Genomic DNA, 286,318 nt, shown 5'->3' on the forward strand with positions numbered 1-286,318 from the left:
GGGGCTCTGGCCCTGTCTCTGCAGTGAAGTATCTCATCTTGCACAGCCATCAACGACAGAACCCACTGAGTGAGCAATTACAAAGTCCTCTTGTCCCCTGGCATAACCTCACCATTTCTGGCAAACAGCTGTTGAGAAACTTTCTGAGATGAAGATTGCACATGCACAATTGTGTTTAATAGTTACCAGTGTCTTTAGCCTCCAGGAATTTGTCAGATCTCTTTCTAAAATCATTTGTGCTCTTTGCTTCCAAACTGTACCATGGCCTTGGGCTCCACAGCTTTGTTATATGAGGTGAGATTTGGTTGAGGCTGGCAGTTTCTCAGAGCATCCTTGGCTTGTGTATTTTGAGAAATGCCAAGTAATTTCTCCCTGCCGTGTCAGGCACAAGTCTACTACACATCTGTTACAAAACTCCACTCTCGGCACATGGGGGACTGGGCTGAAGGAAGAAAGTCAGGAAGGGTTTTGAGCTCAGTGGGAAGTTGGCTGCTTTTGCACAGCAGAGGAATACGGGCGGGTGGCTGCCCCTGGCTAAGCAATACTCGGCTGAAATATAGGGGCAGCCCTATTCCTTGGTGTCTGCACGAGGGAAAGCTGATCAGCTGAATCCTTCTCCGTGGGGCAATGATTCCTGCTAAATCCTAGCCAGGGGTCCTAATTCAGCTTGTTGCTGAAATCAGCAGGATGGAGCTGATCGGGGAAAAAGCGGGTGGTGTGGCATCCGCCTGCCACGTGTTCTTCCCTCCCACTCATGCTGGAGGCACCACCAGTGCTTCCCTTCCAGCTGGCAAGCCGGTGGCCTCATTGCGTCACTCATTCCCACTGCTTTTGGAGTTGCATGTGTTTGAGGAGCAACACTCGAGTCATCTCCCTGAGCCAGCTTGTCGAAACAGTTGGCAGCAGTCTCCCAGTGGTCCTGCCGGGACCGGGATACCTGATGCCAGCGCTCGGCTCCTTTGAGGGTGTGTGTGTTCTTTGCAGCACGCTGTACACACGCTGCAGCCCCAAAGGCTCCTTTGCCAGGGATGCGAATTTCACACCTGTTTTACTGCTACAGGATTACAGCCTTGTTTTGTAAATGAATTCCTGCTTCTGTGATTAGAAACACTAGCACTCCGACTTCCCCAGCAATATAAACAAGGACCTCTTAAAGGTTTGCTGCTTGTTCCTAGCAGCTGGAGATAACACTGGGAGATCCTGCGAATTCTGCTTTTCATCTGAGCTATTACTGCAGTGCAGCACATTGAATTTTGAATACAGAAATTACATGGAGTGGCCTGATCCTAGGTGAATTCCTGCTCTGTCTGGCAGCCTGCTTGCTGTCATGTTTTTTCCTACTGCTGTCGGAAAGATGCCTTTTGCAGGCAGTTGACTGGGTGGGGAAGGAAAGAACTGCAGCACTTAGTGCTCTCCCCATAAAAATGCCGACTTCTCATTCACTTAAATTTGCCCTAAGCACCTTTTTAAAATGTGGTTCAATTTTCCTCTTTCAGAGTTTTAGCTGGCACTTGTCATCCTGGTATGTTACTTAATCAGTCCCTGTCTGAATTGTCTGTAAGGATAATTGATGTTCCTGTCTCCAACAAGCTGAAAATTGTTTCCACCCAGCCTTTGACATATAAAGGGACTTTGTTTTCTGCAGTGGGTGTTTTTGTCTCATAGGCAAATGACCCTGGCTGTAAGGCTTGCAGAATGGAGTGCAGCTGCAGACACCTGCCCTTCCTCCCAGGCTAGGAGAGGTGTGGTGCCCTTTCTGGATTAAAGCTAAGGACTGTCTCCAGAGTTCATCCCATGCAGGCACTGTACATGTTGCAGGAGTGTGTTTTGCTCCAAACTGTTTGATCCTGTCTTTTCTGAGGGCGTTTTAAAGAATCCTGTCTGAGAACTTTCCAAATAATCCTGAATCTCACTTTGGGATGCAGCAGCCAGTATATCCACACACCTGGGCAGGTGAAATTCTTTGGGTACCAAAAGATCACCAGAGATCCAGCCTGGTCACACTGAACTTATTTGAACTTCAGCCCTTTCAATGGAAAGGTAATTAGTCTTCTGAACAAATGAGTCAGAAGTTCTTACTACCACTTTCAAAAGTTTAAACCAGCCTAGTGCTGCTGACATGCCTTTGGTATTGCAACATCTTTTGAGCTGGTAGTGTGACTGGGAATCAAACTGCCATGTGCAAGGTTGAATCTATAAAATGTCTAGTAAGACCCAGTATTTTGCTTTCTGAATTAAAAAAAAAAAAAATAAACCACTGATCTCTTTTAGACATCCAAACTGTTTCTGAGTCAACAATAGAAATGCCTGAGTCTGCATGGTGCCCGAGACAACTGTCCACTCCTCATTTATCCTATTCATCTCAATGTGATGTTGTAACCTAAAAATTATGCAGTACCCAAAGGGGATGTTGGCCTCTGCAGTGCCGTTTTTCACAAAGGCTGGTGAGAAAAACACCCACTTCTCTTGTTCCATCCTCCCTGGATGCCTACCTTGTCTCTATGAAACCCTACAAACCAATTACTAGAAAACCTCCCACTCAAACTTTCCCTGCGTTTGACCTGCTCTTGTATGCTCAGCATGCGCTGTTGTGGCATTCTGTGAGAGCACAGGAACAGAGTCAGGCGAATGGAGTAAGAAAAATAACAATCTTAAGGGGTTTAGTCATGGTGGTGCCTTCCTTCTATCAAATGAAAAGGGGAATTTTGAACAACCACTGCACTGAGGTGGTGAAGACACCAGAGGGCTCTACTGCCAGATAGACTGCTGGATTGCTGCAAAGTCCACAGGATTTTACTCTCGGGCTACGCTCTCATTTTTGGTGAGCCAGCCCCAAGACGGGCTGTTGCCAGCAGCGCGGGCCTCAGCATCTTACTTCACTTGTGACAGTGGCTTAAGTTCTGATTGCACCTGTTCTCAGCTCTTCTACCTTTTATCAGGATATTGTGGTGCTTGGGCAATCTGTGGAAACCCATTGTGCATACTGCATCTTGTGGAAGGGCCAAGACTATGCTGAGAAAGCAGTTTTTGACAGCACTTGACTTCATTTGGAAAGCAACCCCCTCTTGTTGTTTTTGGTGGTGTCTTAGTTCTCCCCAGACTGACTGACAAGTGAACCTACCTGTAGTTGTGCTCGTGCCTTTCCTCTAGGAAGCTGATGTTGAAGAAGTGCCAGGCGTGCTTGGATGGGGAAATCTCTTACATGATTTGCCTTGTCTGTCCAAGAATTTTGGCTGCCTCTGCTGGCATGATAGAGAAATGTGTTTGCTAGGCATTTATCCTTAAAGGGATAGACATTTGCTAGTATTTTACACTTAAAAGGATGTAAGATTTCTACAAAACCAGAGAATGCAAACACATACATTGTTAGGCTGTTGCCTGGGACATTAGTCAGGCAATTCCTAACAAAGCTAAAGCCTTGCAATGTTAGATTAAAATACATTAGTCGAGGATAAATTGTCTTGCACAAAATCCATCTTATTATGCATAGGAAATGTGCCTTAAACCCAGTACAATTCTTAATTATCAAAGCCTTTACGATACTTAATGGGTTAACGTCAAGACGTCAAAGGATTTTATTGTACTTGTTTTAATTATTTGGAAATTGCTCTTCCTGACTCGGGTGATGGCTGGGATTTTTACGTGGCAGTTTCGGCTTGATTTCAAAACATCTTGTCTGTCTGATGAGATGTGTGAGTGCCTGCGCTTCCTGTCATTTGTTTATAGCAACATCAGGGAACTGCTGGTGTGAAAACCCAGCGCTGGCTGGAGCGGGACTCTAGTTCGCACGCCTGGGGAACGGCGTAGATGCACCCAGCAGAGCCGTGCTTTTCCTAGCCGTGGGGACAGAGGGCTGGCCGCACTCCTCCGGCTGCCGGCGGGGCCGGGACCGCATTAACACGCCTTGGCTTTGCAGCGCACGGTCCCGGCCCGGCGGTGCTGCTGCGCGGCGCCCGCAGCCCCGCGGCCCCCGGGCGGCTCCGGGCCGGCGGGGCCGCGCCCCCCCCGGGCCCGCGCTGCGCGGCGCGGAGCGGCCCCGCGGAGCCAGGGGAGGCGCGGCCGCCGCAGGGCGCGCTCCCATTGGCCGCCGGGCGCGCTGCTTTGCATGGCCCCCCCCTCTGGCCGCCCCATTGGCTGCCAGCCGGCGGCGCTTTGCACGGCCCCGCCCCGCGCCCGCTGGCCGGTGCTGCGCTGCGGTGCGGTGTCGGGCCGGCGGCGCAGTGCAGGAGCCGGGGCCGGGCCGGCAGCGGGGCTCGGCCGGCGGCGGCAGCAGGAGCAGGGCGCAGGCAGCTCCGCCGCTTCGCTGCCGTCTGGCGGAGCGGGGCGAAGCCAAGCGACCGGCGGGTCGCGCCGCGCCCGCCCGCTGCTCTCTCCCCCCGCGTTCCCGTGAGCCGCTCCCCGCCCGGGTCCCTCGGGTGCAGCATGAAGTGCGGCGATGGCCCGGAGAGGTAAGACGGCGGTGAGGACGCTGGAAGACCTGACGCTGGACTCCGGGTATGGTGGTGCGGCGGACTCTGTGCGCTCCTCCAACTTGTCGCTGTGCTGCTCGGATTCGCACCCCGCGTACCCCTATGGAGGAAGCTGCTGGCCGCACCTAACTGACTCCATGCACAGTCGGCACAACAGCTTCGACACCGTCAACACCGTCCTAGCGGAAGACTCCGAGGTGCTGGACTGCGCGGGGCAGCAGTGCTCCCGGCTCCTGCCCGACCTTGAGGAGGTCCCCTGGAGCCTGGAGGAGGTGGAGGCACTGCTGCTGCCGCCGCCGCCGCGCCGGGAGCCGCGGGCGCCGGGCGCCGCCAGCCCCGGGAGCCGGGATGCGGCGGCGCGGCTCTCGACGCTGGTGAGCCGGGCGCTGGTGCGCATCGCTCGGGAGGCGCAGCGACTGAGCCTCCGCTTCGCCAAGTGCACCAAGCACGAGGTGCGGAGCGCCATGGAGATCGTCCTGGGCTGGACGCTGGCGGCCCGCTGCACGGCAGCCGCCCTCGGCGCCCTCTCCCTCTACAACATGAGCAGCAGCGGCGGCGACCGCTTCAGCCGCGGCAAGTCGGCCCGGTGCGGACTGGCCTTCTCCGTGGGCAAGTTCTACCGCTGGATGGTGGACAGCCGCGTGGCCCTGCGCATCCACGAGCACGCCGCCATCTACCTCACCGCCGGCACCGAGAGCCTCTTCCGCGACATCCACGCGCGGGTGCTGGCCGGTCCCGCCGCTCCGCTCCCGCCGCCCGGCCGCCCCCCGGCCGCCGCCGCCGCCCCGGCCGAGAAGGAGAAGGAGGGCGGCGAGGCGCCCCGCTTCACCCTGGAGGCGCTGGAGCAGACGGTCAACAACGACCCCGAGCTCTGGGGCTTGCTGCAGCCCTACCAGCACCTCATCTGCGGAAAGAACGCCAGCGGTAAGTGCGGCCGCCGGGCGGGACCGGGCGCCACCGACCACCTGTTGCGCCGGGCGGGCCCCGTCCGCCCCCCCGGGCGCTGGGCGGGCTGCCGCCGCCGCCGCACCTGCCGCCGGGGCCGGGGGCCGCGGACGGAGGAGCGCCCGGCTGCCCCTGCACGGCGGTGCCCGGCCCGGGGCGCGGGGAGGGCTGGACGGGAGCTGCGGAGCATCCCCCGCACGGCTCTGCCGGGGCTGCCCGCCCGTCTGCGCGGCGTGATGGGCGTGAATTCAGGGGCAGCTGGCTGGGTGTCGGCGAGGGCTGGCTGAGAGACACTGGTTCAGAGCTTCAGTTTTCCACAGGAAATGGCAGAAGCGCAGCTGAGCGCTTGCAGGCGAGATCAAACTTTTGTTACATATGCAGTGGTTTGGCCAGCGATTGCGTGGTTGGCGCTGAAATGCAGTCTTTCTGGACAGATTTCATTCATGTTGCTGCATGTTTACCCAGAGCTTGACACAAATGCAACACCGTGATGCATCAACTTCCTGGGCATTTTTTTCCCTTCGTTTTTTAAACGATGAATCTAATATTTTTAATAAGTTATCCTTTGGTAGAGTGGCATTCCAAAGTTGATGTTCCTTATTTCAGCTCCCTCTGTTTGTCAGGGAAGGGAAGATGGAACGAGACGTGTTTCGGGGGGGCAGAGTTAAAATAGGGTGTTTTTTTCATACCTTTTCCCTAAGCGTGCGCAGACACATGCAAACACTTTTATTAAGCTTTAATTTAAAATACCTGTCAAGCTGAGATGCAAATATCTGAGGAGGGAGGTGTGGACGAGGAAGGGAACCGGGAGAACAAGGGTAACTGGAAGCCTAGATCACGTCTCCAGATAAGCCTTGTTAAGTTGTTAAAGCCACAGAGGATGCATTACAGCTAATTATCTATTGTCTTAAGGCACCTTCTATCCCATAAGAGACCCAAAGGAGAATGCCAAGGGGGAGCGAAAGAAAGGGACAGATTCTCCTCTCTGCTGTAAATGGATGTTGCTTAGTCTGTTCCTCTGGTGGTTTTACTCCAGCAGTGGATGTCCTCCCCAGAGGCTTTGCTGAACCACCCCTCAAAATGCATCTGATCTAGGGGGTTTGTGTTGCAGGACCCCGGTGCGTTATCCCAGTGCTGGTGCAAGCAGGCATGGCTTCCCCAGGAGTGCCACCGTTGTTTTTTTCCTTGAGTCCTGCTACCGTGGCTGTAGGTTTCAGATGGCAGGCACTGTGTTGCGTTTCTGACATTGCAGCACTGGCTGTGCAGGCTCCTACTGAGCCTTTCATTTTGTTTTGCGGCTCTCTCTTAACTCCCTCTGTATCAGCTCAGTGGATTTAATTGAACTTCATTCTGACCCTCATTTATCTCCCTTCTAGGGACAGAAAACAGAGTTTTCATCTCCATTGTATTGTAGTTTTAGCTGCCACAAATCTCCTTGGTAGCTCAGTCCTGAGTTGAGCAAACAGCATTTTTCTAAGATGTTTGAATCAGACCCTAGCAAGTTATCCATTTTGTTTTGCCTCTCTCTCTATGCCTACCTGCTTTCTATGGAAATGTCTATAATGGTTTGCTTTTTAGCATCTTATAATACATAGTTTGGCATCTTGTTAAATATATTCAGAGTTACGGGTACAAGCAATCATCGGGCCTCCTTACAGTAAAAGCCATTTTTTACTGCTGTAAATGTTTATTTAGTTTTAATCCAAGGGTGTGTTGCCTGCTCTTAAGTACTTTCAAGGTAACTAACCAGGCATTATAAACCATTAAACACATCAGTCTCTTTCTTCACCAGTGAGGTGTGTGTCTGTTTTTATAGTCCTCACCATTTTGATGTCTTGAGTGCTCCATGTTTGGTTGCAAATGTTTCCTTCTCAGGCACTTAAAACAGGTGGGGAAGTCTGGTGTGAGAGATTATTTGACCAGCTTGAAACTGTTGGGGCCATCTGTGGCAGAAGGCTTGGATTGCTGGAAGCTGCATCTCAGTTTAGTGGCCTAACCACAAGTTCATCCTTCCTCTGTCCTCAGTACTTGAAACACCATGATAGCACAGCTTAACAGCAGACTTCTCACGTATCTTTGCACCTCTCCAGGGGAAGAGACAGGTCTTTTACTCTTGAGGCTCAATAAGTTGGGGTGTCATTTCCCAGCTGGGTTGCACATGAACACACAAGCACTGGAATCAGTGGATTTGGTCCAGCAGGTGTGGACAAGAGGAAGTGGTGGGGTCCCTTCTGAAGGTACCATGGCCAGTGTGATTTGAGTGAAGGTGGGGGATGGAAAGCAGTGCAAAAGCAGACTCTGTAGCAGTACCTTATCTGCAGGCAGTTTTTTGTGGGGAGAGGTGCCTCTCTGGGAGGCAAACGTCAAACCTTTGAAAAATTTCCAGGCAAAATTCAACACCTTAAAGTTTATCCAGACTGTGAAACGGGCAACCCGTGAAGATCATGGGATGCAAGTGTGTAAGGACATGAGTTTGTGCATGATGCAGTCCAAGATGGATCTAACAGAGTTTGTGAACACGAGTGTTGGGAAAGATGGTTTGAGGATCTGCAAGACACAAACCAGCCTTTCAGGGCTTCCCAGGAGGTTGTGCAGAGTGTTTAGTGGTTTCAGCTGAGGTTTTTTAGCCTGATGTCATACTCGGTCATCTTGGAAGCTGCTGAATAAGATCAGTATTGCAAGATAACCTTCTCCTTCCTATAAATGATGATCATGTGCCTTTAGACAAAGATGATTGAGCCGGTTCTTGCCATGGGCCCTTGAGCCTGCTGGGCTTCTTTTGGATGTGTTTGGCCTGAGCTTGAACAGTTGCCTCCATGGGAGCCCCACTCTCCAAAAGGAGCCTGCTCATTACTCTTGCAGGGTCAAAAGCCTGTGGATGAAGGTAGTGGCACTCCTTCATGTGTTGCAGGCAGCAGGCCGTGTGTCCTCGATAAGCCCCTTGATAACCTCGTGTGTGGGAAAGGGCAGGGATGACAAAGGCAAAGCAGGCAATGCAGCAGCGAGCCGCTGGAGTATGGCAGCAACTGCTGGTGTATTGACTGAGCTTATCTTTCTGATTACTAGATCAGAAAGAATAGACCTTAAAAGCACTCTGAGGTAGTAGTTTCCACACACACCCCCCCTGCCCCCCCCCCCAGAATTTTAACTTCATGGCTGAATGAAAATTAAAAACTTTACATTTGGGATTTCACTGATGCTTAAATGTTTCAATTATGAGCTCCATCTGAACAGCACAGTGCACGTTTTACATCCTATAACAGTTGCACGGGGTGTTATTTCCCTTGGAACAGGGGGAGAAAAATACTGCGTGCTCAATGAAAGGCAGTAAAAGCTGGCACCTCTGTGGTTTAAGCTATATTATTTTAGTTTCTTTATTGCTCATCAAGCCCTTACTTTTATGCCAGATCTGAGAAATGCTTTGAGATGAATGGGAAGTTTCCCCAGGTCTTGGATTCAGTGCAAATCATTGGAGTAAATCCATGTATGTTGTTTTAACTGGAGAGCTTGGATGGCAGATCCAAGTTGCTCAAAGTCACCTGCTTGGTATTATGGAGGTCCTCTTTCACCAGTAGGATGGATGGTATTAGACTACACTTGAATTAATACAGAGTTAAGAAAATTGGTTTTTCCTGTTTTAGTCTTTGGGGGCCTCCATGTTTTTGTGGTAGAACTTTTGGTGGGAGGTACACAGCCAGGGAGCTGGGGAATCACCGGGTGGTTTTCTGTGGAGGAGTCAGCATGCACAACGCTGCCTTGTCTCTTTGTGTACAGCGTGTAAAAATAGCGATTCGGAACCCAAACCCTGTGGTTTCTTCCTCTTTTTAATATTATTTAGAGACGAAGATCAAACTAGTTAGAAACCCAGGATTAAGTCAGGCTTGGCTGACACATGTCAACTAACCTCAGTTTAACCTCAGTTTTTCCTAATTCAGGTGAACTAGGGGGACTCCAAGCAAATGAGCAGTACCAATATATTAGCACAGCTTAACCAAATCAATAAATGCTTTTAAATGTTGATACATATGTATACATACATGTGTGCACACAGAGACCATACGCTTCTTTTACGGGTGAGCATACTGTTATCTGTTACTTCTCTGCATTTTGCTGTAATTGAACCATTCAGGATGCCATTATAGCCTTAGGGGCAGTGTAAAAATCAATTTAAAACTTACTTCAGCTAAGATGATAGGGGAATATTTGGGCACAAAATGGAATTTGATGCTATTTTCTTGGCCATATTTTAAACTGTAATCCAAAGAATATCCTTCCTTCTCCACTCCCCATTATGTTTCCATTGTTTGCTGGTTAAAAAAAAAAGATATTTGAAGTTTCTTATATCTGCCAGTATATTATACTTAGAACTTTGCTGTTTTGTTTTTCTCATCTATTCTAAGCCACTTGAGGTTGACATGAGTGGTGGTGCAACAAATGATGTGTATTTTTCCTTGATTCTCTTACCTGACAACCTCCCAAGCAAACTTCTACACTGTCTTTAGAACAAATTGTGAATTTGTGCCCTCTCCATTCCAGGGCAGGGTGGGGAGGGGGAAAAATCCCCAAAGGGCAGAAGGTTTAGCCTGTTTGGGGTTTGTGGCCAGTGATGCTGGTGGGAGCTGGGATGGCAGTGGGGAAACAATGCTCCTCTGTAGTGGGGTGGGTTGGTTTGACACCTGGTGTTGGCAGGAGTGGAACAGAAGGATAATCAGCATGTACGTGCTTCTTGAAGACCTTTGTTGCCTTGAGAGGACACCTTGAGAAGGGAGCAGTGGTAGGACTGGGAAATAGAGACCCAGTGGGAGGTTGAGGTTTGATTCACTGGGTGATGAAGGTTTGTTTCCCCTCTGGATGTTTTGATTCATGTAATTTGTTTCGGCTATGAGTCTAACATTAAAAAAAAAAAAAATCCCAGAGATGGTTGTACCGGAAGCACCCAGGATAATCATAAAGCTTATGTTTGCCAATATGATTATTCCTTTTGTCATGTTGGAAAGTACCTTAATAACATTTATAGTCTTGGCCACACTGGGGAGTTTTCAGGCTGCATCTACGTTACTTAGTTTCTGATGTAAATGAGGTTTTGGAATGATGATTGGGAAATGTGATTGTGTATACAAGGAGCGAGTTAGGGAATAACAGTATAGTTTTAGCAGTATATTGGGTTCCTGGCTTTTTTGCTGTGTGCTGACAGGCTTCATGTAGGTTTTCAGCCATCCTGTGAGCTGATGACATAAGGTGCAGGTGAACATTAGGGACAACTTTGCACCTTTTCCGACTGCTAGTGCAAATGCTCTCTCTTCTGCTGCTCAAAGTCAAAAAAAATGAAAAAGACACCACACTTAGTGTGTTGGTGTTTCTGCAGTGTGTGTCATACTACACAGTTGGTTGTCAGTCACAAACCTTCCACGTTGTCCAGAGTAAATACCCGGTAGTGCAGTGGCTGGGAGCGTCTACAGCCTGAACCCTTTCTCCCCTGTCCTGGTTAGGGGTTGAGTTCTCCTATCTCAGAAGTTAGGAAAAAAGCTTTATGGTCTTCCCCTTGCCTTTCCCCTAAGGCAGATGTGAAAGAAGAAGGGTCTGCTCAATGAGATGACACCAGAGGAGGAGAGAGCTGTTTCCTGTAACACATGGGTGTTTGGAATTAAGTCCTCTGGCTGGAGTAATTTCCTCTGGCTAATGTGTAGTGCAGAAAGAGTGGGGGACTCCTTTCAGGTGGTTTGCTGAAATTAGGAGCTTTCATGCAAAATACTTCTATTGCTGGCCCAGCAAAGGATGTACAGGAAAAGCAAGGATGGGATGGATGAGGGAGTTCAGGCTGTGTTATCTTGCAGAGAGTCTGATGAGCAGCAACACTGTCATGGTTCCTGTCCCTGGTCATTGCAGCCCTGCAATGAGGTTGGCATTCTCACATCTCACATTGGCATTCTGTGTACTCGTGGGGGCTTGGTGCATGGTGGATCATATCAGTGCCTGTTCACTTTCCATGTCTCCTCCCAGCTGGAAGACTCCTGCTGCCTCAGTTTCCCAGGCTGGGCCATCATGTCCAGCTCCGGCAGAGGTGCCTTCCTGCCAGTCCCTTTGGGCCAGCACTCCTGTCCATGGCTCTGTCTGCAGGCTGCTTACCTTTGCCAAGGATATAGGTGGCTTTAACAAGGCATAAGAAAGAAGTAAGGACTGTTTTCTTTCTTTGCTCTCGTCCTTGTTTACTTGCTGACCAAAAGCAACATACTGCACCATCTCTGTAGAAATCTGTAATTAAAATTTTCATGTACCTGATAAGTATTTTAAAGATTTCAAAAGACATAAAGTGAAAATTACCCCAGAGCTTGCATGGTCAGTTTATTAACCTCTGGTTACATTGCCAGAAGTGTTCAGTTAGGCAGCCTGAAAAAAAACACAGACATTGTGAAGGACTTTGCCAGCCACATGGTCACATGTGGTTGGTTCTTGGTCTGCCCTTGCTTTCAGGGGTTTCCTACAACAAAGAGTTTCTATTAGTGGTCACATTTGTCTGGCAGTGCATAAGCTTCCCATTTTCCCAGAAGGTAACATCATTATCCTACTATTAAAGGATGTGAGGAGATAAAATGTGATGTCTAGTCACTCCTTTTGCTTTCAGTAGGGCTGCATTTCTCTCTTGGGGAAAAACAGAAGAGAGGAGGGCACTGGTCAGGTGAAATGAGCCCATGAGAAGGGAGCTGTCAGCTGATTCTGGCAGCAGGAGTGAGGGATGTGTTCCTGGGAGCAGCTGAAGAAGAGCCACTGTTGGTGTGGATCAGTTCAGCAGCATGGCTGGGGCACAGGCACGCTGACACCTTGCTGAGGCTTTTCTCAGTTACTTTAATTTAACCTGATGTGCCGATGCTCTTGCATCATCACACTTCCTTACTCTGGCAGTTTGTGGGTAAGAAGAAAGTTCTGCAGTGTGGTTTATGGGATAAGACCATTTTCTTAAGCACCACTGAAGGAGTGCCTGTCATCTTGATGGTATTACATCCTCTTTCTTGATTCCTAGGCTGAGTTCATAGGAAGCACTGTACCTTTTTTTGCTGTAATTGTTCCTGAAAACAGCCCAAGAGGCTATATAGTATTGTAAGAGGGTATCCAGTGGTAAGCATGTGGAGCAGCTTGGAGGCTGAAAAGATGCTCAAGAGACTTGAAGTTTCCTGCAGGGATTCTCTTGGCTCATCACTGATAAGGAAAAGAAATCAAAGTCTCCGATTCGGTTTAAACGATACTGGATTGATAATAAGGAGCAGGACAAAAATTAGACCCCATGTACCAGGAGACCTCAGGACAGGTGATTGTGTGCCTGATGAATCAAGCTGACAGAGGTGGATAAGGGAAGAAGGACTTGCTCACCCCGGCTGGTTCCAGGCCGTTTAAAAGCACGCTCTTGGAGCGGGTGTAAATCCCTGTGGGCAGCGGTGTGTGGCTGCTGGGATGTTGGTGCTTGCTGGGATGGGAGCTTGGCTCTTCCTGCCGTGGTACTTCAGATGTTGATAGTGGGATCTTCCCAAGGCTACACGGAAGCGCAGGAGGCAGGTAAAGCTCTTGCTATGGGGGTTGGAGGCAGCTGAAAGCGAAAGTGCAGGAGGGATCAGTGCTGCAGGGTGTGTGGGAGGCAGCGGGATGCTCGCCAGGAGATAGGAGCACACCAAGGCGTTGCAGCTGAGCCGCCAGGGACTGGTAATACTTCTGGGTCAGCAAATTCACAGCCTTACGTGGCTTTTCCAGAGCTCTTATGTGCATAGACCTTGCTCATGTGAACAGCACATGGACTTCACACAGCCATCAAGGGCTTGGGACAGGCTGGTGAGTGAGCAGGAGAACAGGAACCCCTGGAAAGATTAGAGAAGAGGCCTCTTCAAGGACCGGATTTCTGTCCTCAAGTGCTGTGGAGTAGCACCTGGACCTGCAAGAGTTGAGGCTTTAAAATTTATAAAATCACCCTGTTTATAAATTGCACTGCTATGAAATATTTCTCCCAGGTGGGGAAAGTGAGTGGGGCTGGGGTTGCAGGAGAGGTATGTTGAATGTATTTGCATTTTTGAGGCAGTTAAATAATTGAAGGAAACTTTGCATCCTGTAGTGTTTTGCAGTTTCTCTGGCCCTGTGGTAATTTTGGATAAACACTGTCAGGCTGTAGTGCCTTTGCTTATGTGTTGTTTTTGGCTGTGATTGAGTTGCTACAGTCAGGGAAGGTTGGGCTTTTCTTGCAAAGAGCTAAGCAAATCTTGGAGGCCTCTCTCTGGGATGTAACCCAGCAGGGATTTGGAAAAATAGAGGTTGTGGTGCTGTGGGCCATATGTGCTCCCCAGATTGCAGGTCCTTTGCCTCAGATGAAGCATCTTCAGTTCTGTCACCTCTAAGCAGTGAATGTGGCCAGCAGCAAGGCAAGCTGCCGCTGGGGAGGTGGGCCAGATGCCTGGGGATGGATGCTGGACTCCCAGACCTTCAGTGGGAAGTGCTGCCAGCAGAAATGAGGGAGATTTCAGAGGTCAGAATCATTTTGGCTACCCACTGAGATGCTTTTTTTGTGGAGAATGCTAAGAAGATTTTTTTTTTCTGTAATATAGGGGCATTTCTTTGCATGCCAGCATATCACAGAAATTAGTTTCACTGAATCATTCACTGTAAGTCTGGGTACGTAGATTATTTTGCTCTGGGTTGCCATATAGCAGAGACAGCTGCTAGGAGCTAGACACACATACCTTTGATGCTGTTATTTCCCTAGATGCTTATAAAAATAAGGGTCACAAAACTCAGTACTTTGGAAGAAGTATTCCTGTGCTACTTGTGTTATTTAACTTCGCTAGTGCATGTCTTGTGCAGGGTGCTGTGTGATACAAGCTGTTCCAAAGGTAGTGCTAAACCCAATCCTGTGGTCCTTGTTTGGGCAACATTCCCACTGATTTTGGTGGTAAGAACAACCTGGCAAATACCAAGATCAGCTCTTGTGTTTGGTAACAAAGAATTAAGAATGAAACTCCTGAATCAAAGCTGCAGGCCCAGGTTTAGTTTTGCTTAAGTTAAGCTTTTCCAAAACTGAATATGAGTATCAGTACCTCACTGCAGATACTTATTCCTAATTTGAAAGTATTTTTTCCCATTGTTTCACTGATTAATGGTGTGCAGCATGAAGATTGCACAGCCTGTGAGGCCTTGTGCTACCTGGCTGTAGCCTATTTCTGCTGGCCCACATAAGAAAAATTCTAAAAATAGTCCAGCAGTGTAGGTTTTCAAAAGTAAATTAGATTTTTAAAATAAGAGGTTCAGTTTAATTATCTGGCATGCTCTCAGTAAGGAGGAGTAAGAGTTTCAAAATATGCAATTCTTCTAGCATGGAAAAAAACCCAACCCCAAGCACAGCTGTCCCTCAGTAGTTAGGACCTGCTATTGCGTTGCTGTTGTGTTTTACCTATTAACTAGTTCTTCATTATACCAGTGTGCTCGGAAAAGAATTGCCTTGTGCATCAACTGTTTCTGGAGAATAAAAACAGTTTTGCAAGCTGACTGAGTGCAGGGTCAGACACTAGCAATGTGCAGTCTTTTTAATGAAAAATATCTGTCTGTGGGAAGGCATATGATGCCTTGCTTCCATCTTGAAGAGCATTTGGTAGAGGATGGGTAAGACAAAGAAGAGTTTGAAATATTTCACAGGTTCAAATGAAGGAATGGCATAAACACCTGTGTAATACAAAGGATGAGCTTAGGCAGCAATGTTCTTGCAGCAGAGTGCTGGGAGCCAAGATAAGTGAGTTGGTGACACTGCCAGTGTGACATGCATCAGTGGTTAGGCTGTGGTGGCTGAACGCTTCTAAAGCAAGATTAAATACAACAAGAGAAAAACACCCTAGCCAAAACTCATTCCTTCTCTTAAGGGTACAGATAGTCTAACTGATCTTCAGGAAGGATATATGGGCTATCACCTCTTTTCAGCACACAGAAACTGCCTATGCGTGGGATAATTGGCAGGTTTTATAAGGAGACCTGTGGTGATGAGAGCCCTCAGACCTCCAGAGCAGATGGAGATGATGATGTCTGCTGACTCTGCCTCCTCTGACCAGGGAGGTCATGGAGAGAGAAGGGCACAAGATGGACCTTGAGGTTGTGGAGGGACTCAAGTTATCAGATGGGTGGGAGAACACTGCCTTATCAGGGCTGGTGATGTTCTAATTACAGGCTGTGTGAGGCAGGAGCTGGTGAGTCACAAAGTGTTTTCTGAGGTTTGGGCTGGATGCTCAGGTGTTAGCCACTGTTGCAGGTGACTTCTTTCGCTGACTGAGGAGGCAAGGCAAGGATTTCCTTTGGATGGGACCCTCTCTGCCATCTTTGTCAGCCTGAGACCAGATGGCTCAGATTTGCCCAACCTAGGGCTATGTTTTGAGACTCCCTGGAAGTTTACCTGGAACCAGGCTGCTGCTGCCTGCTTAATAGATGCTTCTTATGCAAACAGTGCAAACATACCTGAACTGGAAAACTGGCTACAAAGCTGGCTGCTGAGCAGAGACAAACCTGTAGCGTTGACTGCTTGTGCATTCCATGTTGCATACTTCTGATGGTGCTGGTAAGACATTGCTGTCTGGAGTGAGAGGGTGGAGTGCAGACACTGGGATCTTTAGCATTGGGATTTACACATTTTCTGGTCTGGTAAGGTCTGAGTTGGGTGAGTCCCTGGGAAACCTCATTTTTTTGGGGCAAGGACAGCACTTAGAGGGAAGAGGTGTTAAGAAAATGAGGACATATTTACTTCTCCCCTTGACTGACTTGAGAAGGCATCGTTGGGGTGAGTTCTGTTCTTTCTTCCTTTAAAGGTTTGCAGTGCTGTTGGCTTTGCACTGATATGCAGAAAAAGTTGTTGATACTTAAACACAAATGTTGGCCGTGGCATAAGGAAAAATTAAAACAATTCAGCATGCCACATAAAACATCCTCTGAGCCTGGAGTAATTAGTTCAGTTTCATAGCCTGATTTCCAGAAAGAGAAAGAACAGAACAAAGAGCAGAAAAGATAATGAAATTTGGGAGGGGGCCCACAGGGGCTGTTTCTGTACAGTGACAGTCAACCACAGTGGTGTTATTTGGTCCAGAAAGAAGGCACCTTGGGATTCTGTGATTGCACCATGCAAGGGACTGAGTGGCAAAGTGGGAACTTGAGCAACTGCTGAATTTTTTGCAGAGAGCCAAGATGCAAGACTGAAAAAGTAAATTTAAAGTTACTCTAAAGAGCCTTCTCCTTTTCCCAGCATAGCAGGGGTTTGTGGAACTGTATAATTGCAAAGGAGTGGCTGGGAAACAACGTGCTGGGGTTATACACATGGGCACTATTTCTAAAGATTATATTAATCCTATATTAATAATTGCAGAGGAAGTACTGGTTTATGTTTTAGTCAAAGCTTTGCTTGGACAGCCTTTGTGGGCATTGCACAAGATGTGCAATGTGGGTGTTGCTGCCCTTTGTGCTGCAGAGCCATTTGCTGCTGATGGGCACTGCAAACTGAGGCTGCTTCCTGCAGTAGCACAGGAATAACCTTTACTGCTTTCAGTGATCCTGTGAATGAGCAAGAGCCTCTTCTACTGTTCTGAACTCCTTTCATGATCACTTCTCCAGGTTTTCTTTTGCCATTTTGACATGGGCAACTCTCCTTCCCTGTGTTTCATATGTGCTCTCTTCATTAGGAGTGGTGACCTTCTGGGTACTGCTCCTTTTCTTTGCCCTTAAGTTGAAAGAAGTTCAGTATTTACATAAGCAGCTTGCTTGCTATTTTACTGCTTTCTGGCATAATCTCTCTTGAATGCCTTTCTGAAAATAGTCTGTCCAAGTAAAAATATGAGGTAAAAATATTCACTGTTGAAGCAGAGTATTTAGAAATAGCTGCAATTTTGAGTTGTATCAAGCAGAAACCCAAGCCTTTGCAGTTGATTAGGGACAGGTGTTTTAACTTCTTCTGCAGCTGTTTTTTATGCTGTTAACTGGAATTTTTGACCTACTGGAAAAAAAAAAAAACACCAAACCAACCAACCAAAACAACCCTTACTAAATTTGGTATCAGGGCTATAGCACTGTGAACTTGGTGTAAAGCAGAAAGAAGGATGCAAAGCACCACTTCATTACACTGGATTGTTGCATCAATAATGGAGTAATGTAATTTCTTGGAGGGAAAAATAATGGGCTCTAATGATGTGACCAATGTGTTTACTGATACTGTAACACAATTAATTGTGGCTTTCTTGCCGTTAAGTGCTGCAAACAATTTCTGTTAAAAGTGGATGTAGGGCATTTGAGCTCAACTTCCTTCATCCAAGGAGTTTGTCTCCACTCTTTCACTCTTTTGGTATTATCCACAGAAAAATAAAAAAATGTGTCTCGCGATGGCAGTGGGTTTCCCTGTTCATCATGTAGTGCTGTGCCAGAGGCGGCTGCTCTGCTTTCTTAAACACGTTTTGTGGCAACTATGGGGACTGACCTGGGGGAAAATTGCCATGGAGGGACTGTGACCTTCAAGGCTTTGCCTGCATGTGTTTCCCCACGGGATTGTGGATAACGGGAGTGAGGTGTAGGTGGAGTTCTGTCATCTTTCTGATATCACTGATGGATTTGTCTGAGAGGCTGGTGGTGCTTGGCTGGGTGCTGTACCTTCAGGGAAAGGTTTGATCTCACTGAGAAAAGCAGCTGGTGGCCCCTTTTGGGATATCCAGGCATGGTGTGGGGAGGAGACCCTGGGGAAAGGCAGAGCAAGCCGTGAGGCAGGGTGGGCTGATCACACAGTGAGTAGTCTCCATATTTTACTCAATTGTGGCCAAAGCCCAGAGGTGGAGTGTGGCTAGATGTTTGGGCTGAGTTGATGAATGCTGTTTCTATTTGTATCATTCAACACAGTCCTATGTTATTCTTCAATGCCTGACAAAAGTTCAGCTTGCTGCCAGGCTTCATTTCCATGGGGGAAAATGATGTAATCTCTCCTAAATCTCTAAGTTTCCATAACGCTTGGAGTTGTCAGTGGCCATCCCTAGTGCTGTAGTTGTCCAGAGTGGGTGGAAATCTGCCCCTGAGCTGGAAGCTTGCTGGGGGATGGTGGAGGAACAGGCAGGCATGTGCCACCATGTAAAACTCATTTTCTTAGAAATGAGGTAAGAAATGCGACTTCCCATTTCTGAAGGATTTTGATAAATTGGTCTGCTTATGCTCATTCATATTTCTTGTGAACTCCCTGAATAGTCATGCTTATGTCATGTACAGAAGACAGAGGCTTACAGGAACTGCTGCTCTGGCTGCTGACAGGGTGGGTTATAGGCACTGCCAAGCATCCTGGTGTCTTTGGCAGGGAAAGCTCTTGTCTGGTTTTATACTGGTGGATTCCAGGTTTTTCCCACTTACTTTGCTATGTATTATGGGTGGGAGAGTGGATAGAGAATGAGGCAATAAATTTCTCAAAGTACTTTATAATGTACTTTTATCCCCCACTTTGAAACTAAATAGAATGTTTATGAAGAGAATTTAAGTGACAGTTTTCTGTTGGAAGATTTATTTAGTGATATTAAATGAAAGAATTCATCAGTCTCATCTTTTAATTTGTTAGAAAAGAGCCCAAATGATACATTTAATCATTTTCTAACCACACACTTTCAAAACTCTGTTTATCTGATCTTTTTACCACAGACGATAATTGGCTTATACAAAACTAAGTACTTTTCTGGTAGCGGATTACTTGCATTTAAATATGTATGTAGCAACTTTTCTTTTAAAAAAGGCTGTGCCAGGGAGAGGTCATACTTCAGGCCATACAAGTGACAGTGAGTGTTTAAAAAATGGGACACTGCAAGTAGCAGAGAGAAACACTTGTGGGTATCTGTGTGCTGTGAGCTTGGGACTGGCACTGACTGGGAAGGTTTCCCATTTATTCTCCTGAAAAGAGGAGTTCAGCCTTTCACGGGGATTTGCAGGAGTTTTGCTGGTAGCACTTTCTGTTAATAAACACTTGGCTCTTCCTGGAGGTGCTATGTACAGACAGATATTTAGTGTACTGTAGACTACCTGTAGATATAAGTCCTCTGGGGAATGGCAAACTAATGGTGATGGTGAAGCTTCCTCCCTGGGAACAAGGGGGAGCTTCTTATGTGCTTGGGCCATGGGCCAGGCTTATTTTTCCTTGGATTTGCTACATGAATTTGGTGTCAGCTTTCTTCCAAAGAGTACAAAATTGTAATTTATTTTATTTATAGAGCTATGTGATTTATACCCTGAGATATGTCTCAGTGGTTTCAAATTACAGAGAAGGATGGAAATACTGGCTGATTTTTCCTTTACCCTGTCTGTAGACTTTGAGCAGCAGGTCCAAGCCTAACACTCCACAGCTGGTAATGAAAGCACAGTTTAGTTTCATGCCTCAAGTATTACTGTAAACCTTCCTGAAATTTCTGCTTTTATTATCTGGTGGTGTGCTACAATGATCTTTCTTAGTCTTATCATTAGTGCGAGAGAAAGTGTTTTCAGTTTCATTTAGGTAAATCCATCATCAGGCTGATATAGTGGTTGAAGAGTGGGAAAAAATCCACTGGAGCCAATATGACTGTGTTTAAAAAAAAAAGAGAGAAAAGAAAGAACTCATCCACCAAATGAGTCTGTGACCTGGTATCTGCTTAGAGTTATTGAGAGCTGACCTAGATGTACATACTTTTGTTAATCACTGTGTTTTACTGCAGTTTCTGTTCCTGAAGTGTGCTTGTTGGAGGAAAGCATCTTGTATTTGAACTTTTTTACGGTACTTCCCTCCTTAGACAATTTTCAGTGATAGCAGCCTTTGTGTCTGAAGCACTGCTGTTAATGGAAGCTGTTGATAGAAGCTGTCGATGGAGGCTGTCAATAACACTTGAAGTCAGTGGCTGGTGGGGACATTAAGACATAGGATGTCACTGTTTTGGTGTGCCACCCATTTTTAAGGGCAGCTTAAGGATGGTATCCAGATACGGGGAATATTCTACAGTCTTTCCATCAGGTTGCCCAATGCCTTCAGGGAGTCATTTGAGGCAGTCCTGCTGCCTCAGGGTGCTGGATAAGCTGTCAGCTAGTGCCAATTTGCCTCTGTTTTACATGTGTAAATGTAGTGTTGGGAAACACCCGCCTCCCTGGAGCATGTACCAACCAACCTTGAACTAGTGCAGCTACTTCAGTCTGGGGATGTTGAGGCTTGCTGTCACCTCAGTGCTCACGCAGGAGAGCACGAGTGGAAGTGCAGCTGTAACTATCCAAGGAGGGAGTTTGATGCCTCTCATTTTGGTGCAGCAAGAGCTGCCTAACTGTGGGAGCTTTTTCCCTGACTCTTGGGAAGCTGGAAGAGATGTAAAGTAGGGGTAGGTACTGCCTTTGCATATGGAAATGGTACATCTCCAGACATGCTCAACCTGGCTCACTGCCCTGCACCACCCCGGGCTCTGCCAGGTGGAAACCATGCAGAGATTCTGGGGAGCTGGGGTCTCTGCTCCCTCTTTTCTTAGCTGTGAGTGTGGGATGCCAACGGGCTGGTAAGGAGATGCTCTGTTGGTGTCTAGCTCTGTGTCTCTGTGAGCAGGATGCCTGGCTTTGATCTTTTCAAAGATGGTATCATGCAAGTCTAGTAGAAACTGAAAGCTTTAAGTGCTTTGACTTTTTGATCTCCATTGCAGAGCCAGACCACTCCTTTCAGCCCTGTGCACTGTGTGGACAGGCAGTTTTGAAGCCGAGTTGCTTCCAAAGACCTGGGGCTAAGAGGACGGTGACCTTTGGTGCCAGCACCGTGTCCCCCAGCTCGGCAGTGCCGGGGCGCTGCCAGGGTCCTGTGGGAAGTTCTCAGGAGCTCTGTGAACTCTGGATGTTTTCCAAGGCTGTAGCAGGGCCTCTGTGCAGCAGCTGGTCACATTCGGAAACTCTGCACCTTTTTATGGCAGCAGAGGGAACCAGAAGGCTTAACAAGTCCTGTTGGCTCCTCCAGAGAAGGAAGGAGGGATTTATGGTCTTTAAATAAAAGTAATAAAAGGCCAGATATGTTTTCTGACTTGTGTGAAGTGAATGCTTAAATTTGGAAGAAGCTGAGGGGAGATTTATATTTTTTGTGTTGTCCTGCATGCGAGTGATTGCTTGAGAGAAGGTAAGAGTTAAGTAAAGTGGCAAAGAAGGGTGGATCCCTGCAGGAATAGCAATTACCATACTGTGGGAACATGGGACACTGCCCCTTCTGTTCTTTCACGTGTGCACTGAACCTCAAAAGATACCTGGAATCCAAACAGCATTTCAGCCAAGGCGTCTATCCAGAAAAAAAGTACATGGAAAAGGGGAATAACCTTGCTTTCCTGAGATGATGCCATTTAGGTGTCAGGATCAATACCTGAAGCAACACAGGCAGACTCTTCCCTTACAGTGTATCATTATTCCTTTCTGGAAAGTCCATGTACTGGATGAAGGGTACACATGTTTGCATTGCAAGGATCCAAATTTTACTGAAACTTAAATGTCCATATTTGTATTTGGTTGCTTGCTGTCTGCTAGTCAGCTGCACTGTGGAAATTAAGAGATCTGGTTGACCAACTAAATTGAATTTCAGTTTTGGTTGCTCAGGAGCACTGCTGTGAGTGGCTTTCATACTGACTCAGCACCCCCCCAAATGTGGGTAGCAGATGTCTTAGATCACTTCTTCAGTGGGGCCAGCTGTTGATGTGCCTCAAAGGAAAATTCACAGTTGTTCATTGCATGGGTTTGGCAAATGATACTGTGCTGCTCTCATTTGAAAACCTGGCTCAGCATCTGCCTCCATGGTTGGTTTGCAAGGTGTTGATGGTACCTGAGGCAGTGCTGCTCCACCCCCTTGCAGGGTGTGAGCTGGTACAGAGTCAGTCCTGTAGCAAGTACAATTGTCAGCAGGCAATGAGGGTGCACTGTGAATTTGGAATAGTTCTGTCCTTACAGGATTTCAGTGACATGCCCATAATTAATTCGTTAGGTGTTGTAGATGTTGGGTTTCTGTTCTGTAACAAAAGATAAGGGAAACAGGAAAGAACGAGTAATATTCCTGGGGCAGAAGCACTGGCTGAATTCCTGTGTGTGATTTTTGGAGGCTCCTTACAGTCCTTCCCTTCTGTCACCCTGCACCAATTAAACTCTATGGGAGTTATTTTCCCTCTCTGTCTCGCTTTCCTCAAGTAATGGATGCATCTTGAGTCAGATAACCCCATGTTTCTTGACAGGCTGGTGCTGGGCTGGCTACAGGTCTCTGCAGTTACAGCAGGTGATAGGAAATTAGGTGCTGCCCTCTGCCACATTCACTCCTCCCTTTCCTTGTCCATAAGTCAGGGCTAGGTTGAATTGGAGACTGAAACACAGGATGGAGGGATAAAACCCTTCTGTCCCTATGTAATGTATCTGGGGAGTAGTGTAGTCAAACCCCACAGTGTATGTGCTGCATGGCTCTCCTCCCACTCCTTCAAGGGGGCCTGGAGGGAAGGATCAGCTTTGCACAGTGCCCAGGAAGGTTGCAGCAGATTCATTCAGTGTTTGAGAGCTTCAACAGTTTTTGAGGCCAATTGCTTATTTTTGCCCATGTATCTGCTGCAAGAAAGGAAAGAGGTTGGCTTCTGAAAGGCAGGCATTTATTTCTACAGGCATTAGCCTGAGAGGTGCCTTCCCAGCACCTCTCTCTTGCTTCAAAGTGTAAACAGTGGAGCCAAGAGCAGTGTCAAAAAGCTTTGGGTGGGCGCAGAAAACATGTCAGGGTGCTGCCTGCTGAACTTGTTGTGTTGGGAAGCCCAACCTTGTAGCTGTTTCACCAAACAGGAGGTTGCTGGAGTGACAGTGTAACTCATGCACCATGCATGGTGCAGTGCGTTAATAATTATTGTACATTGTACATTTCATACATTCTAAAATTTATGAAATTGCATTCGTTGCTAATTGGGAATTACTGTACTGCCGGTGGTCTCTGGTGTTCTCTGTGTATCATCCATAGGGTAAACATCTGCCAGAAGGTGATGTTTTTCCCAAAGATCTAAGCAGCCATCTCTCCTAAACTCCCTGCAATTCCCTCAAAGTTTCAGACTTTCCTGGCTTCAATGTGAAATGCCTACAGGCATAGCTGTGAAGAGTTACAGGCAGCCAGTGTTGCTGTGGATCATGACCTATTGCAAAGGAAAGTTGGAAATCTGAGGTGGTGCAGTCCAGTCTTATCAACAATTAAAAGAGATTTTGAAATAGAAAGTAAGTGTGGGTTTCAATGGTGAATTCTTCAATGTGACCTGTAAAGTGCTGTAAAAATGGAGTTGTCCCTTTAATAATGTGCAAACAGCAACAGGAAAGGGAGCATTTAGCCATGTACTTAATGTCTTTCTTTAAACCTCTGAAGCTGTCAGAAGCAGCAGCAGTGGGCTGTCCCCACTGTGCTGTGGTGTCCCAGGATGCCCTGATGTCCCTGGTACCCTGCTGGGTGATTGATCTACCCCATACAGGTCCTGTGTACTGGTGATAGTGTATTATGAGGTGGCACAGCTTAGCATGGGCTATGATAATGTTATTTTTTTATCCTTTTGAGATAATATATATAGAAATGTTTTTAGAAATTGTGAAAAAGTGTCGCTCTTTCTAAGCAGTATTTTTCCATCCTTTCCAAATCCGTCATTTTTCCACTGTGTGGAGATAGTTGCTGTAGCCATATAGGCCTGCAAACCAAGTGGATGCACTCTGTAGTTTGGCTTTCCAATTTTTGAATTTGTATCAGTGCTGCTGAAAATTGTTTTTTTCTTTAGATGCTCTTGCTTCTGCTCCTTTGGGATGACACAAAATGTGTCCATAGCATTTAGTAACTTTTAACTTCTGCAGTTTGGCTTCTAATGGTTTAATTGCCTTAATTTTCTCTTTATATCCTTTCTATCTCATCCTTCAGATAGGGTGAAACTTGAGGTATGCAGGGATGGGAGGGAGCTGCAAAAGTTTATTCCTAACTGTGGCCACAAAACTTCTGATTACTTAGATCTGCTGAGTATTGTCTTAGGGGTTAGACATAAACTTTTAACATGTGTGACATCTGACTAGGCTTGGGATGGGAAGGGAAAAAGCAGATCACCACTACAGCACCAGTGGAGGGGGTGAAAATAAGGTAAGTGGGTTTTGGCTCTGCTTTTATTTACTTTTGTGCTTCATAAATGTTGCTAAATATGTGTCGCTCATGATGCTACCTCAAAACCTCATGACAACATGCAGCTGGTTAAAAAAGCACTGTGGCCATCCTGAGAGTCCGTGTGCTGTCACTGGAAGATAGATCCATGCTGATACAGGCTCAAAGTTATTAAAACCATATTTCCAAACACTTTCCCTTCCTCTTAGTGCTCTGCTTTCCCAGCCATGCAAGAGCCCTTGGTAGCCCTTGGCACCAGAGCCATGGAAATTTTCAAAGCTGTAGGACTATAGGATACAGGTCAAGACTGGGGTGGGCTGCCCTCCTGCAGCTCCTTTGGTACTGTGCCTAGTAGGACAGCCAGTGCTGAGGCTCCCTGCCCCCAAAGCACCTGGATTTTGGCATTACAGTGTAGGGATTCCTTTCTAGCATGTGGCCGGTGTCTTGTGCATCACCTGGCATTGTTTCCAGGCCTGCATCGACCTGGGAAAAACCCTGGATGGTTGCTCTTGGAGAAGTAGGAATTCCAGGGACTTCACTGGGAGTGGAGAAAGGCAGCTAAAAAGAGATGTGGGGAACAGCCCAGCTTTTGATAATCCCTAATTGAGCCGCTTGGCACCAGGCTGATCCCCTGAGCTGCTGATGCAGCAGTTGGGAATAGCCTCTCAGGAAGGCCTGGGACTTCCAGAGAGTCACATTAAGGGTAGATGTGCTGCAAATCCCCCCCTCCCCAGCTGTCACAGTGGGAATGCCAGTCACCTCTGAGCACCACCGGGGTGAGGGATGGAGGTATTTTCATCAGGGCCATGAACTTAATAAAGAATGGGTGAGCCTGAATAAACTTGTTTTCCTGATCCTGCCTCAACAAGGTAATCTGCCTTTTAAAAACACAAAGTATGCAACAGGCACTTTTAGTTACTTTTCGGAGGAACAGAAATGACTGTGTTGTGGGCCCTTTGATCAGACCTGCTGTGGCAGCCCTGGCCAGGCTTTGAAATCCCCTGGAATTTGCCAGAGCTCTTGAGCAGGTCTCGCATTAGCTCTGGGAAATGCCAGGTATTGATCTTGCTGTCAGTGTGTCCCTTCAAAGCCAAGGGCAAGGTGGTGCGCAGGACCAGTCCCCTCTTGGGTGAGCTAAGTCCTACCTGTGAGGCAGAGGGATGTGCTGGGCATGATGGGGAGTTTTCTGAAGTGAACAGTTCTTAATTACAGAATTATAGGATGGTATGGGTTGGAAGGGACCTTAAAGAACATATATTTTGACTGCCCTGCCATGGGCAGGGATAATAATAATGATGTTGCAGGGAGCTCTTGCTTGCTAGTGTGTTATTAGGGATGGTTTATTTACAAAATACCTCTGCAGGCAGTGCAGACAATGTCAAATAAAAAGCAATTTTAAGGTAGGGTGCCAACAGAGGAGCTTTTTGGTTAAGTATCAGGAAGTCTGCACCCTGGCAGCTTGGTCTGATGGTATTTTACCATAACCTATAGAAATATTTTTTTGAAGCTGCTTAGGACTTTTAATCTATTGTGTTTTATCCCCACTCCCTGCCTTATTAAATATTGCTATTTTTCAAGTATGCATGAATTGTCTTTACTTCCTCTTCTCTCCCTGAACTATAAACAGATTTCTCCATAGCCCCTGTGCATCCTGAACTTGTTGATCCTCTTGGTGGCATCTCCCCAGTTGTGCCTGTCTTCCTACTCCCATCCCCCCAATCCCCCTAAACCTAAAGCCTTTGACACAGAATTTTGCTTTTGGGAGGTGTAAAGGTCAGCCTTGGCTTCCAGGTACCCTGAGCTAAACCCATGGCAGCAGGAGAATGTTATCCAAGTTTACACTGGCATAGCTGAGCAGAGACTTCCCCATTCCCTCTGTTTTTGTGGGGTTATTGTTGAAATCTATCTGTTCTTCCATGTAGGTTTCTAATCTCATAAGAATAAGTAGTAAAGACTGCTTAATTAATCTAGGATTCATTGCCTCCAATATATCTTCATATTTGGAAGATGCTGAGTTTTTTCTGGGCAGAATCTTTCTTTAGTGAACTTTGCTTTTACTCATTGTGCTGGTTTATGTTGTGAATTTTATTTCTTCTGATAAAGCAATTGATTGGAATTTCTTAACTCTGTCTTAGTCCATCCCTGTGTTATACCTCTTTTCTACAAACTATTCATCTCCAGACTGCTTGTATCTTGCTGGTTCCATATGAGCTCCAAGACTGCTCAACAGCAGTTTTATGGCCTTGGTGTATATTTGCTTTCTTTAGATTCTGTCTGTGCATGTGATTTGGTCTTACTGAATTGTAAAGTGGTAGGCTAAATTTATCCCTGAAGTCCATTGACTTCAGTAGATGTTTGCTGTAGAAGGAATTTGGCACATTGATTAAATGGATGTACTTTCAAATTTCTTCTTTTTTTTTTTTTTTTTTTAATTTTTCCAGGCTTCTCCAAATCATGAATTTTATCTCTTGTTAAATACACTTGTGTCCTTTGTAGAGAACATATAGGGAAATAACTATTGAGTGCTTCATCCATCTGGATTCTTGTTATGTGATCCCCCTGCCTTGTTGAACAATAGACCCATTCTCTCCCCTATATTTTTCTTTGGTTATATTTATGAAAACATATACCTGTTTCCCATTACTCTTTCAAGCTAGAAGCAAAACAAAAACCCTACTGTTTGTTCCCTTAACATTATACCATATAATGTTTTACCTCCAGCATACATTCAGACTTTCAACTTCTTCCCTTTCCTCTCTCATTTGAGAAATGAGCTTGCTTCATGCCAAGAGCCAGGGAAGCCATTTATTTTGACCCACTTGTTTCTCTCTAGCAATGGAATTGCTTTCACATATATTTCTTCAGGTTAGGCTTCAGGATATCCCATCTTCTCCAGTTTGAAATGCAGGTCACTGTTTTCTCAGCTATTTTAGTTGAAGATAAATCTGTTTTCCTGAAGAGAGATTGTAAGTCCTTTCCTTAGTGCTTGGCTCATGTAGAAGGGTCACCAAGATTTTTCTTCAAGATTTTTAGTAAACGCTTTCCTTCTAGAACCAAATTTAGCATTACCTCATGTCTCATTGCATTTCCCATTGAAATGTGTTATCGTTACCTTCACAGTTCACAAAGTCCTCTGACCTATATATTACAGAATGGCAGGTCTTTCCCAAGAGCTAGCTCAGCAATTAAAATTTCCCACTGGCACAGATGGTTAAGATAATAGGACATCTTATATTTATATATAGAGAAAGTGAGAGAGGAGAGAGAGTACTCCTGCATTTTTCAAAGCAGTGTACAAACATTAGCTAATTAACCCTAATAACAGCTCTGCAAGGAAATTAAAAGGTGCTTATTCCCACTTTATAGATGGATAAACTCAAGAAAGTAAATTAAGTGACATGCCAGAGGCCAGCACAAAATGTCATTAGTGGTGGGTGGGATGAGATTTGAGGACCAAGAACTATCTTGGGAAGGCTGGTGTTCAGTACAGCAGGGTGCTGAATGCCAGGTGAGATCTTTCCTGAAATCCAGCTGCTTGATACCTTTTGTATGGTGTCACATAGTCCCTGCTGTGCTCATTTATTTACGAGTTAAAATTATTATTTTCAAAGCTTGTCCTTTGCATGCCTTGCATGTGTCATCACCCTGAAGCCAGAAGAGGTGCTTGGCGCTGGAAGTTTATTTTCCATGTGTTTTGGTGATGAGAACAAGCACATTTGTGTTGTCTGCGCTGAGGATGTCCAACTGGTTTCAGTGCAGGGAGCTCCAGCACCATTTTCTACACGTGGCCACTGTTGGAATTGAAATGCAATGTTGTTGGAGGCTTCAACCTCGTGGGAAAAAAAAAAAAAGTAGTTGAGTACTCATGGATTTGGCCTGTATAATGAAATAAAATGTGTAATCCAGTATAACTTTTAAAATATTTTCTTAACTTGCCTGTGAGTTTTACTTTGTGAGAACTCGACAGAAATGTTGCATTGTGTTGTCAGCTGCTCTTTTTAACCTCTGCAAGCAGCCGTGTAGGTAACCTGTCACTTGCAGCCATTCCTGGAATGTCTGTCTTTCAAATAACCTTCATCTCAAGAAGCATATGCAACATCAGATGCAGAGATCACAAGCATTTTGGAAAAAGATGGTGGAGTCTTGAATGTTGGTTGCTTTTTAATTTTAGGTAAGCATCTGACTGAACACCTAAAAGTGGGAAAATACAATGTCTTGTTACCAATCTCCAGCAACAGCAATAGTGAAACTTCTCCTTGGGGAGTTGTCCTGGTGAGGGCACAGCAGGATCATTTGAATTAGAAATGTTGTGCTAGCTGAATTTTTTGTGCATAATGGAAACTACAGCAAGGAGCTGGAGGAATAGAAAACAACCCAGCTTTCTTTCTCTGCAATGCCACTGTCATAACTTATAATATCATGGAACCCAGTTTATCTCCTTTTGGCCTTCCACCCTGAAAACAGGGAAGCAGTGCAAAGCTGTGCTGGGTGATGAAGGGCTCTTACTCACCATCGCACCCTCTGCACAGTAGAAATGTGTTCTCTGCAGCAGGCATCTGCAAAACTCCAAATCCCTCCTAAAATGAGTGCTGCTCCTGTGCCTGGGAGCTGCACCTGTGTGTAGCCACCTTTGCCTGGGACATGTCCAAGGGCTTCCCCTTGGCCCCTGCTGCTGGGGAAAACCTGTCTTGCCTTCCTGCCATTGCTCTGCGAGCGGGTGAAGCTTTGTTATTCCTGTGCTTTAGAAGGAGGGGAATGTTTCTGGGAGTCTGGGGGAGCAGAACATTGGTGGATGCCGTGGGAGACTGTGCTCACTGTGAGCTTGGGAGAGGGCGAGGGGCTGGAACTGCTGCCTGGGAGAGCTGCCCAGGCCCTGGTGGCTGCAGCCAACAAGGGAGGAGGCAGAAGCAGGCAGCTGGTGAACTTCAGGATTTTGTGCCACAGACCCAAGCAAGTAGATGTGAGGATGCACTGCTGTCTCCCCTGAGCAACCATAGCCTCATCACCCTGTGGGTGCTGGTAGGGAGGAGGACTTTGCTGGGGGTGCTGCCATCCTACAGCAGTGGTCTCTGCCTCCATCCACCCTGGGCTTACTGCCTTCAAGGGGAGACTCCACGTTGTGTTAATTATCCTTGGTTTGTGCTCGGCTCTGTTGTTTGAATGCGGTATTTGGCATAGGCGTAGAATTGGACATGATAAGGCTGAATGTGGATTTGATTCATGAAGGAGCATAAATCCAACAGTGCTGCTTTTGGAGGAGCCTCTTTTTGGAAAGAGATTTCATTACATCTGTCTGGTTTAGTTTGTTTCGTTTATTACTGCCCCAAACTCAGCATCTGTGGAGTTGCTTGCATGCATTAGGGACTATATGTCTGCTGGTTGGTGTCAAGGTCCTAGGGTGACCTAGGTGGGCTGGACCTGTGAGATGGGTGCATCACCCGAGCCAAGGTCTTCCATGGTTTCCTAAGAGCAGTGTCCTGTGCTGCTGTCCCAAATCCCTGCTTTAGCCGTGGTTTTGGTGCATGTCCTGAAGCTTCCTATGTGCCTGACCCTTGGGGAGCTGAACATCTGGCTGGGATTGTTTCAGCGTGCTGCGGCACATGGATGAGCAAAGGCTGTGAAAAAGCAACGCGCTATGAAGCGGCATCACAAGAGTACGTGGGATTTGAAATGGTCTCTGGAGTTGCTGCTTATATGCAGAGTTAAATTAAGGTTTCTGAAATTTGGAGTCAGGAGAGAAAGCAAAGGGGTTTCTGGAAGGTGTAGCTCACAAGAGCTCGTTACAGAAGCCTAGGTAAAAAGGCTCTTGAGAATCTGGTGGAGTGGTTATATTAAGTATTGAGGAAATCCAGACTCTATTCCAAATTTTACCCTTAAATATGCTCCTGTCTTCATTAAAGCCAGCAGCAACCTTGCATCTGCATCTGAGGTCAGGGTTTTGCATATTAAAAGAAGTGAGCTTAGGGTGTTTATTGTTGGTGTGCAGAATTGACTCTGCAGGGGATAAATGCAGTTTACTTTCCTCTGGTCTAACATGAGAATACTTCAAGTAATTGCATGTAGTAGCAGGGGCTTAAAGCAGAATCTAAAAAAATACTCACATACTTAAAAAATTAAAGTACAAATAATAATTTTATTTCAAGGTTAGTATTATACTTTTCATTCTGCAGTAAATTAAGATTAAAAAATTGCTTTTTCTATGGGACTAATGGATTGGTTACATAATTTGAGCAGATCTGTGCTCAAGCTGTGAAAAATCTTGAGACGTGTCTGTACTGTGTGAAAGAATATTGACAGTGTCTCTTTGGAATTTTCTGTGCATTAACAAGCAGCCTGGGTGAAGCAAGAGTAAGGTATATAATACTCAGTTATCTGAAGATGGCAAACTGAGCATCCTTTTCACATGGCAGCAGCAACTGTGAGATGGAAAGTGTAGGAAGACCAGGACAGCAAAGAAGAATGAGCAGCTCTTTGCAGTGCTGGAAATTAGCATAGGTGTGTGTAGATACTAATACACTTGGGGTGAAAATAACTATCAGACAGAAATTAAAAAGAGATTATTAAAATGCAGAGGAGCAAAGAAAGCCTGAGGATACTTCCCATAACTAGCTAATCAAATGTGAGTATTCAGTTTGATGTGCTGCAGAAAGCAAATGTTATTTGCCTTCCAGGACTACAAGAGAATATGACCAATAGCAAATAATGCATTCTTAAGTGGACCTGCTTAGCAATCCTGTGCACTGGGGTAAAATAAGATGGTTTGTACTTACTTGTACAGCATGAGAAAGGACCTGGATTTCTTTCTTGATGTTGGTTATGCCAGTGGGAACAAGCTTTGGCTGGAAGTCACACTTAAACTTATTGTAGGTTCTTCTGTCATGGAAGCAGCTTAAAACTAAAATCACTTTGGCTGTGGTATTTTTTTGAATTATCTGCCATGTTTCAAAGCACCTGGGAAAGCGGAAGAGGAAGAGTGATGTTTGATAACTATCTGTAACTCTATAGTTTTTTGGTTTGCAGTTAATCCAATTATTCCCACTGACTATAAGGAGGTTTTTGCTCAAAGAGCACTTTGATGAATGTATAAATAAGGGAGTGAGATGTCATCAGGTAGTTAACTTGTATCTTTCTCTGCTATCAGCTCGTGTTGCCAGAATTGCCCTCTGTGGGCACTAGTCAGCCCAGGGTGACACCAGGGCATTGGCTGGGCACAGGAACAAGAGGGGCCATTGCCCATTGCTCCCTGGTAGTACCACGAGGAAACCTTCTACTGTGTGAGGCAGCCAGCTGCTGTGAGACTGTCTTTTTGCTTACTTTCTTTTAACACTCCCAGCCCCCCAAAAAACAAATAAGCAAACCCCACATCAGAAGCACCCAAAGATCTTCAAATCGGCTGTGGGTTTTTCTTCTGCTGCAAGATGGACTTTATTGCTGGGCAGCTTTTGTCCTGCACCTTGAGACTCTTTTAGGTTGACCTGGTGCTTGGGACTGGCTCCTTCAGCCAGTCTCCACACTATATTGTCTTCCAACACTTTCTGCGATTGCTATGAATATTTCTGTTACCATCTTTCTAAGGTCCTTGATCATATCTTCAGGCAAAGCATAGGACTGCCATCCCAGTTAGACTGAAGGTTTTTGTAGAACAATTAGAAGATTTTCCTGGGATACCAAAGCCCGATGCAGTCATGGAGCACTCTTAATGTTTTGAACCATAGAGAGCAGGCTTGGGGACTACGTCTTGCAGGACACTGTGGTGATGGAGCACCCACATTGAGTTCCTCAGGGCTCAAACAGCGTCCACTGGAAGTTACATTTTATTTCCCTTGTGGTGGAGTGCTCCCCTCCTCTGTCCTGAGTTCAAATCCTGCCCTTGGAGCCTACTGCAGTGGCATCAGCTGAAACATAATGAAAGAATATTTATTCATTCAGGGAGCCTTTCAGGGACATAGAAAAACATTTTGAGGTGACTCCCTTCCTTTTCAATAATTATGTGTGAGTGTTTTCACGTATATTGAGGAATGCTCTCTGCAGGAGGCTGAAACCACTGCTGACAGCTCTATCCTCTGCATTCTGATGCAGTGTTCAGATAACTCCCTCTACTTCGAACCAGATTGCATCCCGAGAGAAAATCTCTCTGGGAATGAAATTGGGCAGCTTGACTGTATCATTTTATATTGTCATTTGAAAGAATCATTTCTCTGCAGCTGGGACTGTTCCTCTGAAAGTAGTGAAGGTTATAATTTACTTAGCTCCAGCAGGGCAGGGGATGCTGCTCAGCAACATGCAGTCTTATTGTTTTCACAGCACTGAGCAGCACCATCTTCTCAGACATGGAGCCTAGGTTTTAATACAGCATATGAGAAATGTCAGCTTTGTCAAGAAAATGGAATAAAAGTGTTAATATGCAATGCCTTTTTAATTCCCACATGAAGTGAAAATTAGCCTTCTTCCACTTCACAGGAAAAAATTTACCAAGAGCAGATCTGAAGAAAAGATTGCTTCATTTTTACTTAATATTCTTATTGCATTTACCTCCTTGTTATCAGTAACTGAAACTAAACCTCAGTTGTCAAAACAGGCAAAGTATGTTTTGGATAGGTGTAGAAGGGGGTCTCTGTGTGTTAATGCTCCATCCTGGCTGGTCATCACTGACCTACCAAATGTCACCTACTCTTCCAGCCTTTAGGGACAGCATTTGTGGTCACCTGTGGTCCGAGCCAGCTTCCAGGTATGTCAGTGGAAAAGCTCTTGACTTACTTTGGATCTGGCTTGGGCCCCACACTTCTGGATGCTGCAAGGTTTACTTGCGTGTGGGGAGGGATGGGACCTAATACTCCATCCTGAAATGAACGATTTGAGCTTGACATCAAACACCATGCTGCACGCTTCGTTCTTGAGGGTGATGGGAAGAATTCTCTCACCGGCAGTGCTGGGGCCAGGGAAACATTCCTGCCCTTCCTGCAACAACTGGTAGGGGAAAGCACCTGCTGGGGGATCCCGTTGCCTGGTGTGCTGTTACTTGTGCTTTAGCCTGTCAGCTGTTGTGACAGAAGTTACAGTGACTGGCTGTTGATGCTGTGGGATAGGATCAGATTGCTCCTTATGAGCTGGAAGACTTGAATGCATTAGTAGATGGTCCCATATATAGTGTGCTCTCTGCTTGATACGTAAGCATCCCAGCAAGCTGACCAAACTAGTACAGGAGTGGAAGAAGGTACACAGCCAACTGCTCTCTCTGACCCAGTGTGGAATGTGGTGGTTCTGGAGATGAACACAGCCACGCCCAGCTGGAAAAATCAGTTACGGGTCAAGAGAGAAGGACCCAGGTGTGGAGAGTTGAGAATGTATGCCATGCTGTCGCTCTGCAGAAAAGGCCTCTGGGCCGGTGAAGTGGTTTTTGATGGATACATGGAGAGGATGTGGCTTGGCAGAAGTCAGGCATGAAGTCAGATGAACCCCAGAGGTCTAATCTCCAAGGAGCTTTCTGTGGCCATTGGCAAACTCCTTATCCTTGCAGAACCAAGGACAGCCGATAGATGAAGAACTACTGCAGGAGCCAGATAATACCTTGAGTTCCAAAAAATGAATTTTATACAGACTCGCATTCAGCAGGCCGATACACTTGGAACGTGATTGCAGACAATTTTTTTTTGCGCTGAAAGATGAAATTGTTGTGATTTGATTTTCTTATCTTTTTTTCCCCCTATTTGTCAGAAGTTGTTTTTTGTATGAAATGACTGGGGGCATTGCAAGGGTTCTGAAGATATAAGTATGGGTGGCCATAAGCATTCCTAATGTTCCTGTAATAAAAATATAGTAAATGCACGTGCATACATTAAAATATGTATAGCAACACATGTATTTATGCCAATTTAGTAAATTGTGACAGTAAATTCTTTTCATTATTGAGAAGAAAAAAAAGCACATGCTGTTTTCACTTCCAGCTGGCTAAATGTGGGTTTATTTTTTTCTGGCTAGACTGCTCTGGAAACTTAAGTCCAATATTCACAAACACTGCTCGTGCTAGAAGTGATATAATCCTATTTCAGAGCAGTTTAGTCATTTATACCAGTGTAGGTTCACAGAGGTTAGATGATGTGAACATAAATCAGCAGAAGCTGGGTTCCAGTGAGATTTAAGTTTTCAGAGCCCTGGAAGGCACTGGCAGTCATCTTAATGTGGAAAACTAACACACAGACCATAAATATGCTGAGTGCAGTGCTTTTTGTGGCCATGAGCAAAGCATGTATTTCTTTCATTTTAGGAAAGAGCTATTTGTATATATTTGTGCAGCATTTTATATTGTCACTGCCAGTCTAATTTCCCTCTGTCCCCTTTCTAAGCTGTTATAAATACATCCAGATCTCTCCTCTCCCATCCCCCCACTTACTCTTTTTGGGGGATGCAAATATCATTGTACTGTGCTTAGCAAAGGTAAATACCTATTTCAAAATGAAGCAGCAGCTCAGGAGACATATAGTGTCATTCTGCTGCAGCTTGTACGATGTGCACACATGATTTTGTGGGCATGGTTTTGTGCCACCTCCAGCTTGCTTTCTGTGCAGCCCTCTTGTCCTCCAGCAGATCAGCACTCCTGCACAACTCAGAGTGTCTGTAAACTTAACCTTAGTGGTAGTTCTGTGCTGCATGAACCATTGTCTTTGGTTCCACTTGCAGAGCCTGATGTCTCTTGGAAATTAGGGTAGTCACAGAGGAGATGTGCCTGTTGTGCTGGGCAGTTAACTGTATTTGCACCCTGTCCCTTAAGCCCTTGTATCCAGGTGTTCATCCTTGCCTAGTGTTTTCTTTTTTCTATTGCAAAGACTTGAATGGATCCTGACTGCTGCTCCTATATGGGACTGTGAGGTTCTGTCTGTCTTGGTGCTCACCATGGTACTTTATGTCCTGTCTGTCTGGTATCTTTAATTCAGGACTAAAATTATTGCATTAATCAGGTGTAGCCTTTGGCTACTGAAGCAGCAGATCCCTCTGTTACAAAACTGAAAGGAGAAGCACAGCAATGAAACTGTAATGCTGTGATGTACATGGCACTCCAAGGAAATCAGTGTAAGAGCACAGAAACTGGGGTCTATGTCCTAGATAGGTGTTTTGGACACAAGGTGATAAGGTGGGCACTATGGTCCTTCTCTCTCCCCTGGTTTGTTTGCTTTGTGTTGGTTTTGTTTTTTTTTTTTTTCCTGAAAAGTTGTTAAAGTAGCAGTATGTTTGTAGGGCTTTTAAAATGTTGGTACTTGTGAGCCAAGAGAAAACATGATGTGGTGTGCTTCAGTAATAAGTAGCTCCAACAGAAGGATGTAATTGTGCTGCTGCTTCTGGTGACCCCTTGAACCACATGAGTGGGCTTGGGCTGGTTTCTCACTACATGCCTCAGATGGGAGGTGCTTCAATTGCACAGTTGTATTTGAAAATTACACCAAGAGTACTTTGATTGCTTCAGCTCAGTTTCTGTGCTTCTTACTTGCAGCTGTCTCAAACCCTCCCCTTCTTCCATCCAAGGGTGATTTGAAAGTGTGCTGTATTTCAGTAGCAGTATGCTGTAGGTCTTCAGCTACTGCCTTTTCTGTCCTGATGGCACCTCTTGGCTTCCTCACCAAGCCCCTGTCTGCTGTCCCTGTGCTTCCAGTTAAACGCCTTTCCACTGCTCACCCCCTCTTACAGCTCCTGCCTGTGCTTTGGCCTTCAGCCTTCCTTACCTAAAAATGCTGATTTCTGTTCTGACTAGGCATTTGTGAATGTATTTGTGCAAAATATGGTACTTCCTAGTGGTGCAAATTGCCCAGTCTGTGTTCAGTGATGACTTTGCAAAATCCAGCCTCTGGTGCAGCAGTACTTGTGCATTCCTGATCTTGTGTCACAGCAGACAGATGCTGGGGACATGCCACTCTTGGTGCTGCACGTGGAGGGGAGGTTGTGAGCAGTGCCTGCCTGTAAGGATGCAGGGCTCTCACTGGTCCTGTTGCAGGGAGATGTTTGTTTCAGAGTGGCTGTTGAGGTGCCATTGCAGCTCAAAACAGGATGGCATCTCAGATGCAGGAAACAGCTGGGGAAACATTGCAGCTGGAACTGGAGGTCTTCATCTGTACAAGTTCCAGGGCAACAGTGGGGTTGGTGGGTGACACCCTGCAGCAGTTTGCAGCTTCACATCCCCTTCCTTCCCACCCACCCACCCATCCTCCTTCTCCAGCCCCAAGACCTCATTTCCATCTCAAATTGCTGCAGAGAGGGCCAGGAGGAAAAGAGCCCTCTTCCCATGCTCGTGGAACTTGGCTCTGCTGGGAGCGTTTCCACCACTTTTCACCCTCTGCCAGCATCCTTTGACACTTTGATCCTTGTGAGTGACAAATAAGATTAGTTTTCTTCTTGACTCTTGGGGGAGAGCCAATGAATGGCTCCCATTGAGAGAAAAAGAGATCATGGCACGAGCCTGCACAACAGCTCTAATCAATAGGATCCTTTTATTGGCTACTAGGTGCCAGAAATGTGGGTTTATGCCCTTCTTGCATAGCAAGCCTCTGCTGTTAGCTGCAGTTGGGGTGGGTCGGGGTAGCAGTATCTTGGCTGGAAGTGGTCCCATACATGGGACTTACCCAGGACCAAGGTTGGGCTGGTGGGCTTCTGTGTGAGATTTCCACCAGGGTCAGTGAGATTGTTTGGGCTCCCAGGTGGTTCCTGCCCCAGGTTATATCTGATTAACCAAAAGTGTGACTTCAAACCAGTTAAATTTTCATGTGATTATTGCTGAGCTGCCTGGGCCAGGAGATTTGCATCAGCTGAGCTAGGGTGGTTCCTTTTCCTGGTTTCCTTGAATTAAGACACAAATTATGTATAAATCTAGTGATGAGAATGCACATGGGGGATTATGGTCCAGGGTGCCAATTTCCACAAGACTTCCACCAAGTTCAGTTCACTGAACAGTAGGTTGGGCACAGTTTTTGTGTGGTACTTCAGAGAGCTGATAGCACCGATTGCCTTCACTTTTTGGGAAAGAGTCCCTATTTAGAGGGAGATATAGCAACTGTGAGCTGGTACATATTGCTTGATGAATAGCAAATACTGGTCTGCATACAATCTGTGCTCTGTTTCTTGGTTCAAAATTTCCATTTTTTTCATGGGGGTTCACTGATTTGTAATGTGAGGTGTGACCCTTACTGTAAGCTGCCTCCCTGTCAGGAAAAAGCCTTGATAAGCAGATGCCTGCCTCTCTCAGCTCCACCAGCTGTTATGCAGACTGACAGCTAAGGCTGTTTTGCATCTTCCATGGGGAGCATTGCATGTTAGGGAATAATTAGCATTAATAATAGTTAAAGTTGGATAACGATAGTTTATACATCTACAACACATTTACTTTGAGAGTCTCAAAATGCATGTAGTTGTGAGCTAGCAACCTGGAGTAAATCTTGATTCAGCTGGAGTTGATGGTTTTAACCCCACTACTTGCCTAATAAAAGCTGTGTGAAAGCTGGAAATAAGAGCTTGGCAATTTTGCTTCTCAGCAACAGCAAGTTGTGGGCAGCACCCCTTCTACCCACACAAGGCTGCTTGTTGTGGATCTTGATATCTATTGTAGTAGCTCTTGCACGGGTCAGCAGAGATCCATTGCTATTCCCACGAGCACAGCTCCGGTGGGATGTGCTTGCTGCCCCAGGCAGCCCCAGTCCCCAGCAGCATGAGGCTGCCCTGGGGTGCACCCCTGGCAGCAGCCAGTGCTGGCACCCCGCCTGGGAACGCCTGCAGAACTTGGGTGCTCTTTGGTGGGGTGGCAGTGGGAGGGGGGGAGGCAAGAGAGGGGCCAGGGTGGGGCTGCTCAGGAAGGGGACAGTGGAAGTGGTGCCAAAGTAGGGACAAAGCTGGTGTGCTCGGCCTCATCCTGCCACAGGCTGTGGGTTGTGAGCTTGTAAAGAGTACCCAGAGCAGAGCTCCCAGCAGCCTCATTTTATTTAATGAGCAAAGCCTTGGGAAGGCAAAGATTCTTTTATTGGATCTGTTCCCTGTGCTTTTTTTCTAACGCTTAGCTGTGCTTTACGTGTTACTTGGAAGGCTGAAAAGCAGCATCATGTCTATTTATTAATCTTTGCCTAATAAAGATGACTACCAGATATGTTCTTTGGCCTTAACAAAGAGGTATAATTAGTGATGAGATTAGACATGACCTGAGAGGAGGTGCTTTGCTTAGGAAAATATTCAGCAAGGGCATATAATACAGTCTGTCTGAGGCACCACATCCTCCCTGGGGGCCTTGTCTCGAGCTGAGCAGTGACCCTTCCCAGCTCTTTGGTGCCGTAGGAAACACTGGAAGAATATTAATGATAAGGGGATACACAAAGCAAGCTTTGCCTCAGTCAAACAACACACCGCCAACCTAAAATTATTCAGCAGAAGTTTAGTTGGCAAAGTTAATAATTTATGGCTCTGGCTGATAGCACCCCATGCAATAGCAGTGTGTTCAGCAGCCCCAGACCTGATTAAATATGCATGGACTCATTGGATGCAATTTCAGTGCAATTAGTGATGAAGGAAGAAGGAATTCTATAATTTCTGGAATTGTATTAAAAGGCCTTGATAGTTCTTCCATTATGACTTTTTACAGGTTAGTAGTTGTTCCACATCAGCTGTATTTAAGTACAGTGGTTTAAGGAGCGGCTGCCTGCCGTGTTATGTGCCATATGAGAAGACAAGCACTCAGTGTGTCACTAGGCACAGAGACTGGGAATCCTAAACTAGTTCAGGACTAGAGAAAGCTTCTTGCAGTAGATCTTGGAGCTTTGGGTGCAGCGATTTTTGTGTGCTGGCAGTGAGGAGCACAGCCCGAGGAAAGGTTGGATCAGAAAATATCATCAATGTAATTTCTTTTTCCTTTCTTTGCTGTAAAAACTTATGTGCTCATTACAGGCTTCTGAATGCAGGCACTTAATGACTTGCAGAAACTGTTAAATAAGGGGAGAAAATGGCACTGGATGTTCCACAGCCGGCAGTGGGTGTATGTGTCCCAAACAGCAGGTGCCCCAGCAGCTTTCCTTCCTAGAGCCACATCACCAATAGCTGAGTTTCACCCATCCCCAGCACAGCCAGCTCTGCAGATGGAGACACGTCTGACCAGTTTACACCAGTTGCCAATCCGGCTTATTCTGCTGAGTGAAAATCCTCACTCTTCTCCACTGCTTCCTTTATTCCCTTCTCTCTCTCCTGCCGTGTTGTTGTTCCCCCTTCTCAGCACTGGCTCTGTTTGCCTTCTTTCTAGCTGAATGCTCTTCGGCTTGCTGCCTGCTCGTGAGCTGTGTTGCCTGAAGCTATTCCAGTGGCCTGTGTTTGTGGCCTGTGTCCTATGGTTCTCCAAAATACATAATTTTACTAGCTTTTCACCTGGTGTTGGTTTAAGACAAACTTCAGAAGGGCTGGCTTGCCTTCAGATGTGGATCCCCCCCCATTCAGAGTCACCTGCATGAGCAGTTCCCTGTAGTGGGTTAAGGGGGGTCAGGACCAGAAAGGAGTCAGATGGGCAGTGTGGACTATGGAGATTTGCATGGTTTGTAGCACTGTACTCTGAGCCTCGCAAATCACCCGTGCCAAAAGTGCTCCAGTGCCATGGTGGAGAGAGCCAGAGGAGGATTGGGGCTTGAACAGACTGCTGGAGAGCATCTAGTCCAACACCTGGCTTGAGGCAATACCAACTTCAAATTTAGGTCACTTTGCTCAAGGGCTGTCCAGTCAAGTGTGTAAATTGAAAGAGCAAGAAAAAGAACCTGTGTTCCTGCTCTGCAAATAAATATGTAATTCAACTGTTTTGACCAGCGTAGTTGAATTGTTCAGGCCATGGGAAGAGCTTTCATATTTTTGCTTTGGTTAAAATTTTGAAGATGTGCAACCCTGTATTTACTGGTATGAGTTCAGACGGGTGTCTGCTCACCTGGTTGTTTGATCTTGGTGCCTTGCTGTGCCTGTCCAGCAGAGGCCTGGGTCTGTTATTTTTTGCAGCTTGATGGTGTGGAGAAGGGACAGCTGTTTGGTCCTGAGCACAAGGCTGAGGCTGGGGGTTGCTCATTCAAAAGTGTGGTCCTTGGATCCCTGTGTCTACTTACACACCTGGGAATCTGGGTAGCTGAATGCTGCCCTTAGTGCCTTTCTGTTCCCATGAATATTTCAGCCTCCAGCTCCATCCCTTGGCATCCCAGTCACTAATTTAGGGATAACAGAGGTGTCTGCTTCTCAGAAGTGCTGGCAGGATTAATGGGTGAGTGTTTGGGCAGTGCTTTGAAGAGAAATATGTGTGTTTGCTGGTGGTGTTGTGGGGTGATGGCTGATATTTGCTCTGCATGTGCAGAGAGGAGGATGACTTGAGCCACCTAAAGCAAAACTGCAGTTCCACCAATGTTTCTAGCATGGACAGAATAGTTTGTGCCACCTCAAAACATGCCCTGTTTTCCACACCTATTACTGGCCTTGCAGATGCAAACACAGCTCTGCTCACACAAGCTGCTTCTCTACCCGTGATGGCCTTCTGATGGGTTGCAGGCACCAAGAATGGGTTCAGGAATGGTATGTGTGCCAAACTAGGGCTCAGTCTAGTGTTTGGAGCTCAGGAAAGGTCGTGCCTGAGCTATAGTGCTGGAGTTCAACATACAGTGACTAAGTTGGCTGTAACACCTGCAAGACCCCAAGAAGTCTTGGGTTTCTGGTGCTGTGGAGAAAGGTCATGCAAATAGCTTGCTCACCATGGGCACAGTGACTTTGACCTTCATCAAGGATTTAATGCTTTTCCTCATGGAAGGTGTTATTGTCAGCTGCAGAACAACCCTTTGAAGGAGGGAGGTGTTGTTAGGAAGATGCAGAGATGAGGCACCAGCCAGTCCATCAGGAATTGCATGGAAAAACCTGCAGATGGGCAGTGCTTGAATCTAATCCAGTGTGTCTGCCTGCTGGGCTCATCTTCGTTTCTCCCTTTGTCCCTGAACTCTGTTCAGAGACAGAAAACTGAGTGATACCTTGAGTTGAGGTACAGTGTTGGATTTATAGGTGGCTGGTGGTACAGAGAGCACTTACCAAAGGAGAAGTCTGGAGCACAGAAAAGGGGGATGAGGAGGCAGGCAAGGGAAGGCAAAAAGGACCAGGGAATGATGGTGCAGGCCTGAATGGCTTTTTACTCATTTACGTCGGAGTCACCCTTATAAATCCATGCAGCAGGATGTTGGTTGCCATTTGCACGTTAGCTCTGTAAGGGGAGTCTTAAGCAGGAAAGTAGAAGGAAGACCATGGCCTGATGGGGAGAAAGAGTAAGAGAATTTGTCAGCATAAAAGATGTAAAAAACCCACGTCTTAAAAGTTTGGGCTAGAACATTTGTAGCTCACAGAAATTTTCATTTATGCATCTACGTTTTAAAAAAAATTCTAATAATTGGCTTTTGCTATCTTTAAAAATGTAATTTTTATTCAGTCTACATTTTCTACTATGTGTGTGTTTTGTTTACAATCTCAAAAGCAATTTAAAACAGTATGTTATGAAAAAACAACTAGATTCAGCTTTCCATCTGTCAATTACTTATTTTTTCTCTTTGCCTAGGAAAGGATTTTCCCACACTTAATTTTTTCATGCTGCTACTTCAAGAGGATCTGATCTTTTCAGAGAATTTGCTTTTGCACATCTGGCTGTCAGTAGTACTTGTGTGGTTGTTGGGTTCTTCCCCAACACAGGAATTTCCTCACATTGCGATTGAAAGAAAACAATGTGAGTTTTGTGATCCTGAGTGGTCTTTCAATTGTTTTTCCTCTAAAACAATACTTTAGATATTATATTTCCAGAGATGTCCTTCCTTGAGGGAAAAATCATAAATAATAAGGTTTTCATGGATGTTGAATGGAGAGAGACTCTTGAAGTATGGGGAAACCCTTATAGAATTCTCTCTCCTCCTGTAGGAATAGCTTGATTTCTTTTGCATGAAGAATGAGGAGGGTACAGAAATAAACTGCCAAAAGGGTGGGCAGGGAGCTAGCTGTTCCATTGCATTACAGGGCATTTAATAGCAATTTGTAAGACTGAACAGTTGTCTTTGCAGCATTTTTATGTGGTAAAATCATCTGGTTTAAAAATAGCCTGAGAGTTTTCCTGAACATTTTTATAAAAATTATTACGGTTATTCATTAGGCAAGGCATTCAATAACAGAATGAAGTGTGTATGAAAGGAACAGATTATTGCCTTTAAGGTAAAGATGCATTCCCATTAAGTTTTGCATAAACATAAATTGATATATAATCAAATAGACCAGTTCTGTTGAGGTTCTGCATATTCAACAGCTCTGAAGGAGACACTGGTTCATATCTTCCATCAGTTTTCAACAATGGAAGCATGTAAATCATTTTCCCATGAAAATTAAAATTAGAGTTGCAACATTATTAATCTGGTTACTTAAAACAACTTTTCTCAAAAGCAAGGATAAACCAAGGTGCTATTAGTTAAATACTAGCCTGAAAACCAAGCCAAAACAAAAAGCAGAATTTTTCATTGGAAAGCACTGGTTAGTTGAGACCATGGGAACTGTATATTTAATGATGTAACTTTTAATACAGTGGCAGTTTAAATGCATCATGTAGGAAGGATTTAAATTTTTTTTTTTTATTTCTAGAATATCAGCTGGTAATGTGAGTATAAACAAGAAAATCCAAGTTGTTCATCCACCCAAAGCAGCATGATACCATCGTGTAACTAAAGTTGGGGTTAGTGTGGATAGCAAGCAGGAATGCTAGACTCCAAAAAAAAAAAAAAAAAAAAAAAAAAAAATCAGTTTTTTTTTATCCCAAACCACAGGGTGTTTTTGATTAACCAGTTATTCCTGGCCTCTCAAGGGAGAATTTGGAAATTCAGAGTAAGAAGAAATAGCTAAACAGATGGAAGAGATTGACATTGTTCTGTTTCACATCAGCTTGAATGGTGTTGGGGACAGGACTGGTGTGATTGAAAATGTGACCACAAAGTCTGTCTTTGACTGTGGCTTTTAAACCTGCTTCCTTTCGTGGCAGAAGAAGAAGCACTGAAAACATGCTGGTACTGGTATATAACCTGCAGGGTTTTTTCTTTTTCAGTGGTGTTTGGTGATGATGATTGTAGACCACCAGTTCACTGAGGTGATGCTTGTGACCATCTTGAATAGTGACACTGGTGCCAGCTGCTGTGATTTTGTTGCTAGTGTTTCTGGGGCTGTTTCCTTACTCCCTCTAAAGTCCCAGAGATTTCAGAAGAATTCCTATGCTTATTTAATTTTCTTTCTTTTCTAAAAGTCCACCCCCACCACACACATCAGTTTTTAACATGCTGTGGCTGTGCAAAAGATCTCAAAAATATGAAGCATGTGTGCTCCAGAGGCTCAGAAAGCTGACAGCAAATAAAAAGAATTATGGTTTGAAAACATATACACTGGGCTTTTTCAGCCAGTTTCACATTAGGGGGGAAAAGGGTGGCTGGCAGATGAAATAAAAAACTTTGTGGTTGGCTGATCTGAGCCCCTGACCCCAGGTACTGGTTATGCATGTCAAAGAAGTTTTAGCCAGGGAGACACAGCACATTGGGAAAAGTGTTGGAGAACATGTTAAATATGAATGCATTTCTCATTTTGTTATAAATTAAGTTTAAAGAGTCTTTTATTTAAATAATTAACCTTAGTATCCTAACACTGTTGCCCCAGTTTCCTCTAAAACATAAGCTTTGCCCAAAGAGTAACTGATCCAAGATGTACTGGACTGTTACCTACTTTATTTGAGTGAGTCCTCCAGGTCATAGAGAAAATACATGGGAGGTATGGCAGGACTTTTCTGCCCATGCTGTAACTGCTGGGTGTATTTTACATTGGTCTCAGCTGTCAAGACCTGGCTGTCTTGGACCAGACTTATGCAGAAGCTTTCTTTTACCACATCACCCAAAGATTTAGGTATGCATGGACACATTATTCCCCCATGTGCCAGTGCTAAATTCATGCAGGTGGAGATAGTTGACAGAAGGATTCATGTGCTGTTTAAATTCTTGTTTGAAATACCAAAACATAGCTTGATCTTCTTGATGTATATGGCTGCATTTGTTACTGACTCCCTTTCTCTCCCAAATTCTTACTAAGTGAGCAGCAGCAGTAGCTGATAATCAAAGACATGAAACACATTAATTATTTTAAGACTACCAACCTGCTGTACAAACCCATGTCTCGGTCCTCAGAAAGGGGACTGAGGCTTGAAACTCCATATCCAACTGTGAGCAATCTGCTTGAAATAACCAGATTTTTTGTTTTGTTTTGTTTTTATTTCAAAGGTGATCCTTGATACTGGGTACTTTTTTTGAGTAAAAAAATCCTGTACTTCTGGGAGGTGACAAATTGTGCTTTTTGAAAGCCAGACTTCTCCCAGTTCCCTTGGAATTGGCATCCAAAGTCACTGGTCTCTAGTGAGTAGCAGGCATGTCTGATGCAAAGCAGGGTAATTTATTATGCTTTGCTTCCAGTGCTGCTTCCTGTGCTGTATTAACTTTTGGGTACCATTGTTAATCTAAATGGATATTCTAGAAAATAGTCAGAGGGGATCAACAAAAGAAACCATAAAAATATTTGGAAGCAGAAAACTTGTAATAAAAAAGGCTGAGGATGAGCTCTGTGAAAAGATTCGACTGAGAAGACACAATATCTACAAGTACATAAAGAACAGTTTCAGATCAGGCAGGGATCAATTATTTCCAGTCAGTTGGGATATAAATAGTGATGAATGAAGCAGCAGGGGGAAAAATAAGTGGAATGAATGGGCAAAAGATGAAAATTGCTTCAGGAGGGCCACAGAGCCTCCAGTGCAGATGCTGCAGACTTCTGGAGGCAGGGATTGCCTGTTGTAGGGCACAGCCAGTGGGTACCACCATGGGTGGCCCAGGGGCTAGAAATTATTTTAAACCCAGATCCTGGTATTTAGGAAGCACTTAAGCAGCTGCTGGATTTGAGGTTCACGCTGGAGTCCTGCCAGTGGCAGCAGGAGCTCAGTACCTGCTTTTCTGAGTCATGGCCCAGGTAACATTTGTCTAGAAATGTAACTCTTCAGTTTTCGTAAATTGAGGTAATTTCAAAGTGCATTTTTAAATAGTAAAATGAACCCAGAGCACTGAAGGAGATGTTTCCAGTGGCAGCTGGAGCTTGTGGCATTAGTTCCAGGTCAGGAGCTTAGTATTTAAAGCCCCTCAAACTGGAAAGACCTGGTAGTCAGCAGAAGAATGAGTCGTTTGCGAGAGGTGGAAGTTACTTCTAATGTCTCTGGAATGAATCCTTGGGTGCCATGGGTATAAATAGATACTGAGATTGATGGTGAGGAAAATGCTAGTGAGAAAGAGAAATTAAGGGTTCCATTTAAACTGTCTTGAGCATTTTTTTTTTTTCTGTAAGTGTAGCTCCACACACATCTGAATGAGCTAAAGAGGTCTCATATGGGCGTGGAACCAGATGTTGACTTCACTTGAAGCTAGGTGTACTGAGCTCTGGTAAGACCACGCCTTTGGTAATGATACTTCTTGAGTAGACTTCTGACTTGAAAAGGTGTTCATTGTTGTCCTAAATATGCATTTGCTTGTTGGGGTAGACTTTATTTGATGGTACCATGCTAAAAGCCCAGTTTGGTTGTGGAAGAGTTGTGAACTTGTCCAGTGCTGTGGGGTCAGTTTGGATTTTCCTGAGGATGGTGTCTTTAGGGGTGTGTAGTTATGCATGTTTGAACAAACCAGCCCTGTTTAGACAAAGGTGTTCCTCTGCACACTGCTCCTTCTGGGAAGAGAATGAATGGGTGAGAGATGGCAGTAATTCAGCTTCAGCAAACACAGAAGGAGAGCACTTCGTGTCAGAAGCCATATAGATTGGCGTGTTTATCACTATTGACCCAGTGTGCTCACAGCTGCACCCAGACTTCATACCTGTGGCAATTACCATCCATCTTGCCTTTCTCTTCAGTTTCATTGTAAGCTGCAAAGAACCAAGACTCAATTACCTGATCACTGCTTTAGAAGGCAAGCTCTTAATCTTTAGCATTTCTCATCCAAATGCAGTTATTCTGATTGCTACATTTCAAGCCTTGCTACAGATTAACCCTCTCCTACCATCTTTTTATTCCTCTTCTTCAGAGCTTTTAAATCCCCATCTGCTGCTGTGGCTCATAGTCCTATGGTAGTTCTGTGGTTTTGAATTTTTCCCATCAAAAGGAAACCCTGGACTTAAGTGAAGGTCTTTCAGGGGCTGTTCAAACTTATGTGCCTTTGTCCCATTGACTTCATAGCATAAAACCATGTTTTGACACCCAGGAAGACCCAGTCCTTCCTTTTGTGAAGGATAGTCTGGAGATGATAGAGCTCAGGAAAATGGAAATTACAGCACCCATGCTGCTTTCATTCCTTTTCTTCTGTATCTATTTTCCTTGGCACTTAAAATATACAATACTTCATTGTCTTGGAAACAAAAACAAAACAACCTTTCTTTATTCATGAACTGATGTCTGTATTGAAATCTCATCAGGATGGGTGGAGAAGGAAAAAAAAAACAGACCCATCAGTTCCTTTATTTTCTTACTGGGTTGTTTTTCACCACTGGGTGCTGCTGGTAGAAATCGTGCAATAGGCATTGTAAGGGAAAACACATTTCAGGAGATTTCCCAATTTAGCACTGTGATTCAGCAGGATCCTAGAGAAGCAGCCTTGATGCATGGTGGAATTATGAGCTAAAATCAGGCAGAGGGGGGAAAAAACCCAGCAGAGCCTCAGATGGAAAATGAGTAAATCTTGATTACTTCGTAAAAGAAGTTTTCTCAATGAACTTGTGCATGCCTGTGTTACCCAAGCACAGAAATCCTAAATCTTTCCTTGACAAGTCCCCCATGTCCCCTGTTTGTCCCTGTGTCCCCAGGCTCCATCCAGCCCTCTCCCGTCCCCCACACTGCAGGCAGACGAGAGGCAGTGAACCTGCTGGCTCCCTCTGACCCTGTGTCTCATTGTCAATTTTCATTCATTTTGGAGAGCCTGGAGAGCCTCGACATTTCGGAAACCTTGCCTCTCTCCCTCAGACAGGAGTCAGGGTGGTTTTGTGCTCAGAAGGGACCCCAAGGGGAGCCATGAGACTCCCTGCCCTGCTCTTCAGAGGCACAGTGGGGAAGAACATCAAGGGAAATTTATGTGTGGATGGAGAGGCAATGATTGAGCTAATGCAGTCATCTAGCTATATTATATTTATGAGAAAAAAGTGGAAAATTAAAAACATGAGCTTTTCTGGAGGAAATAGATTTATAAACAATAATGTTTTGTGTTAGGTGGGAGATTTGGCTTATCAATACTGTTCATTTTTTCTTTTTCTATTCTCCTGAAACTGTCTAATAACATTTTAATTACCTTTTCAGTATTGTTCTTTTTCATAATGGTTTTACTTTTTGAGATCATTCTGTGTTTTGCAGTTAAAAATTAATCTTTTCCTTAAGCTTTCTCCCTACTTTCATGTTTACTAGGTGCTGTCGAGCAAAGCATCAAAACTATTTATTTATTTATTTATTTATTTATTTATAGAGCTTATGTAATTTTATGTCAGATACTCTGCTATTCATATGAAAATAGAACTAAACAAGTTTTATCCTTTGGGCACAGCTGCTTGTCTGGGGATGAGGAAAGACAGTTTGCATTGCACAGTGGTCCGGGTGCCTTGGTCCTGCGAATGGCCTTGGAAGCTTGAACATCCTTGGGTGCCCTGTGAAGGACTGGCAGCACAGGAGCCTGAGACTGTCCCCTTTCCTGTAAGCATCAAGTATTGCTCACTGCTGGAGACAGAAATACCAACCCAGTGACCTGCTGTGTTAAAGTGAAGCACAAACCTCTCTTTATCCACGAGACACTTCTTACATATTCCATCGTGGGGGTCCTGTCTCTGCCTCTGTAATTTTAAAATGGAATATGTAATGCAGGTAGCAAATTCTGCAAAATCCTTTGACCGACTTCTTGTACTTTGGGACTTACTAATCTGTTTGTGAGTTGCCAAATTGTAAATCTCTGCACTGAAATTCCTCAAGAAAGTCAGCCAAAGCAATGCCTTTGTGTATTTTATTTATTTTGGCATGGGAAGGAATTTCATCCAAAATAGCCTAGATATTTCCAAGAGTGAGATTAAGAGGAATAAGTTGCCTGGCCCAGGTGAGATATTTGCAGGAGTAAGGATTTGGAGTCTGGCAGAGAAGCTGTCTGGTGGCAGGCATGCCTCCTCCCCATCCTCCCTGTCCTTTCAAGGATCTGTACAAAGGAGGTGAAGTTGCAAATCCTTGGAAAAACGTCATGCTGGGATTAGACGAGATTTGGCTGCTAGTTTTTTCCTTCCCTCCAGCCTGCTGGGCAGTGGCCATCCCTGCTGGGGCAGCCCTTGCTGCTGGACTCCTGGGGTAGGCAGGTGCCCTCGCCTTGCTCCCTCAGCTCTCGATGTCCCTGTCACTGCATTGCCTGAGTGGTGTCACAGCTGTGGTGGAGCTGCCCCTCATGGCATTACCTGGCTGCTACATGGTGCTCCCATTCTCCCTGAACTCTCCTGGGTTTAACAGATGTATGAAATAACACGCAGATGTTGCATGCCTCTTTGAGACAAATGAGTCCTTGCTTGGATAATCTGGAAAAGCCATAATTTATGTTCATAACCCCTTCATGCATTTCCTGGCCTCAGTGTATTTCTCAGTTCAGAGCTTTTATTGGGCTCAGGTGCCTGGGGTTCCCTGCTGGCTGTTGCAGTCATGGCCAGTGGGTCTGTGAGCTTCTCAACCCGTTCCTGAGCAGCTCGCTTTGCCCGTGGCTGGGCTCACAATCAAACAGCAGTTCTACCTGCTAAGAAGGAATGTTTTCTATTTGCAGCCTCCCTGTGCAGCCTGCTCTCATAGCTGCCCTGTAGTCTCTGAGCAGAATGTGATCAGCAAATTGTTCAGCCCCTTGTCAGGGCTGTGCTGTTCCCAGTTACCACAGATCCCAGCACATCGACGGCTCTGCTGGATTAGCTTTCTTCCTTCACGAGAGATTTTTGATAGGTGTCTGCTGCTATTTCACGGTCCTGTTCTCTTGTGCTTCAGTTCAGAACTGCAGTTATTTTGCTTCTGCACTTTTCCAATAACTGAGCAATAGTTTACGTTTGCTCTGCAATAAATTTAATTTTCAGTGTATTGGCCTAGTTACATAAGTGATCCAAATCCCTCTGGATCTCTCTTGTACTTGCTTTGTATTTACTACTCCCTTCAGTTTCATGTCATCAGCAATTTAGCAATTTTACAGTTGGTTTCTCCAAGTAATTTATAGACACTATCAAGAGTGGAATAGATAGTGAAAATTTGCTGCATAGGTCCCCACTCTAAGTGTATTACTTTTGCAGGAGCAAGAGTTGTTGACTGGGAGTTGATGGCAAATACTTGCATCTCAGGCAAGCGGAAGGTAGTCCAGCCATAAATTTTAGTGCCAGCATTGGGGAGTTTGGTGTTGATGCCTCTTGACTGTTTCCAGCTGGGTACCTATGCTGATAGATAAAAGCTATTGCAGCTGTGTTAACTGCAGACACCATTGTCAGCATCACCTTGTAGGATGCTTGCAGTGAGATGCTCAGTTAAGTCCTTCCCTTGGGAGATAGAGGCATTTTTTCTGCTTCTTCTTTGAAGGGAGTGCTGAAGGGAAGGATGCTTTATCTCCGTGTTCTCCACAAAATAAGAAAAGGAGCAGAGATCCGAAGAACCACCACATAGCTGAAAGTCTTCAGTTTGGCAGCATGAGAAGTTAAAAAAGAATCAGGGGGATGTTTGTGCCAAACTGCTTGGATATGTCTCCTGTAACCACAGATGTGGGGAGCAGAAACTGCTGAGACTGGGCTGTTCTTCCCTTACAGAGGGTGCCAGAGCTGCTGCCCCCTTAGTGTGTATGATAGGAACAGGCTCAGTCCCCCAGGAAACTCCAGCCCTGAGGTGTTTGGCATCATTGTGTGTAAAACCCACGACATTGCTGACCTCAGGGCTGTGATGGCGGATGTGAAACTGGGAAGATTACTCACTCCAGCTGGTAATTCAGGCTGAAAGATGGGGTTTCCCAACCTTTCTTTGGCATTTAAGAGGTTTCCCCCTTCCTCTCTGAAGAAAAGTTAAACCCAGAATACCCCAGCCAGTCTCACTATTGCTGTGTTGTGTCAAGGACATTCTTTATAACCGCAGGCACCAAGGGATGAATTAAAATAATAAAATTAAGGCTGATGGTTGAAAACAGTGGGGAGGGCAGGTCCCTGCCCAGCTGGCTCACTCTTCCCCTTCATGTGGGTGGACCTGTGCTTAGGGAGATTTTACGGCAAACATTTATTCTGAAGGGCAGCAAAACAGATCCATTCTTGTGCAGAATATTAAACGTTGACATTAAGTAATAATTTAACGGATGTTAAAAGTTTTTAGTGAATAATACATGGGTTTCCCCAGTGAGCCTTAGATTATCTAGGGAAAAAACTCTCTCGCCTCTTCCTCTAGGTGAGAGCAGGATGCATCGTGGATGCTATTTGCGTCAGTAGAAACCCGTTTGGTACATACTGGTGGAGGGCAACCTGCCCTCTGTGTTTCCAGTGGGAAAGCGTTACAAACATCACAAAAATTTGTTTTGAACATGGGAAAAGTTTGCCCCCATTTCAAAAGAAGAAAAAAAAAATCAAACAAACTAGCCCTTTGAAAGTAGTGGGGATATTAGATAGTTCTAATTGCTTTTCTCTGCAGTTTGAGAACAGTGCCGTTCCCTGCCAAATACACCTGTTATCAATCTCTGGTATTTTCTTTTTGCTTATCTGTGCATAACTGTGCCATGTTTTCCTGGTGACATTTCATACCTGGTTTTGAGACTCTTTGTTTTGCTGCTTATGCTTTGCTTCACAAAAGGGATGAGAAAATTCAACCTTTCAAGGTACAAATAAGCCGCTTAGCATCATAATATCAGAAGAGTGATTAACGAAGAATTTCAGGTCCTTTCTGTGGTTATTTTCAGGTCATATTCCAGTTTCCCATTTGCTGAAGTAATTCCTCGATCCCACAGTTAACTTTCTTGATTTCTCAATTGATTGGGGCATTGCTGAAACAAAGAGCGTGACTGGCAAAATGGGTCTGTGAAAAAGCACCTCGGTAATTTAATAGATAGCACAAACTGGGTGTTATTTAAAACCCAGCACATATTCAATTCCTCACAGGCTTCCAACACCCATATCAGTGGTGGTTTCTGCCAGGGAAGTTCAGGCACGTGTACAGCCAATGACAGCAGTGAGGAAAATGTCTATAAATGTATAAAAAGACAATTTATATACTGGTCCCAGTACTATTAAGCGAGCAATTGTCAAATTTCTGAGGTTTCCCTTGGAAGTGTGGGCTCAGTAGCCTGCCTTGTCAGGCGTGTGCTTTTCTTTGTCCTGTATTCATTACTGCATCCTGCCAGTCGTTAATGGGTCTCCTTGGAGGTGCTGGAATGTCCTTCCTGAAGACCATTAGTGAGGAGCAGAGATGCCTCTCAGCCCCACACACCTGCTTCTGCCCAAAGCCTGCCCTGAAGCGGGGCTGCCCACACCCCTCAGACCTCAAGCATTAATGTGGGATTGTACAGAAACCCCTGCACCTCTTGTGGGGTTCCCCCCAACCTTGCTGCTCCCTCCTTAGTTTTACAAGACCTGGGGGAGGCTGAATGCAGACAGGACCAGACCTGCCAAGGGTCAGAGAAACGAGGCAATCAAGAAGGCAGACTTTTCCCGAGGGGGGTCGGACTTGCTGGCTGACAGCCGGGATAATGAAACTGCTGGGGAGAAATGTCAGCTTAAATGAGAAGGTGTAAAAAGCCAGTTATTGCAGCAGGACTAGTGGGCCATGGCCCGTTGCAGGACAGCACACTGGTTCGGTCTCGCCAGTGGTTGGTTTGTAATGGTTACAAGGATGATTGCTTGCCAATGTAAATAGCTGGATAAACAAACGTGTAGCAATGTGACTGTGGATGTGAAAACCCCACTCTTTATTTTGAGGATGTGAGAAAACGTGTGGCTTTAATCACGCTTGTTGGGGAAGTGCCTGCGGGGGAGGTTGGGTATGATGAGGAGGTGGGGGTGTTTGCCTGGAGGAGAAGAGCAGCTGGGCGCTGTGGCTGGGAGCAGGAACCCTGCCAGAGGGCAGTGCGGGATCTGCGGCCGAAGGGCTCTGGGGCGGCTGTAACCATGTCACTTCCAGGCTGTGGGGGCACAGCAGTGGTTTTCATGGCTACAGGCAGCCCTGGGGACCCAGCTGCTGAATGAGGGGAGGGGGTGTTTTTTCCCCTTTCCTTCCCTGGCCAGCCTTTGTGCTGAGCTGCAGGGGATGTGTGGAGCCTCCTCCTACTGCCTTTCCCTCCACTCACCCACAGGGGTGATGTGGGGTGAAGCATCCTTTCCCCTTCGAGTAGGGATGCTTCTCTGCAAGACTGGTTGAAAATCAAGGGCAGGCTGAAGCTCAGCCAAAAACTTAGCAGTTGTGTGCTAAATTTGTAACCACCAGGAGTAAGGGTGCTTTAATTCAGTGAGTCATTGCTCGTTCTTATTAAAGTCTGTGGGGACAACTTTTCTGGCACACGTGGCAGGGTTGAGGTGCAAAGGGGAGCTGCTGGGGTCTGTAGCCAAAGAACTGGTCCCAAAGGCATAAAACTGGCTGGAGGAGCTTGTAAAGGCATTTTCTGTCAAGAGGACATTGATAGCCCAGGATCAAACAGGGGAGAATTGGTCAGGAACGATGCTGTCATCTCAGGAAGGTCCTGTCTGGAGGCTGGAACAGAGCCATCCTGCTGGGCACCCTGTGGGGCAGGAACTGGGGTGCCCCAGCTGTGGAATGTGGGAACAAGAGCAGGGTGACTGTGTGTTTTTCTCCTTCAATTTCCTGTGTTAAGACAGGAAAATACAGGTTTTTAAATCAGAACGTGCTTTCAGTCATCCTTTTTTGCCCCCTGCTGTGATGAGCAGTAACTGGTAATTTACTTTATAGAGTTGATCCCCAAGTGTGTATAAATAGATGATGTCTGAAGGGAAGAGCTTTAGGGAAGGGTGATGTTAGGCTGTGTTTTTGAGAATTTAGCTACTGTTGAAGTACCCGGCAGTACTTCAACAAGTAGCTAAATTCTTTTTGAGGATGGATAATGTTCTCCAGTCTGCAGAATTAGCAGTAAGATGTCCCATGGGTCATGTTGCCAGTTTCTTGCTGGTAGTGGTTTAGTGTGTGGCATTGCAGAGGAACCCTGCTAAAACTGGGGTGCAATTTCATAGCGTTCAGTGCAATTGCAATACTCAACAGATCTTCTCCAAGTAGCTTCTGCTGTTGATTTAGTAAATTAATGGTTCTCTTTTGGCCTGTTTTTAGCTTTGCAGTTTCTTAATGTGAGACCCATTGCATGGTTAAGTTTTGTTAGGGTCTGGGATCTTGTTGTGTATGTTGGTGGTATTTTCTGTTTTGAGAGGGTAGCCAAGAAAATCACTGAGAAAAGCCCATGAAAAATTGGTGTCATCTGGTTCTAGCCTGTACATTGATTACCTGCTTTGTGTCTATGGGTTTGGTAGGAGACATTTTCAAATGAACATTTAACATAAATAGTTGTGTTCAAAACAAGCAAAGGCTTGCTTGAGCACTCAGTAAATCTATGTTAGATGAGTGAAAAGCAAGGTGCAGTGCCTTAAAAGACAATAAAAAGGAGGCATTCATAAAGATTATCTCTTTATTCAGTAACATTTTGCATGAAAATTAATTTTATGTAAATACATAAAAAGCTAAACTGATACTCAGCTAATCTTCATTGCTAATTGGTGTTCCAAATAGCTGTATTATGTTTGATAACAGATTGATTGACCTGAGCAAAGCTTGTGTATCTCTAAGATAGAGACAATTGAATTGTCATTCAGTAAAATGCCATGATGGTTATATCATATTCTGTAGTTCAGAGGTGCTTTCTTCAGTATATTGCCTTTAGTTTTCAATAGGTTAGCAGTGGGCTTAGTATTAATGTTGCCATAGTTAAAATACAGCCTTTATGTGGCTATAGAAATAGGTTTGGGAGTCACCACATTCTGTGCTGCAAGTCAGACATGAAGACCTGATCCACTCCATCAGAGTGGATGATGAAAACTTAAATTAAATTAGCTGTCAGCATATTTTCTCTTTTTCATGCTGGGTGGATATCTAAAACCGGCACATGTAACAGCAGCATCCTTAAGAAGATGAGCAAGAAAGATGGAAAAGACAAACTTGTACATAGATTTCTTGGATTCAGTGTATGTGTGCAGTTGAGAGGAAGCGAAAAGCCACAGGGCACAAAGTGGCTTTATAGATGGTCCAGAGCTTCAGTACTCAGACAGGCATATAGCTGGTTTTTTGTTACTCATTTTCCTGTAGAAAGGTTTTAAGATTTCAGGTGCAGGGAGTACAGAGCTCTGGAAAATCCTCAGCAAAGGCAGGAGCAAGAGGATAATAGAACTGAGTCTAATTGGAATATTTTTGGCACTTCTCAAAATAATTAATGATGCTTAAGCTGAGCCATTTTGCTGAGGTGTTTTTCTCTCAGGACCATTATATTAAATTCTGAGATTCAGGATGCCTCCCTCATCATCTACCACCCCATCAGTTCCAAGGAGGTTGTAAGAGGTATATTGGGGTGAGGAAGGAAGGGAAATAGGAGAGAAATAGAAAATCTGTTGTGTCCCAAGTTGTTTCCCTGCTGCTAGTTGTGCCTGTAAAGCTTCCAATTTACCAGGCACAGAGAGATCCCAAAGAGGTAAACTAAATCTAATTCTCAGCTTGAGAAAGTATTTTTCCTGGGAAAGAAAAAATTCTAATGAGCAGCTGCTCCTTCTTAGGCAGCTTGGAAACTTTGGGACCTGCCCTGAGGATAGTATTGGCGTATCTATATTCACTGGTTTGACAGGAAAATGTCTTTTACCATGTGGGCAGGAGTGATCCTCTGGGTGAGAAGAAGAAACCAAGGAGAAATCCTTATTTTCTGGCTGTATCATACTAAATGCAGCACGTAGTAAAAATCTTACTAGATCAGAGAAGGTTTTAGATAAATATGTTGTCAAATAACTCCAGCAGCTAAAGCAGATAGGAAAATAACAGCTCTGTGAGCCATCTAGCAATTGAAATCTATTGGAGATGTCCTGATATGGCTAATCTGAAGAGCTAATGGGCATGCTTATAAATAAAGACATCAGAGACTAACTAAGCCTTCAGGGATTAAAAACGGGGCAGAAATCTGTCCTCATCTGAGAGCCTGCTGCTGAAAGGTGGTGCCAAGGAGTGAAATGCCAACCTGAAAGCTGGTCGCCTAGATGGATGGTGATCAGGCTGCATGCAGGGACTTGGATGGACTGGCTGAATGAGAGTTTGTTGGTGGGTGGCAGGACCCCAAGAACCAGGATCCTGCCAAAACCTGTGTTCAGCATTGTGTAGGAAAGCGGTACCCAGTGTAAGTGATGTCTCCCAGAAAAAGCCCTGAGCTGAGCATTGTTGCACAAGGCATGCAGTGCATGCTGCCAAGCCCTTTGACAAAACTAATGCCCTGGTTCTGTGTTTCTTCAGCACAACGTACATAAAGCTTCTCCTGACAAGGCTCCTACCTTGGATTGTCTGAAAAGTCCTCATAAACAGGAAGCCACCTATGGCAGTGAGTGTCCTTGGCTGCTTATGATGGTGGGCTTTTTTTAGGTGTTGCTAGTATGCAAGGAGTGATTTTTGCTTTTTTTAGTCCAACATATTTCATAAACTTGGAAGTGAGACTCCAAGAACAAATTTCTTTTTGACCGTTGTCAAGGAGTTTCAATAGTTTGTTTATCACATCTGTACCAGCTCTTCAGAGAGGCTGAGAAATGATGGTTTGGGACGTTATCTCCTTTCCCGAGCCTCCATTTGCACTACCAGCAGTATTGTCTTGTTCCCTGGGGACAGCAAACAATGCAAGCAAGTGCCTGGAGCAGATGCTATTGCAAAGGTAACTGTGCTGTCATTCCTTTCACCTGGAAGTGTACTTGTGATTTTACGATTACATTTGGGTGAAATGTTACTTGATGTTTATAAATACACCTACATGCTAAATACTTCTTCATTTTTTTTAATGTCCTCTAATACAAAACAGAGGACAGACAGAAGTAGCTGAAAATTGCTCATATTATCTCGTGGTCAAAAAGAAATATCCTCAGATTCCATGTTCATCAATGATGGCTTTCTAGTCTTCTAAACAACCATTTTTGTGGAAAAAATGAAGATACAGACATATGGATCTGGAAGCTGATGCAGTACCAGGGCTTGCTGAGCTCCTGGCAGCCACCTCTGTCAGATAGTTTCAGACCCACGCTTTCCACCAGTGAGTTACTTCTCAGTCCTTTGGAGTCCCTGCCATTCTTCAGTTTAGGTAAGATGCTCTGTGACTTCAGGTAGTTATTAAGACGTTAGTGGGTTTATATCAACTGGAAATCTCATGGCAATTAAAATAGTGCTGGGAGGATGGGAAAATCATGAGCACTTACTTTATCTGGGGTGTCTGTACCTCCCATCATCATGACCTGACTGGTGATGGAAAACCAAGCTCTGTCTGCCTCACCTCTCTGTGTAAATTGGGGATGTTACTGCCCTGAGTGGCAGCCTGGTTGATGTGCTTTGGGTCCTGATGCATGAGGATCTTCAAGTTGTTGTCTGTGTGTTTGATAATACCTTGTTTGTATTCTTTCACCAATGATGTGTCTGCATTTAGCACTAAACAAGCAGTGCATAGATATATTATGGGTTAATAATGTATGTGATAACAGAGCCATTAGTTCACCATTTTGAGCTTAAGCAGTACCAGCCAATGAGAGTTCCTTCCAACCTTCTGTCAGCATTGTCCTTCTTCCTGTCCTTGCCCACAAACAGGAGGAACTAGTGACATTTACCATCTCCCAGTCCAGGAATCTGTCATACACTCATAAGAATAGCTTGAGGAATTATTTCAGGAGTCTACCTCCTTACACCCGCTAGACTATCTTTGCCACATTTGGCAGAATTTGCCTGTTCAGTTTGTTAAAGTCTAACATGGGAAATTCCCCAGGCTCTCTCAGCAAACCTGCCCAGGGTTATCTTTACCATTGGAAAAAACCCTAAAGCCTAAATTAGATCTTCCTTGCTTCAGTTGGAGTCCATAAGTTCTTGTTCTGCACACTGTCATAGTGGAGAACAGATTTTTTTTTTTTTCTCTATTTGTGCCAGCCTTTGAGGTGTTTGCTGACCTCAGAGCAAATCTGATCACTTCACTCATCTCTCACAGGTCTAGACCTTCGATAATTCTTCTCCTCATCAAAGTGTTTCCTTTAGTTAGCTGATATTTTGTTCCATGTGCAGGTGGCACAGATTTGGTTTTTTTTTTTTGGTAACACTAGTTTTTAGATATATATGAATTCTGTGTTTGGTTGACTGAAGTACTCTTGAGTCTTGAAAACTGTTTTTTATAGACTTGGTGCTATCAGTCAAGTTGCCATTCTATTAATGTCTCATGTCCTCATTTCACAGTCTTGCTGCCCTGAGAAATCAAGCTCTTCCTTTTGAAGGTCAAGACTTCTAGGAATATTCTGATCACTTGTTTCCTTTTGAGATATATGCTGTGTTTTCTTTCGAGTTACAGATGACAGTAGTTTATTAGCAAGTGCATCACAGTATTCATGCATAAAAATCATGGGCAGGTCGGGGGGGGGAAGCAGTCTAAACCATAAAACATCACATGGTCCAGTAAACTCTGGATTCTCCTTCAAAGTCTATGGTAGTCAGATGTTACCTGACCTGTTCCCTGTAGTATTTACTTGAATGGTTGCTTTGCTTCCCAGCCCATTTGCACAGTAATTTCTCTCTTTGGCACTTTATAGTGTATTACCTATGAGGTCTCTGCAAATTCTCATTGTCCTCAACTGAACTGTGAATCTGTGATGCAACTCAGAAGTTTTTAGGTAGTGAAGAGTTTAAAACCACCCTTGTCAATGCTCCAAAAATTCTTCCCTTTTCTAAAGTAAATAAATGCAGTTTGTATTATGTAGCTCTAAGCCCCATTCCTGGAGAAGCATGTCTCTTCATCCCCAGAGTTTCATCAGGAAAAAAAAAAAAAACAGTTTTGGATATTTTGATTGTGAAATGCCAGTTGGGGTGACTACTATTATTTAAATTCGTTGATGTTAAAAACAGGCAACATCTGACAACTTTGTTGTTAGCTATTCATTAAATGAGGTAGTAAATAAAGAGTATTTTGTGGGATAAGAATTTTTTTCTAAAGTGAATGTAGCCATAATTACAAATTCTTTTCCCTATACTTTTTCTCTTTTGAGTGGAGGATGTTTTCACAATAAGCATACATTCAAGAATAATACCATGTGAAGAACACTGATATGTGTGTGGAGTTGCACTTAAATAATTTACCAGACTATGTGGGTTATAAATGACTCCCTGTCACTCTGAAAAGCTACTTTTCTACATTCTACAATAAAATTATTCACAAGGTCACAGAACACTTGCAAATACTCACAGGGTACCATTCATACAGAATGGCAGGTGAAGAAGGAGTAATAAATAATTGCAGGGTCTTTTCTGTGCCTTGGTGAGTTTGGGATTGGGACACAGCAGCAACCTGGCAAATATAAACTGAGCTAAAAATATTTGCATAAACGATTTGTTTCATGGCCATGAATGCTGAACATACTGGGAACCTGTACAGCCTCTTTGAAGATCATCTGAAGCATATAAGGGTAAATATTTAGGTTAATAATGTACAGCCAGCAATTGGACAAGATTTAGGTTTGCTGCTCTAAGTGGCAAGAGCTTAAGTGCCCTTGTAATGTGCAGATGAAAAATCTTGACTTATTTATTGTACAAATTTAAAAAGAAGTGAGAAGGTTTGCTGAGCCTTTAGGAAGTCTTGTAAATCTCCTGTAATAGGAGGTTTGCCTCAACACTTACAAAACAGCAGCATGTCTAGGTGCATTTATAGAGTGCTTTTATAAGGAACAAATTCTCCCTTGGCAGAAATGAGGGAAATTTACCTGGGCAGAGGAGGCGTAGTGTTCTTCTTGTCTCCCTGTCAAGACAGAGCTGATGTAAGAAGTGACAACACAGTAAGCTTGGGGATGTTCAAAACCCATTTGCATTCTCTGAATTTGCTTGCCTAATTTGGCTACAGGTACTGATATTTTGGTGGTAACAGAGGAGAGATGGGCCCTCCCAGACAAGTGTAGGTTCCTGCTCCATCCTTGGGGGTACAGCTGAATTTTAAGCATGGTGGAAGTCCCAGGGTCTGGCTTTCTTTGCATATGGAGTGGGGGCACATTGGAAGGAGCTCCACACACATAGTGTCACTCAGAACCAGAAGCTGCTAATTGGCAGCATTTATTGCAAACTTTGAAAAAAACTGTTATTTATCCTGATTTTTTTTTTTTTTTTTTTAATTTAAAATCCTGCTCTGGGAAGCTGATGGCTTTCAAGAGCAGTCAATAATAGATGTATTGGGTAGAGGGGTGTTTTGATGTTTTTTAGGTGTGATGGGGATAAATAGATGGATATGAAGAAAGTTGTCTGTAGAGAAACTTCAAAGTTTTCCTCTGTCAGAAGCAAATCTAAAAGCTGGCACTGGAATCAATCTGTGATTTTTAAAAAAAAAAAATTTACAGTTCTCGTAAGCAGACTGTCTCTGGTATACAAGAATGGCTTGGGTTTTCTTTTGGGATGCTATTTTTATTGTTCAGGAATTCAAGTTTGTGTACCTGTAACTCACTTCTAAATATGTAATTTCAAAGAATACCATACATTTCTTTGCCTGTTGGTATTGAAGTTTTAGAACATGAAGTTTTATTAACTGGAGCCCTAGCAATTTCAAAGATACCAGTTGTGCCAGAAGCTTTTCTGACAGGTCTTATTCATAATGGCCTGAATGTGTCCAAGACAGTGTGATCTATAGCTTTTAATCAGCTAATGGATTGAACCTCACAGTGAAACTTGGCTATATTCAGGCAGTTTAGAATAGAAAGGATTTTGCAATTTCACAATTTTCAGTCAGGGACAAGTTTCAGAGGGAATCAGCAGCATCATTCCTGGCCACTGGAGAATGACAAAGCAATGCTATAACACAGAAGAAAAGACTGTGCTCAGCTCAGCTTCACCAAAGCAATTGTAGTGGCCTTTGCCCTTGTCCTGGTTTAGGATTTTGGATTGTTATGTGGTTGTGTTTTGGTCTGGCTACGGGTAAGAGCAAGTAAGGCAGAACAGAGGGAAATTACCACAATTAAGGGATAGATTTCCACTGTAAAACTTTATAATCTGTGCTTTTCTCCTGGACTGAAAGTTTAAACAAGTGGAAAAAAAAAAAAAGGCCATGTGGAGAAATAGGCAGGGATTGGGGTTGCCACATTTAGTTCTGGTGCTGCAGCGCCAGGGAAACTGTGCTGTCAGGGAAGTCCAGGTGTGGGAGAGGAGGGAATGCAGGAGGCATGGCCAGGAATTGCACCATGGTGTTCATGTGGACTGTGGGCCCCCTGCGACCACTCAGGCAGATACACAAATGCACAGGATGTCTGAAGCAATACACTGGAGTCTGTACAAGTCCCCTTGTCACAACTACTTCTTAGTGTCTGAGAGCTCTTCATGTTGATTAGCAAGGTTGCATGTTTCCATATTTAGTCCTTCTGTCAACTCTCTCCTTTTGTCTTTTTAGTCAAACTTCCAAGAGCAGAGGAAAAAAAAAGTTAAAATAGCAAAGAAAAATCAGACAGGTTGACTTAGGTCTTGAGGAGTAGGAGTTGCTAAGAGGTAGAGAGGAGAAGTCATTCTGCTTTAAGCAGAGTCAGAAGATGAAAATTTCCTGTGAATATGAATTCACTGACTTTAACATGTGTTTGATGAAGGTTCCAAGCTCTGTGCCAGTAGTCACAAGGTAAGATGAACCTTCCTCTTTTTCCCCTTGCTGTTCTCCCCTTCTTTTCAAAAAACAAGTAATGTACTGACCTCAGTATTGGCCAGCACTGGTGCAGGTGATGCTGTTTGCAGCAACACTTGGGTGTAGATTGAAGCGGGCTTGCCCACCCTTCCTAATTCTGTGCCTGTACAGTAAAACCTTCCCTTTAAACAGTCTCAGATTTCTTAAATGTTAAGCATGGTACTCAAACCTGACATTGCACAGTATTTTGTGGGTTTGTTTGTTTGCTTGTTAAAAAAAGCAAGAGAGAAGTTGTATTCCTTGATAATACCTTTTTTTTAGACTGGATTTTTTTTTTTTTTTTAAGAAGTTCCTTAGTCCCTGCAGAGTGTGTGCTGAGATAATTGTTACAAACATAGGCCTGTTACAGATATCCCGGGTCATGGGAATGGTATGGTGTTGCTGGTGGTCCTGGGAGCATCCCAACTTGCCTCCCTGTTCTGCCAGGGGCAAGGTGGCTCTGTGCAGGAGTCTTTTGGGGATATCCCTCTTCCATCACCCTGTGCAAAGCAGGACTGGAGGCGCTGGAGCGCTGTGGCAGAGGTGAAGGAAGAGGAGTGGGTTCCCAGGGTCTCCCCTCTACTTGGATGGGCTGTGACAGCACAGGACAGTCCCTGGGATGAAACAGCTTTGGGGACAGAGCTGACCCACTCCCAGCTCCATCCCACACACCCCTCTATTTTGGCAGGGTGATGCAGGAGAAGGGCTTGGTGGGGAACTGCAGTGGTGCAGAACCTCCTTGTCCCTGTCCCACTGTTGCACCGGGATGGGTACATGAGTGGGTGTTATGCAGGATTATTTTACAAACTGTTACTGTACAAGCTGGAACATGCTTGAGCCCTTAATTAAAATGCTCTAGTTAGGGGCTGTCTGCATAGAAGCAGCCCCGTTTTCCCACATTAGAAAGGCTCATACTCGAGCTTTCAGGGAACTACCCAGAAGGACTGATTTTAAAGTGTGGTGGAGAAGAAACTCGTCTTCACCGAGCATCGTCTGTGGGCCAGGGTAATCTGTGCTTCAGGACTGACCCTGCCAGCAGCAGGGCTGTACTGAGCCTCCTGTACTGCACAGAGAGGCTTTTTGAAATGATGGGTGGAGAAGGAAAAACAATAGGAATGAAGTCTTGTTCCACACAGGACTTTATCCCACCTTTGTTGCTGCTGTGACTGAGCATTTGCCTGGACCAGGGGGTATGTGACAGCAAGTCACTGCATCTGAGCTATAGATAAAGTGGGAAGAGAAAGAGAGTAGTGGGTGATGGGAAGAAGGTGCTATTTCATGGTGTTGCAAATGGGAGACTAGTGAGAGTACCAATATCACACTCAAAGTCTGTAGCAGATCAGACATGAACCCCTCTGCTTTCTGCAAAATCTGTCTGTAGAGGTGAAGCAGTGTTTGATGAAGTGTCTCTTTAATTTTAAATGAGAGTAAGCACAGACTTTTATGGAGAAATTAAAAAAATGTCCAATATCAAATTCTCTTGAGTAGAATGTCCTCATTTTGATGTGCTTCCATTGCTGTTGGTGGAATTAGTGATCAGTACTGATCTCCAACTTGATATGGCACAGGGTGGAGTGACCTGTTCACATCCCTTCTTCTGGGACAACTACTGTACCTGGGCTATCTAGCCACTGTTTTTGTAGTAGGCCATATGTGGAAAAAGTTCTGAATATGTTTTGATTTTAGCTCATTATTGCTTGTCTCAGAAAATGGTGCATAAGAAGCTCTGCAGAGTTTGGCGGTGGTGGAATTAGGTTGTGCCTGGGGAACCTCTGCTGACAGGAGGTAGTTGAGGACCAGCTCACATCTTGGGTCCAGGGAAGCCTGGTTGCCCCACTGAGGAGATGCCAGGGGTGGGGTGAAGCACAGTGACAGACTGAGCCCAGTGTCCTGTGGGTTAGAGTGCAGCAGGTTTGGGTGGAGCCAGCCTGCTAAAATCCCACCCTGTGAGCTGCCAGAGCTGCTGCGCTCGCATCACCTCAGAGTGAAGGCCTGTCTGGGCACACAGCTGCTCCCAGCATGCAGGCTCCAGCTCCTTGTTTGTAATTAGGAGGTTTCCCAACATCCCCTTGCTGGATTCTTCCCAGCTCTAGGTGCTTCTTGGTGAGGAAATAACTTTCCCAGAGAACCAAGGAACAACCTTGCAGTGGAGCGGAGCGGGATGGAGGGCTGCAAAAAGCTACATGGGTGTAAGGCAGAGCCCAGAAAATGTGTTCCTGGCCCTTTGGCAGTGTGTTAAAAGCCTGATCATCCATCAGGAGCAGGAGGGTGAGTGTCATCTGCAGGCACTGAAGCTGTTTAATATGGGGATGCCTGTGCTCCCTGTCTGTCATCTGTGTGCTGCAGGCAGACAGATGGACAGTGAACCCTCATCCCTCAGGTGTAGCACTTCTCTCTTGGTGCATGCCACCTATGAGAGATCACACTGGCAGGCAGATAAATCTTGAGTATTTGTACTTTATGGGAGAGACTGGTCTGGAAAGTTTGTGTATGTGCTCCAAGGTGTGTATCAAAGGGATTGCTCTTTTATAGGGTGTTTCTGCAAGTGGAAATTTCAGCAGACCTCTCGCAGGGCTGGTCTCTGTTGGCTCCAGCTGTCTCCTCACCATAGTCTTTAATGGATGATGTGCTGGGGAGGTGACAGAAAATCCAGTACTGTGGGAAGTTAGCAGGGGTGGGATTTGTGCCAGGGTCAGGGGATAGCTGGACTTTTCTTTACCACTCATTTAACACCAGGTTCTTTCCCTGGTCGAGATAAATGAGCTCTAGATGTATCTTTCCTAGCTCTATTTTTTGTATATGGAGGCCTCATTATTATCCTTGAGCAGCTGTGTTTGTGTGCATATGTTTTGCTGACCATCTGCCAGCATGGCTGGGTTTGGGGGCACGAGGGAGGGGTTTTAGGTGGATTTTTCTGATTGATTCAGGTCACAGGTGTGTGAATTTTTAATGGAAAGATGGTGCCTGAAATATCTGCGTGGAAGCTGAATTGCAGGATCAGGGAGTGCTGGGGAAGCCTCCAGGGAGTCCCAGGAAAGCACCATGGGTGGTGAGCAGAATTGGCTGGCATGTCCCTTTGGATAAGAGTAAGATTGGACTTGAGTTGTAGGGTGATCCAAGATTGCCTGTCCAGTGTTCAGCACAAACACCAGGATTTGTCCCATTGAAGTTCAGGCACTGGATCACAGCTTTGGAAGGAGGAAGTGAATTTGCTATCACCAGCTCTGTGAGAAGCAGCAGGGTCCAAGCCTGTGTCTGGAAATGGTTTTATCCAGCCTTTGTCCTGCCACAGAGAGTCTCATCCTCAGAAGAAGGTGCTCTCCAGGGAAGCCTGGGCTCTGCTCTGCAGATGGCAGAGGGACTGTGGTTGGATGTGTTTTCAGGTTGCTCCCTTCCCTCAGAGCTTGGGAGGAAGACAGAAGCGTGAGCCTGGCAGAGGTAGGAGGAGCAATTATTGGAAGTACAGTTAATCTTTCTTTAATTAGAAGACATGCTAAATTAAAAGGCCCAGGAGTGATCTCACAGATGTTGGCTTACTGAGAGATAATAATTGGTGTGAGAATCAGATGTTTTGTTATGCTTTGGATCTATGTTTGATAGCATTGTTACGTTTCTATGTGCTTAGTTTAAACTGAGAGGAACTTGACCCAGATAGAGAGCTCAAGCTTTGTGTTCTGTCTTCAGAACTCATTGGATAGGTTTATTTAAACATTAATGATAAAGTGATCATAACAAGAAGAAGTATTGTGATCATCTATTGTCTATATGCTTGGAGAAAATAGCAACTAGCTTTAGAAATCTCTGGAGAATAAATCTCTCTCATAGGAACTGCAAGCTTAAACTTTTGACAGCAGCATTTCTGAGTAAATTTCCAGCAGGATAAATCCAGGCTGTGAGAGAGGTAATATGTTGTTTGCACAGAGCAGACAGCCCCTTACTTTGGGCATCAGATAGCAGAGATGCCCCAACTCTGCTCAGCAGCAGTCAGGAAAATCTGCCATCTCCTTTTGAAAGTACATCAGAAAGTTTTTCTCATTTTATTCTGGGGCGGTTTAGAAAATTCCTCTGTTGCTTTGGAGGTGAGGACTCACTGTTAAACCTAGGCATTGTCAGTCCTGCAGGGTAAGTTACTGTTGGAGTCCTTTTCCACACGCCTTGCTGCAGGACCCCAGGGTATCTCTGAGCTTATCAGAATGTGCTGTGGGGCATCACCCTTCATGAGCACGCAGCAAAAGGCAGGCACTGGATCCTGGCTGGGGACTTTTCTTTTATATACAAAATTGTAAGCCACCAGTTTTTTGAGGTGTGGCATAGGACCTGTACTTCCCTTATAGTTGGTAGGGAGCTTTATAGGATGTCAGTGTTGGTGAGGCTGTGCCTTAATCAGAAAAAGAATCATCTTTCATATACAGAAGAGTTTCTGTGGCTATCCTTAGAGAAAACAGGAGAAGCATTTCCATTTCTGCTGAGGGAGAAGCACAAAGGTGGAGAGGATAATGGTGTTCATGTTTGAAGATCGCTCAGCATGCTGGATGTGCCTTCAGCCTGGATGTTCTGCAGAAGTAGAACTTATGGCACATGAGAAGGAAGCTTGTGGATTTTTATGGGCCTTTGAATTTTGACTTGAAAGTACTTTCTGTTAGTCTGAATCTGAGCAATGGCATTAGAATGAGCAAAGATAATAATTGAAATTTTATTGATGGTAGACATAGTTACAAGGAAATAAGGACTGTTCTTTTGAAATCACCTTTTTAGTATAGTAACTCATTTAACCCAGTGCTTTTCTGACTTAAACCAGCTTTATACTAATGTTTACATCAACTGTGATGGAATTATTCCCAGTTTACTTTGGTAAGTGAGAGGAAAATCAATTGCAGTGTATCGACCTTGAAATGTACTAATTACTTGCTGTCTTGAGCTGGGTGTAGTAAAGAGCTGCTCTTTGTGTCCCACAGAACTGGCATCTTTACCCCTCCTTCTTGCAGCAGCCATGGATATTGATGGTTTAACTGCTAAACCAAAATGGTCCTGCCCCTTGAGAGATCTTGGCCCAGAGCTTTTCTTTGGCCAGTTGGCATAGTGACAAAGGGCAGTTGCTGTTTCACAGGCATTCACATGGCCAAGTCCCACATCCTGGGGAAAAAAATCTGGGAGATGCTGTTGGCATCTTGCATTTGCTGTGCAGCCCCCAAGAGGAGGGTCCTGGCAGAGCCTAGAGCCTGGGCAGGAGAGGAATGAGTGGGGCTTGACTGGTCCCACAGTTGCCACAAAGTGGAACTGGGAAACTGTGGGGTTCCCAGAGCCTCATCCCGACCTCAGAAACACCAGCCAGTTGTTCAGCTCTGGCCAGCACATGCACATCCCTTGCCTTCCTCCCACTCCACCTTTTTAGTTTTTCCCAGGGAGAGAGAGAATATCTGGCAGCTTAGGTTTTATTTATTTTGGAGTTGCTTTTAATCTCATGTGTGAAGTGAAACATGAAGTTGTATCCAATGTTACATAAATAGTTAACCCTTCTTTCACATGCCTGTTCTTCTGTGTGTTACAGCTTCAGGTCACAAAAGGGTGTTTTTTCTCTCCATGTTTAGGGTCTTATGGTCTGGCTCAGAGATAGGATTAGATACAAGTATAAAGAGATCAAAACATCAATCCATAAAGCACTTGTATTTAATCCTGTGCCTCCCCTTGACAATAACAACAGCAATTCTTGTGTTGTGGCTAATATCAGTGTTTACTGAAATGTGAGTCCATACTACTGTGCTTGGCTGAACCAGTGCCCAATTTTATATGTATATAATGGAAGGGAAGAGCACTGCTGGTCAAAGAGCAAATATTGCAGATGCTCTCTTATCTCATCTGTGTGCTCACACAGCTTTACATCCACACAGTCAGGTGGGTCTGACAGCAGTACAGGTTTTAAGCAGTACAGGAGCCTGCTGAGGGTCGGGGTGCTTTGGGGATGCTCTGCTGGCTGGTGGGAACCATGCATCTCACCAGGCTGGTTGCTTGCAGAACTGGTTTGCATTTGTTTTTGCATTGGCCTGTGCTATGGTGGCAAGACCTAAGGTGCCTCGTAAAACTATTGCAGCAGATAAATGGGAGCTTCTTTTAAAAAGCCTTCAAGAAAAACTGTGACTGGTAACAGTACAGCCTTTAGAACAAGAGCCACATTCACCTTGTGTTTACAGCAAAGGCTGCTTTGCTATCTGGAACGTGTGTCTTCCCTTTTCATCTCAAACACAAGGAAGTCCTTTTTGTGTGTCAGTTGAGAAAGAAAACCACAGAAGTTTCCTCTTCTCTCAATGTACTCTGCCCAAAACATGCTTTCAGGAAATGCTTGTTCCTGCCTGAGAGAGTGCTGGAAGCTCTGCAGTTTGTAGCACAAAACACATGAGGCTAGATCATTTTGCAAGCTGTCGTAATGCATCCCTCAGTAGTCCTAAAATGAGGCTAAATAGTGCCAAGTAGCTGACAATAGTAATTTAAAGAAGACATGCCAATAAGCAAGTTTTTCATCAAAACTCATTAAGCTCATTTAATATTGTTACTCCTGCTACTTTTAGGTATGACAGCTTGCAACTTCTGGCTACTTGTGTAATTTGTACAGCCTTGTTCTATCCATTTAAAACATTTGTTACCTACATTTATGTTTACAGCTTTTTCTTTGCATTTCCTTGGGAGGACAGTGCAGGCTTTGAAGAAAAGAATTAGCTGGTGCTTCAATCTATTTTCTCTAGTGGTCAGAAACCATTTATCTGACTTTTGACTAGAGTGCTAAGTCTCCATTACTTTTATTTTAAAGTCTTTCAGCATTTCTCATTCAGTGGGAAGTCTTGTATTTAACATAAACCAGACATCTCCTTTTGCAGTCAGCCATGGACTCCGATTGATTGTTTGTATAAGTTTTCTGCGAATGTCAACATAATGCTTTGCTTGTCCATGACTGATGATGATTGATGTGTTTTGGCACACTGTATTTGTTCATAATTCATGAACTTGCTTTTCTGCCTGGGTTCATAAGTGGCCAGAGTTTACAGCTGTGTAAAACAAGTTGGCACTTGAGCAGTTGTGATCCCTGTTGACCTGAGACTCCTTTTGATAAAGACAAGTTAAGATTGTCTCATCTCATTTACAGATTTGGCGTTTGCATTGCTGTGGGGCAGGAAAAGGTGCCTGTGGCGAAGATGTGGTTTGTGATTGCTCTTCTCCTTGGGTTTGAATTTGTACCCAGCTCAGGTGGCAGAGCAGTTGAAGCTGGGGTTGAGTGTGGATGCTAACAGAGTTAGCAGAGTTCTGCCAGTCTCTGCTTTCCAACAGATCTGCGGTGTGTTTTATGCACAAGCTATACACAGGGAGGCTCAGCAGTGAAAGAAAGAAATGTTTCTGCATTACACAACTTATTTCTGCTCCAGTTTTCATTGCTGATGAAAATGCTGATGGTAAGCGCTGGTTTTTGCAGAGTTTTCTTGCTTTTAACCCAGCTAGTGACCTTCAGAGTGCCCTAATCCACACAGTATGGTCTCTGGACAATATTCTGACCAAATTACTCATCACGGCAGTACAGTCCCCAAAAGGCTTTAAATGATGCATTAAGCAATGCAGTAGCATCTGCCACATGTGGTTCCTCCTCTCGGGGATGTTTGTGTACGGACAGCTCTGTGTTTTGCTTTGGGGGGATGGGGGTGAGTGTGTGCCTGTGAGTGAGAGAGAAGTGCACATCACCTGTGTGCACGTGGCTGATCATAAAGAGGTGCACTGGGTGTCCGAGCTGCAGCCTTGACCTGCAAAGACTTCAAACTCACACGGTGGGAACAGCAATGGGCAGTTTGAGGAACACTTTAAGCATCTCCCTGGATCACAGCCTGATTGCTCAGTATCTGTTGGGTTGGAGCCCCAGGAGCACAGCTGAGGAGATTGTGGGTGCTGAAAGTGGAGGAGGTAAAGGAGTTTCTGCTGCAGCACCTGGCAAGCAGTATACATGACAAAGAGTCAGCAGCCATTTGGAGCAAGTGCTCCTTTCTGTAGAAGTTTAATGCTGTTTAATGCTTAATGGGCAGCTCTGCAGGAGCATGTTGGGCTGCTCACTGGATGGCACCAGAGCAGGAGGAATCTGTGGTGGAGGGCAGAGCACAGCCCACTTGCCTATGCACCTGGCCATGCAGCATGAGTCCCACATTCAGTGTGTGACAGAGCTGGGAAGAAAAAAGCTGCTGACACTTTCCCAGCTTTTGTTCTGGTGACATGTAGGCATTTTGATGTGGCAGTGACAGCATGCATTGCCCTCCTGGTTTACCTCCAGAGTGACCTCTCTGTGACATTGTGAAGGCTGCAGTGATATTGCTGTGACCACGTGAAGGCTGCCCAATGCCCAGGGAAATGCGAGTGCTTATGTTGTGCAGTGGAACAGCTACACCTCTGTGTAGACAACTTGCTATAAATAGATAGTCTTGTCTGCAAACACCTCTTGAAGCACTGTTATCTTAACCAGCAAGGAGGTTAATAGCACTGAGGATGCTTGGCCTGGAAGAAAAGGAAGGTGCAATCTTCTGTACATCAGTAAATTCATGCCAAAATTACTGGAGAATTTAAATATGTCTTTAGTGACAGAGAAATATTTGTGAGGATTAGCACTTGCCTTAGCAAATTCACACCTGGAGCACAAGTGGGTTTTACTTGAACCGTACGTGTTTGAGATGCTGGGTTAAATAACTGGGGTTTTGACCTGTAACTGGGGAGTCACAGAATGGTTTGGATTAGAAGGGACTTAAAGATCATCTAGTTCTGACAAACTTGCCAGGGCAGGGACATCTTCCACTTGACCAGGTTGCCCAGAGCCCCATCCAGCTCAGCCTTGAGCACATTCAAGGATGGGGCATCCACCTTTCCTCTGCACAACCTGTTCCAGTGTCTCCCAATAAAACTGAAAATCATCTGTATACCAACTGGGCCTTGGGGGTAGTGTGATTATCACTGATTTTATTATCCAGAAGGTTCTGCTGCTGCTGGTTACATTATGGGAAGAACATTTCTTGCATTCGGAAAACTGTCTCCTTTCCTTGCAAACCTGGTGTTTTGTGGGCAGATGTGGGGTGGGAGAAGATTGCAGGTTGGACATTTCACGGCTGCGTTGTCTCAGGCTCCTTGAGGAGTTGGTAGAAGTGGACCCCAGGCTTTCCTATTTCAGGCTAATGCCTGCATACTGAGGTGACATTAGTTAATGACAAAGCAAAATGCAATAGCTCAGGGAAAAGCATGACATCTGTAACAGTGACAAGTGCATTGTAGTAGTTTTTGGGATCCAGGGCTTGGTATTTCTTTCAGTATAAAAAACCTGAGTGGATTCCTTGCTGAGATTAACACATCTCTGAATCAAACCTGTGGACAGCAGAGAAAAATACAGATTGCCAGTTATTTTTGCTAAGATTAACACCTCTAAATCAACTTGTTGTAGAGCAGGAAAAAGATACAGATACCAAATTATTCTAGAATGGAAACAATACTTTAAATTCTGTTTGGATTTTGAACAGCATCCAAATAATCAGCGGTGTGTTTCTGTGTCTCTGCAACCCCCCTGAAGAGCAAGGAACAGCAAAATAACCCTGCGTCAAGGTTTAAGGTGGTAGAAACCTCTGGGTCAGTAGGTTTGACAGGCAGAATCCTGAGTTCAGCCCCAACTGCAGTAGCTGCAGTCCCAGCAGCAATGGATATTGAGAAAGGCCTGTAAGGGGCTGTGATGCAGAAATGTCTAGCGTGGGGAGGGGGCAAAATAGAGCTGTAGTAGTTATTGGTTTTTTAGCCAAGGGAGATGGAAATACTTTTACAAGGTTATAACGTACTCCCCAGAATTCAAGCTTCAGAAAATCATTCACCTCTTGAAAGAAAACTCAAGGTAGCTCCATGAAGAGTTGGAAGAGAAAAGACCAAAGAAAAAAGTTAACTCTATCTAGAATAGCAATTTTTTCTGCAAGGGCCATCAGGATGAGTTGCCTCCCTCCTTTATCTTGGTGAGGCAGCTTTTTTGAGCGCAGGTGGCATAACTGCTGAACTGCCTTCTCAGGATGTGTTCCTTTGTATTATCAAAATTGTGAAGAAGGTAAGACAAAACATGCTGGCAAACCCAGACACAGTTAATGCAGTTCTGTGGAATTTGTGTAAACAAGCTGAGTGATTCTGAGGTTATGTTGTAGTCCATTGTGGAGATATTTAAAGCCCCATCGGTGGCAATGCTGGGAGAAATAAAGGGTTTAGAAAACAGAATATAGCTTCATTTGGCAAAGAGTAGGTGTGAGCCATATGGAGTCCAGATGTTCTTGATGCCTTCTGAAATAGTAACAAATCCAGAGTTACTGAGGGAGGAATTTCAGACTAAACAAATGAGAAAAATATGTGGCCGAACACAACAGAGCTTTTGAGCACAGCAGTCTCTACTGCCTCTCTCATCTCTTTGCTATCAACCCATTTTGGTACCTTCTGTGGGAATTTTTTAATATCATGTAGAGAAAAGCACGTGTTGATGGGCAGAATAGTGTCTTAGCATATGTCTGCAGCCTGAAATTGGCAAACAAGGCAAGGTGCTCCATTTTGAGGGATAACAAAGAGAAAAATGTTTAAGAAGTGGAAATAAATAGAAAATAGAAAATATTTTAAAAATTCTCTAATTTTCAAAACCCTTTCTTTCAGTATCAGCATCAGTATTCTCTCTTTATATCCTGGTGCTGAATGGTAACTTTTTATCAATAATACATGATTTGCATTTGCAGCACATTGCCTCATTTGCATTTTACTTGTCAAGCAACTTGAATACAAAGAGGTAGAGGCCGCAGCTCTGCAAACATCTATATGTATGAATAACAGTTCAATTAAGCAACAATATACATATGCATGTGTTTTCAGGGTGGAAGACTGTGTTCCTCGTGAGGTTAATTTTGGAAGTTTAGGATTTGTTCAAGTTGAGAATAGAGTCTGTGCTTCTTGATAGGCAGAATACTCCAAAAGCCATTATTTGTTAAATGTGTGAACCTGCCTTGTGTTTGCACAGAAAACAGGTTTCCTGATGATTCAAGTTACTTTTCTGTACATGAAGAAAAAAGAAAGGATGATGGAATATATGTGACAGGTAGTGTTTAGGAATTCAGGACCATATTCCTTAAAAGCCTGCACCACAGTTTCTTAGTCTTGCATCAGCTGTATTTTTCTGCTAAACTTACCAGATTCTTAAACTTTGTGTTACCTCCAGGTGAGATACCAAATACCTGTGCCAGTAGAAGCCCCGTGCGTAACTGCAGACATAAAGGAAAACTATGTCTGCTGTCAGATTAATTACTTTTGCTTGGGTGTACAAGAGGGAAAAAAGAGAGGTTGAAATTTTATAAGTGTTAGGAAAAGCCCATTTCTGTAAGCTGTATGCTAGGAAGATGCTCCAGGAGTGTGTCAGGTGTGGGATTGTGCTTTGTTGTATATCTCACCTTTCCCCAACCTCCTTCTGAGGGATGAGTAAACCTAATCTGCTGGAAAAGCAGTGATGTCTACTGGAGTAGCCTCCTTGTACAAGCAGCAGCCGCAGGTTTGAAGCCAGCAGCCTCCGCCTGCCCTAAGCTTGTATGTACAGGAGACTAAGTATAACTGCAGTATCTTCTTGTCAGGTTCACCTTGTCCAAATTAAGCTAGGAAATTGGTTTTCTTGAGGCATGCTCCCAGCATTTACTCTCATTAAGACTTCCTGCTAATGTGAGTGCTCAGCAGTATTTTGCCTTTGCAGATTACAAAGCTAATAGGTGGAGGCTGCAGCTAATGAATGGCCTCCTCAGTGTTCTGTGGGCTGAAAAAAACACCTCTCAACTTGGAGTATTTGGCTTGACTTGTAACGTTTCTCACTTCAGGATAGCTCATGGTGTTGTGCCAGGTCCCAGTCAGGAGAAAATGACCTTGGAACCCTGAATGAGGGTGGTCACAGCCAACATGGTGGCTACCTGCTAAGAGGTTCAAGCCAGGGGCAGAAGTTCCTTCCCTGTGCCAGCTGCCCTGGTACTTTCACAGCAGCTTCCTAAGAATGCCAGCCCCCTGCAGGGCTTGCCAGCCCCCAGCTGGCTTGCCCGCTCCCCAGCACATGATGGTTCTACAGCCTGGCTGTTTGTGTGGATGGGAGACTGTCTCCATCCCCATCCAGGAGCCACCATGAGCAGATGGAGAAATGCTGGCTGGATTACTGAGGACACATCTGGAGCCAGGAGAGGACATGGTCTCTGAGGGAGGGAGGGGTGGAGAGCATCTGGGATATTCATTCTTGTGCACAGCTGAGATGCAAAAAGACCATCGATGTGGGTAGTTCTCTCCAAGTCTGAGCCGCTCATGTTCCTTTTGTTCTCTCTGAATGAAATAGAAAACAGCGAGATAACGTGGCATAAGACATGAGGGTCAAAGTACATGTTCTAGAAAACAAAGAATTTTGAAAGGGGTGTTTTCTAAGGTTTAGAAAATCTTGATTTTACATGTGTGCATGCTGCTTTATTAAGATGCTTTCAATCTCAGGCTGGAGTTTTGAAGTTTTGCTTCCTTGTCTACTTAAGGAAGGTGTTTTTTTGTTCCTGCTTTCAAAGCTTTTGGTATCAGGTTTGGTTTTTTTGATGTCCTGAAGCACATGTGCCAGCATTGTGGCAGCATCCAGCTGCTGTTTCAAGGGGAAACTGTGAATTCCAGGGCCTCCTCTTTATTTCAGAACTTACATCAATAGTTTGTCTGACACCTGTTTGTTTACTGTGTGCATGCTCTAAATGCCTCCATAAAGGTGTATTGTGGTGTAAGTAGTCTTGAAACCTCCTTTTCACCTGGAAGCATATACTTTCTGAAGGGTATGATACCCCAAATGTTCATTTGGTCTGTTGTCAATATTAGCTGAGAGTTCCTGAGCTTGGGAGTACACACAGAAATATGTGGAAGGTGATCAGAAGGGCAGTTTAATCTCTGCTGCCTTTGGAACTACAAGTAGGGTCCTGGTTTCTGTGTTAGTGGCACTCAGGGAGAGGAATGCCATTAGGACATTTTGTTTTCTTGTCTTGCACCTTCTCAGATTTTCTCGAGTTATTCAGTAGCTGTTCTAGCAAAGTGAAGTTCATGTGAGTGAGCATATGGGGAGGTCAGAGAGGATCATTAAAAGACTGAAGAATTGCCATTGAGAACACAAATGTCAGTCTAGATTCAGTCACCCCTGCTTCTGACCTCAAATAAACATGAGATTTGGGATGTATGAGCACACAGTGGTCCTTCAGGTGTTAAAAAAATGATGGCTACACTGCTGTAATGCGCATCATTCCTGTTCTGTTGGTGAACCTCACCATTGAAACATGTGCTCTCTGTGCTGTGTAAAGGTCCTCTTAAATAACTTAGTAATATAAACATTTTTACTGTGAATTAGAAGGAGTCAGCAAACTCCTTCGGAGGATTTTAGCAGTAGAGCTGTGAGAGATGATTCAAGGAACTGAATTAATAGTCACCAGAAGTGCTAATGATGCTGATAGTGAAAGACAGAGCTTCCCCTTGGCGATTTAATGATGGAGAGAACAAACTGAAGGCTCCCAACCTCTTGGCGTCAGGGTCCTTAGAGACAGCAGACAAATCTTTGCTCGGTGCAGCAAAGAAAAAGCTCTTGGACATCAGCAGTCCCCGAATTCTCCAGGGTTTTGTGCTGCCTGTTAGAGCAGAGAACCTGCACAATGACCCAGATGGGCTGTTTAATGAGATGGTTTTCTAACGAGGGGATATCATTTTAAAGCTGAGCAAATAAAGTGGGAGATGTAGTTTCAGATGCTTCCTTTTTTGGGGTTTTACTGTGTGTTTGACTAAAAAATAAAGTGAGCAAAAACTCTGGCATTGCAAACAGTATTTCACAAAAGCAGATTTGTCCTGTGTTTCCAGATTGCCAGAGATATTACCTGTTACAGATGGAAAATCTGTTAGGGTTTTTTACTTTTTGTCCCAGGAGAAAGTACCATTGTAGCTGTTCAGCCAGAGAAAAGGTGGCTAAGTGTACATTGCAAATACATTGATGTGAAGCCATCTATCTCAGTGACAGGAGGACAAAGAAACACAGCGGGTGTTTTGGTTACTTTTTCTTTCTTTGTTATTGTTTTTCTCTAGAATGAGGGACTAATCGATGTAATCTCCTGTTTTTTTCTGCTTTTTCCTCCAGCTTTATAGTAGATTTTGCAGGTCTCTCTCAGTTTTGTGGAAAAGCCCCAAAAACAACAAAACCAAAACCTGTCAGTGGAATAAAACCATGTGTGGCAGGGTGCATGCACAAGAGAAAAAATGATGATTGCAGTAGTAAATTTAATCTGGTAGTTCTTAGTTCTGAAATACATGACTTTGAGACTTTAATTTTCCTTTGGTGTGGTTTGGGCATACAGTGACTAACTTGTTTCTATGTTATGGTTTCTGATTGAGCTGTGTGTGGAATTTCCTGTAACTTGTGAATTATCAGCACAGAAGTATTGATTTGTTTCTTTATTTTGTTACCTGTATATTGATGAGTACAATCATTTTCCTGCATGTGTGTGACTTTTCCCAAGTTTTTAGGATTCTTCAGTTTGTATTTAGTGCATGTCTTAAAATATGTGCAATTTTTGTCAGCCATGTAATATTGGGCTGTGAAGTTTAATTTTAGTCCAGGTCATGCTCACACTGGTCACTAAAACACTAGTGGATTGTTAGTAGATGCAGTATATTATAGGATATAATTTTCTTTTGCTATTTAGGGGGATGTGCATTGCTGTAAAAATCAATCTTTTTTTTTAATAAGCCTTTATATTTTACAATGTTACAACAAAAATAGTATGTGTGTGCAAAGTATTTAGAGAAACATGAGAATTGTAGGAACAGAAAAGAAGGAATCCCTTCACATCACATCTCATTTCTAATTGGTAAGTGCCTCATCTCTTCTGCAGCTCTATAAAACCTTTCTCTTTGAGTGAAGATCAGTTACATGAGAGGACAGATTTATTGTCATTCCCCCATATCTTTGATTGTGGGCAGTTTTTGAGGAGTATTGTTTCCAAGGGTTGTATTTTCACACAGCGCAGTGTCAGCCCGTGGTTGCTGGGGTGGGCGTAGGGCAGGCTGGGTCTGTGCTGCTGTTGCCAAGTCCTGCTGGTGTGGCTGTCAGCTGGCAAAGCCTGACCAGCAAAAAGCCCCAAGGGGAAATTCCGTTGAATGAGCAAAATTGTAGCTTTTTGGTATTTCTCTATTGCTGTGGCCAGGATCTAATGATGCAGCTTTTTATCTGCTTGTGTAGTTGAAGATTAGAAGGACTTACTCCAAAAAGCCACCTGTGCTTGCAGAACTTCCAGTGTAATTTCCACTTTCTCCAGGTCCTCCCAGCCTCCTTCTACTTAATCCCCACTGCATTTGCCAAATGTTTCCACACTCTTTTCTGGGTAACCCTACAGATAAGAGACAGCTTTTGGAGTAAATCCTTGTACCTCTTTATCAATTCATTTTATGCTGTACCCAGGCTTTTCTGATACGTTTGCTTCTAACAGCATTGATCTGTCTCTACCGTTCACGGATTTACAGCTTCCTTGTCTGTATATCAAAGCAGGAATAACGTTTTGAATTGAAGACTTTTAGTCTTCAAGAGTTTGAGGTGTAGATATTTTCTTTTTTAATTAGTGAATCCCATTTAAGATGCTAAGCAGAAATGCCCTCTTCTTCTCAGTTGGTGAAATTATCCCAGTTGACTGTGAATCATGCACAATTACTGTATAAACTGGATCACTTCTAAGGTGGAAGTTGTGTTCTAATTACACTTTTCCCTCTGCATCAGTCTGCTAACTTCACCAACCTCTAGTGCTGGACCCAGCTGTTGGCCTTTATCAGCACTGTGTGTTGTGTAGGGTACACTTGGAGGACTTGAGAACAGCTGCAATATCCAGATTTTAAAGAGGACTGTTATATTGTTACACTTAAGTTTGTTTTCCTCATACAGTCAGTTGCAGTGCCCAGCTATGGAAGTGTGTGATTTCTTGCTGATCTGACACCAGCCTTTATGTTCAACCCTGTACTTAAATCACCAAGTTTTCAAGCTGCAGTTTGGTATAAAGGCTTGATGATGTAATTATTTTTCTTGGCAAGCCTAACACTTCAAGATGTTCCAGAGTGAATAGTGATGGAGTCTGTCAAGTGATTTCTTAAAATCTCTGAAGTTTATGATGAGTGAATTTTGCCATTCAGTGCTTTCCTCGGTGATTAGCCTTACAGTGCAAATCTGGTCAACACATGAGCTTTCAGGTCAAACTGTTCACTCCCTTCCTCTTTCAGATTTTCATGGATATTTTTCTTTCATGCTTTTTCTTAAAATCTGTTCTTTGAGTTCATTAAATAAAAGTTTACAGAACTTGATGCAAAGTTTACATAAGATGACAGAGAAAAGCATTTTTTAAAAATATTATCAGCAAACTACATTAAATCTTGCCAGCCTTTTGTAAGTACCCATCACTGAGGCTGGATATGGCTGCCAAATGTTGTTTTCAGGAAAGACTGACAAACTCCAGATGAATTTTAGGTTAAATTGCTTCTAAATACTTGTCTTTTGCCTGTGTTTTCAGCTGAGGTGGTTAAACAAAGGCTTTGCAGAGATAAGTGTGTTCTGCCTCTTGTTTGGATGGGTTGCACACCTTCTGGATGGCTCTCCTGGCATCCCAAGTGTTTTGCTCAGTGGTCATCTCAGTGACTCTGTTGATGTTACTTTTCAGTTATCACTGTAGTGATGGAGAACTTGAACTGGTACATTATTTTTATGGTAGGATTTAAAAAAGCTAAAAAGCAGGTGAGTTGACAAATAAAAACATCCCACCATCACTAATCTTTATTGTGCTGATGATAAAATCAGTATTTGTTTTGCCTTGTCTGAAAGCTGTTTCCTGCGGGCTTCATGTGGTGTAGAATATTCTGCTGAATCCATGGTTGTGTTAAAGTCATTTATCACTGTCTCTTGGGGTTTTTATTAAACTTCTCTAAAGAACAAAAGGGTGATAGATTTATGTTTATAGGAAGAGGTGAAAGCAAGGAACTGCTGTGACATCCAAGCCAAAATTTTCGAATTGTATTATATTTAAAATCACCATGGTTTATACAATTACTAATTTCTGTTAAGTCCTTTGTGGCATGTCTGCATTCAAAGCAAGACATAGACAGGGATTCTGCAAAGCCCTTGGACTCTCCAGTCCCACCAAGCAGCTCCAGCAGTGAGGGGTGGTGGGACCTTGCTCTGGTACTTGACCCCCAGCTTCTGCCTCTATCCCCAAACCTGCAGGGCACTCTTCTGTTTTCATATTGCTAAAGCTCGAAGTGTTTGAGTGATTTACTTGTCATGAAACAACTTGTGAGAAATAATATCTTGTTTTGTGACTTTTGCATGAGTTGTATGTGTATTACTCCATATTTTTATAAACTCTGTCAATAAGGATTCCTTTCTGTAGCAATGAATTATTTTCACTCTTCTCTTTCCCTAGCAGACAACACAAGCTTTCCTTTGGCATTCTTCTTTATCTTCCCCTCCCCCACTCCCCAAAAAGATGAAAGAAAAGACGAAGGCTTTGATAGATTTATTGCCTGTAAATCTATGAAAGGTGCTACTAAAAATCTCAGACTGAATGGCTGAGATACCAGTGAGGATCCAGTTAAGAACCATGTCTGATGTGGTCAGTAAAGTTCTCTGCCTGGTTGTTAGTTTTCCTAAAGCTCCAGCTCTCAGATGCCTAGGTTTTCTTGAGAACTTTTGCTCTGACATGCAGGAAAACGTAATTTCTGTTTTTCTTGTTTGAAGAGAGAAGTTTGACAACATGACTAGAGCATAGTGTGTGCTGAAAGCTGTGGAAATAAAGCAGCAAATGAAAGAACTCCAGTTTTACTCATAAAAAAATTCTTTATTTTTAGGCCAGTTTGGGGGCTTTTTGACATTTGGTTTTCCTAGTAATGAAATGTTTTAAAGTATCTTTGAGACTGTTAAACAGTTCAACTAAGCTACTTCATAACATTTCACTGCCCTTGAATATTTGTTCTGTATGATTTGAAATGTCTGCACTTTGGTTTTGGGGTTTTCCCCCCATTTCACTCTCCTGGGTAGGCTGTACAGCTTGGTGAGCTGTTTAATGAAAATAAAATGTGCTTTTGTCCTTGCAGTTTTCTTTTGAATTTTTTTTTACAAGGCACAGTTTTAAGAATTGAAATATTAGACATCTGGATTTATTAAAGTCACAGTGCTGGGTGAGGGGAGCATTTTATTTTAAGAGCACTTCATTTTCACCTCTGGATAGGCAAGTAATCTTTGAAATGCCCCCAAGGAGCAGAGCCTGTGCCCTTCTGCTACTGAGGCCAAGTCATCTGCTCGTGTTTAAATGAGCCACCATGAAGCTCCCATTTTCAGAGTTTCTTTTGAGAATTGGTTTGTTGATAAAACCTACTAAGAGAGCTGCTTATGTGGCATAGTGCTTCTCAAGGTGCTTTCTAAATGTCACTGAAACAAGCTTCCGTGGCATCATTAGTTTTACACAGGGATGAACAGGTGTGTGCATTGGTATTTTTGGAGGCCAGGCAGGGTTGTGCTCAGTCTTCTGAGCTGTGGTTTTGTTGCAGGTACTGATACATCTGCTCCTGTTCAAGGCAACAGAATTTAAGTAGTACACCTTAATTGTGTAAACTGAGAGGTCTAACCATACCCACTGGAGTCATGGAGACCTGAGGAAAATGAATGCTCTAATATTAGTTAATTGCTTTGAAGATGTATATTGAAAATACGAGTTCTAAGTATCTTGGTAAATATTGTTTCCTTTATTACAGCAATGTGTCTCATTTTATGGGAGTCATTTGCAGTAGCACTCGGTTTGTGGTGCTAAAGCGAGCCCATCAATGTGCTTTACAAACTTGAGGGCTGCTGTGTGCTGGTGGCTCCCCGAAGCCAGAGGATGCTCCCCCACACGTGCAGCTGCACGAGCTGAAAGCCGAGCCCGTTTCCGTGCCTGCCTGCAGCCACAGCCCGCGAGCCACACGGCACCTACGGATGTCACGTCACGTCCCCCGCGTCCCTGGCGGGCTGGGGTGGCTGCAAAGCCCTCCTGCAGCATGAGGAGCCAGCCCAGCTCAGGGCACTGCTGGTTTTGCTTCTCTCGGGCTGGCAGTGGTGTGGCTGTGTCATCAGCCTCCCTGCTGCTCCCTGGCCACCCTCACAGATTCCTGGCTGTAGGCTGTGGCGTGCGGAGATTTGGTCAGCAGCCAAAGCCAACTAACGCAGGGAATTGAATACAGGGCGGCTGTTGGCACAGGCACAGCCGCACCGGTGGGGAGCTGTCGCTGGAGCAGGATTTCCACAGGCAGCCAGTTCACTGGTGTTTGTCACCAGCTGAGTTCCAGCACAGCAGGCGGCTTGCAGACCTGCGGGAGTCACCTTCCAAAACTCTGGGGTCTGCCCAGCCTAGCAGCAGCCTTTCCAGCGTGTCCGGCGTGAATCTGCATTCGATATCAAAACAGGGTATTAGAAAAACAATTCAGTTGTTACTAGTCCAGTATCTTGCACCTGGACTGCAAGGTGGGACACCATGGGGCTCTTAGTTCAGTGGGAAATGTGGTGCCTTAGGTGCTTGCAGAGGTTTGTGTGGCTGAGATGATGGGCTGCACAAGCTGGGCTTTGGCAGGGCCTGAAGATTCCATGGTCAGTAGGTAAACTGCAATTTTCCAGCTGGAAGTTGACAAAAACATGTTTCCACCCAGTCTAAATTCATAGAATCACAGAATAGTTTGGGCTGGAAGGGGCCTTTAAAGGCCATCAATTCATACTCCCTGCAATGAACAGAGTCATCATAAACTCAATCAGAACCCTTTGAGCCTCATCCAGTCTGACCCTGAAAGTTTCCAGGGATGGGACATCCACCTTCTCTCTGGGAAGCCTGTGCCAGTGTTTTACCTCCCTCATTATAAACAAATTTTATCCTTATATCTAACTTAAGTCAACTCTCCTTGTCTTATTAGAGCCTTCTCTTTTTCAGGTTGTAGAACACCAACTCTATGTCTGTTTTCTTGGAAGTGTTCCACCCTTCTTATTATCTGTGACCTCCTCTGGACCTGTTTCTATAGGTCTGTGTCTTTCATGTGTTGAGAACCCCAGAGCTGGATGCAGTACATCTCTATTAATATATTTCTGGTCTTTGGATGAGACATTTCCTTAGTTGTTGTCCTGAATGTTGCCTTCATCCAAAGAAGATCTGCATGTTCTGGCTGTCTCCAGGATGCACAATCTATGTCTGCAGTAGTATTACATATTTTGAATAGCTCACCTTGCTTGCTTCAGAGTGATTTCTTGGTCAGTCTGCTTTTAAAGTGCCTAAATTAAGGTGTGTTGCACAGTTAAAATGAAGTGCAAACTGGTGTTTGCTTCAACAGAGCTGTCCTTACATGTTGCTGCCACACACCCTGTAAGTTGCTGTTAACTCATGAAAAGTATGAGGATGGTATGAGGATAACATGTGAATGTTATTGCACACTCAGCTGTCAGTTCATTCCCCAAAAGCATGCAGAGTGGGTTAGTGTAAGGATTATTTCCCATTATTTATGGTTTTATTGTTTTCCTTCTCTACTGCTGCTTGCATTAATCTTTTATGTCCTATCAGTAAACCAGAGTTCACGAGTTCCTTATCTCTCTGTTCTACATTAGATTGGTCTGTGCTGACTCTTGAGTTACGTGCCTAAGGACGTTTTAATCATACTTCTATGGCACATGAAAGCCATTGCTTCATCCTGCCTATTTCCCATGATTCTGAAGTCATCACAGGAATATTTTCCTCATTTTCTTCTGAGATCTTCAAGCACTGTCTGTAGCAGTCATATTTTACTTCCCCCCCGTCACGATGTGCCAACCTCAGAATGTACTGTTTGTTGTATGAACAATTCAGATGTGAAGATCATGAGAAATGAGTTCAGGGCAGTTGGTGTCTACATGTGCATCTTGTTTCCCTATCTCAAAGTGTGCAGGGGAAAGCCATGCTGCTGGACTTGCCCTTTCTGAGTCAGAGCTCTTCTGAAATACTCTTTAGCTTAAGAACTCCAGTCGTGGAATTTCCAGGTGGCAGCTTTAAAATCAATCCATAGCCAAACACAAATGACAGTTCCTCAGTTCCTCTTTCCAGCTGTCTCTGAAGAAAAAAAAACTTAGCTCAAAAGTTTTCAGTTGTTCACATTGTGATCAGGGCAAAGTCAAGGTTTCTTAGGGATCTGTAAATGTGAGATGGTAGAATTTTTAATCTTTATGGGGTTCAGTGGAGGGTAAAACCTGTATTCCCAGTATGTGTAATTTTGAGCACTGGTTTTGAAGGCTTTCAAACTTACATTGTCACTGCTTTTGCCATGATTGTTATACTCATTGCTTTAAATCACTTGAGTTGGAGGGTTTTTTCCCTGTCTGTTGGCCAAAAAGTTTGTTCTGAATTCAAAGTTTCAAGTAGTGGCTGCCTAGGCTGCCACTACTTGAAACTTTGAGGAGAGAGCCCATGGTCATAAGTACGGGTGGTGTGTTCAGACAATTGATTTCAGAAACCAAATAGAAATGTGTCAAATTCCATAGCTAAGCTTAGTGGACAAAGCATAGTGGCTGAATGTTGAACAAAGATGAAACTGCCAGGGAAGGAGCTTTGGATATATGAAGTGAATAAGTTTCACTGCTTTCCTGTGCCATGGACACACCAAGAACAATTCCTGTGTGGAAAAAGAAAAGATGCTCACCTTTTTTATCAAAACTCCACTGAATTATATGCAGTCTTTCAGTTCTCATACTAGCAGAACTGGGGAGGAGGGAGGTTGCTTCCACATCTGCCAGGGTTAGAAGCAGCTTTCTTACACAGCAAACCATTTTGAGTGTCCACTAAATCCATTGTTAGTCATTTAGAGACATGATTAACATGAAGAATATAGACAAAAGAACTTTCTCATTATGCAAACCTCCATCAGAAAAGATGACCCATATGCAACATATCTTTCGCATGTTGCATCTGTGTAACACATCTACAATGGTGCAAGAGAAAATTAGTTTCCTATTTAAAATGAGCAGTTTAGCTTTGCCTGTGCACAGACTAGTTAGTAATTTTTTTGTCTCTGAGTGCATTAAAACTTCATTTAAAAGACCATGACAGTAAGAGAAATTGCATTGATTTACTTAACAGGGTATTTTCTTCCTGATGGGTTGGTGCTCTGGGCACCACCTTCAGAGGCTGCCAGATGCTGTTGTGGCAGCATCCTTAGCCCTGCACTGTGGCTTAGCCCTCGCTCAAAATGCTTTGAGGAGAAGAGTCAGACCCTACTACCTGTTAACCTTTGAGGTGGAATGGAAGCACAGATAGGCAGGGGACAGGGCATGGTAACTCCTTGTTTGCAAGTTGTCTGTTGGCTCTAGCAGAGACCCACTAAGAGGAGTCTGTGTGGAGGCCCTCCAAGCATCTCTCTGCACAGCCAAGTCTAACTCCTATTCCAGCTCTTAACAGCAAGAATTGCTTCCCGGGTTACATATTTCTGAGCAAATGAGCTCAAAGTAAGGGACAATTTTTCAGCAGTGGGTACTCTCTGGGAAGTCTGGATACAAATGCCTACTTTAATTTCACACTGTATGCGCATATATATATATATATATATATATATATATATATATATATATATATATATATATATATATATATGAACTCTGTTTAAATCTCTTAATGAAGCTCATAGATCACTCTGGGCCTTGTGTAGCAGTCCCTGTGGCTAGGGTCAATGGTAGCGTGTTGTCCTCTCATGGCCAGAGACCACAAATCTGCAAATGATTTAAACTGCAGGGTTCTACTTTTCACTAGAACAGAAATAAAATAACTAATTACAAATTTATTTTATTTTCAGATTGGAAATTTAGTCTATTTTTGTTCCTTTTCCTTCTAACATGCAGCTGAGTCGATGAAAACTTGCTTGTAGTGTTGTGCATTGCAATTAAATTTCATGGTGTGCTTTTATGCTGCAAAACAGTAGTTCTCATTGAATCCATGTCTTTCCCAAATGAAATGAACTTCATAATTCTCTTGTAATTCCCTGTGCTTCATACAATTGTTAGTATTAAGAAATCTAAACCAGGGAGCATTTTGTTGTGTCTATCCATAGAGAAAGTGATTGGAATAGGTACAGCTGTAGTTAGTTTAGGAACTGTACCCACATGCATGATGCCACAGACACACATCTCTTTGGGGACTGTACCTGAGTGAAGGAAATTGAGTTTATTGTTACTGGTTTAACAGTTAATTTTGGGGTCTTTCCCATCTAATATTTTGGCATGAATCAATTTTGAAGCATTATATTCAGTTTCTGTGTCCTTCATTGCATATAGTGCTGCTTAAGTCAGCCAATCAGTTATGTAATGCTGACCCACTGAAGCCCTCCCTGGAAGTTTCCAAACACGGTTTGATTTCTTTCAGTCTGCTTCAAAGAGAAAAGGCTAGATAAAATCAGTAGATGTGGTGTAGCTGGTGAGGCAATTACAGATACCTGCTGTATTGTTGTATGTCCCTGATTTCAGTTGCTTCTGATATGGTCCAGCAGTATTTAGCTTTTTCTAGGGCAGTCAGTTCCCCCAAAATGATTTAAAAATAACTTGTTTCCTTTTTTGTTTCTCTTTTTTTTTTTTCTTTTTTTATAATGGGCTTTTTGTCTGTGGTGTTGTTTTTTTGGTGTTTCTTTTTTTCTTTTTAGTTTCAGCAGAGTTGTCTCAGCTGTTTTTAAAACCAAGGCTGTGGGAGCAGAACTTGCTTCATGGTTTGCTCCTCAGTTCCATGATTTGGTGTTCTAGTATTTGGTGAAGCTGTGCTTGGAGGTGAAGCAGCTCCACAGGGTGGCCAAGGCACTGCTGAGGATTTCTCTCAGTCCCTGCAAGGGCACCAGTGGGAAGATGGGAGCCCACAGGGAATGGCATTTATTCAAAGCAGAGGATGGATAAGATATGTCACGTCAAAGTCATGCTGGAAACCACACTGAACCATGAGATGAAATAGCAAGCGTGTTTATTCATTAACTACTGTGTGTTCAGTGCTCTGGAAAAGGCTCTGACATAGACATGGTCATATATTCCTGTACTACAGGGTTTTTGGTGTTTGTTGGTTAGTGTTGATCTGTGAGTTCCTAGGTGAAGCAGAGGAGATTAATAATGCAAAGGTTCAGATCTTCAGATTATGCATAAATGAAAACTGCATTTGACCTTTAACCACTCTGAGAATAAATGTGCAGCCATTTTTCTCTAGGGAAATAATAGAGGGCATAATTTTTAAAAAATGTGTTGGATATTTTAGGAATAAAACTGTGTATCTTCATGTAAAATCCTGAATGTAGGAATGCATACTCTGCATGGATTAAAAAGAACTATTAGATTAAAAAAAACTATTAAGTTTTTTTCGGATAAACTGGTAGCCACATAATGAGCTCATGCATGTGAACACAGTTTGCATTATAGCTGGGTATGGAAGAGTGTGTCTATCAGCTCTATAAAACCTGAATTATTTGAAATGGGTTCAGCCAGGCAATCTGTAGGGCAAGCGATCATAAATGTGTGCTAGCAGCATAGTCTAACCTCTCTTCTTGTAAATTTTTTTCATTGTCTGTAATGATTTTGCCATATATATGTATGTATATAGGTTAACCTTTACTGGTCAGAACTGATTTATTGTTGTGGGTGTCTATATATCAAAGGTCTGAATGGTAAAATACCTGCTATTAACAAGAAATTTCTATTTAGGAAGCCAAGAGGAATTTTGGAAGAATGTAAAGGTTACTTTTAGAAAGGGCTGTTATCTGGCTGGTATCCAGGGTTTCCAGTCAGTGAAAGTTTTTGGTGAGTATTTGGTTTTCAAGACATGGCAGAACCCCACTGAAGCAAGCACATGCTGAAGTTTCTCCTTTCCTGAGGGAGGATGGGTACCTTGGTCCCATGCAGGTCATGGCTATCAGTGCCTGAGCTCAGGTGTTTGCAGGTGGGGGCATCTCACCTGCTGGGGATACCCCAGATGACGTACCAACCACACAGAAATGTGGGGCACGTCCTGCTGGGGGTTCTTAAGCAGTTCAGGAGATTGCCATAATCCTGTATCATAAACGTCGTGGATAGGTGGTTTTTATGCTGCTCTGATAATCTGTTTGTTTAGTGCAATTTAGCAGGGTGAGAAGGAGTATAGTGAATTCCTGGAGTGATGGGATACTGCCCTAAAGCCAGTAAATAGCAGCTCGTGTTTCTAAACCATTTTATTATTTACTTTTATTAAGCATGGGCTTTCATGATGAGGGTGGAGTGGCTAATCTGGCAGTCATCTGTGCAAGCAGTTGAAAGGAAATCCTAATTACCCTTTTCTGTGGGCTCCACACACTCCAGTTTACCCAAAGCTTATTCCTTGGGGGGCTAACATCCTGACCCCAAGTCAGTAAGAGTTCTGTCAGAGCTGCCTGCATTTTCTTGGTGAGGTGTGGCAACATGCAGCAGTAGTGTAATTTTGTTCACATGTATTCATAGCCTGTGGGGTTTCTTTGCAGCCCCTATGTGTCATGTGGTTTTGGGTTTGATGCCTTACCGACTGCAGACTTAAATAATTTTATTTCTTTTATATTTATTTCATTAAGACACATACCTATGCCTTCCCAGAAACCTTTAGGGCTGACAGTTTAGTTGTTCAAATTGAAGGATTGTGATGATTTTAGCAGCTTTGTGATAGTACAGTAGCATTGCCTGGGCCAGAGTCCAAGGTTTTGGCATTCATGGAAGGTGACTTAGAAAGCAAAGAGCAAGCACCCAACTCTGCAGGAAGTGGTGTCATCTCCCATCAACCAGTCACCTCACCCTTGTATGGTCAGGTGTTTTCACCAGCTGGAATTGCAAACCATCCTTGTCTCTGCTGTATCTATCAGGTTTGCATCAGCATTTGCATACATATCTGGCTCCCAAGTGCAAGTGATTACTCCATAGACCACAAATGTTTGTCACACTCCCCTCAATCCTATTTCCAGCTGCTTCCACTCAGTAAATGGGAAGGGTGCAGTTAGTACCTACAATGGGAATGCCCCATGCTCAGATTCAGCACTGTGTGTCTGCTCTGCTGGGTATTATTTATAGAGTTTTGTACAAGCTGATGGTGTTATGAAGTGAAAGGAGGGCTTTTTGGCAAACAATTCCTTCTCCTGTAAAAAGCATGCTAATCTTTGCAGATATTGAAGAACATAGAGGAGGTGTTTTTTAGGGTTTTCAAAGTATTCTTGCCAAGTGTATTGTAGAGTATTAGTGCAACTGCTCAGAAACAGAAGCACGTGACTGTTTTTAGAATTATATGCCTGACCCTTGAAAAGTCATCTGATGCCAAAAGGATGGTGGCACACAGAGAAAGCAGTGGAAAATATGTTCTTTTGGACCAGGCACTTTGTGCTTCTTTACTACGGCTACAGTACCTGGAACACGAGCCTGTTTGGATTGTAGGTCTTGCAAGACCAGAAGATGATGTCCTTGCATGGGATTACTCATTTGCAGTTTGATACTCAGTCTGTCTTCTCAAGAAGCCCAAACCAGCATTGTTACAAGAAGCTCACTGCTCATGCATGACAGTGCCCCAAGAGCTTCTGGTGCCTTGTGTGTCAAGCACTGGAGGAGACAGGGCTGGGTCAGGAGCGGTGCTGTATCAGCTCTGTGGGGCTCTCGGTCTGTGCCCATATCATGGTTCTGACAGGGGAAGGCTTCAGTCTGGGCTGGGCATTTCAGGGTGCCAGGTAATGAATGAAGGAAATTACAGGCTCTGGGAAAGTGTATTATAAGCTATGAATCACTGAATCCTCTCTCATTCTGCTGTTATCAGCTGACAGGTTTTTGTCCATAAAATAAAACCCACTAATGCATTCTTAGTCATTTTTGGTGACTCAAAGGTTTAGACCTTCTTTGAACTCTCAGTCTAAGAGGAACTTCTGCTTGTTTTTAGCCAAACCCATTTTTGCGTGAGTTAGTACTCCTGCATGTTCCCAGGGTCACATTTCTACCAGCACGCATCCTTTCCTCTGGAGTGTGTGCATTAGGTCTTGCTGCAAGAGGCACTCTCATAGTTTGACTGGGTGCCATCAAATCTGCATTTCTCCAGCTTTTTCACTTGCTGGTACTGCCAACATGTTCATTGTGATCTTTTCTTCCATCAGGTTCCCCGTGACCTCTCAGCTTCTTCTTGGGTCAGCACACTGAGGGCTGAATGTGTTATATTTATTTGCATGTAGCAAAGAAGGAAGATGCTACTGGCATTTTTAATTGTTTCCCCCCCCCCTTTTTTTTTGTATTTGAATGCCTCTTATCAAAAAGTAAGACAAAACCTTTTTCCCAGATGTCATGAGTTTGAGGGCAGCATAGCTTAGATCAGGGTAATCTCAAGCTGATGGGTGCTCAACGTGAAATTAATGTGCTATGTCAGCTCTAACATCTCCCTGCCAAAAAAATCACAACTGTCACTGAAACTTTTATGGTCACTGTGACAGTGGAGCAGCGTGACTGAGCAGACTGTGCTGTCGTGCAATTTTCCTGTTCCAAAGTTGATAAAATACCCCTTTGTGGCCAACAGGGAGAGAGCAGTAGTGAAAATCACAGGGAGGTGAAGGCACAGGGTGCACATCAGTGCCCTCAGTGTGGCATCAGCTGCCCCTCACTGTGCTGTCATCCTCCGTGGAAAACAGCATCTTCAGCAGTACCACAAAGACTACTTTAGGAAACTGGGGCAAGACTTTGGAGATAAGCATGAGGAGATGGATCTCCATTTCCTCTCTCATGGACTGGCTTGCTCCATGTTCACTGTTTCTGTAGTTGTTTTTGGGGTGGTTTTGAGGATTTTGAAGTTTAGCAATTCAGTTTGGCAAGACTTAAGATTTTCCTTTCCCTATATCCTAATAAAAGGAAATATAAAGCTGTAGTTAGTGATTTGGGAGCTCAATTTCTATGTTTAGGGGGATTTAATTTTCTGATTCTTCTTTGTTTTGTAATATATAGCCTGAACAATCAAATCCATCCCACGTTCCACTTGGTTGTGCACCACTTAACTGCTTGGTGCTAGCAGAATATATCCTAATTTAGTTGAATTGTTGTTACTTGTATGCCATTTTAAGCAGCAGTGATTGCCACTCATTATCATTAGGCAAAAACTATTGCCTTTAGAGGGATCCTAAGAGGGAGGACATCCCAGTTAAGTAGAACATGCTCTGCTAAAAAAACATAGTTACAAGAAAAGATGTCACAGTTGCATTTGTAATATAATTCTATTATCTTCTCTTCCCGTAGCATCTGCTCAGGTATCTCACAGAAGTGCTCTCTGCTTTGGAGGATTTAGTTAGGCTCTCAGTTCTGTAGTTTTTAAGCATTATTCATTTACTCTTCTCCTGGTTTTTCCAGGAGAGAAAGGGTGATCTCCTGTGGTTAAAGTGCAAAACTAGAAGCCTTACGGTCTTTTCCTGGTTTTCTCTGACACTCTTCATTTCACCTTCTGTCAGTTACTAAACTCTCCTATGCTTCACTTTCACTTTCTCTATGTATTAGACATGAATAATACTGGAGGTGAAGTATAAGAGCTTTGTAATGCTTGTTCATGCCGCTGAGTACTGGGTGTTAAAGACATACAAAGGCAGTGTCCTTTTAGTCCCCTGATTCCTGTTCCTGCTCCACCCTTCCTCATTTGGGCTGCTCTGCCTACTGTAAGACTCCAATTCTGGAAACTTGATCTCACCACCTAGCTTTCCCAAGTGCTTTGGATTTTCTCCATGCAAAGCCACTCCTTGTTATTTAACTGGGTTGGAATGCGTGGAAAGAAGACACTTTGCTCTTCTTGCCTTGAATGGTTTCCAGCTCGTCCGTTAGCTGAAAGCAGTGGCTGATATGATTAGCTTCCAAGTTTTCCCCGTGGTCTCATCTCCGTAAGGAGAATGTTTTCCATCTGCCTTGCCCATCAGGCGGACAGGCTGAGCCTGGGAATGATGGCACAGGTTGTTTAAAACAATGGAGACAATAGGGTTTCTTTCCAGGTGTGAGCTTGGACTGTACCAGTTTGTGTCACTTTACATTCACCTGCTCCTACACACCTAGTGTGAGGGTGCTGAGCTCAGGGTGCAGCTGATCCCATATCATCCCTCAAAATCTGCTGAGCACCTGGATGGTGTCCTCCTCATGTACTCTGGTTGCCACAACTGCAGAGTGTGGGGTCAGGTGAGTTTTTCTACATGTTGAAATACCAGCCAATGGAGGCTTGCACCTAGTCAAGTATTTTGCTGTTGCAAAGGCAGCTGGCAATACCTTTGATGCTTTTATTTTTTCCCATAGATCTTTATATTGTAGATGCTAAGAATGCTCTCTGGTACTGGAAAGTATTTTAGTTCATGAGCTTGTGGAAGAAAAAGATTTTTTTAATTTTGGCATGGTTTTTTTGGTCTTGTTTTTGAATTTGTTGTTGTTTTTGTTTGTTTGTTTATTTTTATTGGATGTTCTGCGAGCTCTTGAATTTCTCAGGATTATGAGAAGAGACTGGTCTCAAAGACTTGCTAGTTCTGTGTTCCCACGTAATAAAATTTATAAATTGTGATGACTGAGGGGTTTTTCTACTGCTGAAGGAAGTCCTCCTGGGTAAGGTTGGCATTTACTTGAGCAATGTAATATGCAACACCACGTACTGGGGACAGCTCAGGGTTAACTACCATTTTCAGGCTCATTTTGTACAGCAATTTTCCTTATATCTATCCTGCACACTTAAATTCTATAAACTCTTAGTAGGATCCAGCTATTCCTTGCAGTGGGAGTATAAACTCTTCTCCAGATATATACATATGCTTAAGATGTAATAGATAAAGAGGAAGGTAAAAGATTATATGAATTACTTTCTCTTGAAAGTAATAGCACTTATAAAGAAGAATAACAGGAGAGCAGCAAAGCATTCATGTTTCTATTTAGAACTCTAAATCGGTATAAAGAAGTCCGGCAATCTTTCCAAAGGAATTAATGGTGAAATGTGACAAAAGTATTTTTTGGTGTTTACAGCACTTAAATTTTTAGTGAAAGCAAACACATTTGTATTAGGTATTTGCTAGATTACTTAGCCATGGGCCAATTTGAACCACATTGTTCTGTGAACATTTTTATTAATTTAATACCTTTATTCATTTAATAAATTTGTTTTGTTTAGAGCATGGGATTTGAATACTGAAGGAGAGGGAGGAGGCAAAGAATTTGAGATTTGGTTGACATTAGATATTGCAGACCCATAAATATAGGCAGTGCACACTTCTTGCTCGTCTTGTTCTATTACTTTATGTACACATACACACACACACATATATATAAATAAAAATTCAGCAATAGTTGTGGTATGGGCATAGGTGCCACCACTTCAGAAATTGTTTGGGCAAGAGCTGATATATAAGTGCAGTTATCTGTCTAAATTAAGAAGCGGTAGAGAAAGCTTAGATTTTTAAAAAGATTTTTTAAAAATTACTCTTCTGTGTTTAGGTTATCTTTGGTCTACAATCCCTGTATTTCTCCTGCTCTGGAAAGCTGTAAGAGGTCACACAGTGGCTGCTGTGTCTTGTGCTGGGGTTGCTCCTGGCTCTCAGGTCCTTCAGGCTGTTTTGCTGGGGAGGCACTGAGGAGCTCTGCTGGGACTGCTGCTGGGCACTGAGTTTGGGATATTTGTGTGATGCACTCAATGCTGCAAGGATGGCATTGGTCAGCTCTGTGGCAAGCTCTGAAAGAAGTAGGCAGGAAAGCATGTATTTTTGTGCCAAAACCTGCTCTGCAGTGCGGGGTGGTGCATCAGCTAAGCCCAAAAGGTGGGAATGTGCATAGGGAAGTTGGAAGAATTAACAAGTACCCCAGTCTCTGGATGAGTTTGCATGAAGGTTTAAAATAACTGTTCCTTTTATATAAAAAGTCTGGGCACCTTCACTTTTTAATGTTGTGCAATACTTTGGGATTTTTAAGTCTATAGGGATTGAGCTCTGGCTTGTGCTATAGCTGAGCCCAGGAGGCAGGGAGATGTGAAATTTATTAATTGTGCATCACATTTTCTCTGTGATGTTGCTCTTTCTCTAGGGATTTGGTAGAGGGAGCATTGGGACCTTATCACTGTGATTTCTTTTGGCATCCTGCTGATTTTAAAATTTATGGATTTCTCTTCAGTCTTTCACCTATAGATTTCAGGGTACTCTGAGATCAAGGGCAAAGTGATACATCAATGTTGGGTATGGCCCATTCTGGATGTGTCCATGCAATCAGCTCTTGGGAAGGTCCATGCCCTAAGGAGGGTACAGAGATAAGGGGAAGCACCAAAAGAGGTGAAAAAATGCAAATACATGAGAGTGCTTTGGTTGTCTTGCCTTCTTCCAGCACTTCACAGCAGCTGGGGTGTGGCTGCTGCACGCTGCTGGTGGCACAGAGCAGATGGGGATGCACCGACGGTGTCTGGCCTGGGATTCATGGGGCAGCTGCTGACTGCTTCATTTCCACTCCAGGGAATTGCAGGGAAGAAAAAGGATAAAATAATGGTCAAAGAAGTGCGCAGCATTGAGTAACCACACAGAAAGGAAGGACACTGAACAGTGCCAGTTGAGAGAAAAGACAGGTACCACTGTTCATTTCTGAAGATGCTGCACAGAAATCTGCGGTGTGGAATGACAGATAGAACTGGCAGTGACAGCTGGAAAAGGAACGGGGAAAACCTCCTGGTTTTCAGGCCTTTGGAAACCTGAGGTCCTCACCTCAAGTGAGTGTGTTCTCATGTTCAACACAATAAGGCTGAAAAAGCAAGTGTATAATACGAATTGGCAGAGTTAAAATAAGGAAGTTGAACTGTAGCCAAACCAGTGAAAGATAATGGTAGCTTTTTAGTTGTTTCTATCTATAAAAAGAGATATTTATAATCACAAAGTGTTTATCTTTTTCCTCTCCCCTTCAGTTTGGCGTGCTCTCTTCTTCCTTGCTGTAGCCTTTCATCAGAAAATTTGAGCTTTACTTCAAACACTGATAAAAGGAGAGGGAGTTTCTCTTCTGAAAATTATTTTAGTTGCTTTAATATTTTTGGGGGAAACAGTTGAAGCTAGAAGATTGGCTGAGTTGCCTGCCCAAGCCATAAAATTCCTTTTCTCCATGCTTGTGAAAACCAGATTTGATCCAGAAAAATTATGAGTTACAAACAAATCCTGCATCACCCCACTGGTCACTCATTGTGGTCGATTATAGTTTTGAAGCTGATATAAGAATCAGATGTTTGGCTATTGTGTGTGTCTGCTAATCTCCAACCCAAGTATAACCCTTTGGCATGACACATCCTATAATTTGTTAAGTTTTGTAACAATGGCTCATTTTGCATTTCATTGGCACTTTTCTCTCCAAGAGTCTAAGAATATGCTCCCCTCACTAAAGACCAGAGTAATTAATCATTAGGGCTGTTTGTAAGGAAAAGGCCTAGCTGTGGGAACAGAGTCATAGTCAAAGTAGAGAATAAAATTTTTATATCCCACTGCATAAATCACTTGGAGAAATATCTTCTGTATATAATTACAATTTTAAACAATTTGAATTTTATTTGTAAAGTTACCTTAAAACAGTATTTTTTTTCCTCCATGCTTAAGGTGTGTTTTTTGTAGAAAAATAATCCAATTCATTTTTCAAGATGCCATAAAGCAGCTTATAGCCTAGTTTTTGTTTTCAGAAATCTCTTAGAATATTAGGTCATTTGTGTGTCTGTTTTCTGCAGGGAAGACTCTTAAAATTTAGTCTTAATTTCTATCCATTAAAATGATAAAGAAGAATCTAAAAAACAAATGGGAGAGAATACTTACTAAAATATGCAGGCAAGCCTGCATTTTAAATGCAGGTGTTGTACTTCCCAAGCTCTGTACATCCATAGAATATAAATGTTGATCAGTGCACCAAGTGTTATGAGAGTCAGCCACTGAGTGATGGCAGGAAAATTGGAAGAGCTTGTTTGATAAGCTGTTGTCACTTTTCCTTCCTTAGCTCTCAGCTTTGAATTGTTCCCTCCCCAGTGCTGTGTCAGGTGTCCTGCTCTTTCTCTCCAGGGCACTTTCTTATGAGTTGTGTTAGTCTCTCATGACCTTCTACACATTCATGGGGTTGTTACAAGCCTGGGGCCAGGGGCTGGGAATTGCATCTGTTCCTCCTGCTCCATCTCCAAGATTCGAACAGACTGTTCAGATTTTGTTCTGGTGCCGCTGCTGCATGCAGAGGATGATCCTTATTTAGGTTGCTGTCTCATGTCCATGGTGTACAAGACCTTTGGTCTTGGTTTTCCCAGTGTATACTCCTGCTTTTTACTTTGGAATGGGTTTATGGAACCTGTGTCACCTCTCTCCTCTCAGGATGGATGCTTTTAGGTCTGTGCTGCAAATACAACTTGCATACTCAATTGGTTGCAGGGAGGAGATGGATGTGAGGAGAGGAATCCAAGGTGGTTTGGTGAAGTTAACACTATGGCTGAGAAGCATCTCCTTTGAGGTGCATTTCTTGATCAGGCAGTGCTCCAAAGCACTTGACAGTGCTATCAATCTGCTGACAGAATTATTGGTCAGTAGAGTTAGATATCACATATTTACTGAGCTGGGAAACTAAGCAAATTCTTCCCTTGAAGAAAAACTTTAAATATGTACTTCTTCCTTAATGGATTTTGCAAAGTCTGCTTGGCCTATAAGGGCAGAACCTAAACTCTCTATTTAAAGGAAGGAGTAGTAAAAACTAATGGAAAAAATACATTTTCTACTCTAGCTTGTTTTCAGAGGAAATATTTGGAGATGAGATAATATTTAATCATCATAAAGAGGTACAATTCCACTGCCTTCAGTGGCTTTCCACCTATATATGTCCCAGAGGGATTGTGAAGGTGATGCTGTGAAAAGCATAGCCAGAGCTGACTGTACACAGAGCCTGGGAAGGGAGGAGAGTTTGCTCTCCAAGCTGGACCAATGCAGCTGTTGCCCAAGGCTGATAATGCAGTGTTTGCTCTTGTAAATACATTCTGATTTTTAGCATGACAATGATTTTGGTGAATAAATAGATGCCCTCCATCTATTCTTGAGGGTTTACATGTCATGGCCGAAAGTGACTTTTGTGCCTGAATGAATGTGTATGTAAATCATTTTATGTCAGTAGCTTTACTTTTGCCCTGCACCATAAAAATTCACTGCTCAAAGGGCTTCTGCATAATGGGTTTTTGGAGCCCAAGCAGTTCAATTGCTGGGAGCTGTATTTACAAAAGATATTCAATCAGCCATCAATGACACAGCATCTTGATGCTGTCCCTTATTTTGGCACTTTACAGTGAAATTCCCTTGCAGGAAAAACTTGTAAATGTGTTGTCTGTCTCATCTATAATTTGAAAACCAGTCTTTAGGAATTCTGAGATACCATTAGATACCATTTTCTAATAATTTTGTGTAGGTTTGGAGTAGTTTCTTGGAGGCTTCTTTGAAACTCTCTTGAACTCCCCCTTGAGCAATCCTCCTAGGTTTTTCTGTAAGAGTTATCTCAAGGTGACATTGTAATGAGCTTGAAGATACTCAGAAGGACTAACAAGGGCCCCTTCTCCATGAGTCATCTGTGTTACAGGACATTGTGTCACAGATGTTGGTTGTCTTCGAGCTCTGCACATGCAGGCTGTGTCTTGGAATGTCCCCAAAAGTGATGTGGTGGTGGCAGCAAAGTTACCATACAAGCTGAAGTTGCATTTGGCTTCTCTTTCTTTTTATCCACTGTAGGTGTTCTCTGCCTGCCAGACAGCTTGAACCTTCACAAGGACCAGCAGAGGTCAAACAAGCCTGGGGAGGTGCAGATGTTCAGCCAGTCAGAGCTGAGGACCATTGAACAGTCTCTACTAGCCACACGTGTTGGGAGCATTGCTGAACTCAGTAAGTACCAGGCTGTTGAGAATGTTTGGATCTTTTCCTTGAAGTTGAGCAAAATGGTAGGAGGCAAAGGCCATATAAGTCCTTATGTGACATGGAGATAAAATTACCAGAAGTGCTTTATTTAAACTTCTTTTTTTCTTAAGAGAGAAGCATTCCAATCACATGCTTGTGGTCTAGTTAGATACAGGAAGCTATGTGTGGGAAAACAGAATCATTCAGACAAAAAAAGTGGTTTTCTTCTGAGGTTTGTGAGAAATACTGTCAACTATTCTTTTCCTGAGGTCTGTTATGAAATTTTGGGGAGCAATTGAAAATACTTTAATCTATGAAGATATAGGCTACCCAACCTACTGTTGTCCTTGTTAATGAATTGTGTGTTACCAGCATCATAAAGAACTCTTGTGCGTTTTTTGGCACTTCCTGTAGCAATGGGAATCTCCTCTGTACCTCCATCCTGTCATCACAGTTCAGTTTCCTCCTGTTCGTGAGTGATGTGGATGCACCAAAGATGTTTGTCTACAAGACACAAGATGAATTTCTGTTTTCAGCTTGCTAATTTTAATTTGCTCCGGTGCAGCATCAACAAGTCAAGAGCCTTAGTGTGAAGTGTTGCTCCATCTCTGTAATCAGGTGTTCAGTGTTATTCAAATGAAGTAATTTATGCTCATTTATTTCACGTGCATGAAACCCACAACAGTACTGTCTGTCTGCCAATTAAATTATGCATGATACAGCTCTCTTTATTACAGTTCATATCATTGGGGTTTAATATATAAGTAATTTGTGGGTATTTCAGGATGGGTGGCGTTTTTTATTCTGGATTTTTTTGGACCTTTGTACTCAACTTCTTAGATGGAGTACCCCATCCCATATTACAGTTTGAACTCTTAAGAGTCCTACCTTAATTTCAAATGCTTTGTTGGTAGGGTCTGCTTTCTGTACATCTGTTGACTGCAAACACAGGCAAAAAACTCTTCAGGGTGGCCAGTTGGAAGAGCAGAGCACATCAGTGGGAGTTGGATGCAGCTGTCAGAGAGGCTGGCACATCCAGCAGGCTGGTAGCCCTCCAAAAAGCCCTGTGGCCAACTCGAGGGATCCTCCCTGGCTGCTGCAAGCAGATGCATGTCAGGGAAGCAGCAGTGGGAGGAGCAGTAACTGGCAAAGCTTGCAAGGCTTGATATGCTCAGTTGGGTAGAAATCTGTGCTGTGGAGCAGGGCTGGTGCAGAGTTCAAAACTGAGCTGTGAAATGTGGAAGGAGTTGCAGCATGTTAGTGGGCAAAGCCCTCTGAGTATGGAGGAAAAATCATGAAGTGGGAGGAAAATAGTGCAATGATGGGATGCAGTCAGTTTGCTCTTTGTTCAGTGCTTGTGTGTCTCTCTGTCATCAGCACTGGCTGTGAGCCAGAGGTCACAGCAAAACCTCTGCCATGGAGGTGGGTGGGGAACCACAGTGTGGGGCAAAAATGCAGAGCAGTGGGGAGAAGGTGGGGGGAACACCTGGGGATGAAGGCAGAAGGTAAAGGTGGATTTATTGTTGCTCTGGTGGTGTGAGGGGGAGGGACAATGTGGAGAAGAAAGATGATATGGCAAGCATTGCCATGGAGAAAGTGAGATACGAGGGAAGGATTAAATAGGGAAAAGTGCCTGCTTTTGAGGGGGTGAATAAAGGTGATGAGGGAGACTTTGGATAGGAGGGAATTAAGAGCATAGCACTTGAGGATCATGAGGAGGAGATGACAACCAGAAGCGGATGACGAGGGCAGAAGCTCAGCTTGTGGACCAGCAGAGGAAGTAGTCCCCAGGCATGTGTCTGCATTTTCCTACCAGCTTGCAATATCCCAGGAGCCAGGATTTCATTTGTTCTCTTCAAAAGATCACAAAAACAAGGGCAAGACTAATCTTGCAATAAAGCAATTTAATTTTATCGCAGGAAAAAAAATATTTAAAAAAGCAATTCTAATTGAATGAGATTTCCTATAGTTTATTGACATGAATAATTAAAGTATTGTAAGTACACAGAATAACTGGAATTAACAAGTGTCTTTGTGTAGAGGAAAGGCTTCCCCTGCTCTCAGTTCTAACCAGCATCCTTGCATGGAGCAGTGTGATCAGATGCTGAGCTGCTGAAGGCTTTGAGACCAGGGGATCAAATCTGTCCCATGGTAGACAACAGCTTGCAAATGAGACCTGTGTTCTGCCCTGCACCTGTATTTCAGCTTACATCTTCTTAATTTCTTTACAGTCTGTCCTAGGTGAAGAAGAGATTCACAGGGTGAAAAGCCTTGTATCATGTAGTATCTTTACCTTGCCCTACTCTTGATGGTCCTTGTGTGTCTGCACCCTTTGTTTTTCATGTATTGTCAGTGTATTAGAAAAGACCATTTGGGTAAGCTGGGTCTCCCTGGGTGTGACAGAAGGTAGGAGAAAACTGGGGAAGGGGTGGGATGGAAGACACGACCAGATGGGGAGGGCAGCACCATCTGGTGATGCTGCTATTGAGGAGTCCCCCTAGTCAGACAGGTGCAACTGGGCTCATGGATGCTGCTCTGGTCCCAAATCCTGCTTGCCTGGTGCTGCTGCTCTCATCTCCAGGCTCAGCAGGCACTGGTCCTCACTGGGACATGGCCTGGCTGGCCATGACCAGGTGAGGCAGTGCCACTGGCAGTGGGGTACTCTCCAGAAAATAGGGAGAAGAGGTGATGTTGCTGACTTAGGTAAAAAAAAAAAAAGGGAGGTTTTGTCTCTCAGGACCTAGGAGGAGAATGTAAATAGACACCTAATTCTGCACCACAGTTACAGCAGTAATGCGTGATTCCAAGGCAAAGGCTTAAAACATTAATGTGAAACCTTATTCATTAAAATATAATGAACATGGCAGAAAGTTAAGGAACAACAATAAATCTGGTCTATATTATATTGGCATTTAGTATTCAGCAGTTGTAATTGCCTACTACAGTGTATTTTAAAATAATGTAATTTCATTTGAAGTGCTTGTTATATAGACAACATTGGGAAGAACTGAAGCACAGCAAAAAAATAATAGGATTTTAAACAGTAGCCTGACAGTATTTCATTGTTGAGTCTTAGAGAAAATATATCACAGGACTTTTTTTTCCTTTTTTTCCCCCGTTCTTTTTCCTTGAAGTTTCCTGTATTTCCAGACCTGACCTAGCAGAGAAAGGGAGTAGATCTGTTAGGGATTTTTTCAGCAAACCTTTTGGGTTCTCCTAGATTTCTGGTTCTTCTCTTTCATTTCTTTCCTTTCAGATGAGAAAAAATAAGTGGACTGAATAGAAAAAAGACAGGAACATTAGGGAGAGCTTTTGCTGTTAAGAAATCCCATGATATTGCGTTTTGACCTTTGAATATTTTTCCTAACTTCTTTATATGCATGTTTGCAATTCACAAAAATTTATGTTATATTTGACTGCATAATGCTCCAAGACACCTATTCATCATCCATCTAAAAATACTGCTGCTGGCCTGGAGACCAAATGCAGAAGGAATGAGGCTCATAACTGAAGGTCGTTGCTGTTTTTTGGGGTGAAGGAGGACCCTCTTTCTCTTGAGTGTGCACATAAGTGGTGAGAAGGCAGAGCAGAGCCTTAAGGTGCACTGGCCAGCAATCCTGGCACCAAGAAATACTCATCTTTCATTACCTTGGGGTAAAGGCTGTCAAAGTGTTAGTGTCTGACATGGGACAACCACCCTCTGCTGACGTGTGTTCATAGGGCTGCAGAAGGCTGTGTGTCTCAAGCAGTACAAGGAGATAAACCATGGCATAGTATGTCATCCAAAGCATCTCTTTAGTGTATGTCTTCAGGTCAGAGCAAAAAACTTGGGGTTTGTTTTGGTGCAAAGATGGCCAGTCTCCTATGGCTTTCCTGGGTGAGAAGTTTGCCACCCATACTTGTGCAAACCACAGTGACTGGTGCTGGTATCACTCTGAGTGTTAACCACAATGAATAATCATTTTAATTTTAAACTGTGATAATCTGAAGATGTGATTTAACACTGCTGATAGCAGAGGCTTTTTGCTTTTGAATGGTGTTTAACTAAGAGCAGTCTCCAGATGTGATGTTCAAGCTGGTATTTCCTCCCTGTCACCACGCAGGTCTCAGCAAAGTTTCCTTTTTGCTGTTAGAAAAATGCCACTCTCCATCCCCTTTTTTCATTACACATCAACCTCTTTTTGCATCCACAGTGCTGAATGTATATATTTCCAAAATAAAAGCCTCCCAGTGGATCTTGGCACCCTTTTAGGGATGAAAGGAAGGGTTACTGCTCAAGTGTAAGTAGGACTGTGATTGCACATACTGATACTATTTTTCATTTCTCCTCGCAGCCCCAGCTGAGGAGATGATGAAAGTCTGCATCCCCCTCCCTTGCCTTTTCATCTAGTCTTAATCCTCTGCAGCCAACAGGAGCCATACAAATGGATTCGTGTGCTCTAAAGAAGAGGTTAAACCTAGCTTAGAAGCAAATACCAGGGTAAAGGTGCTTGCTGGAAGGGTGACATCTGAAGAAGTGTTGTCATAAGTGTTGCTAATTTACTGCCAGAACAAGAGCCCTGTTTGTCAGACGTATTTCTCAGACTAAGCAGCACTGTAGAGACCAAGCTTATTCCCTGTGAATGGTTTGGTTCATGGAGCACAGTGCTGAGCTAAGCAGAGGTACTAGCCCAAACCTGCTATTGAGAGGGAAGTGCTCCCTTCAGCATAGTGTTTGGCCATAGACTGACAGCCTGTGTATCACCTCTCCAGATACAGTGATATTTTTCCCAGTTTTCAAGGGCTCTCCAATGGGTTACTGCCCAAGATCTCTAGGTTCTTGCTCACCCACTTTCTGGATGTCTGATTAGCAACTCCTCCTTACTGATATCCACACATCATCCAGTCGGTGTGTAAAAGTTAGAAGCTGTTGAGATGCTCCTCAACAGAGAAAGCCCCCGCCCCCAGCAGAGAACAGAAGGCAGATGAATGTTAAAGTTAAATGGTAGGTATTTTCTTACTTCTGGTAAGGGCTGCCTGGTTGCAGACTTCCCTGTTTGCTACCCCATTCTCCCTGCATCACAACACACTTGAGATTCCAGTGTCATTTTCCTTTCTCTGCAATCCTCCTCACCCGTGCTCTGCAGAGCACAGGCAATTGGTCAGGTCAGGGTGGGCACTCTCAGCTGGTCTGCTCAGCAGTGGGGGCTCTTAAATTCTGTTTGAGGACATGAGTCTGTGTCAGGCCAAAGAAAATCCAGGAATGATGGTCCATGATGGTTCTGCAGAGTGAAGGCTCTGCATTAGGTTGGCACACAAATAGCTCATCCGAGTCAAAGCTTGTTTTTTTTGAAGTTGATTTGGCTTAAGGGGGAATCAGACACAAGCATCACGCTTGCCATGTCGGATTGGAGAGTCCAAATGTGTAAGTGTTGTTATAATAGGTGTGTGAACTTGAGAGGATTTAATTATTATTGTGGCTTTTTAATGGGATGTATCCAATCCCTAATTTATCAGTCTTCAAAGGCTTTGCAAATGCTAAATTGCATGCAAACACTCTGTAATATAAATAGAAGGTTCTTGTGATGGTGGAGTAAGTGAAGATATAAAGATTAAATGATCTGTGGGAGGCCACAGAAAATGGGCTGCTTGCATCCTGGTTGTGTTTTCTCAATTCTCAATCTGGGACCACAGTTCCTTCTTTTGCTCTTGAGTGGAAGAGATGAATGGCTTTTAGGAGAAGAAAAGGTTGCCTGTGGTAGCAGATAGGTTCACAGTGTGGGACAGGAGAGATGGCAGAGCTGGGGAGGTTTCTGCAAGGTGAGCTCAATGATGAATTTGTTGCACATTGGATGCCCCACTGACTGTGGGTTATGGCACTGCAAGCAGGCCCACAGCCTGAGGCAGCTGGAATAAAATCTGGAATATACAGTGTGCTGAGAACAACTTAACTTTTATGTTTGAAGATACTTAGGGCTATGAACATGCACACTGTGAAATACATTCTGCACACTTTCTAGTGTGCAGCCACCCTATCTCTGTGCACACTCCTTTCCTGGTACAGATGAGTAGTGTTCAGTTAACAATAGAAAACTTCACAATAAATCATGTGAGGATGGGTTTTGCTTGAGCAGTTTTGGCTCAGCTGACTTCTGAAACGTGGAGATTGATGTACCACTGGGGGCAGAGGAGCGTGGAGGAACAGACCAGTTGGAATTTAGAATGTAGGAATGGATTGGGTGGCTGAGGGTGGCCTGGCACAGAAGACAGCTCAACTGCTCATATTCACCTGCAGTGATGTGCTGACAGGTGTGTGCTGGGTAAACTGCTCCAATGTGCCCCTTCAGTGCAGAAACCAGAGGCAACAGGAGGTGGAAAGGGAAAAAAGAGACTTAGCTATGCTTTGGGAAGGATGCAGAATGGCTGTGGCTACCAGCTAGCAGTCTAATTAAATAGACCATGGTTTATTGTCAGGGTTATAAATTCATGTTTCCAATACAGTTTCCCCAGAGCTGGTTGTAGCAAAACCACGGTTCCAAGACTTTTGTATTGAAGTGTGAAATGAATCTAGGTCAAGAAAATGAGTTTTGCACCTGGCTCACATGCTTGTAAGGGTGGAATCTACTGACCATGACTTGAAGTTGGCATCTAGAATGCAGCTCCCTGATGCATACTCCTCCTTTTCATGGTCTTGTTAGGACACAGGAGGTTGTTAAGGGCTCTGAAAGATAGACGCAATTCCTGCCTGTGGCTCTGGCCTGCTCTTTGCAGGAGGAAATATTCAGACAGGAAAAAATAACGGGAGTTGGATGGTGGGTGCTGCTGGAATTGGCTGGGGGAAAGGAGTTCATGGGATACTACATTGCTCTACTGCAGGACGTGATTCCCAAGTGCAGGCTACACACGTAGGAGTCAAGGACAGCTGGAAAGATGACCAGGCCAGCATTATCAAACTGATGGGTGCTGCCTGCACAATGCTGTTGTGCTAAAAACATGGTCTTCTCCTGCTTCTCACAGTGCCCCAGCAGGGCACCAAGTGGAAATAGAGGCTCTTCTCTCTCCCCCGAGTTTTGAAGATAAAACACAGGTCAAAGAACTGCGTGGTTCATTTTCAGTGTGCAAAGACATCATTCCTAAGTTGTTCTGGTAGTTTTAGGACATGCTTTTGGAACAAGAAAAACATGAGGTAGGTGTCATATGGAGGGGCTGTGTAAGGATCTGTCCATGTCATTCACGTCAGGGCTGTGGCCCTGCAGACATACACTCAGCTGAATGGTTTTGGCTCTGGCACTTGTTCAGTCTGAAGATATTTAGGCTGCTCCTAGGCAAGTGGGATAGCATCATCAGGTCCATCATGATAGACCAGAAAATCCCACAGGAAGCTTCTCAGACATGGGCATTGGGTATCTGCCATTTTCTTTCTCTTCTTTCTTTTTTGCCTTCCTCTGCCCACCCCCTCCCCACCCCTCCCCCCCCCCCCCCCAGTAAAAAATTTGAAACAGATGTTTTATTCTTTGAACACCAGGCTCTAACATAGTAAAAGCAGTGTTAATAGCTTTTACTGAAGCCAAACACGGTTTTAAAAACAGTGTTTCACTGGTCACTGCGGAGAGGACTTTGGCTGAAGCTGCCCACTTGCATGCTGTATGTTGTTGTTGTATGTTGTATTGCACCCCCATGCAGATGGGAGCAGCTTTACTTTGCCTGTCACATCACATCTGTGGCTCGAAGTCACTGAAGCTGTTCCCTAAATATTCAGTGTTGCCTTAAACCAGGCCTGTGTCACAACATGCGCATTACATAATATTTTCAATCTTTAAATCAAATGTATGCGGACCTTGCGTTCACCGACCGTGCTGAGCTGAGAGCAGCAGCCATGGGCGAGCCCCGCTTCAGTCCTGGGCAGGGTGAAGTGCTGGCAGCTGCAGTGGCAGCTCTGCACACACTGCTGTGCAGAGGTGCTTTCCTGGGGTTTGCTAGCTGCTGTGCGAGGCACGGCCTCTCTGCTCTGGGCTGACAAGCTCCAGCGTGCATCCGCATTCCTGGAGCCCTTCCCCATCCGGAATCAGGGCTGCGAGGCAGCGTCAGCCTGGGGCTTGCCACTGCCTTTGCTGCCCTCTGCGAGCCTGTCCTCTAGTTGTGGCTTCCGAGCTTTGGCAACAAAAATGTCCTGAAATGTCCTCCCACTTCGCTGTTCTTTTTCATTTTTCTTATGTTTACCCTGCACAATGTGATGTTTTCATTTCCCTGGCTGTGCCTGCAAAGCAGTTTGTGCGTTGGCTCACTTGGCTTATGTTGCATAAATTATGGAAGTTTTCATTGAGTTTAATTTTAAAACAAAATAAAATTGGCAAGCTCTCTTGTCAGGCAGATCAGCTTCCCAGCCTGTTCTTCAGGTGGTGGAGCAGGGTGAGAATTTGATCAATGGAGGGCAAGGCAGGGATCCCTGCCAAGCCCCTTTGGTCATGATGCCACAGCAATCAGGAACCTCATTCATGGAGTCACAAGGTCAATGCAGCTGCTGGGAATTTTATTTTAGATGTGTTCTTTCTGGAAATGATGCACCGAGGAATTTATTGGCCTTTCAGATGTGTTGAGCTGATACAGCCGAGACATATTTTCAGGGTCAAAAAAAAAAAACCCAGAAAAGCCAGCAGTGCTGTGAGCTGGTAACCTGCCCTTGCAGAGCCTTTCTGTGCTGAGTACAGCCCTGAACAGCAGAGGTGGTTGACACTGATGAAGGGATAGCACAGACTTGTGAAGGGGGCTTATCTTTCTGTGCTTGGCCATAAATTCAAGGTTGCCCTCATTGTTCAGACATAGCACAGATTTTACAGCTGGCAAGGAGATCATGTGTAGTTTGGGTTTCCCAGTTGAGGCTGGAGTTAGTTGATTGCTGGAGAGCAGACCAGTGAGTCCCATCATTAAGCTGATTTCACATCTTTGGGCTTTGGGGTGCCTTGGAATCAAAGAGAGTCTCAACTCTTGGTATATTCTTAGGAAGGAAATGGAGAAGAAAAAGCATATTTGCAAGGAACAATAGAAGGAGCAAAACCTGGTAGGGGTTCAAGACAACACACACACACACACACCTAGAACCAGATGTTGCACTGTGCTGCATTTTACAGAGTTTGCCTAAGTGCTGCTGTGCAGTGTGTGCATGTGCCTGTCAGCTTCCCTGTGCCTTCTTGGCACTGATCCTGGGGAGCAGATCCGCTGAGGCTCGGTCTCTGCCCTGGAGAGTTGTTGCTGTAACTGGATGCGCTGAAGGAGGCAAAGGGCACTAGGGCATGTATCGGATTGTTCGAGGTTCCACCGTGGAATAAAACAGAGCAGTGATTCCTGTCCTTCCTCTACAGCTCTGCCCATTGGCTACCAATATAATGGGGCTTTTTATCCTTGCTTACTGTGCTCTGTGAAGCTCGGTGTTTTACAGGTATCGATTATTTAGGCTTTGAGTTGCCCCAAAGAAATAAGTCAACTCATTGGTAAAGAAATGTTACAATAATTGCTAATGCAGAAATTATTTCAAATGTTACCAGAGAAAGAGTAGCAAAGGCAAAAGAAATATCTAAGCCATCAATTCTCAGTATAATGTAATTAAATGAGGCTTAAATATAAAAATCATTAATTCAGCTTTGAATGGTATGAATTGTTTTGGGTTTTTTAGGAAGCAGTAGAGGAAATACAGCATAAAAGGGTGAATTCCTGGTCGTATTGATATGGATTGGAGCTTTGCCTTCCAGCAAGTCTTGAGTTCCTCCAGCATTGCATCAGCAGTGATGCTTAGCTGCCTGTCCTGCTCACATCATTCTTGCTGCTGCTTTCCCTTCTTATTCACTGTGCAGCTTCCTCTGGTCCTGAGTGTGTCATTGAGGTCACATCACTCCAGTGCTCAGGGAGGAGTGGGATGAAGTCATGCTGCTGCCAGAATCTGGACTGAAATTTTATCTTAATTTTTATTCATCATTCATGATGGAAGTCAGAGGCATTCTCTAGTGCCTGCTGTCTCAATCCACTGAAGTGAGACTGGCTGTGTGCTAAGCTTTGCCCACATTCTTCAGTGCTGTGATGGCTTGGGTTTGAAAAGGCTGAATTTAGTGTGTCTCCCTTTTTCTCTGCCTTTGCTATTATTGTTAAAGCTGGATGTTGCAGCCAGCATTTTTACGCATTTTTTTTTGCCTTCTGGAGAAAAGGAGAGATATTTACCATCAATAAGGCTGCTAGCAGTTAAATTGGCTTGTGTTAGACTTGGCAGTGCACATCTGCTGTGACTGGAATGGGCTGACTGAAGGAGGTCCCAAAGTTTCCTGCTGCTTCTGCTTGTCATCAGATAGCCTTGTGCAGGACTGGGGAGTCATCTCAGAGGCACATCTGTTTCTTCTGCAGACCTGATCCTGCATACTTTCCACATGCATAGTTTCTCTTGGAAATTATGAGCATGCAAGGCTGCAAGATTGGTCCTATCATGGCAATTTCCTGGCAGAGGGAAAAGACAGAAGCTATTTTTAAATGAAAGCTTTAAATCAGAAGACTATTGCAGAGTGAAGCAAAAAATTTGTGTCAAAACCCTGAAATCATGGACTTTGCCGTTTCCTCATGCCAGTGGTTTTCTTCTCTTCATGGTTTTAAGGTTACGTTTTTGGAGGATTGAGCTGAGATTTTTAAGTGAGACATTTCTATTCTCCCTGGTACACATTATCACTGCAGCAGCAGCATTTTCTGTGTGAGTCAGGCTGGAGAGAGGTGTTCAAAGGGGTGGGACTTGGCAAAAACCTGTAGTTCAGCCATGCACACTCTTCTCCTTTAAGTTTGCCCAGGAGTTCATTATTTATCTCCCCACAATTGGTTTTATGCTCCTGCCTTGGTGTACATCTTAAACTTTTTCTTCCAAGTTTGTGCTCAGTGGTCACTTGGGAAAAGCAAGTAAGAAAAAGTGTGTGACTTCTTAACAGTGGAAAATTATGTCCTCTTTTTCTCATCACTTGCTTTTGTATAGTTTAACAATGACCCAAAGGACTCTTGCTCAGATTTTAATTTAAAACAAACCAACTGATTTGATTCGAGATCCTTATTTTCCCCAAAAGCACTCTCAGAGTGATTTGAACATGTGAAAAAAAGGCAGTTTAAACCACAATTGTTTCCCTGCCTTTGATAGAGTGGTCACCAGTCAATAGACATAAAATTCACTACCTCAGAGAGAGATGCTTTAGTTAATTAGTTACAATCAGTTTTGTGCTAAGAGACTGCACTGCTGCTTGTCCATGTATTTGCCTGGTAATCTCACTTGCTGGCTTTGCTGATCCCAGTCCACATGTGGATTCCTGTATATGCCTTGTGAGGGAGTGCCCCAAACTAAATTGGTGCAGGGGGGACAACGAGAATCATCCTCTTTGTCCTCTTCTGTGCTCTGGAAACCTGGGGGGCCAGGTGAGCCTACTACAAAACATAGGTTTTATTTTTTCTGCTAACATGACGTTTTCCAGGCCTAGCCTGGACTTAAAAAATTCATTTTTGTTTCACATTCTTTATACGGTCTTTTAGCGATATTTCCCCCTTTTTTTCTTCACCCACATGCTCATTCACATCCTCCTGCAGTGTTATCTGACTGCCTGCTTCCTCATTCTGAGGGGCTAGATTTCACTGCCCCTCTGACCAGGCGTATGCAGCTTTTGGTGCCACCCTGCATGGTCATTTTTTAGAGCTGTGGGGTTTTGGCATCCTCTAAAGGCTGCTAAGTAGGTAACTGTGATCCTGGCTCAGCATGCCAGCCCTTGTGGTGATGCTGAGATGGGCCTGCCTGATGCTGCTGACACCACCATCTTTGCAGGAACACATCTCCTGCAGGCCTTTGTGGGCTTGTCTGCAGCCTGGGTATGTCACACCAAACCACGTAAACCACCAGGAAAAGTTCAGCCTGGTGATGGGTAACACCCAGAGTCCTGTCCTACCCTCTACTGTTTGCATAGGTGAGGTTAAATGGAAGACCAACCCAGCCTGCCTTTTGGTTTGCAGCTCGGGAGAGGCAGCTGAACAGCCTGGCATTCACCTGGCTCCTGCTCTTTTCCAGGTGACCTGGTGTCTCGAGCGATGCACCACCTGCAGCCCCTCAATGCCAAGCAGCACGGGAACGGGACACCCATGCACCAGAAGCAGGGATCTTTCTACTGGGAGCCAGAGGCTCTGTACACCCTTTGCTACTTCATGCACTGTCCACAGATGGAGTGGGAAAACCCCAACGTGGAGCCCTCCAAAGTCACGCTGCAGACTGAGAGGTAAGAGCCTCTGCACGGTGCTCGGTGTTGTGGTGAGGATGTTTTGTTAATCAGCCTGTCTGGCTAATTGCTAATTGCAGCCTGTGTGCGAGAGTCTGCTTGGGTGTGGGATCACCTCCTTGAAATCCGCTTCTCTCCCCGAACTGCTGCGTGGCTGAACCAATATATATCAAAAGTGACACCCAGTGGCTACAGACAGCAAATTGGTTCCAGATGTGCACTTGGGAGAGATTTCCTTTTCCTTTCGTCGTTGCTCAGCTATTCTGTGTTTTGGAAAAGAAAATGAGAACTTCTATTTCTGGCCTAGCAGGTTTGGGTTTTAAATGTGTTTTTTTTCCCCTGCGTGTTAATAGAGCTCAACAGCTGTGATTGGGGAAGTGGAAAATGAATAGAGTAGTGTGTAGAAAGGAGAAGTCATTAAAGATGCTGGGCTCCTGCCACACTGAGTAACGGGGCATAGGAGTGACCTCGGGGCTGCCCTGGCCAGGGATGTGGCAAGTGCCAGCTGTGCTGCTCTTGTCCCTGCTCCAGGGATGGGCAGGGCCTGGGAGCTGCACCTCTAGCCCTGTCCTGACTCAGGGTCTGGTGTAAGGTGAGAAGGAGACGCCTCTGAAGCTGGCAGGCTGGGTGGCCAGCTCAGGGGACAGATTGCTGACCAAGAAAATAAATCCATCTCCCATGAAAAGCCCAGCAAACCCTCTTTTAAAACATGTGTCCAGCTGTGTGCTGGGGCACACTCTGCTGCTTCCCTGCCACACTCTCACCAGCCCTAAACCAGGCATCTGCAGTATGGAGATGAGAGGAGAGTTTGGTGCTTAGAAGGTGCTGGATATGAATTTTTGGATGGGTATTGTGGTGATTCAAATGCAAGCTGGTTTGTCCGGCTGGGCTCCACATTTACATCCCAGAGTGTGTATGGCAGTGTACATGTGAGCCAAGCTCTGATCTGCACATATGGGGCTTGGCTGTTGTTGCAGGATGAGGTCTGCATCTCAAAAGCAGCATTTGAGGGTATTATTGTGTGTGTATTGTAGATGGTATACAATATGATATCATAATTGAAACAGTTTTTACCAGTTGCAGAAGAGCATACACGATGAAATTCTGGCATTAATGATGTTACTGGGAACTCTGCCATTTGCCTTTGGATGGCATTTTGTTTCTTTGCAAGTTTGGGTCACTCTGTGAGCGTGTTGTTACTTTTTGTTCTGTTATTTCCAAAGTATGAAAAAAAACCAAAAGGGAAATGACAAGAATCCAGAATTTTCTCTATTTTTTTTTTTTTTTTTTAATTTCATGATTTGTCATCCATTCTTGCTATTGTGGAAGGCCTAACTCATGTCCAGGAGTGGTTAGTATGCACAAAAAAATAATAATAATAAAAAAATAGAATATACTCTCACCTGATCTGTAGTTTCCATCTGTGGGAATAATACCACTGGAAATACAGGGGTGAATAAAGCTAAGCCTCTGGTTTTGTAAGATTTCTTCAGACTTTGCTGTGCAAAAATGAAAAAGGGCAGGGATATTTGAAAAATCACTCTCAGAGTTTGCTTTAATAGGTTTTCCTTTCTCTGAGGTTGCCCAATACATGTCCTCTTCGTTAGGACACTTGAAATACTGATTTTTTGAAGCGATTGTTCTTGCCTTTGTTTTGAGCCCTGCATCTGGCAGGATGCCTTCCCTTGGCAGGGCAGAGCACGGCTGCGGCGTGCAGCGGGGGCCAGAGCGAGTACTCGGTGTTATTGCCAGGAGCGTGTGGTCACCTCTGGAAGGAGCAGATCCATCTCCTGCTGCCTAATCAAACACGCGTCAGTACTTAGTGCTGGAGTGGGAGAAGTGCAGGGCTGAGTGTGAGCCTGGACATTCCCGTGGAGCTGAGCTCTGGAGTTTCACCAGCTGGATGGACCCACCCTGTGCTGCTCAGGAAGGAGAACAGTGAGGCTGACTTAGCAGTACTGCTCTGAGGAGCCTTCCTACCCATCTCCCATATTTTGTTTTTTTACAGGCAGTTATGCTTTGTGGTTCACCACTTACCTCTGGAGGTTTTGGTTTCCATGATGGGGTTTTGTGAGCTGCAGGGAGTTGGGTTTGTTAAATGTGACACTTTTACATGCAAAGTATTTGCAAGGTTTGTGACGTATCTGTTGCTGTATTTGCTCTCCAGCTGCAGCAATTGCTTTTATTTTGTAAGGAGCCCAGAAGGACGCAAGAAGGTCCAGGCATCTTTCCCCATCCTTGGCCTCTCTGTGCAGAGAAGCCGGGACAGTGTGGATCTGGCTGTAGAGGTAGTATTTTCATTAAATAGAGGTTGTCCTTGGCTCTTTATAAAGCCAACCTGGCTACTGTCTTGGCCCCCTCCTCCCTGACAGTGCAAACTCAGGTTAGAGAGGACTGTGTGATGCAGCCACAGAATTCTCCCAGCACTTGCAGGGCTTGATGGCCCCATGAGACCATCCCATTCTTCCCACTTATCTCCAGCCCACCAGATTTTGGCTCTGAACGAGGCTGAACTGCAAAGGCTGCACATGTCCTCCTGCAGAGGCTGGATGTGAGAGGGGAATCCAGTATGGTGGCATTGCTGCCTGGCTCAGCACTTTCTAGCTCAGAAAGTACCTCCCTCAGAGCCTTGGGGGCATATAAAAAGGGATTTTTACCATTGAGTAAATCCAGCACTTTGTTTCTAGGGAGCATTTCTCTGTGTTTGCTCTTCATGGAGGTAAAGAAATGAGAATGCAGTATGCTTTTAATAGTGTTTATCTTTACAGAAAATAAAAGGGGAAAATGATTATATAGTGAAACTCTTGTTGTGGGGGGGAGCTGCTTTCATGGGAGGGGGAGGAGTGGAGAGTGGCCAGAATTGCTTAGAAAACCTGGAAAATATTCCCCACTTCCTAAATGCTGACAAACCCAACCATAAGATGGATGTGTGATCCCCTCCCACCCCAAACTCATATTCCTTCAATCTGGCCACTTTGGCTGAGACTCTCTGATTTTTTGGCACCAACACAAGCCAGTTCTGCTGACCCTGGATACCATGTAGATGGCTATTTTGTCAGGCATGGAGGTACAGGGGGAGGGTGGACCTCTTTGTGGGGTCCCTTTCCCTGTTGCACCCAGCTGGGATGTGCTGGAGCCATTTATCTTGTGCTGGGTGTTGCCTACAAAAGCAGTGCTCCTCCAGTGCTTCCACCTGCAGGAGGCTGTGGATTATTTAGGTTTGTGATTCTTTTGCTTTCTTGGGAATTAAAAAAAAAAACACCAAAAAGAACTGTAGATGAGGGTACTGTTAAGATTTCTTTCTTGTTGCTTCTAGCTTAATAAAAAGATCTGTCCCATGGTTATGTTTGGCTTGTCGGCCCCTGTAACGCTTCCAAAATTATTGCAAGTAATTTTTTAAGCACCGGAAAGTGCAGAATCAGTAGTCGCAGATTTGTGTGATGTTGTTTTTCCTTAAGTGGTTCCTTACCCACTTTTATCCACAGCTGTATTGACAAAGTCCTCATTACTTCCTAACTTGCCATGTTCCCCATTAACAACTCATTGAGAAGCTGTGGCTCAGCAGCTCAGCCAGTCCAGAACCACCCATTAATTCTGCTCACAGGCAGCCAAGTCCCTTCTCCAGTGCTTCCTCTGCTGCTCCACCTTGGAGGAGCATTACTGCTTGTGCCACCTGGCAGCAGTTAGCTTTTCTCCTCCAGTCTTAATTGAGTTGATGGATATGTGTCTGGTTTTAAACTTCTTTTCACTTTTCCTTAACTGTTATTCCCTGTGTGGGGAGCAGTCCCTTAGGAAACTCCCATGGGCTGTTATTGCTTGCTTTTCATCTTTCTGTCTGCATTAGGTGCTCACATGGACACACACATTGTAGACTGGTCATTCATGATTAATGGAAAGAATTAGGGTTACCTCAATTTTGTCTTATGTTTTGGGTAACTATTGCTGTAACTGGCTAATTAATGTGATGCAGCCCCTCTAATGAGAGGAGTGTTCCATGGTATTAAAATAATTTTTAAAATAATTTGAACTCTTTCAGAGCATTTTTATAACTGCTACAGCCATGTGTGTAGTACAGATTATACTTATAGAAAAATTTCAGTAAGAGAACTAGGGAAAAGTGTCCCTGATTTAAATTATTATGTGATACAGACTCCCTGGCTAGGGCAGTCTCCAGCAAAGACCAGAAGAGAGTGGAGAGAGTGGTGAGGACTGCTAATGAAAAACAAGTGAAGCACTGGGAATATGGGAGCCCTGCAGTGAAACCTGAATGAACCTGTATATGCAGAAGGGATTACACATGCTTGGTGTGCCAGTATGCCATAGCCCCATGTAACCCTATCTATTTTTATCCACTGTTTGATTGGAAACTTCACATAGTAAAGCTGTAGCCTTGCTGAATTCAAAACTGAGAGCAGGGTTGATTTGCCTTGGAACCACTGAAAAGAAATCCCAGTGCATCCTTACCTAAGTCCTCTAGATTTGCATGCTAAATATCAAACTTCCCACTCCCTAGAAATCCCTTCAGCAATGTTATTGGAGCTGCCTGCAGTGTGTGAGGTGGCACATGCTACAAGAAATAGTTCAGGCATTGTTGTAGCTTGGCTGTTACATGGCAATAGCCTTGCTGGCTGGGTCTGTATTCTACTTCTGATTTATCAAGCTGGGCTTCTGCTGTCCATGGGATAGCTATAGGATTTTTTAAATGGAGGAAACTGCATGCAGCCCTGTGAGAACTGCCTGGTATCCAGGAGTTCTGTGCTGCACTCTGAATGCTGTGTCCTCAGGGATTTATGCCATTGCCAGTTGTGTCAAATCTGATGTCCAAACTGCCAGTGAAATATTTGCCTTTTGTTGTTTCTGGCTGAGTCATCATTTTGACTCAGTTGTGTTTCAAGTCTTGGCCATTAATGTTGTTAATGCAGGAGAGGCAACAGAGACAGCTCATTCCAGCCCTGGATGTGGGTTCAAAACCCATGATTTGCGATACCCATGTGTGGACTCTGGAGCACCAATGTCTTGGTGCACAAAAGCCAAAGGGTAAATCCTTCTTCTGCCTGGGCAGGTCTCATGAGGCTCATGTGAGGGCAGGGACGTTTGATCCTTCAGCCTGAATGAAATGCAGAACTCACTGCTTGGGTCACCCTTAGCTGGGCTTGTGGGGTGGCAGAGCAGCTGCCTAGCATAGAGTAGCTGCTTGAACTCACATGGAGCATCAGCTGGCACTGCTGAGTTCCTGGGAAGGACTAGGACTGGCAGCTTTTTGAGGGCATCAAAAAGTATTTGCTCTCTCTGAAGACAAGTAGCTTATGGTGTAAATATAAATGAGTTGTGCAGCCCAGAAATCTGTCTGATATGCATGCTCTACATTGGAAAAACCCATGCTTTTCTATCTTTCAGCAATGCTAAAAATGGACTAGCATTGCATATATATTTTCATCATATCTTCCAAGTGAAAACTTGTCTGAACTTAGGATGCTTTGCAAGTCATATATTGGAATTTTCTTTAAAAACCACCCATGAAAATGTCAACAAACCAAACAAATATAAAGAGCTTTTTACAAAGTTAAAGTTGCTGACTCACATCTGCAAAAAAAAAAAAAAAAAAAAAAAATTCTCCCTACCTTTATCTAGAAAAGCTTTTTCATGTAAAAGTACTGCCTTATGCTTCTGAGAAGCACCTTTAAATTTTGCTTGGTAGCTTTTGCAAATTTAAACAGCTGCGACCTCTATGTACCAGTTTGCCTGTTGTAACCATAAAGGTTGGCAGTCAGCAATCCTTGGCTGGAGTGAGAGAAGAAACTCCACACCTCCAGCACCACCACCTCCTCAGCAGCCAAAGGATCCTGTAAACACATCATCTGAAGCAATTGTAGCAGCCGAACCAAGATAAAGCAAGGTCAGGTCTTTCAGCCATGTCCTCTTCACAGCTGGGGAAGCTGAGGCAGGGACAACAGGAGATAACTGTGGGAATTCACATCCCAATAGGATTATGCCTCAGGAATTTCTCTCTTCCCATTGTGATTATCAAGCCAGTCCTTTTCCTAAAGTTTGATTTAATACAGGCAGTGAGTGCATGTGGTGGGGCAAGGACTCCATAGGTGTCTGGAGAAGAGCAGTGTGAAGTGCCTCTGGAAATAAAGAGGCTGTTGTGCTGCACTTGAAATGATGATTTTTCCCTTGGAGCACTCTGATTATCTTGGAATCTCTCATGTGCACTGATGAGCTCTGGGACCTGGAGCACGCTGTAGGCTCTGCTGGAACAAGGGACTGTGGTCCATCGAGGGTTTGTGAGCCTGTGTGAGGAGCATTCAGAGGTGGTGAGTGTTCTTACTCTCTGTAGGGGAGAGGGAGCAGCTGGTGAGGGGAAGAACTGCTGGAAATCAAGGAGAGTGGTTGTGTGTAGTGACCCTGCTCTGAGCAGAAGGTGGACTGTGAAGCTGGTCAGCAGCCAGCAGGGATTCTGCACCCTGCAAAGATGGTAGGAACTGTGAAAAACCAGGGCCAGGGATTATTTGGAGCTGGAATTTGTCAGAGTGCTGGCCCCAGTGCTTTGCAAATCTGGCATTGCAGCAGCTGGTGTCCAGACAGGAGCTTCATCCATCTTCTCACAGACCCATGCAAAAATAATGAAGCATCCTATTGCATTTTATGGTGCACAATTTCTCATGGTCTTACACCTGACAATTTCTCCTGTTTACGTACAGGTAGACTGCTACCATAACAACAATAACAATAACATACTACTACTACTACTGCTAATAATAATGGAAAAGCCTGAGTTATTGCATATGCATGACAGGATTTTTAATATCTCTGTGTGCCAGCAGGCGAGGGAGGGGGAGTGGTAGGCAGCCCAGGAGGGCTGCATATGGCTCTGGAGGGAGTGCAGGCTTTAGGGAACCCCTCATATGATTACATTTAGGCTCCCCCCCATAACATCTGCTTTTCTGATGAGTCATTCTGTAATTTAGAGTGCTTCAGAGACATCAGCCCTACAAAACTGAGGTAAGTTTGAGTTCTGATGGGGTAGGGAGGGGTTGTTTGCCCCACTCTAGAGGGAGGGTGCTGGCAGGGAGCTGCAGTGTGTGAAGGCAGTGGGGAGAAGGACCTCTGATAGCCAGCACAGTGAGGACTTGTCCCTTGTGGGGTAGTGCCAGCAGGGTCTTGCTACCTGCAGATGTCTTCATAGCATAGAAGCTTATGGGACCTTGTCCAAAATAAGATGTGAGAGGAGTGCAGGGTGGCAGGAGGGAACAGGGAAGGATGCTGCCTGGGAGGAGGAACCAGAGATGTGAGGGTTGGTGGAGCACTCATAATTGCCTTTTTTGATGAAACAGGAGAAGGCAACACCCCAAGAGGAGCCAGCTGCCCCCCTGCCAAGGGCAGAAGGACAGGGCCCAGAAGGGTCAAACCCTTTGGGGATGTGCTTTGTGTTGGCCTCCTCTAGCCCGCCCCCACCTCCCAGCTCTTGTGTGTGGGATGAGAGTTGCTCTCTGCAGAGACCTCTCCCTGCATCCTGATCTGGCATATTTTTCCATTTAGATGTGAACTCAGGAAAATACAAGTCTGTGCCAAATTTTTTTTTTTTTTTTTTTTTAAACTCCATGCTTAACTTTAAACTGCATGGAATTAGAGAATGGAAGCATTTGTTTAAAGTTAAGCACAGGTACAGAGAAGGGCTGGAGGAGGAGGTCAAAGCACTCACTCAACTGCAGCCCAGGTAAGGTGCTTGTGCAGCAGCTGAGCTGCTCCTGATTTCCCATATCTTTCAGGCAGAATCAAGCTGAGCACCATGGTTAGATTAGTTAATTAAGACACATGCTTCCAAAGCATGTAACTAGGTAACTTATGTGCTCTGTGTCTGCTCTGGAACACAAAATTACTGAATTCTCCCAGTTGGTACCTGCCTTTGTACCACAGATAAATCAGTGTATATGCCAGTGATGTGATGCATTTGGTTAACCCATTTTCACACAGTGCTGTTGAAAAGTGAAATATTTCTTGCTGATGTCACATTGTCTTGTGGATTATCACACCCTTATAACTCTGTGTTCCTCTTTCCTCTTCGGCACACAAGCAATATTTAAAAGAAAAAACCCAGCCCTTCACATGATGCCCAGATTCCTGAAGGGTATTTTTAACCTATTGCACTCAGCCAATTTGGTTCTCTTCTCAAAATACAAATTTCCTGACATGCTGAGATATGCAGTGATTTTCCTTTCCCTTGGGAAAAGGGATGTAATATGTTGTGAGCAAACTTCATATCCTCATCTAGGGATTGAAATTGGACTTTATAGAAAATTTCCCCATTTCTGCAGAACACTGATTCCCTTTCCTCTTGGGATTTATTGCACCAAATAGCCCTGCTCATTTCTGTTTCTCTGTTGAAATTTGCAAGACTGGAACAGGGGAAAAAAAAAAAGGCAATTTTATAGTGCAATTATCTGAGTTCCTGTAAATGTGTTTATTTGCTCAATTTCTTACTGTGGTGGGGCAGGTTTTGTGCTGTGTGAGTTTCTGTCCTGCACAAGAGGAGGAAGAAGTGTGAACCTCTGAACCCCCTGTTCAGCCACAGCCCTCTGCTTTTCTCTGTGCCCAGCAGATGTTACAGGAAAGTGCTGTAGCTGTACAAGCCTGTCTTCATTTCTCTGATCCAGACTGTGTTCACTCATGCAAAATATAACCTTGAATTGAGTTTTCCTTTAATTGTACTCCTAGAACCAAGTTATATCTGTAACTACATGCAGTTTCGCAGTGTGATTTGCATCTCCCCTTCTGCTGTCTGCTCAGCAAGTGATGAAAAAACTCCCACTGATCACTTGTTCCCAGGTATTTCATGCCTCAAAAGAGGGTCTCTTCTGCTCTGAAGATGACCTGGGAAGCAGTCACCTTCCAGGAACAAGTACACCCCTGCTTTGCCTCTTTTCCTCCTCTGGCTCCCACCACTCTCATGACAAATGAGCTGGGTTAGGAAATTGTTTTGTGTGAGCTGTGGGAGGTGATCTTCTGTCCTTATCTGCCTCCTTAAGTGGCCATGGCAGGCCTGGGGAGAGCAAAGGCCTTGGAAACAAATGCAACCCAGTCTTGAGGTGACGGTGATGTGTTGGAATAGAAAAACTATAGAAATGGCAACTCAGCCAAAGATGTCATATTTCAAAAAGAGGTTGTTCATTTACGTGCCTGTGAGATTTGGGAACCCAGCGTCCTAGGGAGAGTCAGTGGCCTCAGGGCTTCTCTGTCCTTTGGCACTTCTGAAGTATCTCATCCCCCTCAAGAATATTAATATCAGAGCTATGTAAAGCCAAGTCCTCAAAAAGGGAAATAAATGCATAGGGAGCTATAAATAGGGAAAGGATATTCCAGAGTCAACATCTTTTTAAATAATTTTTCCCAGGGTATAACTTTTTGAGGTAAAGTTATACATTTAAAATGTAAAATACTTGCCTACTCTGTAGCTAATGCAGGCTTTTCCCCCCCCTTCCTCCATGAAAAAGGACCACAGAAGGAAAGGCAAGCAAGAGACTTGCAGTGACCTTCAAGGTGTTCAGCTGCAGTTATTTTATTCATTTTTCTCTGAAACACAACTTGAAGCTATGGTTTTTACTTGTGGTTTGGCATCTTTCTCTTGGTTCCCAAATAATTCTTAGCATAGATTGAGCAAACTGTTGTGCTGCATGCTTCCATCTCCAGCTTGGGCAGCTCTTGCTGGGACATGGGGCTGTCCAGGTGTTGTGGAGTGAAGGACCATGTCTCTGATAATGCCCAGACTTTGTGAGAGTGTGGCCCAGAATCCCAGCATTCACTCTGGGGGCACTTTTGTTTGTTCTTTGGCAGAACAGCTGGTACCTGAAGGTGTAGCAGTTTGATAGTGCTAAAAGTGGGACCAAGCAGTCTGGATTCTGATTTCTGACCTCGCTCACAGCTAACTTTCACATTGACTGCAAAACCCCCCACTTTCAGCACTGAGCACAAGGTGCCCATAGCATCGGCAGGAGATGCTGGAGACTTTCTGGGGCATTCCCTGTCTATCCTTGGCATCTCAGTGTTGGGGCACCCCCTCTCTCTGCCCAGGTCTGATCTCCTGTCTCTATTGCAAAGAGAGCCCAAGCCAGCACGTCAGACAGAGCGGGCTGTGATCCTGTGTCAGACTCCTGTCTTCTTTTTGGGATTACACTATGTGAAGGATGGGAGGAGGACTTGCCAGTCAGGTGCCCTGACCTCGCAGTGCCCCATGGATGAGCATGGCTCATAAATCTCACTCTCCAAATAGTGCTGCTCTGGAGACAGGATGAGACATCTTGATTTAGACCTGTTTGAAAATTGCTGAGCTGGTTTGCTCTCTCATTCTGTCTTTATTCTTGCTCCCTTCTCCCTACATATTTATATTCTCACACATATATGCACGCACACACACTCCCTCACCCCCTGCTCTCTGCTCCTCTCTACCTGTTGTGTGATGCTGCTGGCGTGCCTTGGCACTGATGTCTGTGTGCTCCCCAGGCCGTTCATCGTGCTGCCTCCGCTGATGGAGTGGATTCGGGTGGCGGTGGCTCACGCGGGGCACCGGCGCAGTTTCTCGGTGGACAGCGATGACGTGCGGCAGGCGGCCCGGCTCCTGCTGCCCGGAGTTGACTGCGAGCCCCGGCAGTTGAAGTAAGTCCCCGGGATGCGGATCGGCTGCTCCCTGCGGAATGGGGCTCTCTTCATGGGGAACGGCGGGCGGGCGGGCACAGGGCTCTGTTGTTGCCTGGGAGGTGCAGAGATGCTCTGGCTCTCGCTGTGTGTGTTGCAAAATCAGCTCCTGGTGTTTGCTCACATCCGTGGATAAGCTGGTTGCATGGTAATGGGTGCCTGACTATCTCACAGCTCGATCGAGCCCCTAATCTGCTCATCAGAGCTTACATGGTGGTGGGGCTTTTTTTTCCCTCTTCCTATTAGGTTCTGCTTGCTAATGAGGGGCTGAAACCTGGTAATTGTCTGATTCACGTTGCTTTGCTATGAAATACCGAAATGTAATTGGAAGGGCTGCAGATATTTTTCAGGGCTTTGTTTTCAGCATTAATGCTTAAGGGCACATTTAAACTTAGAGGTAAGACTACTTCTTAGAGTAAAATTGTATTTTTTATGCTAATGTCAACTCAAATTACTTGTAAATGTCAGCCTAGATAATTTGACTTTTTCGTGTATCAGATGTGACCTTTTGGTTTTCTAATGAAGTCTTAAAGTATTTATTGCCAGGATATGTTTTTAGTGTCTGTTTTGCCTTATTATTATGTACTTGGATAAAAGTACGTTCTAGGACTGTTCGGGAGTCAAGAATATGTTTGGTTTTGATGTTTGTATGAAAAGGGATTCTGAATCTGCCAAAGCAAAAATGATTCACTGCTATTGCTTCAAAATATGTAACAAAACCCCAATTTCCAGCAGTCTGCCTCTTGATACAGCAGTGGATGCATTCTTTCCTGCATCACAGAAAGCAGAGGGCTACTTTACATGATTAGCTGTGACCTGCATGGGAGCAGCTACCTTCTGTTGACTCTGGCCTTGGCGTGCTCTTTCACCAGAGAGTATAATACTTCACTTCTAGATCTACATGAGCTTTTTATAGCCACAGCTATTTAATATTTAATTGAAAAAACATATGGAATTTCAAAAGCCAAATCATGAGCATTTCAGATTTCAAACCTTGGCTGTAATTGCTTCCCTTTGATGTGCCCACCATGGCCCTCATTTCCAGAAGTGCTGCATTCTGTGTCCCTACTGAAATGTCAGGACTTACAGATACAGGTTCTACACACTGTCAGAAGACCTGCTACTTGGTTCTGAAAAGGTACAATTAATTTAATACCTCTCCAAGTATTTAGGTAGGATTGCAAATAAGGCAGTAACGTTTCTATTCTGTATGCTCTGTCTTAAAAATTAAGGTAGCTACAGTAAAATACCTGTGGATTAAAAAAACCTCACAATATATGACCCAAAATTCTGTTTTGATAGTGCACATGTGTGTGTGTGTGTATGTATATACATATATATTAAAAAAATCTCATAAACTGTTACAAAATTTTGGTTTTTATTAGGAAGTTTCAGAATAATTTGAACTTGTGGAGAGTTATACTGCAGAAGGATTTATTATTTATGGGGAACAAATCAGCACTAAGTTTAATGTTGCCATCAAGAATTTATTTCATAAAGAATACAAGTTATTTGTTGTCTTGCTTGTCTTAAAAGTGGGATTGAGCCTGAAGAGCATGGCCTGAGATTAATCAGATGAGACTGAAAAGGGAAAACTATTTCCCAAGACAAATTCTAGATTTTAGAGAGACCAGCCTTTGCAGTGTGCCTGTATTTGACTGCAGGGGCTGGATTCATCCATTGATGTCCCAAAATGACAATCTCTCTGCTGTGCTGGCAGATGAGTGTTCGTGTACCTTGGGTTTTATTTTGAGGTCTGTGCCTACTGCTGGTGTAGTGCAGCAGGTTCTTTGCGTAGCTGCAAATAAGACCCTGGCTGCCTGTAATGCTGAGATCAAAGGGAAGGCTGAGCTTTTCTGAAGAGCAATGTGAGTCATCAGGATGTTAATTTGGAACTTTGCAGCCTGTAATTTTTTATTTGTATTCAGCAGACCCTCAGCACTTCTGATTTTCATAAGCCAAACACCAACCCTTCACTCCTCCCCATTAAGGGAGGATTCCTTTCCAATTCTTAACTCCTCAAGGAGCATCAATTCCATAATTTTTAGCACTGGGGGCAGAAATACAGCAACTTTGCAGGGGAATGGCTTTTCAAGTAAGCTGCATGACGGATGGAAGCCAGAGGATTTTAAGTGCAGTTAGCTGGATAAATTTTGTGACTTCTATGGGAAAGGTTTATGAAGTAGAACCTTGAAAATGGTTTAATTTCTAGGCTTTTGTTAGCAGTCTTCTTTAGTCCCTAAAACACAGAGAGCTGAACACAAAAGTTCCCATGGTCCCAGGTGATACTGCATCATTCCACGGTGTTGGTTCACAGCAAAATCAGCTTCCACACTGGAAAAACATGCATATGGGGAGAGAGAGAGATTGGCAGGATCTCAAAGGCTGTGAAGTTCAGGAACAGTTCGGATAAAACCCAAATGTTCAGCTTCTTATCTGAACTACAGCATGGAGGTCTCCCTGCAAGTTCATATGACACTTCCCAGCACAATCACATACTCCAGCAGTGAGGTTCCCATTCTGTGGCTTTGTAAATCATCTCTGCTTTTTTCCTGCCTTTCATTCCTCTCTTTCGCCCTTTTTCTAAGCCTTTTAAAAAAACCCATCCCTTTAATTTCTTGCAATATTTTCCTCTTCTGAAAGAGGAGCTGCTCTTGCTCTGTGTAGAGGAGTGAGGGAAGCTGGAATTAGTCAGGAGCTGCTTGTCTCTTTCCTGATCTCTTTTCATTTTACAGCAGCAGATGTGCCAGAAAGTTTCTTCCCCCTCATCAGCTTTGGGAGATGAGCAGGGATGTAAGCGTTCACCTTCCCCCAGGAGTGAAAGCTTTAGACAGACCAGTTGTTTCCACCTTTTGCAAGGAGATGGGTTTCACAGATGGGTTGAGTGGTGGATGCACAACAGCTCACTGAGACAGAAACCCGAGTAGTGTCCAGGATATTGTCATTTTTAAGTGTGACAGCACACTTAAATAAAGCCTCACCTATACCCACCTGAGGCAGCTGGATGTAGTCAGTTGGGGTGGCTCTCTCAGGTAGCAGGGTACTCTGCTACCTATTCCAGACTTTTTATTAATGAAGGCATGAAGGTAATTTGTTGTCTGAAAGGGGCCTGATGTTAAAAACTGTGTTAACCTGTCTTTCTGCTGTAATAAGGTAGCATCACTGCTCAGCCTGCACAGGCACTATCTGGCTGCAGACAGATGTTGACTTCTCCTCATCATCACATTTGCAAGGGGTGCCTTTCTTCTTGCTCCAGCTAAACAGAAAAAGCTCTTTGCACATCTTTCCTTCCTCCATTCTGTGGGATGTTTGTTTGAAACAAACCCCAGTGTGTTAGGCGTGTGGTGGGGAGGATCACTGGTGCATGCCTGCATCTGGGAGCTGGAGGCTGATGGCAGAGGAACAGAGAAAGGGAGGAACATCCTGTGTTGCTCAGCTCTAAGGCTGCTGTGCCTTTTATCAGGGTCAGGGGCTTCATTTCTGGTGGCAATATATCGTGGCAGTCCTGGAGGATGTAAAGATGCTGGAACATCACTGAGAGATGTGCATCAATGCCAACAGATGCCAACACCCAAGAACTTTAGTGAATACTTTGCCTCTGGTTTGGGCAGGTGGAAATCCTGTACAAAGAGGAGAAACAAATAATAGCAACAAGGTTATGAAAATGGAAAAACAGTAATAAAAGAAGAGAAAATTATGCAGCTTAATGCACTCAAATCAGGATGACCAAATAACCTCTATTCAAGTGATGAGAAAAGGCTCCCTCACAAAACTAGGGGGTCAGAGGGAAATATTTTTAACAAAGCCTGGAGCGATGCCATAACTCTAAGGATTAATAATAGTAATGCCTAACATTTGAAAAGGATGAGAAATGATCCAAGGAAAATTCCAGGCTGTTAGTGCAAGGCCTCTGAATGTTTTTTCAAGCAAAGACTGATTAAAGACATGTTGTTGAGGGAAAAATGGGATAAAATGTGACACAGATTTTCTAAAGATAGATCTTGCCAGGCTAATCTAATAACTTTTTTGATAAGATAACTGATTTTCTACCCCAAGGAAATTCAGTAGAATTTCATCTCTTTGGACTTGAGTGAAGATTTGATACAGTCCATGCAGGGATCTATTAAGACAAGAAGATGGGGGTTAGTAAAGAAATTGGAAAGTGAGCAGGGGCTGGCTTTGGGTGCGGTGACAAGGGCTGGGTTGGCTGAGATGGGGTTGCAAGCAGGGACCTTCAGCTCTTATTCTTAAAAACTGGTATTTTTTAATTTTCAGAAAGGGTTTTGGCACAAATCATAGCAGTGTGCTCATGAAGTTAAAATTTGCTGATGCCATGATGCTGAGAGGCATTGTCCTGACAGAGGAAGTTAGGGAAATCATCCAGGAAAAAGTGGATGACCTTGAGGGATGGGATGGAATAAATGGGATGAATGCAGTTTTCCACAAATGGAAATGCAGTTCTCCACAAATTCTCCCAATCATCTGGGAGTTTTTTTTTTAAATAAAAATATACAAACTGCAGTGTATATGTAACATACACACTATATATGCATCCTAATATATATTGTGTTGTGAACAGAGTTTTCGAAGGGTGGTGGTAAAGTCTGTAGAGCACTATTTAATCTCAGAATTATTGTAAACCACAGAAATGGGTTTTTCCTCAGTCATGAAAAAAGCAAATGCATTTTGAGTCTGAATTGGGAGAGGTATTTCCAGTAGAAACAGAAAAGTATTGGTGCCATGTGAAAGTGGTAGGAAGTGATGTGGAAGCACAAATCCTGTGTCCTGGTCAAAAAAATATTCCCTTTGGACCAGATAGAAAGAAATGGGCTGAGGTGATTTGGTTTTTTTAACAGAATATTCTCATGGAGACAAACATGAAGAAAGGGGCTCATTCAGCTGAGCAAAGTGTGTGCTGAGGGAATCTTTGACTCTTCTCCAGAAATGCATCAGGAGTAAACACTTTGCAAGGAAAAATACACTATTTAAAGGTCAGCATGGACATGGAAGTATGTGAGTATTAGCAAGTTGTGCTGAGCTCAGGTTGAAGGTGTAGAGGTTCCCAAGCCTTGCTGCAGCACAGGACCAGGTTTATTAACCTCCAGCCCCTTGTGCTCCCTCAGCTGCTGCCCTTCACAGGCTCACCCAGCACTCTTTTGCAGCTGTGGTCCAGAAAGATCTCTGGACAAATGCAGGGTCTGAGTGTCTTGGAAAATCTGTCTTTAATTGCAAATCAGGCCTGATTTCCAATTAGCCTTGTCCTGGGAATACCTAAGTCTGCTTTTCTGTCTGGGACCATCCCTCTTAATGAAGGCTCTCTAGGAAATTGGATTATCACTCTCATTATTTGAACATCCTTGGCTCATTCAAGAGAGCCTTCTTAAAACTATGGAAAGAGGAAAATACAGTGATGTAAAGGGAAGATTTGTTAATTTGTTATCTCAGAGCAGTCTATACCATTTGCTGTGTCATCCTACTACAAAATCACATGTGTTCAATTCTAACTTCAAAGTGAAAGCAGAAGAGTTGCATTTAATGTTTTATTTATGGAAATGCTGTGCTTGTTCTAGAGAATGGAAATAAAAATGGACTTTAATAAATAGAGATTAGAAAACAGAAAAAAAATATTTCCACTGCTCTTCCTTCTCCCTTTAAAATCTGTTGAGTAAAGGGGCTGAGTTTCTGGAGAAAGAGAGAGAGCATAAAATTGCCAAGAAATTCTGCTATTTAATTAGACATAGCCACCTTCAAGTAGGAATGGTGGGTGTTTGCCTGGCTTCTTGAATGTCCTCGTTTTTCCCACAGATTTTCACTAATCTTTTAACACCAGCCATGGCTATTGCTGTAATTAGATACAAAAAAGTGAGCAGTAGCAAACAAGCTACTTGACAAAAACCAGCAGTCCCTTGGGACATATGGTGCCAGCAGATGAAGGAGGTTTTATTACTTAGAGTTAGAGCATGGGTTTCTGAGGTGAATCTCAACCTGTCCTGCCAAATGTCTGTTTGAAGACAGCAGTAATAAAAAAATTATTAAAGGGAAGGACCTTGGCCTCACGTTCTCCTCCACTTTTAGGGGGGAATACACTTACATTTTTAGGGGCTTTAGGATCTAGCCTTCTTTTTCCCATTGCAAGTAATATCATTATTGCTGTCTCATATGCTCTGTCAGTTTTTATTGCATTCCTGAATATATTACATGTCCCTGTATTATATTCCTGAATACAATAGTCAGGATACAGATAGGACACCATTTCCCACTCATTAGTGAAGACTTGTGCTATCTATTTATATGAAAGATGAGTCTGTACCAAAACTTTCCTATGGCACTGTGACCTTGATCAGAATCTGAGCTCAGATTTAATTTTGAACATGGTTCCTGACCTATATACACAGAACTGGAGTTTTAAGAGTGTTTTGAAATACAGATTTGGGTCTTGATTTGATAGTCACATCACTTTTTAAATGTATTTTCCAGTATTTGTAACCAATTTATTCTCAGACCTTTGACAAGAATAAGAGGTTGGATAATAAACATTTAGAGTATTTTTCTCTCGTCTTAATTTAGCTTGTGATTAAAGTAAATGGAGAATTCTATTTCTGCAATATAAAATAGTGCTCTTCATCACTTTGATCAACATGTTTTTGCCTACATTTTCCTCTCTCCAAAACTGAAAATGCAAATAATTGTCTCAATATAGTATTTATATTGCAGTTCTATTAATATCAGCATTATACTCCTTTGTAAAGCACCATGCTGGAAAAAAGAGTGCTCACAAATTTAAATCAAATTGTCTGCTGCTTCCACTCTTGCTGTTTTTGTCTGTAGTGTTACGGAAGAGCCCCAGGCAAGGAACAAGGCCCTTTTGTGCTATGGTCTGTGCAGGCCAGATCGAAATGGTGATCCATGACCCCAAGAAATTCAGCATTGCAAATGCATGTATATTGCTGCCTAAAAGACAGCTCCTTCCAGGCTCCCAACCAGCTGAACTATAATTTCTGACTCAAGACCAAATTCATTTTTAGGACAAACTGGATAGATTCTACAAAGCTAAAAAGATGGACCTTACTAATAGATTATAATTTTTTCAGTTGAAAGGGCTGGTGATGGAGTCCCAGGTGAACAAACAAGGTTCTGATGCTTGGCCATCAGTGCAGTGATCTGTTCCTTTGAGCTGTGGGGAGCGTTTGTCCTGTGCTCGTCACACACTGCACTCCATTTCTTTTGAATCAGCTGCGTCTACCAGTTACGATGGAAACACTTTGCCTTTGAATCATCCATTTTCCCAAATGTATTCAACCCATGAGTAACTTATTAAAGATCTGCACAGACTCTCTCTTAGCCAGTCGAGTGAAAATGAAAAAAACCAACATCCCTTGTGTTTAAAGCACTGCTGTAGAAGTGCTGCGTTATGTTTTTGTAATGTGAGTTTGGAAAAAGAAAAATAATTTGCTATACTGCTAGGACCCATTACAAATGAAGATTTTCTTTGATGCCTTTCAGAGGTTTGAGTACTTCAGACTATGATGGAGTGCCATGGTCACCATGCAGTATTTGACAGTGACCATTTGCAAATAATTAATGTTACCATGGCACTCCCCATATAAAGCCACAGTCCATTTAATTATGTGCAGTGGCAACACTGTAATGATCTTGAAGATAACAGCTGTAGAGGCAGTATCTGTCAGGAATTAAAAGAGGGCTTAGAGAAAATTGTATTGTGAGTTAAAAAGTGTGGTCACAATTTTACTGCAAATGTAAAATTGAAATTATTTCATTTGTTTCTAATTTTTCTTTTATTTTTAAAGGCAATTGTTGGCTTGCTTCACACTAGGGAAGGGAAGGAGTTGATAGGCTCTGTGGTTGAATGAACCCCTGAGTTGGAGGGGTGAATTTGCTGTTGAGCACAGGCCTGTGATAAATGTATTATTAATTCAAATACATTATTTCTCCATTCTGGGAATGGGAGTATTATGCAGTGGTGATGGTGGTGGTGCCAAGCAGCCTGCCCAGCCCCACAGGTTGCTAAATATGGAAGTTCAGAATGCACTGTGTCTTTAGAGAGGAGTTATCAGTCTCAGAGGATGTTGGTCAGTCATACCTTTGTCACTGTATCATCTCTGGGAGACCTCAAAGTTTGCCTGACCCAGCCAGCATCTGGTGTGGGGACGTCTTGCCATCCTGAAACTGTCCTGAGTTGGAAGAGGAGCAGAAGAGCATTGGCCCTCCAGGATCCTCTGTTCCTCCCATCAGCCTTCCCAGCACCTTTGATGAAAATGCACCTTTTCTGCAGGGTGAGGTCTTGGGGAAAGGATGACCTGTGTGAATACTGATGGCAACAAACCATGGTAGCTTTGGAGGGGACATCCTGCTGTTGGCTGGTGTCAGCCTCCTGTGCGCTTGGAAAGATCACAAAGACTTTCTGGCAAAAGCTGACAGTGCAGCTGGGGAGGGTTCCAGCTCTGCGTGCACATATGCTCTGTTCCCTTGCTGAGCAGGCACAGTTTCACAACTCTAAAAAGTGACCCTGTATATTTAGCTGACTTTACTTGTTCCCTGTCAGCCTTGTATTTCAAGCTTTTTTCCATCCCTTTCCCACCTCTTCAGAGCTTGTCAGTATGTTTGCTTCAATCCAAAGTGGAAGAGTCTTGAGTGAGTCAAGCCTGGGAGTATATTAGATTCCTCTTCTTTTATCTTGCATTCTTTAATGTCTGTGAATCTGGATGGTATCCATGATGGAGCAGTGTCCCCTTACAAAGTGTTAGATGGAGCAGACACCCTCTGCTTCTTTTTGGAATCAGTGTTTTGCAGTGAATGATAAGAAGGAGAACTTGGGAGAAAATGAAGTGCTGTGTTAGCTTAGGTTTGATTTTTGATGGGTTTGGGGTTTTTTTTTTTTATTTTCCAGTTTTCATTTTGAAATGTGACAGCTCGGTCTGTCTGTCGTGCAGTCCTCCCAGCTGGCCTTCTCCAGTGTTAAAAGTGATGCTGTGCTTTTCTATTTGTACTTGTAGTTCCTGATAATTTTTTGATGTCTTTTCACTGCTTTTATCAGTACATGTTAAATATCTTTTTCCTTAACTCTCTGGCTTTTTGAGATGTTGCTTTCTTTCCTCATGCTCTTCTCTTTCCTTTGTGTCATGCTCCTGTTCTAATAAACTCACCAGTTTGATCACTATCCAGTTTTTTAGTCAACATATGGTAATACTCACAGTGGTCCTGCTTGGGCATAAAAAAGGCAGTGGGCCACTGGCAGGGGTACTAAGTTGTGGTTTCTTGTTTTGTGGAACTTGGTCTAGCTCAGACCTTGTCAGCACTGGTGTCCTACCCGCTGTGCAGGCACTCCTCTGCATCCATGTTATTGCTGCACTGTTTTTACAGCTGCAGCAGCATGGAGCCCTTGGACCAAGACACTTATCCCCCCAGCTGATTGAGGAGTACTGGTTTGCTGATACTAAATACCAACAGGAATTTATAGCTCTCCTTCCTTGACTATAGTAAGCAGGTGAACTGATGCAGGAGACCAGAGCCAATTCATGGAGGAGTTCCTGACGATTTTTGGACCCATGCCAGAGTAGAGATCTGGGGAGCACATACAGGCTAGGTGAGATAAGTCCTTGTTCTTTTTTCCTCATTTCTATGGGTGTGCAACCCAGGTCAAAGTTTGGCTTTTTTTTGAAGAGGAAATGATCAACTATCATTTTCATGCACTGAGCTGAGCTGACATCAGTTGGAGCTCTGTCAGAGTCTGACCCATTTTATTCAGTGTATGTTACATACCTCAGTACAAATGATGAAGCAGTGAGTTAACACAGGCAGTGATTCATAGCAGCAGACACCTCTGCAGAGGATGTCTAGATCTTTCCACAGCAGCACTTTGCTGAGGAACCACCTCGTTTTCAGCCCAAAATCACCTGGGAATGCCCTCTGCAGATGGGAGGTCTCTCCTCCATGCACCCAAAACCCCCACCACCTAACTTCTGAGCATGCTTTATCTTTGCCATGCCATAAAGGAGGGCACAGATGATCTCCAGCATCTCATGCTATGGGGGTAACAAGCACCAAATGTTGCTGTAGCTCTTGTGTCAGAAATGTGCCATGTGGTGTGAATGCACTTAGCCTTGATTGCTCCCATGGATCTCAGTGTCAGTGAGCTCAGCCCTGCATATGTCTGTGCTGGTTTTGCTTTTTACTTAAATTCAGTGAGAAACTACTGCAAAAACCCAGCCTTGCTGTGTGTTGCTTTCTTCCTCTCTGCTGTGGGCATGTTGCTGGTGCAGAATCTGTTATTGCTGTTGAGGTGTGTTTATCGTGACTGAGTGTTTTGCATTAATCTTGCAGCATCCTGTGGTGATAGAATGTCATCCCTGAGTGGTGATACTCCAAACATACCTTTTTTTGCATTCTTAGGACATGAACTTTTTTTATAAGTCAAAACCCAAACCGAGCAGTAGAATGAACATAACAAAACAACTGGTGTCATCCAGACTGGTTGTGGCCCAGCACAGCAGAGAGCAAGTCTGAGATCAGATGCCGGTTTCAAACCTGTAGAAGCTTTGATCAAAACACTTTGTATTTTGCATTTCACTTTCCTTCCTCTGTTGAAAGAGGAAGAGCAGCAGCTATTGCTACATGCCACTGCTTCTATATAAATGTATTTTTGCACAATGCTGTTAAATATTAAGCAGTGTTATATATTTTATAAAGGTCTGATAAAGCACTTTGAAGAAGAAATTTAAATGATAGTGATGTGCTGTTTCTATTTTCCTTTTGATTTGCTGGGGTTTTTTACATATGAAATAGGAAAACAAATATTTGATGTATGCTTGACTTTTTCACTTTTCATCTCTATTTTGTTTTTCCTTCATAAGTAGCCCCTCATTTTCTGACCTAGCATTTTTGCAGATTTGAAGCTGTGCTTTTCCAAACAGTTCTTTTATCCAAGTTCACACCAAAAGTGCTGTGGATTTGGATTCCACCCTCTGCCCCAGACACTCCCTCAGCATGAAAGAAAAGCAAGTCTGTCTTTTAGCAAGATGAAACCAGCTTGGATAAGCATTATATTTGAATTGTCTGGCTCTCTCTGGAGCTGTAGATTCACATCTTGGCTAAGTAACTCCTAGTCCTTCATTCATATAAACTGAATATCAGTTCACAGTTTGACGATCTTTTGAATAAGACCTACAAGAATGACATCTCATCTGTTAGACACAGCCAGAAAGGATTTGTGGTGTTTTGCTGTGCCTACCTGACAAGATTGCCTGCTCCTCAGTTGCATAGTGGTCTTATGTACATGTGGCCCTGCTTGGACCAGGTGCCCTCCAGAGGTTCCACTCAACCTCAGCCAGCCTGTGATTCTGTGACTTGTACTTTGTGCTCCAAAAAAGCTTCCCTGTTACTGAGTATGCTGGTAAGATCCTTGAAGGTGTTTGGAGTGACATTTTTTTCTCTTTGGTGTCTTGTCAACGATTATATGTCCATTTGATGTAAGTTTCAAAGCTTACTAAAGTCATTGAAAGTTTTCAGAGATCGGAGGAACTGGATAACCTTGCCATGCAGAGACAAAAGTTGTGGTAAGAATGTATTGTGCATTGCTTAAACAGGGAAACAAAATCAAGTGAAAGCTGTGCTTTTACCCCCTCCCCCCAATTTCTATTGAAATTTATAATTTGTCCCATGAAAGATAGACCAAGGGCAATCTCCCATTAGCTTGCATTATCATTTCCCATTCAGCGTTTCCCTTGCACATGCAGGTCAAAGGAGAATGGATGCGTGCATGACCTAAATTCTTCAAAAGCAGGGCACAGTATTATTTTCCTGGAGAGGTCTGTTCTCTGGTTGCCCTCTGAGGGAGCTGCCTTCTCACCCTGCAGGATCGACGACTGTTTCTGTGCCTCTCGGAAGCTGGATGCAGTTGCCACCGAGGCCAAGTTCAAGCAAGACCTGGGTTTCCGGATGCTCAACTGCGGCCGCACGGATCTGGTTAAGCAAGCCATATCCTTGCTGGGGCCGGATGGGATCAACAGCATGAGCGAGCAGGTAATGGGATAGACATTTACAGGTGCAGCTGTGGAATGGGGGAGCTTTGTCTGCTTGTCACAGGAAATGAGCCCCAGCTTTCAGTTCTACATAGACAGGACCTTAATGCATCCCCTTCGTTGAGTTAAAGCACTGCCAGGTGAACGTCCACGTTAAGGGAGGTCATTTTGAGTCGTGTTGGTTTGCCAGTACTGAGGTAACTCAGCATGAGGGCGACTGCATACCGTGAAATCTTTTTAACAGTGAACTGAGTCGAGTGAAGGCAGAGGAAGATCCCAAGAGAGCTTAGTGTTGAGCTAAATACTTAAAACTGCTGCAGTGCTGTGCACAGTTCTGTGAAACAAGGCTTTGTGAGGTGAGCAGCCTTGCACTGCACACAGCTCTGGGATCTGTCACCACTTCATGTGCACCACCCAGCCTGTCAGTAAGTGGTTAATCCAGGTGCTCTCTCATGGATTTCAGTCCAGTTTGAATGGACCTCGCAGACGTGAAAGTATCTCTGCAGTTACCCCCACACTGGTCATTGTGGCCAACATCCACCAGTTGAAGAGCCTAAATTTCCTTGGAGTTGCACCTGTTGAGGCTGGCGGTTGTGCCTGGGGGTAAAGCTGCCCTCTGCAGCTACCTACTGGCAGCTGTCTGGTGGACTGTGATGCTCACCGAGGTGGTTCCCCCTTCCCAGAGGGAAATGAGGGCAATGAATACTAACCTTTCCTTTTGAAACAGAGTGCCCTGACCCTTCTGGTGCTCCTGATGAAAGTTTGTTGCTGCATGTTCCCAGAGCTATGGCATCATTTTTGACAGGAGCCAGGTGGCTGCCACCTCTCAGGTGGTCATGTGGGACAAGAGCTGGACTGTTCATGGGTTTAGGTCTTCTGAGATGAAAGCTGTTCCAGGAATTTGACTTATGTTGCTGTTCAGTAGCTTCAGTCTGAGTCAGTATTCTGGATTCATCTGAGAAAAGCTTTAGGAGAGGGCAATACTTCCAGGAAAAGAAAACAAACAAACAAACAAAACCCCCACAAAACAGTATCAGACTGCTCATTCCAAGGTTCATACTTTCTAAGATTATTGTTCTTTTAAGTTAGTCTCAATCTGGAAATTTCTCACAGCATATTCCCTCTGTCCTCCAGGCTGAAAACTGGAAACACTCTGGCTTGATTCATCAAAGTGCCTAATCATATGCTTAACTCTGAACACATGTTATGTTATGTTTTTACATCCTTTTTGAGTGAAAGTTAAGCCTGTGCTTAAATGCTTTGCTGGGTCAAATGTCCCACATCTTGAAGTATCCCACATCTTGCAGGACAGAGCCCTAAGTCATACAAAGCTGAAAGAAAGACAGTAATTTCATATTTTGCCAAAAGCCAAATGCCCTTTGTGTTGGTTGTACACATTGTTACTGTGTTCCTGTGTGTGCTTCGAACACTAACGATGGATGGGCTCATTAAAAATCCATTCCTGCCTCGTGCAGAGAGGGGATGAGTGGTGCTGCAGCACAAGGCTGAGCTGCAGGGCAAGCCTGGGGGGACTGGCAGAGGCAAAATCAACAGGGACAGCAGTGAAGGGGAGGCTAAAATCCTCATTAACTCTTTAAAACCCTGACACTGCAGTATGACATTCTGGGCCCCCTTTGGTCAGTGTTAAGTCCTCGTTCAGCTGCAGCAGGGTCAGGACATATTGTGTGCTTCCCAGGCTGAGCTTTTGCTCTGGATGTTGCCAGAGGACTCCTCACTGTGGCTGCCCATGTGCCATGCCTTGCAGGGGGAGCCCCAGCACTGGGTTTTCAGATTCTTTTCTACAGATCTGATTAGACCCCTTGTGCTCAATGAACACTTGACTTAATTATCCAGTGATGCCACTTACAGAAACTGAAAAACCAGCTGAAGGAACATGTATTTAATTTTAAGCTGCTACCCCATCCTTATGTTTCAAGGCCCAAGCACAATTATTTTGTAATTTGTGTGGTCCTGTTAGTTCCCATAGTGTTTACTGACTGCCAGAGGAAATGTTTTGCCACTGGCTGTGGCTGAAGTCCTTTCAAATTCTCTTTGCAAATAGCTTCGAGTCACCCAAGAACTCTCCTTGCCTAGGGTGAACTTATTTTTTCTCAATGATGGCATGAGGCCCCAAGTGCTTATTCCATGAGTACACTGCAGATTGGATCCTGTGAAATGCTCAGTGTCTTTCAGGGAGGATCTAAGGACCTTGCAGAGATAAACATTAATTTATATTGTCTCTACAGGAGCAGTCTTTCCATACATAAGGACTCACTACCTTTAGCCCTTCATACAAACAAGAAAACTGGGGTAGTTCAGCAAAAACAGTGGTGCTGGGCTCTTGCTAGGAGGAGCAGTGTCACAGCTCTGTGTCTGGCCAGGATAGGTACATCCAGTTTCCCTTCACAGCAGCATTTGGGTTAAAGAGCAAATGGACTGTGGTCTGACAGCAGATTTACTGGGGGACTTTGAGGAAGACTATAAACATGCATCAGAGGTAGCTGCTTGCTTCAGGAGATTTACTGCAAAGCAACTGGTGGCTGTTGGTCAACACCCCTCACTGTGTTTTATAAGCAGCTTTTGCTCTTGTAATTTGCAGTAGGTTTAATAATTTTGTTCATGGTTTCATCTGGACTCATTACCACAGCCACAGCAGTACTTCCCTTAAGGGTAATGGTGATCAGGCATAGCAGGTATTTCAGATTAATACAAATTGCATTGTGGTGATTCTGTAGTGAAGGGTTACTTAATCTACTTTTTCTCCAAGCAGGGCCATGTTTTCCTAGAGCCAGCAACTTGCAACAAAGCTGTCTGGCATTTCATTTAAAATTAAGTCCATGTTTGCCAGGGAGTGCTATACAAAGCCTTGACATTTCCAGCCCCTTACAGTATCCATGTTGAAAAAGCTGTGCTCAAATCTGACTGATCTTAAAAGGAGCTTGAGATGTTTTAAAGGCTCTTTCAGTAATTGAAAAGTTAGATTTTAAGACACTCTGATCATAGAAAACTGAATAGAATTCTTGTGTTTCTAAAATACCAGTGAATAATGGTTGCTTTGGTGAAAACGTGTCTCTGCTGGGGCCCCAAAGACAAAAGTGCTCAGTTTAGTATACGATGGAGGTGAGGCTGGCAAGCCTAGTTTCACTCACCATGCTGAAGACACCATCAAAAATACAAGCAGTAAGCACAAGTGACAATTAAAATGGAGATTTTTACAAAAATGTTTGACCTTTGCTACTCTGAGGGGCATGTTTGTAACAGAGGTAATGGCTTGGTAACAGAGGTAATAGATGCTGTTAGTCTTGATGATATATATTTAAGTAATTGCTTTTAAAAATCAAAGACAGTTCTGTGTTAAATTTGTCAATTCCTTTGTTTTTTAACTCCAAAAAATGACTAGGGCATGACTCCACTGATGTATGCTTGTGTCAGGGGTGATGAGGCTATGGTGCAGATGCTGCTAGATGCTGGAGCAGATCTGAATGCTGAGGTGAGGATTTTTTGTTGGTTGTATCTTTTTTTCTGTTGTTTGTTTACATCTTAAACTACCCCCTGAAACTGTAGCAGAGTGAAAATCTCAAGAATCAAGAAGAAAACAAATCTATTTTATCCGGGATTGGGACTACTTGAAATGCACAGTGAAATCAAATGGCATTAGGTTAACACTGGGATTCACTGCACAGAAGGGATCCAGTTGTTGGACTTAACCCACAGGTAACAGTGATTTAGTTGTGTCTGCACACTGCAAATGAATACAGGCATTAATTGGCACTAGCCCTGAGCACAGCTCTAATGCTACTAGAAGGACTCACTGAATCTCAGCTGACTTGAAATGAAGAAGGTAAAAGAAGCACCCATTTGGTAACTTGCCAAAGCTCAGCATTTCTATGCATATGGATGATCCAAGTAAGCATCCCCAGCACACAAGAGCCATATAGGTTCCACTGTTTTGTTTTACAAAGTGCCTTGGGCTAAAAACTGTTGGATGAGGAGCTTGAAGCTTCCAGAATATGTCTCATTGATGAATGTATATCACAAACTCAGACAATCTGTCCACCAAACAGATTGTTGTCCAACTCAGTGCAATGCAGGTATGTACATTTTTGAAGAGCCATTTGAAAATTCATGAAGAGTTATTTGTTAATGATTCCAGTTTCAATTTGTTGAGGTCATGAGTAAATTAAGCTGTCTGCTTCACTTATCTGTGTTCCATCTGTTTTGTTTGGACTTGAGTGAGCTGATAAATTGGAATCACTGCTTCAGACAGACGTTTTGCACTTTTAGAAAGTCCAATTTAAAAAGTAGAAATGGGTGTCACCAGTAGGACAGTGTTACTACCATGTCATGGAATCAGCTGGTGATTTCAGTTCCCCACAAGTCAAGCACACCACCCTCAAAGCTGGCAGGAACTGAACAATTGAACCCTTAGTCAGACCAAAGACTGGATGGGCAGGGAGACTGATCTTTTCCTTAACCCTGCCTTGTGGCTCAGATGTGAGGTGGCATTATTTGGTTCCTAGGACAAATTTTCACTAGGAGCAGTCCTCCTGATTGCTCCAGTAATCTTCCAGGCTTGAATCAAATGCAAATTTAAACAGTTTTGTCTTCCTGAAACTGCTGACATATGAGAGAGCAGCTCCAGTGAGGAATGTGAACCTCCCCAGTTCACTGCTGTAGAGTGTTTGCTCTAAAATCAAATGAAAACACTTTTGGACAAGAACTGTGAATAATTATGGCGTGCAATTATACGATGATTTGTGCACACTACAACCAACTGTGCAAATTGGGCAATTATGGCAAAAAAAAGGCAAATCAACCATGAACAAAAATAAATACTCTGTCAGGTGCTGTGTAATTTTCTCCCTTTCACTTTGCAAATATGTTTCCAAAAGTAGCCTCAAATGCTGGGCACCTCCCTTTTTGATTGCCCACCCTTAGTGAAACTGGACTAATTCCCAGATGTGCTGAGAATCTGCAGTTTGCTCCGTACTCAGTGGGACCTGTAGCTGCTCAGCCAGTCTCATCCTTAAAAGCTTATCCAGGCGCAGGTCTTTTTGCAAACACTATGCTGGAGAGACCTCTGACTTGGGGAAGAAAAAAAAACAACAAACAAAACCCCCCAAAAAACCCAACAAAACAAAAAGGAGCAAAGGAGTTTAAATGACTTCATTTTCTTTGCTGCTTTCCATGGACTGCCCCGAACAGTGGTGGGAAACATGCTTGAGAAGGAGCTGTATGCATTCACTGAGCCTGCCCATCCTTCCCCTCTGCTGCTCTTGCTCCACATCCCAAACCCCAAGGCTTGAGCTGCTCAATCCTCTTCCTTCTGACCCAGCTCAGCCCCTAAGGAGCCCTCTGTCCTTGTTCAGAGGCCAGCACACTCCTTGTGGTGCCCTTTGAGCTCTCTCTTTGGCAAATCTGGGTGGTAACAGCCAGGTGCTGGTGCAGATCTGGCAAGCTGTGGGATCTGCACAGGTTTTTCAGACTTTGCCCTCATCCCTGTCCTTGGGACTGAGGGCCTGCATCTAGCAAAACGCTGCATGTGGCGCTTGGAAATGTGAGCTGCTGCTGGAACTGGATATTTAATGACTGGCCCTGCTCCCCTGTATGGATTAAAGTACTTCAGACAAGGTAGTGAAAGCAGAGCTGGCTGGTGAGACACAGAGATGGTGCATCTTTTACTCTGATTTTAGTCCTTCTCTGAAGATCAATAACAAGATTTTGAATTGTAGTGTCACACTCCATCTGAGTGTGCAGCCTTGGATTGAAAATGTTCATTAGATTCTACCAGCTTTGTGAACCTCATCAATATTAATACCCCCATCTTTAAGACAGGGAAACCAAAGCAAAGAATGGTTATTAATCTTCCCCAATGTCTACATTAGAGGCACCAGGCAATAAGGCATAGAAGATTGAAGGAGCAACCTGAAGAATAGCATTTTGTTTTCTAAGGATATAGTTTGCATCTTTCAACTATTGCCCCCCAACACTTTTAGCTCAACTCAGACAGGAAAAGGCAGTAAAAAAGAGATTTTCTTAAACATTTCTGAAGTGAAACTCTGCCCCATCACTTTTCCAACTTTTTTTTTTCTCCTCTGGTGAGAGAGGAGGAGTCTGGAAGAATGCCTGCAAACTCCAGGGTAGGGCTTGTGATGTGTCTTTAATGACAGCAGTGACAAAAAGTACTGATTTAAATGCAAAGAAATTTGGCTGGGCCTGGAGCAATCCCAAGACCCAGGGCTGTTGGTACATGGCCTGGTAAAGTCAGTGGGAGTGGTCCTTAGCTGTAAGTGTCCTGATCCATCCTTACTTTCCCCAGTGTGTGCTGTTGTAACCAGCTGTGGATGTTTTGCCCTTGTGCAAAAGAATCTGGTGGCCAGTGGTTTAGATGGAGCTACAGTAGTTGATAAAAGACTTCATTTGGTAAGAACTCAAAACAAGCTGTCAAATCAGCATGAGCAGTTTTAATATTGAGAAAAAATTTGCAGGAAAAAACGAAGCAAATAATTTTATAAAGCACCTTTCCCAGGTTTTCTGTTTCACTTACTCCCTCACATGCCTGGCTTTCAGGCAGGTTGAATTTTGTTACATATAGCTCTTTAAAAAAAATAACTTTAATTTGTTTATAGGTTGTCAGTACTGCTCATAAATACCCATCCGTCCACCCTGAGACCCGCCATTGGACAGCTCTGACATTTGCTGTGTTGCATGGACATATTCCTGTAGTTCAGGTATTATTGTATTTCCCTACCTGCATCTCATTCTTTTTTTTCTCCTCCTCAGTTCTAATTACATCCATCTCAAACCAGCATCCTCTTGTCATACTCATATTGGTTACTTCTGCTTCTTCAAGAGTGTACTGATACATGATAGACTTAAAAAGTGAATATGGTGTTCAAACCTTAACCAATATGAGGCTTAAACAGGACAATTTTACAATTTTAAAGCAAAGTTGCACCAAAGAAAGTCTGACAACTCCTTGTGCTCCTTCCTGACCACTTGTTTTATATGTTTGTTTATTCATTCATTGCACTTTCTTGCACTGTAATATTCTAGCAAACACAAAACCACTGCCTTGGTGGGAGAGGGGTGGACAGCAGCCCTCAAGCTGCTCCAGAGGAGGAGGATCCCTCACTCTCCTTACCCCATCCAGGTGTCACGTGGGATGTGCTGGTTCTGTGCTTTGGCATCTCAAAAGTTGAGAAGGTTTATTCTTCAAAACATCTGTGTCTGTGACACACTCAAGCACCAAAACTTTGAAAGCCTTAAGACAGAAATGGCCAAGAGGGGCTGGAGCACAGGCTCCATCCTGCTCTTCTTGGCCACTTTTGTTTTCAGCATTGCTGCTACTTATGTGAAAGTGTCCCTGATGGAGGCCACAGCTTTTGGACTCATTGCTGCAATTGGTTCTTAAGAATTGCCTTTCTTTTGGCCATGTCTTCATATAAAAGATGAAGACACTTGAAATCTGATCCATTTTTGGATGATGCTGGGCTTCTAGAAGAACATGAAGGAAGGATGCTTGTCGGGTTAACTTTCTTTCATCTCCAGTGCATTACTTCCTAACACTGACCTTACCCCATTTCCCATTCAAAACACCGGTTTACACTTTTTTGGCTCTGAAGTTGGATGCTGGTGCTTCTGGAGTTTGGCAGCGTAAAATGAGCGAAAAAAGGAATGAATTTGCCTCTGTGAAACAGTGGGCAGAATTTGCATGTCACATATCTCCACTGTATCTGGTTTGCAGATAACAAGAAGCATTAGATTCTCATTTGTCGCTGCTCATGAACTCTGAAGACTGTGATACCCGAGTTGCTCTAAATGGTGAATTTTCTTTCTAGCTATTGCTGGATGCTGGAGCAAAGGTAGAAGGTTCCTTAGAGCATGGAGAGGAAAATTACTCTGAAACTCCTTTACAGCTGGCAGCAGCTGCTGGTAAGGACTTTCTTTCTCCTCCCATTGTAACAATTCCTCAGCTGGGATCTGTGATTTAGTTGAGCAAATACTGGATTTTAAAGAGAGTAAAAATGCATCTCTTGCCTTGCAGGAAATTTTGAACTGGTCAGTTTGTTGTTGGAGCGAGGAGCTGACCCCATGATAGGAACAATGTACAGGAATGGCATTTCCATGACTCCACAAGGTGACATGAACTCTTTCAGTCAGGCTGCTGCACATGGACACAGGTAGAGTGGGAGGAAGTCTAGTGGCATCCTTTAAGTGCTACTTTTTTGCCTGGGTATCCAGTTCAAGCAGATGGGTGAAATTTCTGCATGAACAATTGAACATGCCACCTACTGAGCAGAGACGTAAGGCTTTCTGCTAGCATGTGAATTAAACCAGTTGGTGGTACAAGCTGTGTTTTGATTTTTGATGTAAGAAAAAAAAAAATAGGAAGGGAACTTCTTGTGGTGTGTTCAATGCAGTGGTTGTTAAATGGCAGCTGATGTGACAGCAGAAAGGAATGTTAAAAACATTCCTTCTGAGTTTCTTCATATTTTTCTCGGGTTTGAGTGAATTGTGTCTCTACGGCTGCAGCCTTAATTTTATTGAATATATTTTCTGCATCTAAAGTTCTGTGTGTCTTAATGTTGTTTGTATGCTGCAAATTTAAAAAAAAAAAAAAATTACTGAGATGAGCACCTGACATGCATGACCTTGCAACACTCAGGAGTTGACTGCAGTGTAATGAATTAGTATCATGATCTTCACACTCCTACTTTTCTGATTGTAGCCATCCAGAGGAACATAGATACAGGTTAGAGACAGTACCTACCGTGTGTTTGCTTAGAGACGAGCTGCCAGGCACGTCAGGGCGGGTTCAACAGCTCTGTCCATCTGGAGCCTGCGAGGGATCCCTGGCACAGACAGGACACTTTGGGTGTTGAAGTCACCCAGTGTGAATGGGAGCCACAGGCCTGAGGAGAACCTGGGGTGCTATGTGGCTTGACTGCTGGCTGTCCACGTCACAGCCTGTAACTCTTGTGTTCCTACCTGTGTAACACAAACCCACACCTTCTTCCTTCCCTCTCTGCCCTAAATTTGTTTGGGACACACCATGCTGCAGTGTAAGCAGGAGCAGGGGGCACACTGGCATACAAGGAGGATGGGCTGGGAGTCAGCCTGATTCCTGTTCTCACAGCTGCAAAACTAAGGGAAACTACTGAGGCTGATGAGGTTATGCTAGTGTGAACCTGAGGGCACAAAGTGCCTGAGTTCGGGCTTTGTTATTTGATGCCCCAGCTGGATCAGTGGCTTTGTAGAGCAGTCCCGGCTGTGCTTGAACCTGCCCTGACTGGCCTTGTTGAATGTCTAGCTGCTCTAGCTTTCCCAAACTGCTTTGAGTGTGATTTGAGTGGTGGTGCTTTCAGTAGCTCCAGGCAGGTCCCTTCTCAGGTGGCTGCCATGGTGGGAGTCCCAAGAGCTTGTCCAGAGGCACCTTGGCCTTCCCTGGCTGCTGAAGAAGTCTTCAGTCACGTTTAGCTCACGAGTCTTTGTTCCCACGAGATGCCGCCACTCAGGCGGCATCTGCGCGGTTCGTGTCACGACAGCAGTGACTTGCCAGACGTGTCCCAGGCAGTGCAGGTGGGCTAGCAGGAGCTGTGCTTGCCTTAGGGCTGCTCTCAGCTGGTTCTGCCATTAGCTGGACTAACTTCTTGGGTAGGTGTCCTAACCTGACGCACCACAGCAAGTAAGCCCAGTGAAAGCCTGGCCACTGACTGCTCTCCTTTCCTCTCCTCCCCTGCCTCCTCTCTCGCTCTGTCACGCTGTGATTGACAGGAATGTTTTCCGCAAGCTGCTTGCTCAGCCGGAGAAGGAGAAGAGCGATATCCTGTCCCTGGAGGAGATCCTGGCCGAGGGCACGGACTTGCCCGACTCGGCGGCAGCTCCGCTCTGCGCCAGCCGCAACAGCAAGGCCAAGCTGAAGGCGCTGAAGGAGGCCATGTACCACAGCGCCGAGCACGGCTACGTGGACGTCACCATCGACATCCGGAGCATAGGTCAGTCCTGGGCTCCTTCCTCTGCTTCGGACAGGGAAGGACCACTGTGAAAAACATGTCCCTCTCGACAGGCTCTTGATTAAACCAACCACGGTCACATCTTCCTCAGCTCTTTTGGAATAGAAGGTGATGGGAGATCTGACACATTCCAAGCCCATTCTAGCTCCACAGCACACCCTGTTCAGGGGCCAGTGTCTTTTTCTGCAGGGCATAGTGGTTTCCACCAGGAGCCAGGTGCACTGCTGCATGGCAGAGTGTAGGTAAGGCTCTGGGGCAGTGTTCAGCTGTCATGGGCCACCTCCAGCTGCTTCCCTTTTGCACTCTGCTTTAAAGCAGTCCACCATTAAAACAGTTTTATTTTCCAAGACTCTGAAGGCAGGAGCAGGGAGCCGACTCCTTGGTATGCCAGCTCTGCCAGTGAGAGACTTGAACATCATACCAGCTCTCTGTGAGGGTGCTTCTGCCTTTGGGTAGGGTGGTTGTGTGACGCAGATGGAAATCGATCTGGACTCTGTGTTTACCATCCCCATTCATCTGTTCACAGAGAAAGAGAGACCCAAGTGCCTGGTGTGCCTCTGCCTGGGGCAGTGCTCCAGCCCTGGGGCCATGGGATATGGGTCAGAGTGTGCAGTGGGCTGTGCAGGCAAAGATCTGGAGATGAGTGAGAGGAGAGTGGCAGGGGTGCTCTGCTGGCATTGAACATTTTCTGATATGGAAGGAAAAAACTTCACTTGCCAAACACCAGGCTTCTATTTCCTTCCACTCAGTTCTGTAAGAGGAGAAAGTAGGTCACATCCAGCCTCATGCCTGCAGAGGTACATTAGCTCCATGTGCTTTCTTGCTCAGTGCATGGGAGCAGTTCCCTTTAACTTCCTGGAGAGTGGTTCTGCCATGACAAGCTGTTTGAAAGGGCTGATCTGTTTAACTCGCTCAGAGCTCTTTAGGGAAAATACTAATGATCAGGAGAGGACATGGGGTATCACTTAAAGCAAGTTTTAATCTGAAGACCACCAATTTGAATCCAGGTAGGTAGTGACCAAAATCAGTTTTTTCACCATTTAATGGCTCTCCAGGGCTACATTCAGACAAATGAGCTAGTGTAAATCTAGTTTCCAAAAGGCTTTTGCAACGCAGAACACCACAGCAATTACCACAAATTGGTAGTCTCAGCAGAGAAGCTGAAGGCTAGATGAGCAGAGAGACCACAGTCTTCTCTTAGCATTTGGAGGAAAGCCTCTGTGCATTAGCTCTGGGATGTACTGATAACCATCAGCCTTCTCAATTAGGGATAAATGGGAATTTGATTTGTTGAATGATTTGGCAGCTTTCGCTTAAAATCTTAATATCAGTAAAGGTAAAAGAACAGAAGGGCACGTCGTTGCCTGGAGCTGGGAATGAGCCGTGTCCTCTGTCTGCAGGTGTTCCGTGGACGCTGCACACGTGGCTGGAGTCTCTGCGCACGTCCTTCCAGCAGCACCGGCGGCCCCTCATCCAGTGCTTGCTGAAGGAGTTCAAGTCCATTCAGGAAGAGGAGTACACTGAGGAGCTCATCACACAAGGCTTGCCTCTGATGTTTGAGATACTGAAGGCCAGCAAGGTAGGATGAAACTGTGTGTTTTGAAGGAAATCAGCCTTATTCACATCCTTTATGACATGAAAGCTTGCAATATTATTTTTGAACAGCTCTCCCAAAGGTTGTTTAGACTGCAAAGGATTATTATTATTATCTGTATTAAGTATCTCGGGTTTTTTCAGTGTGGAAGCACGGCTTATAAACACACAGACTAATCACTGCTCCCACTAGATCAGCCTAATAACAGGTGCTAACAGTAAGCTGGAGAGACAACAAAAGCTGGTACATAGTGATGAAATTAAAGTCAAAAGGGTCATGGCAGTGTGGCAAGAGATGTTGATAACCAAACCAACCCAAAGAGTAATTTCACCCAGCTTGTTTTACAGAACCATACAACAAAGCTAATATTCATGTTTACTTTTGATTTCTTTAGCCTGCCATGACTTTCTCTTCCCTTCATGTGGGATTTGGACTCTTAAGCTTGTGAGGAGACTAGTTTCTACAAGCAAAAAAAAAGGATAATTTTTTCAAATTTTCTGTGTGCATGTTTGTACTTGCAGGCTCCCTAGATTTATTCTTCCAGCTGACTTTTGTTTTAGCTAAGCAAATCAGATTAACAAAATCTTTCCAAGGAGGTACCATTGAGTATGCAAGTGTAGTGGCAAAAGGGATGATCATGGGCCTGGCAAAGAGAGGGAAATGTCTTACCTAGTGAAGAGTTTAAAACTTCTTGTAACCAATAGTCTTCTCTACTGGTCCCCCTGGAAGTCAGTCACTCCCAAGGAATGCCCAGTCACTGTCTACTGTTACCAAAAAAATCATTGTAGTGATGAAAAGCATCAAAATTATTTGATTTGTGTTATTTTTCCTCATGCTCCGCAATACATGTTGTTCTAATTGTTAAACTGACAGTAAGTAACTTTTATCACCCAACTCTATGTGTAACAGCAAATAATTCTTACAATAGTTAATAGGAGAGAAGTTCTAGTGTTAGTACTCAATACTAAATATTCCAGACTTGGTATAGCTAATGATGGCCTACATTGATTTATTTCTTGTATCTTGCTGCAAAAGCAGGCTTGGACTAGAGTCCTGAGCAAATCCTGCATATTTGTTCCAGCATTGTTCTGACTTTTGCTCCCATGAGCCTTACCTTTGCAATTAGTTTGTATTGGATGACTATTTACGGAGAATAGTTTAAGATAGGTTTTAGGAAATTGTTCCAAATTCTAGGAGTTGTAGATTCCTTGTTCTGTACTCACTTGGATTAATGTATGTTCATCCAGAAACTACCAGCAAAGTGCTGTTTGGTTTGAAAGTTGATACGAAACTAATCATATTGAAAACTTAACAGAGAATAGGTTTAGGCCTTGTAATCTAGGATGAGCGGTGACTTTAGTTGCTTTTCTCCTGGGTGGCTGAAGCCAAGGCCAGTAATCATCATTAGAATAAATAATTTGCATAGGATTATATCTTTGGTACATCTACATCTTCCACAGTCTATTCTAGAAGACTTGGGAAAAAATAAGAATGTGATATTCTGCTTTGGGTTCACTTAGAAACCTAAAATATGGAGGGGCAAAATAACTGAAGTATCACCAAAACCCTACACAGTGAAGAAGAAATCTGTGCTGATCTTTATGCCTGCCCCTGGGACTGGGGGAGCTGCCTGTCTTCATGCATATTCAAAAACACACACTCACACAGTGTTTCATAGTCTTAGAAAAAATAATTAATCATTCTGGGACACAGTAAGGGTTTACAAATTGCCTGCAAATGTTATGAATTATTGTGGTGGTCTTGTCCAAATGGTCGCTTAAAAAGCTCTCCCAGACTGAAATGAGGAAAAAGACGATGCAGCCCTTTGGAAGGTATCTTCATAAATTCATTTGTAGGAGAATGAGCCAATAAAAGTTCTCCCTGGTCACTCCATAGAAGGCAGCTGAGGAGAGCTGAGATTTAAAGGATCCTCTGTTACTCTTCTCTGGAAGGGCTGAGAGCAGAGATTTTTGTGCATACCTACAGAATAGAAATCTCCTTTTAAGAGGTGCAGAAGGGCCATAACTGTGGCTCACATCCCTCTCTGTTGACAGCAAACTGTAAAGCTCTGCATTTTGTAGAGCTGTGGGGAGAGGAGCTTGATTTGCCCACACGGACATCCTTTTCCCTGTGGGCTGGAAACTTCGAGAGAGATTATGACTCTTGCTAAACATCAGAGTCTGGCCCAGTACATTTCCTTAATGAGTTTTTCAGGGCAAAAAGTATAAAATAAGCAACTAGGAAGCAGAGAGCCACTTAGCAGTTCTTTGCTGATGTAAAACAAGATGTCCCATTTGCTACATATTGTGATGCTCGGTATATTTTAATTGCATGGCAACTTGTACCTAGTAGAAATGGCATTTTGCATTCCTATAAATAGTTCCAGCTATCCCATAATCTCAGAACAATTTACTAATATTAATGAGTTGAGACATGAAAGAAGATCTTATCTTCCCTTCACCAACAGGGAAACTGAGGTAATTAAACAGGCAGATTTGCAGTGTCTCATAGAGTGATAGTCCCAGTCTCAGAGGCTGTGATAACCTGGATAAGCCAGACAGCAATTCATAGTTTGGAGTAACTTGGCCAGAGGAGCTCCCCAGAAATCACATGGAAACATAAGGGCAGGTCTCAGGGTGGGAAGCAAACTTTCTGCCCCCACCTTCTACTTTGCACTGTCATATGGAATGTTCTTGCAGGTTCCCAGGCCATGCAAAAAAAGAGCAAATGCTATAGATATGAAATTATTAAAGAAAATGTAACCAATACCTACAAGAACAGTGTCAGATACGAGGAATCCCTTTTGTCTTACAGATGTTTTATAAAATGCCTGTTTCTAGAGGATACCGATGTGAGGGTTTATGTGGGAGCTCTGTCAGCACTGATGCTGGGGACCTGTAGGGTGGCAGTGTGACACTCCATTCCCATCTATGTGCTGGGATGCTGACAGTAGAAATATAAAAATAAATTTTTACAAAGTCCTGATGCTATAACACAGAACAGCAAGAAAAATTGGTGAGTCAGGCAAAACTGGGTGAGCTGAAGTCTCTGGATTTTATTGCCTTTCTTCAAGCTGTGAAGTCAGTGGGGGAGAACAGTGTATAGGTTGCACATGGGTTGTTCACTGCTGCACTGAAGCCCTGGAGGAAGTCTTCCAAAAGCACAGATGAAGGTTTGATACCCAGCTCCTGGTGGCTTCCAGTGGGATGCCGCTCTTTCATTTCCTTTCAATCCCTTTAAATGTCTTCTATCAGCTGCATCATTGAGAATTGCATGGGGAGTGGGGAAGTAGCAGTGTTTCCATGCTGCTGAGGCAGAGCTGTGAGGACAGAGAATCGATCTGCAGTTGCTCCCTCTGTGGCTCCTGCTGCCCTGCAGTGAGTTTGGGTCATTACCAAATTAAAGACCCAGGGTCAAGTCACTCTGCAAAAAGCAACATCTGTGGTAAAGACATGGAGAGCTTGGTTTAAGGCTCCTCTCCTAAAAGCAAACAAAACTCAAACTGGAAAAACTCCACCAACTAAAAACTGTTGATGACATATGATGGTTTTGAGATGCTGTGTGGGTAACAAAGGCACTGCCATTTAGGGATGGATTTAATATCTTTGGAAGACAAGCACACAAACATAACCTGATCAAAGTGGTTTTGACAGGGATGTGCGAGACAGAAGCCAGAGAGGGAGTGAGTAGCCCTGAGCTAAACTTTAGCTGCTGTGAAGAGCAGAGTCAAGTCCCTCAAAATTAAAATGATGCTGGAGATATTGTTATGGAAGAATGACCAGAAGATACAACTGAATTCCTGCCTGTTGGCATCTGTGTTGTCCTCTTCATGGTCTGGGAAAACTCCCCCAAACTCCTGACTGAAAGTTTTCCTTTCCCCCCAGCTGAGGTTGATGTTTGCAGTGCCTGAGCTTGACTCTGAGCTCACCTGCCCCATGTCTGAGTAGCAGATATGCCTGAGGAGTGCCCCCCAGATGGAGGCTTTTAAAGGAGCTATGTGGGGGCTGCATCCAGATCCATGGGCTTGTAGTGCCTGAGGGTGAGGCTCGCAGGTCAGCTCTTCTGTTTTGCAGAGATTCTCTTAAGGATAATAACGCTGAAATTGCAGAGATGCTTCTGTGTCCTCTGTCTGTGAAAATCCTGGAGCTGTTTAGTTTGATCTTGACATTTTCACAACTTGAAAAGAGAGACTCAAACCCACCACCTTGGAAGTTAAACATGTCTGACCTTTGGAGGATGCTGGGTTTAGGTTTGCATTCCAGGGCTCTGCATAAGACTGAGTTGTCATTAAATCACCCAGCTCCATCCATGTAGATGATCCAGCACTGTTGCCAGTTGTATGAGGTCATGAGCCAGTTTCATCCACTGCTTTTTCTGCCTGCAGCAGTTTACATCACCTTGTCCTTGGCCTATTTTTTGGAGAAAATACACAATCTGTCTTACAGCTTTCTCCCTTTCCCCCGTAGGACAGGTAAGAAAACGAGCTCTTAGCCATTTCTTTGGATCCTGTGTGGCCATGCACTTCTGAAGTGTATGTGAGTCCACACGTGCATTGAGCATATGTGCTGAAGCGTTGTCTGAAGCTCCTGGGGGTGCTTCACACCAGGAAAACTTGGCTTAGGATTATAAGTGTTCCTGCTAGTGTATTGTCTAAGACTAAATCCGCTTGAGAAGTCATAGGAGCAATACTTCACTGCCGTACCTTCATTGCATTCTGCAGCTCTTTCTCCATCCTGCCAATCCATTTCTGTCAGTGACATGTTTATTTTATTTAGTTTATTTTAATATTTAGCCCATTAGTGAGGTGTTGGGTGGCCAGGCTTGTTGAAAGATGCAGGAAACTACTTTACAAAGATGTTTTCTCAGGATTTAAAATTCCTGCAGCTTTCAAACCTTTAAAAATGCACCTACAGGCAGCTGAAGAAATGTGCAGGAGTGCACATGCTCTTTTGGAAGGCTGAGCTGTTTAAATAACAGCCATCAGTCTGGTGTTGACAGTTATTGAGAACAAATAGCAATTCAGAACAATAACCAGTTTTTAAATTCCAGAAGGATTCAAGCGTGTGGGTATCTTGAGAAATCTAGCCTGTATGGTTTCAAAGCTAAAGTACTCTTTCAGCAGTAACTTCTCCATTTGGAAACCAAAATCTCTTAAGAGGAAGGTTTTGGGGTGTTTTTAAAAATACATATTTTCAGAGACAGCCTCTGTCACAGATGCACAGACTATTGAAAAATTTTCGTGTCTCCATCAAGCAGAAGGCAGCAGGAAAGACTGAAGCATCTGCCTGTTGTGTTCCAAGAAAACTTTCAGAAGCTGAAGCTCAAGATGAGCATTCTGTTTCTCTGTTGCTGCATTTTTTTCTGGATTTGATTATTCTAAAACAAATGTTGAGAAAAGTTCCTTGAAGAATGTCAACAGGCTCAGCTCATGTGTCTGTTCTACTAAATCCAAACATGGTGGTCAGCAAAAATCAGTGTTTCCCCAGGGTCTGCATGTGTCCTAGAAAGTGGCACCAGAAGACAAAGGAACAAGAAAATTCCACTTTTTTTCCATTGCTTTATGGTGGGCTGAAATTAATGTTTCAGATAAGCTTGAGTGTAGCTGTGTTTTGTTGCATGAAGCCAGTCTGCCCTGTTCTGCTGGAAGGGCTAAGGGTAAAAAGGAATGGTCAACCCTTCTAGCACTGGGCCAGGCACTCTGTCCTAATAGTGTCCCAAGGGAAAGTCTTCCCCTGGGAGAGTGCTGTGCAAGTTTCTCTTACCTGGAGACCATCAGGAAAGACTCCTCTCTGTCTTGTTGGACTGCTTTTCAACAGAAAACTGAGCTTTTATTGTAATGAAAAATTTCACTAGGATATTTGTTTCCCAGATAATATTTTACCTTTCTTGAAAATACTAATGTCTGAAAATGGAATATTTTGGCTGACAACTGAAATACTTCAGCTGAAGAAAAATGTGGAGTTTCCACAGAGGAGACAGGCTCACCAAAACCTGTGCTAAAAATAACCCTGAAGACATCCCAGGCTGCTAAAGGGCCTGCTTATGGATTCCATGGAGTGGCTAATGCCCTTCTGTGTGTCATCCAGTGCCCAGCCAGCACGTGGTGATCCATCTTTTGGCTGGGACTTGCTGTGATTTTGTTAGTCAGGTTTCACTGTTCTCAAGCAGCTGCAGTGCTCTGTAGCATTGCCCATTGTCACTTGTAGCACTTCTGTGTCTGAACAGTTCCGAGCGAGCCGGAGCCAGGTTATCCACACGTGCACATCCTGCATTCTGCGTGTGAGATGCGAGCGCCAGGTACCGAGTGGCATGTTAATAACACACTGTTAACCCCATCCTGTGGTTTCATAACACATATTCAGCTTGGTACTTACTAACACTGGTTTGATTTTGTTTCTACCCTCTGCTACCTTCTAAAATGTTCCCTGGCCAGAGGCAGGAGCCATTTCTTCATTTACAATAAATAAATGCTGTGGATGTGACACCTGCCCATTTCTGGGCTCTCACCCAGGGCTTAGACTGTGCCTGTGGATCTGAGCTTTTTACATACAATGCACAGCTGGGATATAAAGAGCCTTTTGAATAGGAGGCTTGGCAGCTTGCCCAGAGGCAACGGAAGGGTCCATTTGTGCCTTACCTGGGATTAATTCTTTTCCGTTTGTGCTTGCAGTGGAGAGGTTTGAGCCCAGCACTAACAAAACCCATTTTGTTGTGCAGTTCATTGACTCTAACTGTAACTCCAACCTCTGGGGTTTCCCTCCCTTTCCAACTGTTTGACTAATATTATGTGTATGTTGCTTAACCATCTAGGAGTGACCATCTGAAGTGGCATTTATTTAGTCTTGAGGCATTTGGTGAAAATGAATTATGCAAGAGGACAGTAATGGGAGCACCTGTGCAAGGGAGGAGATGGTTCTGAGATGGAAAAGAAGTTCTCAGAGTTTGAGTGTTCAGGGATGGGGGACAGCAAAAAGCCCTCTCTGTTACTTCGTTCTTTATCATCTTTTTCTGGGAAAGGGGAGCATGAATAGAGGACTAATTCAAGGATATCCCAGCATGGAGTCCTCAGTGGGCTCAGAGTATCCTGAGACTACCACTGCTGGAACAGCTGCTGGGGACTGCATGTGAGATGGGTGAGTGGAAACAGCACTTCTGCCACTCTGCATTTAGCAGAGAAATGGGTACCCTGAGCATCCTTAGGACCAGAGAGAGAAGATACATTTGCAAGTGCCCCTGTTCTCTGAGCAGTGTGGTTTGGTTTCTCAGCTTGCTGGGGAGATGTGTATTAACAGGCAAACACCAAGCCTGGAAGAGTAAGTGTTACTTTTTCTGCCTTCATGTGGTGAACTTTCGGTTTTTGGGCTTTGTGGTAGAGAAATTTGAGGGCCTGGCAGACTGAAGTTAAAACAGCTTTAATGGAGCTGAGCTGGTGAGTGTAGCATCAGTAGAAGAAAACCCCAAAATACTGTTTGGCATTTCAGAGGTAAAGAAAAGAAGCCTGACTTGTTACCTTGCTAAGAGGTTAGCCTTGTAGAGGGCAGCCATGTGGAGGTGGTAGGGTGGCTGTAGGCTGGTAAGAACTAAGCTGTGGGGTTTGAGCAGTCTGCAACACACATTTTACCCTGCAGAGTTTGGGCTATAGACACGTGTCTTGCACAGGCACTGGAGAATATTGACTATGCCTTTCCCAGTTGTGTCCAGTACCTTGTAGGAACACATCCCAGAATGGTTATGCTGCACTGATCTGTATAAACTGGAGTGGAGGAAGCTCTCTCAGGGTATGTGCTGAAGCCTGGAGGAGACTTGCCTGAATCCCACAAAAGACCTTTGTCACATGGACATTCAGAACAAAATACCCCTGCACTTCCCACCCAAGTCTTCACCTCAGATCAATCAACAAGGCATCTCTGGTCCAATAACTTGAAAGCCTCCAGCTTTGCTTCAAAAGAATTAATAAATTCCCCTCACAGTTCAAGTGCATTCAGCAGGACTGGGGAATTCCTTTAGATCTCTGCTGAAGAATGCTTTTAAGTTAGGGGACTGCTTGTATCTGCAAAGTAAAGTTGCTTGCTCACCAACCAGCTCTCTGCTGGAAGCACCATCTCCCTCAGAAGGCTCACTGTTGTTCCCTGTTCCCTCTTCCCTATCTGTAAACTACCCCATGGCTAGGTAAATATTTTTATTATATCCTGTGCCAAGCATTCTTCCCCCTCCCACAGAAGATGTGCGTCGGCTCCCTTGGAGTGCAAATGAACACCCGTGTCTAAAGGGCGGCTGGCCTCACTCCAGGTGCCAGCCTCACACATCCTGGCACAATGTTTACCAACATCAAACTGTAGCAAGAAAACAAACTTTGGTTTGCTCCTCCAGTGTTAATCTTGCCACCCGCAACTGCTGCAGTGAGCTCTTGCAGCTGGGCTTTCACAGTTGGGTTGATAGGATGAAAGGATAAACAGGGAAGAATTACCCATCTTGGTAAGCTTAAATGGGAGCTTCTGAGCACCTCAGTGTGGGTACCTGAGTGCCAGACATATTGTGAAGGTGAAGGTTGAATAGGCTGAACGTGTTCTCCTGTCTTCCCAAGCAATGCTTGAACCCCAGGTCATGGACTTCTGCAGTTGTAGCCAGCCACTTCACAGGCAGCTCAAGTCCTCCAAGAGCAGGATTTGGCTTAAAAAAGCCAATTTTCCCCCAGCCATCCAGTTGCAAATAAAGTATCCCTTTTCTCTCTCCTGTTTCTGCCTGGTTTATTGGTAAAAGTCAGCAGAGGCACTGTGGGGAGCTGATCCAGGGCCACAGCCCTGTGAGCTTGGCTATGTTCTGAGGATGTGGGAAGCAAACTTGATGTGTGGTAATAGTTTACCAATCCCCTCCCTTGCTTCTGTTTGTTAGCAATGGCTCTAAATAAGAGCATGCTTCAGCTTTCTTGCTGAGCACATTTTTTGGCATTTGGATGGCATGACATGGAAGTATTTAATGTTATCAATGGAAACCAAAAGTCTCCAGCCTCCTCTCTGCCAAATGAGGTCAGTGTTCTGCATTGGAGGTCTGAAGCCACTGTCTGTCTGATGGCCCTCTTTCTTTGAAGTGTCCATCCTAAGGTCTCTTTTTCTCATTGTTGCATCTCTGTTCCATGTCTTGGGGTTTTAAAGCATCTCTCATGTGAATGTATCATGTTTTGAGCTAATTAGAGCTTAGTTTACACCATTTTTTTTTTCACAGGCTTGTGGGCAAAGTGGGTTTGTATCTGCATACTACAGAGTTGATGACCCAGGGAGCTGGCAGCCCCTCGCCTGTGTAGGAAGGCTCCCATGGGATTGTCTGCAACCCCTATATGTGGGTTGGACTTACTAATAGGGATACTCTTCTCCCACTTGGGTGGCTGAGTTTGGCCTGTTCTTCCATGGACTTGGTGCAGCTGGATGTCCTGGTCCGTGGTGCTGTGGTTTGGTCTGGTGAGCTGGGCCTCCAGCTCCTAACAAGGCACTGCAAAGCCAATACCCAGATTTTCCATCAACACGTTCTCACAGACACCCTGGAAGGAGCAGATTCATTGTCTTCATTGATGCATGTGGTTTTTTTTAAGGAAGTACTCCGTAGGCACAGCTGTGGCTGAGACTGGTGAGTTCACAGAACTCACAGGAAAACCTCAGTGACAACCTCAGGACCTGTGCACCCTGGCAGATTGGGGCTGCCAGGAGCTTTCTTCCTCAGTGCACTTTGCTTTTATTCATTGCAGATAAAAGTGGGCACTTTTTCTCCTCTCCAGAAGCTTCCCTTTGCTCCAGCCATGGAATTTTCCCCATCTTCTGTTGTATTTTCTGACTTCTAGCATCTGCCAGATCCAACTGGGAGCTGCCCTGCTGGTAATCAGCATCCCCCCGGACGCGCTCCTCCCTGCCTGACTCAGTTGGGCCCGGCACTTCAGCACAGCCCTTCCCAGCAGAGCAGAAATTGCTCTTTCTGCCCTGTCTGTCTAAAGCTTCCCCTCCCAACCCTCCCAGCAGCTGAGTCACTTCCTTCTTTAAATCTGGCCTTAAATCTTCCTTTTCTCTTCAGCCTGTGATTCACTCCCTTTGTGAGGTGCTGTGCAGAGCTCCGGCAGGAGGATGCAGAACAGTGAGATGCTCCCGGGGTGAGACGCCCTCCTTGTCTCAGCCATAGCAGTGAGCCCCTCTCTGAGGGCTGGGCCCTGTGCCTGCTAAATGGTGTCTCTCAGTGTGAGAGTTTCTCTTTTCTTGGAGCTTCTTTCAGTGCTACATCTGACGTAGTAACAGGAGCCAGCTCCTGCCTGCGGCGAGTGCGTGTAATTTCCTTTGACATCAGCATGTGCCTGTGAGGGAGCAGCTCTACCCCTTCCCACCCTGTTTGATTAGATTCAGTAAGAGAGTCATTACAGCATCTCTGCCACTCCTCCTTGCCACTTGTGGGATTTAAGGAGGACTTCTGAAATGTGCTCAGAGCAAGGAAATTTTTGATTTCTGCTTCTAAAGCCTGAAGATATTTTTAATATAACAAGTACGCTCCTCAGATTTTTATGCTATGATTTTTTGTTGGCCCTCACCAACTTATTTCCTTGGCCTTTGACCCTCTTATGTTTAAGTGTTTTGCCATTTCACAGTTTCCTGGTGTGGAGAGATTCATCAGCCAACAGGGTAGTTAAAAGATGCCATAATGAATTAGCAGTGTGGCACTTTTTGAACTTGTCTAGACTTGCTCCAGTTATCAGCAAAATGTGGGATAAAATCTGCCAAAGCTTTTAAATCTTGCTTTCATCTGGGATTTAGGTAGTTAAGCATTAAATACATTTCACTACTCTTGCATCTTAGGCATAAAAATAGTCAAGGTGCTTGGGAAAGCATCCTATGTGTGCCTTGACCCCAGAGTTGTGGCAGAAAGAGGTAAGGCCAGGGACCAGACCTGGCTCTGTGAGGGTCTGGTGGCTTCCACAGCACAGTGGTGCCCACACTGGTGCTAGAGGTGTAAGAGCACATTAATAAAACATTTAGGATTAATGAGTGGCTGGCTCTGGTGCCTCAGTCACTCTGTAGGGGAAGGGTCTGTTTGTAAGACTGCTGCACTTCAAAACTTGTGTAGACTGTGCGGCTGCATCTCTTTATAGCTTGGGTTTTCTGAGATGTAGCCAGTGACCATTTTCTAAAGAGCAAAAAAAAAGTCATTTTCCTACAGCAAATCTGCAAATAAAATTAACTCACTGTCGAAAAGGAACTTTGTTTTTGCAGAGGGGACTGGGCTATGGAATTTTTAGGCAAAGAAGACTCATCATCCAAGGAGAAGACTTCTTCATTTAAAATTATTTGTACAGGAGACATAGCAATCAAGTAAATGAGAACTGCAGTTTCTAACAAATGCTAATAATCGTAAGCTCTTACTTTAATAAAGCTTCAGCAATCACATTTTTCACCTTCAAAACAGGCAGCTGTTCAGAACAACGTAACATATTCTTTGCATACTGATTTTATGTTGTATATATTTGTTTTCTTTTGTGTAGAACGAGGTGATCAGCCAGCAGCTCTCTGTCATTTTCACTCATTGCTATGGACCCTACCCAATTCCAAAGCTCGTGGAAATTAAGCGCAAGCAGACCTCTCGCCTGGGTGAGTGTCACTGCATGATCCGCACCGGCTCTCCAGGGAGGGAGAACCCTTCTCCCTGGGAAGGCTGTTGCTGGCCAGGTGCTTGAGTGGGCCACAAGTCAGAAAAATCTCAGTTTGAAAGACAGAATTAGAGGAAAGAAGGGCCCCAAACTTAACCTGACCTAAAATTCCCACTGAGGAGGGTGATCAGGTGTGCTGGAGTGGGGCTGTAAATGTGCAGATTTGTCTGTGTTGCTGATTAGCTGGGATCCAAGCCTTGGCTCTGGAGCCAGGTGTGTGTCTGGATCTCCAGCCACCCTGGCTGGCTGCAGGTGATGCTGCACCAGCACAGCCTTCCCAACTTGGTCAGCAGAGCCCAGGGTGTTCTCAGGAGACTGAGAGAAGACCCAAACAGTTTTCCAGGACCCTTTTCCCCTTGACACAGACTTCCTCACACAGGGAGTGGCCTGATAGAGTACAAATGAGCAGAGGGCCCCCCAGCATCTGCTGAGCTGCAGTTTGCTCTGGGTAGCAGAGCTGGAGGCTGTGCCAGTGTCACACAGCGGGGACAGCTGGCTGTTGTTGCAGCAAAGGTTGTCATGGACTTCAGAGCTTTGAATTCCCTTTGTCTGAACTCAGTGTGGTCTCAGGCTGTCCAAAATAGCTTTATGGGCTTTACTCACTAAAAACAATATCCTTCTATGCTGTTGCTTTATTTTGTCAAAACAGGGGAAAATATTCATTACATTCCTGACCTCTTCCAAATTAAAGTTACTGACTTCCTTGTTTCCTTCTTTTTGTGATTCTAGATCCCCATTTTCTTAACAATAAAGAAATGTCAGATGTCACATTTCTGGTGGAAGGAAGACCATTTTATGCACATCGAGTGTTGCTGTTTACTGCATCACCAAGGTACAATAGATACATCTCTGGTTTTTAACAAAAATAGAATTTGATTTTTTGGGGTTTTCGGGGTTTGTTTGTTTTGCTATTCGAGTTCTTTGAGGGCTAGTGGCCTGATCTTTAAGATTTTCTTAATCAGAACATCCCCACAGCTTGCTTCTGGTTGATCTGCCAGATATTTAACAAGTGCTCCCATCAATAGATTTTCATCCAGTGAATGATCCGTGCTTCTGGCTATATCTGACTTCATTCCACTGAGGCACACTGGCTTGGTGCTCATTACTGCATCCAGTTCTCAACTGTACAGGAGTCGTGATATTTTGATTTTTAATAATTAATCTTGTGAGTGGTTAAATCCTTCCTTGCATTAGTTTCAGCAGTTTCCAGGAAAAGCAAGCTACTACCACACAATTCTTGACAGCATTTGACAACTTTAAAATGAAATTAAATAGCTGTGAAACATACCATACTGTATCCAAAGGCAGTATTTATAGCCTGTTTCCTGTGCTCGGAAGGCTGAATGTGGGTTACCCAGCTCAACCCAACCCAAGAGTTGCTCACAGATGTTATTTGTGTGCAGCTGTATAATTCAAGGTGTGCTTTTAAACAAATCTTGCTGGCCCTCCATAACAGCTTTTTTTGAGATGTGGCAAGGACAGAGCTCTGAGTTTGGATAATTTAAGTGATATGAGAATTGATGCTAGTTGTGCTGCCAACCCACAGCACAGAGTAAAGAGATTTGCATAAAGTAACTGCAGTACCTGACCCTGCCTTCAATTAAGAAATTAATATTGGTGTTTAGAGCTTCTTGGTAGGTGTACAAATACATTCCAAACTCCAGCTTTGAGCCTACTAAATTGTGTTCATAATAGAGTTTGGCACTAATGAAAGCAAGTAAATTGTTATCTGTATTTTAATTAACAAGATGCAATCATGATATGGAAAAGGTTACCATCCAGCAAATGCTGGTCTTGATAGATAAACTGAGCTCTGAACTACTGCTGGAAGGTCACATGAATTATCAAAGAGAGGAAGTACAAGGGTAGGTGTTTCTGGCAGCACATTTCCCATTTTAACCTTCTGATCAATGGGAATACCTGGTTTTGAGAAGTAGATTGTTACATATAGATATATCTCACATAAGTTTGCAGTTATTAACTAAAAATATGTGTGTTTTTTGTCCTGAAACTTGTGTCTGAATTCTGGGTTTTGGTAATCAGAGAACAGCAGCATATCCAGTTTTCTCTCCTGCCTCTTCTTACACAATTGTACTGAGCGTGCACAAGAGCATGAAAAGTCTCAGTGGTTTTTTTTAATGTTTTGTTCCAAAACATTTTTTAAACCAGCATAATGGACATAAGCCAATGTCTATCACCCTCAAAAAAGGAAAATGTTCAGGTTTTAAATGTTGCAGATCTTCATAAAAGATCATTCTGCCTTCAAGAAAAGAAATGTAACTCTGTAATACGTGTCATTACAGAATCTAAGTTTTGGATGTACATTTCATTCTATTGTTATATTAGATGTATTTTTCAAAACATTTCAAATTGAAATCTTCTAGAAAGAGGCTTCTTCCTTTTGGTTTGAATTTTATGTTGGTGTGTAAATCTTGATGCTTTTTGGTGACAAATATGTTCATTTCAGTATGCTGTTTTTGTAAGAGTCTGTGCTGTTGTTCCACTGCACTTCTGTACTGTTTTTACTGTATTTTTCCACAGAGATAATTGGGCTGGTATTTCAAGTTTGCTCCTTTTTATTTAGGTTTAAAGCATTGCTGTCTAGCAAGCCCTCATCTGATAGTACTTGTATTGAGATCAACTACGTGAAGTATCCCATCTTTCAGGTACAGTCCTCACGCTGAATTTGAATGGAACTTGTAAGAGGAACATCATGCATGCCCTGTCCAAATTAGTACCTATATATTTGATAAACCAGAGCAGTGGTTTCAGGCTTCATCTCTGTTCAAGCACTGCAGAATGCTATTGATTGCAAATGTGCCCCAGCAGATACAGCACCGTGCATTTCACTGACATGGGTTGTGGACTTAAAGCACCGCCTGTCAGCATAAGGCATTTCTTACTGTAGTTGGCTCTTTCTGTATTTAATGGACAGGTTTGGAAGAGACACACTTCATTCCCTTCCTTAGCAGTGCTCTCCAATCAATTTTGTGCCATGAAAAGGCAGAGCTTGCTCTCTGTACCTGTAGCATGTACATGGATATGCTTCCCTTGCTTTGAGCTGGAGCTCAGGCAGCTCCATGTATTGACTATTACTGCTGCTCATAATTCCCAGCTGTCCACAATAACCAGGCTCCCTGCAGAGGGATCTCAGCTGGTTTGTATTAAAGTGCAAAGCCTCCTCCACCTCATTCTTATCTTCTGTGCATGCCCACACACAGCTGAGTAAAGGTGGCCTTTGCCAGAGAAGGAATAAGGGAATAACCATTATATATGCAGTATTTGCCAGAATCAGTGATGTATTTAACAGACTGGGAAATAAACTGAAAAGTCAAAATGAGTTAGTCAGTTTCCTGCAAACTGTTTGGAGCTCACTAGGAAATCCAGACAATGAGGGTGAGGGTTGAGACATTAGACTACCTGTGAGAAGCAAACACTGAACTTTGCAGAGAGAGAGAATAACCAAGTATATCTTTGAAATCAGGAGGTTTGATCCATTTTTACCTACAAATCCATGGTGATGTTAGGAGAGCCTTGGGTATTGCCTGCATTGTCCCCTGTTCCTCTGTGTCTTTGATTGGTTTTTATAAACACTCCTTTCTTTTGTTACAGCTGGTTATGCAGTATCTTTATTATGGAGGTGCAGAGTCACTCCTCATTAAAAATAATGAAATTATGGAGGTAAGAGACATTTTTTAATTGCAGTGGGAGTGATGCTGATTGATCTGTGTAACATTCACCCAAGGACATGTGGCCATTGGGCAAGACCTGAGACCTGTAAAAGCCAGCAGTGCCTCACCTGGAGTGCCCAGGCTCTCTGCAGTCCTGCAGGACACTGGGAGACTTTATAAATACCTACTTAGAGGCAAAGCTGGTGTTACCAAAATCTGGAACCAATTTCCAGCAACTTACTGTTTCATCTTCCCTATCTCAGCAGCATTAAAAACATCCAATTTAGTTCCTCACATGGGAGAAGTCTTGGGCATGTGCTGGGCTTTAGCCTTGGGAGAAGTCCACTGGAGATACAGTTCAGTTCAATTTCTAGACTCTTAAATTTATGAATAAAAACCATAATCTGCTCCCTGAGATACAGAGACTTCTTTGCTCCTTTCTCACTGGCTGTAAAACATCCAGGTGCTGTTGTGGCCTTTTGCAAAAGCCAAGCCAAGCCAGCTGGAACTGACTGAACCTTCACACAGCCACAGCCACCAGCCATGCAACCACAACCTTATGGATGTTAAGTAATCCCCTTCCAAATACTGTGTGCTGTCATTGTCAGCTATGATCAACAAAACCACTCCAACTATACAGAGCTAAGATATATTGAGCAAATTCTTGATAGTCATTCAGGGAGTTTTTAGGCAGCCAAAAAGAATGCAGGTCAGTAAATACTAAATTCAGAGCTACTTAAACAGCTGGTAATCATCAGTGTCTGCCACCACGATCACAGAATATCTCAAGTTGGAAGAGGCCCATAAGGATCATCAAGTCCAACTCCCTGCTGCTTGCAGGACTATGTAAAGCTAAACCACATCACCCAGAGCGTTGTGCAGATGTGCCTTGAACTGTGGCAGGCTTGGTGCCATGATTGCTTCCCTGGGGAGCCTGTTCAGTGGCTGACCACCCTCTCAGTGGAGAACCTGTTCCTTATGGCTAGTCTGCACTTCCCCTGGTGCAGCTACTTTCCTTTTCTTCGTGTCCTGTTGCTGTTTCACTGTTGCCTGTATTATTCTGTCCCTATAACTCTACAGTCTGGCAGCCAGAGGATGGAACTGCTCAGGACTGAAATTACCCCTCCCTAGTGCAGACAGTGGATTTTTAAGTAAGCATACCCACATTGGCTTCCTGAGCTGTATAGGAAAAGTTCCCTAATTCTCTGTTTCACTCAAAGTTTTGAAAGACTTCTTGAATTTCTAACCCTTTATGAAACAGAGAATTTTAGACTAGGCAGTGCAGTGGCTTTATAGAGATGTGTGTTTTATCACCTAGGCTGTTAAAAAGCTTGTGCTGCATTTCAGCTGGCAGCTTGCTCTACTTTTGTGACATCTCAAAACTTCTGAGACTCCAGAATGTAGGACTGATTGATTGATCTCTTGATAACAGATCTGGCCATGGTTCCTCACAGTTTAAAGTAATTACAATCTAGCACATGACTGCTTGAGCCACAGAGGCAGCTGGAATAGAATTTGGCTTTATCTTTCAAAACTGCATTTAGTAACTTGCCTTATTACAAATATGATAACAAGAAGCACCAGAAATACTCCACAGAAATCTTCGCTGCAATTCATAATTAGGGCCAGCTGGCTGCTATCACATCAGCTCTGCAGATTTCCAGCACTTGGATTTATTTATGGGATTAAAGTAGATCTTGAGCAGACTGCATAGGAGAAGTCAGAATAATGTCATGGAAGTTTCAGGGTTTTGTTTGTTCCCCAGTGCAGCATGAGAGCCCCTTTGAGATGCACAGGTTAGCTTTTTGTTGTAAGTCACAAATAATAAGGGCTGTATAAAAGCCTGAATACCTGAAGTGCTATTTAAACACGTGAACAGCTTTGCCTAAGGTCTGGCTGGGTTACAGAAAGGTGTCAAGCAATGAAGAACTCCAACCTGCTTTCTAAGGCAGAGCAGAGAGCAGAGACAATGGCCTACCATGGAAGGACAGAAAATTAAATTACTTCCCTGTAAAAGGACAGAAAAAAGGCAATAGAGGAAGTATTAACACTGCTGAAATTGGTTGGAGAACTCAAAATTCAAGCTATTTTCACCCCACAGGCATGCAGAGATGCCAAGGCAGTGCCAGGGTAGGCAGTGTAGCCACAGGGGAGATGGAGGGCCAAAGAGTGAGGTCAGTGCTGGTGTCAGAAGAGCTAGTAAAGCAGTGACAGACACATGCTCACATGAATGCTGGCTAGGCATTGCCTCACAAAGCTGATTCCCACCTCTGTGCACTCGTTCCTTGGAGTATTGTGGACCCCAGACAGTGTTTCAGTGTTCCTGGCCTGGACATCCCCTGACAGCTGCTCACAAGCTAGGACAAGAAGCATATGGAGATCTGATTCCACTCTCTTGAGCCTGCTGGGGTGGCAGATTTGAGGTTTATTGCCTCTCTTGATTCAGACTGCCCAGGATGGTCATCACCATTTGGTTTTAATTCCTCTGTACTCTTGATGTACTCTTGTACCTTTCTGATGACTTCCTCACATCCAGGCCAGATGCTCTGTTTCAATAAGATCTTGGGGAACAGTTGAACCTGAACTTTGGTTTTTGGGAATGTATTTGCAGGTCTTTTATTGCAATCCTGTTTGCAAAGTGACAAAAGTGACAAAATATTCTTCAATATTCTTCTGCTGTTTCCTTTTTCTCCTTATCCCATTCCAAAATCAGCATGTGGACCTGAGCAGCCTTTGGTGTTCTCTCTGTGTATAGATTCTCATTGTGTGATTTAGAAGGGACTGCAGAGGGTTAAAACAACCAAGCAATCTTCTCATTCTGATTTTTTTGTCATTACTTTCATGCTAACTGAAGAAGGAGCAAGAAAAAAAATATAATGAAACAGTAAAGAAGCAAGCTCTGATTCTGTATCACTCAGCAGTTTTTGACTATTTTTTCCCATGCCTTTTGTTTTTGTTTTTTTCTTTTTTTTAGCTTCTCTCTGCTGCTAAATTTTTCCAGCTTGAAGCTTTACAACGACACTGTGAGATCATTTGTGCAAAAAGCATTAATACAGAAAACTGTGTGGATATTTATAATCATGCCAAGGTAAAAATAACTGCATATATTTGCATGTTGTGTGTCTGCCATCATTCCTGTAGGCCAGTTTTGTAATAAGTAGTTTTATATATATATATATATATATATGTGTGTGTGTGTGTGTGTGTGTGTGTGTGTATCTCATATCCTTAGTACATTTGTTGCATGTTTAAGATTTGTCATTCATTTACTGGGACTGGCTGATTAATAGGTACCTGGTATAGTGACAATCCAAAATTAGGTAGTCTAAGTCCAAGGTGGCAGCTTCTCAGCCCCTTCCCTGAGCAGGTCAAACTCAATTTGAGTGTACCAATATGTGGGAGATCTATCCCTTATTCATGACAACACAAGCTGCTGAGGTGATTCTACAGGAATCACTAAATGAAGTAGGCATCTCTGCTTTCACCTTCGAAGATACTTTTCCCATTTCCATTACCTGTTTCTTCCTGCCTGAAGCCCAGTGGGGTGATACACTCAATGCTGGTGACACCTTGTCAATATATAAAAATGCCACATTGTGGAAGTGCAATGGCTCAGAACCCTGCAAGGATGGTAATGAGAATTTTATGTCTTGGAGAGTATCTTATTGGAATCAAATTATATACTTAGCTTGTGAGGTTGGCTAAGTCATTAGACACAAAAGCATGGCATTTCTTGTCCTAGAAAACCTATTTTCACACATTGGTGGAGGTAGTTACTACATTGATTGGTTTCAGTTTTTTCCCTCCACGTGGAGTAGTTAGATTTTCACTTGGAAGATGGAAACAGTGCACAAATAAGTGCAGTGAAATATTCTTCAAGCATTTCTTAAGAGATTTTTTTCTCTAACTTGCATGGTCTATATAAAAGATAAAACTGATGCATTGTAACATGGAGGTTTGATTGAACAGAGTAATCCTGCAGATTGCTCCAAACCCCTGCAGATCTGACCTCCATTCCATCATCAGGTATTTCCTACAGAGAACAGTAATGCTGGGTCTTCGTGTACAGATAACATGCAATCAATGTTTGAAATAGCACAAGGCACAAAGATCTACCTATAAAAATAAGCAATGAGGCGTATCTGTAGGTCCATTTAATTTAAGAGGAAAAATATTACAGTGCAGGAATCATTTGAAAAATATTTGATTTGTCTTGTAGTTCATGTGCGAACTTCTCAATTTGTATTGCTGTCAGCAAAAACAATAAGTTTGCTTTGAAGTCATGTTTTCTTTGAATTGTGAAATGGGCCTGTTATTTACATCCTGACTGAAGAAAATTCTTACATGCTGGGACTTAACAAACCCAGTCGCTAAATCCACTGGTGTGCCTGTAAGAGTCCCAACCTGCAAGTTATTTGGGCCTGCACCTCCCAATGGAAGCCGTGGAAATGGGGTACCTGGGTGGGTTTTACAGCCAGAGTCATGTTGGCACTGCTGTGGGTAGGGCACTGCAGCAATAGCCAACCTGTCCGTGCCTGAATCTTTTACTTCTGGAATTATTTGGGTTGGAGGACCCTTAAATTAGATCATCTAGTTAGAACCATAGTCAGGGACACCTTTCTTGATCTTGCTGCTTTGTGAGCTCATCTGCACCTGCAGGACCTCCGTGACCTTTCCAGAGGGGGAGGTGTGAGCACATTGGCCCAGAGACGAGTGGAGCCCACACAGCCTTTGTCATCCAGGATTGAGAGACAAATAGAGTTTGGTGGATGGTCCCTTGCAGGGCCAGGAGTTGGACTCAGTGATCCTTGTGGGTCCCTTCCAACTCAGCGTGTTCTGTGATTCTGTAATGTGGATTTGGTCATATTTACAAATAAATGCTGACTGGAGAGTACTGGTAACATTAATATCCCTATGGACATTTCATTCTTAAAACTGCAATCACAGAACTGTAGAATACCAGCTTGGGAGGATCATCTGGTCCAACCTTTCTTTGCAAAAATACAGTCTAGACAAGATGGCCCAGCACCCTGCCCAGCTGGATCCTAAAGTGTCAATGCTGGGAAATCCTCTTCTGCCCTGGGGAGATTTTTTCCAATGGTTGAATATTTCCATTTCTCCTCAAAGCATGAAATTTTGCACGACAGCTTTCTGCAGTCGTATGTCCCATCCTTGCTAAGGATAGCATTCTTGAAACATGGTCTGTAATGTTTTCCCAAACCTGTAGTTTTAGGGTGTAACTTCTAGCATGAAGTCATGGGTCTGGTAAACTCTGTGGTAAAACTTCCATCAATTTCCAAGGGAGAAAAGTTTCAGCCTGTGGAATTTTGTTTCCCCAACAGACAGGGTATTTTAACATGGAATTGTTACGAGTATCATCAGCATAATACACTGTTTTATTAACTCCTTCCTCTCCATGCATTTATATCTGTAAGTAAGCACATTTTAGACTGTGCCTGTCTAAAAGGCTTAGCTTGTGTATTTGTTTGTGTGCAACTCTATGTACTGTATTTGCTGCCTGGGTTTTATCAGAATGCTTATCTTTCTCTAATTTCACTTCTTGTAGTTCCTTGGTGTCACAGAACTATCTGCCTATTGTGAAGGCTACTTTCTAAAAAACATGATGGTCCTCATTGAAAACGAAGCTTTCAAACAGTTGTTGTATGACAAGAATGGAGAAACATCTGGTCAGAATGTACTAGAGGACTTACAGAGGACGTTGGCCACAAGGATTCAGTCAATTCATTTGTCTTCTTCAAAGGGCTCTGTTGTGTAAAGCTGAGGAAGATGGTAACCCTCTAATCAAAGACCCTGCAAGTTAAGTCTGCTGTTGAAGTTGCTCAAGCCTGTTGCAGTTGCTGAAATGACTACAAAAAAAAAGAAAATGTAAAATATTCTACATCACATCCAAACAGTTCTGTTCCGGCCAAAGGTGCTGCGATGGGGCTGTGTCCCCACCTGGATGAAAGAATACAGAAAACAAGTTCCTCCTGCTTTTGAGCAAGCTGAGTACCAGAGTGTCTGGTGAATTGACCTTGTACTCACATTCTAAACATGAGCCTGTTCTTGGAGCTTGATGCCAACAAAAACCAGAACTCACATCAGTGAACAGCAGAAGTCCCTGCCTGATGAAGGGTAGTGCTGGGGAACACCTGAATTGACCAATTAATCATTTAAGTCAGATTTGTTCCAGTGTTACACAGTTAAGAACTATATCTATCCCAGAGTCCATTATCTCGTGCATTTAAGAAATGTAAGAACTGATATTGCTGTCCAGCAAAGATCAGCTGTATTTAGAGAGTGGGTAAGACTGTTATAGTTGAGGAAATATACTGGCAGATTTTTAGGGGTGGGAACTTTTTAAACTGTTCATAAAATATAATGGGGTGGCCTTGTAGTTTAAAACCTATTTCTTAAGCTTAAAATTTCATTTTCAACAGAGCTGTGTTTGAGAATCTATGTAACATGTTTTGGTTTTTTAAATGGTAAAATGTACATTGTGTAAACACACATATGATCAAGTTTTGCTTGTATTCTTTCCTAGGGTGGTATAATCTTGCCTAAAAGGCTATGGTTACACCAAAGAGGCACATTACCCCGACTGTCTCTAGTACAGTAGTTGCGGGGGGGGCAGGAGAACTGCATGCTACTTGTGATTTGGGGTTGAAATCAATGACAAACTCAACAAACATGCATTTGCATGGTAACTGTACCTGTGAAATGTTCCGTCCGTGCTTCGTTTCGCCTACACAAATGCAATGTTACTTCTTGTCAAACTTCATTTGTGAAATTAGCTTATTTTTTACCTGGTGTGACTGGCTGCAATATGATACCTCTTGGAGCTCCTTCTCGAGATGCTGATTGCTGTTTGTTGCAGTGAAGAAATAACAACAGATCTTTAGTGACATGTGGATATTTTGCTACTGGCCAGAGATTGTGTCTGAGTTAGACTTTTTAAAAGTATAATTAAATATGTACTGTAGAATGATTTCTCACTATATCCTGAGAATGTATAGGTAATCTACAAATGGAGGGTTTGGGTGGGGGGGGGGGTGTGATTTAAATGTCAAACATCAGCTTTGTTTATTTTGCAGCATCTTGTTATCAAGACTGCTATTTGCCACAACATTCCAGATGCCCTCTATGAAAACCACAGTAAGAAGCAAGCGAAGATGTTTCCTTCTCCATGGCAAAGTGACATTAATCTATTTCTTTTCTAGTGTGCCATTCTACGAAATTTAGAAGTTTGTATGTTAACCTCTCTTTCTTTTGCTGAAGCATCTGCATCAGGTGCCCTTCCATGTTCCAGCTTTTGATGTGCTCAGAGAACATAGTTTTGGCTTTAGCTATCAACATAGTAGAAAGCTGTTTTATGACTCTGAGGTGTAAATCCTCCTTTCTGCTTGGTCTTCTAAAGCTTCTACTGTTTCCGCAACAAATGACAAAATGTCTAAACTGCTACTAATGTTTCAGAGACACAGCATGTCAGTCAATTAGATCTTGTTTTCTGCATAGTACGTGTTCACACAAGATGTTGTCTGGAACTTGTAAGTAATGGCTACTTCTGAGTGAATGTTGTGATCACAGAGAAGCAAGACCATAGTCAATACAACAGCAACACACAGGGGTTCTTGTTGTTTGGTGTGCCTTCTCATCCATGGAAACCCATCCTTCTATGACAAAAATAATTAGCTAAGAGTAGGCCTCGCCCTGCAGCCTCTATGTTTAAAATAGCAAAGTTTTTCAAACAATAATCATTACATTAAATGGGAAGGAAACACTTCCCATTTAATAATGGTAACTCCAAGCTAGTCAGTCTTCTGAGTTGAGAGTGTCTGTGGTCAAGTTCACTAGGTTTGTTTCAGCAATAAAGGGCTTTATAGGGCCTTTGCTGAGTGTACCTGCAGTGGTCACTGTGTTTGGGCACCCTGAGCTGTTACAGGAGGGGACTGCAGCTAAGGATTTATACAGGATAATTTTTGCCCTTGGAAATGCTGGTAATCCAAACATCACAGATGTATAGCTGAAGGAAACCTTAAGAAAAAAGAGTCATAACTTTCAATTCTTTTTTGACCAGTGGTCCCCAGGATTTTTGCCAGCAGAAAAGCCAGCCTGTGTAAACCTGGAATTCATTTCTCCTGGAAGCAGCCAGCAAACCTTTGTGGATCCACAAACCAGAGTTTGGAAATGGTGACTTTAGTCTGCCTTTCCTGATGTGAGGCTGGGTGAGGTCCAGCTGAACTATGCCAGACAATGTGCAGCTTGCAGGCTCTTCAGGAATCCAGTAACAGGGATCCATGATCTTCACCACTCTCATAATCAGAAAATTTTCCAAAGAGACTTCAGAATTTCTTCATTGCAAATCAAGGCACTTTTCCTTTGAGTCCTGATTGACAGGAAAAACAGATGATCTTACGAGATCTTTTTAGAAAGTTATTCTATGTATGAAAGGAATTCTCCTCCTTGCATCGCTAGTATAGTCTTTCCTAGTTCCTTTGTTAGTGTTTTCTGATTTTTGTTGTCATTCCCCTCATGGCTTCCCATTTTCCCCAAATTTCCGTACTTCAGCAGGAGTTTTGTACATTAACAAGCAAAGCACAGAAACTGTTGCTGTGGTTTATGTAAAGCATATCACAAAATATATCCCCTGATATTTTCTGCAAAAATATCCCGTGGCTGACTTTGATCCAGTCTGTCTTGTAATTCCTGAGGGATTCACTGCTGCCTTCCCAGGAGTTCCATCTTTATTTATGCATTTGTTTACTACACCTTTCGAAGTATAGCCCTTTCAATTTCTCCTTATTAAATTTGTTCTGCTCTAATCAGGGCAATTTCCCCACTTCATCAAGATCAATTGCAATTCTGATAGTGTCTTCTAGGCTGTTTCATAATCTTCAGCCTTTATTATATGTGGCTTCATGCATGGATTCTTCATTCCATTAATCTGGGGCTGGGGGGAAGGGCTCTTGTCAATTTAATCTAAAAAGCAATGTGAGTTTCAGTGGGTGCCCATGAATACCATCCCTATCAGATAAGGTTCTCTTTCCAACAGAGCATTTTATTAGCATTTTTTTCAGACATGGTGTTATCATCTTAGGAAATAAAAAGCTTTCTCTTCTTTGGTCTTTGTATGAGTTGCAATAATTTACAAATTTTGAGGCCAGATATTGCCTCCAGTCTCGGTAAAATGGAAAAATGACAACATCCTTAGAAAAACTTAGGATTTTCTTTTTTTAATCAAAATTTTCCAGCCTGTAATGAGTGAAGTTGTCTTTCCATCTGTCATTTTTATACTAATCCAGTGCTGTAATATTTGGGGACTTACAGACACCCTGTCCTTGCCTCCTGGCAGATCTTTCCTTATATCCCTACATGGTTCTCCCTTAGTTTCCAGAATTTCCCTCACATTCCCACTTTGCTTCGCGTGCTGCCAGTTTCCACACTTGCCAGTTTTTTACTCTAGAGCTCTGCTGGATTCCTTCCCAAGCCCAGAAGTGGTATCTGTTTTGTCCTGAATAGTTGATTTTCCAATAATTGGCTCAAGAGCTGGGAAGAGAAAAGGATGGGGAATGTAGGAGGGCAAAGGTTTTGGACATCACAGGGGAAGGCTGGCATTCTTTTCATTACAAATTTCAGCACTGTCTCTGATTTTCCCCTGATCTATTCCTCAGGTCTGCTGTCCTCTAAACACAGCTGGTGGCCAGATGCTCTGTGTTCTGGAACAGGGCCAGCTTTCTAATGGCTAAGACTACTTTTTCCCCAGCTAAAACTTCTGCCTGCTTGGTTTCAGCGTCCAGAGCAGATTCGTTAAAAATGGCTATATTAAAGACAGAGGAAACATCTTTAAAAATGTGTGAAGGTTTAGTAGCCAGGCTCCTATTGGTACTAATGAGAGCTGCTTGCTGAATTCTGCATATGCTGCTTTGGACATTGAGCCTTTTTGCACTGAATATCCACTGGCTTCATGCCAAAGTCCTGGATGGGCTGAACTGTGTGATGTGCTGGGGGCTTTCTTAAATTCTAGTTTTGTTTTAAAGCATAGCAACATGTGCTGCTCTTTAAAGGTTAAAAATAAAAAGGGAAGTGGTCTGTTTGCACTGAAATAAACTGCTCTGAGGTGGTGCAGTGATGAAAAAGAAAATAAATCTCTTCTTCCCAGCTGTACCTGCCTAAAACCAGAGGAGTCTTCTGCTATGGCATGGAATGACGTGAGGTCTGTGGGGACTCAGGCATACAGGACCCTGCTTAAATGGGTTTTTTTAAGGTTAATAGATTCATATATTCAAGATGAGGATCAGGCCATCCTGGAAAAAGCAGCCATTCCTAGTGCTCTTGCCTATGGATTAAATCCTGGGAGAAGCTGGAATGTTGCAAAACTAATTGAAGTCAGTTGCATATATTCAGGGTCCTTCAGGAGCTGGCTCTGTGTTAAAAATACTGCTGAAAGATGACAACCTGAAACCTGCATTCACTAAAGTTGCCTCTGAAGCCACTGGCTTGGGTTTGGGGGTTGATTGGTTGGTTGGTTTTGGTTGTGTTTTTTGTTCATGGTTTTGGGGGGGGGGGGGGGGTGTTGGGTGTGGTTTTTGGATTTGGTTTTTTTTTGTTTGTTGGTTTGTTTTTGTGGTTTTTGTTTTCATTTGTTTGGGTTTTTTTCTGAATGAGATTTACCTAAAGCCAATGTCTTCAAGTTAGTTGGTTTGACAAAGTGTCTTTCATGTGAGGCTTTGCAAGTGCTTTACAGAAATAAAGGGCCTAATGTTGCTTTCATCCTCTGGCACAGAGATGTTGAGATTTATAAGAATTAAAAGAACTGCCTAGGATTTATCCTAAAATTTAATAAACAAGTTTGCAGCAAGTTACCCTTGAAATAGTCCTCAGATAATATCTGAAGCCCCATAGATGAGAACATTACTCATTTTAGATGTCAACCTCTAAGCAAACAAACTGCAGCACTTCCATACATTTATAGCAAAATTACTAGGTTAGTTTTTAACTTGTTAGTTATTTTGAGGTAAGGCCTGTTATCTTCAGTGGGTGAAAACAGAAGCTGCCCACTCTGACCAGATTATCACATTTCAGTACAATTGCACCTGACCTGCTATTTGTAACTGGCCTTCAGCTGCAAAAAAAACCACAGCCAAGTCTTCAGCTGTGGCTCAATGCTCCGTGACTTCAGTGAGAGCACTGCTGAGAATATTGTGCATGTGGTGCCCAAAGCAGAAGGAAAATCTGGAAACCTGCAGAAAGACTAATGGGAGTTTGTCAGCTGCCTTCAGTGAGCCTTTGAGCTGGGGAAGCAAGCTCAGTGTGGGTAGGAGGACATTCAGTTTCTTTTTGTTGTCACTAAGTTTCATTCCTTCAGATCTGTCCAAGGCTTCTTGCATGGAACAGCTGTGAATGGCCTAGAGTGTGTTTATCTTGGATGCCTGTGCTTAAAATGTGGTATCTCACCACCTCAAAGTCAAGTCTCATTAGATGATGGGTTTTGTGCTTTGCTTGGATTGCTTGTCACTAAACACCCAGGAGACAGCAATTTGCAAGGGAGGTTGTGTTGGCTGGATAGGTTACATTCTACAGACACCTTGTGCTTTGCATAGTTAGTTGGCTAAATCTGTCCACTTGATTGTGGACAGAACAGCAACTTTGTTGTTTCTTTTTCCTTTGGAAAGGCATTTTTCACCTTTCTTTGGGCTGACAGTTTTGTTCTTTCATCCTGTAGAGGCAGTGATGCCATGTGAATGGGCATGCTTAGCTTAGGCACAGGTTTCTGTCCATGCTGGATGGCACACTAATGAAGAGGGCTTAGTAAGGCAAGACAATTAGGTAAAAGAATTTGAATGTATAAACTCAAATCTTTGCCTCTGATTCCAGAGGTATAGTGTTCACTGTTGGCTAATTCATTTGTTCCCCAACTCAGAGTTTCCATGAAATCAAAGGGGAGAGCAGGAAGAGGGGAAACAGCCCCATCTCGTGCCACTTGCTTGGCATTCTCAACCAGCTCAGTTGGCTCCAGTCTCTTCAGTGCTCACACAGAAGGTTTGCTTGGTCCCATGCTCACATATGGCCATGGAATTGAAGCAATTGGTGGCACTTTCTTGTCCTTACAAATATCTTCACTGCTGCTGCTGGTTAACTTTGGTCTTTCCACTCCCCATCATCTCTGCTGCTGTGTTATCATTAAAACTTCCATTATCCGGCTTTGCCCAGCACAGTGAGAGGCAATCTTATTTCTCACTGCTTTTCTAAAGCAAACAAAGATGGGGAAAAAGCCTCACTGAAATACCCAATTGAAAATAATTTATAATTTACAATGAGCCACAAAAGAAAAGGGAGATGCTCAGAAATAAAAAAAGAGACTGCCACTTTAGGAAAATCCAGTGTGTTAGGAGGTCATTTTAATTAATTAAGGTCAAAACCTTATTCTGGCAGGGACAGATTAACATGTTTCAAAACATCTGGACTTGTTAAAGCTACAGGTTCAAGAGAGTCCAGCCTTACCCTTTCCCCTTCCCAGCAGTGGATACACTGAATATCCTGCCGCTTACTGCGTGAGAGGCTTTCAGATAAGCCTTTCCAAAGTCAGGATCTCTGTTCTGCATAGCTTTTGAAGAGCTCACAGCACATGTGCAGGCTGGGATTTACCCCTCAGCACAGTCAAAAGCCTCCTGTGCCCTAGTGCTGGTTGTGCCATACTGGGGCAGGAAGTAGGAAGGAGCACAGGAAGCCCCTGGAGCCTCATCATAGTGAAAACTGCTTCCCCGGCATCCAAGCAGTCTCTTGGTCAAATACCCTGCTTAACCCAGTCAGTTCAATACCTTGGGAACTGATTTTTTGCCTTGCAGTTATTAAGCCAATGACTAATTGTTCCATTTGGGGTTGCAGTAAAATGTGCAGTCTTACTTCAGTTGTGAGTTATGTTTATCCATTGTAGAATACATGGACTACAGGAATGTATCTCAGAGCTTTTTGACCCCATGTTCCTGGCTAAGTTCCAGTTAGTACTAGAAAAACATGAGCTATTTAAGTCCCATCAGTGCATTTTGGCCCGTAGGTTGCTTCCTGTCCCTGTTTCTCTGGAGCCTTGCAGCTGTTGTGCAGCCATATGCACTGTGCCAGTGGGAAACAGAGGTGCCTGAGCATTATAGACACCAACTAAGTAAATCCCACTCTCTGCAATGCAGGATATTCCTCTTTCTGATCTCTTGGGCATTATGGGGAAGGTTGAATAATGGATCTCTGCTCTTTAATGCCCCAAGTTAGGTTCAGTGCTCTTCTTCCCCACTCTCTCTTGGCTCTGCCATCTACTACAGAGAGGAGGGAAAAGAAAAACCCACAGGAAATACTCCATTCTCTCAACCTGCTCTCCCCATCCCCAGTACCAGGTGGGCTGCTAGAGCATCCTTCAGTCCCACTTCTCTGAAAGCTTCTTGTAATGCTATTTGAACATCAGTTATCCTCAGAGCATGTTTTTCATTAGGTCAAGGTCTGGAAAGTGTCTTAAGTCATTCATGGTGGAAGTAAAACACTGTAAAACATTGACATTTGGGTTGGTTTTTTTTGTTGTTGTTGTTTTTTGTTTGTTTGTTTTGTTCTGTTCTTTTTTTTGTTTGGTTTGATAATTTTTTCATTGGGAAGAAAAGATGAAGCACGTGCAATACTTTTGTGTCTACAGTTATCATTGTGTGTATGTTCAAGAGAGAGAGATGGACAGCAAATAGATCTACGGGATATGTTATGAGGCGTGAAATCATGTTTGTAACGAGATTTCTTGTTAATGGCAGTCAGCCTTCCTTGATTCTAAGCATTAATGCAATATCCATTAGTGCAGCTAAACCTCCCTCTGCTCCACTTTCCCAAATGGGTTTCACTTTGTACCTAGTTTAGCATTTATAAATATTTGATATAGGGTTCAAGGAGTAATTTACATGTTAAAAATATATGAATGTTCTATGAAAAAAATACAAGTTTCTACTGTAACTTCATTCACAAATCAAAACAAGAAAGCATGATGAAATTTGCTCCACTAAAATGGCTGGAAGCCTTTTCATTGATTTCTCTAGTTTGTGGATTAGGTCTGTTTTCCATCTTTATTTCATACTGTGTCACCTTTGAAGTCTTTGCAGGCCAAATGCCTATCTCTAATTAGAAAGCACAGTCTCGATCTTTAAATGGAAAATGATCCACTTCTGAAGGGCTTGTGCCTTTATCATCGAAAGCAACACCTAAATTAGGAAATCCTGGTGTGAGCATCCTGTAAATACAGAAAGAGCACTGTCTGTGGGCAGCTCTTTGCTTCCTTTCTGCCTCTTCACATCCACTTCAACCTGTCCCTGAGATGTCTTGGAACTGGAATCTAGGAAAGAAAAGTGAAAACAAGAGGAAAGGATGTGCCAGAAATAAGATGTGCCAGAACCATTGTGCTGATCTTGATTTTTTGCTGGTTTTAGGCAGACTCCTAATTTGTGTAATACTAACCTAGGAATTGCTATGATTGTTTTGCATTTGTTACAGTTGTTATGAATTTGGGTTTGGGGTTTTTTTTCCTAGCTAAGTGGTTTTGTTTGCTGTCATCTTTTGTTGGGGTTTTTTGTGAAGGTTTCATTTCACTTTTTATTGAGAAGGGAAATGGAAGATCACATAACCCGACAGCCATCATCAACAAACACAGAGATCCTGTCCTCCATCCCACAGATGCAGCTTAAATACTGGTTTGTGGCTTCACAGGCATGTTTGAGGTCATCTATAATTAACAACGCAGGTGAAACTTTCTTCCCCTTTGCTTACCCATTAACAGTGGATAAAAACAAAATAAGAGTCAGAGTATGGACAATAGGTTGGCAGATGTTTTTCAATGGAGAAAGATTATAGCTAAGAAATACAAATGTTGCTGGAACCAAAAATTTTTTCTCAAAAGGATGGATAGACATCTGTGGCTCATTCAAAGATGTCATTCTCTTGAGTGTGTTAGATGCTTTTGAAAATTGCCTGTTTTCTGCTGTTAATGATTCAGCACGAGCCCTTCCACTGGAGAGACTAATGGAGGGCAGTCAGAACCAAGGCAGAAGGAAATGTATGAAAAATAGAGGATCTTGGACATAATTTGAGGTGGCAGCTTTGTTTGCTTTTGTCCACTGTGTCCACAACTTGAACATTATTTTAAAGGGCGTATTTGTATTTAATTTCTTTTGAGTCCTTTTTTTAATTGCTGAAGCACTCTCACAGCATCTTCTCAAAGTGCACCTGAGGTCATCTTAAACACCATTTAATGTCTGTCTGATGCTGATCCTTTTAAAATCTCCAATGAGATTATGATTCATTTGTTCTTGCTAGATGACAAATGAATTGTAACAGCCTTAACAGAAATCTTATTTTGTTAAGGCTGTATAAAGGTGCTGCAGCATGTGAAACCAGCAAGTTGATTTCTATTGCATTACTCTGAAAAAGAAAAAAAAACCTAATGAGATCTTTGTTTCTAGTGTGAAAGGTTCCCCCTAGCTTGAGAGGACATGTGCAAAGCCTCTGCTGTGAATGCCTCGATATAATCAGCTTACAAAATGGAGGAAAATGTTATTACAGAAAGATTTTTGAGGAACATAACTCCAGTGGAGCAGAACATGCACTTGCTAAAGACTGCTCTCTTGCTCTCTCTCCTCAAGTCAGTGGGAATTTTTAATGGGAGTTACTGCAAGGCTGTATGGTTTTTTAATGCGCTAGCAGATGTAATTTCCCATCCAGTCATCTGCACGCTTGTGGTTGGTACACCATAAAGGCTGAAGGCCAAATCCTGCTGTCACTGCACACAGCCCCTCTGCTTCATCAGTGATCATAAATATGTACTTATGTTACTTGAGGTTTTTGGTGAAGAGAAATGGGAGAGGGCAGGCCTTCCTTCTGCTCCTTGATCACAGGCTTTGCATTCACAATGAGTTTTATTAGAAGTATCATATATTTACGTGCTGCAGAACGAGGCCTGCGTGGGATGGGAAAGATCTTTATGAATTTAGACGTGCCTAAGAAAACAACTGTTCTAATTTTAGACAAGTTGCATTCCATATCCATTTGTTTAGTGCATCAGTCTGATGTTTACTGTTTAGTAAATTGCATTTGGGCTTTTTTTTTTTGTTTTGTTTTGGTTGTTTTTTTTTTTTTTTTTTTTTTTGAGGACATTGTCTGTCATCAGCCAGTGTAAAATAGCACCAAGGACTTCCAGACATACCCATAGGGCCGAACTGTGCCAGCTTCACACACCACAGTCCCATCAAAAGCAAGGAAAGCTGGACTGGGCACATGAAATGCAATCCCCCTGACATTGAATTACATGTCCTTCCTCATTTCATAGAGATGGATGACATCCTGGGGAAAAAAAAAAAAAAAAAACAACAACAAAAAAAAAAAAAACAGAAAAAACACATGCTGCCACTTCATCCAAGTTTAAAATGTACTAAAATCAAGGAAATTATATTAGGCATGGCTGTAGTCTTATCAAATCCAGCCCTGTGTATAGGCAGAACTCCAAGGGAAAGTAACAGGAGATTCCATTATGGAGTTTGTAGAAAGAAACCTACATAATGAACTTGACAAAGTGTCAACTTTGTGTAAACTCTCCTGGTGGGTCTGTATAAAGGTTTTTTTAAGAAATCTTCATTGGAACACACCAGAGAATAATAAACTTGCACCTTGATAGAATAGCTTTATTTGTATATACTCTATGTAAATTCTAAACCAGAGGATACATGTCATGCCTTGTACATACCTGACTAGAATGGTGGCAGTGCTGTGCACTGCTTTTAGGGGATCCAGCTTCTCAGTCCTGGATTTCCAGCTGTAAAGGTTGCAGGAGACTGCTTGGGACCAGCTAAAGCATTGGATGGATAGATGCTCACCACTCACTGCTTAGAAATGCAGGAGCAGGATTTGGAACAGATGTTGGCTATGGAGAAGATTGCTTGCTTCTACTCTTGGCTAAGGGACAAGTGCCTCCTTTGCTGTGGTCTCCAACAGAAATGATTTATGGTCAGTGTGGGAACCTTCAGAGCCCTGTTTGGTCTTTTAAAGGGGTCTGAGATTCAGGTGTCACATGGGAAGGTCCCTGAAGAAGCAGTGTGTACATACATCTACCTACCTGTCTGTCTGTTATCTAATATCCCACTGTTTCTGTATTGAATGGTCTCAGTAACCTGTAAACAAGTGATCACTCCTGTTGTGCTACTGCTTTGAAATTCTTTGCATGCACTCTGGCATATAATTCTTTAAGAAAAGAAATTATACATATTATATATACATATATATATAGTAGCTTGCAAAATATTCATGTTGAAGAGCCATGTTTTGTGCAAATTGTACATTTATGTTGTGAGCAATATTGCAATATGAACTTTTATTAGTTATCAATAGTAGATTTATCACATTATTTTTGAGCTTATGTACGTATCCCAAGCTTTCAGGCTCAGGCATTAGATCAGCTACTGAAGGAGACTTTTTCTTTGCAGTAGAAATAGCACAGGCTTTCAGTAAATGGGCAGGTGTGCAAGTCCCATTCTGTTTAATGCAAGTTGCGAGGCTGATTCTTCATGCAGGTTGTCAGGCAAATATTCTCTTGTCTGTGCTGGAATTTGTGTTTGGTATTAGGACCCTGTTGTGGTCATCTAGAACAGAACTCAAACCCCAGCATTGCCAAACAAAGTGCTTGATTCCTACTGCTCTCTGTATCCACAGGTGCTCCAGTATAAACACAAGGAGGACTTAAGGAACTCCCAGTTGCCTGCTGAATAGCCAGTGTTATATTTTCAAATGTTCATGCTACTTAGTTTTCAATGTAGGGGCTAGATAAAAGTGTAATACCAGTATGGCTTTAGAAAAGCTACAGTGTTTGGAGCTTGACCTTGAAACTTTTACCTGATTCCTAAACATCATCGGTGGCTTTGTTTGCTCAATGTTTACCTCTGAGAAATGTATGCTATTGATTTAAATGTTTAATATATTGACTGCCTTTTTTGTATATTTGTTATCATAAAGGTTTGGTTCAAATGCTAACAATTGTGGTCTATTTTCAGACTTGAAATACTTATGGTTCTGTATTTGGAAGGCAAAGTTATTAATGAATATAGTAATTTGGTATTTTATTCCTGTTTTATACAGCTGCCCCCATAGGTTATTATCAGATAGCAATGAATATTGCTGAACAGCAGGTGGAACTCCTTTGAGTGTGTTTATGAGCCATCTCTGTTCAATAAAAATTCCATTGTTTTCTAGCCTAGGAAATGGCTGCTGCGAGTGTTTTTGTTGTCTCTTCTGCCCTTAAGGTGATTCTTGTTGTATTTCAGACAGCAGTAGGACTGGGCTTCTCCCAGGAACCATCTCCCAGAAACCACGTGTTCAGGATTTTACATCTGGAAGTCCTGGTGCTGTTTTCCCACATACACTGCTATCAGCATGCTTGCTGTGCACATGAAGAAGTGATATGGAGCTGGTTCCCAAAAACCCTTCTCTGAGTGTTGGTCTGCCATAAGATTGGCACATAAGACCTGGGAATGGAGCTCCATGATGCTTAAAATTAAGCATCTGCAAGTGCATCAGAGTTTGGATGCAGGAAGATCCGAAAGGCTGAAGTTTGGTCCATTATTATTACTGCAAGTGTGTACAAATAAGTTGGAAACAGGTATCTCAAAGGGAAGTCAGGTGTAAGCAGAAGGACTTGATTAAGCTTGGTGTGAGTGTGAAAATCAGGGTTTACATTTTTACTCCTTAAATTAATTTCCAGTGTATTCTGTCTTGTATGTTTTAGTGGATTTGAAGTCAAGTTCTTTCTTCATGTTTAGAATCTTTCTCCAGATTATTAAGGAACAGGTCAGTTCAGGAGGCAAAAGAGGGTTGACATCCTTTCATGTCTTTTACATGAGACACCACTCACACCACACTGGGTCACCCAGTTTATACTGGGTGACTGCCCAGGCCAGTGGTGGCTCTCTTGGGTGCCTTTACATTTTGCAAACACAGCTGTCCAGGAGCAGACTTTGAAAAGCAGCTCATAGGGTACCCTGCAGCTATCCAAATTCTGCAAGAGATCTAGGCCCCCTCTTCCCTGCCTCCCCAGTAAGGAAAAAAAAAAAAAGTTTCCAGAAGAAAACAAAGCAAGCCTTAATATGTAGCAACTGGAATGATTTGTCTCACTTTCCCAGCTGTGGATACTGAAACAGTATACAACCGTTCTTCTAGGGCATTTGAGCTAACACTTCACTGAGAAAAATAGCGAAGTTCAGCCAGAAATGTTCACACCATTCTTCTGGGTTCTTTGTAAACTTACCCATGTTTTTTCTACATTCCATTCCCTGTTGTGTTCTTCAGGTTTGATGTAGAGACTGAAGGCTGTGGCACCTGTTCACTGGGCTAATGAAGGTTTAGGACATGCCTCTTAGGACTTGCCCACTGCCTCTTCCATGGGGCAGAAATGGACCTTCCCCTGCTACAAAGTGGATGTCTAAACCTCCCCTGCCACAAAGTGGAGCTGACCTAGAGGAGCCCAGTTTTGTCCTGAGGCTAAAGCACTGCCAAAAGTGCTTGATGTTGCTCTATTGATGGAATCAGCAGCAGAAGTGTGTGTATAATGTAAAAGTCTTTGTGTGTCTCAGTTTGATTACGCAGAAGTAGCATTTAAACCACTCAGAAATATTTTTTTCCCAAATCTGCTTAATGGTTTATACAGATATATTTCTAGGTGTGTGGTGGTATCAGCTAAATTTTTCTATGTTGACAGAGCCTTATATTTTAATAAACATTTCCTCAGTGGCTTTTATTTTGTCCAATTAGTCTGTCATGGAAAACATTCCAGAATAAGTGTGTGGGCTGGCTGTCTCTAAGCTTTGCTATGAAGATGTAAAACTGCAAAGTAAAGGGTGTCTAAGAACCCTTGCAGGCTTGGAGGGCACCATTCCCAGCACAGCCCTGCAGCCTGGCTACCTTCCTAGGAACTTATTAGCCCCTTGGCTCTACAAGCCAATGGCTTGTGTAAGAACTTGTAGTGTCCTCCTGTAGTAACAAGTACTTGAAGCCTCCAGCACTGAGCAACACACTTAGACATGGAGGAAATAAAGATGTGACACCTCTGAGACAAACACTGGCCCTATGTCCCCCATTGCTCCCATGGTGGTGGAGAGGTGCAAGCCCTCAGGTGTTTTGAGGTGTCCAGCTGACAGGAGTTGTTGCAGGGATGATGGGATTCTTATTCCCAAACTCTCAAGCACACATTTTGGAGAAGCAGCTGATCCACAAGCTTGCATCTCTGATAATGCAGTTACTGTGTCCCAGTAAGGTTTCAATGTCTTTCACACGTATCTAGTTCATTGAGATCACACTTATTAGATGTGCTAAAAGATAAGTGATAGACCTCATTTATTCCATAAAGTTAAACAAAGACTACCAAAAGAAATAAGTTAAGATCTGGGAGAATAAGCCTTAGCACAAGGATGTTTTATCTTTCAAAGTGAGGAGGTTTGTGCTCTCCCAGAGAACTCCTAAAGGAGATTCTGGATGAAAGAAAACCAAAGCAGCCTTGTTTTAACTACCTGAAAACTTAACTTTCTGCCTAGCTATCAGTTCAAGAGTTCTTCCCCTCAGGCTATGCAGCAGTGTACAAACAGGGCATGTCATCTCCCTTGACGTGACGTGATGCTGCTCTACTGAGAGCTGATACTTCTTTGGTTTCCTGCCACTATTCATGCTCAGTGTTTCACAGATACATAGGGAATGCAAACAGAAAATCTAAAGGTAACCTTGAGGACTTAGATGGCCACCACTGGTGTCTCAAAGTCACTCCTAAATACTTCTATCTTTCTCTTTATTTTCTTTCTTTCTTTTCTTTTTCTTTCTTTCTTCTCGTGATTATGTGACTGCTTTTAGCTGTTTAGCATTGCTGGGACTGCACCACTAGTATTTTGCAGATCATATGATAAAATAGAAAAAAATAATCTGAGATGCCAGTGTATTGATCGCTTTCCCCTTTTTTCACCTGTAGAGGTCAGCTTAACCACAACTGTAAACCTACAGCATAACTTCTGAAACACATAAAATCCCCTTTGTTTTCTTGCCTACAGCCTGTGTGATTTGCACATGAATCTTTTCCTGGCATTGTAGTACCTTCCAGCTGTCCTACTAGAGATGTTTAAAGTGTCGCTGAGAGTTTCATGACTCAAGGTATGTCAAGGTCGCTACAGAGCCTTGGACACTGGAGCTCTTTAAGTTTTTCAGTAGTTATTGGAGAGCCTGCTGGAACCAGCTACTTCAACGTCACTTCATCAACCAGCTCTCCTCTCTTCCATCTGACTCCATGTGAACAACAATACTCTTGAGTGCTCTCTGAGCACCTTGACATGACCCTAAAAAAGAAACTGAACCCTCCCCTTCAAGGTGTCATTGCTTTTTTCAACCACTGGTTCCCTTTCTTTACCTGGTATATCCACTCCAGAAAAGAAGTTTGCTTTCATCCAGCACTTGCATCCTCGGGTGAAAAGCAGCAGGGATAGGTCAAATACAGATCCAGAAACAGGGATAATGTTTCAGTGCTTTTCACTTCAGACAGGCAGAAGTTTCTGACACCAGAATCAATGACTAAACTGAAAATGAAAATTGCTATTGTCAAGCCTTGCCTTCCTTTATGGATGTTCATGGGGATAAAAAGCATCTCAGCTCTCCTCATCAGAGGTTAAGAAATGGGCTAAGAGATTCAGGCTCTGTCTGATCTCTGACTGGGGCCAGGGGAGTGGAGCTGAATCCTTTCAGGAGATCACTTTTAGGAAAGGCCCAAGGTCAGTCCAGAACAGGATATATCATGAAAATGGCTGATGACAATTCTTTTATTTCCACAGGATCTGAGCTTTGTCCTCACACTCTGGGACAGCCATTTAAGTCCTTGACTGCTGTTGCACATACCTTTCTTTCTTCGTGGCCATTTTTTCCATCTAAAAATCCAGAGACTTCTGTCAGCTGTACAGCCTCATTCCCAGTTAGAATAGCTCTTGGGCTTGTCCCATAATTCCTCCAGTGGTGGCAGAATTCCATCCAAATGAAGAAACTAACATCTGCTTTATTTGCTAATCTTCCCAACTCTGTGGCTGAGCCATCTTTGGACACTGGACACCGAGAAGACCATTTTTTATTGGTGTTCAATGTCCCATAAGTCATCCTGGGGGATTCCTTGGTGTGGCTGCTCTGGGCTGCATTAGATTTTGATTCCATCTGCTGGGAGTTTCCTGCCTGAGGCACCACTCTTTCAGCCACATTTCTGTGACTACCAAGACACTGTAGAACACTAATAACACTAATACCTTTAATAGAATGGTCTTTCTTTTGAAAAAAAAAACCAAACAAAACAAAACCAAAAAAACCCAGTTGCACATCCCCAGAAAGTGTGACGTGACAGAGAGAGGTATTGGAATCACCCAGCATTTATAGACTGGGTCTCAGAAGAAAAATCATTACTACTAACTGCAACCCTCTAAGCTATAATATCCGTTGTGCACAATTGCTACCTATCTTCCTTCCTTTCTCCTTTTCCAGCTGTCTTTTCTTTGATATTTCTGCTGCTGGGTCTCCCCACAGTGCACTTCTATCTTGTGATTATGTACACGGTGGGACAGAAGGCAGAGCTTGTGTGCCCCCTCTGAGTATGGCTTCAGTAAAAACAAGTCTGGTTCCACTTTGTTCTGCAAACCACCACACTGTAAATGTATACATCTGAAAAAAAACCCCAAATATCCAGGAACCACAGCCACTGGAAGGTAATCTGGCTTTCTTCCCCTTGGCTGCCTAACACCCATAACAGGGTGCCTGTCCTTTGAGAATAGCAGGCACTTTCACAAAAACTTCCCCCAGAATCTGGAGGAAGACTGAAGGTCTAACTGTGGCCGATTCATGCATGGGAGGACAAGAAGGATTTCTTGACTCTATTAAGAGAAGATGGCCAGCAAAGCAAATACAGCCCAGCAAAAAGGCCAGCTTTGCATGCAAGCTCTCAGAAAAGTTTCTGTGACTGAGACCTGAACATCAAGACCTGAATCTGATGCTTAATTTGAATCTTCCCAGTGAGCTGGACTCAATCGTCACCTTTGCTTTATTCAAGAACAAACACACTCCAGGACATTCCTGTTCCTGTCAAAACAAGACTGTTTCCTACTGTTTCCTGTTTGCACCTTGATTTGCTTCAGCTGAATCTGATACTGGTTACATTTTAGGATGTGAAATTAGCAGCAGCTACCTAAAATTTGTGTTCTCTCAAGGAAACCAGGTGTTTGTATATCCCACTTGTGACTCATTTTTTCAACGAGAGCAAGGAGTTTGGCCCAAAGTATAAATTTGTAAAATTATTATAAAATATTCAAATTAAGCCATAAAAGCTGTCTTTCTAGTCAAAGGGGGGGGGGGGGGGAAGGGAAAAAAGCACCCAAAACATAGGAAAAAAAGGAACTGCAAGACTTGCTTCAGTAATGTGAGAGAGAAGGGCTGAAGCTCCTGCACACACAAAATCTCCAGGTCCATGGAAAACCCTGGGGCTCCCAAGATATTACAGGATCTCAATGCTTAGTGCAGTAAAACTCAACTGAAAAACTCCTTATGCTCTACAGAACTTCTGTATTGGAATTAAAGAAGTGTTTTCAGGCTGGAAATCTTGACCATGTTTTTTTCCTCCAGCTGTGCCAGCTGCACTAGGAAAAGTTGTGATCTCCTGAAAATCTTTCTCCTCAGAAAAAAATAGTGTATTTACGTTGTTTGTTTTGCTTGGGTTTTTTCCAGTTTCAGGACAAATAAAAATCTCATTTCTGTTTTAACAGAACTCTAAGGGATATAAAATTATTTGTAAATCCCTCTACTTTCTGAAAAAGGAGTTAAGGGCTAACAAAGTTAAAGAGGCCACTTTAAAAAGAAAATAAAAGATAAAGCACAGCATGTGCCTAAGCATTTTGCTGACTATGATTAAATTAGGCATATTCTTAAGTGAAATAGGGCCAAAACATCCTCGTTCTCCCTGCTGGAAGGTTCAGGGAGGATGGGGGTGCCAAGGCAAGGCTTTTAAACAAAGCTGTGTTAAGTAAGTAATTCTAGTTTCCAGGCACTGTCTATTTATGAGAGAGGGAGGCTGGCCCTTGATAAACACACTGCAGAGGAACCCTTTGGAATTACTTCATGCTTCCATTGCAAACTTTGTGAAGAAAATAAATTAAAACCACGAGTGTTAAGAAATTACACTTAGCCATCATTGTATATCTTCATAATAGAATTTAAAGTGTTATTTTAATTAAGGTTTCTTGATGCTGAAACTAAAAGAATAATATTTAAGATAATTTAACTTCAAAACTGAAGACAAAAACCTGAGAGTTTTTGTGCCTCCAGTTCTCCTCTCCATCGCACCCTAGGGAGGAAGGAGTGGTTTTACTGGGAGCACTAAATTGGAGAATACCATTCCCAAACCATGATACAACCCTCTAAAATGTGATTACTGAAATTTTGCTTTTTTTGTCTTTAATTAAAGACACAAGAAGCAGAACTGCATTACCTGAGCAGAGACTATTTGTTCTTTGTGGAAATTGGTGGTTTCAAAAGCATACAAGGAGTAAGTAGGCAGTAGAATTAAGCAATATATAGAAAATTTGCCCATGAATCATGGAATATTTGCAAAGGGATTGAAAATCAATTTCAAATAATCGAATTTAAAAAGTTGTGGTAATGAGCACCTTGGCACTCAGCACCTGTGGAAAGCAGATCTTTCTCACCACATTTTTTTCTCCCAAATTTGCTTACGAAAAAGAATGCTTGGAGAGAAGTAAAACACAATTATATGATCCTTTTTTTTTTTATTTTATTTCTTTTTAAGTTCCAAGAAGCCTCCAGAAACATATAATTTGGCAAGACACAAAAGTTAAACTTTTTAAAAACACAGCCTTAGTCATTGTTCTTAGCCTGAGAAAGAGAAAATTAAGAATTAAAATGGCACTAAAATCAGTCTGGTATCTTGAAAAAGCAGCCCAGTTCAAGGCAGCAGGTTGTGAGTGGAGAGAAGTTGATCTCATTAACAAAACAAAGCCTAGAGTGTCTTTACAGAAGGATGAATTATGTTGAAAATCAAGTGAAGGATGCACTTGAAAGGCAAAGGTAGGCTGGGATATTTGACTGTGGTGCTATGAGACAAAGCTTGATTTAAAAACCAGAGAGAACAGTCAATCCTCCATAAATGCAGGACTGTGTCCTGCTGCTCCCCACACAATGGCTCCTTTATGGGCTGCCTCCTGCTCTGTGTGCTGAGCCCCAGCTCTGACACTACAGGTATGACTTGGACCCTTGAAGATTTTACATGTTCGTTTTTTATTAAACACACTTCAGATCTCCTGAGCAACACATAAGCTTAGCTTGTTCTAAACCCAGGATTTTAAAATTCCCCTCAAGTATAAAGAGGAAAAAATAGTACTTTACTATCTGATATACAAATAAAGCGTCCTTTGACTACAAATATTGAACCCTGGCAAAATATTATTTTAAGATGGGTAGTCTGATGCTATTTCCATGCTAACAGCACTCAAGCCCTACTACAGTAATGTGAAAACTTGAGGGCTGAAGCAGGGCTGTGTGCAGGGGAATTGCTGCTCATGATAAAAGTCAAGCAGCAAGAAAGGAGAATGTGAAATTAATGCATTTGCCTTGTTGTTTTAACAAAACCTGTTTACTGTGGAAGAAGGAAGGTCTTCAGATTAGGAAATATCACTTCTGGATTAGGAAACAGCCTCCATCACAAGCAGCAGCTTTTCTCAGGATATATTGTTAGATTTTGCCTGAATTCTTCTCTTCTACTATGAAAAAATTGCTGTCTTAAATGAAAAAATACTACAATGTTTCAGTTTCCGATGTACAGAAGTTTTATTGTTTCTGTGAAATTGTTCTTTGGTCTCTGCCAGATGCTTGAGCTGTCTGAACACCTGATGCCTGCACTTGCAGTGTCTCTCCCTGCAGAGATCTGACAGAGGTCCCTTGTCAGCTGAAGCCACAGAGTTGCCACAATAACGCAAGAGGAGCATCTTTGCCTTTGGAGTGGGAGCTCTGCTTGCTGTGCATCCAATGAAAATTGCCCTTCCCATGTATTTTCTTGAGTCAGCTCAAAGCACAAAGTGCTTAGTTTTCCCATCCAATGTTGAACCTCACTCAACAAATAATGAATCATGGGTGTTTGCTTCGATCCTTTTTCACCTTTACCACTCACTAATTTTGGAACTTGCAGTTTATAATTACAGCTCTGAGCCAGGGGTCTTGTTTTGGGAAATGAGAATATTTTAAAGGGAAGCTTAACAGCTGCATCTTGCCTGAATACATCGTGAAGAGCTGGGTCTGACCTACATTAAAAGCTTAGAGAACCTTTCAGTCTGCAAATGAATAAAGGGCCCTAACTCTGAGTGAAGAGCACATACTAATTGCTCTCTAAACCACTGGGATCCACAGAAATTGAAATGAAAGGGTTTTTGTGGGACCTCTCAGTGCTTGTTTCAGGATGTTGTGTGGCAGTGCACTTTGTCAGAGTTTGAGCCAGTGCCTGCTGCACTGTAAACTGGACTAAACAGACAATTTGATTTGTCCTAAAACATCTCTGGAATGCCAGCAATTTAAAGGTGACTTCTACATTATATGTTTAATTAGTGCTAAGAAATGTAGGTAAAAGAACAGCTGATTAAGTTATTTGCAAGATTTTTCTGATGCTGCATCAGCGAGTTCTGTCTTTTAAGCAGAAGTCATCCTTGACACCTTGGTTCAGAGTCTGCATCTATGATATTCTTTTCATGAAGAAGGGAAGTTTTTGATTGGGAGGAAGACAATTTGAGAATAATTTCCTTTCCTGAGGCTGCACCTACAATCAAACAAGGATATAAGCTTGCAAAACCCCAAGCATGGGGAATTTTGCTCCAGAGGAAGTCTGTGATCAGGGTTCTTCTCTTTTTTTCTTGGGATATTAAATATTCTCTCAGAATAAACTATCTATTTGATGATTTTCCAGTGAGTGATATTTAGCTATGGGAAAGGGCAAGTTCATTTTGCCAAAATTGCCTGTGGATTACATGTTGCATACCCCATTGCTAGGGACATGGCCTACTGCAGAAAACATTATAATTTAATTATATTGGTGAATGTAATATTGTTTGTGAAATACAACTGCCTTATTAGGATATTTAGCCTTCATGGATCTTTGGAGAATCATGAAACAAAGTAATTCCCTATTAGCTCAGTGAAAAGGAATTAATGAAAGAGTAGAGTTATCAGAAAGATCTGAAAGGAAATGATTATGAGGTATCCTGGTGTCAGCAGATAAAGTTCAAAAACATTTACATTTGTCATCTGGCTTGTCACCTTTGATAAGTCCTTCCTTTACTCCCTCTCCTTTGCTTATTTGATCCACAACATCCCCTTCAGTTTCTCCTTGCCTTGCTCATTATTCCTCCCAAGCACAAAGCAGGGAAATTGATGTTTCTGCCTATTTACCAAACTGAAAAATAAAACGCTTCAGCTGGAGTGATAATATTTTGGTCCTCCATCTAAAAGGGCTAAAAACAAAAGCAAAAAAATCCCCAACTGTCACAGGGATATTTCTCCCTCTCTCAGGATTTTTCATAGAGGTGCATAGAGAGACAGAAAGAGAAAACAATTTCTATCTCTGCTCCTTGTTATTCTCATGTGGAATGTTCTTGGAGAATTGTTTACCTGGGGTGATTGCTTGATTGGATTCTGGTGAGATTGTTTGAGTCTGGTGGCCAATCCAACCCATCTGTGTCTGGACTCTGGCGAACAGGGTAATGAGTTGTGAGTTAGATTTAGCAGTTAGAGAAAGTTATATGTAGTTTTAGTATCTTTCTTATGTAGTATATTAATGTATTATAGCATAGTTATAATAAAGAAATCATTCAGCCTTCTGAGCTGAGTCAGACATCATCATTTCTTCCCATTGGGTTCACCTGCATTTACAATACCCAACATATTTTCGGTTTTAACACTACTTGTCAATCTATTGTACATGATACTTCTTGGGGGTCTCTCTCGCTCTCTCTTTCTTTTTTTTTAAGTATTTTTCTTTTAGTTTTCCCTTAAAGAGTAGCAAATTTGTCAAACAAAATGCCGAAACAATGAAACCTAAAATAACATTTCCCTTTGAAATTCTTATATACTTTGATATTTTATAATGGAATTCTTCCTTGAAAAAAATATTTGCCATAATTGGGCTAAAAATGCTTCTCAGTGTAACTTGAATTGATGAAAATATGAATTTTTCAGTGAATTTATTGTCCATAGAAAATTTGTGACCATGCCTACACTACACTGTTGCTCCTATTTATGTTGTATGATTTAACTTAAAAATTCACTCTGTCTTGTTAAAATAACTTTAAAATATGTTCTGATTTCAATAAATGACCCTAGTGCTTCTGATGAACAGTGAATTGTCTGCAATAAAATTTGAAATTTGAAGCCTTTGGATTTAATAGGGATATTCAAATGAATTCAATGTTAGATTTATCTGTATATCCCATGGAAATACATGTCTTGAAATTTCTAATCTAAAGGTTATTAAATAACAAAGTAGATAGTCTTGCAAGATCTCTGCCCTATTGAATAGGAGAAATACTTCCAGCCTGCTTGCTCTCTTGAGGGTTTGCTTCATGGCAGATTTCAGACTCAGCTCAAATTTGCCTGTGAACATAAATGCTGTTCACTGTTTGGCTGTAAACCTTGGTTTTATTTATCCGAGTTCTGGTGGGGCAGCTCATTGTTTCAGAGGAGTTAAAACAGCACCTGAAAAGTCATGTGCATCTCAGCTGTGCATTTCTCCTGGTTGTCAAGGAAGTTCCCCCAGGACTCCTGGCACTGGACTTCATCTCAGTTGGAGATGGAAACACCACAGGTATTGGCCAGACAGGCACCTTCCAGCAGATGCTATTTGGGAAGCAAGTCAATGGATCAGATTCTCCTCTTGCAGCAGCTCTGGAGCTATGTGAGGGTTTGCCTTTGTCTCCAAGGGGCTTGGCTCTCTGGCAGTTTCTCTGGGCAGAGAGCCATCCTAGAGGTGAGGTTGTTAAACAGCGCTCTCGAGGTACAAAAAAGCCTTCCAAGCCCTATGGTAAACGTGTCTCTGCCTAAAATCTGGAGTGAGGGCTAAAAATTATCAGGGGGAAGAAGGTGGTAGGCTTTCTTTCAGATGGACACTCTTTCTCTTCGTGTACCAATACTGTACAAAAGTGTTTACATTAACAACCTTAAACAAAAAATAATAATTGTGCATTTGTAACGTATTTGTAACTTAGTAATTAAATGTCCTGAATATATTGACTGAGATCTCCAGTCCTGGGAATGGCAGAACACTAAGGTTATGGTTCTGGGGTCACCTGTGAGTGGTACAGGCAATCACCCAGGGTCAAAGTGCTACCAGCCTGTTCCCAAACTGAGTTTGTCCATAGAGCACCCAGAAGGGTTAAGTGCTTTATTTTCAAGAAGAGGAAAGTAAAGCTTTGGGTGTGACTGGGTATGTTCATAAGAAACAAAAGAGCAAGCTGGAAGAAGATTACTTCAATGCTAAGGGGAGAAAATAGGAGAGGATAATGGGGAAGACAGATGGTAGGAAGAGAAGTAAAACTGTGATGCACAGTTGAAATGGATACATAAAACAGGGATTGGAAATCTGTGGGATGGGAAAGAAAGAACTATAAAGAAATGTCATATTGGGGTGATATGGTTGTGAACAATTGAAAAACCAAGAACAGGGATTTTATGGTAAAAAATGGATGGGCCTGCACCATCACATGACTGCATGGTGTTTCAGTTTGTGAGGGGAAATGCTGAGGTAACTCAGAGGTGACAGCAAGAAATTCAGAGGGGAGGAATGCTGGAATTCTCTGGCATCACCTGGATGGTGCAGAAGGAACATTTTGGGGGTAAAGTTCAGGAGATTTACTCCCACTGGACTGTGGCAACAAAAGATGCAGTAATCTCAGGAGGATATTTTTGGCAGGAAAATTTGAGGCAATTTCTAGAGGGAAAAATTGTTTGTGGGAAAAGGCTGGAAAAGTCTGAGGAAACTTGAGGAGGACAGGCAGAGAAAATTTTGTGACAAAACCTGAGGTAATTTTTAAGGGCCAGAAAGAAATTTATGAGGTAAAATCTCAAGTATTCTGCAAGAGACTGAATTAATATATTTGAGGCAAAATCTGAGGTAATCCATATGGGACAAATAGGGAAATTTTGTGAGGGAAAATGTGAGGGAAATCAGTAGGGGACAAAAACACATTTTGGAGTTAAAATCAGAGGTAATCAGTAGGTGGCATTTTGAGGCTTGAGAGGTAATGCATAGGTGCAGATGGGGACATTATGAAGGGAAACTCTGAGGCAATCTATAGGGACCACAGTGACCACTGAGGGAGAGGTGGGAGGCATTGTGATGCTGAGAGGACTTAGGGGTCGGTGACGAAATATGAGTCTCACTGAGGAGACGTGTCCCTGAGGGAGTGACAGGTGCCCCGTGTGTCACTGAGGGCGTAACAAGTCACTGAAAGAATGGCCGATTAACGGTGTGCTGCTGAGGGGTCAGGAAAGCCCCTGAAGGGAGGGATGTGCACATGTGTTACTATGGCCGCCGCAGGAGCGCGTTTGCGTGCGGATGGCTGAGGGAGCTGCGGATTCGCCTCGTGTCGCTACGGGCACTCGAGGGTCGCTGAGGGGGTGCGAGTGCGCCGGGAGGGCCCCGGGAGGGACGGGCGGGTCGCGCCGCGCGGCCGCCGCCTCGTGATGGCCGCCGCAGGGGCGCGTTTGCGGCCCAGGGGCGGCGGCCCCGCCCCGCCGCTCCCTCGGCCGCGGCGGCGGGAACTCGAACCGGCTGTGCCCGCCTCTCCCGGCGAGGCGCCGGGCAGGGCTCTTTACGCGGCCTCGGAGTCCCCCTGGTCTGAGACGCGGAGGTCTTAATATGGGACAAACAGGCAGAGGATATTTTGTGATTAACGTGACGTAATGTTAAAGCGCCTGAAGGAATATAATTGGTTGGAAATCTTAGGAATGACTGATGGGAAAATATGAATTATTGTCTCTTATGAACATTTTTGGAGCATAATCTAAAGTAATCTCAATGACGAATGAAGCTGAAGAAATCTGTGGGGGATAGAACGGATATTTTGGGTACAGCATGTGAGGCAATCTTTAGGGGATATATTTGAGGTAAAGCTTCAGGTAATCTATGGGAAGGGAGAAAATAGTTTTGAGGTAAAGTCTTAGGTATCCTTTAGGGTACGGCTACGGGTCCTTTCAGAGGAAAAATTAGAGGTAATCTTTTGGGGGTCCAAAGTAAGATTCTTGTCAGAAAACTTGAGATAAATCACATGAAAAAAATAGTGATTTCTTGTAGGTTGATTTTTCGAGTAATTTAGGGAGGAAAAATGAGCATTTCTGAGGGAGCCTGTTGTAACACCGCATTCTGATGTGGCATCTTTGACAGAAAATATGAGATACCTTAGAAGGCAAAGAGTTGATACTTTTAGCTGAAAACCTGAAACTTCTCATACTTTAAAAGCGTACTGTCATGGGAAGAATAGGAGATGCAGAAAAAATCTGTCAGAAAAGCCATCCTGCTCAGTCATAGAGCTGCCAAAACAACCCTCTTGACCTAGAAATTCAACAAAAAGAAACCGGGTTGTGGAGTAATCCAGACTCGGCCCCAGATTTCTTAAAGGCTTATAGCTAAAAGATTTTAAAGAAGTGAAACTTTTCCTTCAGGAAAAAGGATGGCAAACCGTACATATTTATGTAAATTTATATATTTTATTATAATAATAAATAGACAAAAGTATGCTAATAAAAACAGGTTAAAACACAATACAGGTGCTATAAAAAACAGTGAAGTATAATGCAGTTTTAGGATCACAGACAGAAAAGATTATATGAAAACAAACAAAAAAATAATTCCATTGCTGTTAATGTAAGTAACACATGCAAAAAAAAGAAGGGAAATATATTGTAGAAGGGGTTGACTGGAGGCTGCACCTATGCGGTTGTTGGGTGGCGGTTCCCTTCAGGCACAGGAGCCGGAGCTTCTCCGGCCTGAGTGTGTCGTGGTCCATTGGCAGAAGCCACGGGACGACGAGGCAAGAGCGGCAGCAGCTTCGAGCTCAAGAGTGGAACGGCGAGGCAAGAGCGAGCTGGGAGCTGAAGAAGGGGACAGGAGAGGCCCTCTGGGCAAAGGGCCTTCCTGGCACGGCCAGGGCACCTTCCGGGTGCCGCGGCTGGCTTTGCGTTGGGCGACCTCCCTGGAAGCAGGGCTGGGTCTTTGCTGACGTTGGCCTTTTGCCGTTGCGCTCCTTTGGCTGCCCGGAGAGAGGGGCAACCCTGTAAGGAGGGTGAGAGCCCCTGTCTCTGCACCTGAGGGGGGAAACGGAGCTCTCCCGATCCCCAGCCCAGCCGCCTGCCCTGTCAGCAGGGCCGGGCCTTTTGCCCGGCCCCGGCAGCTTTCTGCCAGCTGCTGGCCCCTGGCCAGCGTGACCCCCTGTACTCGGGGTGCGTCACCGCCCTCGTCCCCGTGCCCCTCGCCGAGCGCCTCAGCGCCTCGAGGCCCCTGTGCCCCGCCCGCCTGCGGCTGCAGGGGCAGGTCGGATGCTTTCCTCTCCCGCTCGTCGGTAGGGATGGCTCCCTAGAGCAGGTTGCCCGCACAGAACTTGCTCCCTCTTCTGGGACTGCCTGGCCCTCCCTCCCTCCCTCCCTCCCTCCCCGGCCTTCCCCTCAGCTGGTGTGAGTGAGCAAGTGCGTTTGTCCCCCTTAAGCCCCCCTTTAGCAATAGAGCAGGGTAGCCTAGACTTCCCAGGAGGGAAAGAGGAGCTCTGTGCGGTCACAGGGGAGGTCCCTAAACAGGCACGGGTGGAGAACGTGTCCGGCCTTGCCCCTGCCGCCTGAGGAGGGCACGGAGCAGCTTAGCGGTAGCGTGGGCACCGTGACCCGCCTGTAGCCTGGGCCTGGGTGTGTGCCTACGCTGGCGGTCCTGCTGGTGACCTGCCAGGGTGCCGGCCCTGTACTCGGGGCACGTGTCACGACCTTTGTCCCCAGCGGCAGCCCCAGGTCCCTGTAAGCAGGGCTGGGGAGTCTGCTTTAGGCAGGTGACAGGAACGAGCGCTCCCGGGCCCTCGAGAGGGCGCAGGTGTAAGGAGCGCTGCGCCGCAGGGCGCGGTCCCGCCTTTGGCGCGGCTTCGGGCAGGTGCCTCGTTGAGGAGGCTCCCGAGGGGCTCCTGCAGACGGCTGTGTGGCCGTGCTGCCGCTGCCGCGGCTGGGCCCCGGCCGGCCCCAGAGCGGGGCGCAGGCCGGGGCCTGTGCTCCGTGGTGCTTGCTGGGGGGTGCCGGGCTGCGGGGGACGGCCCCGTAAGTGGGGTTGTGTGCGTCCCCTGCCCTCGGCGGGCGGTTGGAGGGACCCCCTGTAACCAGGTGGGTGTCCCTGGCCCCGGCCTTTCAGAGGCGTGGGGTCAGGAGTCATGGGGCCGGGCGTGTTCCCCCCAGCCCTGGGGCTGGGGTCCCGGCCCCTCGGCTTTAGGCCGTGAGCCTGACCGTAGAGTCTCGTTCCTGTTGCCCTGGGGAAAGGCCGAGCTCTGTGGCTCCCTGGGTGTGGACCGGCCTGTAAGCAGGCTGCGGGTCTGGGAGCCTTTGTGCTCCCTTCAGCTGGCAGCCGGCGGAGAGAAGGAGCCTGCGTAGGCCTTGGGGGCCGGGGCCGCCCTGTAAGTCGGGGCCTGTGCTCTGGATTCCCGGGCACTTTGCAGTCCAGGCAGCGGCTTGAGCTCCCTGTAAGCAGGGGTGCAGCCTCTTGGCCGCTGCTTGTCGTATGCCCAGCTTCATTTGCCCAGAGGGCCTGGCTCCCCGCACCTCATGGGACCGCGCTGGACGTCGCGATGGTGAGTCAAGCTGAAGTTGGAGGCTTTTGGGCGCAGCTGAGGCCGGGGGGCTCTGTGGGTGGTGGCTTGAGGATCTGGCCGTGGGGCTGTTGGGTCACGGTGCCCTTGGGGAGCTGGAGAATCTCGGGCCTGAGTTGTGTCGTGGTCCACCGGCAGAGGCCGTGGGACGACGAGGCAAGAGCGGCTGCAGCTCGGAGCAGAAGAGCGGAAGGGCGAGGCAAGAGCCTGCAAGAGGCCCGGCGGCTTTGAGCCCCAGAGTGGAAGGGCAAGGTAAGAGCAGCAGCTTGGAGCTGAAGTTGGAGGACTGGGGGTTGCCCAGGGGGCTCTGTGGGTGGCTGCTTGAGGATCTCGCCACGGGGCTGTTGGGTGGCGGTTCCCTTCAGGCACAGGAGCCGGAGCTTCTCCGGCCTGAGTGTGTCGTGGTCCATTGGCAGAAGCCACGGGACGACGAGGCAAGAGCGGCAGCGGCTTCGAGCTCAAGAGTGGAACGGCGAGGCAAGAGCGAGCTGGGAGCTGAAGAAGGGGACAGGAGAGGCCCTCTGGGCAAAGGGCCTTCCTGGCACGGCCAGGGCACCTTCCGGATGCCGCGGCTGGCTTTGCGTTGGGCGACCTCCCTGGAAGCAGGGCTGGGTCTTTGCTGACGTTGGCCTTTTGCCGTTGCGCTCCTTTGGCTGCCCGGAGAGAGGGGCAACCCTGTAAGGAGGGTGAGAGCCCCTGTCTCTGCACCTGAGGGGGGAAACGGAGCTCTCCCGATCCCCAGCCCAGCCGCCTGCCCTGTCAGCAGGGCCGGGCCTTTTGCCCGGCCCCGGCAGCTTTCTGCCAGCTGCTGGCCCCTGGCCAGCGTGACCCCCTGTACTCGGGGTGCGTCACCGCCCTCGTCCCCGTGCCCCTCGCCGAGCGCCTCAGCGCCTCGAGGCCCCTGTGCCCCGCCCGCCTGCGGCTGCAGGGGCAGGTCGGATGCTTTCCTCTCCCGCTCGTCGGTAGGGATGGCTCCCTAGAGCAGGTTGCCCGCACAGAACTTGCTCCCTCTTCTGGGACTGCCTGGCCCTCCCTCCCTCCCTCCCCGGCCTTCCTCTCAGCTGGTGTGAGTGAGCAAGTGCGTTTGTCCCCCTTTAGCCCCCCTTTAGCAATAGAGCAGGGTAGCCTAGACTTCCCAGGAGGGAAAGAGGAGCTCTGTGCGGTCACAGGGGAGGTCCCTAAACAGGCACGGGTGGAGAACGCGTCCGGCCTTGCCCCTGCCGCCTGAGGAGGGCACGGAGCAGCTTAGCGGTAGTGTGGGCACCGTGACCCGCCTGTAGCCTGGGCCTGGGTGTGTGCCTACGCTGGCGGTCCTGCTGGTGACCTGCCAGGGTGCCGGCCCTGTACTCGGGGCACGTGTCACGACCTTTGTCCCCAGCGGCAGCCCCAGGTCCCTGTAAGCAGGGCTGGGGTGCCGCGCTCCCCAGCCCCAAATGCCCTCTGATGTTACGCTCAACCCCGGCTAGCTCGGCACCTGGGGTGAGGACGGGCAATGAGGCACCTCTCGCTGCGCCCTGATGGGGTTTGAGAGGTGTCCCCGTGGGTCCTGAATTAGCAGCGGCTACCCTATTGGCGGCAAGGAAAAGCCGGAACCAGCTTGGGTTGAAGCCTTCTTTAATCTAGGGCCAACGTGGCCAACGCAAAGAAGATACACAACTGGAAACCCCCCAAGCTGGAACCCCGAGTGGGGTTCGGGGCAGGCAATTATAGGTTTTGGGAAGGGAATGGGAGTGGAAACCAGGGAGGGAAAACCAATGGGAGACGGGTAGGGGAGTGGCTCCACGGTGGGGTGATTCCGCCTGGTCCAATGGGAAGGGGACATGGGAGTGGCCCCAGGCCCTCGTCCAACCACTCGGTGCCCAGTGGAGAAGTTTCTGGACAGAGGGGAAGGAACACCGCGTGATGGACAAGGTACCTGGGAGGGGTAAGGGGAATGACACAGCACTTTCTGGGTGGATTGGCAGGTGCTGGCAAGGCGGGAAAGGAGGACCAGGCGGGAAAACAGAACAAAAGGATGTACCAACTTAACAGATAGGGGGAAACAGGGACAAACCATTGGGGAAATACAAAATTGTGAAACCGTACATAAAATAAATAAAAACGCACCACCACACTGGGGAGTCTGCTTTAGGCAGGTGACAGGAACGAGCGCTCCCGGGTCCTCGAGAGGGCGCAGGTGTAAGGAGCGCCGCGCCGCAGGGCGCGGTCCCGCCTTTGGCGCGGCTTCGGGCAGGTGCCTCGTTGAGGAGGCTCCCGAGGGGCTCCTGCAGACGGCTGTGTGGCCGTGCTGCCGCTGCCGCGGCTGGGCCCCGGCCGGCCCCAGAGCGGGGCGCAGGCCGGGGCCTGTGCTCCGTGGTGCTTGCTGGGGGGTGCCGGGCTGCGGGGGACGGCCCCGTAAGTGGGGTTGTGTGCGTCCCCTGCCCTCGGCGGGCGGTTGGAGGGACCCCCTGTAACCAGGCGGGTGTCCCTGGCCCCGGCCTTTCAGAGGCGTGGGGTCAGGAGTCATGGGGCCGGGCGTGTGCCCCCCAGCCCCGGGGCTGGGGTCCCGGCCCCTCGGCTTTAGGCCGTGAGCCTGACCGTAGAGTCTCGTTCCTGTTGCCCTGGGGAAAGGCCGAGCTCTGTGGCTCCCTGGGTGTGGACCGGCCTGTAAGCAGGCTGCGGGTCTGGGAGCCTTTGTGCTCCCTTCAGCTGGCAGCCGGCGGAGAGAAGGAGCCTGCGTAGGCCTTGGGGGCCGGGGCCGCCCTGTAAGTCGGGGCCTGTGCTCTGGATTCCCGGGCACTTTGCAGTCCAGGCAGCGGCTTGAGCTCCCTGTAAGCAGGGGTGCAGCCTCTTGGCCGCTGCTTGTCGTATGCCCAGCTTCATTTGCCCAGAGGGCCTGGCTCCCCGCACCTCATGGGACCGCGCTGGACGTCGCGATGGTGAGTCAAGCTGAAGTTGGAGGCTTTTGGTTTTGGGCGCAGCTGAGGCCGGGGGGCTCTGTGGGTGGCGGCTTGAGGATCTGGCTGTGGGGCTGTTGGGTCACGGTGCCCTTGGGGAGCTGGAGCATCTCGGGCCTGAGTTGTGTCGTGGTCCACCGGCAGAGGCCGTGGGACGACGAGGCAAGAGCGGCTGCAGCTCGGAGCAGAAGAGCGGAAGGGCGAGGCAAGAGCCTGCAAGAGGCCCGGTGGCTTTGAGCCCCAGAGTGGAAGGGCAAGGTAAGAGCAGCAGCTTGGAGCTGAAGTTGGAGGACTGGGGGTTGCCCAGGGGGCTCTGTGGGTGGCTGCTTGAGGATCTCGCCAGGGGGCTGTTGGGTGGCGGTTCCCTTCAGGCACAGGAGCCGGAGCTTCTCTGGCCTGAGTGTGTCGTGGTCCATTGGCAGAAGCCACGGGACGACGAGGCAAGAGCGGCAGCGGCTTCGAGCTCAAGAGTGGAACGGCGAGGCAAGAGCGAGCTGGGAGCTGAAGAAGGGGACAGGAGAGGCCCTCTGGGCAAAGGGCCTTCCTGGCACGGCCAGGGCACCTTCCGGGTGCCGCGGCTGGCTTTGCGTTGGGCGACCTCCCTGGAAGCAGGGCTGGGTCTTTGCTGACGTTGGCCTTTTGCCGTTGCGCTCCTTTGGCTGCCCGGAGAGAGGGGCAACCCTGTAAGGAGGGTGAGAGCCCCTGTCTCTGCACCTGAGGGGGGAAACGGAGCTCTCCCGATCCCCAGCCCAGCCGCCTGCCCTGTCAGCAGGGCCGGGCCTTTTGCCCGGCCCCGGCAGCTTTCTGCCAGCTGCTGGCCCCTGGCCAGCGTGACCCCCTGTACTCGGGGTGCGTCACCGCCCTCGTCCCCGTGCCCCTCGCCGAGCGCCTCAGCGCCTCGAGGCCCCTGTGCCCCGCCCGCCTGCGGCTGCAGGGGCAGGTCGGATGCTTTCCTCTCCCGCTCGACGGTAGGGATGGCTCCCTAGAGCAGGTTGCCCGCACAGAACTTGCTCCCTCTTCTGGGACTGCCTGGCCCTCCCTCCCTCCCTCCCTCCCTCCCCGGCCTTCCTCTCAGCTGGTGTGAGTGAGCAAGTGCGTTTGTCCCCCTTTAGCCCCCCTTTAGCAATAGAGCAGGGTAGCCTAGACTTCCCAGGAGGGAAAGAGGAGCTCTGTGCGGTCACAGGGGAGGTCCCTAAACAGGCACGGGTGGAGAACGCGTCCGGCCTTGCCCCTGCCGCCTGAGGAGGGCACGGAGCAGCTTAGCGGTAGCGTGGGCACCGTGACCCGCCTGTAGCCTGGGCCTGGGTGTGTGCCTACGCTGGCGGTCCTGCTGGTGACCTGCCAGGGTGCCGGCCCTGTACTCGGGGCACGTGTCACGACCTTTGTCCCCAGCGGCAGCCCCAGGTCCCTGTAAGCAGGGCTGGGGTGTCTGCTTTAGGCAGGTGACAGGAACGAGCGCTCCCGGGCCCTCGAGAGGGCGCAGGTGGAAGGAGCGCTGCCCTGGTGGCTTCTTGTGAATCTCGCAGTGGGCCTTCCTGTTTTAAAGTTTGAGTTATAGAGTGTTATGTGTAGTAAATATAATTCACGCCATTCCTCGTATGAAATATGTAATATTGGATACTTGTTAGATTTTGCCCATTGTATATTGGAAACTGATTTACAAGTAAAAGGATGTGGCTCGGCCAGGAGATGGGCTGTGGAGTTGCGTTATTTGTATGTTTTATTATCCCTATATTATGTATCGGTTTATTCCTTTGTACCCCCGTGTGCAACTTGGTTTGTCCCCAGTTTTCCCGCCTTGTCCTCCCTTCCCGCCTCTCCAGTATCTATCCATCACCCTGGAAGGGGCGCAGTCTTTCCCTTTACCCCTCCCGGGTGCCTTGTCTGTCACTCGGTGTCCCTTCCCATCCATCCAGGAGCTTCCACCCTGGGCACCGGGTGATTGGGCGAGGACCTGGGGCTCCCCCCATATCCTTCCCCCATTGGACCACATCATATCACCCCATCCCGGAGCCACCCCCTATCCCTATCCCCATCAGTCGTCGTTTACCCCTCCCTCACAGTTTATAATCTGGTGTCAGAACCCTGTCTGGGTTCCTGTTGGCTGGCACCGTTCTAGGATATTTGGCCCCGTTGGGCTACAATAAACTTGGACTTAGCCCCCAGCAGGATCCGCTCTTCATTTACCACCACGAGGCTTGCTAGCGCTGCCCGGAACCCACAAAGGCACTCTCCAAAGCCCAGCTGGGATCAGCGGAGGGTGCCTCCATCGCCCACTCTCGCCCCAGACGGAGAGCTAGCCGGGGCTGAGACAAAGGGAACCGGGGCGGGAGCGCGGCAATGGGCCATGTCCAGACTCCAGGTGCTGACCATCGGGTGCTGATCATCGCGTAAATGGCCCGAGATGGATATCATGGAAATCCTCAGACAGATCCATGTGAATGCAGCCTTCCCGTAAAATCTCATAAGGAATTCACCTACTCTGGACACTGAATTGTGGTCCCTCATCACCAAAAAAGAAAATCTTATTAACCTATGGACTCTGAATAGAAGAAAAGACTGATTGCTGATATCTTGACCTCAGGCGGAATTTTCCCTATAAAAACCGCTTGTGCCAGGATGGAGGTGTGTGGGCATAGGGGAAACCTCTGCTGAGGCTGACGCCTTGTGGCACACCCAGGGCTGATTCCCGGGCTCGGCTCTGTCTTTTTCCGTGGCTGGCTAGATAGAATTTGACCGCTAATAAAATTATTTTTTTCCTTATTTTTAATCTGGCTGAATAAATTCTCATTTATAACATAGAGTAACTTAGATTTGACTCTAAGGTATTTTCTTTCTCTGTTAAGGGACTTATGGAGGACAATGAAGAGCAATGGAAGGGTGGAATGAAGGACAGATGAATTTCATAACACTGTAGTTCAGCTCATGTGCACGTTTAGGTTTCCTTTCAATGGAAAATAAGTTAAGGAGGGGGATGATTTAGAACCGATGTCTCTGTGATGTGGCAGTAAGGACTGAAGTCCCTGATCAAGGAATTAGGAATTGCTCCCAGGTCCTGCAGTTTATATTATAATAAAATGTATCTTGCTGTAACAGTTAAGACAGCAAGCTCCACCAGTTCATCCAGTTAAATCCACTTCTGCTCAAGCACTCTGGAGGTTAATGCAATTCAGATCATGTGTCATTTGATTTCACTTAGTCACATTTTGTTAGTCAGCATTTGTTTTTGCAACCATAGTGATGAAATGTATTTTTTGGCTACATAAGCAGGTGCCTGGCTTTGTCAAATTTCAGTAATTCAGAACATCTCTTGTTCATAATACTAATAATTGAAATTTAAACAATTTTTTTTCTGGTATCCAATCACAGATCTCTAAATTTGGGATTGGCTAAAAAGATATGAGTGTGTTTATCCACAGTTCAATATTTCTAACAGTATCTTGCTGATCATTTTGTCTGATTTTTTTGTGATTGTCATTTGGTAACTAATTCATATTTCCACTGAGTTTGTCTCTTCTGCTGTAAGACAATGTGAGTTTAATCTGTTTTTATATTGTTATGACAGGGATACCACATACTTACTGCACTGACAGTTAATATTTAGAATATATTTATTGGCTAATTTTTAACGTGGTATTGTCCTTCAGTGCTTTTGGAAATATAACCAAAGAATTCTCAGGTTAAGAGTAAGTTCCTTTCATTACAAAATCCAACTACCCGTGTCTTTTATTGTAGGAGACATCAAATCTTATTTGGCTTTTATTTCTGAGTTTCGATTTTTTATTCATCATTCTTTAATTATATTTTTTAAATTCCCTTCACTTTTCTACAAATAATCACAGACTCGTGAAAACTCACTAAATTTTACATTTGTCTCAGCTATTTCCATGTTGCAAAATGCTGCATAAAGTATACTCTTAAAAATCCTGATAAGGAACTTTAATGCTTTTAACCTTTGTTGCAGAGGACATAACATTTTATCCTCTGTTCTTCATACAACTTAATCACCTTTTAATTCATAACAGCGTCCCACTGCACAATTACAAATGTCTTCAACTACTCAAGGGAAAATGTCCATATGATCAAAATTCAGGATATTTAAAATCGGTGGCATGATGATGACTGAAATTTATCCAGAAATAGATGCTGAATTCTCAGAAGGAAATCTGTACTAGAAAGGAAGAAGCTTTGCTGATATATTTATGTATTGATGTAATTTTAATATATTATCAGTCTGAAAATGCCACTATACTAAGAACATGTTTGAAAAGAGAGATGTTCTTGATCACATCACTATTAAGATTGATTAATTATTTGATATGGCTGAATGTTCAGCCATAGAAATGACAGAGTGGAAATCAAAATTGCAATAATTTGTAGGATTGTCTGGTATGTCAGTGGCAAAAGGAAGATTTTTAACCAGGTGGGAAGAAGTGAGAGGTGGTCTCTAGTTTTTGTCTAAATATTTTTTTCAATGAGTATCCATAGCTGGCACTCGTGAGTCTGGTCCTCTACCTTCCTCCCTCCAGCTCTGTTTGCAGCTGTTTTATTTATCCTTTCCTAAGGAGATATCTAAATGGAACTAGACTTGGAAGAGGGCCTGAATATAATTTCAGTTTGGTTTCAGTTTTTGGCAGCTGACCCTTAAGACTTCTGGAAACCTTGTAAAATATATATGCAAGGGAGGTTACTAAAGCCATTAGTCAATTGGGAAACATCCCCTTTTCCCAGCCACACAGAGTAGAATAATTAATAATGTAGTCACAGCTACTAGTGATGTCAATTGTTGTCACTGCACTGAAGTTGACGATGAGACAATTATTCAAATTTATTATCTGAGCTCTTGTTCCTCTCCATTTCCCATAAGTAGATGCATTTAAAAGCATGGTAGAGGGCATGGAATTTAAAACAGGAATGATATGTGCCCATGGAATTGACTGAAACATATTGAAGGAACTCCATTTGTTATTAAAATATAATTGGAAAGATAAGATGCCGGCAAAATGACTGGAAAAATGTAATTTTCTTTCTCCCCAGAAATATTATTAAATACTAACAGCATAACAGTCCATGTGCCGCATTCCTAAAGGATATTTATTTTCTCTGCCTCCCTATAGCTCCTTCCATTCTATGTACTGCATGTTTCTTTTATTTCTTTTCCTTTTATACCATAAAACTCCCCTGTCACTCACTATATTTCGTTAGGATACAAAACAGCCCACTCAGCAATTGTTTTGCATTCACCCCTTGCATTTTAAAAGAGGGAAAAAAAAAGCTGCAGTACAAAGTGCAGCTGAGGACAGGCAGTATAATCTGTCTTGCTTCTGTTTCACTCTAAGAAAAATAATTGGCACTATTAATGAAGTAATCTGCACTTCATCCTAAGCAAAGATGGCAGAGCTCAAGTGCTTTTAAGAGAGAGAGAAATGAAACTCTATAGATTTTAATTGTGAACACAGGAAAAGGTTAAAGAAGATTTTTCCCCTCTAGTTTTGAAAAATGTTTAGCCTGGAAAATACAATAGACACAAGATTGCCTCTCTCAGGGAGTGCCACCCTTAAGGCTTATATGTCCCTGGATCATGAAGATGTCATTCTATATTTCAGCTTAGACATCAAAACTGAGGAGATTTGCACCATCCCTATGTACTTTATATCTAAAACCTCTCCCCTTTATCTAAAGCAAAGTCTTACACACCTTTTTATTTTTTTACTAAGCAGTCACCAAGAAGTCATTGATTATATTGATCTGAAGATCTAATAGTGATGTTTTTATAGACAGCTTCTTACTGACTATTGCCTGTTTCCTGAAACCACTGACCTTTGCAGGTGAAAATACAAAGTGTACAAATGATACAAATTGATGGGGGGGTTGGGGTGTGGGACACTGACATTGCCCCACCTGTGATTCCATAGTTCTCATAACCTCTGGAAAGTCACTGGAGAGCCTGAATGAGTGCCAAAGTGACAGACCCAGGTCTCCCTGGTAGAGAGGCCCAGAACTGCTCTGTTCTCCTTCCCCGTATAATTATCCTATAATTCTTTATGGGACTTCTCATAGAATTCTTTGTTTCACCCTTGTGCAAGGAATGCTCTGTAACTTCATTCTTTAAGTTTGGAGCACCTTCCATCTTTAAAGTGATACCAATCTATCGTTGTGATCCTTGGCAGGGCCAACTGTTCTTTATTACACAGAGAAAAGTAGCAATTCAAATGGTTATTCTGTCATTGATCTGTAGTTTAGTTGTAGTGGTGCTTCATTCCCCTCATCAGTTCACTTACTCCTTAATTAATTAGCTCAAACCATCAACAAAAGATTTAGCTTATTAATAATCTCAGAGGTGAGATTTATGGCCAATGTTGCTATCACAGCAATGGAGATAATGTTAAATCTGTCTTATATGGATGTTTATTTTGCCTCATCCATTTTACCGCAGCTTTTTTTTTATGGTATTTTTTTGTTCCTCACATTTTATATAATTATATCAGCATCAACTCATATTGCAGTAAAACAACAGAATTAGCTTTAATCACTAAAGTGTCCACAATTAAAAATTAAATACCACATTAAAAAAACATATAAATAGTGAATTGAAATAGGGGAGGAAAAGAGGCTTGAAATAGAGGCTGGATTTGAGAGACAATGTATTCTTATGTCAGCTTCAGGAAATCTGCCCAATGTGGAAGGGTCTTGTGTTTTAAATGGCAGGTTTGTTTTATATATTGTGACCAAGTATTTTGAAAACATAAGTAAAATAACAGCTTCAATCACAGATCAGAATTCATAAAGTCCCACTTTTGTGCTTGGTCTTTTTCCCACTGGCATCTCTTGGCCTGTGTGGATTTAAATGAGGTGGTGCAAGATTGGAGCTTGCCTGGTAGTTAGGATAAGATTCAGATAAAATCGCATTTTTAGTTATTTGTTCTAACAGAAGTGATAGGTTTAGCTGTTCACCTGTTGCTGAAATGCTTTGTATGAAGATCAAAAATGAAACACTTCCTAAACATTTCCTTTGTGTGTGTGGGAAATATTTCTGTGTGAATATTTGGAGGTTTTTTTTATGTAAAATGATATAAAATGGAATTTCTAGACCTCTCTTCTGAATGAACCAATATCTCTTATATTTTTTAAATGTTTCAGAAATGAAACACAAGCCAGGCTGTTATGCTGGCTCTGTGTTTGCCCTCTATAAACAGTGTTGAGGATCATCCATCATCTACCCTGGACTTCAAATTGATGACATCTGTGCTTCATCCTCACAATGCTGGAGCACTGACACTTCAAACAAACTCAGAAGATGCTAAAAAGAAGAGCATTACATAGAAATGTTCCACAAGCATAATATCTGTATGCAAGCAAAAAGCTAAAAGACTCATTTTGCTGGAAATAAATAAAGTTTTGGGGTTTTCTTGGTCTTGGTTTGGTTCCTCCCCCACCCCTTCCCTTTTCTTGGCTTTAACTTAGCGAACGTTTTAGTTAAGGCAGCCCAAAGGCATAAAATGACAGATGGTGCTTACACACCCTAAAGTTGAAAACCTCTTTCCAAAGATAATGGTTTCCAGTTGGTACTTGCCACTTGAAGGGGGTAAGTCAGTCATTTCTAGAATGAAAATAGTTCTTATATTCCCGAGAAGGGAAACTCCATAAAAATACCTCTGTCCTTGGAAAAGAGATTGCATCTTCCTTCCTTCATATATGATCTAGCTTTAAGTGTCAAATCCCCACATAAAAGTTTTGGGAGAAAAAGGTAAAAGTAGCAAGAGTTCCTTGTTATTTAGAGTCTATGAATTCAAACAGAAAAGGTGGAAAAAATAGATTATATATTTGAAAATACTCAGTATTTCAAAACTTTCTTACAAAGGCTGGTCTTACAAGTTTAGATCCTGTAGTCCTTTTGAAATTTGGAGCATTTTGAACAGTAGATCATGGAACAACTGCAAGAATATGTCAACAGAATATACCATTTACAGTCTGCTTGGTTATGTATCTAACCTACACTGAAAAAAATATCCTGAATAATAATAATCTATTTAAATAAATGTTTTTATAGTCAGAAATATGTCAGGTTCTTTCTGTGGCTTTTGATAAGCTTCTTGAGGGCATGCTTGCTAATAAGGATGTTCTAATTATTTAGCGGCTCCATATCTGGAGTAGGAATCTCTGGTTTTTGTCTTTACTGCTCAGCACAGATGTGAGCCCAGACCTTAAAGGGAGATGAACTGTGCCTTTTCTCACTTTGTTTAATAAATACATGCAGACAGTAGAGGAGAGCTGAGTTTTAGGAGTCCATCATTTATTTCAGCTCTGAAGAATATCCTTTAGGGTTCCAACTGCCTTTTCCTATGAACAATCCCCTTTTCAGTTTCCTTGCATCGCCTTTTTCTCCCAGCCTCTTTTCTCTGACCCTTATTCCAGGCTTGTATTGTCCCTTGTTTGCCCTCTTGTAAGCAAACAATTGACAGCTTCTGTTTGTGTCTTTCAAACACAAATTTGACAGCTTTTACTTGTGTCTTTGAGGTATTTCTCTCTTCTGACAAGCAGAAAACTTCCATAAATGCTTATTTGCAGTGATACAAGCATGCCAAAATGCAGGATTACAGGTAAGACTAGGACATCCATGTCACAGGTTACTGCAAGGAAAAGCTGGAAGGATCTAACTTCTGCTTTGGTGTTTATGTCTACATTAAGACAAAACATAGCGTACCGGTGAAATGAAGAGGGAAGAGGTAGTAATATTTCTGTAGATTTTTATTTCTCTCTCATGCTAGAACCACAGAAGAATCAGGATTACAAATAATGAAAACGCCACAGTGGTGTCGTGGATGGAATAACGAGGCCATTTTATCTGCCCAGCCGCAGTGTGGTTACCGAGTTGAGAAATACTCGTTCTCCTTCCTCAGCTTCCCATCCCTGTACTCTGCACTGCTTAAGATTCTAGTGATGGAACAGCAGTGATTTCAGCATGTTAGTAAGAGAGTACTTTCCTGTACATTCCAGCTGGCCTTTAATCCATTTCCTCTGATTTAATGAGTTAGCCCATGTAGGAGGGCAGAAAGCAGCCGCTCCTATGGAGACGCCAGACCCTCACGACTCCCTGCACCTCCCTGTTGCCACTGACTCCGTGCGCTGGTTTCTTGGATAAAATGTAGGGACCAATATCAAAAAAGGCCTTTCTAAACTTCTCATTTCGGTGGATTGCCGCCGGGATGTCTCAGTGGCAGGGCAGTGAGGGAAGCCGTGACCGGGATGGGGAGCGGAGCACTTGAAGGTTGGACTCGCTGATCTCAGAGGGTTTATTCCAAGTTAATGGATCCCGGGATTCCCCACGAACCCCGCGGACAGGGCGGCACCGCCGCGCCCGCCCGTCTCCCGCAGCCGCGCCGGCGCGCGGGGATGACGTCACGCAGCAGTCTCCGCCCCTCCCGTTCCGCGCCGCGGAGAGCGGTCTCGGCTCCCGTGACGTCACGGGGCGCGCCGGGCCGCTGGCACGTGCGGCGGCGGCGCCATGAGCTGCCCCGTGCCCTGCGCCGCCTGGGTGCGGCGCGGCGTGGCCAAGGAGACGCCCGACAAGGTGGGGCCGGGGCCGGGGCTGAGGGACCCCCGCCCGCCCCCGCCGCCTCCCTCACCCCTCTGTGTCCGCCCTGCAGGTGCAGCTCAGCGAGGAGGAGCTGAAGGGTCTCATCGAGGAGGCGCAGGACAGGCTGGGGTGAGCCGGGGCGCACTGGCCGCCGCTGCCGGGCTCTGCTCGGCCGCTCAGAGAGCCGCGGAGGGCAGGCGGCGGCACGGGCACGGGGACGCTGCAGGGCCGGCCCGGGGAGCCGCAAGGAGCAGCGGGACCGGCAGCAAGCTGCGCGGATTCCCGCCGGACACACCGTGCCACGGCAGCCTGGCCTCCGGGTCCTGCTGCCGGCGGGGAGGTGGCGAGGCGCTGCGTTCCGCTGTGCTCGCTCTGCCCTCACTGCGGGCTGCCAGCGGCAGTGACCGGCTCTGCTGGAGCTCCTGTTCCCCTACAGTGAGAATTACGGCGCTGGGTTTGGAACAGCGGCTGCTTTGGGCCTGTGGCAAAGCGGGATCGGCGTCCCAAAGTGGCCGGAAGAAAGGATGCCGGGGGTGGGACAGGTCAGGGTGTGGCGGGCACAGTGGAGATCAGAGTGACGGCGGGTTCGTGCATTGGTAAAAAAGGCAGTACATCACTCAGGGGTGTGTCTGGACACCGTGAAACTGGAGACGTCGCAGCTCTCCCCTCAGCACTGAGAGCTCTTGGTTATGTAGTTGTGTTAAGTTTTGTTGCTCTGCTGTTAAAAAACAGTATTTACAAAACTAATACAAGAAATGACGTACTTAGGAAACACAGTAGAAGATGAGAAACAAATGTTTCTCTTTTGTCCAGACAGAGTGGGGGATTGAGGTCTTATTCCATTTTCTGGCCATTTTCTGTTAGATCTGTGCATTGAGTTAGGCTTCTGAGTGTTTCAGCTGTGTAGGGTGTGAGTGGTTGAACAGATGCAACAGGTAGCAGACAAAGTTTTTATACTTGGATGAATATTATCCACCTTGTTTCTGTTGGATCACTGACACTACTGCTGAGCAGAGTGTATTGTCCCAGGATGTATTTTATTCTGTTTTTTCTAGTTTTGGTTATTTAATGGTTCCAAAATAATCATAACCATTTGGAAGGTTCTCACATCATGTTCATTTCTTAGCTGATTAATGTTTCTGTTTTCTGTGGAGTTGTTTCCCCTTTCTATGTGTAAACTTTTGTTTTTTGGAGTGATTTCCTTTCTCTTGCAATTTCAAAAGCATGGAAAGATTTGAGGTGCTGTTTTTTTTTGCATTCTATAAAACTTCAGGATGGAAATATGAAGACCATCTGAAACAGCTGATCTATTTATAATTTGTTGTACTTTGCAGAATTTGTTGCAACATCTCACTTTTTTTTCCCTGTGCAAAAATTACAAATCAAAATTGGATTTAGTTATTCTATTTAATTATCTTGTTACTTGTCTCTATTTAGGTTGTTAATGTGAAGTGTTTATTTTACTGAACAAATTAGGAAAATTAAGTTCCTGATATTTAATTTGGAAACTGTACTGAGAACCACCTTGGCTCATTGTTGCTTGGGAATTTTGCATGCAGAAGGACAGAAATACAGTGTGTTGAGCAGGGATGAATTTCTTTGGAGCACACTCTATTGTGACACCTTGGATGTCTGTTATCTTCTCAGCCAGTGTTTAATGTGCATTTCCTTCTTCTGAATTCCTTGCATGCAGAACTGATGTTACAAAATTCTGAATTTTCTAGATGTTGCATGGTTTACTCCATGAGAAGAATCCAAAGTGTGACCTTACCTAATGAATTCTATGTTATTTTTCCTTTCCTTAAGTATGGGAAGTGTGAGAAAATTAGGTCTTAAAAAGCTTGAAGAAATGTGGGAATTCTCACATGTGACCATACCTCTGAGTAGGGAAAAGAAAGGAAGGAATGACATGGACACACATGAATGCACAGAAGAAAGTTGAGAGACTGTATCCACAAAAAACGTGTAAAAGAAAGGGGCTTGGACACACAGTTTACCTTGTTGAGGAAAATTGATGTCACATTTTGTCATGAAAACTTTCAAGGAAAAGCTTTCTCTGAAAGCCTGAGAATTATAGATGCCTTATACTTTAGGAAAGGCTCTAGAAGGAGTGAATGGATTTCAAAATTATGGGCATAAAGACTTGAAAGCCATGTGAGCAGCTGGGACTGTGTGCTGAAATCTCTCCAGCAGCCCCCTGGAAGTGTTCTGTGTGTCTGCCAGAGTTTCTCAGGGCTGTGTATCTTTCCATAGGGATGGTGCTGGTGGCAGTGATGAAGGCCAGACAGCAGGTGACACGAATGCACCCGTGCCTGGCAGCAGCACTAAGTCTTCCCAAAACAATGAAGAGCTGTCTGATCATGAACTGGATGAATATGATTTGGACAATTACGATGCAGAGGAATACACAGGTTAGAAGAATTTGTGTGTCAGATGTGCAGTGTAAGTGAAGAACCTTTGTGAAGAGCCTTTCCACTGCTTGTTGTACTTTAGACTTTAATAGCCTAAGCCTACACTGTGTTAAGTTTCAGATGCTGGAAATTCACAGTTTTAATGATTTGCTGTCCCATCTTGGGAAGACATTTAGTGAGGGAAACAGTTCAGTGTCCCCCTTGCTGACACTAAGACCAAGAGCTTGTTGGAAAGGTTGTCACTCTGGCTGCTGTAGTGCTGGAGCAGAGCAGCAGAAGTCCCTGAAAGCACTAAGCAGTTTATCTCACCGAGATACTTAAGTTTGGAACTTGGAAGTTCATCTAGCCCATTCCTGATACTTTGCTGTATAGGTAATACAGGTATTGGTACAGGAGTTTCTAACTTTGCCTGTTACAGACATGTATAAAAAGTGTTCTGAAATTCCCATCTAGGTGATTTAAAACTTGGAGACTCTTTGGCTACTCTGGCAGTATATGGGAGCAATGAAAACGATCCTTACATCACCCTAAAATCCACTGTGAGTACTTAAAGAATCTTAAATATCTTAAACAGCATAAACTTTAAAATCAGTTAATTTTCCACTCTGCCTTGGGCCATGTAAGTGCTTGCAGTCCCTTTTCAAAGGTGGGCCAGAGTTTTGATTAGATGGTGCTCTTTGCTTTTAAGGTTGCTTTGTGCTGTCCCTTCTTTCTGTGCCTTTTGCATCTAAGTAGGAGGTTACTTAAACCATGCACTTCTGTATATGGATGGTTTTTCACCTGCCTAACACGACACAGAAAACACTTGAAGAAATAACAAGTCTCAGGCCACAAGCGGACAAAATTCAAAAATTTCCCCAATTGCAAGACTCTTGCACCTTCCACCAGTTTGTGTAAGAAATCGGGCTGAGGTGGACTCTGGACTCAGGCAGTGTGTCTAATATATCAATGTTCTTTGTATATATATGTGTATGTGTGTATATGTATCTCTAAATAGTACTGTGTTGTTGGCTGCTTCTGCCTGTATTAGTTTCCACTGTCAGATGAGGGACATCTTTGCAGAAGTTGGGTTTGTAGACATACAGAAAATGAACACCTTTTTTTCAAGCTCTTCTTCCTATGCTCAAGTTATTTGATGTGAATTTTCTGTTGTAATTTTTGTCATTTGGTATTTACTACTGGAACTGTTGAAGACTATGTATTGTGTAACCTTAAGTGAATTCAAAGAACTGCAGAACTTGATAGAATTCTAATACTGAAGTATGCTTGAAGTGAATAAAAAAAAAACAAAACAAAAACAACTAAAAGTTTGCAATGAGAAGCTCACAAAGTCGTGTATGTGTTGAAGATGGGGAGGATGCTACTCTGTGTAAGATTATTGACTTCTGTACAGTTCTTAATTTTTTGCAACAAAAATTCCTAAGTTCCTTCCATTCCTCAGTAACAATGAAAATCAGATGAGAGGGTACAGCTGAATGCCTGGTAGTGCTATAGGCAGTACTTCTTGGGGAATATTTTCCAGGAATTGGTCAGTGGAAGTATCTTCCTGGATGTGAGGAGCAGCTGCAAGCATTGTTACTGGGTAAAATGCTATTCTGTTATATAAGTGGTCAAGGCACAGGAGCACAAGAGAAATCACCTTTCTTTGTGGACACCTGGTGATGTTTTTCTTTTCAGCAATTGGCTGCATCAGGATAGCCTTGAAATATGGTTTTATATTTGATAATTAAACATCTCTACAAACCCACCTTCAGTATAATTTAATGACTATTCACTCTCCCCGTAATCGAGTCTAGTTCTTGCTTTTCTCTGTTCAGCACCATAAAGTGGTTTTAGGTGGGTGGACATTAGGGTGTTGGATTTTGAGTATTTTCATCTGTGGTTCAGTATTACTGATTCCACCTTTTGAACACATGTAGTTTCATGATTTATGTGCTTTGCTCAACACCCTTTGTCTTCTCTTTTTTGCTGTTTAGGAGCAATATGAACAGGAGGACTTCTTGATAAAACCCAGTGACAATCTTGTCCTTTGTGGCAGAGTTGATAAAGACTGCTGTAGTTTGGAGGTCCATGGTGAGTAAAATAGGATTTGTTCTTTACAATGAACATAGGGAATGTCTTGCCTAGCATGTGCCATGTTGCTGTGTTGAAGAGGCAATGGGTTGGTTTTGAGAAGGATTTTTCTCCCCTTCTGCCTTGTGTTTTGTCCTTTTCGGTGTCATGGTGCTTTAGCTAGTTTTCAGGACTAGAGTATTTCCTGTGTAGTTACTATGATTTAAAGGATAACTTGCTTCTTTCAGGCTGTATAGCAAGTCTTTTCCTTATTTTGTTTCTTAAAATGTGTAGGAAATACTGTGGCATTTTTATTCTCTAAACATAAGCTCTTCATTCCAGTCTTACTTTCCATATCCTGCAAGCATCCTCTAGTGGTTTGTTGTTTTATTTATATTTTTTAATTTAGCTTTCTCCTTGCTTCTTTAAGTGGGCTTTCTACTGCTAGAATTAGAAGAACCAGCACTTTTATCATCATGGTCTTGAAGAGATAATCATTAATAGGGCCTGAATACTACTTGTTCTAGAAATAGGTTTACTTTTGCTGTGTAAAAATTGTTCTGTTGCAGCCAATAAATACTATCAAACGTTGCTTACTGTGGTTCTTTTTGGGAATGTTTCTGGCCACTTGTGCTGTTGTCTGTGTTTCTGTAGGCAAAGTATTTCATTTTAAGCAACAACATGACCAAAATGTGTGAAGGCATCTCTTCAGATACCAGCATGTGGCATTTCCTGTGTTTGGAGGTGTTTACAAATTTTATTAACTGTAAGTTTATATCCAATATAAACTTACAGAACAATAGCAAAACTTCTGCAGTTTCTAAAATTGGGTAACCTTGTCTTAGTTGACTACTAAGGTAACTTAATAAACTGGTGACTTCAGTTACTATCTGAACATCTGTCACATGCACTTAAAAATGGCACTGTGATTTTGTGTGTGTGATAAGATGTTATTAAATAATTCATAGGTTTTCTCTGCTGTCCAGTTGTTATTTTATTATAAGGAGAAAAATAGCTGGCTACAGAGAATTTGTGTTTAGTATATGGCTGCTGTATCAAAACTTTTCCTGTATCTCATCATCTACTAAAGGTAGAAATCCTTCTGACTTCTTCACCTTCCTTTGATTTGTCTTTTTACCATCATTTCCTTTTCAATTTTATATGGAATATTTTTTAATAACTAATTCTGTAAACTGAATGTATCCTGATGTAGAAAGTGCTGGATATGGAGCATGTATTATTAAGAGATCTTACAAATAAAGTAGAAGTATTGAACCTTGACTGAACTCATCACACCTTTATCTAAAGTACACAGGATAATTTTTATTTTGTATAATTCTGTGAGGTACAACATTTGTAGAGGGTCTGGCCTCTGCAGTAAATCTCTGAAGACTCTGAATTTTCCTTCTAAATCTCCTTGAGAATTTAGCTTTTTCTACAGCTGCCTTTTGTAGAAGTGACGTGCTCATAGTTGTTTGTTTTCCCTCTTCACTGATGTCTTGCATAACTTTAATTTTTTTTCAGTTTATAATCATGAAGAGGACTCATTTTATGTCCATCATGATATTATTTTGCCTGCTTACCCTCTGAGCCTGGAGTGGTTGAATTTTGATCCTAGTCCAGATGAATCAACAGGTAAATTACAAAGGATATTGTCTGTGTCCAGTTAAAGAATTTTTGCTTGAAAAGCATGTAAGTGTAATGTTGTCAGTAAATAATTTCTTCCTGCAGTACAAAGAAATAAAATCAGTGTTAATATCAAGGTAGTATTGACTTGGGATAACCAAGATGTGAATATCGGGTATTTTTGCTTGGTGATCCAGTCATCTCAGTGATGCTACTGTAAAAAATGCTTATAAATGCTTTGCAATAAAATGCTGATTTTATTGGAAACAATTAAGTTATTGTCGGCAGACCAGAGCAATCTCTGAAATCTGCTTTCTTTTCTGTTTGCAAATGAAAGGTTGCTTTTGTTCAGTTCATTAAATGTAAGCCACATCAAAATTTGTATATATTTTATATATTTATGTATTTAGTAACATTTTTCCTGTGTTTCTCGGAATTTTTTCTTCCATAGTACAGGGGATGTGGTTTAATTTTGGTTTGTTTTTCCTTTCAAAAACAAGCAAAACATGCTACTTTATACATGTTGTTTAAACAGTTACTTGTACTGAAGGGGAAGGAGGGCAAGTAATTTTTTTTTTTCTGGCAACATCTGCTATCAGCTGATATTTTTAAATTGCTCCTTCCTAGTTATAAACATAAGTACGTTTAAATAGAAGATTGTGGCACATAAGTTTTACTTAACCAAAGAAAGAAGGAGCAGCTGAATTGCCAAATATGCTGTTTTACAACTAAATAAATGTGGTTGCATTTGGTTTTTTGTTTGTAGGAAATTATGTTGCAGTGGGTAACATGACCCCAGTCATTGACATTTGGGACCTTGATGTAGTAGAATCCTTGGAACCAGTCTTTTCTCTTGGAGGCAAGAAAGAGAAAAAGAAGAAAAAGAAAGGAAAGAAAGTAAGTGTTTCCAAATGGTTTAGCTGGTTGGATGGAGGAAATTTATAGCAGGGATAATGCCTTCTTCTTCCCCCCCTACAATATTTGAAAGGCTAATTGATCTCTAAATAAGTGAAGCCTGGAATTAAGAGCAGAACAGGAGTGGGGTGGTGTCCCAGTAAACTTTGAATCTTAACTATTTAAAATTAGAAGTTGCAGGAGCTGGCAGTTGCAAGGACCCAAAGCTCAGTTAATTGGGAGGAGAGAGAGAGAACTGCCAGGAGAGTTTAGAAAGAAGCTGAAGAAGTTGCACATTAGCTGGAAATAATGAGGTTTCTTTTACTAGCCTGAAGGGAATAACCAGTTCTGTAAAGGCAGCAGCTGGAGTGATCTGCGATCTGGGGTAGGAGGTGTAGGTGGTGCTGAGATAGTTCTCCCAAAAGCTGTGTTGCAGCAAGTGAGAGTAATTTAATATGAAGTTGTTTGTGAAGGCTTTAGGGAATTCATACTAATGTGGAGTAATGCTTGATTTGCACTGAAGCTGAAATTTTCAAAAGTCTATGTCATGTGTGTGTAAACAGGGTTTATCTTCAGAAGGGACTGAAGGACATACTGATGCTGTGCTTGATCTTTCATGGAATAAACAAAGCAGGTAAAGAATACTTGGATAACAATGGATGTTAGAAAATTGCAGTCTTCATTAGGTGAACAGGTTTCACACAAAATCCAAAAACTTGAAAGCACTGCTGAAATTGATGCATTCTTAAAAATACACGTTTTTTCTGTTTGTTTGTTTGTTTGTTTTAACTAGAGCCCTTGACTTTTTGTTTTTTAATACTTGTATATTGCTGCAGGTCACTTTTAATTTGCAGGTTGTCTAGATGAGGGCAGGCCAAAGGTGTGTGTGAGCCATTTGATAAATTGTCTACGTTTCACTTGTTCAAACTGGAGAAGCAGAAGGGCTGCCCTAAGCTATGCTGCTCTGCCAGTGGCCTAAAACACCATTTCAACAGAGACAAGTAGATCTATAGAAGAAAGTCTTTGCTATTCTGTTTCGGTTTTTTTTCCTTCTGGCTTTTGCCCCAAAACTGTGAACAGGAAAGAGAGTGTAGAAGCCCTAATAGCTCAGTTATGGAAATGCCTCTGGCATCTAGGCAGAGAAAATTCCCTGTTGCCTGAATGAACTAGAAATGAAGTGCTGCTATTGAAGCAACACAAAGCTGGCCCATCTTGGGGCAGAGGTCAAGGACAGTGTGCTGACTGAAGTGAAGATGCTGTTGGTTTTTTATCACTTAGGTTGTTGTTAACAGTTCATCTGTCAGCAGGGGTCTTGAAACTGCTTCAGTCAGACACAGGCTGATTTTTTTTTTTCTGCTGTCATAAATGCCTCTGCCTTTGAACGTGTTCAGAGACAACTCTGAATATTCTGATGAGCAGGTGTGAGCCTTCATTTGTACTGTTTTCTTATCTAGATACTGATGAAGAAAACACCCACGCAGACCTCAGTAAATGTATATAAATTGCACTCTTAATTTACAGTGTTTTTAAATTAGAGACATATGCACAGAATGTGACAGTGATCAATTCATCATTCTTAGAAAAGAGAAGCTTTTGTGTACCTAGGAGTGGTCTGGTGATAATATAGACAAGGGTGAAAAAAAATTATGGCTTCAGTAGTTAAGTCTGAAATGCATAATTCTGTAATGTGCTGAGTTACAAATTCATTGATACTGGTAGATCTTTCAGGAAATAAAAACAACTCTGAAGAGGGCAGCTTATGGACAAAACAAGGAACTCCTTGGAGCAGCTTGTATATAAAATGTTTTATTGTTGTTTTTTTCTTTTAAGCAAGGCATGTTGTGACAACTCTCTACAAATAACTTTCTGCCTGTAGGTCATAGTGGTGTTACTGTAAAACGTTCTTACAGCCTTCACTATACATTTTCTTAACTTTCCCTTGTAACATTGCTTGGGAAAACAGCATTTCCAGGAGAATGTTAACTCTTTCAGACAGAAACACTTCGTTAATATAAAAAGAGGAGGGGGAGCAGTTTCAGTCAGAAATAGCATGTTGAGGTAATAAATCTGATTTTAAGAGCAATGAAGCAGTTATAGGAAATGTAGTGTGTGTTTGACAGGCATTTGGGGATGTTTTGATTTGTTTTTTCTGATCGAACTTTTAAGCTGTGTTTATTGCTCCTAACACAATTGGTCAAATTTAAGTTGAAATGTGGGATCTGTAAACTAACTGAAATTTTAGTGGTTACTTTCAGCAGTCTACAAAGGGTATAGTGTATCTTCAGTAGGAATATAAACAGATATTAGCAAAATATTTCACAAACAGGTTTGTCAGGTTCTTGGCTGCATGCATATGCAAACAGAACGGCAGCACAGGTAATGTTTAAAAATACTATTCAGTGTCAAAGGAAAGCATGTGCTTCAAAGCCTTTATTACTTAGTTTTGTTTGCGAAATCTTTGTCTAAATGGTGCTGTAAGTAATATCAGGGGAAATAGAAGCAGAACTGTCATTGTTATAAGTGTTCTACTAATGAAATTAATATAGCTCATTTGTAATCTTTACTTAAAACTTAAAATTGCCTTCAGAGAGTTATCCCTCCGACTTGAGAGGAATCAAACTGTGTACTTGTTCTCAGAATTGAGCTTTGTGTGTATTTTGGATTTTTTACCATTAATTGTTTGTAGAAAGAATTTTGAAACTGTTTTTTGATCCGTTATCAGGAATGTTTTAGCAAGTGCCTCTGCTGACAACACAGTGATTTTGTGGGACATGGCTGTGGGTAAGCCAGCAGCCAGCCTGACACTACATACAGACAAGGTATGGATTATTTGCTGTGTTTCTTCCACTGTGGAATACAGAGAAAAATGTAACTGCAGTTTTTAATTTGCTGCTTGGTAGTGAATCCTCAGAACAACAATCCTCTAATTTTCTAAAATCTGTGCAGAATTGTTTTAATTTATGAATTAGTTGCTTTTGCAAACAGTACTGTATTTGCTTTTTAAAATGTTATTTAACTAATTTTTAGAAAGTTAAAGCTTTATAATAGTTCTTAAAATACCTTTTGTGTATTGGCCCTAACGGTGGGGAATATAATAGTGCTCGTTTAAGCTACAATAGTAGATGTCTGAACATAGGTCAAACTGTAACTCTCTTAAGGGAATGAGTGTCAGTTACAGTTTGTTCTAGGTGAAAAGGTTTAAAATAAGTGATACTAAAATACCATAGTGATGAGTACTTCAGAAATGAATAAATCTCATAGTAATTAAAATGTAAAAGCTAGTTATTAATAGCTGTAACCTTATTTTGCTGATAACAAAGTCACTGCCCTTGACAAACTCCTGGTTTTCATATTTTGTTAACATCTACTTTTTTTCCCCAAACTGGAAGCAGATATTCTTTTACCTCCAGCTGTTTTTTTTCTTTTTAATATCTAGGGCAGAAAGGGGACATGGGATTCTGTTCAGTCAAATTATATTGGAAAATATCTTATTTTCACCTTGTGGGGGTATTTGAATTAATGCACATCTCTTGCATTAATTGCACTGATTTTGAGCAATCTGAGTATCAACAAGCTTAATAGGAGGGTTTTTGGGGGAGGACTTGTGTGCTGGCTTGGGGTTGGGATGGTCGTGCTTTGATCCAAGAAAGTTCCTCTATATGTGTGTTACATAAAATCTTCCATTATCTAGGTCCAGACATTGCAGTTTCATCCCTTTGAAACTCAGACCCTCGTTTCTGGATCATTTGATAAGTATGTCAGGACCATGTTTTCACATGTTCCACCTGGGGAGGATATTCCTTTTCAATTAAGCCTTGTGTTTTCATTCATTTTTCATCTAACTGCCAATTTGAGTAATGCTGTTATTTTTTTCCAGCGAGGAAGCCAGGTTTGCATATGGCCAAGATGTAGTTTTCCTTACCTCTTTTTCAGGGGTAGCAAATGCTTAAACCATCTGGACTGACATTTTCTGTGCCAGGTGTCTGCCTGCTCCAAACCAAATTTTATTTCTTAATTTGGCCTTATGGCATTTTCTTCATTGGGAACATGTCACTGTTTATTTCTGTGAAAATTTGCCCAATTTTTGCCAGCCAGTAAGGCCAAGGTGGAGGCACGAGGGACTTTAAAATCCCAGTTTTCTCCCTCCAGCCTCTAAAGGCACAGCCAAATTGTAATGGGCTGTCTCCTGTGATTGCAGCCTGGAGTTGCTGGAAATGGTGTGTGTCTGCACACTTGGACTATGTAGCTGCCAGTTCTTGTACGTCCTGCCAGCCAAAATACTCCCTCTCTGTTCTCCCATCTCAATGGGGTAACTTTTAAATTTTGTTCTACCACCATGATTTTCTTACATGGATATTTTTTATTCTGCTTTTAAGGCTTTGTCCTTATGTTAAAATAATTTATAGACTTGCCAATCTTTAGCCAAGCCTTCAAGTTCTATGGCTTCTGTTACATTCGTGCTGCATCTGCTGAAGTATTGGAGAAGGACCTTTTGCTGTTAGGAAGCTGCTTCTGTTTTTTCCCTCTGTTTTGACTTTGATAAAAGGAAGCATTAAGCTGAAGCAGTGACCAGCTGCTGATTCCTTTTTAGCTGCCCCTTTGGTACCATGGACATGTCTAAACCACAGTGTTATCCATAAACTAACAGACTCCTCCTGTGGATTTGTCCTGCAAAGCCTTGCCAGGACTACAGGCAGTTCAGTGAGCATTGGGAGATGCTTTCATAGCCTGAGAACCAGACCTAAAGAAACTGTTGTGTAAAATACTTGGTAAAAGACCTTGGAAACCTATAGAGTGGGAGTGGGTTACAGAGAGGATGTTGATAGTGGTGAGGTGATGCTGGACTGACATGACCACTCCTCCCTTGCATTTGCACCCAGGAGCTTTTTGAGTTGGAACAGATTCTGCAGCCACTCAGCTGAGCATGTGCCTGCAAAGAATCCCAGAGGACCCACTGACTGCCATCCACTCTTTCTCCTTTGTGGAGTGGTCTTTCTAGAACTATTTCTTAAGATTGTTGTTTTTTTAGAAATTATTTTTTTATTAAGCATATTTGAAAATGTATGCATATGTATGACAAAATTAATTTCCTAATTAGTGTGTCATTACTTGACTTTACTGAAGTCTGTTTGTAATTAAGTGATATATTTGCATAATTATGGCTGCTATGTGATAAGTATCTTACGTATTGAGTAAATTCAAGTTCTGCTTAGTTTCAGTAGAGAGGCTGTTGGTAACCAAGAAGAAACTTTGAAGCACATGGAAAAATCTCGTGCTTATCTGCAAGATTTTAATCTGTTACAGAATTAGAAGACTAAGTAGTGAAGTTGTTTACATTTAATTTTTTAATTATAGTTTACATGGAGCTTCTGTAGATGTCAGTGAGAAAGCAAACTATGTCATGAAGTGTTCTACCCTGATCTTTTTTTTTTAAATCTTATTTCCTGTCCCTTTCTCCCCTAGATCAGCAGTGCTATATGACTGCAGAAACCCCCAGGACAGCCATCGAGTGTGGCGGTTTAGTGGTCAGGTTGAGAGAGTAATTTGGAATCATTTCTCACCTTGCCATTTCTTGGTGAGTACATGTTTTTCTGTTCTGGTTGGTTGTTGCCATGTCATTTAACCTGTGTTAACCTATTTAGTATTCATAATGTTTCTGAATCATAATGGAGCTGATGGACATTTGTATGCTTTGTGGTGCTTATTATAAAAATGCAGTCTGGGGGAGGATGTTTTTAGGTAGTTTTTTCAGTAAGTATCTCTACACCAGCTACTAATTTGGTATCTTCACTGTAACAGTAGAAAAGCTGTTGATGCTGGTGCTTTTTCACTCCAGAGGTGACAGCCTTGGGCATGTCGTTGCAGTGTTCACTGGCTGGATATATTTTCCTTTGCGCAGTTTCTGTTGTGTTTCATACAATGAAGCAACTGCAGCTGAGAAATAGCTAATTAGAACTGGGATCCTGAGTATGAATTCAGTGTTTCAAGTCAGCGCTAGAGGGCACTGTCCTCCTGGCTGGTATGGAGTTGGAAAAGTCTCTGAGATCGAGTTTAAATGTTAACCCAGCACTGCCAAGTACACCACTTGTCCATAAGTGCCTCATCGACATGGCTTTTAAATACCTCCAGGGGTGGGGATTCCACCACTTCCCTGTGCAGCCTGTGCCAGTACTTGACAAGCCTTTCAGTAAAGACATTTTTGCTGATGTTCGAGCTAAACCACCCCTGGTGCAACTTGAGGCTATTTTCTGTTGTTCTATTGCTTATTCCCTGTAAGAAGAGACCACCTGGAGTATAAAGAAAAATATCTTGGTGTTTTTGAGTTTTTTGTAATAAAACTTTGCAAGAATTTAAAACCAAATCTTCCCTATTATCTCAATGGCTGTCTAGTTCTCTGTTGCTTTGTGTATACAGCCAACAGAAGTGGCTGCTCAGCTCTGTTTGGTTTATGATGTGAATCTCTCCTGGTGTAATCACACTTAGTTTTGCACAGGACTCCTATGCAGTCACTGATGGCTCCAAAAGCTTTGAACTGACAGTCGAGAGACTGAAGGCTCTGCATTTCATTGCCTGATCTGAGGGCCAGACTTACTGGGGCAACTCTCTTCAAAATACACTTTAAGAAATTTGCATGGGATTAAGACTTCCATGTCATCAGTGCAGCATAATTGAGGTTCATAGAATAGCTGGGGTACCAGCTGGGTAGAGCCTGACTTTGGGGGTGCAGGCTTGGGAACAGTGTAACATGTCCTAGGGAGAAATGTCTGCCTCAGATCAGAGGGTTTTACCAGAGGGTGGCTGTTATTTCCCTGGAAGTTTTTTTTCCAATGAGTGACTGTGGCTGTTTGTTTTTTAAATGTGGTTTCCTTAGGCAAGCACAGATGATGGCTTTGTGTACTGTCTGGATGCTCGTGCTGATAAGCCCCTGTTTACTCTGAAAGCTCATGATGAAGAGGTGTCAGGTAAATTGCCTTTGTGTCCTGTTTGTCCCAGGTGGGCAAGGCACATCTGGAAGATGCCTTTAATCCATAGCACTGAGGTGTAGTGATTCCTTCTTTAACAAGTAAGTTGTGCATGCTAATCATGGTAGCTGGCATGTGAAACAAATCTGCTGAGGGGATTGGGAGGCAAAATAGGCCTGCATGATTCCCTTGGCTCTCACTACAGGGACCAGTGGCAACATGGAACTTTCATTAATGTTCTGCTCCTTTGTTCTGGAATGGAGTTTAGTGTGAGGAGAATATTGGGGTTGTTCTCATACTTCACTTCAAAATGTATCCTAATCACTGTGAAGTGGGGATTGCCTGTTGCTCTCACACTGCTGCACTCTTCATCTTCCAGGGCTACAACTAAGCAGTCAGATCAAAGGGTGCCTTGTGACATCATCTGCTGACAAATATGTGAAAATTTGGGATATCCTGGGAGACAGACCAAGTTTAGTCCATTCCAGGGATATGAAAATGGTATAGTAATATTTATTTATTGATTCTAGTAAGTTTTATACATAAACTTTGCTTATTCTTTTTTTGTCTCGTTTGAATCTTTTTCTACCTAAGGTCTCATGGGAAAAAAACTAGTAAAATATTCTGGGTAAATCATTCTCATTACAGTGCAGTATTCAACATGGAATTGGCAGACTGCTTCAAAGCCTCAGAGACCCAAATTCTAGATACAATGTTCTGAGTAGAACTTGGGGTGCTGCAGCTTGCATCTGCTACATGCAAGACGAAGATGTGATTAACTGTTTATAATTAGCAGCTCTTGACTTTCATTTTATGTCTTTACAAAAGAAGTTTCAGAAACTTAATTGCATTTGCTAAAATTTGCTTGGTGAAAGTATTTTCAGATGACAAATTAAGATTAAAAGTTTTCTTTTTTTTTTTCCTCTCCCACCGTGCCAGGGAGTTCTGTTCTGTGCAGCTTGCTGCCCTGACTTCCCATTTGTCTTTGCCTTTGGAGGAGAGCGGGAAGGGCTGCGTGTTTGGGATATAAGCAAGATCTCTGCAGGTAATGTTCCCATTTCTTTGAATGTTGTAGTTCTCCCCTTGCTTGCAGGGTGTATTCATATTCAGTAATGTATTGTGATTCTGACAGAAAACCGTAGGTTAAGATTTTTAAATGCTCCAGGACTGCATGTGTGGTCACATTTTCAGCTTCAAAAAATGTGGGTTTTTTTCTGAATTAGAGAACTGCTTGACACAATTTATGTTCTTGCAGCTGATGTGTAATACTTTAGTTCTTATAATACCTTTGTTTCTTATTTCTTATTTTATACTTTATTTCTTATAAAACAAAAAATGTTTTGTTTTTTCCTGATGGTCTTGATGTGATTTGATATAATATTTTTTGGGTACTTATGGGAAGAAAAGTGAGGACTGGTTTTGATTGCTTGTAGCTACCTGGAACTAAACAGCATGATTTTTTGGGAGAAGGCTTTTAAGAGCCTATTGGAAACCAGAGACTAAAACCAGAAATAAATTATTTAAGCTTAATTATGTGGTCTTCAAACCTCATCAATTTTACAGTACTTAGGTGCAGGAATTATGCAGAGGAAACCTCTAGATGCTCTGGAGGAAAAATAACAGGACTTGCAATTGAAGTATCATAGGCAGGCAATTTTCTGACCTTTAGCTTCAACTCTGTACTTGGGATAAGGGCAAGAGCTTTGAAACCACAGCAGGTTGGAATTTCCATTTCATGGTGCTCACCAGGCTGTCCTTGCTGTACTCCTCTTTCCTCTGAGAGAGTAACATTTAAGCAATTCCATTTGTGTTGCAGTGAATGAAGTTTTTGGAAACAGAGAGAGGCTCATCCTGGCTAGTGCCAACTCTGTGACTTCCAGCTCCACAGCCAGCAGTAGCAGCAATGATTTGGAGACAGCAATGGAATCATGATGGACCAAACATCAAGAAATCAAAGTAATTAATGGGACTACAACTGATGTGTATTCTACAAATGCCCCTGTTCGGTGAGAGTTCATGGAAAGGACTCTGGTGTCTTGCAATCTGCAGGCTTCTTCATCTCAGCCAAAGAAAGGTGGTGGTGTGGTTAAGCTCTAAGCTCCTGCCTCTATTACCAGCTCTGAAAGATTGAATCATTTGTTTTCACCTGAGATAATGATCCCTGAAACAGGGGCTACCATTATTTAAAGCTGATAAATAAAATGGAACAGTCACTAGAAAAGCATTCTGTGACCACAGAAGTTTGCTGAATATTGCAAGGACAGTTTTATCTTCTACCTTCTAAGGGCATAAAGAAAAACATTTCACAGAACAGTTGTGTAATAAATAAAAGATGAATTGAATTCAATTACAAGTGTAAATAGATAATTTATCCTTAATTTGAGGCTAGGTTTACAGATTTTGACAGATCTTCTGTGTAACTTTTTAAATCTTGAGTAGTTCTCAGGAAGTAAGTTGGAGTCTCCAGGCAGAATCCTGGAATGTATTTCTGACACTGCTATCACCAATATAAAATCAGAAATAACTCAGCTCTATCCCACCAAGACTGGGGGTTTCTTTTTCCAGGTTCCACAGCACCTGAAATTTAGTCATGTTGCACATACTGGGTTTTTCTTCATACTCCAGATGTTATTTCAAGAGAATTTGAACTGAAATAAAGAGCTGCTACTCAAGGAGGATGAGAGACTATCACGGCACTAAGTGAGGGCTGGGATCCCAGCTGGTCCCTGTTAGTGGTGAAAAACTCTCTGTATTATGTTCTTAACTCTGCTCAGGAATTTCTGCCTGACATCTGAAGGCACAGAGGAAAGCTTTAAGTATCAGTTTAACCACCAACTTAAGCCCCTTGTTTGCAGAATCAGGAACCTAATCAAGGGATGTGACTCAGAATTTCTTTGCCTTTATGATCTAACACCCACCTGCTTTACCTTAGGAACTTAACTGATGCTCTTACCCTCCACTGAGCACTTGCCCTCTGCACATACTGAAGGTGCTGGTAGTGTTCCTGCTGCAGAAATACCCTGGGTATTAAATCTACTGATGCCAAAGCAGCTGTAGCATCATACTCACAGCTGCCAAGCTCTTCCAACTCTAACCCATTGTAGTTCATCCTAGTGAGGTCAAGCAGATTAATTGTATCCCTACAAACTGCAGATGTGGAAAAGGCAGGTCTGTAATTTTCCTTCCTATCCCTCGAGGATAACTGTCTGCTTTAAAGTTACTTTGGCTGTTTGTAGTCTGGTGAAGGTGTTCAGCATGGCTCTGCAGGAACCAAGAATACTCTGGCTGTGTTGGGATTCTTACCTCCATCCTGTCTCTGCCAAGCAGTAGAGAATGATGTGTGGACAACAAATGAACAATTGCTTTTGTGAAGCTTAAGAAGGGTTGTACGTACCTGAACTACTGCTGTTCAAGTGCTCTCTATTGAAAACTTGCAAGATTTTCAAGGCTTTAATTTTAAATAAATGCTTTGTGACAACATCTTTGAGGGTGATTTCTCTTACCTCTACTCCTAGTAATATAATTGGCACTTTAGCTCTCAAAGTTTTTGTTTTTGGAAGAAATTGCATTACTGGAAGCAACAAATGTTTCCCTCGACTTACCAAGCTCCCAGCACCTGTCTCTCTAGAGCTTTTTGGTCACATACTGGCCTGAGGCAAGCATTTTCAGGTTTTGAGAACCTGGGAGCTCTCTAGGAACTGCAGCATACAGGGAGAGGTACAGCTAAGCTTGGGCCATTTAGGGCCCGAAGCAGAGCTCTTTTCCAAGGGAATCTCCCATTGCCTCGTCAGAGAACAGAGCTGAATCTTCTTTTGCAGCACAGCCAGAGGAGTGACACAGCAAATGTAGAGTTCATTAGCTGCCCAGTTCATGGAGGTGCTCCTACACATGCCATGTCCCAGGAAAACCGGGGAGAGGCAGATGATTAAAACGTGGTGTTACTTCTCTTAACATCATTATCAGAAATAGGAACATTGTTTTTCAGCATATGTAAATATTAAAAAAAACATTAGAGAAGAGCCACATTTTTAATTATTTCAAAAGAAAACAACGAAATGTAATAATCTTCATTCCATAAATAACATTAGCAGCAAACCCTCCCATCATTCTAGGTGGTAAAAAGTTTACAGCACAAGAAGTAACATATACTGTAAACACTGCCTGATCGTCTGTAAGCCCCTTCCTTACTGAGTCCATACAGTCTCTTCACCTGCTTCCATGGGTTGTGAACTTGAGGGAGAAGAGGGGATAACTGTTCTTCAAAAACCAAGGTTTGATTTTCTGTAGTGGGATACTTAATTTGTATGAAGTGGTGATTTCACTGGCCTTTTTTTTTTTTTTCAACCAAAAGGTTTTGTTTTAAGAAGGAAACCTGAGCATTGAGAAGTCTTTGCTTTGTGCCAAACCACATCCTTCAATTAAAAAGTTTCACCACCATTTTCTTCCTGTTTCTCTTCATGCCACAGCTTGGGCAGTTAAGGACAGTTGGCTTACAGGTCACTGCAACCCCTCAGCTACATTTCTGGTTTGTGGCTCTTTGCTTGAAGGCCTATGCAAGCTGTATCAGGTGTCCTGCCACTGGATGGATTCATCTGAATGATTTGGAGAAGTATGCACAGCGTGTGTGAAAGAAATCTTGTCTCACATTTCCTTCTTAGCAACTCTTCACTTGTACGTGCATGATCCAGTCTTGTTCAGTGTTCTGGCTACAGATTATATTAAGTGGTGGTAGTGTGGAGACAAAAACAGAAGGAAAACTCCTCACTTGACATACACTGGTAACTGGGGAAACAAGGAAGAGGGTTTTTTCCTTCCCTACTTAAAATATCCAAGAAAGTTTCCCTCACTTCATTTGTGTCCAGAAAGAACATCACCTGTTGAATAGACTCCATTGTTAATCCTACAGTCTTCAGTCCTCATAGAGTCTATTAATTCCTCCTCTGAATCCTCCTCCTCTTCCTCCTCTGGGGCTGAGAGACTGGATGTGGGGCCTTTACATATTTTTAAGTGTCGAGTGAGGTGATATTTGGTTAGATAAGCCTTAGAGCATTTTTCACAGACATAGTCCCTCTTTCCTTCATGTGAATTGAGATGCTTCTTCAGGTGATTTGTCCTCAGAAACAGCTTGTCACACTTGGGGCACTTGATCTGCCGTTCTCTGCAAGACACAAAAAAGTGAGTTTGCTCCTGCCACAAGGCAGCTGGTATTAAAATGCTGATTAAGGTCCATATTCTAGCAAGGACAGAGATAACGCCCTTGATGTAAAGGTCAGCTTCCTTCCCACTCTGTATAAAGGTGGGGAGGAGGCAGGGAAGAAAAAGTAAGGAAACAACACTGCTGCATGTTAACAACCCTCTGTAAATGCTAAGCAGAGGAGCTTACCAGACTGCAACACATTCTATAATGACACTGCAAAATACTTCCCAGCAGTAGTACTCCTGGCTCATGCTGTAGGAACAAGCAGCAAAGCGAGTCTGTGTTTCTGTCTGCCTCTCTCTCACTCATCTAGCTGCACTACACTGGCTCCTAGGCAGCATGACAGAAGCAGCAGTGGATTCCAAGTGAGTACAAAAACCAGATGCTGAAAATGAAATAAGCAAAGAGACTAACTTTGGGCAGGCAGCTTTTGAGGAGGACTTCAGATTGGGAGTAAGTGTATAGGATGGAGAGATTCTCAGAGCAAAAGACACGGCCTAGCAGAGGGCTGTGGGTAGGAATCTGCCTGCAGGAGGAGCAGGAGAGCAAGCGCTTGAGTGAGTGAGACCTGTGGGGAGGTAAAGGGCTGGGAACAGCTGCACCACACCCCTACGGCGGACAGGCAGAGTTCACTAACAAGGTACTCGGCGACAATAGCACTGATAAACTTGTGTTTTTTGGTCACGCTGGGACATGGAAACAGTTCTCAGCAAATAATGAAATATAAATCAAACAACCCCCCTTTCTCTTCAAAGCAATGAACACTCCGGACTGCCATTTCACAACAAAAGGAGCATGCTTGGAATATCGCAGAAATATTGCAGACACTAGAACTCTACAACTGCAGCCAGTAAAAACAGGCCTTTGTCTAGAGTGTCTTCTCTGTCATTTCAAAGGATTAACCCACCTGTGCTCCCTAGGCCAAACTATTTGCAAACTGGAGATTCTATCTAGGGCTGCTCATCTTCATTATTTCTTGCACTGGCCATCCAACAGCTCGTGTGAAGTCACTTACTGTGTGTGAGTGAGGACATGCTGCTTGAGGTCCTGCCTGCGCATGAAGAGCTTCTCGCAGTAATCGCACTTGAGGTTCTTCTCCCCGGTGTGAATGACCATGTGCGACTCCAGGTGAGCCTTCTGTGTGAATGATTTGTCACAGAGGGTGCAGCGATAGTTCTTCTGACCTAGGAGTACACAGAGACACCCACAGATTGGCACTCGGTGTCCCAAGAAATGCAGGAAGCAACAAAGCCTAGACATCGCTGAAAAACTAAATTTTACTGTGAAGAAAGGCAGATTTTTTGTGAACAGGATTTGTTTTCTCCTGCAGCTCCTTCAGAACTCAGCACAAAGGCCTACTTGGTTCCAATCTATATTTAGCTATGCAAAAAACCAGGCAGCTGATTTCATCATTCCCAAAGCTTTTCATCCTACACCCAATGCCCCCAGTGTCATGATACTATTTCAAATCACTGATGCCTTAGTGTGATGCACCTTTCTGTACTTCATCCTTCTAAACACTGCTGCTTGTTTCTCCAGTGCTTGTGGTCAGCCAGCCTTTCTTGTGAGGCAGGGTTTGTGCTTCTTGTCCACAGAAATGTGCCTCTGTTCTGGATTCCAGAACATCCCCAGGAGCTCTGTACATTTTTCCACCGAGAGATTCAGGCAAACACTTAAAAAGACTAGTCTTATCCAAGATGAATTCTTCAGTAAAAACAATGGTAGCTTCCTTTGTAACAGTAACCATGGTAACCATCTAGCTACTGTACATTAGTACATCCCTATCCTCACTGATTTCCCACAGGAATTGTATCTGATGCCTTACTGGAGAAACCCAACCACATTTGATGCACTACATTGCCTTTGTCTGCAAAAACAAGTTTTCTTATCTAACAAACACACAGGTACAAATTTCACTGGTCGTTTGATAACTTCCATGTTTTATCCCATTTTTCAACTTTTGAGTACTTCTGCTATTCTTTGCCAGAAATAGTTTAAAACCCCAGCATGTTACCGAGTTCAGACTAAGTTTGAATACCACTTGAATCCCACCCCACTGAGTATTCTGTAGTTGTGTATAGCACATTAATATTTCATCTGTCCATTAAAACGCCTTGCTATTGAACCTACAGCTTCCTATGCTTGATGAGAGCACTTCACTCCCAGTTTTATTTCTTTTCCAGCTTTGTAATTAGAATTTTGTGATTTCCAATAAGGAATAGTGGTAAAAAAAAGAGGAAAAACACCCACACCATCTATTGCTGGCCTGTAACCTGACCTTCACCCTCTCCCTTGTCCTCACACAGGCATCTGTACAAAGCTCTCACCTGTGTGGATCTTGAGGTGTGTCCGTAAGTTGCTTGGATCGCTGAAAGCTTTGCTACAGAAGTCGCACTTGTGCGGCTTCATGCCCATGTGCCCCATGAAGTGCACGTGCAGCTTGGAAGGGGAGATGAATGCCTGGGGGCACATGGAGCACTTCCACTTCCTCTCCTTGCCGTGGCCTGGCCCGTGGTTGCTGCTGTGCCCCTGACTGGGGAGGTGGTTGTGAATATGGCTGCTCAAATGGGCCTTGAAGTCCGCGTAGGAAGCGCATTCCTTCCCGCAGTGGCAGATGTGCACATCTGGGTGCTCTGGGACACCTTTGGGCACAAAAACATCACTTGAAACATCACTTGTAATGAGACACAGTAAAGCCTAACAGAGCTTGAACAAGAACCACTTTAACATTTAGTCTGTGGAAGCAAAGCCAGGTGCAGAGATTTTCACCTTTGTTCTTTTCAGCTCCGGTATTGCTTTCCAGCTCTTTCAGGTAGGTCATTGAAAATGTTTTGAGTGGCCAAACTTTGGAACAGTTTTGAGCATAGCTCACCCAAATCTAAAGTATCACAATCCAAGCTGGGGGGGGATAGGAACATCGTCAGCTCCAAAACTCCCTTAGCCCTGGATGAACAGAACTAACATGATTTTTCTTAAAAAAAAATCTTCAAAATCTTTTACTCCTGATCAGTGGAATTAAGTAGAGAAATGTTTATTTTAAATTATGGTACTCTGTATGGTACTCTGTAGTAATGCAATGTTAAAGGAAACTATGACATGCACCAATGGGAGCTGAGAAGGAACATAATGCAGTCCCAAGTCACAGAGCCCAGAGATGGCACCAAAAGGGAATTCAAGCTGGCTACTCCCTGCAAAGCCAACAAAAAAGAGCTCTTACTTACCAAGCTGTCGTGCATAGTCCCGACTATAATAGAAGAGAAGCTCGTGTTCAGGGGGGATGTCCCGAGAGGTGCAGAAGTAAATTTTTCCATCATGAGGATAAGCTACCAGGTTCTGCTCTTCCCGGTTCCTACAGCAATAACAGTTAAGAAAAAAAGCCCTTCAGAAGTAATGACTTGGGAGAGGAGAGGGAGAGGAGAGGGAGAGGAGAGGGAGAGGAGAGGGAGAGGAGAGGGAGAGGAGAGGGAGAGGAGAGGGAGAGGAGAGGGAGAGGAGAGGGAGAGGAGAGGGAGAGGAGAGGGAGAGGAGAGGGAGAGGAGAGGGAGAGGAGAGGGAGAGGAGAGGGAGAGGAGAGGGAGAGGAGAGGGAGAGGAGAGGGAGAGGAGAGGGAGAGGAGAGGGAGAGGAGAGGGAGAGGAGAGGGAGAGGAGAGGGAGAGGAGAGGGAGAGGAGGAGAGGAGAGGAGAGGAGAGGAGAGGAGAGGAGAGGAGAGGAGAGGAGAGGAGAGGAGAGGAGAGGAGAGGAGAGGAGAGGAGAGGAGAGGAGAGGAGAGGAGAGGAGAGAAAAATAAGAAATGGAAAAGAATAGAAGAGAATAAAAAAGAATAGAAGAGAAAAATGGAAAGAAAAAAGGGGAAAATTGAAAATAAAAGATTCCTATAAAAAGGTAATAGGAACATCAGCGCTTGTCAGCATATTATGAAAACTTGCATGTCTGTCACTTTTGTCCTTTATTACAGGAAAGAAAAACTAGACCTTGAGAGCCAATCTCCTCCACCAAATGATGCATTTCTCACAACACTTCTGAGAAAATTATTAATATATATTTGAGTGGGCTGAGAGAAATGAATTCATGATCTCCTAAGGAATTACAAAAATCAATGTATTTTTCATACACATAGGTTCTTCATACACATAGATTCATTACATAGATATATCCCTTACCAAATAGAGAATACATGATGGAAAAAATATCAGTAATGTCTTAAAGCAAAATTATCTTTAAAAAGTCTTCCTGAGGACCAGTTCCAAGACGTGGTCATTCATCTTTTGAAGCAATACCTTGCATATGTTTGTTACCAGTATCTGAAACCAGTAAAAGGTCTGCCCCATTGCAGTGGGAGATTAAACATTAAACTTCTTGACTCGTGCATGCAAGAACAATGAAATGAACTACAGGAGAAACCAACTTTGTGTCACAGAAAAATAAGAAAGGTTCAGCCTTCTCAGTGGACCGTGGATGGAGCAAGAATAGTTTTCATCGCAGACTGAAAGGGACAGGTCTCACATAGTGTAGGGGCTTGAACTTGGCCAGAAAAACTCAGGGACACTTTGTAAATGAAGTATTAAAATCAAAAGGACAATCAAGGTCACCTTCATTCTCCAGTACAACTTTCTACAAGCCTGCAGCTCAGACTCAAAGCTCCTTAGCACAGTACAGGTGTCTCTCACCTGGCTTTGCGTACAAACATCATCCAATTACATTCATTTTCATCAGTTGTAATGATGCAGAACTCCAGGACACCGTTGTGATAGATCTACCAGGAAAGACAAATGCAACCTTAGGACAAAACACAGCAATAAATGTAGTGAAAGCCAGCCTCTTTCTTTAAGAGAGGATGTGTTTACCTAGAACAAGCCAGGAAGTCTCCATCGCCACTGTCAACACCACAACCCTATTTTCACTCCTTACTTTCCTCTTCACACAGGCACCTTAACCTCTGCTACCCAGGAGGCCAGAAAACCTGTTTATCAGCATCTTTCTCACCTTTACCTTCCAGCAGAAATGCATTTGGCTGCATTTCTTAAAACCAAGTCTTGTAAATAACAAAATCTGGGCAAACAGTACATGCTTTATTTATATCGGTCAGATTTACTTTCTGAAAATGAAATTATGGGGAAAAGAAAAGCTTTAAATTGGCTTTCCTAAAACAAATCATTTCTCTCTGTTCAATGAACAGAGATACAAAACAAACAAACAACTGCTACATAATAATTCATATACAATCTCTGCTGCAACTCCACACAAATACTGAAACCACATGTAGCCCTTTAAAAGAGAAGGCATTAAAGAAACTTTTTATATTTCAGGACCGACTGCCAACATACTGCATTACTTTTGACTTTTGGGAAGGATGATAATGTTAATGTTGCTGTCATGTGGTAGCTTTCACCAGATAAAGGCATGCTGGCAGGCTCTGTGAGCTGCAACACCACTGACCTTCCAGATGTGACTGGCTGCTTTGTCTGTCCAGTCAGCCACCTCCAGAGAATGGCTCTGCTGCCCGATCAAAGGTCCGAAACATGTCCTCACAGGAATGGTTTCTCGTGTCCACACGCCTATCATCAGAAGACCAAAATCTGAAGAAATCAATTATTTAAACAACTAATCATGCATAATAAAGTGGGAGGCTTATGAGATAATGCTCCAGAGGTAATAACTATGCATAAGCTCATCAAAGCTTCTACTTCACATGTGAAACAAACCTATGGCAGAGACAAGAACCACCACCACCACATGACACTAATGGGAGCCGCTTTGGTGTCATTAAAAATATTTATTTGGTCAAAAGCAAGTAATTTACTTTTCAGTAAGCTATAAAACTAACATCCTAGCCACTTGTACCAATTAAAGTTCTCATGGCACTTTCTGCAGAAGCAGAAAATACTAGTTTCAGTACTACATTTTGCCTACCTAATCCCCAGGAATTTCCAGAATTGTTGCTGGGCATTGTTAAGCAGCTTCTGCATTTCTCCCCAGAGGCAGCTGTATTTCTGTCATGGGCAGAGGGATTCCTGCATGTATATTATTTATTATTAAACATTTATATATATATATAGGTCTACATGAATACACTGAATAGCTCTTAGGAATAAACTGGAAACTAGTGCAGCTTGAAAAGAACAGATGTCATCTACTCTCAACAAGCAGCATTACTAAGCAAGCCAATAATCACATTCTTCTCTAGCCTTCAGATCCTTAGGGTACTGCACTGTACTCTTCGATTTCCAGGTGACAGTGACGTGAAATACAGTAACAAGGTCCACATCCAGTGACAAGGTCACAGTCTACATGTCAAATGTAAATGGGGGGGGAAACAGAGGCACTTGTGATCAGTACACCATTGAGAATACCCAGAAGATAGCAAACCAAGCTCAGGAACAAGCAGACTGAATTCTCCTCTATGATTTCTAATTGTCAGCTTCCCCCAAACTGTAATTGCGGCATTGTTTTCTTATCAAAGCTGTGCCTGGGCTGTTTAGCACAATAAAAAAAACACCACACCTTGCTTGACCTTAAGAAGTGCCACTCTCTGTGGCAGCAGCCCTACAGTATAGCTGGAGTCTAAGCAGTAACCAGATCACAAGGAGCTTGTGGATAATATAAGTCAGGGTGATTACAGAAGAGGGAAGCATCTCCCTCTCGTGGTGTTTCTTTCCCACATTCATCTCCCTATGGTTTTGGATTTCAGCAGTGAGTGTATTTTAAGTGCTGCAGGGAAGCGCACAGTAACGTGATCCTTACCCGCTTCAGCTGCCATGATAGACTGCCGGAGGAGCAGCTGCTTTGGGAGGGACAGCCTGGCTCTGCTCTCGATTGGGCTATCAGGGACAAAGGTGACAGGTCCGTGGTCCGGGCAGTCTGATGGATACGCCTTGTCACACAGCGTGCACCCTGCAGAGACAGGAGGGGACAGCAGGCATTAAAAATGTACAACAGCTCCTACAGTGCAATCAGCTCCCTACCAAAGTGAAGCTGAGCTTCAGCTCAGCCCCTGCCAAAGGCTGCTTCCGTCACGTTCAACTTGCCCTTCTTACTCAGAAGAATAAGGACCATGTTCTTACAGTCAGGTGGGCACTGACATACATGTCAGTTCCTATCCAATTCAGATCAAATGTGAGGATCTCTACCTACTTTCCTGATGGTAAATTGATGACCTAGACTCCAGATTATGCCTATATGGGAATCTAGCAATGGGACAGAGTCCACTCTTTATCAAAGCTACTGCAAAATGAATGAGAGCCTCCCCATGCTGGTGGTGGAAGAGCCAATTTCACTCTGTTCACAAGTGAAATGAACTCTACGGACAGAAAAATCTTAAGACAAACAAAACCAAACACCTTCTAACTGGTTATATTTTTGGAATTAACAGCAACATTTTTTGCATGTAGAACCTCCAAGATATCCATGCAAACGGACCAGTAAGGTCATCCTTCTAAAATTTTCCAAACATGAACCACAAATCCCCTTACCTCCATTTAAATTCAGACAATGTGTAAATCACAGCAGCAAAAGCCTGACCTCACTGCTGCTTTTGAAAGTCTCACTGCAGTAAACTCATGCAGTGTGAGTATGCCACTGAACGCAACAAAAACAAAAGCCCAAGAAGAATCAGTTGCATCACTTTCCCAATCTGTTGCTCAGCAGAAATACTATTATAAAAGAAACCAGTGAAAGTCTTCAGTCTAATAAATCTGAGGGAAAGTACAGAATAAAATTCTTTCTATAGCATTACAATTTCATCTAGAAAAAGATGTCATTTTAATTCTCTGTGGACGGAGCAACCAACACCTACTCAGCAACCACTCTCCTGATAAATAATTATTGTTCTGAAGAAGAAAGACATTCAGGTAGTTAATCAGGCTCTCCACTAAGACCTTCTTTGGCCTCTTGATGACCCAGCTCCAGTATAAAAGACCTATCACAGAAGTAGCCTTCAGCAGGCCCAAATAGCAGCTCCATCCTTACATGCTTAAAGGTATTTTTCAGATACTTTGTTGATATACCAGAGTACCAGAATGTGACCTTATATAAAATACAGTCTGAGCACCTACACATTAACAGGTAGGAAAGTACTCAAAAAATTATTAAGGAGAGCCTATGTAAGCATTATTTCCTGTGCACAGGAGACATGTAGGAGCAAAGCAACAACAACAGCCAGACCTGAGTAATAAGAGCCACTGTGTGGAACAGCTGCTTTTAAGCACTGCCTGGCACACACCCACTATGGGTCTATGGACCAGCTCCAAGGAGAGGCAGAGAAAGAAAAGTTCTAGGCGTGAGGCATTTCCACTTGGAGAAGTTCAACCATTCATATATTTTTAAGATGTTGGAAAACAAAAAAATCTCACATTCCACAGAAAGTTAAATATACTTTCCATTACTATCATTGCTAAATCATTAAAAAAGAAAATCAGTGATTATTCCTCTGATTTGGATATACAGAACTGTCAACAAAGATGACAAAAAAAAAAAAAACGTTTCTTAAAAGTTTTGCAAACATTCAGGATTGTAGCAAACATTTTATTTCCTGCTTAGGAACAGTAAAAAGTTTTCTGCAAAGGCCCTGACTCCTGCCATCTGAGTGAGGAAAAACCATTAAGGGGATCTAAAACAACTCCTTGTCCTTGCTGTCACCTGTCTGGACATAAATTGCTGTTAATACAGGTGAAGTTTAAAACCATCAACAAAAAGTTAAAATTTAAGCCTCTCCAAGTCAAGAATCTGTTTTGCAAATCACATGCAAGCACAAGGCATGCAGCAGCCATTTTAACGTCCTACCAAAGGAGAGCATCATGTGGAAAACATCCTAGGACTATGCTAAGTATAACAACAAAAAGCTGGCACATCAGATCTCACTTTTAAGAGAGTAAGAAAAGTGATTTCACCACAAGCATGTTGGATATCACAGTATTTTGGTCATTATTTGTTCAACATACAACAGATGCTTGTAGGAACCTCTGAGTGCATCAACTGTAAAACTGTTCCTCCTCTAGGAGTTGTAAATTCATCACACTTCTATGCCCACCTAATTTGAAGTTGCATCTTATCCCACAGAATGAAATCTTAACAGATTAATCCAAATGTATGACTGACTAGACAATTTACACTAAACTACACCTCTTCCCTTGCTAACCATATTTCTTAAAATATGTTCTGCAAGAAAAGCAAGCCTCTAGGTTCTGGCAGTTGTAGGGTCAGACTGGATGAAGAGCAGCACTCAGCAATGCTAACACAGATTAAAAAAATGAATAAAACAAGCTGGCCTTATGTTTCAGTGGCAGGAAGCCAGACATCCTGCAGGTGAAAGTGCAAATCTCTCTCCCAGCAAATGAGATCTTCTCAGTTCTCAAAAACCACTCCTTGAACAGTAACAGGAACGGCAATACAATACCCAGTGCTCCTCTCTTCCTACAAGATCCATTAACCTCTGGTCTAAAGTCCTTTGATGAGAATAATTAGAAATATTATGAAGTTCTTTCCTTCTCTGCTCCTTTTTTCCTATTTAGAACATCATTTTCATGATGATTGTTCATGGTTTAATATAAATTTTGCAAAAAACATGTAATGTCACACTCAACAATTATACCCATTTGATGAAAAGTATGGATTGTGGTGTTGTTTGTTGTGTATTTTTAATGGAGCAAGAAGAGTCACTTGTGATTTATAAAGACAGAAGTCTCATTGTAAAGGACGTCAAGCATATCCACCAAATCAAGATCTTCACCAAGATTCAGCTTCCAATCTCATGGCAACATGGGAAATGATACAAAGAGAATTACACTAAAACATCCTACTACATCTCCTACTACTTCCAACTACTGTTGTTTCAGAACAGTTAATCTGGCACTGCAGATGTTTCAAATTTTGGACTTGTTAAATAACTGGTTTTTTCACCATAAATCTGTAAGACTAGCAACCAGAGTCCAGCCACACCAGAAAATAGCTACATGACAAACCCTACCCCAAAAAAGGCAAGAAATGTCCACTCACATATGGTAAACAAGGTTGCCATGTTCTCCTTGTTGGAATTGGAGTCTTCCATTTGCAAGGATGATGGTACAAAGGCAAGATTGTCTGCAGACACATCGACATGACTTGATCCCATGGCTACTTCCTGACTTATGGAAGACACTGCCACGGGCTCCAGGCTGAGGCCCACTTCATGCAAGGCTACTGAGTCCAGGGAAGCGAGATTGTGTGAGGTAGGGAGTGCCACGCTCACGGAGTTGGTGCTCATGGCCACAGTATGAATGGGGTCATTTAGTGTGCTGTCCGATATCCCTGTCACTCGCCCGGCAATGTGGTCGGGCTCCATGACAACAGGGAGTTCCAAAGTGCTACCGTGAATGGGAATGACGCCGCCGTGTCCCACAGTGTCCGATGTCAAGTTACTCCCCACTGTGTCTACAGCTAAAGGTTCGTGGCTCCGGGAGCCATTTGGGATCTGCGTGTGATCCCCGGCTACATCATCCATTGTAAGCTCCTCTGTCATCCCATCTGTAGAGATGGGGCTGGTTACCCTGGAAACGCTCTCCATGGTGATTGTAGTATCCAGTGCTACCTCGTGGCTCTCACTAGGATGCAGATTTTGAGGACCATGTGTGTTCACTGTGCGCGAGTCCATGGACACAATCCCTGGTTCCAGCCCCACGGTCCCACTGGGCTGGTAGGGATCCAGGGCTGAGGGACTGTTGGAGACTGACAATGCTGGATTGCTGTCAACATTTATAGTGTTGGGATGGATGTACTGAGGTGGTGGTCTGTCAGCCAAGTAAGATAAGATACCTGATAAGAAAAGAGGGAGAAAAAGAAGGGAGAGTGATTACCTCAGTTTTCACATCTTGAATAAAAATCAGTCAAAGCATAATACACTGAGACCCAGATCCCTGAAGACATGTTCTCCACATTATTTCCAATTAAAATCCACTAATTCTAAAACATATGCAAGCCTAACACTCTTGTCAAAGTACCACTTAACAACTAATTCAGAGTTTCCACCTAACAAACTCAGTTTCTAGTTACTTCTCGAACTCTAAACAGACAAGTTAATGGCAGAATTCCACCTAGGCTGCTCAGTAAAAAGATCAAATGAGAAAGAGGTTCTTCACATTTTAGGCTTAGTTTTTCATTCCAAGAAAATAGCTCACAAAGGATAAAGGACTGCTAGTGGAATCTGTAATTTGATAATTCCTGGTTCATCTTTGCTAGAAGCAGAAACAAGTCTCCAGGACTTGATTTTTGCTTAGGTATTCAAGTTTTAACAATGATTACTTCCTTCCTCTAAGACTAAGTGGCATAACTGTCCATCTCAGAGGTCATCAACTGAAATTCTGAAGGACAAAGACAAGCTCTCTCACAGATTTCATGAGTCATCTGCTCTCTTTCCTTACATGAAAGCATGTTGTTTCTCCTAAAACAACAGTTTGGTTGAATTTAAATCAGAAACCATACCATCTTTCCTGGTAGTTCTAGGAAGCTTCTCAACATCAAACAACCTTGAAACTTAAGATATGAAGAAGCACTAAACTGTATTTATGCACTAAGAACAAACAAACAAAAATCTTTGGAAGAAATACAACAGCACGTTCAAGTAAACATTATTTCCAGAAGAGACAGAGGCAGATTTTGCAGATTCTGCAAGATCTGATTCAGCATGTCTTTTTTAGCCTTCAACCCTATGAGCCACTTGTTCTGTAAGTTTTCCATTCAAATATATTTTTTATTACAAGGATGCAAGCACAAATGCTCTTTTTCCAAGCCAGGAAATGAACAGTTTAATTTAATCAGATGCATCAAATATTTCTGTATGCAATGCTGCCTTGTGGCTTGAACACAGAGGATCCTTGATGGCAGCAAGACAACTGACAGAACCAAATAAAACACGACATGAAGATTATTCCAGCTCAGAAGAATGGCAAATACCTTTGTTGCTAGTGCACAGTCTCCTTGTCTACTCTTTGGCCACTGAACAGGCAGGCATGCAGTGCAGTAGGAAAGGTTACTCCTAAGCAGCTGGAAATTTCAGCCATCAGTCAACAGGTAGCTACTCGAGACCTGGGCTGCTACAGTTCATTCCAAACCCAGGCTGAACCAACAACACTCAGTGAATCACCCTGAAAAAGTTTAACTACTTCTTCCACCCTGTCAATCTTAGCTACCAAACAAAACCAGAACTGCATTTAAAGTTTCAATTTCTGTGTTTTCATATACTAAAATGTAAAATTCTACATTTATACTCCAAAGCATGTGTGAGAAAGGAATCAAGATAGAAGTCAGTGTGTTAGGCCTTTGGAAATCAACCTTGAAGAAAAATGAAGAAAATATTTGCCATGGGTTAAATGGGTGGGAAAGTGCCCTATGCCACAGCTGATGTCTTGCCCTCTTTGAGCTCTGAACTACTGTAATTTCCCATTATGCACATATTAAATATTGCTTCAGACTACAGGAGAAAAAAATAGAAGCAACTTGCAAGCTACAAGCTGCTGGAGACAGGAACCAGACATGCTTTATTTTCTGTTAATCCTAAAATCAAAGCAGGAGGAGCAATCAAAGGTTAAGTTTAAATAGAAAATGCCCTGCAATTATTTTCACACACAAATAGAAACAGATATCTGAAAATAAAGGTGTGTAAATGGAACAACAGTCTCCAGACAAACTCAGGGAAACAACAGCTCTGTCAAACTGTCAGTCATGCCTGCTTCAGGACAGAAACAGACAGCTCTCAAAACAGTTTCTATTACTGTTCACATCCATCAGCACCAGAGCACTTACCAGGTAGAATGTGTCTGAAATAGCTGCTCTCCAGGTGAGGGTATGGTGGTGGAGGTAGGGTGTAGTTTCTCTCTGGTATACCACACATCACTCCTCGATCCCCAATACCCATTGGGAGCATCAGAGACAGAGCAGAGGGCAAGGAACTCAAGGAGGGGCCCAGGTTTGGAATTGCAACAGGCAAGCCTGCAAGAGAAAACACCCATTTAAATTCAACGGAACTCCCCGAGTTGATGAACACATGAGCTAACAAAGAGATTACTAATTCCCCAGGAGCTCCTGTCCTAAGGAAATACAGCATGGCACTGTCCAAGTAAGGTGCCAGGCATCAAAGAAAGGATCAGTTATCACAGCAGTGAGAGGCATGCCTGAATAAGGCTACATGTTTTTTGGTACATTTTGTAGGGCTTGCTTCTATCTGACAATTATAATGGACTTCTGTCTGTGCAGGCCCCTGGAAAGAAGAGCTATGAAAACAGTTTTGCTATACAAGTGATTTTTCACCTGAGAGAAATGAGACATAGATGAAGAGAGATTTTCAGCTGCAGCCCTAATTTCAAAGAATTCTGATACTACTCACCCACACTGCAAATCACCCCATGAAAACCAAAGAAGGCTCCCACTAAAGCTAAGCCTGACAAGCACTCGTGCCTTTTGCTTGCTCACAAAAACAACAATTTATGGCTTCCCCTTCCCCAACTCTGCATCATTTCACTGCCTACGGTATAACTTGCTATCAGAGCAGGCACTGCTGCCCAGTTAGGACCGTTGCTGTGACAGCAGAACACAAAACAGGAACTGCAATACCCCTTGTGGGACCCTCCCCCATTACCTGGTGCTGGTATGGCGTTGTGAGTGGGTGACGCTGCCAAGCCCAAGTGACTTCCCGAGACTGGCAGGGCATTGCTCACAGAGGAGGAGGTCAGCTGGTCCATCCCTACAGGACTCAAGTTCATTTCATTCATTCTGGAGACAAGGAACAGAGAGGGGAGCAGGAAAACGAAACAGAATGCAAAAGCATTCCTGATTACTGACTGTACTGTGGTGAGGAAAGGTTGAGCAAACAAACTCAAAATCTGATATTGGCATATAAAAACTCTGCCTTAAAAAGCTATGCACAAAACACACCAGCCACTCACACAGTCATCACATCATGATCAATACCTATTAGATAGCAATAATCAGGATTAAAATCAGTTCAGAAAAGACAAATCAGACCATAGCTTTTTCCTTGCCATACAGAAAACAAAGTCCTACTCCTATTAGTAAAAGCCACTGTGATTAAACTATTGTGAAAACAGATCCATTTACAAGCTGAATGTCAGAAATACTCAAGACAACAGCACCTGATTTATATTTCATGACTTCTGGGCACCACATCCACATTCAAAATCCAGAATGTGGGGAAAAGATCACTTCAAACTGGTAACAGACACACAACCTCTAATTCTCCACTAGTTTGAACCAGGCCAATAGTGACAAGAGTTACCACTGCAAAACAGCCATAGACTGCCTCAGTCTGGTTCTGTGGGCTCCCATCACATTAAAACCTGGCACCACGGATGCCATGTTATTTCAGTGCTCAACCACACTGCTCAACTGGGCACACACCACATGAGCAGCTGCAGGAACCGCCCAACACTCCCAACCCTCAGCCTTGGTACAAACCACGTCAGCTTGGAGCACATACATCCTCTGGGGTCTCAAGCTGCACATGCAGCCCAAACCAGTCCGCAGGGATGGGGACACGATCTACTCACACTTGTCACAACTCTGCAAGCTGTGTGTGACCTCCGCTGTGCCCACGCCAGCCCTCCCAGCCACACGCCAGGTCTGACCAGCAGCTCTTGGGGCCAGCCAGAGCAGCTGCCCCCACAGCAGCCACATCCTCCAGGCTGCCCCAGGCTCCCACACGGCCTCGGCCAGCAGCAGGCCCAAGCGCTGCAGCATTGGAGAGCCGCAGCTTGGGCTGCCGCTGGGTAAGGAAAGGGACCACTCAGCCAGGAAAAATGACCGAATCCACCAAAGTTAGCAGCACAAGATCTCAGCCTGGAAGGGGCCCGTAAGGAAGCTGTAGCCCGCAGCTCCTCGCAGACCACCTGCCGCCCGGGGGGCAGAGCCGCAAGCGGAGTCGCCGACTCCCACCTGGGCTCGGCCCACCCTCGGCACCACGCCCCGCCTGCCGCCAGGGACGGGCCCGGGGGCTCCGGCTGCCCCGGGCACTTCATTCCCGGCCCAGGCGGCTGCTGAGGACGGCGATGCCCGAGGGAGGGAACCACCGCCCTCACCCCGAGGCCGAGCCTCGGGGCCCGCGGGAGGCGCCGAGACCCCCGCGCCGCTCGCCCCGCGGAGCCGCCCGCCTCGCCCGCTGCCGCGGCGCTCACCTGGGGTGCATGGGGCCCGCGGCGGAGCGCCCGCAGCCGCATCAGGGCCCTGCGCCCCGGCCCCAGCCCCGGCCCCAGCCCCGGCCGCCGCCGCTTCATGGGCGGGACCCGGCGGCGCGGGCCCGGCGCGGGCGGGGAGGCGGGGAGGCGGGGATGGAGGAGGGAGGGACCGGCGCCGCTTCCGCCGCCGAGAGCCGGAGCCAGGAAGCGGCGCCGCCGCCCCGGGGCTCGGCCGCTCCCCGCCAGCGCCCGGCCCGAAACCCGGCCCGAAACCCGGCCCGAAACCCTGCCCGAGCTTCCCGTGCCGCCCCTGCCGGAAGGGTGTTTGCTTACTCGCGTTTTCCACACAGTATTCCCACGCGGTAGTCCCAGCGATCTCGCTGCTTTCTCGCTACACCCTCGTATGTGCTGTCATTAGAGGGTTGCGGTTTGTGCCCTCCGGTGCTATCAGCCCATACGTGCCCAGCTGCCTCCTGGACATCGTCCTTCAATTACGGCTGATGATATGTACAATTCGGGCTCAGGTGGCATGGCAAAGGAATCTCCCGATGTGTGCAGGCGGTTTTGTAGCTCGCTGTCGCCTGCGACACGTGGATAGTCATCGTGTACGCTGCTCGAATCAATCGCCGCCTTCCTTCCGTGCCGGGGTGCACAGCTGTTTCCTGGAACGCTGTAATGGGGTTTGGTAGTTTGCTTGTGCCTGACACTCAAGTGATGCCTCATTAAATGAGTCGGCCCTCGACAGAATGTCTGCACAGGAGGAAATTCAAAGTATTTTTCTGTCTGCTCGCTTTTGATCTAAAGAACCTAAATGTGGGATCTGTAAGGATCATTCTATGATCTAAAGAGCCTAAATGTAGAGGTCATTTTCGTTCAGTACAGACCTGTTGATTCTTCTGGGGGTGGAAACGGACTCTCCTCTTCTGGCTTTGTCATAAAGTTGAATGCCTTAAATACAGTTGTTTTTCAAGCTCTCTTTGTAGCTGAAAGAGAGAAGTAGTTTGCTGCAGAGAGTGCTTCATCTCATTTTGAAGTAGGTGTCTGAGATGTGTGAGAAGAATTCCCTTTGGATCTGCCTTTCTGTGTCTATGGCCTGAAACTGGGACCTGCATAATGGTTTACTCTAAATATCTAACATCTAAAGGAGTACATTTAGGCAAAGTAACTTCAGGTCTCTGTCATTCATGACCAAAAGTATGACCTTATTTAGTTTACCACATATCCCACAACCTTTCTTCCACCAAGTTGAATAATCCTTATCCTAACCATAACTGACTGACTAACCTAATTGGCCCAGAAACATTATTCAGCAAGTCAAAAAAGAACTTGCCAAGTCCTCAGGTTTTTATGGACTGCTAGTGATTGGGGCTTTAGGTCTGCTTCATTTTTGTGTGTGTAGTCCCACATGTTGGTGCTAATACTTCACTTTTTTGTTAGAACCTGCGGTGAATGACTACAAGCCCAAAAGTCTCTCTCTTCACTTTGCATTCCCTAATTGGAGATGACAGGAGACCTTCCATTTTCAGTTCTCATCCTTAAACCTTCACAGTCACACTCAGGACATCTCAGTTCTGTCCTGAAATGCTAGGTTATCCCAAGCCCTCAGCTTGTCTTAATTCCAGCTATGATGCTGTAATTCTACAGCAGAAATGCCCTGGCACTGAAATCTTTGCACTGTTTCAACTATCTAAGCTGAAAGTAATACTTCAAGCCTATGAGCCAGATTGGATGTAGTCATACATAGATAAGAGTATTTTTTCCTACTGTGAAGCATGAGTCCTCTGAGATTCCAGCTTTTTTTTTTTTTGTAGTCACTTTATTCCCTTGAACTAGTGATATCTTAACTACCAGTTTAAAGCAGAACTATCAAAGGAAGCCAGTGGTAATACGAAGTGTCACTGAATGAGAAATTAATCTGTGTCTACGGAGATGTATGCTGCATGCCCAAGGTACTGTGATAAAACACATTTGGGAACTGTTTCTTCGGCAAGGAAAGATACTTTTTAAAATATACTGAACACTTTTATTATATGTGAAGTGTTTTGATAAGACAACTGCACTATGTCTCCTGAAAGCCTGGTTTATTGACATTTATAGAGGTACTTGCTGTGTGAGGAACAAATTGCTGAGCTATTTTTCAAGTTGTCTTTAGATCCTGGAGACATACAGAAAGATAAGGGAGACTCTGAAGCCACAGGGGAAAGAGATGGCAGTAAACATGCTTCAGTCTTTCCCTGCAGAGTGAGCCAAAGTCCCTTCTGCACCGTGCCCATGTCTCAGTACAATTAGTTCTCTTCTGTTATTTGCAAACTTGTCCCTTGGTTCTTTCTCACACAAAGCAGAATAACACTGGAATGAAGATTATGCAAAAAGACATTTTACCATAAAAAATCCAAATTTCTCATCACCTTTTATTGGCTTGTCAGCACTTTGCGGTATTTTGGTGATAGTCACAGTATGAAGCCTAGGTAGTCTATGAGCAGCTTTCCTTTCTAGGTGTAGGCTTGGAAAGAGATGACCCATGCTTAAGGATAAAACAGGACAAGACAGACACAAACCTACTCAATCCTGTATTCCTGCACCTCTGTCTCAAGCAAAGTTATTACTATAATTCTGTGTGAGCAGTTAACAAGAGAATCTGTTAATTACATATTTTTGTATCTGGTAATAAATTGCAGCAGCCTAGACAACCTATGATATGTTTAATAGATATTAGAATTTGGCATAATTACAGCACAGTAAAATAAAAGAAATGCACAGTATTATGAAAGTTTCAATGTAAGAAAAGCACAGTGTTGTGAGAGTTTCTTCTTAAATTCCCAGTATATTTTCTTCTTCTTTCTCAGTAAAGTGTTCACAGATAAAACAGCTAGGACATCTTCTCTTGGGAATTTAGAGGACTTGCATGTGTTCAGCTGACTCTTGTGTTTCTACTGCAATATTTCTACCAATGACTTTCTTTTCATACACAGAGGAACACAGGGTTGAGGAGGAACTGTTTCTTTGAATAATTCAAAGCAATTCAAACCACTGTAGTGTCAGTAGTGTTATTCATGGTTATGGTTCATGTGGGAGCGGGAACATGCTGAGGGTTCTTTTGTACAAAAAGGACATCATGTACAGATATTGTGTTAGGATATATACAATTAAAACCACAACTAAGTTATATCTGGAAGGAAGATGCCTAAATTGTTGATTTTTAAATATGTCAAGAGTATTTTCTATTTGTTTAGGCTGGGTCATAGTGAAGTATAAGAAAAGGAAGAGAACCTGTTTGAATACCATAGATGATGGAGTGTATAAGGAATCTCCCAGCATCCCCATTTAGACTTTGTCTTTACAAACAAACAAAAAAACCAATAATGAAGCCAAAAGTCATAACCTAAGCAAAAGCTAAACGTACAATATGTGTATAAAGAGCACAAGCTCTGCCATCAAAACACCTGATTTGTACTGCCTGAAAAGCAAACCAGGCCATCTGCTTAGTATCAGCATGGCAAATACTCAGTTCTGGAGCCAAAGCTTCATCCACACAAAGGTGTAAAGAGGACCTAATTGGAGAAACAGTGTAAGAAAGAAGATCAAAGGATTATCTTAAAAGAAGAATATTATTAATGTAGTCTTAACCAACTGTTAAAATTGAAAAGAATGTGTATTAGCCTTTCCATTTGGTGGTCCAGTCTTGCTGCTTTCACTGTGTCTGCATGTGCAAACATGTTGAGACTTTGTGCAGAAGTCAGTACAGGAACAATAAATTGCTTTAATCCTGCTCACGATCTAAACAAGGACTTGCAGTGGGATATGTGTTGGCCTTGTTCTGGCTCTCTGCCCAGGGGCAAATCCCTTTCCGAGCAAGTGACATTAGATTGTCAACAAGATACCACATTCATCAAAGCCTGTGGCAAATTTTCTCATCTCTCTTGCACACAAACAAATTCAGACTTCAGAGTCCATTTGATGTGAGATCAGCTTAAATAATTCAGGTCAACAATTTACATTTACCTGTAGTTTTGGTTTTTTTTTTTTTTTTTTTTTTTCATGTGTTTCTCTAAAGGATTAGCAATGTGGATTTTTCTGTCAGAAGAGATGTCTTTAGCACAGTTAAATTCTGACACTCTGGGAAGTGCTGGTGGCCTGCATTTACAGTAAACATAGAAAAGAGATGTGGTAGCAGGGCACAGTGCATTTGCATGACAGAACTGAAATGTAACCCTGCCTTTTGAACATGGCCAGGCTGCTGGCAAGGTCATGGAGAGCTGTGAAATTATCTGGGAGCTGAGCCCCCCAAGAGGCATGCTTCCATTTCCTTACAGGAATACTGTCAGAGAGCAGTGGTTTAAATCTAATGCTAACATAGATCAAATGGCCTTTACCTGCTTCAAGTATTTGCTTAAAGGTCGATATTCTCTTTGTTTTAAGAAAACTAGAAGTCCTGGCCTAGCCTGCTGCTACAGTGAAGGAGCTATTTTCCTTTAAGCATTCATTTCTGAAAACATTTCTGGACAACAGAGTTTAGAATGCAAGTAATATTGAAAAGTCCATCCTGATCAACTGCTTCCAAGAATTTTTTAAAAGGCAGAAAGACTTTCATTTATGTGATCTGAAATGAGCTCTACATACCGTGGGGCATTCCCCAGTAATTTTTGCTCAGGCTTTTGAGGCATTTTGGTGCTGATTCTACCCCTGACATAAACCAGAGTCCAGGACTGTTTTCACTCATGTCTGTCTGGAATAGTTTGCCTGTATCATCATACCTTGAAGATTATCACTGTTTTTTTGAAGCTGCAGAATAAGCCAGCAGAGACACAAAGGCTGACTTGAAAATGCATGCTACTCACATAATTGCTGCTAGCTTCTAACTCAGCAGAGGCATAGATGTCTTCTCAGAGTGGAGAATATTGTTTCAGTTACTGACACTTCTGAGGCAGTTTCACATGAAATACTGAACAGGACAAAACTTTCACTTTGAGCAAAAAAAAAAAATTTAATAGAGCTTACATATCTGTACCTTTTCATGTCTGTCCCTTCCCACAGCTCTCCCAGACCAAACATGCAATTCCCCAAACTGATGATGGCAAAAAAAAAGAGATTCAGTTAACTGAAAATTTTGTTTTCAACAAAAAATCTGCAACTATAGAGCTCTTGAACAACAACATGGGAAAAGTCAAAGACCGTTAAGTTGCTGCAGAGGAAGATCCTTACACAGTGGGGTGTCTCAGAGGAAAGGCACAGACAGGACATTAGGACTTTATACTGCCAAAAGTCCTTTTATTTTGCCCACTTCTTTACTTTAGCAAGCTGCAGGTCAACTGGAGGACACAGCACAGACCCAGCAGGGTCAAGAGGGACTTCCAGCTCTCCCATTAAAGCGGTGTGTAACGTCCATCAGGTAAGCCAATATCTGTGTAAACATCTGGTAATAGCTACACATGGGGCTATCAGGGCATCACCTTTGTGTTTGCTTATCTGAGGCAAGTTCTCATAGGGATGACCAGAACATTCCTACAATGAGCAGAAAAACACAAAACCTTGAAAACTGTTTAAAAATGCCAAAATGCTCATGTTCAATTTGTGAAACTCACACTTCTTGGAAAAGCCCCTCTTAGAGCAAAGAAGGCAGTTTTCCTTTTATGCTTGCACGTAGTACATTCTTGATCTGACAAGACTTGCAACCACAAGAGAGCACTCTTTCCTTTGAAGATGTCTCAGCTTCCCCAGAAAGCTACAGATATGCCATATAAGTTTTGCAAACTGCTTGTGAGCTGGTTCAGTTAGACCAGAGCAGCCGAAACAACAAAGCTTGCAGTTGTCTTTTGGATTTCATTGTGAAAAGCCTTTGGGTAGTTTTTAGATGACAGAAGATCCTTGGTTCCTGAAAGTGAGGAGTTCTGCCAAAACTTTGAAGATCCCTGTAAACTTTGCAAATTACCCATCTTTTGGAGACAATTATATCAAACGATATCATGGATTACAATACATGAGAAGTGTTTAGAGCCTGGAAGATTATTTATGTTTGGCATTAACTCTTATGGTCATAATTTCAAGTGGAAAGGAAAGGAATACAGAGGAAACCTCTTATTATCTTTTGAAATATGAAGATCACAGGCAAACAAGGGTTTAAATTGTGGAGTTATGGTCCTCAAAACTTGTCTGTACATTAACTGGCATCCTACACCTATAAAAACAACCAGGCTTTCCAGGCACAGTGTGGACCTCATGAGTTGTTAGCCTTGCTTTGAGATCTGAGTTTTTATACATCACAGGAGGAAACTACAGCCTGTGGGGCAGGGTACCTATACAAATGTTGGATTAATACATTAGAAGCCAAATTCAGGAATGAACACTCCACTGGTGAGGAAAAAAAGAAGCATGGACAGCACTAAAGATGATGATAAACTATTGAAGAGGATTGCATTTCCAGGAGCTGTATCCCTGGCTAACAGCCACATGCACCCCCATGGGATACCCCTGAGAGAGCCCTTTGGGGTTCCCTTCCACCTGGACCCATCTTACTGGGAGCAAGCCTATAGTGGGCACACAGGTCACATCTCCTACATCCCATTTCCTGGCTACGTGGGCATCTATGACTATTCCTTCGAGCCTGCCTTCATTCGGAAGAGGAACGAGAGGGAGAGGCAGCGGGTGCGCTGCGTCAACGAGGGCTACACACGCCTCAGGGAGCACCTGCCCAAGGAATTCACTGACAAACGCCTCAGCAAAGTGGAGACCCTGAGAGCTGCAATAAGCTACATCAAACACCTGCAGAGCTTGCTGGACTGCCATCCCTTAGACTCTTCCAGTAAGGAAACGCTCTCTGCCAAGGAGAGCCCGGGAACTCCCAATCCGGCTTCTCCGCGAGAGTGCAACAGCGATGGAGAGTCCAAGACTTCTTCAGCATCATCCCCCTACAGTGAATTTGAGGAGACGGGCAGCTAGGTCTCCTCTCTGGACACAGAAAGCTTCAAGTTTGGCTGAAAAACAATTTCAAACCCTGGAGAATTTTCTACAGATGAAAATTAATATCGGGGAAAGGAAAAACAGATAGGGAAGGCAAAAAAAAGTTATTTTCAATCTGTCAAAGGACTTTGAATGTTTGCTGTATAAAACTTAAATGTGATTTGTAAACAAATAAATATCTCCCAGGTTACTTCAGTTGTGTTACTAAACTTCCTTTGGACTGTTAAACTGCAGCAACATTTTCATTCTACTTTTCAATCAGCTTTTATTCTATTCTATTTTCTTTTGCTTTTCACTTGAGAGAGTAAAACCAGAGGAATCCATTTCAGGAAATTCCCCTCCCCTATCTCCTGCTTTGTTCAGTGAGTTTTACTGTGTATTTTTCCTGACTGCTAACCTGAGATGCACTGCACTGCAAACACTTGGACTGGGGAAGGTAAGATTTAGATAAAATATCTTTCCCTAAATATTTCAGAAAACTCACAGAAATACTTTATTTATGAAACAATAATTTTTCAAATAAAAACAAAGCTATATTTTGAAATTAATTTCTTTTAAAGCATCTTCTAAATTGAAAGAAGCAGCTTGTACAATGGACACTGGCTATTTGGTGATTATTCTAAGGATAATTTTCAGGAAAATAAAGCTGGACACTCATTCCAGTCAATGCTAGGAAGAGGGAAACAGAGTTCTGTAAAACTGCACCTTCAAAAACAAAGCTTCACTCAAAATACTGCAAAAATGAAAGCCTTTTCCCTACTTTTCTGAAATCTGAGTTCATAGACAAAATAGTCTTGATTGTGTCTTTGGCAGGTCAGAAATTAATATGCTTAGAAATAGAACCTGTAATGGTTAGACCCTGGTGTGTACAAAAAGGGAAATGTTGAATATATCAGTTTACATTTGCATGAAAATGTAGGTATTTCTTTTGTTTAGAATATTGTATTACTTTTTCAAAGGACACTGCTTTTAGAATTACTACCTCAAAATCTATGGAATACCTTTAATTTGGATTGTGTCTTCTTAAAATTAGAATTTCTCTCCAGTTTGTTTTGAAATCTGCCTTTGTCCAAGGCTTAAATCCCATTCTGAATATGGGGTAAACTTCTTACCCATCCACTTTCAACACACCTTTCAAACTTTTGTTTTTTTGGCATTGTGTTGATGAAATGGCTTTTTATCTTTTTGTCTTGCCTTTGTGTAATGCTGACTGAACACCTGAAAAAATACTCATGTATAAATAAGAAGAAATTCTGATCAAATATTTCAAAATGTGTCCATAAATTTCCTTTAAATAAAAAATGTGATTAATCCTGGCTATGTCTTTTTCACTTTTAATTGATAACAAACAGGATGGCTCTGGTTGCAGGAGTAATAACTTTTCAGGAAAAAGAGAAAATCGAAAGGGATTAAATATGAACTGCCACCTATAAAACAAAATTTTTAATCTAGATTTTAAAATTTAGCTAAGAAGGAGGCTTGTGTTTTTGGCATCTGATAAAAATTATTTGGTATAAAAATACTCTGCTGCTTTCTAGAAGACTATTCTCGACATTTGCACACTTTAAGCTCCTGTGTCCATGACACTCACAGGTGTTGTTCTTTACTCTTTACATGGGAGCTGGCTCAATTTTCTAATGATTATTTTGTTTCTCTGAGGGCTGTTACTTTTGCAGAGGCTGTTTGCCAGACTCAAAAATTGAGATTTAGTTACCTGGGCAGTTCAGTTACAAAGCCAATGCACTAATTTCTGGCTGTGCAGTGTTTGTATTTCTTACCCAAGAAAGAAGAGGACAGCAAGGTAGAGGTCAAAATGTCTGATTGGGTTCCATTGTTTCTTGGCTTTTCTTCTTTCCTTTGTGTTCCTCTGGCAAGAAATTCAACCTGTCTCTCCCTTTGACTCAGTTTTGAGATTTCTGGAAATGTATTATTGCTGCTGGTAATTCTGTGACTAAGCCTGAACTGCATTTCTCCCTCAAAGCAGAGATTAGATCTTTGTTATCTATAAAAAACACACACTGTCTCAGAGTACCAGAGGCAAATTATGTGAAACATACTTCTTTGGAAAGCACTCTGAAGATGAAAGGCATCTTCATGATATAATGACAATAAATAGCCAAATCAAATCAAACCTTTAAAAATAAAAATTGCCAGAGTGACCATTACTTCCTGGGCAGGACACATTAGATAAGGCCACAGATGAATTTTTAGCTCAGATTGCTATCACAGTGGTCTCACCCTGACAGATAAATATCCAGGAGCCTCAATCCTCTGATTCCCAAACCTCAGAGATGGTACTCTGTGCCACCTTCTCATGAGCAGCTGGCTGGAGAAGGTGACTAGGCTGTGTCTCTGCTCCTTTTCATCTCTCAGGTGGAATGTTCCTCAGTGTTCCAATCTAATGGAGTGGAAATTATCCCACCCTGGGCCGGTGCTTGGCCATCACTGCTTTAGGCTGTCTAGCTACATTTTTTTTTTAGACTATACATATTTAACAGCTCTGGAGATGTCCTTAGAATACTTCCAACCTCAATGCTGAAGATACAAATAATCAGATTGTATTTTAATTTACTTTTATAAAAGAAAATTAATTTCTGGATGAAAAGGAAATCCTTTCTATGAGAAAAGTCTGTCACAGATTGAGCCCCTCTCTGGAAAGTAGTAAGTTTTTATTTCTCACAGTTACTCAAACCTCTTGCACAATTTTAGCACAAACAAGAAGAAAACAAGATTTCGTAAATATTGGTGTTTTTGTCCAGGCATCAGCAAAGGTTTAAAGTGAATGCCATATTTCAAAATCTTTATTAAGCTGTTTCTGTCTGGACAAAGAGTTTTTTCAAAGCTTCTAAAGTGTGTCATTATCAGACTTTAAAGCAGACAATGATCCAACTTGTCACCATGAAAATTAAAGCTTTAATAAAAATGTTGACCAGAAGAATTCTCTCTACCTGGGACAATTACTATTTACAAGAAAGGTGAATGCTGCTATCTGTAGGCAACCATGCTACAGCTTTATCCAACCCTTGGACACCAAAAGCAGCCACTTTAATCTTCCTATCAAATCTGGAGAAAACAGACATCTGAAGTCTTCCCTCTGCTGCCATTAAATTACAAATCCATTTGCTTCTTGATATTATCAGCATTTTAAATATGTGTTATCCTGGCCATGGCATTGCTTTTAATCCTCTAATAGCTATTTAGCTGATTTCTTTGTAAAAGCCCATCCGCAATCCTTTCATGTTATATTACCCATTGTCAATAATGTGGCCAAAGAAAACCAGAAGGCACTATAGAAAAGTCAAGTTCAGACAGTAAAGCAATCAGGGCAAATTTATCACACTGGAATAAATGAGCAGGAAATGTCCACACACACAAACACATACAGTATCTTTGAAAACATTTGTCTCCAGCATACTTAGGCTGGAGGCAAAACAAGATCAAAAACATTTTGAAGAGAGACTGTGAGGAGGTACCAACAGGAGAGCCCTGCTGAAGTAAGCTAAGTGCAATAGCTGAGTAAAGTTTAAGTAAGCCTCTCCAAAATAGTCTAAGCACATACAACTTCAGCATGTGCTTCTCACTACTAACCCTCAGAATAAAGAGAAATGGCTACAGAGTAGAAATAAATTTGTTCTAGGCAAATGGGGAGCAGCAAAATGGAAAGACTGCAGCTGCAGCCACATCTCCCATGAGCCTGTCCTGGTACACATCTGGAAGCTCTGAAAATGCAAGATGAGTGCCATTCTTCATCAATCTGAAGGTGTGCTTGTAAGTAAAAATCCACTGTTAATTCTCACTCATGTATTTCCCACACGATTCTTACACAAGAATCCTATTGTGATTATGTCCACTAGCAGAGCAGTGGGAAAGTTCTTCAAGTTGCCTTTGCTGAGAGAACAAGTTAGAGGAGTGAAGATACCCTTGAAAATTTTGGAGACCCCTCAGCTCACTTCTGTTAAGACTAGAGATAGAGGTGTCAAAGATATGAAATTCCTGCATTGTCCATGAGCACTGGTGGCACCAGAGCAGAAAAATGTGCCAATGTAGAGTCCTTACAGAGAGCAAAACTAACACTGCCCCATGTGATGGTCAGCCAGCCCATGGGCACCAGCCAGCTGTGAGCAGGCACATCTGCTTTGTGTCGCCTCTGGCCTGTTCTATTGGGGCTAGTTAGAAAAAAATATGTATTTTGAAGGTGCTTGTTTTTTGTTTGTTTTTTTTTTGGTGGGGTGGGGGAATAGGTATTTTGAAGGTTTGTTGGTTTTTCTTGGGGGGAGAGAAAGCTATACGAATGGTCTGTGGGAGGCTGAAATGTTGAAAATGCAGGGAAGACAGAGAGCAGTGAATCCTTGGAGCTTATATAGCACAAAGCTGAGCCAAGCTGCATTTACTGTGCTGCTCACAAAGCAGCTTGCTTGTCCCCATGATTTTGTTTTGATGTGGTGTGATTCTGGAGAAACACAGCAGATTTTTGTGTTCCAGGGCTATAAGATGTCAGCACTGAATCCTAACCAATCTCTTCCATCTGCACTGAGATCACAAAGAGAACAAATAGTTACAAATATACTGAATTTTCACATCTTTTCATGTTTGCGCTTTACTGCAGCATTTTGCTATGCGAGGCTGCTCTCTTGATGTAGCTTTTTAATGCAAAAAGCACTGAAGAAGTTCCAGGCTCAGCTGCACACAGCTTATCCCAAGGGATCACTCATGCAGAGGTGATGTGTGCATCCCCACACCCAGAGGCATGAAAGCACACTGGGGCTTCACCAGTGAAACTGATAATAAACTGTGTAACGTGTAAATGAAATAAGCCAGAGGTACAAACACAGGAGTGTGTGTTGTGGTGTTTTTGCATGGGAAAATGAGTAACCATGGAAGAGGGGAGGGAGATAAGAAAGTGGTTTTGAGGTGCAGCACACTGGTTGATACCATATCAGCTGCATGGCTGAAACAAAGGAAATAGGAATAAATCAGATATGACATCTTTGGGGAAGATTAATTCTGGAGAAAAAAAACAAGCCACCCCCCCCCCCCCCCCAACTTAATATATTTTTCTGCACCTCAGACACACCACCATGGTTTATTTACCTACCATCACTTCTTGTTCACCTTTTCTTGTTCATCATTGCAAAATACCTCCAAGTGTATTTTTATCAAAGTGCTGAGCAGTTGTGAGGAGGCTGTGCTCTATCTAGAGAATGAGGGGAAGATTACAGTGCTCAGCCCACCTACTATCAGGAGCCAAGTGATAAACCCAGATTACTTCAGCCCTGGGCTTTGCCTCTGTTTCAACAACAGAATGGCCCACCTCTTGCCTCTGTGCTGGGATCACCAGTAGATCCTGCCCACTGGAAAACATCACCAGACTGCCCCTGTAATGCTTTACCAGGAGCTGGTTTCATGGGTTTCTTGTTCTCTGAGTGGAAGCACCCAGGGCCCCTGTGCTTGTAGATGAACCTGCCCTTGCAAGTTACCCAGCTCTGGTATTGCAGAGCTGGCAGCTGCAGCTATTCTATTCTATTCTATTCTATTCTATTCTATTCTATTCTATTCTATTCTATTCTATTCTATTCTATTCTATTCCATTCCATTCCATTCCATTCCATTCCATTCCATTCCATTCCATTCCATTCCATTCCATTCCATTCCATTCCCAGTGAGGGTGGGGGGGACAAATACATCTCTCTACCAGTCTGTCATCTCAATGATGCCACTGGCATCCTCCTTGCTACGAGCTGACTAATGCAGACCACTCTGAAGCACTGTGGCAAAAAGCCATGAAAAGCCCTGCCCTGTTCCACTGTTGCCTCCCTCAGCACCGCTCCCCCCCCACCCCCAACCCCAGCAGTTTGTCCCCAACACACCTGGGAGGTGCTGCAGCCCTGGTTCACAGGGGCAATGCCCCATTGCAAGCAGTGGTGCAGATCCCAAGGGCCCTGTTAGGACAGAGCAAAGCTGTCAGCATGACAAGCAGTACAAATGAAAAGAATATGCCTCTGTTTATGTGCAGTGTGCTCCATAGCTTTGTATTTTGCAGCACCATGAAAGCTTTAAAATTTCCATTTACATTAACAAGCCCATAAAGCATAAGGTTATTAAGTGGTGTTTATATTATCCTGTCTGAGAAGGTCATTCAGTTACCAGCTGGTTCAATTTTTACTAAAAGCAAGTTTCATGAGGGTGCTGAGTTGGAGCTGCATGTGTTGGGGGAGCTTGCTTTGAAAAGACAGAACAGCAGCAATGCCAGCACCATGAAACAGCTGAATTGCTCTGTAGTACGAGTGGTCAGTGCCTTCAGAGGTGAATGAAATTACCTGGCTCTGTGATTGCAAAGTATGTTGCATTTAAACATTTTTAAATTTACTTTTGACAAAATTCTTTGAGCATTGGATAATTTCTGCAAACTTTACTGGAATTTCACTGAGGTCACTGTCTTAAGGAGCCCATTTACAGTCTCAGGATTATTTTTTTCCCAAGAACAAAATCTAGTGGGGTCTCTGGTCAGACTTTCAAAGGCTGAAGCAGGGGGTAAGAAGAACACCCCTGAGAAAGCCACTGATGAGTTTCCCACATGGTTCTTTGCTGCAAGAGGTAAAGAGTGTAGCAATGAATCCTAGCAGATGTAGGCACAGATGTGTGTGGGGCAAACACCACAGGGCACCTACAAGAGCAGGCACCAGGGTCTGGAGCATGGGCTGGTGTCATCTGGTACAACCTGTGTGCCAGGTGTGACAATGGCAGCAGAAACCCCTGTCCAGGAATCATCAGGATGGTGTGTTTTATTTTATACCTGAAGTTTTACAGATAAGAAAAAAATCATTCTATCTGTAAATGAGGCCGTTTTCAGTTTGGAAGAATATAATTGGAAATAATGTAAAAAATACATTTGTACTGAGCCATGCCCACAAAAGAGAGGCAGTTTTGGGTTTATTTTTGTTTTCTGCAAGCATTCTCTTTTTTCAGCTAGCCCTAACTTTTAATACTGATAACAAAGTTCACAAGTATATGCTCAAATATTGACTTCACTGCAAAAATTAGGAAAGTGACTTGGCAGACATGAAGGCTTAAGGCTTCCCCATCATTAAATGTGTGAATGGAAATTCATTAGACTTTCTTAAAATTTACTTGGAGAGGTTTAAGAAAAGGCAATTTGTAGGGCAGAGTAAAAAAAAGTTCAAAAGGTTTGAAAATTTGAGATTTCTGGAAGATCACATGCTAATTTTTTAATGAGACTCATTGGGATGAGCTCTTTGGAGAATAGGTTTTATAATGAAATTTCCATTGCCTCTTCATTTCAGCCAGGTTTTAGAGAAAAATATTATAACACAAATGCTCCAAAGGAAAAGGGTGTGCAAACCAGGCTACCAAATAAAACTAGCAGTATATTCCACCTGGTACATTATGGATGTAAGACAACACTTATATGGTTAAATGATATCCCTCTTTCCTGATTTTTTTTAATCCTAGATTCAGTGGGACAAACTCACCTCCTCATGAACGATCTGGCAGCTCCCTCGGTGTCCTGAACCCTTTCCAACTGATAATTAGACTTGTTTGAAATTGGGGAGCTGAGAAGTCGCCTCCAGCCACTCAACAAAGGCTCCTCCAGTGCTCTGAGGAGGCAACATCGACACTTCCCTTCTCCTTGTCTGCCTCCTGCTGAAACACATTTGCAGAGTCTCCTGAAGCCTCTGAGGCTTTTCCAGAGATCTGGTGGAACCAGACCTGGTATCTCATGGAGTATCATCACATGCAAAGACAAAGAAACACCCCCACAGGCATAGTTAATGCAGACAAAACTTAAAGGCTTTTTCTCCCCCTTCCCCCTCCAGTTTCAAATGTATAATTCATCTCAGTTCAAATTTACATGTTTGATCTATTTCCTTTAGGCTTCAAATATCTTTGAAGGAAAGGGAAGACCCTGTGGTTTGATCTGAGGTTCCTGGGATAAGGCTCAGTGTTTACATGGACAGACCCCCATGTCCAGAGCTGGTCAGGCGTGGAGAGCTCCCAGCTTGCAGCCCTGGGGCAAGAGGGCAGTGGCTGAGATGCTTCCCAAGCTGGGCTGCAGGAGCCCTTTCACCCCAAAAAACTATTTCCCCAAGGCTGCCATGAGCGGTGAGGACACCCACAGCCAGGAGATAGGAACCTCCTGCATACATGAGCCAGAGGAGGAGCCACCCCTCTGGTGAACAGGCTCTCTGAGCCCTTGCCCCCACAGTGCAGCAGAAATGAAAGGTGTAGGGATGAAGGACACATCCACTTCAAACAGGGAAACTTCCATTTGAAGTGCTGTCTTGAATCAAATCCTCCCCAGCAGCGCTTTGTTCCCCTCACTTGTGTGTATCAATTTCTTCTAACAACAGTTTCATGACTTCAGGATAAAAAAGCCCAACTCCATTGGAATTATATTTTAAAACAACAGACAGACCACGGAGATTAAAATTCTTTGGCTGAGTCACCAAAGATGGGGGGTGGGGTGGGGGGTGGGGGGGAGATGAGTCCACCAGGTACTGTGAAAGGTGGGTTGAACACAAACCAAAGTGAATCCAGCCTTTCCTCCCTGGTGGTGCCACGGAGGCTGGAGAGGATGATGGATGCAGATGGCAGAGCTGAGGGGACACTGTCATGAGGGGCCCTGTGTGCTGGGGAAATGGACTCTGGCACTGACTCAGGGCTCTTCACTTCTTATGGCACAACACTAAGGGCTGGTTCCCATGGCAAACATGGGTAGCTGAAGAACAGAATAGTTTCTGGTTGATCCATAAGGGCTTTGTTTGAAACCAAAGCCCTCTCTTAAATGTTTTCTTCCCTGATGTGCAGCATTTTAATTTGATCTTTAGATTTTTGAGGTTCTTTAGGTAGGACTATGAAGTATAAAGGCAAATGAAATTCCACATGCTGACATCTATGAATGTTTCCTGGCTGAAAGCATCCGTCTAACACCATCCCTTTCCTTGGTCCACCCTGAGAGAGCAACCTGATGCTCTCAACTTCTGTCCCGTAGCACACAAAGATGGCAAAAGCAAAGTGGCACATTCAGCATTTCACATAAGCAGAGGAATTTAGGCACTCACTAACACTGAACTCAAGATGAGGGTCTGGCTCAGTGGCTCTGTGTTCTAGCCAGAAGAGTATGAAAAAGTTACTCCAAGTTCTGCTGTGACTACTTGAAACAGAACAGCTTACACTCTCTCCTGCTTGCAGTTTAGATTGTGACAGGAATGAACCCATCCCTCCAGCAGCACTGAAGCCTCAAGAGAAGACAGGACACACTGAGCATGGGACAGCCAAGGCCATGCTTCACAGAGAGGTGCCACTGTGATCAGCAGCACTCACAGGTGCAGAAGGATCTGGTCCCTGAATCAGACTCGTATTTAAATAGGAAAGACCAATAAAAAGTGACATTAAAGGAAGTGATTTTTATTCCCATTTGCAAATAGAGCACCAAGACATAGGAAGATGGAGTGACTTGGTACAGGCTGGAAAAGTCCATGATGGACTTGAAAGTCTGAGCCTTAAGCTGAACTTTTCTTTCCAGGATCAGTCTGTGATGGAGGATTCACTTTCTGCCAGAGAAGCAGGGGGAAAGGAGACAGCAATGGTGGTGCTCTTGGCTGCTATTGATAATCATCAAATTGTTGGAATTTCTGCCTGAGAGACAAGGAAAGGAATATTGGCACAAGCAGGGCTTTGTGTTTCTCTGTCAAGATAAAACTTCTGCCTCATCCACTGACCATTAATGGAAGACTCGTGGGGCCTGGCAGAAGAGAAGCCAGCAGCCTGCACATCTCCTGAACTTCCCCACGGGACTTGTGAAGGCCAGGTCACCCCACAGCGCTGGGACTGAGGTGGGGGGCAGGAGCAGTGCTTAGTTCCTGGTACACAATGCCTGCAGGTGGGGTTCTCCCTCCCTGCTCACCTCTCTGAGGGATGACAACTGCCCCATGGGCACTGCAGTCCCCCTGGGATCCCTTTTCTGGCGAGGGATTTTGTGCCATGGAGGTGCCCACTGTGGCTGTTGGGGTAGGAGAGCACCCAGCACTGCCTGCACCCATGGGCACCCTCCTGCCAGCACAGCCCCCGTCTTGGGCTGGACAAAGAGGGCTCCCTGGAGGGAGAGTTTTCTCCTCCTCTGCAGGGCTCAGTTCTTCCACCATGAAGGGGCTCCAGCCCTGCAGACATGCACAGCTTGTGTCAGAAGATGGACAAAGTCCTTTCTGGGCTAGATTCAAAATACACAGATACTCAAAACACTCAAAATGGAGGAGAAAGTAATGGCCCTTTGTGTATCTGCCTGACAAAAACACTCCTATGAAAGGTGGAGAAAATCCTTTAGCAACAGCTACAGTATAAACACCTTCGAGGGAAAGAATAATTTACAGCGATGCCTTTTCAGTCCTCATCCAAGAAGTGGTTAAAAATTTGGCAGGGAAACAGTGGAGGAACTCATCAGCTTACCTGATGGTTTTAAAAGTTGATAACTCATCTGTGAATGACACAAATTTAAAGCACCACAATAACAAGCATTAGTCAAAAATAAAACCACCAGGTTTTTTGTTTGTTTTTAAGATTAAAAGCACAAACAGGTTACAATTCTTAAAAGCTGAATAGCCAGGTGGTTTCTTGGAACAGGCTCCAATACAAGGCTGACTCAAACACCTCAGCATGCGAGGGCAGCCCAGCCCCTGCGTGTCTTTTGCTAAGCTAGTAAATGTTAAATTAAGTGCTGGCAGATGGTTCAATTTCCCTTTCCTGGCCATAATCTCTGCAATTAAGACTAGTGATTATTTTGGTTTCCGAATTTATATATACAACATGACTCAAAGCAGTCTCCTGGGGTTTGGGAACAAGGGCGCACCAAGATAAGGATGTGTTGAGCACTATGAAACTCAGCAGCAGCAGCTCAGGCAGGGGATGGTCGGTTGCCTGAGGAGACCAAGCTGCACATCTGCCATGGGAGACCAGATCTGCTCTCCCACCTCACATCGCTCAGCATGATCCCCACCCTCCTGCTACATATTGCAAACAAAAACCCCACCAGAAACCACATAATTATTGGTGTTTGTGAGTGCCAGGAAGTTATCCTGTTCTTCCTCCCATGGTGCAGAGGACAAAGCACCTGTTCCCAGTATCTCCCTGGCTGGGGACTGCAGAGCTCCTGCTTTTCCACAGTACACCTCCCACTGCCACCCTTCCAGACAGAAAACCAGAAGCACTGGTGATCACAGCCATTTGGGCTAGGACAGGGCTCAAGAGAGCAAAGGAAATGTCAGGTACAGGCAGGGCCTGCTGCTTCACTGAAGCTTTCCTGCAAGCAGGGAACGTGCTGGCACACGCTGCAGGAGGGATCTTGCTCTGTCTGATTGCTTTGAAGACTGGGGTGGTGGAGGGAGAAGAGGCCAGTTAAATGTGTTTATGTTAGAGAAGAACAAAGGAGAGCGGAGGAGAGTGGGGGTGCTTGTGCCAGAGATGTGTCAGAGATCACTTGTTCCTCCTGGGCCAGAACACCAGCCTGGGACCACCAGCGTAGGAGGAAATGGCCTGTGCAGAGCTGCAATTTAAAGCAGGGAGAGGAAAGTCAGAGCAGAGGGAAGAGAAATCCCAGGAATATTAGGGTAGAGACAGATGTGACACCAGGTGATAAATATCAGATACCAGGCTCCCAACCTGTGAGGTGTGCAGTATGGTGCAAATACACAGCAGCTTACCTGGCTGAGGTCTGGTTCCCCTTGGAAGATGCTGGATTAGGGAAGTTAGGCACCTGGGGAACACAAAGTGTGACCAAGTCAAGGGATGCCGTCAGCTGCACCCCAACTTTGTCATCTGTTGTGAGAAATGAAACGCTGCTGGGAGGAACTACCTTCCTGAGGGTCTCACACAGCCCAGGGCTGAGTGCTGTCCCTTCCACCTGGCACTGCACCCCACAAACAGCACCCATGGCTTGGGCTGTAATCTGAAGGCTGAGAGTAGCCCAAAGGCAACCAAACCCTCAAGTGCAGACACCCTGTGCAAGCCAACAAACCTTCTGCTGCAGACCACAGATGGGTGAATTGGCTGAACTCAGGCAGGGAACAGCTGGGCGCCTGTGGTTGGACAGAAGTGTGCAGCAGTTCCAAGGGTAGATGTAGACCAGATTCCCTAACTGTGGTATCCCAAGGAAAAAAGGCCCTAACACTCACTAAGGCTTTTTCAGTCTTTTGGGGAGGAAAGTGCATCATCAACAGGTATTTCAGAGTTCTCAGTAATATTCCATGGAAGAAGAGATGGCTCAACAATCACACTGGTTCTTTGGCATTGCCAAAATGCTCCTGCAGATCCACCTGTATTTAATACTGCATGCCTTCTCTACCTAACACTTCTTATAACTCATTTTTCAAAATGCAGAATAAAAAGAAGTTGGTGGACAACACTATTTGCAGAAAAAAAAGATAGACTTGAACTGGAAAAAGAGTCCTGGTTCAAAGAAAGAACTGGGAAACATTTTATATTTTTCCTTTCTTTTTCAGGTGGTTAGGAAACTAGCATTTGACTTCATGTAGCACAACATATAACAAAAACTAATATCAGCTTTGTAATAGGAAACCAAAATTGACAGCTCTTATTGAATGCTAATGCATAAACACTGATGATCAGAGAACTTAAGGCATATATCCCATCCATATGACAGCATCTCTACGGTACTCATGATTTCTCCTTGTGAAAAAATAAATTTGTCCCTTAATGGTAAGGGTAAGTAGAAGTTGAAAGGAAAATTATGTTTGTGAAATGCTTATTTTTAAATGTGATTTTTTTAAAAGTTCCCTTACATTCCACATCAAAAAAACCAGAAGTATTTATAGACAGAAACTTCTGAAGGGAACATAGACTTCTGCAGAAGATTTGAGACCAATTTTTCTTTCAGTCACTGGCAGCTAATTCACATTTCTCCATGAAATGATTTTTGTTTTAAATTCAGCAAGTGTGTTTCAGACCTCTGAAATGGCAATCTGGAGCTCTTCCATTGACGAAAGGAGGGGAAAACAAGAAGCTGTAAGTTCAGACCCACAAGAACTCACAGCAGTGCCTGTAAGTACAGGTGCTGCTTCTGAACCTGCACAAACACAGTATTTGAACCTAAAAAACCCCTTAAGAACAAAGCGATTACAACAGTGAAATACCATTATGCCTTCTAAGATCCTGCACTTAAGGGGATGTTTCATCAAAGGCACTGCAGCCCATCAATCACTATCTGCTCCCCTACACGAGTCCTTGGCAGGGCTCCACTCTTGCTCTGGGGCGCTGTTCCCTGCAGCTGCCCTCCTGTGCCGGCATCCCACCTTGCAGGCAGGCGCCATCCCCTGTCCAGCGAGGCCAGGGTCGGCACGGCCGGCAAGGACAGGTCACAGCCATCACACTCCTGTCAAAACCGAGCTGGGAAAACAGCACTGCACTGCCCTCCTTGTGTCCTGCAAGATTTCTGCCATCTGCACATTCTTTGCAAGATCCAAGTCACAAAACGCAACGTGTTTCAAGCCCGTGTACGGATGAAATGTCTGTTGTCTGCTTTCAAGTGCACGGAATAAACATGACACAGATACACTGCCACGTTCATCTTCCCATTTTATTGTAATTCCCCAAAATGATCCAGTGGGGTGGTCAGCTTTCCCTCCAGCCTTGGTTAATGAATGTAAAAGAAACATACTAAGTCCCATCACATTGAGCCTGACCCTGAAATTGGGCTCCCTAAAATCAGAGCCGTGGGGCACAGTGAACAGCATTACCCAACCCAACTTTCACATGCTTAGAATTTTTTAAAATGTTGGATTAGGACATCCCTAAGTTACAGCTTTTACTAGGCAAACAAAACCTCTCAAGGCAACATACTCAAGTTTGCTCAGCTTTTCCAGAAGACTGTGGAATGCCTACTTGTCCTGAGCCAAGTTCACCAGGTGCTGTGTTAAATGGGAGAGGCTGGGGTAAGACTCTCTCTCAAACTAGCTAGCTCCTCTCAACCTGAGCAGACTACTCGCAACTCCAGATTTCCTACCCAATTACCACAAAACATGTCACAGTACAGACTGTGCATAAAGGCACCTGCAGGACAGCCTCTCCCTGCCCACAAGTGCATTACCCTGTCTATCAGAGTACTTCCACATGCAGAAAGAGCTCCAGGCACTCAGGTGTGGTGACAGCAGCTCTGGTCCATACACCACCTTCACTGATGGAGGTGGTCTTGCAGCACAGCACTTAGTGACTACTCAGGTAGGTCTGAAGTCTTGCCTGAGAAGGGAAATGGAAGAAGGACTGCATATAAAAACCAAGACTTACTTATTTCTTTGCCCCGTCCTCACAAGAAAAGAACACCATGTAACAAGGAGGGGCATTCATTATGGCTAGGAGTGGTTAAAAATAGGTGTATCCTCAGCTGTTGTGTTTCCAGAACAGGAATGTGATATTTGAGCATCCTACAGCGTCCAAGAGGTGTGGGAAGATGATAATTCTAGTCAGTTTTGTGTAAGGCCTGGAGACATGGGTGCCTTGTCGGCTCCTAGCCTTTTATAACAGCAATAGGTCTCAGTTTAATAGCTTTCTTGCTGATGCCAGCTTCATGGCAGGTGTTAACCACATCAGTCACGTTCTTGTAAGACTCTGGTGCCTGGAGGGGGGGAAAAAAGAAAAAAACTATAAACAACTAATAGTCACAGGAAGTGAGGTGTACGCTTTTGAAATCCACTCTTCACAAAAATAACCATATAAATGGAGGGTGTAGAAGTAGGTGAACATTTTGAGAATCTGTCCACCTTATGTATCTAAAAAATCTGTAAGACACTTAGCTTTCTAAATAACCTCTCATCATATTTCAAATAAAATATTAATTATTTTAATCCAGTTTTTCAGATAATGAGTGCCCTAGCATGTTAGAATGGCAAGCCTCATTATCTAGTAGGAAGTGACTCCAACTTCTTCTTTACAGGTAGCCTTTAAATTTTATCTTCACAGCTCCTTAGTGACAGCAGTCAAGGTTTAACTCTAGAGTTTCCACCTCTGGCCCCTGTTCTGATGAGGAAGCTGCTCTTATAATACAGACTTTAATGTGATCAACATATTCATATAACACCAGCACCCAAAAAAGCATGGTGCCAAATGAGTAATACTTTTATGAGTGAGGTTCTGAACAGAAAAGGCATGCTCAGTGTTAATGCAGAGGAACTGGAAGTCATAATATTCAAAGTTCTCTGACCATTCAGTTCTCTTCTTGAGCAAATACAGGAGCTCGTCTTAAAGGATGATCTTTCAAGATGCTTCTAATCTACATAAAAGCTGCAGTGTAAGGTAAATTTAAAGCAGGGAGAACATAATTCAAGAAGAAAATCCATAAAACATAGCTACTTTTGTAGATGCTCACATAAAGATAACAATTATCCGTATCACCAGGCAGAAGAAAAAAACATACCACCCCAAATCCTGTCAATCAGGCATCTTCCCTTTCAGCATGCTTTTAGGATAGAGAACGCTTCATATAATTTTCCAAAAAATTTGACAGCTCTATCAGAAATCACACAAGCTGCATATTTAGAGTACTGGCAATTGCTAAGCACTGCAAAAAAATCAGGTCAGGGAGGGTCATTCAGCCAAGGAGCAAGACCCCCTTTTTCTTCTACAATAATGAAGTACTAAACTCACTTCTTCCATGACCAGTTTGGGAGAAGCAACACGGATGGCAATGCCCATGTCAGCCAGTTTGTCCAGTACGTCCTGGAAGTCCAAGTTACGCCGAGATTTGGCTCGAGACAGTGCACGACCCTAGGCCAACAGTTTTGTTAGTTCTGTTTTTTGTAGCAGTTTGGAAAAACAAAACTCTTTCATATCAAAAAACCCATTACTGCATTAGAAGCAAACACAGAATGACTGAGAGCACAGACTACAGTAAACCCCAACACAGGAAATTAATTTGGCCTTCAGATCACAGGCTCCTACAAATCACACCTCTGGTATGATGGCTAGGAAAGTTACATTTGTGTAACACACTCGTCTACAAATGTCTTTTTACCCAAACCAAACAGTATTCAGGACTTGGAATTTACTGGAAGATGCTTCCCTTCCTCAATCATTGTCTCACACTATGAATAACAAAGGAGGAAATGCCCTCTAAATACTAAGAAGTTTTATATATAGGCAGCCTCAGCCCAGTTAACCACCCTCGTTAGTTCAGAGGTACCAAATTTTGTAAAAGAAGCTTATTCTCCACATCTTCATCCTAACATCCGACTTATAAAAAGCAGTATCCCCTAGATTTTCTGCAGAAGTAATCTCAGCTACTCAGTAAGAGACAAACACTTCTACCTTGCGGTTCTCCTGGACAGGGACTACTGGCAAGGCTACTCTCTGCTTGTATTGACCAACAGAGGAATCACACATTGGATGACCCTTCAACAACTTTGTTCTCTGCATTACAGTCTCATCCCTGAAATAACTTCTGGACTTACAGCTCCATGGCAAGTAGTTCCAAAGGTCTCAGTCATGCCTTGCTCTGTGCCAGTGAGGACATAGCTACAGGTGCCCATTGTGCCACCAATCAATACAGGCTGTCCAGTCAGCTGTGGATGCAAAGAATTCATTCATAAGAAAAAGCTGAAAAATCTTATCCTTAATAAAAGTCTGAGAGGAACTGTGTCTCCAGAAAAGGAAGTCAGATTAGCATTCCTTGAGAGCATCCCTGGCTGTCTCAGGTGCCAAGGATTCTAGAAAACTAAATGCACTGAAAGATGCAGACCAGTAGATCAAAAGCCTAGTGTCCAGCAGACAGACAAGGCAAACCACTGAATCCTAAAGTCCATAAAGGACTTCTTCCCTTTCATGTTCTTCCAACCATTTTGGGTGTGGAGCTCAGTGTCTCAAAGATCTAACACACACACACAAGCTGAATACTGCAATCCCACCAGGGTTTCAGTGCTGCTACCTTAAAAAATTAACTCACAGAATTTAGGTATCTGTTAGGGACCCTAAAATTGTCTGATTAATCCAGAATTCTCTATTTCCTTCTCCCAAAGCTAAACTTACTTGATAATCAACAGCAATAAGAGGATGGTGAGGAGGGAAGGCTCTGGTTGATCCCTTTCTGTGCACCAGCAGAGTCCTCTCCTTTCCATCCACGACGTGCTGCTCCACTTTGGCAATGTTGTGAGACACGTCATAGATAACGTGCATGTCAAGGTCATCTGGCGTTGTGTTGAAGACTTTGGCGAAGGCCTAAAAAGACAGCAAATCAGGATGTGAGATACAAGATCATCACAATTCAGCCACAGGGGAACAGAATACAACAGTGTTGAGAATGACAGAATTGGACTGCACAGATTGTTTCTCTGCCCACTGGCAGCTTCCTGTTGTAATTCAGTCAGATATCAATTAAGCAAATTTGTGCAACTCTGAAAAGCTGGCTTTAGCAACAAAACCCCCAGTTTTCTTGCATCTTCTTTTTCCAGCTCAAGGCATTTTCAAAAATACTGCTCAAGCAGCTTCTGCCAAATACAATCCAGTGATGTTGAGAGGCTTTGGATAGATTGGCAAGACTGCAGCTTTGTGCAACTCTCCCCAGGAAAAAAAAAATTAAGAAACATAAAAATGAAATTAAGTTAAATAGCGCAACTACTCTTTGTTCTCTATGTCTGAGATGAAGCAGGAAAAATACCTGCATCAGAGACAACTCTGCTCCTACCTGTCGTGTTAGGAAAGTCATGGAAGAGCGGTTAACCCAGGCATAGTTGCCAGCAGCTGCCATTCCCTTCAGGTAATCCTGTCCCTCTGCAGAGGCAATCCTGGCACATGCCAGCTGGCGATCATTCACTATGATTTTGTCCCGTTTCATAGCTTTCTCCATAGCCACCAGTGCATCTGGGAAATAAACACAGTAAGTCTAAGTGACTTCTTAATTTTGCTGCAGTCTTTGAGATTAACAGGGGTATCTGTAATTTATATCCTAAAACTGAACTCATCTGTCCAATGGTCAAGCTCAAGGCTATTTCTCAAATGCAAAAGCAAATCTGTGGCAGAACATTATCAACTGTTTGCAAACAGATTACACCTGACCAAGCAATTCAGGATGCTCTCAGCAATTCACTGTAAAAAATGCTCTTTGGTGTTGGAGTTTGCTGTCAGTGACAAGACCATGCTGAGCAGTTTGCCCCAGGTAGCTACACCAGTCAGATCATACCTGTGGCAACCTGGTGGCCCAGGCCTCTGCTTCCACTGTGGATCATCACGCACACCTGCCCTTTGTGGTCAATGCCCATTTTCTTGGCAGCATATTCGTTGTAAATCTCATCCACCACCTGAATCTCGGCGTAATGATTTCCAGCTCCCAGGGTCCCCAGCTGCCAATCACAACACACTGATCAGACAGGACCAGGAAAGCAGCCTTTGGGAGCACAGGGGAGAGCTACGGCAACAGGACACATTGCTACAGCAAGGTTTTGGATTTAGAAAAGGTTTTTTTTGGGGAAAAAATATTCCCATGTAAACTGAAAGGAAGCAGAACACACTTTCCTTTTTGTTCAAATTTGTAACTCCCTATGCTGTTGGAACAAGACTGTGATTAAACAAGAGGATCTATATATAGACTGTGCTGCCACTTCATAAAGAAGTTACAACATCTTGTTAAGTAGATGTTCAGTAGATTACAACAAGATATTTAATTTCAAAGCCAATTTTTTTTCAATTCTGTAACAGATGACTGCTATTTTGGGGTTAAAATGCTCTAATTTTGCACTACCTCAATTAATGAAGAATAATATCAATTACTACCAAGATACAAGAAAGCTTTACAAATGTGCCATTAGTATAGCCATCTCAAATTGTTCCACACAGCAGTGAGACACCATACATAGAAATGAAATTCAACTCTTAAGTTGTGATTCAGTTATGAGCTACTTCCATTTATTATTTTATCTTTTCTTGCCCTGCTATTAACTTGCTAAGCAAATACAGATGAAAGTTGAACACTAACTTGCCTATCTCTTCAAAACAAAATACATCTGGATGTGGAAATGCCACCCAATGTAACTTCCAGTACCAGATGTTAACAGATGAAAACCTGATGGCACCAGGGACCTTGGGTAAACCCAGTATTATTCTCCTCTGTTGCAGCTCTGTCAAGAATTATTCAGAACTGACCTCACCATCTCACCTTTCCCCCTGCCCAGAAATGTTAGAGAGTTTCAAGAAAAGACACAGAATTAGAGAACAACACTCTAACATTTATATTCGAACCCTGTGAGCCGGCACAGCCTCCCTGAAACATAACATTACCTGAGGCAGGCCCCTTTTCTTTGCCCTTGAAGAAACTTTGTTGGGGTCAGCCTGTAGCATTCTTCCATATTCCTCACAGTGCTCCTTGTCCTCTGCCCAGGCATAGCCCTCTCGGAGAGACCAGTCCACACCCATCTCCAGTGCCTCTTCCAAATCCCTGCAATCATCAACACATAAGATGATTATCCTTGGATATACTCAAAACTCCACTGGATATGGCCTTAAGCAACTTGATGCCCTTTTTTGTTAGCCCTACCTTTACATTTAGATCCTTCCCATAAGGAGTTGGATAAGATGACCTCAAAAGATCCCATCCAACCTATATTATTCTATTATGCTATAGTCAGCCCCCAGCTCTCCTAACAAGTCCAGTTTCTTAATACCTCATGAAAATCAAGCTCTACAAATATATTAACTTTTGGTACATCATCATTTTTTCCTCTTTGCTGGTTGAAAAACATCCTATTTTCTATCTATAATCCTATTTCTCATCTGTTTTAAAAAATACCTTTTTGTTCATAGAAATTTTCAGAAGAAATGAGAACCCAGCAAGAACCTTTAAGGGGTTTAAATGGGGGAAGAAAGAGCTGACTGTGCTTTGATGATTATGTCAGTCCAGGTAAGGCACATATGCAGAAAGAACAGAAAGCATTTTAGAATTACTTTTCCTTTCTTAAGTCTCCCACTGACAAATCTTGCATCAAAAAAAAAAAAAAAAAACAACAACAGAGATGTCCTCTCTAGTGATGTGTGCACAAAGTCATTCTCTTACTTGGCATTCATGGGGATGACACCTTTGGAGCCGACACCAACAGGAATATGGTCAAACATAGCCTGGGCGAGCTGCTCTTTCACAGGCTGTACATCACTTTCATCCAAATTTGTCCGCAGCAAGCGGACACCACAGTTGATGTCAAAGCCAACACCACCTACAAGTGGAGAAAAAGCCATGTCAGGGAACATGTACTCAAGACTGTAATCTCACTCCTTTTCCTGTGACAATAGTGGGGAAGAAAAAGTAGAACTGCATTAAGCTTCATTTTAACAGACCTACATGAAGCCTCAGACTTCAAGACACAGCTGTACGATTGCCTACAGAGCTCTCCATTTACAAAGTAACCCCAGCAAGTTGACAAAGAGAAATGGACACAGTTATAAAACACACTGCCCATAGAAAGGAGAGAGAATGTTCCTCTTCTGCTGCCTAAGGTCAGAAGAAAAGTGACAGATCTGAGAATTGGCTCCCTGACGTAAAATGTTCTTGAAAGCAACTGCCAAAAGTAATTTTTTTTTTTTAATCTCACTAGAATAAATAATAAATAGTTGTAAAAAGTAATAAATACTTACAAGGAATACTAAACTTCAGTTATTTGTATTTTGCTTAACCCTTACTATTTATAATAATAAATTCTTTAAGACAACGCCAAATGTAAAAGATAACCATACCACCTTTAGTATGAAGGTTCTGGTATTACTAATGTTAGAGCAGAGATACCAAACTAAGAGACCTTGGGTCTGAGTCAATCAGGAACACCTGACCTGATCAAAGCAAAACTGAAACATAGGTATTATCATTCATGACAACCACACAAGCTTCAGACTGTCAGTAACCAAAGATCTAAGTGTTTACTAAAAAGACAGACATACGGTATGGTCATGTTTTAAGCGCAGAAATATCCTCAAAAGATGTTTTCAAACTACTCAAAGGAATCAGTCAGTTCTTTATCAATCTGATGAAACTCCAAGGTCAAAGACTTCAAAACTAAGGGACATCACAAGCTAAGCTCCAAACAAGGACAATTCTTCCTGTACTGTTTAGCTGTTCTCAGTGTAACTACCTGCTTCATAAAGAATAAAGATTCTAAGTGCAAGAATTAAGCACCTCTTAACTCCCTATAATTATCATATTTTTTGCTTTTTTTCTGAATGCAAAGTACTGTAAAGTCCTGTCATTTTGAAAAGTATTTCTCAAAGGTATTTCTCAAAGCAGGTTGAGTCAGTCATCCTTACCTGGTGAAACCACTGCCTCAGGATCACTCATATCAAAGGCAGCCATGTTGCCAATAGCAAATCCATAGCCAGAATGGACATCTGGAAGGCCTATTGATCTCTGAAAGGCAATTTTAAAGCTTTATGAAACTCGATGCTGCAGAGTCGCCTTGGTTATACTTTGCCTTGTGGTAGTGGTAGTCACATTTGTGAACAAATCTACCAAAAAGGGAATGGATGTTCAGATATAGGTGAACACATTAACTCAGGTGAGGATCTAATCTCCTGCACTTACAGGACTGTCAAAAAAACCAGAGCAGATCTCTGAAACAAACACCCTGTGACACCCAGAAACTAGAACTTTTCAGTATCTATTAAAATGCTACCACACACTGAAGTGAACAGTACTTTTGAATGGCATCTTTGCTTCTTCTGCCTCTCCTTACCATCACCAAGAAATCCTTCTTCGTTTGGAGTTAAAAAGTTAAGATCTGAATATGTAGATGATTGTAACATCTCTTCTACAAACTACCAGCCAAAATTCCCATTTTAGAAGGTTGTTACTATTCTACCTTACTCCATTTTGGCCTGACCCCTAAGTCATTTAACAGCATTATGGTCTGCCTTTTCCTGCATCCATAAATTCAAAACTTCTGCCAAAAGAGACAAGTAAAAAAATTCTGTTATTTGTTACTTATTACTATATGCAATATTGAATGTGAAAATGAATATTTCCACATTGTACTTCGCACTTCTTGAAAAGAGTCACAGGTAAGCATTTTCCTCCTGCATCATTTTATCTGATGCTTTGCTTCCAAAAAGGCACAGGATGAGGGAAGGCAGTGTTGAATGCATATGAAGTCTCACTATTCACATGAAGCCTGTAACAATAGTACAGACAACAGTACCACCTCCTGCTCTCTCCACACTTGTCCATGTAATCCAGAGCAAAGGCAATTCAAAACCAACAAGCAGTTTGTGTGAACAGTGGGGAAAGGTGGCTCAAGAAGGTAGTTAAAACAGCATGAAAAGCTCTGTGTCAAAAGACAAGCAATGAAATAAGTGGCTACCTCCCTCTCTGACAACTTTGTTTTTCAGCCTGCCATTGCAAGCACTCCTTACTGAGGCACACACACTGCCTTGAGAAGAATTTTGGTCCACACCACTTCTCATGAGAGAGTTTCCATTTTGAATGCAGTAATTTCAGGCAAATGGGAACAGAAAAATATCAGATTTTCAAAGCAGACACTCACGTGAACAATGCCAGGCAATGCAGCCACATTCCCAATCTGTTTCATAGCAGGCAAGAAGCCACCCGCACCTGAAAAAGATTTTTTAAAAAAAGTAATCTGATAATTTACCATAATAATCACAATGAAACACTTTCTAAAGAGGCTGTTTAAAACACTGGCAAAAAGAAGCTGGCCACCAACAAGACTTCTAGTCGGGTACAAAGAGCACGGCGCGATGTCCCGCTGCCCACCCGCTGCCTGCTGCGCCCTGGGCAGACGTGCGGGCCGACAGGACAGCTTTAAGTTGTGCCAAGAGAGGTTTAGGCTGGATATTAGGAGTAATTTCTTCGTGAAAAGGGTGATTACACATTGGAATGAGCTGCCTAGGGAGGTAGCGGAGTCAGCGTCCCTGGAAGCGTTCAGGGAAAGGATGGACGGAGCACGAAGTGCCACGGCGGTGGAGCCGATGATCGCAGGGATCTTTCCCAACCCGCCTGGTTCTGTGTCACCCCCGGGGTGTCCGCTCCCCGCCGGACCCACCTCCGCCGCGGCAGGCGTTGCGCAGCTCCTCGAACATCAGCTTCTCCAGCGGGTCGTTCACGTAGAAAACGCCCTCCACCTGCGGGGACAGCAGTCAGCCGCCCGGCTCCGCTCGGACCCCGCGCCCCTTACCCCGACCCGGGCACCCCGGCCCCCTCCCACGCACACGCATGTTCGGCACGAAGCCCTTCTTGATCCGCCAGCAGTTCTTGTCGATCTTGTCCAGGTACTGCAGCTCATCGTTGTAGCTGCGGCTCATGGCGGCGGCGCTCCGGCTCGGCGGATCCCGGCGGCAGGAACTGACGCGGCCGCGGCGGCAGCAGCGCACAGGAGCCGCCGAGGCTCAAACCTCCTCCCTCAGCCCTGCCTCCGTCCGTCTGTGGGAAAACCCCAAGTATTTTTTAGAAGGGCCTGTGCGTGCTGACCCCCGGGGCAGAGTAGCTTTGGCCCGTGGGGTGTTTAGGCGGGGCAGGCAAAAGCTGCCTGCACCCCATCGCTGATGGTTTCCTGCTAGGTGTTGGGGAGGCGAGAACCGCTCCCCGTCCAGGTTTGGCCAAAGCACAAGCACCTATGCACTGCAGGGCTGGCGTGGCCCTCTGCAGAACTGTGGTCACATTTGCATGCTAATAAAGTACCAAGAAAGGAGGAGAAAGAGAGAGGCTAGGATAATATATCCATGGGAAGTAAGAAAAGTATCTAACTTTCAATTCAGACGAAGACGTCAATTAGCTTTAGAGGACTTAGCGAGAAACACTGAAGGAGTTAAATGTATCTAACCTAGCTAAACAGCACAAAAGAAGCACAAGATTTGAAGAGTCACAGGGAGAGATGGAGAGCAGTAGTGTCATTGCCTCAGGTCCTGTTCTGCATCTTAAGATTTATGTTAAGCCACTGCAAAGATTTTAGTTCCCATTGTAACTGGGGCAGTTGTCAGTTCCACAGTTCTGGAGAGGGCTCACTCCCTACTTCATGCATGATGTGCAGAAGGGAAGTGTTTAAGCTTGTTACAGTAGAAAGATATTAGCAGCTGTATCTGCCCTAGCAGCATTTTGACAATGTACTTTTCTTAATTTTAAGAGATTATAGAATCCTTCTGGAAGCGTATAGACAAAATTGTATTTCAAAAGAGTCATTAATCTTAAAAACATCTTTGCATCAGTTAAACTATAGAATAAATAAATGTCAATCATGTGTTACATGTTCTCTTTTGGGTCTGCTTGTTACCACCATTGAACCAGCTAACCACTTAATCAGCTCTTTTTGATTCCTAGCACCCCCTCTTGCCCCCTACCAGGATGGGGGTTGTCAGAGCTCAAGTTAAACATTTCAGCAGAACTGGACAGTGTTTAGTCTTCAGAGTCACATTATTGACTTGATTTGAAGTTCATTCTTAACAAGTGGTCTCTCTTCTCCTTTAGTGTTTGTAGTGGCATCAGTCAAAACACATATCCCTGTGGGGAGAAGGACAGTCATGGACATACTATGAATTAAAATGAACATTTTATTTTGGGGTTTCTTAATTTCAAATTGATCCTGGTGTTTAAGGTCCAAAAATCTACTGAGAAGAGCTGAGCCTTGGAAGTAACAAGTTTTATTCATCTCTGTCCTTTGAACTTTGCAAAAGAGCTCCATCTTTTCCTGTGTGCTATCCCTTTGTACCATGTTAGTGACAGAAGGGAATCTAAAGATCATACAACCTACTCAGGAAGGTTCATCTGAACCTTGAGGCAACTAGGCAGACATCACAAGGTGGGATTATTTTTTTACCTAATTTGCGCCACTTAAGAATTAGCCATATAATCTAAACTTGTCCTTAAAGCTTCCCCCTCTGTCAGCACATACAGAGCAATGAGCCTGCAGAGAACAGTTCATCACAGTTATAAATCACAGAATGGGTGGGGTTGGAAGTGACCTTAAAGACCATCCAGTTCCATCCTCCCTGCCATGGGCAGAGACACCTTACACTAGATCAGGTAGCTCAAAGCACCATCCAGCCTGTCTATGAAAACTAAGAATTGTTTTTCTTATTGACCATAGCCATCAGACTGGGACTGGAAGTGGAAACTCTAGAACTAGAGCCTGACCTCTAGCTTTTAGATGGGAATCTTAGTCATTTTGGTAGGGCATAGCAATTCTGTGTTTTCTCTCATTCCTTGTTACTGATGAGGAGACTGGTTAGAGAATGTGAGGGGGGAATGGGCACTGCAGAATCACTAAAATCCTTCATTCACTATTAGTCTGTAGGTGCCGCTGAAAGCAGTCTCCGAGCAATTATAGTTTGTAGGGAACCAGGTATGTGGGAGGCAAAGAGCAATTTAAAACCACCTTTGCATTTAATTTCCTGAGTTGTGTTTTGTGCTTAACCGCTAGCAAAGATTTAGGAGTCTCTGCAAAGAAAAACTTCCAAAAAACTGAAAATATCCTTGAGAAGTTGTTAAGCAAGTAGAGAAATGCAGAAGGTTTACTCATTTTCTGGGCATTAATTTGTCAGCAATGTCTTTGTACTGACTGGTTACTTAGCAACATTCTGTATGCTCACACTAAGGGCTAGTTTTGGAGAAGGATAACCAGAAGGCAAAAAAGTATTTTCTGACCGCTTTCACTAGCTACTTTTGACTACTAGGCTCAGTCATTATCACCAGTTATTAATAAAATACGGGCATCCTATGTGCACAAAACTGAATTCTTCTCCCTCTCATATTCCAAGTACTCAACAAGACTGTGAGATAGCAGTAACTCTAATTTGATGTGATTGGCCAAACTTGAACAATGTCAAACCTGTTTTTACACTGAATTGAAACTCGCAAGGCTGAAAAATCTGTACATTTGATCACATCATAGTTATATATTCAGTTCTAACTTTTCCTCTCAGAGAAATATATGTTTGTTTCTAATAGAATTTTACCATAATTAGAGATCTCATTTTAAACACATTTTTACTAGTTAAGTAGATCAAATACAGCAAATTTCTGGCACTATAGAAGGTAAATAAATACCTTGGGGAAAAAAAAGGAAAAATAGAGATAAACTTTCATAAAGGAAAATCTCACCTGTACAATTGTAATGTGAGGTCTTGTCAAGGTAACATTGGCCAGATTGGGAAGAGGAAATCCTTTTGATAGTTTAGCTTTAAAAAAGAAACAAACAATGATGTAGGTATGCATTAGAAAGATAATAAACACTTGCCCATCAACAACAATGTTTATCCAGAGACTTGTAGGTAATTTATAACAATTAGCCTCTTAGTTTTCACAAGCAAGCCTGGGAGGTTGCTAAGATGCTCATTTACCAATAGGAAGAAAGAATTACAAGTGCTTCTCTCTTGGCAGAGTGTTGCAGCCAAACCAAGGATTTTGTGTTCAACACATTACATACTGAGTAATTTGTCCCTAATGATCCCTGAGGGATTGTTAATACAGCTCTACCATCATTAGAACCTGTTCCCATTTGTATCCATTAGCTGAAGAAGATGATGTTCATCCCAGTATAGAGGGCTGACACAAAGCTGTATGTCCCTCCAGGGCCTCAAATAAGATTCATGAGAGGCAAAATCTCTGTTCTGGTCTAATAAAAAGGAATACATTTCACATATAGTGGTCTCAAGCAGGTGTGCAGATGAGAGATTTTGTTTTTCTTCCTGATGCATCAGGACCACCTAGACTGAGATGAAGGCAGATAAATTTTTACTTTCCTAGCAATTTTTGCCATTTTTGCAGAACAGTGAGAGAAAGCACTTACACCCCTACAATCTTTGCCTTCCACTGCTTACTGGCTGATGGTCATTTTCCATTCCAAGTTAATGGGAGCTGACAACTTAATCAAAAAGTCAGCAGATGTTCCTAGAATAACCCATTCTGCTGGAAGCTTTTTAGCTGATACTTTGAAATACAGCCTTACCATTAGCCGATGGAATTACTTCAGTCTGTAAAATATAAGATAGGATGTTCTCCAGAAGCAAGACCTACCACAGACAAGAAAACTGAGTTAGCCATCATTTCCTGATGGTGGTAGAGTGTCGTTCCCTAATCCTGGGTGGAGTTAGTAGGCTCTTAGTCAACTTCCAGTTCTCTTTTGGCCTCAACGAGTCATAAACTCAAGTGAACTTTAGATCTTAAGGTTTTGGAATGATGCAAAGGAAGTGAGATGCAAAACGCAAATGCATTTCATTATGGTTGGCCAACACTTTAATTTAAAACAGTCTATTTGCTTTATTTATGAGATAATTTATCACCAATAGGAAAGCAGGACCAGAACGGTTCTAATCCTTTCTCCTCAGCTACTCAGAATGGATTGATTATACTGAGAAAGAAATTACTCTCTGTGGGGGCATGGGGGCAGGGTTTTCCCCTGCAAGGCTGCAACTGCACTATTTCAGGCAACTGAGGGAAATATCTTGACTCTCTGTCCTTGCCAGAACTCTGAGCACCTTGATGAGCACCCAGGGAGTGCCCGTGCCTCAGCCATCCCTGTGACCCTTGGATGGTGCTCTGCTCTGCTCTGCTGCTACAGGTCAGCTCACCTCTGCTTCACCCTGATAATTCAAGAGATCTCTGCTAACTGCAGCCAGGGCAACTACAGAATGTCTCATTTGCACAGCACTAGCTTACCCCAAAGAATTCACTTTTAAGTCCAGAATGGAGAGGTGGCTGCCAGAAGACAGGAAGAGAGCCACTTGGGAATGAAGCCAAATGATTTAGAAATAAAGATAAAATTTAGCTGCTTACTCTTTAGCCTTGATATCACTAATATTCTTGGTTTGCATTTTCTATATGCTTCAACTACCCACTTACCTCAAAAGATCCAACATTGGAGTGGGCTGGGGATAACTGGAGAACTGGAGAGAAATGAAACCAGAGGAGTCACTGAGAAAAGATAAACACAGTTATTCTAAAAACTGTACAATCACTGCTGTAGAGCTCCAGGCCTTAAGAAGCATCTGAAAAGAGATTTTTTTAAAGCATTTTCACACACTGCATACTGCTATATAAAGATGTGGTTTTCTTGGTGCATTGCTGAGCATCCATGCAAGAGTGTGCTAGAAGGGCTGCAGCCAGCAATTTGAGTGCCAGCTGGAAAGTGAAGAGGGAAACTCTCAGATGATTTATGGTCATCAAAACTGCCCTGCGTGCTTAGTTTATTTAGCTCAGAGGGGAGAGTAGATGTAAAAAGAAGGGAAGTCCTGTTAGACCACTTCCCTGCAGCAGTCCACTGGTGAGAAGTCCCATGGGGCCATTGTTCTTGTTAGAGAAAAGCTTCCTACCTCCTCTAAGCTGTACAAGTGCCACCAGATTAAGAGGAAACTAATGCAGGTGAATTTGCCAGCAAAAGAAATTTATAGTTATCTGGTCATATGTCTGAACTACTAATGTTGGGATTGCTAACATTGTTTTCCAAAGGAACTCTTTTTCATCCCAGGTTGGATTACCTGTTCAAACATAGCGAGCCCATCAATTTCTGATCAAATATGTTCAGAGGAATGCTGGTGTTGTCTGCCTGCAGAATAAAGAAACCATGGATTACCAGACATAAAAACCCCAGGACCCTTCCTGTGAATTGGTCACTAATACATAAATACCATCTTTCCAGTAATGCATGGAAACTGTTCTAGGTAAATGTAAGTTTCTCATTGCAAGGCTACACACAGTAAATGTCAGTAAACATCCAAATGTTTATTTGGATGGCACTGACAAGAGCTGAAATGGGGGTAATGAGATGTGATTAATCAAAGTCATGAACAAGATGCCAAGAGGCATGACTCATACTTGCAGAACTGTCATTCCAGAGAACAAAACCTTGCTTATAATCAGAGCCACTTTATGTTGGGATTTTTGTCCATCTGTAAGAAAATGTTCTTTGCCGTGGAAGTGTCATATTAGGTTAGTTGAGATCATGCCTACACCTGTGACTAAGAGGAACCTGCATGTTTATGTATCAGAAATTTGGCTTTTTTTTTTTTTTTTTTTTTTTTGATTCTTGTACAGAGTTTTAGAAGAAGGAAGGAAGAAAGAGATTTAACCCTAAGTTAAATGTCAGCTTGTTTGTGCACTTACTGTCTTCAGTATGAACAGAAACCGGGTGGTTGAGTCTGGCAGAATGGCCAACACCTCCACGGAGCCCTGAGTCTTTACTGTGAAGGAATCCCGCTGTAAGCTGATGATAGGGATTTCAGTAGACATTAGCTTCAACATCACTGGGTAGGGTGCTGAACATTTCTCTACCTGTAAGATTCAAGGACAAAGAAAAAGATCCGTTCTCATAGAACGGATCAGAACACAGCATTTTCTCACTTTTGAAGCAATAATTTTGAAGTATTTCCTTATGATGAGGTTAAAGATAGCTGCTAACATAAGATTCTTTCAGGTAAGCAGGAAATAAAGGAAATAAAGGAATGCGGTGAAAAGTTCCTTCCATTTGAGGAATACAAATTTTTCTATATTATTTCAAGAGAAATTAAACACTTGAAATTAAATGAACAGAGGATATAAATGGACTCTGAATGTGGTATTTAGTCACACAATAAAAGAGCTCATTCACTTTGAAATTCACCCATCTCAGGAGATGTGTTCCTCCTCTGAACTGTCCTCAGAGGAACCTCACTCTGCTCATTGCCTGAAGAGTGAATACACAAATATAAAAATATATAACAAAGTTCAATATTCAAAACGGGGTGGGGGGGGGGAGGGGGGAATATTCACATTAATGCTCATGGCTTTTTACGGAGAACATTATACATGACTACCCTTGGAGAATTCTTATATTTCTGAGGAAGAAACTTAATAACATCTTGGAAACAAACAAGAATGTGAAGTACTTGGAACTATTAGTCTGATTTCACCCATCCTCAGCTCATTTTTGGTTTCTCATCGTGTCTCAGAAGGCTGGTGGAAGCCATGCATGCTCATATTCTCTGTCCTGTTATATTCATCTCCTTCACCTAAAATAAATGTAAATCCTGTGCATCTGCCTTGTCTGTTCCATAGGATGTAACATTTCCTGTCCATCTGTTAGCTCATTTTCCTGCACATGGTCCCTTCCTAGGTTTTCTGCTCATCAGTCACAGGCCAGCAGTAAAGTAAAGAGAATTATGCAGGCTTGGGGAGGAGAAAAGCAATTTTTCTTAGCTGAGACTGCTCTTAGATGTCTCTCAAAGCAGGGCTCATGACTGGAAGCTTTTTCCTGCATGGAGCTGATTTTAGGTAGGAACAGCTGTGGCTTGGGCACGGTGCCTGGAGAAAAGATTGATGTGCAAGGTTATGGGCCAAGATTGTGTTTGGTAACAGTGCAAGTCATTCAACTCATCATGGGCTGGGAAGTGACAAGGCCCATCTGCTCTGATGTTACAAGGTGCACGTGCCCACTTCTCCAGTGCAGGAGCCCCTATAAGCCTTTGGCATACACCAGTAGTGAGGTGTCTTGACAGCCACACTGGGTGGCTTCCCTAAGACTTTGTGAAAGTAATGATACTCAATTCAGGGATGATACTGCTAAATATCTCTGTGTTTATATTAAAATAGCTGCAAGTCTGAAGGAAAAAATAAAAGACAAAACAAATGAGTTACCAGATTTGACCTTCATGGAAAGCTTTTCTCTAAATGCATTATTACAGTCATTTCAATGCATCTTTGATTTTTTTGCCTGTCAGAAATATTCTCAGTACACTTGAAGCAGCTTCCCATTAATACATGACAAAAATAAACCCTCAGAAAGCAAATTCTTAACGTCGTTATAGTTTGGGCTTCAGTCTCCAAGCCACAGATGCTGTGCTTTGACATATGCTGTGCTTACAAGGCCCCTGTAGTATTTTAATTCTAAGAAGATCCCTCAGAAAACAGCCACTGAGGCTGCAAAATTCTCCAGAGTTGATCCCTTGTCCCTGTTAGAGAAGTCTGTGCCTCAGGTCTACAAACCCCTTATCTTTTGTAACAACGTTGGCAGTATTTGGTTCTTGGCTCAGTGGAACTTGGCATGCCTGGCTGTGGCCTGTAGCATCTATATAGAGGGTAAGGGAAAGAGAATAACAATACCCTGGTATTTATAATCTACTGTCTCAGGACTCTACAGACCATCTGAGAGCTTTCTATGGCCACATACTGACATCTGGCAGGTCAAAGCCCTAACTGAGCCATTCTGACCCCATTCCTCTGTTCCTGCTCACCTCCTCTGCAACGATCATGTTGAAGGCCCCTGCGGTGTAGTAAGCAAATGGGGACATCTGAAAGAAATACTCAGAGAGGGCAAGGTACAGCATGGAGTCACTTTGGTCTGGGATTGTGAAGGAAGCTGCCACATAGGAAGAGTCAGAATAGTTTCCAGCTGGGAAGACTATGCCCTAAAAGTTATTGTCAGAGATTAAAAAAAAACCAAAAACAAACTAGAGTAAAAATATAACTTTACCATGACTGCAGACAATGAATGCTACTTTCCTTGACTTTGCCCCAGCTATTCATTTGGTATATAAATTAATATGAATGCTTTGTAGTAGTGCATGAAGACTCGGTGCTGTCAAGCAGGTGGTGAAGGCAAGTTCCAGCATTTGGACATCTTCACAGATGAGGCCCAAGATTTGTCTTTTGTGATACTGGTCACCTACCGAGGACAGTCTGCCACCTCAGATCACCCTCTAAATTAAGGGTCTAAATATTGCATGAAGAATGTGACTAGTGGTCCTCCTTTTTGAAAAGCCTTACTTTCTCCTTTCTTTATCTCCAGGAATTTAAATCTGAGAACTGCTGCTTAAGAACTAACCAATGCCTCAATTACAAAATTGATCTGTAAAACCAGAGGTCTTTCTTGGTCAAAATCAGCACTGTATTCTGTAATCAGAATCAAGTTGATAACTTGTGCAGATAAAAGGCACAGACCTAAAATGCCTCTGTTGTATTCTGCATTACCCACCATATTGGCCAAGCCTTGCAAATCTAATACTTCCAAATGCATCCAAATGATACAAAAAAGTAAAATTGACAGAAAGAGATGAAGACATTTAAAGGTTAAAGTTTTTTTATGTCCATTCTATTAGTTCTGTTTCTGTTTAATCTCAAATGTATTTTGTCTGTCTTTATTTTCTCATCTAGCTCTAATGTTCCTGCTGCCTTTTAAGGACTATCAAAATGCTTACAAAGTGCTGAATCACAGTTGGTGACCTCTCCATTCAATCCTCACTTGCTGGATTTGCTAGTCTTTGTATATTTCCCCACTTATATTGGACAGTAGCTCTTGGAACAGCCATGATTTTACATCTTTAGTCTGACTCAAGTCCCTGCTTAAAATCTAGCTGCTGCAATACTCAGAAGAGTTTGACAGCAGCTGCAGAGCTGGTGTGCTAAGACTAGTGTCTACCACACAAGCAGATGCTAATGTTTGTTCCTTTTGGTTTTCACCTCTCTTATTTCCCTATTGTCCATTTTTTACTACTTAATTTATAGGATCTTTGTGACAAGACTATCTTTTCATTTGGCCTTTGTACAGCACCAAGCACAAGGCAGCTTAAACGTAATTAAGGATCTCAGATACTATAATAATGACAACCACCTTCAATCAAATCACCTTTTACAGAATAACAGTGAAGTCATTTTAGAATCAGGAACTAGTCAGATTTTAGTTTCAGTACATAAAGAGATTTTTTTTCTTAATTTGAAATAAACTTTCAAGTCCTCAGACTCTGAAACATTCCTTGGTCTCCCATGCTTTTGAAAGAGTCTTCTGCCTTCCCATTGAAGAAGCTAGGGGCTTAATACTTGCTCTGATATTAGTGCTCTTTCTTCACCTCTTTCATCTGACATCAGACAACATATCTAGTTAGTCACATGTCAACATATCTAGTTAGTCACACGTATAGAAATATTGCTCTGACTGAACAATGAAGTCCCAGCTATTAATCAACAGAGAGAAAGATGAGGTTTAATAACTTTTTCCTTTCCTTTCCCTTTCCTTTCCTTTCCTTTCCTTTCCTTTCCTTTCCTTTCCTTTCCTTTCCTTTCCTTTCCTTTCCTTTCCTTTCCTTTCCTTTCCTTTCCTTTCCTTTCCTTTCCTTTCCTTTCCTTTCCTTTCCTTTCCTTTCCTTTCCTTTCCTTTCCTTTCCTTTCCTTTCCTTTCCTTTCCTTTCCTTTCCTTTCCTTTCCTTTCCTTTCCTTTCCTTTCCTTTCCTTTCCTTTCCTTTCCTTTCCTTTCCTTTCCTTTCCTTTCCTTTCCTTTCCTTTCCTTTCCTTTCCTTTCCTTTCCTTTCCTTTCCTCTTTCTCTTTTCTTCTATCTGGTTTAGTCAACTTTAACTACTCTCTATTTTTTACAACCAACTCAACAGCAGTTTAAAGAAAAGGATGTGGCTTTTAAATAATTCATTTCACAACAGTATTGTTACAAAGTATTACCGTAACAAATGCAATAATGCTTTGAAATGTCTGTCTTCCAAGATAGTGAGCCTTTATGTTCAGAGTAACAATCACAGTCATCTTATAAATGTGTCTCATAGAATAATGGACCCCACAGCAGTGTAGGCAAACAGCACTACAGGCAAGTGCCTTTAAGTCCAGATCAATAAATGGTTGGAATACTGCTGACAAGCCACTTAAGGAATAGTCTACTTCAACCAAATCATCAATCTGCTTTGCAGCTGTAAGGGTGGTAGAATAAGACACAGAATATTACAAAAACCACAGAAATAATTTTATGTATGCTTAAAACTAAGTTTCTGAAAGAGAATGTCACAAATTATTCCAGAGAGTAGGGGAAAACACAACCAGGGACCTCCTAACATGCATTCTGACCTAAGATTTGATATTTCTATTGAGACTTTCTGTAAAGCACCTTCTCTAATTTGTCTATTGTTTTCTCATTGTGGAAAGTAAGTTTGGTCTAACCCAAAAAAGGAGATGGCCATGTCATTGCCTCAGGGCATAAGGAGGTGTTGGGATTTCTTGTCAATAGTTTTACGAGCATCCCAAGTACCTGTAACTTGCAAGTACAGGAGGGTGCCTGATCTGCTTAGATACCTGTGTTATGCATAAGGTATCTGACCAGCACTTGGGGTGTCTTAAATGCCTGCAAATCTAACCCAAAGTGGTTCAAGTGAGAAGGTTTTTGCAAAGGAGCTTTTTCATTTTGTCTCTGGCAAGTCTGATAAATAGGCAAATAAAACTTAATTTCCAGGCAGGCTAGGAGAACAGGCTTCAGCTTGTAAAGTGCTGTGTGTGCAGGAGGACTTTGAGCATGGTATGGGAAAACTGCCTCAGCATCAGCACTGTGTGGCCTCAAAGTGGCATTTCTCACAACAGAAGGGCACACTGCCACATTTGCAAGTTGAGAATTGCTACCAAGTCCTTGGCTCTTAGAAACACATATTTTTTTGCACAAATAGCCCAGCCTTTATTTAACTGTGGTTCTGTATGCAAGGGAGCAGATGGAGCAGAGGGATTCATATCACTCATGGAGAAATTGCTAAGCAGCTAATGTTAAGGAAGCGGCAGAATTCCACTGATCGGAAGAGAGAAAACAGAAGGAAAAGGTACCACTAATGACTCACCATTCAGTGATCAGAGGTCTCCATCTATCAACTGGATCCAAGCTCTGCTGTTGGGACATGACTACAATAAAAGCACTCTCAAGTTATGGCCTGATTAGCGTGGCTGTATAAGCACCTCTTCCATGTCAGATCTTTCTGCTGCACGACTCACATTCAGCATTTGTTTATCAAAACACCTAATCTGTCTTCTCTTCAGCTAACTGGATCCCCAGTGTTTCTGCTTGGTGCAGTGTAAGCATGTTGTATTCACAGCTGCAAAAAAAAGGAGGGAAGTTTCCAGAGGCAGCCTGGTGGGGGTGACAAAACCACAGCCTTTAATAGTGCAAGGACAAATATTATACTGGTCCAGAATCGTGGAGTCATTTAGGTTGGAAAAGACCCTTAAGATCTATCCCTGGACAGAATGACAGCCATCTCAAGCTCCGTTTCCTCTCAGTGGCCCTGGGAGGCTGTCACCAGAACTACTGACCCCTTTGCCACGATGAAGCTGAAATGTCATACTATCAGTTGATATACTATAATTTCTCTCTGTGTCGCTCAGTAGATGTTTTTTCTGCCTAGCATAAAAATGACCCAAGCCCCAGGATGCTTGTATGTACACAGACAGGGATTTATTCTGCATTGGAATGGAAAAATAACAGCATTTTCCATCCCTACTGCTGCCTTGACTGAATGTATCTGTGTCAGTATCTTGACTATGAACCTGTCACTTTTTCTGGAATAATTTCTTCCTGGCAAAATGATGACTGTGCTGATCAGACCAGAATAGGACTATTACAGGATTATTTTTCTAATTCTTCCTTTGCCACGTTCACAGCACTGACTTGTGAATGCTGTCCTCCTTACACCCCTCCCCTACACAATGTGAAAGGCTTACATTAGTGACCAAGCCCCTGTGAATGGGTTTCTTCAGATACTTGATAAAGAAGTTATCCAGGAAGTTAGAGGGAAGGAAGAAGGCAATTAATGGGTCAAGTACTATGGTCATTAAGAGGAGATCAGATATTTCTGCAGAACATGAATTTAATGGCCTCTTAGTATTATATTCTAGTACACATGGGAGCTTTTTGAAATGTAAAAACTGTCAGAGAGCCACCATTTAAAAAATTATAATTTCAACACTATGTATCTCAGCCTGGGTTAATTAATATTTATGGAAAATGGATTTCTTCATAGGACCACCATCTTATATGTACAAAATAGTCTCTGCATGAGTAACTTCCAAAACAAGTAAAAACTAACAAAAATTTGTTTGATGCCAAAACTTTGGTTCCTTTTGGGAAAAGAAATGAAATCTTGTGAAACAGAAAAGAAAGTCTCCTAAGTCTCCTAAAGACTCTGGAAAGGAGATATGATCAAGTGAAATGCGATTGAGAAAATAAAAAAGGAAAATTGGGAAATGCAGTGACCACAAGAAAATGGTCTGGGAGCAAATGATGTGCAGTGGAAAGGAGCAAAATATGCCAAAACTAATCTCAGAGATGCTGCAAGATCAGGGGGAAAATCAAGGAGGAAGAGAGAACACTGAGGGGAAAATATGAGTGAAATGGTATAGATACTGAAAAAAAAAAAAAAATCTTCACCAAAGTGAAATCCATCCAAAGGCATGGGATGCCATGAAGTGCAGGGCCATGGACCAAAGCTGCCAAACTGATCCCCATTGAAATCACAAGATTTTGTTTCCTTTCCTGAAAGGTAGAGGTGAGCAGGCTTCAGCAGGGTGAACCCTTGTGCATCACCAGAGTGTAACAGGGAAAGACAGATGAAAGGTAGGATCACCCCCCCTCTGGAGACAGCCTGAGAGAACAGGGTTTTTTTTAGTCTGGAGAAGAACAGGCTCCAGGAAGACCTTAGAGCGCCTTCCAGGTCCTAAAGGCGGCAACCAGAAAGCTGGAGATGGAATTTTTACAGGGTTTGTAGTGATAAGACAAACAGGAATGTATCTTCAGATTGACAGAGGGGAGGTTCAGATTAAACATTAAGTAGGAATTCTTCACTGTAAGGATGGTGACGCTCTGGAACAGGTTTCCCAGAGAAGCTGTGGGTGTCTCATCCCTGAAGTGTTCAAGGCCATGTTGGATGAGCCTTTGGGCACTCTGTTCTAGTGAAAGGTGCCCCTGCCCATGATAGGGGAGCTGGAACAAGATGATATTTAGGGTCTCTTCCAACACAAACCATTCTATAATACTATCAGATTTTAATAATGAATTTCAGTTTTTATGTTTGGAAAGAGGCTGAGGACAACCCCTTTTTCTGGGGGAGGTTTGGACCTGGTGACCACCTAGTGTGCCCACCACAACTATTTGATTCCAGTGATTTGTCACAGCACTTCAAATCCATTTTCTAAGCTTGATTAGCAGCAGCATGTTTTATTTTGTGTAGAATGTGATACACAAGCACCATCTAGAGGTTATAAAGGAGATGATGAAGACTATAGCTGACTACAGCAATAGCTGACAGCTGTACTATAGGAGGAAAAAAAATTTAAGGTTCCCCATGACTCAAATACTGCTGCTGAAGTGGCATTAACCCTTAGGGTTAATAGTTATAACAATTATTATCACTTTTGTTGCCTCTGGGATTTGCATATTTTTGCCTGGCTCTTCTTGCTTTCCTTTCCCTCTCCCCATTTCGTGATGAGAGCAAGAGGATGAAGGGGAATAAAGAAGAACCAATTAAACCAGAAAAATGCATCACCTGAATTTCAAAGAAGAGACTGAAAATTCCATGCAGTCAGGACTGTTCTTTAAATGGGGAAATCTTTAGAAGAAAATAACTGCTGATTACCCAGCAGCTTCAGGTATGTTTCTGATATAGAGCATTAGAGAGAAATAAGAGGACTCTCTTGTACTGCATCACTTGGCTGATGAGGATTAAACCTGCTTCACTGTACTTACTGTAGACCCTGCAGCATGAAAACAAATAATTTTCATTCAGAGAGCTTGTTTTCTCATATTCTATATGTATGGGTTCCTATCCACCCTATTACTGTGACAATGGAGTGACTATCAATAGGAACACCATTGGGAGCTATGAAAGTTCCTAAATGTTTGTCTCTAAGATTATTGTTTTAAAGGTTGCAATTTTTAATCTGAGTGTTTGGGGAGGGAAGGGTTGCCACAAGAAGCCTGGCAGTTTCCCTATTGGGAAACACATCTAAAATTAGCTCTGATACTGCTTGGTTGTTTTATAAAAGCCATGAAATTGTTGGTGCCTGAGGAGGAGAAAGATGACATCCTGCAGAAGTAATGCCTGAGTAATTCATGAGTTGGGCTGATCCAGAATGATGGTTCAGCACTGGGAAGGAAGCTGGGAAGGATAGCTGGATTTTGCAGGATGACCCAGGTCTTTCTGACACCTCACACTGAACTGGCCAGGGCTGGAGCCAGCTTGTAATGTTGGGGAAAGCTCAGTACCTCTCCAGATCCCAGCTTCAGACAGGAAAGCAATTCCCTTCCTCTTGAAATACTACTACTGCTACTGCAAGCCTCTTCCCCTGGGAAACCACCCTCATCCTAATGAGGAGGGGGCAGTTCCTGGGAAGGAGAACAGGAGCCCAGAAGGTGCACGGGTCCTTTCCTCCCTTCCTGAGCTGTTAGTCATTTGTTCCCCAGTATCCATGTACAGAGAAAGGACAGAGGAGCAAGAGAGAGGAGGGATGATGCAAAGCAAAGCAGCTCTGGGTTACTCACAATTGCTGAGTGTGGGCACAGTGAAAGAGAAGCCTATCCTGCCTGAAACTCCATGCTGTGAATGGCAGCTGGATGCTCCTTATCAGGAGCTAGAATGAGCTGCTGCAGCAAAAGCTGAAATCACTCACTTGCAAAATGTGAGTTGGTGACTTCTTTGAAGAGCTACAGGTGTACAGGGAGATTAAGAAGAAATCTGATTTCTTTTTCTTTCTGAAATTGCCTGGTTTGAGGGAGACAAAAGTGGGTAACTATTGATGGAACTGCTATTTTTACTTAAGAGTATTACACTGCTCTCACAGTCAAGTGGAAATCACCTCTTCCTCTAAAAAAAAAAAATGGGTGCATTGTGTGAGTATGTAGAAAATGAAGAAATTGGCTGGTGTAGTGCTCAAAAGAACTTCCTTCCCTCAAACTGTGGACTCCCATCCACATCTGCTGCTGTGCTGGAAGTAGAAGCAGGTGACTTACCTGGCTGCAGAGGACTTGGTGGGCAGGGGCTATTCAGATGGCTGCTGGGACAGCCAACTTCCCAGATAACAAGAGAAATTCTGTATTACACCAGTATATCCTTATCCTGTCATTAAACCACATGGGACAGCATGGTCCTTATATGTTTGGGACCATCTAACAAGCCTGGCTGGCAAATATACATCTTTCCATCATTGTCCAGGTCCCTCTCCCCCTGCTTAATTGAATCATTACTGGTTCAGTCTCTTTCTGGCTTTGTTCCCTTCTGTTCATGTCATTTTCTGTTTGTCTCAGTCTTAACCCTCATTTCACCACAGACACTCTAAGAAAACTCTGGCAGCTCTGACTGAGCAGAGCAGCCAGGTAAGAGTCTTGCACACACTTGGTCTTGATTGCTGTCCAGCAGAGGCTCTCAGCCGCCAGCAGATTCCACTGTGGTGGTAGAGATAGCTAAGAAAAGCAATTATATGTCAAATTTTCAACCCAGCTCAAACTTCTGCATCTGCTGGAAAATAGCTAGAGCAGAAGTGTTCACAAACCAAAACTGTGAGTGGAAACCATTGCATTGAACTGACTCTGGTTTCCTGTAACCCTGACTCTCATAAAACCAGAGAAGTCTGACCTGTGGCAGCTGCACAGACTCGGGGCACAGCATGGAGCCAAAGAAACACTTTTTGAATAGCTCTATGGCTCCCAGATCCCTCACATTAGGATGCAACACAGCCGGTTAAACTCCAGGTGGTGAGGTGCTGTTGTCTCCTGGCCCAGGAGATGGCCTTGCCTGTGAGATAACTCAGCAGTGCTTAACAAATCTAAACAGCTGAGCAAAACCATCCTCCAATGCCACTCTGTGTCTTCCTCGAGCTTCAGCACAGCCATGCTGGAGACCTATGCTAGGCTAAAAGCACACCCTCAATTGAGTGCATGTAACATTACTGGTTCTGCTTCCAGCTTTCCATGTGTGATTGATTTCCCATATACTGCTAGAAATTCCAATATTCTCTTTATAAAGAGAGCCTTTCTGACTCATAGGGGACAGGAGGCATCTTCAAAGAACAGTGAAGCTGGACTGTGCCTTCCAGGTTTGGACAACTGGGCTGTCCTCTTGCGTGGCCATGATCTACACAGACATGTGCTGCTCAGACCATTAGTGACTAACTTCAAATAGATTTTGGGGGCTTCCTCTGCTACACTGGGAACGGAATGGGCAATGCTTAGCTCTTTTTCCTGTTTAATGACAATGGCTTCTCATGAACTGTGCAAGTAGGACCTGTTCTGAGCTTAGGAAGAGGAATAATAAATGATGAAAGTGCAAAACTAGCAAGCAAACGGACAGTGATACACAATGGTTTGGAGAATCATGCACCAGCAATGAAGGAAAACTCCCCACCACACCTCAGCAA

At 43.5% G+C, this 286,318-nt stretch overlaps 6 protein-coding genes across 12 annotated transcripts; 3 read left to right on the top strand and 3 right to left on the bottom strand.

Moving 5' to 3' along the window:
* The first annotated feature begins 4,198 nt into the window (after nt 1–4,198).
* ABTB3 (ankyrin repeat and BTB domain containing 3) lies at nt 4,199–176,733 on the top strand. 4 transcript variants are annotated; one of them, XM_085570379.1, is made up of 18 exons: nt 4,200–5,393; nt 96,366–96,515; nt 108,577–108,781; nt 119,282–119,434; nt 131,347–131,512; nt 134,912–135,001; nt 138,141–138,242; nt 139,353–139,446; nt 139,559–139,694; nt 141,289–141,509; nt 142,928–143,106; nt 149,347–149,418; nt 154,634–154,739; nt 155,528–155,630; nt 157,383–157,464; nt 158,411–158,479; nt 161,444–161,557; nt 164,036–176,733. In XM_085570379.1, exons 1-18 carry the CDS (start codon nt 4,436–4,438, stop codon nt 164,243–164,245), a joined length of 3,210 nt encoding a protein of 1,069 aa, XP_085426505.1. In that variant the 5' UTR covers nt 4,200–4,435; the 3' UTR covers nt 164,246–176,733. The 4 variants fall into 4 exon arrangements, with proteins under 4 accessions (XP_085426507.1, XP_085426506.1, XP_085426505.1 ...); XM_085570381.1 differs by lacking the exon at nt 138,141–138,242 and having other exon boundaries at nt 4,199–5,393; XM_085570380.1 differs by lacking the exon at nt 134,912–135,001 and having other exon boundaries at nt 4,199–5,393.
* A 28,085-nt stretch (nt 176,734–204,818) lies between these two features.
* PWP1 (PWP1 homolog, endonuclein) lies at nt 204,819–222,354 on the top strand. Its single transcript, XM_021553941.4, has 15 exons — nt 204,819–204,923; nt 205,000–205,058; nt 207,183–207,340; nt 207,794–207,879; nt 209,317–209,413; nt 210,917–211,027; nt 211,785–211,915; nt 212,476–212,546; nt 214,635–214,731; nt 215,604–215,665; nt 217,376–217,487; nt 218,784–218,874; nt 219,254–219,375; nt 219,814–219,919; nt 220,691–222,354. Exons 1-15 carry the CDS (start codon nt 204,858–204,860, stop codon nt 220,804–220,806), a joined length of 1,485 nt encoding a protein of 494 aa, XP_021409616.2. The 5' UTR covers nt 204,819–204,857; the 3' UTR covers nt 220,807–222,354.
* Nucleotides 222,355–222,883: 529 nt separating this feature from the next.
* PRDM4 (PR/SET domain 4) lies at nt 222,884–239,862 on the bottom strand. Of its 4 annotated transcripts, none has more exons than XM_031507970.3 (11): nt 239,562–239,862; nt 237,677–237,810; nt 236,845–237,030; nt 234,064–234,858; nt 230,815–230,964; nt 229,510–229,628; nt 228,741–228,826; nt 227,293–227,420; nt 226,399–226,713; nt 225,087–225,255; nt 222,884–224,032 (listed from the first exon to the last, which is right to left on the bottom strand). In XM_031507970.3, the coding sequence occupies exons 2-11, from the start codon at nt 237,807–237,809 to the stop codon at nt 223,723–223,725; spliced, it is 2,391 nt and encodes a 796-aa protein (XP_031363830.2). In that variant the 5' UTR covers nt 237,810; nt 239,562–239,862; the 3' UTR covers nt 222,884–223,722. The 4 variants fall into 4 exon arrangements, with proteins under 4 accessions (XP_031363830.2, XP_085424387.1, XP_021409614.2 ...); XM_085568261.1 differs by having other exon boundaries at nt 229,510–229,649; nt 239,562–239,707; XM_021553939.3 differs by lacking the exon at nt 239,562–239,862 and adding an exon at nt 239,229–239,364.
* A 5,571-nt stretch (nt 239,863–245,433) lies between these two features.
* On the top strand, nt 245,434–246,312 carry ASCL4 (achaete-scute family bHLH transcription factor 4). The gene has a single exon (XM_021554014.3). The coding sequence runs from the start codon at nt 245,565–245,567 to the stop codon at nt 246,162–246,164; it is 600 nt and encodes a 199-aa protein (XP_021409689.2). The 5' UTR covers nt 245,434–245,564; the 3' UTR covers nt 246,165–246,312.
* Nucleotides 246,313–259,773: 13,461 nt separating this feature from the next.
* RTCB (RNA 2',3'-cyclic phosphate and 5'-OH ligase) lies at nt 259,774–269,514 on the bottom strand. The gene is made up of 12 exons (XM_021554001.3): nt 269,403–269,514; nt 269,237–269,315; nt 268,718–268,785; nt 267,486–267,585; nt 266,248–266,404; nt 265,476–265,632; nt 264,382–264,541; nt 263,887–264,062; nt 263,232–263,420; nt 262,658–262,768; nt 261,855–261,974; nt 259,774–260,826 (listed from the first exon to the last, which is right to left on the bottom strand). Exons 1-12 carry the CDS (start codon nt 269,493–269,495, stop codon nt 260,719–260,721), a joined length of 1,518 nt encoding a protein of 505 aa, XP_021409676.1. The 5' UTR covers nt 269,496–269,514; the 3' UTR covers nt 259,774–260,718.
* A 2,570-nt stretch (nt 269,515–272,084) lies between these two features.
* BPIFC (BPI fold containing family C) lies at nt 272,085–281,888 on the bottom strand. The gene is given in 10 exon segments (XM_085568265.1): nt 272,085–272,363; nt 273,134–273,197; nt 274,027–274,068; nt 274,661–274,729; nt 275,287–275,450; nt 276,701–276,758; nt 277,392–277,565; nt 279,755–279,846; nt 280,756–280,816; nt 281,633–281,888. Coding segments are annotated over 10 exon segments (987 nt in total). The 5' UTR covers nt 281,744–281,888; the 3' UTR covers nt 272,085–272,211.
* Nucleotides 281,889–286,318: the final 4,430 nt, after the last annotated feature.

The sequence above is a fragment of the Lonchura striata genome, chromosome 1A, assembly GCF_050655825.1.
Source record: "Lonchura striata isolate lonStrDom1 chromosome 1A, ASM5065582v1, whole genome shotgun sequence".
Lineage (NCBI taxonomy): Eukaryota > Metazoa > Chordata > Aves > Passeriformes > Estrildidae > Lonchura > Lonchura striata.

Bases quoted from the DNA above. Each gene is read 5' to 3' on its own strand.
- ABTB3 (XM_085570379.1), top strand. From the start codon at position 4,436: ATGGCCCGGAGAGGTAAGACGGCGGTGAGGACGCTGGAAGACCTGACG. The intron at 108,782-119,281 runs GTAAGAGCCTCT...TGTGCTCCCCAG, and splicing joins GTCACGCTGCAGACTGAGAG to GCCGTTCATCGTGCTGCCTC. The intron at 155,631-157,382 runs GTACAATAGATA...CTTTTTATTTAG, and splicing joins CTGTTTACTGCATCACCAAG to GTTTAAAGCATTGCTGTCTA.
- PWP1 (XM_021553941.4), top strand. From the start codon at position 204,858: ATGAGCTGCCCCGTGCCCTGCGCCGCCTGGGTGCGGCGCGGCGTGGCC. The intron at 207,880-209,316 runs GTGAGTACTTAA...TTTGCTGTTTAG, and splicing joins ACATCACCCTAAAATCCACT to GAGCAATATGAACAGGAGGA. The intron at 217,488-218,783 runs GTGAGTACATGT...TGGTTTCCTTAG, and splicing joins TCTCACCTTGCCATTTCTTG to GCAAGCACAGATGATGGCTT.
- PRDM4 (XM_085568260.1), bottom strand. The intron at 237,031-237,676 runs GTAATGGGGGAG...TTTCTCTTGCAG, and splicing joins CAACGCCATACCAGCACCAG to GCTTGCCTGTTGCAATTCCA. The intron at 226,714-227,292 runs GTAAGTAAGAGC...TTGTGCCCAAAG, and splicing joins GGACTATGCACGACAGCTTG to GTGTCCCAGAGCACCCAGAT.
- ASCL4 (XM_021554014.3), top strand. From the start codon at position 245,565: ATGAACACTCCACTGGTGAGGAAAAAAAGAAGCATGGACAGCACTAAA.
- RTCB (XM_021554001.3), bottom strand. From the start codon at position 269,495: ATGAGCCGCAGCTACAACGATGAGCTGCAGTACCTGGACAAGATCGAC. The intron at 264,542-265,475 runs GTAATGTTATGT...TGTGATTGGCAG, and splicing joins AGAAAAGGGGCCTGCCTCAG to CTGGGGACCCTGGGAGCTGG. The intron at 261,975-262,657 runs GTAAGTCCAGAA...CTGTTGGCCTAG, and splicing joins GAACTACTTGCCATGGAGCT to GGTCGTGCACTGTCTCGAGC.